Source organism: Artibeus jamaicensis, unplaced genomic scaffold (genome assembly GCF_021234435.1).
Source record: "Artibeus jamaicensis isolate MK-2021 breed Jamaican fruit bat unplaced genomic scaffold, CSHL_Jam_final contig_3230, whole genome shotgun sequence".
In the NCBI taxonomy this organism is placed as follows: Eukaryota; Metazoa; Chordata; class Mammalia; order Chiroptera; family Phyllostomidae; genus Artibeus; species Artibeus jamaicensis.
The window spans coordinates 3,008,724-3,267,891 of NW_026521764.1; the positions used below are offsets into that span (position 1 = coordinate 3,008,724).

A 259,168-nucleotide genomic window follows, 5' to 3' on the forward strand; every position below is an offset into this window, starting at 1 on the left:
GGAGGTCCAAGTTACAAATGAGTAAACTGAGACACAAAATGGAAAGCCCACCCAGCCAGGAAGAAACAAACCAAGATTTAAACACAGATCATTGGACACCATCTGAGCTTTTGAACCATGATAGGAAGCACCATGAAAGTCACATCAGTCAGTTGTGTTTGAACACACCTGCGTGTACCGGGAGGGAGGGATGAATCGTGGATAAAGAGCCCTCCCATCTCCTCCGCCCACCCCGGCTCCCCTCGCTCTTCCTGTTCACCAGGGCTACTCTCCCTGTCCCATCGTGTATGGGTCAGGAGGATTCTGACAAAGCCCTAATTGAGAGTCTCCACTTTTCTGTTTATGTTTGAATAGTTGTATTTATTATTATGAAATAAAAGCATTTGAAGACTTAGATAGACAAAGACAAGATGGGAACTTTCAGCCCAAGGAGAAAAAAGAAAGTGAACAAAAAGAAAACATCAAACCCCAGTAATCTCACTCCATTGTAGATAAATCCCTTTAGAAAATGGGGCTGCATGAAAACAGAATTTCACAGGAGATAAACTGGGGTGGTCACGGGGATGACAAATCTTCGCTTGGAAAAGGAGTCACTAAATGAACTATGTTTCAAGTTACAGAACTTCTGAAACACATCCATGGGAAATCGTGTAGTCCCTACTCTACCCCCAGGTCCTTACCGAGTAACCAATCCACAAAGGCCAGCAAAAATTGGTACAGTCATTAATGGGATATATTTCCCAAATGAACATTTTAATGGACCAGCTCTGTATGGTAGCCATAACCACTTCCTAGTTCTCTGGGAGCCACTTTTGAAGAGATATGAACTCTTTTTTTTTTTAATTTTTATTTTTCAATTACAGTTGACATTCAATACTATGTTAGTTTCAGGTGAGCAGCGTAGTGGTTAGACGAGTATATAATTTATGAGGTATATATCATTTATAATTTCTCCCCCATAAGTCTACCCATCTGAAAGAAGAATTCCAATTACAAAATGGGCAGAGGACCTCAATAAACACTTCTCCAAAGAGCACATACAGATGGCCAATAGACATATAAAAAGATGCTCAGTGTCACTAATCATCAGAGAAATGCAAATTAAAACCACAATGAGAGATCACCCACACTCTCTTAGATGAACCGCCGCTACAGAGGAGAAAGCACACACGGGCTTTGCCTGATCAGATTTGGGTCAGATCTGCTCTCTCATGGGAGATTTTCATGGGCCTGACACTCAGGGCACCTTCCTTTGCCCAGAAATCAGTCACGTGGTCCCCCTAACCACAAGGGAAGTTAGAAAAGGTAGACTTTGAGCCTAGGGGGAAAAAATGAGGAAATGGGTTCTGAGAGCAGTAGCAGACTCAACTCCAAAATGCTCTCAGAGATAGAAAGGTGTTGGCCACGCCGAGGGCTTTTATAAGAATCCCAATCAGGGAAACTCACGCGGCAGCTACCCTGTTTTTCATCTCAGTAATTTATTTTTGGATTAGAGAGTACATACTGTAAAAAAAAACAAAACCACTTAATTCTACACCTGGTTTAAAGGATTACTGGGAAAACATGGAGAGACAGGTGGTGAGTGAGGGTGGTACTTTCATCAACAACAATGATTACAGGTAACACCTTAGCTGAGTTTTAATTGGCTGCAGAGAGTGGGAATTGTATACACATTTGTTGTTTGGTAAGGTCCTTAGAAAGGCTAATTTCAAAGAAAAAAAGCAATTTGGCAAGGACAAATGATCGCTGCATCTGACTCAGTTTTGACTGATCACTAAATGCTCAGCACAATGATTTTACTCGTCTGGACCAAGGAAGAGCAACCAGCTCCAGAAGGTGAGCTCCCACCACCCCTGGGCACCTTCGACACCCTGACAGGGTTTACTTTGTTTCAGACTGTTGGCAGAGGTGGGATTTTTTTCCTCATTGTATACTTTGAAATCTTCAAGCTTCATTTCTCCCACGAGAAGACCTGGGCCTGCCAGGGCGAAGGCTGGGTTTCTCTGGGGCATCTGGACGGCCGGTGTGACAGGGATGCACTGGGATCCCCAGCTCACATAGGCTTGTCTCTGAAAGTAATGCTGTCTTCCCAGGCCAGTGTTCTCATATCAAAAACATCAACACTGCGACGGTTGAGTTTATGTACCAACTTCAGTAGACTGATGGAGGACCAGATAGCTGGCTAGACATCGTTTCCGCGAGGGTGCATCAGCAAGGGTGTTTCTGGAAATGGGCTAGCGTTCGAATCTGTAGGCTGAGTGAAGAAGACATCCTTCCGAGGCGGTGGGCAGCATCCAGTCCTTCAGGCCTGAACAGAACAAGAAGGTGGCAGGGAGAGAGTGTGCTCTCTGCCGGAGTCGGGACATCCACCCTCCTGTCCTCAGACCTGGGAGCTCCTGTTCTCCGGCCTTTAGAGGGGAACCAAATTATGCCACTGGCTCTCCTGGGCTTCCGGCTCGGGGATGGTGGCCGTGGGACTCTTGATCTCCGTCATCTTGAGAACCAATTCCCATGATAAAGCTCCTCTGATATAGATACATGTAGATATTTATATACAGAATGAAACAAAACTGATAGGATGTATCTCTATAGATATATTCAACAACCTGTATCCTATATATATATATATCTACATTCATAGATCGATAGATAGATAGATAACTGTGTAGAGGTACAGAGAAAATTTTTCCCAGACAATTTTCTATATGGGTAAATACAGATACAGGGTATAGGTACGTCCTATTGGTTGTGTTTCTCTGGAGCACTCTGACTAATACAAACACTAAAAAACAAATGCCAGTGTCAGCACAGCCACTGACTCAGACTTGGCTGTGCCACGGTTCTGGAGTTGGCACAAGGATGAAGGTCCCATCTTCACTTCCACTTGCTGTTGCCACTCCTCCGAGCCTCGGTTTCCTCATTGGTAAGTGGAGATGACACCTAACACATGTGGTCATCGTGACTGGTCTGGCAACCAGCAGACACCAGGAAATGGTAGCAGCCATTACGGGTTTCCAGTTCCTTGGAATTCTCTCTCATTTTACAAATATCACTGAGCGCCCACCATCAACTTACAAAAAGCCATTCTCTGCCCTTAACGAGCTCACAGGGACTAGCACAGCGACCTGCTGGAAAAGCTGGAAAAGAATGGCGGGGCTTTGGGACGGGCCAGCCCCAGAGGTGCCTCAGGGCTATGTGGGCCACTGGGACCCCGTGCTCAAGAGATAATTCTGCCACCCCTCAACCACCCAGGGGAAATTGAATGGGGGGGCCTTGCCCAGAATAAGCTGTTACCAGAGACCATTTCTTTGGATCTATCCACAGGGCAGGACAAACTTCTATTCAATACTTTTCCTTACCATCCCGTAATGACTCTCTGAAGCCCCCAAGGTGCAGCACCTCATCCCCAGCTCAGGATGTCTTCTGTATCGGTCTTTCTACCGCTGAACCCCTCATGCACGTGGGGCGCCATAGACAGTGTCACATTTGGTTATTTTCTCTGGCTAATCTGTCTGTGTCTGTTGGATTATTATCCCAGCCAGAAGAACCTTGAGGGTAAATGAAAGTTTGATCCTTGCTCATGGAACCCAGTGATTCCTACCCTGGGAAGGGAAGTTGTCAGAAAATGTACCTGGGAAAAACTAGTCTGATCAGGACCAGGCAAAGAAGGATCCAGGTGAGTCCAACTAGCCTGCTTGAAAGATCCCAGGGGGTCTCTCATTTCTCCTTCCTCCCCCGAAACTTGCTCCAACTGAGGGAAAGGCCAGACCTTCCCTCCAGCCCTGATTAGCCTCCTCTTCCAGAACTGGAAGTGGGCTCAAGATGTAAACATTCACCCTGGCTGGTGTAGCTCAGTGGATTGAGTGCGGGTCTGCAAACCAGATGATCGCAGTTCGATTCCCAGTCAGGGCACATTCGTGGGTTGCAGGCCAGTTCCCAGCAGGGGGTGCACCAGAAGCAACCACACATTGATATTTCTCTCCCTTCTTCCCTTCCCCTCTAAAGATAAATAAATAAATAAATCTTTTAAAAAAAAAGATGTAAACATTCCTCAGGGAAGTCGCACTGCAACAAACAATAACATTAAGGCATAAATGCCGACACAGGTCCCTTCTGGAGAGCAGGGCTTGATGGGGAAGTTGAAAGGCCTATGGAAGGATTACAAAAAAGAAACCACCGGAGACTCTGAAACTGCCCCTTTCAGTTTAGTCAGAACAGTGGGAACTGCGTTCATCACAAAGCTGCAGTTTTGGATGTTTGTGTCCAACGTGGTCCTTTATGCACATTATTCTGTTGAATCTTTGTACAAATCCAAACAGTATGATTATCCCTATTTTACAGAAGAACACTAAATCTTAGGGACTTCCTACAGATCTGACACTGCTGATACCAGGATTTAAACTAAACTCTGAGTCTAAGCCTTAACTTTTTTTTAAATAAAAATTTTAAAGATTTTATTTATTTATTTTTAGAGAGGGGGGAAGAGAGGGAGAAAAACATAGACGGGTGCCTCTCACAGGCCCCTGACTGCACACCCTCAACCAGGAACCTGGACTGAAACCCAGGCACGCCCCCTGACTGGGAATCGAACCTGCAACCCTCGGCTCTACAGGATGACACCCAACCCACTGAGCAACCCCAGTAAGTGCTAAGTCTTCACTTTTGACTATTGCCCAACAGGTAAATTTTGAGAGGAAGTCATACTTTTAAATGCAGTGCAGAAAGTCCAACTTTTCACTTTCAGGTAAATTAATATTGCCTCACTCAGTGCAGGTTGTTAATTCTCCTGTTCTTATAAGTCCTCTGGAATAGCCATGGCTGGTGTAGCTCAGTGGATTGAGTATGGGCCTGCAAACTGAAAGACTGTGGTTCGATCCCCAGCCAGGGCACATACCTGGCCAGTTCCCAGCAGGGGACGCATGAAAGGCAACCATACATTGATATTTCTCTATCTCTCTCCTTCCCTCCCCCCTCTAAAGATAAATAAATAAAATTTTTATTTAAAAAAGTTCTCTGGAATAGTGACCTGGGAAAATGGAATGGAGACACTGAGACAAGAAAATTCAAGAAGGCCAAATAGTTTGAGCAACTTACAGTGAGCTGGTGAATTGCAAGACTTAGCTCCCCTAATCAAGGACACTTGTGCGTGAATGGTTTAAACCTCTCCTCCCTAACAAAGAATACCTAGCTTAAATCTCCGTGGTCTGAGAGAAAGAGAACAGAGACCCAATCAACATCATTTGTGCCAGCTAAACCCAAGCACAGGTGAAGTCAGGGGAACCAATAATAAAAATCCCATTAAAAGCCAGACAGACTCAAGATCAAAGTAAAGCAGTACAGCAGTCCAAAGAATATTCCCAAACCCTCTATGCACTTTTTATGACACATCAGCAAATTAAAAACACACCTGAAAAGCTGGTGAATATTCTGCTGAAACCCTCCCCTAAGATACTCACCCTCAGGACATAGACGCAGCTCAGTCTTGTGCACACCAAGCCCCTTCCCGGGCACGAACTTTCTACTTCCTCCTACGCCCAAAGGGTCCCAAGGAGGCCTGCAGCCAGAGGAGCAGTGGGTAGCGGCTGCTCGACCCAGGCTTACTCCCTGATCCTGTCTGCAGGGCTCCCTTTTCCTCTGACTTCCAGGTAAGCAAACAGTGGCCTCGCTCCTCTCCTACATGTTTTCCAGGGAGCCTAGGCTCTCTCCTGTCGATACTTCTCCCACCCCAAGTCCTTCCTTTAGTTCATTACGCCCAGCCTAAATAAACGTGCTCCCGAAATCACCTGGACTCGTGTTGGGAAACCGTTCCTACAGGAAGTCAGAACCCACACGCTGCAGACCAGCCTCACTAGAGCTGCTCTGGGTGGAGCCTGTCAGGTAACACACCTACCCCCGAGGTCCCGTCTAATGATCGCTGTTGTCTGATGTTAACACATTATTTTTTATGCCATCCAGACACCTCTTTTTCTAAGAAAGTGGGAAAATGGGGTAGTCTAGTCTGGGGCCTGGGTTTTCAAGCAAGGAAGAAGCTGTAGGAGCCTGCTTCTGTTTCTAGTAAAGCTTTGTCATTACCGTGAAATTACCTTTAAGATCTTCCCTTATCCAAAACATCCACAAGCACCAAGAAACATTCTCTCAAATTGTAATTTAGAGGCCAGTTTCCTCTTTTCTGTCTTGTCTGATAAATTTTCCATTATAAGGAGGTACAGAAAAAAATGCTTTTGATGGCTCTCAGGCAAGTCTGTATAATACGTTATTAATGCCATCTGCTGTTGCTTTATTAATGTTTTATTAAGGACCATCTGGCTGTTGCTGCAGATCATATAGAGTCTCCAATGTGTCGCTTCTCACCCATCAATAAATTATCAAGTGTCATCATTAGCAAAAGATGGAGAGAGCAGAGACAGGACCTCCCTGCTCCAAGGTTCCTCCCAGCTGGCCTCATGGCCAGCACGGGCCCTCGGCTTCTCTGGTCCCACGTGTTTCATCTGAAAACTGAAGGTTAAAGTCTGTGGGTGAGAAGGGACCACAGACTATGCCTGACATGCTCAGGGGAGGCCTGTGTGGTGGCTTTACAAACTCAGAGACCAAAAGTAACCACATAGGACAGTCTGAGATGAAAACTTCCTAACTAACAGTGGGTCAAGGAGGAGAGTCACGTCCTACGCCAGCAGCTGCCTTGACAAAGGTCAGTCTTTACCTTAAGCGAGCCTGTCTGCTGTCTTTCTGTATCTAAGAGAACATACGCATCAGAGCAATCTTTTTTACACCCTCTGGGCCTAACTGCAACCAGAGCACAAGACCACAAAACCCCTCACTGGTGTCTTGTTCCCGATGCACCGTCTCCATGTGCTGTAAATGTTTATTAGTAACTGTCCTGTACCCTCCAGTGTCAAAGAAGTACATATCTCTCTATTGTGTCTTTTTATCCAGTTCCAGAGATTTCCCCGCTTTTCTTGCTCCCACCTTTTTATCCACCACCAATGGGTTTTATGTGACCCCTCCCCCCACATCTCTTCCTTTTTGTCTAACTGTATAAAATAAGCTGCAAAACTGCCATATTCCAGGGCATTTTCCCAGCCCATTGAGATGTTGCTTCAGGGCAGTGGTTGTCACTGTGGCCCAACTATTCTCATAAAAATTCTCTACCAATAACAAACCCCCCGGGGTTTTATTACTTTATTTTCTCAGGGTTTGGATGTTTCTTACTTGGACAACTTGATCTCTGAAATTACTGGAAAGTTTTAAATTGTTGGTCGGAAGCTGTGACGTGGTGCTATGGCCCCAAACCTAGGCCCGCGCAGGAGGGGGTTCCGCATGGGAAGACCCGCACACAGCTTCCTGGCGATGGCCTGGGGCCGCACAGACGAAGCACTGGGGAGGGTGGGCCTGGGTGAGTAGTATTCCCTGAGGAGGGGGAGCATCACACAAAGTCTGGGGCAGGAGAGGGGAGCTGGGACTGCAGGCTGCGAGCAGGCGTGACAATGCAGAGTCACCAGTGGGTCTTTTCTCTGCACCAGCTGTCGGTTAGGCAGTTGGCACCATGCCTCGTATACATTTGGTGCCAAATAAATAATAGCTGTTGATTTTATGGACGTCTTTCCCATCAGATGCTAGTTGTTTCCATGACTAACTCAGTTTTGTCATTTTGCAAAGAGCGTTGGGACTTTAGAAATAGATTTCCATATGGTTCAGTAATTTTTCAGAAATGCAGGTCACTAGAACTTAAAAGGGTAGTTTATTTCATTTTTTTTTCTGGCTTCTTGCCTCTCCTTCTATATGCTAATGCCTCTTTTATTTATTAAAAAAAAAAGCTAAGAGATGAGACTTGATTTAAGAGATAAAGAACCTAATTGCCAGGGACTTGGGTCATTTCTTTTTTTTTTTAATTTCATTTAATTTTTTTAATGGGACTTGAGTTATCTCAAACAATGAAACACCCAACAACATTCAAGGGGCTACAGGGATGGGGTGGGTCGTGGGCACTGGTGGAGTTTTGGGATGGCCTTGCCATGGGACACTATGCCCTTGAACCCTGGGCTGCCCTCCTGGTCTGGTAGGCAGCAGCAATGGGTGGTGTGCAAGCCAGTGTTTGGCCACAGACTAAACTTTCCTTTTTCCCACCCCCATCCCTGAAGAATCTGTCTGTAGTCTCCTGGAAACGCGTCAATGTCAATAAAAATTTTTTCACTGTATTTCCTTCATGAACTCCATTCTGTTCAGGCAATTATAAGCTCTTGGGAATCAACAAACTCAGTGTTTAGTTTTACATCACTGTTTAAATCATTGGGCCTATAACTCTGCTTTATGATTTAGACATCTCAAGTTATATAGCCAGTACCTGAAGTGCACTGAAAACAAAATTAAGTTTGCTAGCTTAAGATAAAGTGCTATTATTATTCTTTCATATTTTGGCGTGAGTCATAAATCCACATCCCCGTGGCCTTCATTTGAATATAGTTTAGGACGAATTCATTTTAATTGTGTTCATATTTGATGGCAGTTCATGTTGCTCCTCCATTTGCTGATTCATAATCAGTTTTTATTTTCATGTTTTATGGCGACTCTCAGCTTCAGATATATTATGCACATCTCAGGGATTCTTCAGGCCGATTATCTGTTATGGCCGTGCCGTACCCTGTCGGTACGGCTCCGTCTCTGGCCCACCTTTACAGGAGCCGTCGGCGTCTTCTGAAACATCGACAGCACAGGCCGCTGGGTCTGGCAGAGCCAGGGCACCTACCTGCACAGAGGTGAAAACATGCCCTGGAGGGGGCCTCCCCACACCCTGCTGCTCTCCTCCTGGGTCGGCCTGACGCCCTTGGTCAGCCACGGACACTCTGTGAGTCCATTTGCCTGGGCTCACCAGAGGCTCCAGGGCTCCCCATCCTCCCTTGTTCCCAGAACCATCTCCTTGCTTTTTCTCTGTGGTTCTGGTCCCTTTTTATCTGGGATATCCCGGGGTTTATATAAATGGGTCACTTAGATGCACAAGTCTCTTTGGAAGGCATGTGGGGTCTAAGTAATAAACAAATGGTCCTGCTTTTCTTAGGAGGGGACAGTCTCTCTTTCAGAGACACCCTTATTTTTTTTTTTAAAGATTTGTCTGTACAGAGAGGGGGAAAGGAGGAGAAAGAGAGGGAGAGGAATACTGATGTGCTAGAGGAACGTCTTTTCAGTTGCCTCTCCCGTACACCCCCAACCAGGAACCTGGCCCACAACCCAGGCTCATGCCCTGATGGGAAGTCAAACTGACAACCTGTCAGGTCGCAGGCCCGTGCTGAGTCCTCAAGGTTGTCTCTCCCCCCAGCCCCACCCACCTGCCTGTTCTGCTGCTTGGTCTTACCAAAGACAAGTGGTGAGGAGGAGCTCATGGGTGCTGGCCATGGCCGTAAATCTTATGTGACTAATATCCCAGTCATGGCGTTGGCACTTCCGAGAAAAGAGAAATGGTCAGAAATAGGAAAAGGGCAGGACCTGAGTCAGATTTTCATCTATCACTGTGCACCAGTTCCTGGGCTTAATTGTTGTCTGTTTTAACTTCATTATGAAAAAATGTTAATCCCGTACCAAAGGAGAGGGAACAAATAGTATAATTAGCCCCCCCCTGTATCTCTCATCCAGCTTCAAAAATTATCACCTGCAGGCCATCCTGTTTCATCTCCCAGAACCCCAGCTTCGTTTTGAAGCAGTTAGAGGCTGCGTGTCATGACTAGGCCTTCCTCACCGCACTGGGTGTCCTTTTGTGTCATGTACCGGAGTCAGGGCGCAGACAAGAAGCAGACAATAAATGCATAAATAAGCAGAACAACGAGATGCCTTTCTCGCTCCCCCTCTGTCTAAAATCAATAAATTACATTTTTTTCTATTAAAATTAAAGCACTAATGGGCTGCCTTAACTGAAACCTCCTGGAGCACAAAAGTAAGGCTCTCATACCATCGACCCCCACGTTCAAATCTCACCTTGTCTCTTAAAGGTGATTTACTTCCCAAACCGATCTGATGCAAATTGTATCCTTACATTTTTTTCTTCCTCTTATATTTCTTAAAGGACCAGAAATTCATTTACATGTGTGATATAGAAATGTATATAATAGAAATAGTGCTAAAAAGTGAAACATTCTATGCCAAAATATTAACAGTATTTTCTTAGGGGTGGTAGGAAATTCCCAGTTTATTCTTTTTTTTTTATGGTATAACTATTTAAATTTTTCCTTTTTCTGAAAGTAGTGAATTACTTTCACGATTCAAAAATTAACAAACATGTCCACCATGAGGAATATAAACGCCAAAGAAGTTTTATGGACAGTAGCATATTGGGTGTCCTACACAAGGTGAACTCTTCAGGAAAAAGTGGAAAACAGAAAAAAATATTTTAATCAACCCACAGAATCTGAACTCCCCGACAGCGCCCCTCTGGGCCGTTCTCCAGAGAGCCTGTGGAGATCCGGCCCTGCAGCTGATAGGAACCGAAACCGAACCGCGGCCTGACCTCAGCTTCTAGAGCTGCCTCAGGGAGCAGGAAGCAATGAAGAGAATGCACTTGAGGAACTAACCATCAAAATTCTGGGATTTAAGAAGGCTTTTAGGGATGGAAGGTAAGATATGTGCTACTAGGTCATCCCTGGAAAAGCCAGGGGATGCGGAGGGTCACTGTCTCCTGTTGGGGCCGTCCCTGTGGGTAACTTCACGGAGAAGCAAGCTCATGCCTTGTCTGTGAGCCTGAACTCCTCTGCTTCCAAGAAGCACAATCCCCCCCAAGCTCCACCCCACCCCCTTGCCAGAGAATCAGATCAGCGCGAGTGTCCTTTGCTATGAGAGTGGTGTTTCAGGTGCTGCCTGAGGGTCTTCAATCCTAATGAGTTGTATTGTTCCCATTTATCTTGCTTTAAAAAAGTTTATGAGCTCTGGCTGGTGTGGCTCAGTGGATTGAGAGGTGGCCTCTGAGCCAAAGGGTTGCCTGTTGGATTCCCAGTGAGGGCACATGCCTGCATTGCAGGCCAGGTCCCCAGTAGGGGTCACGCAAGGGGCAACCACACATTGATGTTTCTCTCCCTCTCTTTCTCTCTCTCTCTTGTTCCTCTATAAAAACATAAATAAAATACTTTTTAAAAAGTTTATGAAACCAAAACATATTTTCTCATTTTTCTGCCAAGAATATGTATAGTATAATAAGAGAAAAGAAAAGAAAAACAAGCCCTGGCTGGGTCGCTCAGTTGGTTGAAGCTCTGTCCCATACACTGAAAGTTGTGGGTTCGATCCCCACTCAGGACACATATATAGGTTGTGAGTTCGGTTCCTGGTCAGGTTGCCTGTGGGAGGCAACCAATTAGTGTTTTTCTCTCACATCGATGTTTCTTTCTCTCCCCTCTCTCTAAAATTAATAAACATATCCTCTGGTGAGGATTTTAAAAAAATTAATAAAGGCACAGCACAACCCAGAAGCTGAATATACCACTTCTGCTCACTTTAGAGTCAGAATATAGTCACATAACCACATCCAACAGGAGCCTAAGAAATGTCCTTTACTGGGTGTCTGTGTTCCCAGCCAAATCTTCTATGATTTTGAAGTAACAGGAGAATAAATATAGGATGACCGTGTGGCGAGCTGCCGTGATACTGAACAGGTGAAGCGTACTGTACTTCACAACCCCTGCCATACGGCACCGTCTGCTTCTGAGTGGCTCTTTCTGCACGAATTGTCAAACTGGTACCGTGGAACCTTTCACCTAGGTCTCAGCTGGGTGGACCAGACCTGGACCTATGACCAGGTGCAGTCCATTTATAGTGCGTCAGCATCTGATAAGATGACTTGGCGTGGAAGCCTTACCCACAGGGATGTGACCCTTTTCCAGAAGAACTGAGATGGAGATGCATTAGTCAATTGTAGGAGCTGAAAGACATCCAGAGAGAAGTCAGGCAGAAGAAGCTATGAGCAAGTGGATGCTATCAGGGATAAAAGATGCTCAGGCAAGAAGTTGGTAGGTGCAGAATGGTATGTGTGGAATCAGAGAGGTGCTAAGGAAGGAGATTACACTGTTCTCAAGGGGGAAAAGAAGTGTTATTTGTTTACAGGAGTAAGTAGAAGTCAGAATAATTTTCTACTTCCATAAATATATTCTAGTTTCCGAAGGCCCAGGAGTAAGGCTGCTCCTGCATTTCCCATGACACCTTAATTGCAGTTCCCAGGTTGAGGAAGTGACATGTGGTGTGTGGTGTGTGTGTGTCTGTGTGGGTGGGGTGTCATTGGTACGCATTCAGTTGGAAAGGAAATGAAAAGAGAAACCCAACTAAAAATGGCCTCCAACGGCCTAGCAAATAAGGACGGTTGTCATGTCATTTCTCAAGACACGCAGAGGTACAGCAGTTACAGGCTGGCTGACTCAGAGACTCAGCAGCATCACCCCAAACCTGGGCTCTGTCTGCCATTTCTCACTGTCATCTTCAGCCCCTGGTGTCATCCTCAGCCTGGCCTCTTCCCTGTTTGAGGGTGACTGCAGAAACAATCTGCACAAACAACAGTTTCACAAGGCTGGAAAAGAGATGGCCCTCTCTTTATTTCCAAAGCTGCCAGAAGATTTCTTCCCCCCCGCCCACCTCATTGGCTAAAACTGCATCCCGAGTTAGTCACAGACAAGAGGAGGAATAGCCCTATCAGAAGGCTGGAGGCTGGGGAGGGGGCTTGGCCTCCTTCAAATATAAAGCTGCCCATATCCAAACAGAATCAGAGTTCTGTAAGTAAGGAGGATAAAGGCATTACTTTGAGAAACAACCTACGGTGTCTGCTCCAGGAGGTCTGAGAGCTCAGCTGGTTCTCTGGCAGACCTCCTGGGGCAGGTAGTTCATGCCTTGTGAAACCACACTGAGGGCTGTCATGTTACAGGTTAGAAACTTAATTTTGACACCCAACATGTTCTGGAGGATTGATACACCCTAACCAATGTTAACTGATAAACTGGGATATTAGTTTACCAGTTAGTAATGTGGGGTCTACAAATGTCTCTCCAATGGCTGGAAAACTCACGTTTACCATCTAGTACACAGCAGCTCAATAACCAAACTAATATACACAAAGTTTCTTGGTTGAACATAACATCAAAGCAAAGGACGCTACATGGTTTTGTGCTCTTCTATGTGCCACCCATTGCACAGGCTCCTCTCCTTGCCCCAAATGACCTCGTTGTCCTTCTCTACCTAAAAATGCCCATGCAAACCAACTCAACTGTCACACTGCCTGTGAAATTCTTCCAGACCCCCTAACCAATAGAAACAACTTCTCCCTTATTAATTCCCATTTGTGGTCGATATTCATTGTAGGCTATTTTCTCTCTCATTGTCATATACTTTTTCCAGGGGACATGAGCTCCACAAAGAGCGGATCAGTGTCTTAGTTATCCCTGCCTCCCATCGGATGGCACGGTCTCTCTTCTGGAACCTAGTAGAACCTAGAAGAGTGGTTCTCAGACTTTGCTGTGGATAAGAATCACCAAATCAGCACAGGGCTGTGTTTAAAAAAATCATATTCTTAGGCCCAATTCTCAGGGAGTCTGACTCAGTAGGTCATGAATGGAGGCAAAAAGGTGCCTGTTAACCGGCACCAGCCCTGGGTGCAGAGAGTCTAGGCTTCGTTTGGGGAAGCCCTGGCCTGGCGCATGATCCTTCTTGCACGTATTGTTCTGGTGATGGGAAATTCCTCTGTGCCAGGAAGAAGGTCTCTTCCTCAAGTGCACCGAATGGGCAATAACAGAATCTTCCTCTCTAGTCCCTTTCCAAAGGAAATCAACAAAATCCCCCTGACTTTCTGCCCAAGTCAATGGAGTTGAACTGGAACATCACTGGACATGGGTTAGAGTCATAGTGCAGAACTCAGAAAAGTCTCCTAAAAGATGTGGATGCTCCAGCTCAGGCTTAAGGGGGGTGGGGGTGGGGCAGGCATGAGCCACGTAGGTGTGGTGGGGGAGTCGGGAAGGGAGTGAGTGAAAACAGGGGCATCCAAGCCTGCGGGCAGTTCAGCTAACAGGAGAGAACAGTACCTGCGGAAAAGTGATGAAAAGTGGAGCTGGGAGTTGTTCCGGGCCAGTGTATTTATTATTCATTTATAGTGCCTTATAAAGTAGTAAAAACTACCATTTGTCGAGCCTTCACTCTCCATTAGGCACTGTGATAAGCAATTTACATATATTATGTACAGCTTAGTGCTGCGATTCTCACACTGTTTTTTTAAGATCGAATATGCTCTTAAAAACACCTTGTGCTCTTAAAAATTATAGGCAACCCCAGAGAGCTTTTTATGTAAGTTATAGCTGTTGATATTTACTGTATTAGAAACTCAAATTGAGAAACATTACTTCATTTAAAATATGGATCATAAACCCATTATATATTAACATAAAAACATGGTTTAATAAAGCATTGCTATGGTCTCCAACACAGGAACGTTAGAGGGAAGAATGGGGTGGCTCTCGGTTTTTGCCAGGTCCTCAGTGTCTGGCTCAACAGAAGACAGCTGGATTCTCACACCTGCTTCGGCACCAACCTGCGGCGCTCTCACGAGTCACATCACTTCTGGAGAACTCCACTGAACACTCGTGAGAGAATGAAAAAGCCAAATGGTGTCTTAATATTATTATGAAAATATTTTAGACCTTGCACTCCCCTTCAGTGGGTCCTGGGGTCCCCAGGGCTGTCCTGATCCCTTCCTGAGAGCTTCTGACTTAAAGGCTGGGAGCATCTGATCCTGGCTTTTTTTTTTTACCATTTTTTTATTGTTGTTCAAGTACAGTTGTCTCCATTCCCCCCACCACCACTGCCCCCCACCCACCCCAGCCATCCCCACCTCTCACCCTCCATCCTACCCGCCCTTGGTATGGACTGACTGTGAGCAAGTTCCCCACTCGAGGTCTCCAGTTCCTCCTCAGTAGGTGGGCGTGTTAAGGGAGCCTCGTACTGGTGATTGGCACAGAGTGGGTGCTCTGCGCATGGCAGCAGCGGGTGATCCTCACAACATCCCCTGGGGCTGGGGGAGCGGTGTTAGTCCAGTTTAGGACTGGGGAAGCTGACTACAGAAGGGCCAGGGCTCCCGGCCAAGTCTCTCTGGCTCCCGAGGTGGGGCGGTGCGGCCGTGCTGCACACACACTGAGCCGAGGTGTTTGAGCTGAGAAGGATTATAAAGAGATTAATGATGCGGTCAGAGCTTAGAAAAACTTCTGGTTGCAGCCTAGAGAATGGATGGGAAGGATTTAGGGCTGCAGAAAGGGGCTCCTGTTCAGCCGGGTGAGGACTGAGGAGGGGCTGGGGGCCAAGAAAGGGGAACTTCACAGCCAGGCCGAGCAGGGCTCAGTCCCCATGACCGTGGGGACAGAGGGATGAGGGAGACGGTGGGGGATTTCTCACATGGGAAGTCCCTGCAACTACATGTGATGACACGTTGGTTGTCGTCAACCAGGGAAGCCTTGGTGCCCAGGGTCGGTCACACAGGCATGGAGTGCCCGCATGGCTGACGCTGGTCGCTTAGTCTCCAGTCCCCCCAGAGATCACACTGACTCAGGGTGGCCCATAGCCCCCACTGTAAATCACATTTTCAGCATAAACTATCTGGCTGGGCCCAAGGTCCCAGATGCACAAAACCACTTTCATGAGGAGCAGTATTCCAGAGGCTTGGAGGGTGTCTGCCAGGGAAGGGCCAAGAGCCGTCTTTTTCCTCTTTTCACTCACCAATGTGCAGGGTTGGAGTAACCCATGCCTGCCTCCTTCCCCTTTACTGCACTCGTATGCCCAGCTGCCGACTTAACAGTACCTCTTGGGAAAAAATCACCACTTAGGTTTTTTACCAGAGCACCAAAATTTGCTCTGTTCCTGGTCTTTTTCATCTCAGTCCTCAGAAATACCATCCTCCTAGTAGCTCAGGCCACAGACCTGGGGGGCATCCTTGACCTCTCTCCTCCCCCCACATCCCAAACCCAACCCACCAACCAAACTCACTGATTCTGCCTTCAGAGTAGTTCTAGCTTCTTCCTGCTTCCCCTCACCTCCACTACTTCTACCCTGGTGCATACGACCACCATCTCTCTGGATGAGTCCGATCGCCTTCAAACTGGGCTGCCTGGCTCTGCCTGGGCCAGTCTGCACCAGGTGGCCAGACGACCCTTTAAAATCACCAGTCAAATCAGGTTGCTCCTCTGCTCTAAACCCTTTATTGACTTAATCTCGCTCAGGGTAAAAACCAAGTCCTCTGACCCTAAGTCACTCCCTGACCTAATTTTGATCCTTCCCCGTTCCTGCCCCACCACGCTGCTGCACCGGCACCAGCCTCCTTGTAAGCTGCACCAGACTCACCCTTGCTTCAGGCTTGTGTTTGCTCTGCCTGTTCTTCCTTCTCATTCCCTTCAAGTCCCTACAAATCCTGGATCAGAGTAACCCTCCCTTACCATGCTATGTCACGTAAAACAGCAACATCATCCAGTCTCCCTGACATCCTTGAGTGTTTATCTCCACAGCATTTCCACATCTGGGACACCAAACATTCGTCTGTGTGTGTGTTCATTGTCTTCTCCCTCAGCCCACCGCCCCACTGGCCTCTACTCCAGGAGAACAGGGACTCGAGGCGAGCGCTCTCTCTCTCTCTCTCTCTCTCTCTCTCTCTCATTCCTGTGCTCCCTGCATTGCTGGCTGGATGAACGTGCACAGGCAAAGGGCTATATTAACAGGCTTGCAGCAACTGCTCCCTCATGGGTCATTTTGATTCCATAAAAGCACAATGATTCACAAGCTGACAGCATTTTCTCAACATGCAAGGTAGTTCTTCCATGCAGCCGAATCACTTCCACTTTCAGAAGAGACAAGAAAAGAACTCAGGACAGATTCTGTAATCTATAGGTGAGCTCCCTGGGGGCAGGGACAGCACCCGGCTCCTGTCTGGTGTTCAGGAATATGTGTTGATTGATGGAAGAACATTTCCTCCTAACCCTGAGATCACAGGGTGGCAACATAGAGAGACCATTAGTGGTAATCCCTTCATTTGCTGTTGGGGCTAAACGAGATTTGCAGAGGATAAGTGACCTACTGGAGGTCTCGCCACTAACTGGAATTAGGTTTCCCAAGTCCCACCCCAAGGTTCTTTCCCATCCACCAAACTGCCTATGTCAGGTTCAAAGGCCTGAGGAAAACTTCGGGACATGAATTAGACAACAAGCCCGGGGCCGGCATGCTCAGTCGGTTGGAGTGTCATCCCATAAACCAAAAGGTCATGGGTTTGATCCCCGGTCAGGGTGTAGAGCTGGGTTGTGGGTTCAACTCCTGGTCCGGGTGCATGTGGGAGGCAGCCCGTCAATGTTTCTCTCTCACATCAGTGTTTCTGCCTTCCTCCTTCTCTTCCTTTCTTTCTAAAAAAGCAATGAAAAAATTGTCCTTGGATGAGGAGAAAAGAAGAATCAGAGAACAAATTCTTAAACTTGGAAGAGACGAGGGTGTTGGAATCACATTGTTTGCGTCTCATTCTATAGCAGAAGAAGCTGGATTTGCAAACGAGTCAGACACACGCTCATATTTCAGTGACGTGATTAACTAGTTATGAGAGTTTGGCCCAGTCGCTGACCCCCTGGTTCTCAGCAAACCAGTCTGTTAAATGGGACGGACTAAACCGGGTTGTTGTGGGGCTGCAGAACTAACACACTGTGACTCACACGTGAGAAAAAGACACAAGTGAGAACAGGCTTTCGTCTTGCCCATAGCTGATCAGGTCTTCCTCATACGCCCTTCACTGGTTGGTCGGCATGAAAAAATCGGCTCAAGGTCCAATTTTGTTTGAAGGTTCACTTAAATGGGCACAGAGTTTCAGTATGGGACAATGAGAGTTCTAGAGATCAGTAGTGGTAAGGGTCGCACAGTGGGAACGCACGCGATGCCACTGAGCCGTACACTTGATGGTTAAAGAGGCCAACTTTTATGTATATTTTACACAATAAAAAGGTAAACGCATTTAGTCCAGTCAGGTAACTTAGACAGTCTGCTCTGCTGAGGCCCCCTCGCTCCCGGGGAGACAGCGAGCCTGTCGGGTGTCTCGGGTCCTCCTCGCTCCCCGCCCTGAGCCCGTGTTTGGACGGATGGATGGAAGGCGGGGGGCCTGTGTGACCTCGGCACCAGAGGCGGGAGTGGGGGCCCGGGCACGATCTCCTTGGCCTCCTCTGGTCCCCTGGGCACCTGAGCACTGCCGAACTCCACTCCCTGGCTCAGGGCCACGGCCCAGGGAACCACAGATATGACATGTCAGAAATTTCACTGTGACCATGGTAGCAGTGCTGTTGTGGCTTTTGTGTCCCAACATCAGAAATTTCACTGTGAGGACGGTAGCAGTGCTGTGGCTTAACTGGCAAGGAGAGGAGCCGTGAGTCATGTGCGGTGTCCCCACCCCTGCCCGCAGCCTTCCCTGGCTGTCACGTCCTCTCACGCTCTGCCCTGCCTCTGAGGTCGGCCCTGCTCTCCATGGGTGTCCGGCAGTAACATGGTTGAGCCCCGTCACCCCCCCCATAACTTGACCACCTCCGTCACAGAGCCTTCCTACCACAATGCGGTTGTTGACTGTCCCACTTCCCGGCGTCAGGGCCATTCCTGGCTCAGTAAGTGTCTTTCAAAGAACCCGTCACAGCTGCTGCTGTCTGCTCCCTGTCTTGAAGCCCCTTTTACAGTACAAGGTGCCACGGGGAAGGAGATGACAAGGCCCTTATCTTTACATCTCAGAGTGCAAAAGCAACGTACAGCCTTTTATTAAAATAAAACAACAACAACACACACGTGAAAACAATCCTGCCTGGTGTAGCTCAGTGGATTGAGCTCGGGCCTGCTCATGGTTCAATTACCAGTCAGGGCACGTGCCTGGGTTGCAGGCCAGTTCCCAGCAGGGGACACACCAGAGGCAACCATACATTGATATTTCTCTCCCTCTCTCCTTCCCTTTGCCCTGGAGATAAATAAATAAAATCTTAAAAACAAAATGGAACAAAAACGAAAAAACAAAGCTGCCTAGTTGCTATCAACATGGCACTTTTAAAGTAGAGCAATCAGGAAATTAGAAGGCAGCGTTCTGACTTCGTGGTGAGCAGATGCTGGTCAAGAGACTACTCGGGGCTGTCAGGGCCTGGACTGTCTGGGGGACCTGTGTGTGTGTGTGCACATGCGCAAAATTATCTCCAGGACCTTAGCCAAATGGGCAGTCGATATATCTTTCCCAGTCACGTATCTGTTTAAATCATGACATTTAATAAAGAAGAGAGGCTACTCTGAGCTCATTAAAAATGTTTCAACAATAATATGGAGAACCAAAGAGTTTCTAAAAAGCACAGTTAATCATAATTCATCCTTGGTAAAATAACTGGAAGCCAAAATTATTTAACAAATTCTATCCTTTAAAAAAAAAAAAAGGTAAGAAAAGAAAAGCATAAGAGGCTCTTATGTCTATTTACTTACCGAAAATTCTTCTGAAAGCTCAGACATGAACTAATCTAGTTCTAGTGACTATAAGGTCCAGGGGCTTGTTTTTCTGTTTTCCTGGACCCTCCCCCTGCCTGAGGTCTGGGCTCTAAGAACCGCACCAGGGTGGGGCAGGGGGGTGCTGCTCCCAGACTCACTTGGGTTCAGGGAGAACAGAGGCCGGAAGAGACAGCTGTTGGGGTCGTTCTTACTCTGGTCTGGATGCGGGGCAGAGGGCGCACCTCCCTCAGCTCCTGGTGTGGCCATTTCCTCTTGGAGCTCCAGCTACTCTGGGCTGTAAGCACTTCCAGCTGCTGCTGATGCACCTTACACCTGCTAGCATCTCAGCTACCTAGTAGCCCCTCCATTGAAGTCTCTTGAACTGCAGTGGGTGTTGTAATCTCCTGCAGGGAGTCCCAACTAATCCATCCATAATAAGACACCCTTGACCAGTGTCACCTAGGACAGTGTCGTCCTGATTTGCTGGTCACCAATGGACATCAACTACGCTGATGCTCGTATTCTGTCGGTATGACCAGCAGATAATATGAGTAGGTTTGTAAACCAATGGCCTGGAACTCGTCCATCCAGACTTTATTGCTGCCTCACAGTCAGCACTTTAGGACGCTTTAACACCTGTTCCTATGATGACGGCCAACATGGTAAAGCATGCTGAGGTTGCCTTTTAAGGTTTCCTTTAGTGTTCATAACACATTATCTTGAATCATGCTGAGGAATGGTTTCCCTTTGACAGCAGATTTAGCTCCTAACAGGCAACACACATCACATTATGAAAATCAGCAATAACTTCGTTGTGTTTATATGTGACTTTCACCAATGTCCTGAAAATGTCTTTTTTAGCTCGTTTTTTCCTTTCTTTTAAGCCAGTCGAGTTTCACCAGCTGCTTCGGGTTGTCTCCTTCGTGTTTTCAGGGATGCAGAGATGTGACTCCAGGTGTGCGATGCTGCTCTCCTGTGCGTTGTGCAACACATGACACCGCACATATATCCAGTGACTCCGGGGGAGCCTCGGGGAAGCTGAGAGTCCCTGACATTGCACAGAATGTGCTCGGGTGCGGAGGGTGGGGGGAGATGAGTCGGCCACTTGGAAGGGCTGTGAAATGGGTATGAAGAGTCATCGTTTTCCTTTCGGATGTTTAGGACACACAGGAAATGAGGCTATTTCCCTAGTGCCCTGCGGTAAAGAGATGGGGCACCAGGGCCCCAGGGCTAAGGGTTGGGGGACTGCATTTGTAGTACGGCTTGGAAATGTTGGAACCAAAAGCAGGGCAAGTGTGTGTCCCGCGTTTCTTTAAGCCCCAGGAACTTCTTATTTTGAACCCCTGTCACTGCAGATAACTCGGCGTGCGTCCTCCTCAGAAGAGCCTAGGCTGGAGCCTCGCTCTGCCCCCTTTCAGCAGCCACACAGGTGCCCCCACCTGGGAAACCAGATAGAAACAGCGTTTTCCATGTTATTTATTCAGTCAACCAGCTACATGACGGGGATAAACAAAGCAGTCGGAGTCTTGGGGGGAGGCACAAGGGGGTGAGTGGAAGGGTAGGATTTAAACAGAACACAATCTGATAAACGGCTAGATGGAAGGGTTACAAATCTCCATTAAAAAAATAGTATCCTCTGAGGGTCACAGAGGAAGATCACGAATCATCAAGAATACCCTAAATCAGCAACTTCTATCCATCCCATTCTCCGAAACCAAAGTCTCCAACAGTACTTTGCATTCCAGACCATCATGATTTGCCAAGAGCTGTGGGATACATCGTGCCAAGGCAGAGAAACAATGGCTAACATTGAGTAACAGATTAACACAGTGCAGAGGAAAACTGAGTATGTGAAAATAGCTATCATCTGGTAGCAAAAATAGATATATGCCGATGTTAATATCAAAATTAAAGACATTCAAATAAACTATGCCAATACATTGGAATTATTACCCCTAAGGTCATAAGAACAATTTCTTATTGCTCCTACGCATAACTCAAGGGTCTGAGGAAATTCTGGGAGAGCTGGAAGGCATATGTAATTAACAGAATGTGCAGCTGACCTACAACAAGATTCAGTAGCCAAATACAAACTTCATAGTTTGTCATTTTTCTTTTACAGTCGACACTGCTCATAGCAGAACAAGACCTCTCGTCATAAATCTGGAAGACAGGTGAAGGGCAGTGCTCAAAGCCTATGCAATGATTCATGAGAACCAATTAGAAGTAGAGTACGAGAAAAGCAGCAGCCTGGATAAAGAAAACATTTTAAACGTTGGTTTGTATATATTTCTCTCCTTCCGAGTCCCCCAGGAGGGCACCCCGGGGACGCGGGAGGTGGCCAGTCTGCTGTGCGGAAGAGGACTGCTCCGTGCACACCAGGACCGGCCTGGGGCCCGGGGACTGAGGTGCACGGAGCAGCTGCCGTTAGACTTTGTGGGTACATCTGACTCAGGGGAAGCTGACTTGGGCTTCGGGGCCTGGGGACCACAGCGATGGGCTGCCCGGCTGCACCACAGACTGTGGGCTCTTTCCTGAAGGGACCTCCTGCAGCTGAGCGGGGGGCGCTGAGGGGAGCCAACAGCAGCCACAGGAACAGCCCGATGCCATGTACTGGGCTGCACCAAGTCCCATTTCCAAGGCTGTCTGTGCAATTCACCATACATCTGGGACAGAATAATTGGAACTAAAAGGTAGGTTATGGCAAGTGTCTCAAATGGTGCAGGGATTGGCATTATTTAATCAGGAGATTTGGAGTCCAGAACACCGGATTCCAGCTTTTTACCTCAATTCTACCCTCAAAATACCATGTTTGTTTTCTTCATCTCAATTTTTTTTTAAAGCCACCAAGCTACAAATTAGGTGGCAAAGTGCTTTTGAGAAATAGGGACCAAAGGGAAGTAAGGAAGCCATGTCCTACTCAAGGTGGCTTTAAGATGATGCATCCCCAAAGCGCAAAAGGGTCAATAAACCCTTTAGAGATACCGGCAGAGACTAGTAGATTTCAAAATTTGTATGCAAATTTTAAAATCTGTATCACAGATTTGGGGGGTCTGTATCACATTCTAATCCCCACCCCCATCTCAACTAAGATGACTACAAAGATGGTATTCGGTCCCTTCATCCTGTGATTCCAAAATGCAACATAGTATCAGTTGAAATAAGAGCATCGAGACAAAGAATTTACAAATACTCCCAGACAAAGCTACACCCGTCGGGGTTTTTGTTTTTTTTTTTTGGAACCAATTTCTAGAACAGACCTACTTAATAGTCAATATTCCTAAAATCCTACATTTATCTTCACTCTGTGAGAACCAGACTTGGTTTCCCCTGGAGCACCCTGCAATCGACAGCCTGCTTCTGCCCGTCTGGGGGCAGAGCCTGGATCCGCGCTTGGAAAGAGAAGAATGAGGTGCCCACCGAAGACGCCGACTGGGTCATTTAACAGCCTGGAAATGGAAGTGCTGTTCGCGTTGTGTTCCTCATGACATCTGGATGACATGGAACGGATGAGTATCTGATGAGTTGTTGGAAAACGCTAGTCACTTGCAGACCCTGCTCCACTTTGCCAGCCTGACACCGCCCAGCTGGTTCCTTGGTGCAACACTGAAAAAGCACGCGTCCCTTTTTCTGGTATTTATTCTACTTTGTTCTTCAGAGCATTCCACAGGCTCTGAAGTTATCTAAATATCTAAAAACTATTTCCAGGAGCAATCTTTTTATACCACACAACTTTATTTCACACTCCATAGAATTATTATGGACATCAGAGTAAAAGGCTTAAAAATTAGGCTTTGGTTTTAATGTAATCTGGGCAGAAGTTGGAATTGCTTTGGTAGTGCAACTGAACTGCTGCACAGATTCCATTCCTGTAACTTGAAATGACACATTTACAAAGACAGAGTTTCCCCTTTCGGCAGTTATCATCCGCAAAACTCAGGGCTGCTGCAGAACTCACAGGAGAGGGACGTGAGTAAGAAGAAAGTGCGGGAAAGGGGTCAGACACCGAAAGCTGTATCAGAGGTCAGCACAAAGCAAGAGCATCAGTTCTCTACACGCGTCTATAAGGCAGATGGTCTGACTTTTTATACAAGGTCTAAAATACAGTGCTTATTCAGAGGTAGAAGATACCACAACAGTATTTTAAAACAATCAGTTATTTTGCTAGATGGTTACAGAGCCACGGCTGGAGCGTGGGGTGTGCTGGATGTTTTACACTAAACTGGGACATTCCACGCTCAGCAGAGATGTGGTCCGACAGGGAGGGAAGCTGGGGTGGTGGGAGCAGAGAAGAGTTTGTCAAGGATTCAGCTCTAAGGAGAAATTTCCCACTGCCGCTCCAGGATTCCATTTGGACATGTAATGAAGGGGGATTTTCTCAGATTAATGACAATTTCTCTGAGCCATGACCTGCATAATTCTGACATAAGGCAATAAAAACTATAGGGAGGGATGAGCTCAAAGGCTTCCTCTTCAAGAAGGTACCTTATGCACCTCGTATGAAAACACACATTCCACTAAACTTACACCACCCTCTCTACCGCCCATATGCAAATGCCAATGTTCTTCAGAATCCAGCACCAGCAGGATCACTCTGTACCACCAAGTCAGTAGCTGTCTGAGGCAAAAAGAGATCGAGCTACCGAATTAAACCTGGGTAGCATCCTCATGGGTGAGCATCCTGGGCATTCTTGCTCCTTAATGCACCCAGGAGAAATGGGTTGTTTTTTCTGCAACATAATTTCATAAGGCATAAATTCAATTTGAATTTTCCTAACCTTTGGAAAATTAGTGTTAAAGCTTCTTTTGCAACCCACACATTAACAATGACTCTTCCATTTTTATTAAATACTTCATATATAAAAAAGAAACATCAAGGTGTTCTACATTTATATAAACAATCATGATAACATTTGAAATTGTAGAGAACCCTACTGAAGAAAACAGAACACTTGAACACTTACAATGTCAAGCTAAGCACAAGTGACCCTTCTAGATAACATTTTCTAAATATACAGACACACGTTTGTCGCTTCAGGAAGCCAATGCAGAATCACGAGAATGTATCGGTTGGTTTTCATTTTTCACCACAAGACAGGATGGTCCAGTTGGGAAAAACCAAGATCCTTCCTGAGTTCCAAGTAGGTACCATTGCTCACCCAAGAATCATCATCGGATTTCCTGTGGAAGATGAAAGAATATCCTGAAGGTTCTAGAAAGTACTGCCCTCTAGTCTCTCTCCCGTCCCATCTTTCCTCTCCTGCCTCTCAGGAGCTGGCATTCTCCCGTGCCCGCAGAATCCCTGAGGGTCCAGGACTGGAGCTGTGAGCAAACTGGAAACCACCTTCTCATTCTCTGCGGGGTGGGAAGAGGGCCACCTCCGGGCTGGGACTGTGCAAAAGCTAAAACCAGGCTGTTCCTATCAAGTGGTATGTTAGCATTAAGAATGAAAGGAATTAGGAAGCAGCAACAGTCTGGAAAAAGTCACCTTGTTTCGCTATTCTTTGATGATAATGCATAAGTCTAAATTCAAGAGGCAGAAAAGGCAGAAAAAAGCTACAAGCTTTTTTCCTACTCCTGTCTCCCAGGTCTTCTCAGAGGCCACCATCTTACCAGCTTTACCCTTTCAGAGAAATCTCATGCACGCAGGAACAGGCACGCTGGCAGGCACACACCCACAGACTCTGCCTGCTCCCATTTTTTACACAATGGTCGTACTCTGTGGTGTCCTACCTCCTGAGTTTTTGACAAAACAGTATGTTTGGGAGGTCATTTTCCACAATAAAGTCAGCAAACTACAGCCCTAGGCCCAATTCCAGCCTTCTGCCTTTGCACAGTTCCAGCCTTCTGCCTTTGCAATACTGTTTTATTGGAACACGCCCACACCCACCCCCCTAAGTGCTGTCTTGTGGCTGCTGCTGCACTGCCTAGCGGGGCAGAGCAATCACTACTGAGACCTCGTGGTCTGCAAAGCTAGTGGTACTAACCATTTGCCCTTTACAGAAAAGGTTTGCTGACTCTGGCCACAAGAAATTCCTCATTTTTTTTTAAAAACAGTTACATAATATTCCATGGTAGGGATGAACCTCAGTTCAACAGACACCCTACGGGAGGGCATGGAGAAGGTTGTTTTCAATCTCTAGCTATTATAAATATGTTTATAATAATGTCATAAACACATACGCTATTTGATGCGGACATGAATAGTTACATTAAAAATTCTGTCAACGAATTTGTCAAAGAGAATATGGTTCATGATTTTGATGGACACTGTCATGTGTTTTAGAACACATGACACGTGTTCAGGCACGAGGTGCCTGTTCCTCCACTCTCGGGAACGCAGGTCTTTTTTCCCCACAGTTGTTTTCCTGTTCTGATAGAGGGATGTGTTGAAAATGAGCCCATCTGCACACCGGAGACCTCGCTGGGAGACAAAGAGGCCCAATCCTGCCCAAGCGCTCGTTCCCACTTGAAGTTCCTGATGCTGTTTTCATCGTTCTTCAGTGAGTGTGAGGCAAACAGTCGAAGCCCCACATGCCTCTCGGCCGTGTCCTGGCCGGGACCGCGACTGCTGAAGAACTCGTGCCTCCGCTCCAGCTTTTATTTGCACATGCAACACTCTGGCAATTTTATAGAGAAATCAAAGGGAAAAAGCCACGGTCCTTTGGCTGCAGCTGTGTTCTGTCCTCTCCATTCCAGACACAATTCCTAGATGCAACAATGGCCTATGAGACATTTTGTATTTTGCATTTAAATGCTCATTTGCCTCCCACAGGCCTCTGCGGAGCATGGGAGGTCATTTCTGATGCTTCACATTACACCAGGTTGATGAATCTCCTTACCCAGTCCTTGAGACAGTTTGGTTAGCCCTAATTTTTAATGATTCTGAAAAATACTGTAATGAACATCTTTATAATTATAGATTCTCCTTGATACTAGATGATTTATGAGAAAAAAAAGAATTGACCTACTTAAGGGTTTATGTGTGTATCTGTCAACTCACCAGTCTATTTGTTAACCTATCCATATACCTATCCCTGGACAGTTTTCAAAAAAATAATAATAATTTAAGGTCTTATTTTTAAAACATTTACACAAAGTTATGAAAATCTGGGGATGAAACTGGCCGGTTAGTCTACAACTGCTCACACCCTGAGACTGTAAAAATGACCAGAAGGGATCCGGCAAAGCCCACATTAATTTAAAAGAAAAAGCATTGTGTTTGGGGATAAAACATTACTTATTGCCAGTTTGCTGTTTTTGAATACATACTTTATATTTTGCTAGTTTGCTGCTGTGATATGTTAGTAACTGGTTCCTTCTAAAAGGGTTTCCGTTGCCCATTAGAACACAATGCCAACAACACCACAACGAAAACCCACACAAACGACCACAAACCCTGGTTTCCCTGCAGCCAGACTCAGCGGGAGGGCTGGGCCGGAGCCTACAGCTTTTTTTCAGCATCTGTGTTTTAATGTTGATTTTTAAAAAATGAATAAATAACAACCCCCCTAAAGCCGTATAGAGCCCTGGCCTGGTGGTCCAAGAGCCAGGCCCCGGCCCAGGACCCCCACAGGCCCCTTCTGCAGCTGCCTCTGGTCCCTGGCTCCTCGTTCCTTCTCAGGGAAAGTAAAAGGGGGGTGAAGGGCCCATGAGCTCCGACGCCCCTTCCGTCCGTTTTGAACAAGACCCTCTTGGCAAGTTACTTTAAAACGAAGAGTAAGTGTTCCAAATCCAAGCCCAGGTGTATGGGGACTTCTGCAACTGAGCCTACTATGTGGACTTGGCATTTCGGTAACAGGTGGGGTGACCGCTACTTGTGTCTGTCGCTGTGTATAATATACCAAAGTGGGCGACCAAGCTGAGGCCCGGAGCCAGGTGACGGCCTCTCCTCACTTCTCCAATAGCACTGACTGACCACTTCCTGCGCGAACTCGCTGGGCTAGAGGCCCGGAGGCCGCTGGGACAGAGCAAAGGGTGCAGAAAAGAGGTCACTGCTGCTGGGAAGGACGGAGGAAGGGACAGCCTAGAGCCCAGTGTCACAGACGGGTGGACTCTCACGCAGAGGGACGTGTCACCACACTGAAGCCAGAAGATGCCAAGAACGCTCTTCTGTGGGGAGGGGGCACCCTGTCCACTCTCTTCACACCAGAAGCACCAGCATCTCTGGTACCTGCTGACGGATAACCCACCGGGCCCGGCACACACCTGAAAAACCGCGGCTGGTGTTCCATGTTATTTTCTTGTAAGACCCGCCGCCTTTCTCTCTGTAGCTGTTCAATCCTCTGCTTTTGTATTTCAGCTTCTTCTAACTTCCCTTCTTCGAGAAACCTGAGGCATTGAGGAAAAGAATAAAGGAATCCAAATTCCGAGGAACTCTAACAATCACTACTGCTGGGACCACATGTGTCCAAACTACAGACTCTAGACGCTTCCCTACACACGAGAGCCCTCTTCACCCCTTCAAACGGTGTTTGAGGGAGTAAGGGAAGATATTATTCTTTGAATTGGCGGTTTATATACATGGCTCCAAAATCAGATCTATAAAGAGTAACTTAGAGTCAAGTCTCCCACCCATCCTTGTCTCTAACTCTTCCTATCAACTTCCCCCCGCCTCACCCCCTCACCCCACCACTGTCACTAGTTTCTAGTGCATTCTCCCAGAGATGCTCTCTACGCACAAAGCAAACACAAATGCATATTCTTACCTCTTCCCTCCCTTTTGAAAATATAAGTGGTAGCAGGCTGTGTATGCTGTCTATGCCTTGGTTCCTTTTGTTTTACTTTTTACTTAACAACACAGGTTGGGGCAGACGTAGTTTTACGGTTGTGAGTACATGGAACGGAGTTAACTCTTGTTTTATTGAGTAATTGCTGCCACACGAACAACTGCAGACCTTCATTTGCCCCACCCAGTGTAACTTGGAGCCCTTCCTTGGTAGCACACGGACACCTTCAGTTTTCAAAGCTGTACAATATTCAGTTGTGTGGATATGTCTGAATTTATTTTGACAATTTCCTACTGATAGACATTCGGGATATTACTATTTTTTTTGTTTTTTGATGTTACAGTTAATGCTGCAACGAAGGACCATGAATATCTCGCACTTTGCCCATGGGTTAGTGTACCAGTAGGGAGACATTTCTGGAAGTGAAATTGCTGGGCTGAAGGGTGAGTTTGTAATGTGCACAATCAAACAGCCCTTTGTGGGGGTTACAGCGATTCACGGCACCACCAGCAATGTCACCAGAGCACCTTTCCCCACAGCCTCAGGGCACGTCACGCCTTCGAATCGTTGCCATCCGTTAGGAAACGGCACGTCGGTGGGGCTTTAAAAATGTGCATTTGTTTGAGTCAGATGAAGCATCTTTTCATGTTTAAGGAACATCTGCATTTCTTATTTTGTGAACTGTCCATTTCCTTATGTCCATTTTTTTAAAAACAGGTTGATCTTGATTTCTAGAAACAATTCATGAAACGAGATGCAGATGCAGGACTCAGTCTGCCATTTATCTTTTGACTCTGCGTCTATATTTTATTTACTTTGCCATGAAGAAGGGTGCTGTGTATATATGAGTGTTTGTAAATAAAGTCCAGTTTTACCCCTTTTTTCCCTTCTGGGTTTTGAGTCTTAATTAGAAAGGACTTAGGGTAGAGATAATTCTTCCCATTTTCCAGAGTCAGAAACAGGCTGAGGAAGATTAAAAGACATGTCCTATGTCACACAGCTTGTCAGCAGCAAACAAAGACTCAACAATTAGATCTCAGTGCATCAGAATGATTTCAACTCTAGGGGTGGAGGACGGGATGCTTTGTACTCTTTCAAGTGCACAATACTTTTTTTTTCATCGAATGCAGTAAAACTCTTAAAACTAAACATTCCTTGATATTTCCACAGAAAAGGGGCTGTCCTGATGAACAGAGGTTGTGCCACACGCAGACGTAAGTTGGGCTCGGGGTGTCCACAGGATGGTTTTCTATTCCTGATGGGCATCGTCTATCTTTCGGAGGCTCCTCTGGGGGCCTGGGAGTTGTTAGTAACACTTTATATAAAGTTTTACGGCTCTGGAGACAAAGATTGACAAAAGGGATCCTTACCTCTGGTCTGGCCTAAATCGAGTGTCAGTAGGTGGCAAGAAAGTCTTCAACGACAGATCAAGTTCATTTAATTCTAGTGCAAACTGCGTGAAGCCGTAATACTGCTCGTAGCCTTTTGGCATGGGATCTGCGAGGAAAAGAGACCGTGTACTCCCAACTTGTACCACACTGACGTTCCATCTTAATGCCCTCACCCTTTTCATCTCAGACCAGTTACAAGGTTTCTCTGTCAGCTTTACACTCTTCCATCCGCACTGAAATATTATGGCTAATGAAGAGGGCTGAATATTCCCTCTAAATTTTCTTCTCTGTAAGGTTTCTTCCACCTACAAGGAAAAGGCCTCCTCTGTGTGGTTTCCCAGCAAATTCACAAAACATCCTTAAGTTTCTATACTGTTTAAGCCGGAAGAAGAATTTGTCACTAAAATAAACATGTTAAAAAGAACTCTAGATCCATTTTTTTCTGACTAACAAGATTATCACTCTAGAGAATCCATTTTTCATTTGAGAGATGTCAAATTCTCCTAAAGCTCTGTCTTCTGCCTACAGTAATGTTGAACCCCCGGACGGTGCTCGATAAATGTTATTCTTTCTTCCACACCCTCCCTTCTTCTCACTAATTCCTACCCTTCCAAACCTTACACATTTCCATTAAAACCCCCTCAGCCGAGCCAGGACTAAAGATGGATCACACTGGCAGAAGAACTGGCAGCTGGACCCGAAGGGGACAGAGAACACGAGACTGAAAGGACAACGACCTTTGGGCTGCTGGCATTTCAGAGGATGGGACCGCCGAGCAAGCTACTGGCGGCAGACCTGTTACCTTCTGGAGCAGTGAACAGCCCAGGGGGATTTGGAGGTCACCAAGCTGCCACTCCCAGGACAAGCCCAGACCGCAAAGGCCCCGGGAGCAAGGCAGCCTCCACCTGGCAAAGGGCGAGGCCACCCTGCGTCATCAGTCACCCACACGCCAGGCTGCCACCACCCAGGGCCTTGGGATTTTGGGGGCCGGGCCATTGTCCCGGTGGGCCTGAACGGTAGGCATCGAACCACAGAGGATTATTCTGGACCCCGCAGCATTTTCTCCTTGGTAGTTTTTAGCCTTGCTTGGGGTCTGTTCCCCTCTCCTTCTTCCCTATGTCTCCCTCCTGGAATGCCTGTCTTATGCCTGTCCAACCGCTGTATTTTGGAAGCACATTTGGTTTCACAGGCTCACAGATGGGGAAGGTGAGTCATACCTCACATCTCACCCCTACTGGATACAGATGATATTTAAAGAGACCTTGGAATTTAGAGTTGAAGCTGAAATGAGGCAAGACTTTGGGAGGCCGTTGAAATGGGATAACTCTGTATCGCTATTGCACGTAAGAAGGACAGGCATTGTGGGGGCCCTGGGCAGAAGGTTATGGACAGAATGTCCGTATCCTCCCCAAATCCACAGCTTGAAGCCCCACCCGCAGTGTGGCTGCTTTGGAGATGAGGCCTGTAAGGAGGCCAGGAGGTTAAATGAGGTCAGAGGGGTGGGGCGGGCCCTGGACTGGTGGCTGTCTACGAAGATCCTTCACTGGAACCCAAATTCTCCAGCTCCTTGATCTTTGATTTCCCAGCCTCCAGAACTGTGGGGAAATCAATTTCTGTTGTTTAACCCGCCCGGTCTGTGGTATTTGGTTATGGCAGCCAAGCGGGTTAATGTAGGTGTATTGCCATAACTTGAATTCCAGCTAAAAATCAAGCTAAAACCCCTAAATTTACATTGGGTAAATCAAACCTAGACTAATAAAATCACTCATAGCCTAAGCTCTAGTTGTTCACATATACAAATACAAATGTGTAGAATTTTTCTACGGACCATTTCCGAAAGTTTCCAAAGTCTTCTGTTAAATTCTAGGTCTAATTCTCTGTGTATCCTAAGTATGAAATCATATCAAAGCTTCCTAAAGTGCCCTCAGAAATCTATCCCCACCTCCACCCACCAGATTGAAGACCGGGTTCTGCTTGGAGATGGGCCAGGATGCTGGTGGCCAAGGAAGAGAGAGAGAAACCCAGGAGTAAACCACCGACAGCCAGAGTAACAGCACACACAGCGCTCTCCCGTCCAGGTTCTGCCTTAACCAGGAGGATGGGAGCCCTGCTCTGCGACCCAGACTCCAAGCAAAGGAAAGCGAGTGCTTCCTCGCAGGATCCCACCTGCGCCTCTCGGCCTCTGCAGCCAGGGAGGCCGCCTCCGGGGCCACCTCCCACTGACTTCGGGCAACCTGGGCGATGGAGGAAGAGGTGGCTGCTACCCACCGCTGCCCCTTCCACAGTCATCTCTCTTTCTTCATGGCTAAGGGGACACTGCTCCGGTCCGGTGGCACTGGTCCTCCCTAGGGGATGAATCTAAAGCCATCTGACTCTCTGGGCTACCCAGGTGCCCAGCACTGCTGCGGGAGGGGTCTGGCCCCACTTCGGGCTGACAGAATTCACATTCTGAATGTAAAGACACATTCGCTGGGGGATCCGAGGACACTGCATTCCCGGGAAAAACAGGGCATAAGCGAAGAAAGCTCTTCTGTCCTCCTTTCTCCCTGCTTGGTGAGCTGTCACATGGGGATGTGACAGTGACGTGTGACAACAATCACACCCAGGAGGGAAACGGCCACCACGTCGGAGTGGCAGAATGCGGCCTCCCTGACCAGTGCTCCCGACACAGGCAAGCCACCTCTCACCAACCCTGGGGCCACCCACCGCCTTATTAGTATTAGCACCTATCCTAATGATTTAAGCCACTATTAGAAAGGTTTTCTTGTTTTGATCCGTCTAAAGCATCCTAATGGGGGTCTTTCAGAACAATGGTTTTTTAATATGACCACGACTGGGAAACATACTTACAGATTAGAAGATGAACTAAAGTCTTAAAATGTCCTGGGGCCTGTTAGGAAGGTCTGGCTGCCCCCGGCCCTTCCTCCCATGGCCACCTGCCGGACTCAGTATCCTTGCAGAATCAGAGTGGCTTGTGGGGCTGGACGCACCTGGGGGATCCCTAACTCTTATATGCCCCCAGGTCACTCTGCTTTTCTGGAACATTTCTCTCTTTGTCCTACTGTAGCATGACTTCCTGTTCTTCACTGTACCCCTTCTTAGTGCCCAGTGTAGGCATAGGGGGGAGGTGTGTTGACAGGAAGACAGAATGACCGTGGAGTAGCAATAGCTTCGTTCTGGAAGTAAGAACCCAGGACCTCCCAGGCCACCGGTGGAGTTGCTGATAAGTCCAGGGATGAGTCTCAGAGAGGACTAGGTGGGTGAAGATGGACGGCAGCTCACACGCAGCTCAGAGCAGGCTGGGGATGCTGGTGGACGCGGATGCCCACCCACCTGCAGTCCCGGCCACGCCCCCGCTGCCTGGAGCTCATCCCCATACTAACTTGCTCTCCAGACACAGGCCGTGGAGGACGCGCCGCCGCAGTAGATGCTCTCGTGCCACTTCCCGAAGAGCCGGCGCACTGCTTTCCCGCTCCTGTCGAACACGGTGCCTTCGATCTCACAGGCGTTCGTGCTCCAGTACTTCGCCTAGGATTCAAGTGGGAGTTGTCTGTTAGTACTGTGGGGTCAACTTGTTACCGACACTGAGAAGGGGAAAAGAGGCAAAAGAAGGAACCATAAGGATAACTCTACACTGCACATGGTTTTCCAGTTCTGGATTCTATCATTTTTTTATTACACTTTTAATTATGCAATAAAAATTAATAGCTAGCCCTTTATTTCCAGTTTGCAACTCAACGAACCAACATTTGATATGTTTTTTCCTGGGTGTGTGTAATAAGGGAAAGTTCAATTCCTCCATATCAGCCGCAGAGTGTGGTCGACCCCTGAGCCCCTCCTCTGGCCCGGTGGCTCCCTGGCTCTGGCTGTTGGTCTGACCATTGCAACCGGAAAGAAATACACTCCTGTAATTTTTTTTTCTCTAAAGGAATAGTCTTTTGTAAACCAATAAAGGTGGTTGCTTTGTAAACCAACAAATGTTCCATATCTTCTACCATGTTTTCCCCAAATCTAGATCTTTTCATCCAATTCACAGGAACCTGAGGCAATCCACATGACACAGGGGTTGGACCAGGGCTGAGACCGGCTCAGCTCAGCTGGGCCAGTGGTTTTGTGTAGTACTACACCACGCCCAGCAGAGGGAGCTCCAACTTCCTAGAATTGATTTAAAAAAAAAAGAAAAAAGAAAATCTCCCAATTACCTGCCTGCCCTGAAACAGTCTCCACTAGAAAAAGGGAAGGCATTGCCCCACAAATCAAAAATCCTATTACTATTTTCAGCCAAAACGGAATCCATATTTGGAAGCCAATAAAGTTGAGTGGCATTTTCAGGCCATATTCTGATGGGTTGGCCTTCCCATTCCAAGTCTGTAGTAAACATCTTGACCTGAATCAGAAATTTGAAAGTGAGTTCTCACATATGTAAAACTGAGGGAAAAAAGATAAAAATACTGTCTGGGTGCTTCACTTTGTTCTGAAGCAGATGCCAGGTTTTTTTCTTACACACATTTGCCGACAAATCCCATGCTGGCAATGGGATGGGGCCTCAGCGGGAGGCAGTCCTGCTCCATGGGCGACAGGCACCTGCTTCCAGGCTCCTTCAGCACGAGGCAACCGGCCAGCATCCGGACTCTCTTCATCTCTGTGGCTACAAAAATCTACGCTCTGGTCCGCAATGGACAAGGACCAGGCGCTGGCAGACACGGGAGCCCAGCACATCTCCTCGGGTGAAAAGCTGGGAGCTGGGTGGCTCTGTCCTGCAGGAAGAGTGTGTAGACTCCGCTCCAGGCTGCCTTTGCTTCTTTTTTGCAGACAGCTTAGATGAAGCTTTCGAAGAGGCAGGGCCATTTGTATTTAACGCCAGATCACTACTAGCTTTGTGTCTGACTACAGCCCAGTTTGACTTGCAGGGAGTAAGAACTCCAGTCCGCCTGTCCATCATGCCCTCATGAGCTACAGGTGGATCAGAGGTCACCCCATGAAATCCCTTGATGAGAACCAAACACCTCAGCTTAGAATTCATCTGAACTCAATGCAAATATTTTTGAGGGGGCCCTTTGAAGTACTTGAGATTTTTAACAGCAAGAGGGCATCGAGGGAGGAAGAGAGGTGCAGGAGGGCTGCCACCGAGGCAGGCGGGAGGGTGCGCAGAGCATTCCACGTGTTTGCCTCAGGCCAGTCTGTTCACTCATCTTGTAGATGGGCCTCTGCTGGGCTCCAGGCACCACTCCAGGCCACAGGCTGCAGCCCTGAGCAAGACACACCAGCCTTCTGCTTTCCTAGGGCCAGGGATGGCAAGGAGGGCGTGGGGAATGGATGATAGACAAGTAAACCCACAAGGAGCAAGCTAACTCCGGGCAGTGATGACAGCTTTGGAGGAAATGGGATATGAGAGTGACTAACAAGTGGGGCAGGAGGTGGGGGGATCTGGGGAGGGGGGTCCAGGCAGGGAAGACGAAGAGAAAGAAGGAAGGCTGGTGTAGTCTGGGGACCACAGTGAGGCAGGTCCAGGACATGGAGGTTGGAGACGGGGGAGGGAGGTGTGTGCGTGTGCCTGTGTGTGCACACACGTGCAGGTGCGTGTGTGTGTGTGTGAGCTTGAAGGGTGAGTGGGGAGTGCAGACTGGGCGGGGCTTGTGGGCCCCTGTAGGGAGGAAGATTGTTCTGTGAGAAAGATGGAAGTTGTCAGAGATTTAGTTGAATACGACACAACCTCCTTTTAAAAAAATTGTAGTAAAACACACATAGCAGAACTGACCATTTCAACCATTTGTACGTGTACAATTCAGTGGCATTAAGTACATCAATGATGCTGCGCAACTGTTGCCTTATCTCTCTCCAGAAGTTGTCATCCCCTCCACACTGAACCTCTGTGCTCATCAAACACTTCCCCCCAGTCTCTGGCCACCAGCCCCTGGCCACCAGCATTCCACTTTCTGTCACCATGGCCCTTGCTGATGTGGGTCCCTCATAAGAATGGAGTCGCATAGTACTTGCCCTCAGTCCCCTCAGCATACTGTCTTCAAGGTTCATCCACACTGAATATAATGACCTATTTTAAAAGGCTCCCTGTGGCAGCTGCATTGAGGACGGACCAGAGGGAAGGAAGGGTGAAGGAAGGAGGCCAGGAGGAGCCATGGCCCTGGTCCAGGTGACAGAGGTGGACTGGGACCGGGGAACCCCTGGCACTGCTGGCCGGCTGGCACAAAAGCGAAGGTAAAAAGTGTCCCAAGATACCCTGTGCCCTGAGGCCCTGGCTGTGCCAGGGCCTTCCCGGACCAGAGGTCCCAGGGCCTCGAGCTCACCTTGGTAAAATTCACTTTGCAGTGGCAGGAATCGTCATTCCGGTTCTTGATGACGATCTCTCCGTAATGTTCAATCCACCTCTGCCCGCTTAAGATGTTATGGATGCAGGAGGTGACTTTGTTCCACTCAAAGTGATCTCCGAAACTAGAGGGGGAGAGGCGAGAGGACCGGCTCTCAGCAGAGCCCGCAGTGCACGCAGGCAAGCACGCCACTGTCACAAACAAGTCACGTCAGGAGTCACTCATTCCTGCACCCAGGGAACCAGCATGGACGGAGCCACTCGGCCACACTGGGCAGCCTGAGCTTTTACTCTCCAGGCAGGCTCGTGCAGCACAGAGCCGGGAGCAGTCAGGCTCGGGTGGGTGGTCTGGGAGCTGCCGCTGGAGGCCTCTCTGCAGTGGGTCATCTCTGCAGACAACCGCTCTCTCCAACCCAGGAGGGAACTGAGAGCCAGAGGTGACCTGCGTGAAGTCCCCAAACTAGGAAAGGGAAGTGGCAGTGGGGGGAGGCATTCGCAATCTGCTCCCCCACATACATGTGCGTGCACACATATAGGTACACGTATATGTATGCATGTAACTATATGCACATATAGGTATATGCACATGTTTCTTATATGTAAATCTTAACATACATATATCTTAAGTATTTTACAGTGAGAAAGTGTTCAGACACTACTTGCAGAGATAAATAATAATTAAGAGGATAATGGTAGGCAGACCAAGCACTTACAGGGCCCATACCACGGGCTGAGTACTATTTTACCTGCTCTGCATACACTATCTGTTTAATCTTCACAGAAGCCCTATGAAGCGGAGGGTTGACTGTGCCCAGTTCAGAGATGACAGCACTGGAGGTCAGAAAGGTTAAGGTACCTCCCAAGGATATGCAATTGGTAAGTTGCAGAATGAGGGGAGGCATGTGGATCCCGGGAGCCCGGTTCCAGAGGCCATGTTTTGTTTTATGAATAAGCATCAACAGTCCCTGAAAGATCAAGGTCGGATCTTCCTTAAAAGAAATCTTGACAGTGAGGCAGGACTACAATGTTAAAGAAAAACCACCATTCTTAACTTTTTAGAAAGGAGAAATGAGTTTTCAGAAAGCATCTTTTCAAGGGATTTTGGTCTCTGGGAAGCACTTTCATTCGAGGGAAATAAAATGTGAGGTTGTCAAAATAGGAACGTTTGAACTTGCTGTCAGACAGATTAAGAAAAAAACCACTCGATGCCTCGGGGGACAGTGGGCAGCCCGTCCTAAAGCGGTTATCCTGGCCCTGAATTCTATAGAGTTCCCACCCACAGAAGCACTTACACCGGCAGAGTCACGTGGGTTGTGCCAATGGGAACAATTTCCAGGGATTTGCCCCAGAATTTGTTTTTCCATCTCACATCTGAAATAAAATAATACCAAATGTTACACATTTAGAAGGAGAGCTAGGTAGACAAAAGAGTTCTTGGGCCACAGAAAAGGTCAATCACGATACAGGACAATTTCCATAATAAAACCTGTTACCATATAGGATGCCTGTGTGATTCTGTATGTGATTCAGCACCTCCTCGGGGGAACGCCCTCGGGACAGCCATACCACGGAGTATGTTGTGAGATGAAATGGTACCAGAGGAGAAGGAACGGCCACCCTGCAGGGGGCCACCAGGCAGAGCAAAGCCACTGAAGGCAGAGGACACAGCTTGTTCAAGGGGAGGCGCAGGGTGTGGTTCGGTCCTGTCGGTCTCAGACCGTCCAGAGGGAGGAGAGCACGGACAGACTGGGCACCAAAAGTGGGCTCTCCGTGGGCCTGGGAAGTCTGGTTTGTGTGCCCTGGGGGAAAAGAAGGTGTTCATCTGGGCAGGGGACGGACTTTGCAAAGACAACGGGCAGCATATGAAGAATGAGTAGGAGCAGGAGAAAACGAGGAGCCGGCGAGCAGTTACTCAAGGGATAAATGAGGAGGAAGTGACCCCAGACGGTAGTGGTGGGGATGGAGCGGAAGGGAATGATCCCGGAACCAGGGAAGACACAGAAATAGAACTGGGTGACAGAGGAGGTGCAGAGTGGGAGTGGCAGGGAGGGCTCGTGGGCGATGTCAGACTTCTTCAATCTGCGTGAGTGGCGGTGCCAACGGGGAGGCGGGAACAGAAAAAGAAAGGCAGAGACCACTGACCCCTCCGGGGGCTGCGTGATGCTCCAGGCTGCAGGGGGCAGAGGTGACAGCGGGGAGGCCAGCGGGGCCATGGCCGTGGGCCAGGACAGAGGCGGAGCGGGCCCAGGATGACCCTGGATGTGCGTTACATGATTTCATTTACATGAACTATCCAGAAAAGGCAAATCTATGGAGAGTAGGTCAGTGGTTGTCTAGGGGTGAAAGAGGCCCACAGATATTGGAAGTTGGGGTGGGAGGGGATTTGATAAATAGATTTCTTTTGGAGTAATGAAAACATTATAAAAATTGATTGTGGTAATGATTGTGCAGCTCTGTAAATATTCTAAAAACCATTGGCTATTGCGATAAAGGTGCCTCTAGAAAAAGATAATTGGCCATTTAAAGCAAAAACAGTAGCGATATACTGCAGGGTTTATAATATACATGAATAAAATGTATGTCCACAATAGCATGAAGGTTGGGGAAGCAGAAATGGAAGCATACTTTGTAAGTTTTTTATAATACAAGTGGAGTGGCATATTACTTGGAGGTAGACTGTGATACCTGAAAGTACATAATATGAATCCTAAAGTAACAACTGAGAAATGAAACGAGGAGGTGTAGCTAATAGGCTAGCAAAGGACTCAGTCCAAAAGGCAAGAAAAGATTAATCCATTTAGAACATTTTTGTAGCCTTATTTATTTATTAGAACAACACACACCTTCCCAAATCGAAAAGGCACAGTTCTCAAATTAAAGAAAAGGCAGCAATGTAAATGGGATTTGAGAAATAAAATTTAAAAATTTGAAAAGCAAAAGGCCCTCTGCTATCTAGACTCTGATAAACAACGGAGTAGTATTCTGTGTCTCTTGAAATGTGAGGCCTTTCAACTGTGTGTGGAACAAGATAGCGAAAACATTACAGGAAAATGGTGGTGACCACATGATTGAGAATTTTTTAAAAGAGGGAACAACTAAATTATCCTCCTGACTCCTCAGCTGGGAAGTAGACAAACATCAGTTATTGTTCAGGGATGACAGGCGAGAACATGAGTGGCTACTGCCAGCGAGCCCAAGTGCAGGGCCCACTTTTAATCTTAACAAGCATTCGCCAGCAGTTCCTTAATAACACAAATCTATAACATCCCCAAAATAATGGGGGTCGGATATGTTAGTCAGCACATTACCTTGCCAGAAAACAAAATTTCCCGACTCCGCGTGACATGCAGATATAGGTGGATGGTGGCTGACCTGGTGGAAACAAGAGCCAAAACCAAAAAATGTTATTAAGTTTGTGTCTTGGGAAGTGCATTCTTTCCCCCTTGCATGGAGATGTCACAATGCTCGGTGCCTCTTCAGCTTCCTTTCAACCAGCCTGTCCTCCACAGGGTGCCCCTATAGTGTGGCCAGCTTCGATTTGCTCATGTTCGTTAGCCATGAGAAGAAACTGGGTGAATGGAAGACTCTGGACACCTTGGAGAAAAGCGGCCAGGTGGTGAGTGATGAGGACAGAGACACATTTGGAAAGACGAGAAAATGAAATCAGGGACACGCAAGCGCTGCCCGCTCATGAGCCCTGTAATCTAACACTGTCTACCAAGGTCAAAATCCCTATTACCTGTTCTGAAAGTACTTGCATTCAATTAAACTGTCGAATCATAAATATTTTTAAGTGCTATTTCTAATCAACATAAAAACTCACTTTGCTGGGTGGTGGGGAGTAGAGGGATTGAGCAAAAAGAAAAAGAAAGGGAAAAGAACCCATGGACACAGACAACAGCGTGGTAACAGCCAGGGAGAAGGGGGTGGGGGACGTTAGAGGAGGGTCGGGGGTAAGTGGCGATGGAAGGAAACTTGACTGGGCGAGGCGAGCACACAATATAGTGCACACATGACATGTGGTAGACCTGTGTACCCAAGACCTGTATAATATTGTTAACTAGTGTCGCCCCAATAAATTCAATAAAAATAAAACTCTTTGCCTTAATAGACTTTACTCTTTTGAAAGTCACAAATCCAACCTCTTTGCAAATTACCTATAGGAACTGATTCAAAATAATTTTTTTTAGAGAATCCCGTTTCTACAAAGAGCTAAACTGCTAAAAAAATTTATTCACTTTCGGTCAAGATAGAAATACGCGACATGAGTGAATACACAGTTGCTTTCTGGGAAGGCGAGTCCCTCTGCGGCAGAGCCTGTAGCGCGCCCCCTAGCGAGCCCCCTGCCTTTCGTCACTGCAGCCTCTACTTCGGTTCGGTTTGCTAATGAAGGCGCTCAGGGGAAGACGGAGCCTTGGTAACTAGAGGTTCATGGCTGGTGCAGGTGCAGTTGCAGTTATTGTAATTCAGTGTCAGGGAGACCAGTCATGGTGCCAGCCGTGTTTCCGGAAATTCCCATCAGCTGGTTCTTAGTAAAGTATGTTACATTTAGGACATTCAGCCCGAAGGCTTCCGTTATGAACGAGGAGACAGAAACCCGAAGGGTTACGGAAGGGTTCCCCAGCACACCGACAGGGAAGAAGTAATGGTGAAACCAGCAGGTCTGGTTCACAGCATGGTTTCGGGGGAGAGATAAGAGATCCTCAAACTAGCTCTGGAGCCTCAACTGCAACAAGGAACACGGTCTGAACAGCACTTCTGGGTGACGCCCCGCTAGGCAGAAAACAGCAGGGACTGGATAACTTGGAGCCACCTCAGTGTTGAGTTTCGGTTCGCGTTCACCCAGTGGTAACCCACAGAGGCGCCCGATTCTTAGCCGGAGTCCGCACTGACGCACCCAGCCCTGGAGCGGATGCTCTCTGTTGGCCTGCGGACTGAACCCGGTTTAGGCTGGTTTCCTAGCACCCCTCTCCCCTCTGACCGGGAAGGGTCCCCAAACAGTCAGGAAATTAGTGTATATGGTTTTTACGAGCACATGTCTTTCTACAAGCCTGATGTCAACGAGGTCCCCTGTTGGTGAAGAGTTCTTGTAACTGATTCATATATTTGAAGGCTTTCTTCACCCTGACCTAATCATTTTTTATTTATGCTGTGAATGCATCAAAAGGTAAGAAGCAGATGGAAAGACAGTATATTTCAACATTTGTGTATTTTGTAAGTTTTTATTTTTTGGATTTATAAAAATACCCCTTAAGTACATCTATTCCCCAGCTGTCCTGAGACATAACTATATAGTCCTAGTTCCTGACTCACCTCTGTCCTCAAAAAACAGCTGTGGAAAAGAAAGCAAGTGCCAGGTGAAAAAAAAAAACATCCAGGAAGGGGACACAGTGACCAGTCTCTGAACGGCATTCATCGGACTTGACCAATCACCATGAGGCGCCAGGCCTGCCCCAGTCACTGCGAACACGGTGAGAAAACCTTCACCTTCATGGAGGTGACGTTTTAGTGCAGAAGTGGGTGAGGCAGACAATAAACAAGTAAGTACATGACTTGTCAGTGGTGCCAATTTTTGAGGATAAAGCCAGTCATAAGGATGGGGGAGGGCTAAGTGGTAGTGCTGTCCCAGACAGGGTTGGGGCAGGACTCCGATAAAGGAAAATTCTGGGGTGAGAGAGAGAAGGTCGTGCACCACACAGAGAGCTGGGAGAAGGGCGCCCCAGGCGGAAGACACAGCCACCACCTGGGGCTGGCAAATGCTTGCTGTGTTTCAGGGGAAGCGAAAAGGCAGCGTGGCTGAGGCTGAATGCACGAAAGCGGGAGCGGGCGTGTTTCTGGGGGTGGCATCTCAGCGGGCTTTGTGGGCCAAGACCGGGACTTCTGCTTTCATTCCAGGTGACAGGGGAAGTCACTGGACAGTTTAGAGAACTTGTGCCCCCGACTTGAAGCAATCACTCTGGCTGCGGGTGAGGAGCCTGCTGTGGAAATGAGAGACCAGACAGTAAGTCTGCTGTGCTAATCCCAGTCATAGACTATGGTGGCGTGGGCACAGTGGCCCACGGGACACAGTGGCCCACAGGACACGGTGAGGAGGCAGTGAAAACAGTTGGCTTTGGAAGGAAGGCTTCTACACAAATGCCCTAGGACTTGCTGATGGATAGGATGGGGATTATAAGAGAATGAACTATTAAGAATGGTGCCAAAGATACTGGCCCAATCAGGGGGATGCAGTTGGCAGCTATCCTCTCTTCCCCCGTGTTCAGAGTTAACCTCTTCTTTGATATACACATGGGTTCTTACAAACAACAACAACAGAAAACAAAAACACATTAAGGGATGACTTGACCTAGAAAAGGGGAGGCACTGGTTTAGTTACCTTACATTTAATTTACTGCTAGTTTTACTGGGACAGCTTGAATTTCCCCCAGACAAGGTCTTTAAATAAGATGTCACCGTGATCAGCAGTAAACACCTCTGGCTTCTACTAGATAAAAGAACTCTGCAGAGAGCCGACGCCAGGGTTCGAGGAGAGAAGCGAGAGGCACGGGTGTTTATAGTTTGTCCAGGAGTTTTTGTTCAAGTTCTCCTGATGCGTCACAGAAAAGGAGGAGGGGCTGGGCCCGTGGAGCAAAGGAAAAAACCACTTCATTTGAATTTGTCCCATTTGAGTAACTTTCAGTAACTTCATTCAGTGTTCCTGTCACAAACACTTGAGAGCATGTGGCAGGACAGATAAAGGGTTAAGATGACAGGAACACAGGGACCTGACAACTGAAGTTTCAGGTAATTAGGAAAAGCCACTTTTAGGTAATAGCTTAATTGCACATCCTAAATTTAGACAGCCAACTTTCCCCAAAGGTACGCAGAGCATCAAAGCTGACTGAAATGAGTTTTCGGAGCCCTCCAGCCATGGACGAAACTCAAAACGTGCGTTCGCTCTGTGCCAGGCAGCAGGAGCCTCCGTCCCTGAGGAGAGAGAGAAGGTCCTTTTCCCCTGAATCTCCCCCTTTTTGGCCTTATTTAGAAAGCCAAGTCTGAATCAGACTTCTTGGCGCAAAGGAAGCTCCTTCCTTGACAGGGTGGAACAGATGACAGGAATGTTTGTAACGGACTCCTGGAAGCACCCCGTCCACAAAGGCCGCCCGCCAGCCCACAGTGGGAGCAGAGAGCAAAGTCCTCCCGTGAGTCTGGAGGATGAAAGGTTTAAGTGGCAAAGACAAAATCCCGTCATCTGAACAGTACAAAAAAGGCTATTTTCACATGGGCAGCTGATAAATCCAGCGGCTCTGAGCAGAGCAACTAAACCTACACAAGAGACCCCCCAGAAAGGTGACGGGGAGGGGACAGGGGAGTGGAAACAAGGGCATTAGCTGAGGGGCCTGGACAGTGCTACCGCCTTCAGCCTCGGCGTCCCCGCCGTAACTGACCCTCCCCTCACCTGCCACGCTGTGGGCGTTTTGAAGATCAGATAAGACCCTGTACAAGTTTGAAAAGCATAAGGCGCTCTGCGTGCCTAGTTACAAAGAAAATTGGAACAACAAATGTTTTCTCCGGTTTTTGACTTCATGAGTCACTTGGACATCGCATGTTTGGGTCTGTTAGGGAAGAAATAGCGCAGGTCGATGTAGCTGAGCTCTGGGAAGCCTTCAACCTCCCTGACCACTGACCACTGACCACTTCGAACGTCCATGTGCCCACTGAAACCACGAGGCAACAAAACCCACGGCTTGGAGGAAAGGCACCGACATGGCTTTTTGACGTCCAGAAAAGACAGTGGAAAAGCCGAGTTACTCTTCTTACTTCCCAGTTCCTTTCACTTGGAGATACGAGTTCCATCAACGTCCTTCCTTGTTAGAATAAATTCCACCCCCGAAATGTTAATGTGGGGGCCCTCCCCAGCTTATTATATTAGTCACTCAGCGACCTCTACTCATGGTAGAGGTGCAAGAAGACAAAGCAGCCCCTGAGCTCTGAAAGCCAAAGTCAATCACCTGCACACACAGGGCGAGGGCAGGGTCGTGCCATCTCCGGGAAGGTTCAGTGTCTCCTGGGCTGGAGGAGGCAAGTGGGCGGTCTGGCCCCTTGACTTAAACAGCCACCTCTCTCTCACCACAGGCACCTCATGATTGCAGTTTCAGCTTCCCGAGGGATCTGTCTCTGGGAAAGTGTGCCTGGCTGTGCTGACGAAGCCGCTGGGCCCCGCGGCAGGTCTGCTTTTCATAGTGAGTGCGCAGAGCAACACAGTAGTTCACGCATCAGTCTCTCGTAACCTCGGTGTGGCTCCGTCTCTGAGAGACGCATTCGTTCTGGGGCATTTTAGAAGAACTAACCATCTAAGGCTATGAGGCTAAATTCCAGACACAGGAGGTGGCTCCACCATGATCGGGGTGGGTGGCATCACCCCGGCGAAGCCGGCTGTGAGGACCCTTGGCTGCCCTGTGCTGGCTGTCTGTCAGAGACACACCAGTGAGTGACATTAGCTAGGTAGGCCCCGTTCAAAGCACTTGAGTGAGTAGCACGGATACAGTATATCTTATTTCAACACTCCTCTTACTCTTCTTAACACTGTATATTTAAAAAGATTTTAAAAGTGGCCTCTAAATATAAGAGCAGTAACTATGTGCTGAACATGTATTATCCTTAGTGCAACAATACTCCATATAGCAGTGTATTACAAGTTCACTTAAGCCTTACTGCTACCTATGAGCTAGCATTAGCACTTCTAGTTTATAAAGAAACAACTGAGCCCTGGCTGGTATGGCTCAGTGGATTGAGTGTTGGCCTGTGAACCAAAGAGCCTGAGGACTAAAAGGCCACTAGTTCGATTCCCAGTCAGGGCACATGCCTGCCTGGGTTATGGGCCAGATCAACAGTGGGGATCAAAAGTGGGGGAGCACACGAGAGGCAATAACAGACTAATGTTTCTCTCCCCCTCTTTCTCCCTTTCTTCCCCTCTCTCTAAAAATAAGCAAATAAAATCCTTAAGAAAAAAGAAAACTGAGGCTCTGGAAATTTAAGCCACTAATACAAGGCCTTTCCGCGCAGAGCAAAGGGTGGACTTGGCATTTGAAAGCAGGTCTACATTATACCCGGCACACCCTACGCCACTAACAATGCCCAGACCTCTGTCCTGCTGATTTCCTTGGGATCCATTTCGTGGAATTGAAGACTAAGTTACGTAATGCTCTTTCCATCTCTGTGCGCATGTGCCCGGGAGCTCCGCTTTCTCTCTCTGGGCCACCGCAAGAGACACGCGGGCAGACCCTGAACTTGGCTCTGCCCTGTCAGGGCTCACAGGGTTGAAGCTTAGCTTAGACAAGCTCACATTACTACTGTTTCTCATATCCACTCATCTTCCGCTGATTGTCGCCTGTAGTTTGGGGCTATTTTTGGCCTTTGTTTTTTCACATGAGTGCACATAATGCCATGGTAACCAAATTATATTTTCATCCCATTTTAGGTTAAGTATTTAAATAACCCAGATGAATTTGAATCAGATGACCATATTTCTTTAACTACTGATTTAACCCCCTACCTCTCCAATATCAGTGTTTAATTTCTCATTTTAGCTTCGGGCTGGAAAGCCACAGACACGGTGGTTGGGGACTGCTGGGGGTCCACTCTCCGTCAAGTGTCAGAGGGCGCTGCCTGTAACTCGGTCACAAGGAGCACCGTCTTCACGGCCTCCAGCCACACCCCTTTCCCTCCTTCCCCCATAATGCACATCCATTGATAAAGAGGGTAGCACATGACAGGAAGGAAAATAGTATTTTAGAAAACCCAAGCCCCTTTACCCTCAGTTTTCTAAGAATCAGCAGGAGAGAAATGTATCAAACCAACTGCATTTAACGTCCCTAGGGGCCATTTAAGGATATATGACAGTTGGACATGTTCAGTCACTGCCTTAACCAGGGAGGAGAATTGGTTTTTATTTTTATTTTCAGTATCTTTGTACCCATTTTTTTTTTTTTTGCCAAACAATTCCTGATTGACAGGCATTTTGGATGTTGCCAATGTTATAGTATTGCAAGCCATGCCGTCAAGCATCAGAAACAAGAGCACACACGCATGTAATACTTTTTACTTCATGTGTCAGACCCTGGGCTGAGGGCTCTGGAGAGCGTATCTCATTTAACCCTCACAAGGCCACCTGAGGTCTGCACCATGTCACCACCTGCACCGCCAAGAGGGAACTGAAGCCCAGGGAGGTGGAGCAGCTTGCCCGGGTTACAAACCTCGGGAACAGGTAGAGCTGGGATTTGAACCTATGCTGTCTGGATCCAGAGATACTGTTCTTGAACATTATTCTTTACTAATTCTGAGATGGGAGGAGCCTTGTGGAAGCTTAAGGAACGCAGGCCGTGTAAGCATGAAGTACGCCCATCCATTAGACGAGGACAAGCATCCACTGCCCCCACCCCACTGCATTCTCCCTGTCCCTGGAGCAATGCCAGGCACACGGTGCTCGAGAAGTATTTACCGACTGAATACATACATACATGAATGTATTCTTAAAATCAAGAGCAATGCATTGATTTGGCGCTACCCAACCTGATGGGGGCGCTCGTGCTCTAGACCGATGGTGGCAGCGAGTTGAGGGCACACATTTTAAACCTCTACACGGCAGTTTGGGCAACTGCTTTTTACTCTGAAATTTTCTCTCACTGTGACTTGGAACAAACAGAAAGGCCTTGTCAATGGCTGTGGCCAAGCGAGGGAGCTCACATTGCCAGTACCCTTTGTGCCCAGGAGTGATGGCGAGGTTTCCACGGAAGGGAACGCGATCCCTCTCTTTGTGTGTAAAAGCACTGTAATCATCTCAGTTGCTTTGAAGCTAGTGAAAGGGGGAAAATAAATATTTCAAAAGCACATGTAACGGGAGGCATGAGCAACTCCTTCAGCGTAAGCGGACAAAAGGCTGTGTACACAAACAACAAGGGCGTATACCCACCTGCTCTGAGAAGAACTGGAAGCCCTTGTCCTCCCGAACGCACTCGTACGTTTCTCCGAGAACCGGGTTAAAGGGCTTGCTCCCAGCTCGGAAGTAGCTGGACGCGTAGGCCGACACGGCGAAGGCTGCCACGTACACCTAAGGGGAGGGAGGCAAGGACGTAGTTATTTCTCTGTAACGGGTTTGTTTCAGAAAGCCAAAGATTCCTCCCGGGTGTGAAGACAACCAAACAAACCAACTTCACTTTAAAGCTGTGGGCTTAAGTAATGTTTGCTGTGTGGCCCCAGAAACAAATGAACCAAACATTTTCGAACTGCCCGTTTGTCCTGATGCCTAAAAGTTAGCAGAGGCTTTTGAAAAGATGATGATATTTACCATGAACTGCACTATTTTGGGCGCTGCACCTCTAAACCTGGCGATATCTGAGAATCCTGATACCGTGCTGAGGTTTTGGGGTGGGGGGAGGAGGAAGGAGAGCATTTAAAAAAGCCAAACTTCCCTCAAAATTCAGGAATAAGCATCCTAAGTTTCACCATTCCCAATGTGATACTGTAGAAATCTCAACATTCATTTTGACAGAAGAAAATCTGTGAGCATCATTTCCTAAGCCTGGGCAACAAGCCACAGGACAGAGCACAGTGCCTTTTAAAAAGTTCTGCTTTGGGGAGAGGAGACAGGAGAAGCTCAAAAGGAAAAGAAAGGAAAACTATGGGGTGGACATGAAATAAGCAAGATTCATAAACAGCCCTCCCTGTGAGGTCTCAGCATTTTTATTTGGGGTAACAAAACATGCATTATTATTTTTGTCTTTTGGGGTCGATGGGGGCAGCTACAAAAATTAAACCTAAATACAACAGCAGCATTCCCTTTATAATATTGAGTAACAACTGTCACGTTTCCTCTTCTGAACACATTTCATGAGGTTTCTTATCTTTGGAAAAAGGCCAAATGCCTTTCATAAATGTTCACCAGTTGCATAACTTTCCTACCAGCTCACACTATAGAACACTCCAGAGCAGCTGGATTATTTACAAAAACCAATTCATGATGCCCAAGTCAGTCTTTGTCCTGGAAACCTGGGTATGTACTCTCTCTGCTCCCTCAGACGTGTGTTACCTGTTAAACAGCAAGGCCACCCTGTCGGTGCTAAATGCCGAAGCAACCCTGAATCGCCTTCACAGTTTAAAATATAACAAGATGTATGAATGAACCTGGTGTCGTTCATAACGCCGGGGGAGATGGGAGAGAGGGAGCAGGCACGATGCAGGCTCCTCCTTTTGGGCTGGAGCAGGAGAGAGTCCACACAGAGGAGTGAACTGGACCCCAGGATGAGCTTCCCGCTCATACTGTCCCCAGGATGCCCTGAGCTGGAATGCACCGCCTTTCCTCAAGCTTCTTCTCAAGGTCAACTACACATATCAATCAGCTGAACAACCTGAGGGTTTCTAACTTGCCACAAGCATGAAACACCTTTAAGAATACTTTCATCTTCAAAGTCAATAATTTTCTTTAAAGATGCTGACTTTTAACACTTGCCCTGGAAGCTGTTTGCTTCCCTTTGTTTGCCAGAGAGTCTCTGGGGAAGAGCAACAAAGAAGGTTGAAAAGACACAGCCCTTGTTTCTCTCCCCTGCTCTGATTAGCCTGTGATAGGAGAAGTCCCCTAAGACTATGGAATGACTGAGGCATATCTCTCTTCACCCAATAGAGTTCACCTCAATCTTTAAATCACTTAAGTAATGAAGCTTTAATTAAGGTTGAAATTGCAGAGTGCTTAGAATTTAGAAAAGAATGGTGTCCTCTATCAGGTGGAGGGCGGTGGCTTCAGGACCTGAGACCAAGGGGGTGTGCCAACTCCAATTTAGCCAATCAGCGAACACCTGGGACAGGGACTCTTGGGGGGAAAACAGGGTAGCCCCAGCCTCTCATACAATGAATGAATGACCTCACTGTTGAGCAGGTAATGTGAGGAAGCAAAAAGAGGAAGAGAAATTCCTGAAGAACAAAGTCAGCCACAGCTGCAGAAAGCGCTGAGTTTTCCACAGTCTTACCACCACCGAATCCCCCACAAGATGGGGAAGGATGAAAAAGTCTTGGAAGCCCCTTCACTGGAAATGGTAACTGAGTAGAGAACAGAAGGTGAATTTTCCAAGGATGAGCTTAAAAATAAAAAAAAAAGCTCTATAGAATCAAACAACAACAACAAAACTCCAGCTCTATAGAATCGGAAGGGGTGGGGGAAGAAGGTTTCTTATGTGAAAATCTCTTCTGTGTTATTTTCTGAAAATCTAGGAGCCTGGGCAATTCCAAAAATAAACAAAAACATCCTCAAGGGAAATTTACCCTGGATGAAAAAAACAGCTTGAGAAATTAAATCTGTCCAGCCGGACAGTAAAAATAAATGCCCAGGCAGCCTTTGAGATGGACGTGTTTTCTAGCCAGGCTGATCAGACCAATCCCGTTGAAGGCTCCAGGGAAGACAACGCACAGACCCACAGAGCGGAACTACCCCCAGGCACCAGCTGTCACAGAGAAGCCCTCCCTCCTTCCCCTCCACACGGCGGCGAGTCCTGACAGGGTGACTGAAAGCAGCCAGGCAGAGGGGAACCAGATGCCACTGAGAAGTGAACTATCAGAAGAACAATCCCAAGGAACACCAGAGGGGACTGGGGCCCTGGCTCTGGCTCTGCCCGTGCTGGCTTGGTGAGTGTGGCGCAGTGGGCAGGCGGAGTCCTCACCATCCTCTCCAGGGGGTCGGGGAGCTGAGCGGCCTTGTCCAGGAGCTCGCTGTACTCCAGCTCCTCGCAGAGCCTCTGCAGCGTGTTCAGTGGCTCGTTCAGCTCCACCGGCATGGCCACTTTGGACAGGTCCTTCCCGATGTTATTTCTCAGGATGTTCCACACGCTGATGTTGCTGGTGTTGGGGCAGGGCGCCGGCAAGCAAGTTCTTCTTTTGGACTTGGCTTCCCCACCACTTCTGAGAACCGGCTCTGAGAGGGAAATAAGCCATGGTTGTCTTATGAGTCTTTTCACTTTATTTCATTATTTTAAAAAAATCTATAAAGAAAACCTTACCTGAAAAAATACTCAGTTTTACTATTAATCAGTTATTCAGAATATGATGGAAAGTCATAAGATAAAAAGAATTCTGCATAACTAAATTAAGTAACAAAAATTAAATACACTAAAACTCATGGACTACATTCAGAGAGATGTCTTCAAGCTCCTATTCAAAAGCTAGTTCCTCGTAGCTACACACGCATTTATAATAAAACTGGGAACTGAATTTGTACACCCAGAGCAGGTTACTGTTTTTACTGTTAAACTCTTTTTAAAGAGCACTTCAAATTCTGATTTAAAAAAACAACTTTTAAAATCTTTTTTTTAAAATCACTTTAAATTCTGATAAAATCAATTGTGTTTATTGAAGGAGAATTATGAAGAAAATAAAAGTCTTCCATTATTCCACTACCCAGAAATAATAGTGATTTATATTTTGGAGTATTTTCGCCATGGATATAATTCATATTGTCTGTCTAGATTTCTGTCCTGCTTATTTAGTTAACATAAGTATGTGTCCCTGCTCATCAAAATTCTTCTAAAACATCCTTTTTAATGACTGTAAATAAAATGCTATGCTATTGCACCGCAGTTGAATGAACTAGCCCTCTACTGTTGGCCTTGGATTTATAGCAATGTTTCGCTATGATGCAACAAAGGAGTGAGTGTTCATATTCCTAGATATTTGATTATCTGACTATTTTCATAGGAAATATAGAACTGGGATTACTGTGCCAAAAACCATGAACATTTTTAGACTCTTGAGTCATGTGACCAGAGGGCTCCTCAAAAAGGCTGTATCAATCCCCCATGTACCCGCAGCCTGTGTGACTGTCCCCCACCCCGGGGGCTTCTCAGGCTTGTCATCGTATGCTTTAATTTTTGGCAAATTGTAAGGTGGACGGTGATGTCTTCTTGCTTTTACATTCTGCTTAGAAATTTCCTACTGTGGTTTGGAAGTTTCCTACGGTGGTCTTCTTTTCTGAATCATCTGCTTTTCTATTTATACATTAAGACATAATTCTTTGTTTTTATATTTGTTTGACAGTTTAATCCCCATTTGACATTTGCTTTCAGCTTGGTCCAGTGGTTTCTTGATGAATGAAGCATTTGCATGTTGTGTTTCATGCCTCTATCAATCTTTTCCCTCATGACAGCTTCCATTGCTTCGTGCTCAGGAATTCTTTTCCCAACCCAACAGACCCTATTTTCAAATGAAATCTTTTACATTGCACCACCTTATGAGAAAGTGGTGAGTTGATCATATTTGAATATATTTATTTGTTAAACATAAGTATCTAACAGTTATTCTTTATAAAGCCAATCACTCTGAATAAAGCAGCTGCTTTGATGAACAGAAAGGTACGAAACTGGGGTCCGATTTTGCAGTATTATGTTTATCTAAGCATCCAGTGAATGGCGGGATTTGTTTTCATGGTTCAACGTGGGCAAAAATCTGACTTACACAAGTAAATAGCTGCAAACAATCACAGTTTTTTAAAACAGTTTTTTAAACTATATTTTATTGATTATGCCATTACAGTTGTTCTATTTCCCCCTTCATTCCCCTTCCCCCTGCACACCCCTCCCCCCACCATTCCCCCCTTTAGATTATGACCATGTGTCTCAAGTTCTTTAGATTCTATATTTCCCATACTATTCTTGCCCTCCCCCCTATTTTCTACCTACCATCTATGCTACTTATTTTCTGTACCTTCTCCCCCCTTCTCTTCCTCCCACTCCCCTGTTGCTAACCCTCCATGTGATCTTCATTTCTATGGTTCTGTTCCTGATCTAGCTGTTTCATGCAATTTCAAATTATTTTCTTAAACTAATCTAAATTTGAAAGAACACTCTACAACTATTACTAATGGCTAATACATATCTAGCTTTTACCCTCGCCAACAAGTCTCCTAAGTATTGTATACATTATCTCACTTATTCTTTTTTTTAAAGAATTTAAATAAGGAGACTTATTTAATAAATAAGTTTATTTATTTATTTATTTATTTATTTATTTATTTATTTTTCCTTATTTATTTTTAGAGAGAGGGGAAGGGAAGGAGGAAAAGAAGAAGAGAAACATTAATGTGTGGTTGCCTCTCATATTCCCCCTACTGGGGACCTGGCCTACAACCCAGGAATGTGCCCTGACTGGGAATCAAACCAGTGACCCTTTGGTTCACAGGCCAGCACTCGATTCACTGAGCCACACCAGTCACGGCTATCTCACCTATTCTTCTTGATAACAACCTCTTGATGTAAACACTACTGTTATTCCCACTTTATGAATGAAGAAACTGATGTACAGAACGGTTAAGTCCTTGCCCTAGAACATATAACCAGTGAGAGGCAGAGCTGGAGTTAACCAAGGAAATCTTGCCCCTGAATCTGATTCCTAATGACTAACCTCCCCACAGCACCCACGTGGTGCAGCTCCTGTGTGATTTTGGGGGGTTAATAGAAAGCACTCCAAATGCCTAGCATTTAAAATGAGCTCAGAGAAATTCTAGAATAATTATTTATCAAGGCCTTGATCCCGTCCTATTTCCTTTTGTAGGCAAACCTGTGTCATAGGTGCAAAAGTTATTTCTTTTTCTATCATTCTTCAATGACAGTTGTCCCCATTCTGTCCCCCCCATTATTCTCCCCTGCAAGTTATTTCTGTATCCAGTCATTTCAGTAGAACACTGATGTTTAGAAATTTAATCTTCCTCAGCAACTGGAGGGCATTTATTTTTGTTTCCAAATACTGCCAAAGCGGAAAGCTGGGTTAAGCCCATTGTTTGTTGGAGGCAATACTGGTCCGCATTCTAGTCAAATGGCTGTGGATAAGGTAGAGAAAACCAACCTTAACCCCTTAGATGCTGTTCCTGGCTGGTGTCAACTCAGCACAGCTGTGGTTTTAGGTTCAAGGGCAAGTCCCCTGTTCTGGACTCTGACCTCTGAACCCCTGGACCCCTTCCTAAGGCCTCAAAGAGGACTTCTTCAGTTGTTGGTCTTCGCCATCCACAGTGTGAATTCCATTTTAGTGCATGTGCTATATGGCAAGGGACTAAGTGATGTTTTTTAAATTCACCTTGTTTTTCTTGAAAGCAAGTAGCTCCTAATGGTATCAGTCTTCTGCTTTGAACCACTGATTGATTCTTAGACTTTTTCCACCAAAAGATTCATCTTTCCAGAAACATTTCAAGCAAGATAGAGCCTAATGAGCATCTGACTGACTTCCAGCAGCTGGGATGTCAAAAGGGCGTTCTGTTCCAGAGGGTGGTAAAATGACCTGCCTTTCTTGTGGTCCCCAAAGAGTAGGCTCATTGGCATTTAGCTAACAACTCAAAATCCTCATATTTCACACATGCTTACTGAGCTGGGAAGCACTGAAATATCAAGAAGGACCTGACCCAGCCCCTGTCCTCCATGTAGATGAGAAAAAGGTGGTGCTCTGGGTATCCAATGCATAGCATAGACAAACCTAGATATCCAAGGCACACAATGTACCAAGACTGGTAGTATATGATGCTACAGTACTCTTGCATAGAATTGTCCACTGGGCAGATCCCTCCTAAGGGCACCTTGCTAAACAGACTTAGTCTGCTCACGGAACTGCTGAATCAGAGCTGTTTGGGAATAGCCAGATACTCTAGGTACCCCATGGTTCGAACAACATTTCCTGGGCATCATTTCTACCCCTGGGATCAACCAGTAATAAATGAACATCTTAGGATAACTTGAGGGCCCCCACTTCTTGGAGATATAAGTTTATTACTTTCATATGTGTTATCTTAAAGAATCTGAAGCTAAATTACTACTCACAAGAAAGCTTTTACTATATACGCCCTATAAAATTCCTAAATTCTAAAAACCACTAGAAACTAAAGACAAAAAGTTATATTCTGTTTGCAGAAAGAATGACCATATAAGAGATTAATCTGTTGCATTAATCTTTGAGATTTATATAATTGGCATATGTTTATTAGTATCCCCAAAATATCCAAACTTTTAGAGATCAATTAATTTAAATCTTACCCACAGTTTGTCTCTCATTATCTAAATCATTACTGAGATTGTCCAAGGAAAGGTTATCACTTATGTCACTGACATAGGAATCATCCTCAGAAACCTATGAGAAAGAAGAAATAATAAACCTTAAGTGAGAGTAAATGAGCCAGATATTCATAAAACATTTACTCCAAATCATCAAACAGTTCGAATCCACATTGCAAACCTAGAGACCTAATTTTGGATGCTCTTTTTATTCAGGCCCATACACCTGTCTGCACAGGAGGTGTTCACAGCAAACACCTGCTATTAAAATCCTCAAACTTTCTTGACTCGTTCTCACAAGGAAAACACAGGTAAACTCAACATATTAGGTGTTATTAAAATTCTTATTAATTTAGGCTGCATTTTCAGAATTTTTTAGTGTTTGGGTAGAATGAGTTACAATTTATCTTTGAACTATTTGTGAAAAAAGAATCTTCTATGGAAATTAATAAACAAAATTAGTGCATCTGTACTGAAGGGGTAAAACTACCAATACACTCATACACAGCAATGCCAACTATGATACCACCTATTCAAGAAAGTATGTTTTTATGCATCAACTTAAAACAATATTGTTATACATTATAAGTTATTATAATAACCACATTACAACAGTATAATAATATAATAATTGTGTGTTATAAATGAATATAGATCAAATTCAATGATAAAAAATACATAATTTCTGGCCCTGTAATAGAAGTAGTACGTCGAATAGCTAAGAGTCAAAATGATTAACCTATAATTGAAAAGAGGGATAACAAATCAAGCAACAGAAATAAGGAAGTGCCCAACACCTACTTTTATAAACTTTTTTCCCTAAGACCTTGTATCCTTTTGTGTTTTGGAGGGTATGAGTTATAAGCAGATCCTCAGAGTATAATAGTAGAAAGCAGCAATTGAGTTTAGTGTTTCTAAATACGGGCATCAAGAGAATGGGTAAAGCGACCAGAGAGATTCTGAGGCACCTAACTGAAAACAGTGCTCATACCTCATTTTCTGAAGAGCTTGGAGATAACAGAACTTCCTGGGCATCAAAAAACTCTGAAAGGGAGTCAGTGATGGAGAGTCGACTCTCGTTGGAAAGCTGATGGACCAGAGGTCGGTTGTCATCTGTGGAGTTTTCCTTTTGAACACAAAAACAAAAATACGTATATTTAGAAACAGTCTCAAGAGCAGTAAAATAAACAACTGATTTTGTTGCACGATATGCAAGGTCGCAGGCCCATGCGAACAAGCAGCTCAAAGCAGAGGTGAGCTCCAGAGTGGAGGAGAAACAAGCCTCACACAAAATAAAATGAAAAATGAAGGTCTCCTCCAAAGGGGCACCTCACATACAGGCACATAGCTGCTCAGGCACATGAGCAAACTCAAAGCAGAAAAAGACTGTCCAAGTCAGTCTGTGCTCCACGTTAGAGAAAAAAATCCCAACGCTCTCTGAATCACATCCTCTTATTTTCTGCCACTGCAGGATGTTTAAAATTTCTTCTGAATTGTACTGAATGCATGTATTTGCGGGGCTGGTTCAGAGTGATGGAGCTTTGCTCTGCCGCACATGTTCACTGAGCCAACCTGCTGCTTTTGAGCCGTCCGTTGGCAAATGAACAGTGTGTTTTGGTCCAGACGTGCCCCTGGCGGCAGATCATTCATTATTCATGGATGAATGAGATAAACTCTTTTCTGTCCCTCTCTGACCACAACGACTCTTCGAGGCAAAGAAACTCCCGGTTCCCTTCAGAAGCCACTACACACAAATAACACAACAGAATATCTCGATTTTCTCATCTGGCCTGGCTCTCCATCCCCTTCTTCACTGGGCTTAGGCTCTAGACTTTCCCACCAGGGCAAAAACTCATTTTCACCAGGGGCCACACCAGCCTCTCAGTTGCCTTCAAGGGGCTGGATGTAACTTTAGGGCTGTATAAATGTAACTACTCCTTAACTGTTAAGCAAACGCCTGGTGCTGCCGCCGGGTAGAAACAAGGTGCTGGGCCGGATAAAATAAGGTGGAGGGCTGGGTTTGGCCCGCAGGCCTTGTGTTTGCCACCTGTGCACTAGGGAATGTGCTTTTTATTCAAGCTGTAAGTGAAAACTCAATTTGCCTCAACAAATTGAGCAACTGCTTTGTGCTGGCCATGGAGGGACATGATGATGGGTAAGACCAGGTTTCTGGCCTGAATGAGCTTGGCAGAGACCGCATCCAGTACACAAAACCAAGACCGTGGAATATGAAGATTCTGGAGGTGAAGAGGAAGGTGAGATTGAGTCTGTCGGGGGACTCCTGGTGTGGAGAGGGCTTCCCTGAAGAGGTGACACCTGGCTTGACCTTTAGGAATGAGCACAGACTCAGGACACGAGGATTCGATTCCTCCCGAATGGAGAAGATTGTTGCCCTGAACTTCCCAATAGTTCCCATTTCTCACTGGGCTGACAAAGGAGCGGCTTCTGCAGTAGATTTTGTCTTTCCCAGAAGTTTTACAAGTTCAGAACATGCTTCTCAGCCTCATAAACAAATTATACCCATAATGAGGATGATAAAACAGGAGGGCCACAGCAGGTTTTCCTAATTAATAAAGGGCAAGTGGTCTCTTAATGAAATGAAGAACACATTTCATTTTTACTCCAGGAACACATTTTCATTTACTCCAGGAACACATTTAAACGTGTCTCCTTTCCTCTTGGTTTCTTCCTAAGACAGTAGACCCAAGGTATTCATTGAAAGATCCCACCCATGTTAATATCCATACCACAGCTTTTTAAAAAAAATTTTATTTAATTTTAGACAGAGGGGACAGGAGAGAGAAAGAGAGGGAGAGAAAAGTCAATGTATAGTGGCCCCTCATGTGTCCCCTACTGGGGACCTGGCCCACAACCCAGGCATGTGCCCTGACTGGGAATCGAACCAGCGACTCTTTGGTTTCCAGGCCCGTGCTCAATCCACTGAGCCACACCAGCCAGGGCTTTCCATACAGGTTTCTGAAAAGCATGCTTCTTCTCTACCCTGATAGAGAGATCATAGTAGGACCTGTAAATAAGCACCTCTGCTGTCACTTGCGAACCAAAGGCCTCCCTCCTCACAAGAGGAGACACGGTGGTGAGTAACGGAGCTCCCCGAACGCTTGCCGAAGCAGCAGAGTTGTCCTGCCTTTGGTGTGCCATTGCCACATAAGACCCTAATGATTTATTTACCTGTTCTACTCATTAATTTATTACCAGTCACTCACGCTCGCTCTACCTTTCGCCTAGACTGATGCGTCAGAAGGATTTCTTGGCTGCTTCCTATAAATACCTACTGAACTCACAGGGTCTTGTACAACACAGGGCCTCATGTGTTAAAATATTAATCTGGATACAACTGTACTTGAACAATAATAAAAAAATATTAATCTAGTCAGTTCAATTAAATAGCATCCCCCGAAGTCTGTAGGGCAGGAGTTGTTTATCTATTTTTTTACATTACGAAAGGATAGGTAAACAGAGAGAAGGGAAGAAAGGAAACACAGAGTCCCAGCCCATTAAAACAACCACGGTAACTGTTTTGATACATTTCTCTATAATCCTTTTTATACATATAGTTTTGCTTTGAAATAACAGTAATATCTACCTAATTTTATAAACTTCCCCCAAACAATACTGCATCATAATAATTATTTTCAAAATTAACTTTTCTTTTGAAGATAAAAGCAATGTGTTCAAAATAGACAATACAAAAAGTAAATAAATATCGCATCAAGTTTCAGCACCCACATGTGGCTCCTACTAATCTGTTGGTATGTTTTTTGTATTAAAATATTTGTATATGGATTTTTTGAAGTTTGAAAAGTTGGGATCGCACTGCACAAAGTGCTGGGTGGTCTGTCACATTCCCTCAACATTATTATACTGTGAGCTTTTCCCCAGGCTGTTAGAGTTCTTGGAGACAACAAACTTCAGCTGATAGACATCATTTTACTTGAATTGTGTGCCACAGAGAACCATTTCCTTCATTGGAAATTAAGGGTGTTGTCCAGTTTGTAAAGATGGTGAACATGGTTGCAAATGGGTCTTTGATAACATTTCATTACTCCTTAAAATCAGTTCTCAGAAGAATTCTTTAAAACGTTTAAGGCAAAATATACATTACCTAATTACATCAACAAGTAAGAAAACCTCTATTTTCTCTATATCCATAAGGCCACCAAATACTTTAGACATATTTTGTGCTAATCAAATTATTTTAATTGCCATTCATCTGTTAAGAATTAGGTTGAACTTTTTTCCTTTCAAAATATACGTGTAGAGATGTTAGTTTTGTAGGAGGCTGGGTCAGGGTACATGAGCCCTCCCTCTGCATTTCTTTACAAATTCCTGTGAATTTATAACTATTACCAAATTAAAAGTTTTCAAAAAATTATCTGTATTTAGGGTTTTTGATGAATTATACCTTTTTTCACATTTACTTGTTGGAGTCTTAAGTTGCTTGCTATTATTTATTAATGATTTAGGCATTAAATACATTACCATCTACTTAGCATTAGCTAAGTTTGTCATTATTCACTGAAAATATTTTTCCTACTCTATCATATGCATTATTTTTTTCACACACACCATTTTTCCCCCCTAGGAAAAACAATAGCCAAATCCAGTCAACTTTTCTTTTGTAATTGTTCCTATTGCTTCCACAGTTAGAAAGTCTTCCCTACTCTAAGCCCTTTGATAAATACTTAAATCAATACTTTTCAGTTTGAATTTTTATATTTAACTCTAATTCACCGGTGATTCATTTTAGCGTGCAATGGGAGATGTCAACTGCTTTCCAAATTGCTTTTGTGCTGTGCCATCCAACTGACTGAATAATCCATTTCCCGCGCCTTGAGTTTTGAGCCTCTTCTAACCTGCTTATTTCTTGGCGCGGGCCTCCAGCGAAGGCCGCCCCAGGTAACGTGGAGGTGCTCAAGCCTGCAGGAGACTGGATCTCAGTCTGGGCCAGAATGATGGAAAAGCTCTCTTGTGGGGAGCGAATGTGCAGAGGGATTTCACAGACAACCAAGTCTTGGTCTCAGAAGTAACGAGAGGCCTGTGAGCTCTGTGGAGAGAAGGCACCTCCCTCATCAGAAGAGAGGGTCCCACCAGTCAGCACATCACGGCCTGTGCTTCCAACGGCCCCGAAGGCCCCTGGGCCCCTGGGCGCGGCGGGCTGTGCACTGGCCCATTTCAGCCTGTCCTCATCGTCACACCACAGCTTCCCCGGGGGCCAAGGGATGTGTGAGGTTTTGTTTTCTTTGAGGACAGGAAAAGGAGAAAGACAGATTAAGTATGAGAAACTCCTTTTAAAATGTACACACATGCACCTTGTATGTTACCTTCCTCATTTTTTTATTTGAAATGCACTCAGTCTAATAAATTTGTGAATAAAATATTTAGCATGCCTGAGGCAGGCCTAGAAATGCAAGAGATAGCTGAAAGCAGTTTTAACCCTAATTACCTTTTTCCATTTCTCAAGCAACTCATTTGTATTTTTCTGAAATTTCTTGTTGCAAACACATTCAAAGAGTATTTTAGATTAACACCTCAAGTCCTGAGAAAAGACATTTTTAAGGGACTATTAATTGGCCAAAACCCTTCAACTGTAGTAATAGCATCGTTCCCTTCAGAGGGTAAGGCTGTGCTTTTAAAAGGAAAGAAGAGGGAAAACCACAGGAAAGGAAGAAGGGAACAGCCGAGAAGAGAGAGAGCGGGCCTCACAGAGGAGGCACAGATGCCGGCAGGGACCCGGGAAACGCAGGTCAGGGACACTGGGGTTCCCCCAGAAGTGAGAGGGGCAAACGTTCCCCTCTCCACAGTTCCCGCGGCAGTCACCTCTCTGGAATGGGGGGGATACTCAGGAGAAAAATGGGGAACGAAACACGAAGGGAAGAAGAGTTCTGGGGGGAAAGCAGGCTTCCACGTGCAGGTAGCAGCAGAGTCAGGAAGGCCTGGGCCCCCGGGCCGCCGTGGGCACAGTGGTGGGCGCGAGCCGCCCTCCGGGGGGAGGCGGGGGCCCCACAGAGACGTCAGCGGAGGAGAAGCCTTACCCACCTCTGCCAGGCTGTCCGCCGGCCTGGCAGCCACCGGGGGGTCGAGCAGCAGAGACTCGGCATGGATTCTGCATAAGCGTTCTTTAAGGTCTGTGTTTTGTGCTAGGGCCTGGAACATGTTAAAAATAGTGTTTCAGAAAAGCACCGCAGTGGGCCCAGGGCGAGAGCCCTGGGGGGGCCTTCCTGGGCTTCTCTCCTGGAGTGCCACCCAACAGAACCCGGTCCTGAGCCGCCCGGGGATGGAAGATAGTGAACTCTGGCCGCAGCGGCCCTTCTCTAGTCCCACTTCCAGGGACGGGAGGAGGGGCTGTTAGGAAGGCTTTCTTTCTGACGGGGAAGGAAATCACAAACACCTCCAGCTCTTATTCTGACCAGTGGTTTCCCAGCTGTGTCCACAGTGTCCCTCGGTGCCCCCAGGGGGCTGGCTCTGGGGCTCCACCGATACCCAAATCCACGGATGCTCAAGTCCCTTTCATAAAATCTTCTCGTATATTTTCAAGTGTCTCCAGATTACTTATAATGCTAAATACAATATAAGGCTATGTAAACAGTATACGGTCATACTGTATTGTTCAGGGAATAATGACAAGAAAAACATCTGTGTATGTTCAGTACAGACCCAACCATCACAACCACCGCGACCATCATAGGCCCAACTACACAGCAGAGCTCAGTGACAACATAGCATGTTTTTTAAAGGATATCTTCTATCCTGGGTTGGTTAAATCCATGGATGTGGAACCTGTGGATACAGAGGGCTGCTGTGGCCTCTTTGTGTAAGTCAGTCCCAAATCATCCCAAGCTTCTTTCATCTTTCAGAAAAGATGCTTCTCTCACCCCTTATGATTGGCCATATTTTAATGTTATTTAATTATCACACCAGTTGAATTGAATCTTAGAAAGTAGAATTTTGTGAAGGATTAATTTTATTGTTCCCCATTATAGGCATTGATTGTTGTATTCATTCTTTATGATTAAAATATTTGATTAAAAAAACAACTCACTTACCTGGATAAGGGCTAAGAGCCAGGGCCCTGGCAACGGGGGGCAGGGTGAGATGGGAGCACATGTCTGCCCACCCCTGGCCTCCTTTATCTCCCCCTGGGCTGCTCTGACTTCCGACTCCAACCCCCCACGCAGGAAGGAACTGGCCAGACTGTAAAGGAAGCTGTTTCCTTCATGCTTCTTGACCAACCCTTCTCCAAGGGCTCTGTCTCTGGGAGGGAACAAGTCCCTGGCCATTCTGCAGACACTCCCAAGATCAGCGCCTCGCTGCCTGCACACAGACCCTCCCCGCCCGTCTTCCCCATGCTCTCCCAGGCTCCTCGGGGCCTCCCCCGCACCAGGGCCCACACGCAGGTCTACCTGCTGAGAAAAAGAGAAGCCTGTGGCCCTGCCTAATCCATGGCCAGGGGCTCGAGCAGGGATTTTGGTTTTATTTGTTAGTGCCCGTGGACGGAATGGGTTATTGGGAAATTCTCAAAAATCATTTAGGAAACCCCGAGTAAAAGTTTCTTAAATACGCAGAACAGAAATCGTTACGTGTAGCCACGATCTCTACACTTTATTTTGGCCAGTGTGTCACTGGTATCTTAGTATAAGTGGCTAGAATCTTACTACGGCTTCAAAAATGTGTTATTTCACTAGCTTCCTTTTCCTTTGCAAGCTACAGGCAGAACAAGAAAAAATGTCAAGACTGCACATACAGCACAACACATACAGTCTGAGAGCCCCGAGACCACTCTGTCGGGGACCCAAGACAAAAAGGACAGAATTGTTCTGACGCAGCTCAAGTTTCCATGATCCTGAATAGGCGTGAGAGGGAATCCTTTAGTGAAGGTAATGATGCCTTTGGCCTGGATACCATGGCCAAAGGCATCTCAATGGCTCTGCTGGCCAAGCAGATCACCGAGAGGGGCCAGACCTCCAAGCAGAGAGGGCAGGGCAGAGGAAGACCACAATGAAAGGGACTTAGCCCATAAGAGTGAGGTACCTTCTAAAAGCACTGAAAGCAAACCTACTGGGAACAATAATAAATGCCTTTTTACCAGTAAATAAACTTAAAAAAAAAAAAAAAGAACCACCTTGCTTCTCTCCAACCAAGTTAGTGACCAGTGTGAGGCTGGTCACTACAGTCCAAAGGTGGTGTTTCTATCTTTGACCTTGAAGACCCCAGAGCTCCTCAAGGCAGACATCATTACAACTCTATACATGAAGTCAGTCCACATTATTTCCTACTTCTTTCAAAGGGAACATACTTGGAATGTTCAACTGAGTGAATATTCCCGAAGTATTTTATTAGGTACTCCTGGTGACGCATTTACCATTAACGTTACACCAGGAACATCACACTCCACTTTCTCAGTAACATGGTGGCAGGGAACATGAATGGATATATGTTCCAGTTCTCTCAGTTGGCTTCTGAAAGCAAGGTCCTAGAATTCATGTCCCCTCCCTCAGCCTACATAGCAAGTTCAGTATTTCTTCAGATGATAGTTTCACAGGTGCACATACATTCTCCTTTTACCATAGGACATCCAAAGCAGGAACAAAAGCAGGAGCAAAAAAGTATGCTGTTTTCAAAGTTCTCTAGCTTTTTATAGGTACAAAGGGAGCAGCCAGAGAACATCAGCCATTCAAAGCAAGAGTTCTAGGAGCCTTTCATGGGCGCCTAACTCTTCTGAAGGATGAAGTGGAGTAGATAACAAAAAGGAGAGAGAGAGAGGAAGACAGAGCGGCTTACTGAGAAACATCTGGCACTTGACAGGGGTTCTTCTGCTGTCACACAGGCAGACGATTACCTTCAATGCAAATGTTCATCTTTTTCTACCCATGGGCAGGGTGGGGGGGAAGCTAAGAGTTCTGTACTATCAAATCAAATCAGATGCAACCATACCCCAGTACTCGTCAGCTTCAGACCTTGTCAAACCTGGTACTCGCCACATTTTGACGAGAAAAAAAAAGTTTCAGCACTTGGCGCTTGCTCAGGGCTCGTCGCACTTGCTAGAACTTGCATGAATCATGACGACACCCCATGAAAGAAAATTTTGTATGGGAAAAGTTTGTTTGGTACTCATCAGTTTTAGCACTGGTCACAAGTTCCAGAACAAATTAATGACAAGTGTTGAGGTACCACTGTGACTTTCAGGTTTTTGAAAGAATGGTAATCAGAATCGGTGCTGTGCAGCCGAGAAGATAAGAGGGAATTTAAAATTTTGCTCCACTGCCTGTTGTTTGGAAAGTCATCCAAAGCCTGTGAAGTCTTAGGTGCAGACACCTCCCAACTGTCAGATTTCTGTAAGCGTTAGAAACCAATGTCTCTCAGACACACACAGACACACAACAAAAGCTTTCCAGAAACAGAAGAATCAAGACAAAGAGAGGAAACCAAACCTGAAGTATCTTATATGTTCAATGAAATACTCGCTACTAAGATTTGGGGTAGGCTTAGTCTGGGTCTTTAAGAAAATCTGATGAAAGGGTAGACAGAGTATCATTCAGATAATTTGTTTGGTTTTCTCACGAATTTTAAACGCAAGCATGGAGATGGAAAGTACAGAAAATTCACGAGCCAGGACCTGTGGTCAGGTGTCTCGGTTCAGAGACGTGGCACTTACGGACGACAGGGCGTGCTTCAGGCCGACGACCTGGGCTGACGGGGACGAGACGTCCTGCTCCATCAGCTGCTTCAGTTTCTCTCTCTCCGCTGATATGGTGTTAAAAGCTGACCTTAAAGTGAAGTAAACTATAAAGATATAATCATTATAAAAAGGAATAAGGGAAGAGGCATGATTAAAAACAAGACACAGAGAGATGTAGTTCTTAGAAAAGAACTTAGAAAACTAACAGCCCTGGATATTCTGAGTGCAGGGAAGGCACACTCTAAATTGACTTTTTAAACACACACCTGGAATGTACAACACCGAGAGGGCGCCCTAAGGTAACCTGTGGACTCTGGGTGACAATGACGTTTCAGTGTAGGTGTACTGATGGGACAAATGGAGCGCTCTGGTGGGACGCTGAGAGTGGGAGACGCTGTGGGGGGAGGGGTTGTATATGCTAATCCTGTGCTTTATAAGCTCAGTTCTGCTGTGAACCTAACATTGCTCTAAAAAAATAAACTCTATTAAATTTTTTAAAATCACATTTGTCAATTCCTAAGCATCTACCCACTACAAAATTGCATAACTTTATGACTTAGCACCAAGACATTTTGACTATACTTCTAGATTCTTACTGAGTTTTGCTTTTAAAACTGGAAATGTTTGAAAACAAAGCTAATTGGTTCTCAGGGTAAAAACAGTAACTATGCAGTAGGGGAACTAAACAGCACCTTAACTAATTTTGGTTGGTGACCAAAATTAATCACCAATGACAGCCAGATGGGCTTTGTGTTACGTGGGATCTAAAACATCCTGAAAAAGACACGCTGTGACTTTTGTTGTATGCCAACCAGGGATGGACAATCTGAGTATGATCGTGAAGAAACATCAGACAACCCCAAATAAGGAACATCCTATTTTCAAAAGTTGGCCTATGTGTCAATTTCATTCGAGAGAAAGAAAGGCTGAGGGACCGTTACCATTGAAAGGGGACTAAATGAGCTTGACAATTACATGTACTAGATGATGGACTAGGATTCAGGGGTGCCAAACTCATTTTTGCCGGGGACCACACCAGCCTCATGGTTGCCATCAAAGCGCCGAATGTCATTTTAGGACTGTATAAATGTAACTACTCCTTAACTAGGAGCAAGGAGCTCAGCGCTGCCCCTGGTAGAAACAAGGTGGAGGGCCAGAGTTGGCCCTTGGGCCTCGTGTCTGCCACCTGTGAACTAGATCCTGTACTGAAGGAGGAAAGTGCTATTAAAGGACATTACTGGGATAACTGACATTTGAGTAAGGAGGTAGAAGAGGTAACAGCACTGTTTCAATGCTAAATTCTCTGGATCTCATAACTAAACTGCGGTCAAGAACATCCCTATTCTTAGGAAACGTACACTATGATACAAATGCATAACAAAGGCATGACACAGGAGTCCTACTCTCACAGTTCAGAAAAATAAACACACGTGCGTGTGGATATGTGTAGACAAAGGTAAAATAAATGTGGCAAAATATTGAAAATGGCGAATGTGGGTGAAGTACATATAGGAGTTATTTGTATTATTCTTGCAACTTGTTGGTAAGTTTGAAATTATTTCAAAATACATAAGGTGTTACCTACCCTCTTCCTTGTTAGTCTTTCCAGCTGCTTCACCCAGAATACCCCACCTCTAACCTGGCAGTCTGCTCACTTCAGAGAGTATTCAGGTACAATGGGAGCTTAGCACCTCTAAGCACTCAGATGCTGGCACTGACGTTTAAGCAGCCCAAGTGCCCATCAACAGATGAGTGGATAAAAAGCTGTGGTACATTTACGCAATGGAATACCACTCAGCAGTAAAAGAGAAATTTTACTTTTTGTGACAGCATGGCTGGATCTGGAGAATATTAGGCTGAGTAAAATAAGCTGGTCAGAGCAAGACAAATACCACAGGACTGATTTCACTTATATGTGGATTCTAATGAACAAAATAATGTAACAACAAAATAGAAATAGATTCATAAATAAATAGAAGAGGAGCCCGTCAGAGGGGAGAGCACTTGGGGGGCTGAGTGAAAAAAGTGAAGGGGTTAAAAAACCACAAAGACACAGACAACAGTGTATGGTGATTACTGGAGGGAAGGGGGTGGAAGAGACCAAAATGGGGCTAAATGGTGGCAGAGGAGACTTGACCTTGGGTGCTGAGCACACAATGCAGTATGCAGATACTGTGGTATTGAGCTGTACACTTGAAACCTGTATGGTTTTATTGACCAATGCTACCCCAATAAATTCTATTTAAAACACCCACTAATACATACAGCAAAACAATTTATCAGGTGCCGATCACAGGATATACAAATTACCTCCTACAAATGAGAAAAGTGCCATCTAAACTATTGGTGATGGACATCACACCTGAATATCATCTCTCCCATCTCCTTTATTATACTTTGTTTTAGAAGGGCAGGAAGAAGGATGAGTCATACTTCACCTCGAATGGCCTGGTATATTATCAAATTCCATGGCTTTCGATTTTTTAGAGATAGTTATTCAAGAGTGGCCCACTTAGTATCCCAGGAACTACATATGCATTACTGGCTGGCTTCTTTCTGTTCACAACCATGAGGACGACCGAACCTTCCTGTAGGTTGCTGCTGAAATGGTCTGAGGTTGTGGTGTTTAGCAATAGACTTCGAGCATCTTCACAGTCATAGTACAAATAAACACTTTGTTCAAAAACACACAAATTGTGGTGCTTCTGTCTACACAAGACATAGGTCACAGGTCAATAGGTACTAAATTTTCTAATAACGTCTATGGAACATACTCAACTCTTTGATTTAAAGGATTCAATCGCACTGAAACAGTGAGCAGCCCTACAGAGTGACCGACAGGGTGGGCTCCAGCACCAGCCCCGGACTCCCCCCAGCTCCATCCCTTACTCAATGTGTGACTATGGACAAGTGTGTGACGACGCAGCTTCCTTATTTGTAGATGGGGATAATAATAGCATTTACTTCCTAAGACCATTAGGGGATTAATAGGATAAAGCAGGTAAAGCATTAACCCAATGCAGAGCACATAATAAATAACGAATGTTACTGCGACAGTAAGAGGGATGGTGAGGAAAGAAGCACAGGACAAGGCAAATGACGGTGACTGCGGTCTCCCAAAATACAGGCAGCAGCTTTAACGAGATGCTTTAGTCTGTTGCCAGGACAACGCCTATAAATAACTGCACACAGGGCAGAAGTTCTATGAGTGAGGGATTGACCGGACTCTGTGGAGCAGTGGAAGAGCAGACTCAGCAGGAAAGCACCGAGCCCCCAGTGGAGTCACGGCCTCTCATGTCCTCATAGGCGTTCCCGGCCTGTGCGACCGTGCAGAACGCAGCACCCAGCTGAGTGGGTCCTGGGGAGGTACTACTTCACTGCCATTATTTTGAAGTTTCTCTAGTTTATTATTAGAATTCTTTCCTGTTTAAAATTGAGGTAAAATTAATAATATAATTCATTTCAGGTGTAGAACAAAATGATTCAATATTTGTACACATTGCAAAATGATCACTGTAGTAAGTCTAGTTAACATTTATCACCTTACCTAATTGCAAAAAAAATGTTTTTCACTGTCTTATTTATTGCTCTAAATTAAATAAATATGGCACTCGGCTGGTCACCACTTTACTAAATCAATTCCTCTGGCTTTCAGGTGGCCTGCACTAACCGCTAGGCAGTCAACCACACTGGGAGACCCCTATTAAAATTTTTTAATTGGTAGAACTCACACCGTTTGGTTCAAAATGTATAGCTGATAAGACTGTGGTGGGCATAAAGTTAGCAGAAAGAACCTCATATAGTCTCTTTTTTTCTTTCTTCCTTCCTTCCTTCCTTCCTTCCTTCCTTCCTTCCTTCCTTCCTTCCTTCCTTCCTTCCTTCCTTCCCTTCCCTCTTCTTTCCTTCCTTCCTTCCTTCCTTCCTTCCTTCCTTCCTTCCTTCCTTCCTTCCTTCCTTCCTTCCTTCTTTCTTTCTCTCTCTCTCTCTCTCTCTCTTTCTTTCTTTTTTTCTTTCTTTCTTCCTTCCTTTCAGAGGGTGGGAGGCAGGGAAGGGAGGGAGCGAGTGAGAAACATCGACTGGTTGCCTCCCGCCTGCTCTCCTACCTGGGACTCAACCTTCAACCTTAGGTACATGTCCTGACCAGGAATCAAAACCATGACCTTCCGTTTTACGAGACGCTGCTCCAACCGACTAAGCCACAGTGGCCAGGGCATAGTCACTGTATTTAATTTAAGGTATAAAGCACTCTCTAAGCCACATGGCAAAGGAGCTCAGAAGCCCAGATCCCCAAGCACTAAATTTCTTCAATGACCACTAAAGCTCACTCAGGGGACATTAAAATAGTCCTTCACAGCAGCCTCATGACCCAGCACACACACAGTGATAATTAAAGGCTGCTCATGGGAGGTGATATTTACATTAATCACTAAAGACACAGAATCAGAGGTCAGGAATATTCTCTGTGAGGGGAGAGCTTCCTTACCAATTTCTAACATGATGCCAGAGAAAAGGAAAGATACATGAGTGTATCACATCAATGGGTATCTGATAATAAACAAGACCACATAAAAGTCTCAGACGCCCCCAAATGCCCAGAACCTCAATGATCGTGAAGGCCACCACCACACAGAATGACCAGCAGCTCTCCACCTCCAAACGTCCTTGTCGAACAGCCTTTGAGTCCACGCTTCTCAGAGCATTTGCTGTCTCTTGAAGTGGTCCACTCTTCTGGGGTAAGGAAGTCCTTTGTGTTCCTAACTTGACATTGACCCCAGTGGCTCCTCATTGGCAAACAACTACTTCCCCTCTCCTGGGGTTTTCAAGTATTGGAAGGCAATTCTGGCATCTTGGTTTACTCATCTCTTTTCCAGACTATCTTCAGCCATTTCTCAGACCCCCTCACTGTACTGAGAGAGAGGGACTTGGGTTGAGCCTCTGACCGAACAGAACGCTACAGGCATCATCCAGCTGACTCTTCCTGGTCACTACTTTTCCTGTCTCTATCAGCTCAGTAAAAGAACAGCGTGGAAGCCACGTGATGAGAGTACAGGCAGCTTGGGTGGAGGGCCATGGCTGGTGTTGGGGCACGTGTATTCTTAATTTACCTGAGCTCTACTTTTTAATATGCTCCTCTGGAAGTTTCTGAGCATCAGAAAGGAGTAAGGTCTTGAGGAAGACAGGAAAATCATGGATGTCCCCTTTTCCGGTGGCAGTGTGGTACAAGGTTAAGAAATTTTGTAATAAGGCAAACCTGACCCACAATCCTACCTCTACTAGTTCATTACCATTGAGATATCAGACAAACCATCAGTTTCGACCTCTATATGTGTGGATGGCACCCATAGCTCAAGAATGCTTTAAGGAAACAGTGGAAAAAACATGCTATTACATAGCATCCAACCCACAGTAGGACTCGTTATTTACCTTTCCCTGTGTTGAATGAAAACCACATTTTGGTGAACTTTCTCTTACAATGTTAACATCCGTAAACTATCTGGGGTGATTTGATCTTTGGTAATCTGGGTCCCTTAATTTTCAAACCTCACAGAATGTCAAAGGTTTTAAAATGCTTTCTAACCTATATTTTATCTAAATGCTTCTTTAAATTTAAATGTACAGAGTGATTTCATTAAATGGTCCTACTTACTGCTTATCTATATAAATATAATTGCTTAGCAGACCTTTATGCTAAATTATGGTTGATAAATTATATGGCTTTTCTTTAAGCCATATATGAGTACATCTTTTAGTTTTTTAGGTTGTTTTTTTTAGATTTTATTTATTTATCTTTTACAGGGGAAGGAGAAAGAGAGAGAAACATCAATGTATGGTTGCCTTTCGTGCGTCCCCTGCTGGGAACTGGCCTGCAGGGAACCAGTCTGCAGCCCAGACATGTGCCCTGACTGGAAATCGAATACATCTTTTAGTTTTTAATTGATGAAAATGATGTCACTGTGACATACTTGGTTTTTTATTTAATGCTTCCATAAACTCAAAAGCATTACAAAAGTGACCACTCAACTTGACTTTGGGTGGTGAACACACAATGCAATATAAAGATGATGTATCACGGAATTGTACACTCAAGACCTGTAATAATCTTATTAACAATATCACCCCAACAAATTTAATTTAAAAATAAAAAATAAATAAGTAACTAAATAAACAAAATGATCAGTTAAAACTCAACACAGGAAGAGAATCCAAAAACAAAAGAATATCAAATTTAATAAAATTTGATTTTGTTCTATTGTTAGCCTTTACATTTGTAAATGAAGATTTCTCTCACTGAAAATATCTTCCACAGACTGCAGAAGTATCTGTAAAACCTCATTTCTTCCCTTCCAAGGGAGAATATGAACTTCCGCTTCGATATGGAGCACCCTGACCCCAGTCCTATGGTACTCCTTGCTTCCCATCCTAAATCTGCTCACCAAGTTCAGTCACTTCAGTTCCTATCACTACTAGAACAGGCTCACAAAACATCCTTGCAGCAATACGCAACAGCATGAACTATCTCTATTCAGTGCAAATTAATCATGGAAGACCATCACAGAATTAGAGAGTTAAGAGAGCTGGGACAACCACTTAGGACTTTTAGCAGATGAAGCAACTGAAGCCCAGAGAAGGGCCAGCACGGACGAGGTCCCACAGCCAGTCCATCACAGAGGTGGCACAGAATGAATGCCTGTCTTCTGACTCAGCTGGCATAAAGGGCTCGCTCCAAAAAGGCTTGTTATTGACAGTGTTCCTGAAGTGTGTTTCTAAGAAATCTTAGTTCCATAGTGATAATAGCTGATAGCTGTTTGGAGAGGAGGGGGAGAATTCCCCAAATAACATTGAAAATTATTGAGTTAAACAAGCTAATAGAACTCCTGCTGCATGACTGACTTATCAGGACCTTTAATATTTATCATTTCTTGCATAACTCCAAAGGAAGCTACAGTCAACAACGTTCTCCAGACATTTTAAATCTTTTGTTTTCAAAGCACTTTATGGGTAAAGTGCTCCATAAAGTACAATTTGGGGAATGTGATGGCTAATATACGCCATGTAAATTACTTGTGGCTTTTAGATCTTAGGACTTTTTGTTCTTTATGTGTCAGCATAAACACAAAGCCAGACACATGAACCAATGAGAATTAGTTCAAAGATATACCATAAAATCAAATTTATAGTCTATAAAACATAACAAGCACTTTTTACGATGGTTATATATTGGTTGCCGACCATTTGCTCTAACTTCTACACAACAGGAAGAATTCCAATGCAATTTAACAAGCTCAAAAAACAGTGGGTATATAGTAGGTTATAAAATCAGTAGAATTCTTGGCTTGAGTTCAACTGTGCTGGAAAATAGGCAATAAATTAGCAATATAGTCAAGAAAGTACAATCGAAAGTATCAGCAACGAAATCAGGCCTATGCTGGAAGAAATGTATGGAAGTGAGAAAGCATGAAGGTCACGGACTTCGGGCAAACCTGAGAGCGGTCTTTAGCCCTTGAGGCCTCTGAGTTACAGCCCCTGGAAGAGACTCCGGAGACCTGCAGTCTTTGTGTGGGTGTTAATGTGGCAGGAAGGGACGGCAGCTCACCAGGCTCCCTGTGGAAGTCACTGTCTGTAAGCCCACCGGGTGCTGGCTGTTGTGGAATAAGTGCACCTGGGCCTTCCTTGGAGCACAGACATTAACCTCATCTAGGTACGTGGTAGCTCTGCAGCCAGCAGGCTTTCACAAAGCCTGAAAGACAGAACAGCTGGCTGAGGCCATTAGAGACTATCTATGAGTCTGAGCCTCTGCAGGAGGATGGGATCAATGCATCCACTCAATAACGCTCTCCTGCTGAGGAAGCAGCTTCTTCAGTGTAGGGTAAGACCTGGCTATTTCCTTTCTGCCAGGAGAACAATTTTCCCACTTTCAAAAAGACAGTTCATATTATTAAAAAGTAATGGTGTTTTACAGGCATTTCTTCCCTCCAAACCTAACATGCAATGCCCTAGTTATAACTGATCCTTTAATAGTAGAGAACACACAAGGGGATGTGAGAAAAGTTTTATTCAAAGGGCCGGGGTAGTACTTCCACCCATTCCACAGAGGGATCTCGTAACAGCACTGCAAATCACTAACAACGTCCTAATGAGAACCAGGACCAGAGTATGAGGTGGGCATTGCAAAGGGCATAAAACGGCTTCCTTGCAGCCAATGTGTTTTGGGTTTGCAGGGTAAGGGAGAAGAGAGCTGAAGGAACCAGTAATGGGAAGGAAGAGAAACACAGGCCTAGGAGAGCAAGGCAAGAGAGGGAATGTCTTCTTTCCTACAGTAAACACAGCCCTCTCATTCAAAAATATTTAACCCATTTTCTCCTTTAAAAATGACATATAAAGGACACACGGACAAAGCCAAAGGGGGAGTAGGATGGAGGGTAGGAGGTGGCGGTAGGTGGAATGGGGGAGAGGGGAATGGAGAAAACTGTACTTGAACAACAATTTTTAAAAAGTGAAAGAAAAGATTAATATATGAAATTTAAAAGATAAGCACAAAGAAGATAGTAAGTATTTATTACTCCAGCCTCCGTCACAAAAAATGCTGGTGTATCTCTTTCTAGACTTTTGAGTGTATCTGTGTACACCAGGCTTATATAATTTATTTCTTCTGAAAAATTGGGACTGTACCTGTAGAGTGTTTGTGACCTTATATTTTTACTCAAGGACATGCTATGAGCATCTTTCTATCTCCATAAAAATAACCCTGGCTGCCCCATCTATAAGGGCAATGAGACACCAGGGGAGGAGCACCGACTCCAGGGTCAGGCCAGTTAGGATTCAAGTCTCAGGCTGGCTGTTTACTACCGTGTGACCCTCAGGGAGTCCTTTGGCTCCTCTAAGCCTCGGGTTTCTTATCTGTGTAACGGAGAAGACAGCAACACCTACTCTGTAGCTGTTGCTAGAATTAATGAGACAGTGCATGTGAAGCGCTTAACAAATACCTGACAGATCGGACTTGGGAATAAGGTAGCTATTAGTATTATGTGGCTATTGCCTATTTTGTCATATGATTCTATTACATTAAAAAAATCCAGTCCCTCGACTGAGGGGCATTTCAGTTATTTCTAATTTTTTAAAGCTTTCTATTTTGAAGTCATTATCAACTCCTAGGAAGTTACAAAAACCATACAAAGAAGTCCTGGGCACCCTACACCCAGGTGCCCACAGTGGTAATATCTCATTTAACTACAGCACAGCATCAAAACCAGGAAACAGACATTGGGAGAGCTGACAGCTCTTATCCAGATTCCACCAGTTCCACATGCTCTTATTTGTGCACATGTATGTAAATATAGGTCAATGTAACTGTATCACATGTGTAGATTCATGAACCACCATCAGAATCAGGAGACAGAACTTTCCATCACCACCAAGTCCCTCTTTCTAACCTTTAAAATCACACCCATACTTTCCCCCTCTCTTTCCTTCTTGTCTGTAACCTCTGACAGCCAAGATTACTCTTCTCCATCTCTCTAATTTTATCTCTTCAAAACTTAGTAAGTGGAGTCATATACTATGTGACCTTTTGAGACTGACTTTTTAGTCAGCACAATGCCCTTGAGATCCTTTCAACTTTTTGTGCATAACCACAGTTTGCTCCTTTTCATTGCTGAGTAGTATTCCATTGTAAGGATGTGCCACAGTTTGTTTAACCATTCACCTGTTGAAGAACATTTGCATTGTTCCAGTTTTTGGCTAATACACCTAAACTTGCTCTGAATATTTGTGTACAGTTTGTTTTTTGTGGACATCAGTTAATATTTTCTCTTGAATAAAGGCCCAGGAATGTGAATAGATATTGAGTTCATGGCGTGTTTATTTTTATATAAAACTTCCAAACTGCTATACACAGTGGCTGTACCATCTTGCATCGCCTCCAGCAATGTATGAGAGAGCCAGTTTCTCTGCATTCTCACCGGCAGTTGGTGCTGTCGGTACTTTTTTTAATGTCAGTGATTCTTACAGGTACGTGGTAATAGCACGGTTTTAATTTGCATTTCCTAATGGCTAATGATGTTGAACATCTATTTCTAATTTTTGATGTGATAAGCAATGTGACAACGCATATCTTTACTTGAATAAATTTTAATTCCTATAAATGACTTCTTTAAAGTGGAGTTACTGAATAGGCAGACTTTTTTATAAGTTGAAACATAATATCACAGTGTACTCCAGAATAGTACTAATTTGCACCCCCATCAGCAGCATATAAATTGCTCAGCTCTTAAATTATACCTAATGCTCTCACTATTTCCCCTAACGGTAATGCTAAAAAAAACAAAAACAAAAACAAAACTTTTTGCCAATACACTCCCTACTCCCGGGGACATAAAATAAAATAAAAATTGGGTTTCCTGAAATCTCATAGATCAGCAAATTAACCTATTAAGGTTCCCTCTCCAAGGACAGCCTACATTCAGACGTGCATTTAACATTCCCATCGGACACACACCTAAGGAAGAAAGCAAGCTCGCTCACCTTTATGGGCAATATGACACAGATCTTCCTGCATTTTAGAAAACTCAGATGAGGTTTCAGAGCCATCGGAATAGTTTTTCTCTTCTCCAAAGTCTAGTGTTGACAAATTAGGATTGGAAGAGTGAAGTCTTTGTGGGCCAGAAAAAGGTTTAGGGACCTGAAGTGATACCAAAAGGAGATATTACTTTTCAGATGCAAATCACTTAGAATATTTATACATTTCTAAGATTGGAAAGCAGTAGGAAAAGAACTACACATAGAAATGTCTTTCTGTTGAATGATTACTTATACGAAAAATAAATGAAAACTCAGGAAAGCACTTTCTACACAAGTTGTACTGGCTTCTTGCAAAAATAAAAATGGGTGAGACATTGCCTACAAGCAACAATCACTGTCTGCGGGGATATGTTAAAAGATCCCCCCCAAAATGCCTGAAACCTTGGACAGCACTGAATCACATGGGCATGCAGTTTAAAGCTTATGAACTGTTTATTTCTGGCACTTTCTATTTAATACTTTTAGACTAAAGTTGACCATAGGAAACAAAACATGGGGAGTAAAACGCAGTTGAGGGGAGACCGCTGCATTCTTGATCAAGAATAGAAGCATGAAAGCTATAGGCTTTCTCAGTGCCACTCAGTTCCTTCCTCCCCACAAAGGTCTACCGGGGTCTAGGTTGTTAGAGTGCATAGGTTTTAAAACGCGTGTGTGTGTTTTTAGTTTGCTCCTGGTGCTTCTACAAAATTATCTCATTTCTCCCATATTTGTACAGAAATCACTCTTTTATTTAGTTCAACCCATAAACTGCTTCAAACCAAAGAGTCTACAAGAATATGACAGATGACTTATCTATAACTTTCTGGTTTATTCCTAATGATGTTGCAATTTAACAGGCAATGGCCAAGCTGCAGATCTCAGCCTCTGGCTGGGCTGCTATTGGGAAAGCCAGCAGTTAGTGTGACACAGTACACATCGGTGGGAAATTAGAGACGAGAGGCAACAGAGCATCTGCACAATGCCATGTACCCAGAAACTCCAGCTCAGAGGGATGAGGAACCCACTGAGCAGAAGCAGAAGGGGCGGATCGGAGCACCTACTCAAGCTGGGGCATGGCAGGCAGGCTCAGCACGAAAGAAGGAGACACCCAAGTCCTAGAAATGGCTATACCCCTCCAACCTCACACTATTTCCCTTACCCAGTGGTCCAGTGCATACCTACTCTAGAGTCCAGAAAAACCCAAGTGATTGAAGTCATCTCTCTGTACAGGGTATTTGAGAGAATAAGTCGAATGCCCCCTTGTCTATTCTCCTACTTGAGTTCAAGTAGCCCCTAGCACTTGGGGTGTAGAGAAGAATCCAGCCCATTGGGGAGGCAATTGTTACCTGTAGTGTTCCTTTGGCATCTTTGCCAATAGCTCTGGACCGCCACCTCCTGTGTGATCTTTTCTCCTTTTTGGGACTTTCAAAAGCTCCACCCTTTGTTTCAAAATGGGAAAGAGAGCACAGACAGTAAAGTCCACCACAGCAATAGGGGAAAACACACAGCAAAGTGATGCCTTACATCCCCTTGAACTTGCCAAAGCACCTGACCAGACAACATCCCGCTGTTAGCGAAAGGCAGGGAGGAGAAACGAAAGCAGAAGAGACTTGGAATGCAAACGGAAGAGGGATTTGGCTAACCTGGATGGCGTTGATAGCTGGCGCCGAATACGTCCGATGCAGGACATCCATACTTTGGAGGAGCTGGCTCATTTCCAGCAGGTAGGAATGACAGTGTGCCAGGTCTGTGGGGAGAGGCAAAGGGCAATTCAGGAGCGCTTATCTTGACATTCGGGCTCCACTGTGTAGCACCAACTACTTTTCTCATTTATCTATATTTGATGTACACCTGTAAGGACGGGACACTTGAATTCCTTTTTTTACAGGAGAGGCAATAGACTTGTAGATAAAGGCATGGATCTGGAGAACCAGGATACTTCCTTTTGAATCCCTTTAATGAACTGTGAATCTTGGGCAAATTATAAAACTGCTTTGTGCTTAAGTTTCCCTATCTGGAAAATGGGGATAATTATACACCTCGCTCTAGATAATTATCCTAACTAACGGGATGGTTGTGAGTTAAATGAGCTAATATTTGCAGTGTGCTTTTAAAGTGTTGGCACATTGTGAGCACAAATTGTCACCATCATTCTAATGTCACAATAACAGGGTGTCACTGTCCACTTATCAGGACCCACCCAGTACAAGTTAAATTAATGAAGGTTGTACCGGTCTTAAAAATAACTTGGTTGATCATGGACCTGCATGACAACCCGATAATTCTCTGCAGATTGACTTAACAAGACCTAACAGTATTCTCAAACCAGTTCCTGGGTCACTAACTCAAGAATAGTCCTCAGTTTGCTGTTCACTGGATGATAGTAGCTGTTTCTGCTGAGCAGTCAAAGTCCAAATGCATTAAGATCTCGCCTCTCAAACGCTGGTGTCATCAGAATCACCTGGAGAACCTGTTAAGCCCATTAACAGGGCTTAAGGTCATTGGGATTCCTGGTCTGTATGCAGCCCCAGGTGAAGACATGAAACTCTGCAAGGAAAGTGTCACCAAGCGCAGACTGAATAAGCAGTCCAGTGCTGGGGAAGGAGAGGTAAGTTCACCTGAGGTATAAACACCTAAACGGGGTAACCTTGGAGCTGTGACAGCCAGCTGCAGAGGTTTTGGGTCACCCTACCTTTTGAGCATTGCTCCATGTCCTCTGAAGACTGCAACCACAGAGGAACTCGTGCCTCGCCGCCACAAGCATATGACAAATTGCTTCCTGTCTGAAGTGAATTCTGCTTTGATATACTGCTTCGCTGTTCCACAGAACACAAAAACACATTGTAAGGGAAAAGACCCAGTGCGGACCCATTGGGGTAAAAGGGTAACACCATAGGCTAGGGGAACATCGCTCATGGAATCCCTCTTCCTGTAACTGGAAAGAAGCTTCTAGCAAAGCGCTCCTCTGAAGAACTTAGCTCGGCCTGTCACCTCACACCATAGCCACACCATGCTAGGTGGCCTTGGACTAAAGCCCTTCATTTCTTCTTCTGTCAAATGATAATCATATCAAAATAATGATACACATGCTGGGAGATTTTGCAATCCTGTATAGCCACAAGTGTCCCTGCTGCATTTCACAACCAGATAAAAAAATTAAAGTCAAACTGATCAAGAGAAAGCTGGAGTGTTCAGCTTTCACGCCCTGCTTCAGTCACTGTTCCAGAGATGACAGATGCTCTCAGTCCTGGTTCTGACCAGCTGGGCAAACAGACTCATCAAACCGGCTCAAGCTTACCTGCCCCCAAGCCTTTCCTTCTTCAGACTCAGAACCCTCACCCCCACCAAGGTGGGACTTCCCCACCCAAAGCCACCCCCTGTTTTAGATTCATTATTGGCAAATTACTACCTTTTTACTTGACATGGAGTCAAAGACCCCATCCACAGGGTCTGTGATGGTGGATCCCGGGAAAAAGTGATTGACTTCTTGGGGAAACATGGCGATTTCATTCTGCCGGTACATTCTGTGGTGGCGTAGTCTGCATACCCACTCCTCGAAGATGTCCAGTGACTTCACCTGAATCGTGTTCAGTTCAAAGGAGGAACAAGAGCATCAGTCACTGGAAGGAGCAATTCTTCACCAAATCAAGGTCACTCTCAACACCCTCTTTTCACACTGGCACGTGCAGAAATGTAAACATATCAGCTTATTGACTTAGTTTACACTTATGTGATCTATGGGAACAAATTTGGGGAGGAAACGGAGAGTAAAAATGGTCTTCATAAACTATATATTTAGGCTGCCTACGAAAGGGTCTTATAGTTATGCTATTATTAAGAAAGCAAACCAGTGTGAGTTGTTAAACAACTAAAACTGAAGTTTACATTCATGTCTCCGAGTCCTCTTGTCCAAGCTTTCCTCTCCCTGCTGAAAATACTGGTGCCCTATTTCTTATTAAACTCTTTTATAATTCGGACATTTCAGATTAATCTTTTCTGAACTGGAATTAGTAAATTCTCCCTAAAATATTTAACCTTGTTCATCTTTTCTGTCAAAGAATACACTGCTGAGGAATACATGTTAGTAAATGTGAAGGTTATTTAAAAGAACATTTTTCCCACTCTCAGAAACAGAAAGAGTCTGATAAATCACTACTGGTGATTTCCAGGGTTTCAAACACACCCACATGGACATGTAGCCATTCTCTGTCCATGGGTGAGTATCTACCAATGTCCAATTTCCATGAAGAATAATGTTTGTAAATAGTAACTTTGAGGACAAAATATGTTAAATGTTCATAAAAGTATGACAAAGAATATAACTGACACCTATGCACCATATACATTTCTTAATAGTCAATATTTTTGTGTGCATATAAGGGCATATTTTCAAAGTAAACAATGATATATACCTATATATTGGAACACCAAGACTCATGCAATGGCAATTTATAACACCCCAAAAGGATGCTTGGTAGGTTAACTTCTAAAAAGAAAAACTTGGGTCAATCCCGTTATAACCTTTATAAACGCCGCTGCTGAGGGCAAGGACGTGGCAATAGCTGTCAGCAGCATCGTTCACTGAGGAGATGTTAGGATGGCTCCTCATGTGTTGTGTGGATTAGAAGTAGGTCCAAGGCTTAACGCCCCTCCAGGGGCTACTGAGCGTGTACAGGAAGAAGCAACACCAGTGCTCACCTCTCTGTCTCCCCTGAATCGTGTTTGTGAAGCATATTCACTTCCCAGATGTGGTTAACAGGAATGTTACAGGCATCTATACCACCCTGAGCACTGATCTCCCCTCAGAGGCCCCTAACAATCAGTGTGTCCAGGGTGTTCACTGCAACTCACTGGGTACTGGTTGAACGGGGTAGAAGGATAAAAGCACTTTATTAAAGAACAGACCTGGGATCTGTTCCAGCCCCTCAAGTGGCTCTAGGACTGTGGGTGGACAGCCAATTAACTCTGCTGCCAGATCCCTCATCTACCAAATAAGAGAAGGGGACTAGATGACCCCCATTTAAAAACTGCCTGCCTCTGAGGCCATCAAGTAGGAGCTTCAGATAACTACATAGACCTATACTGACAGTCACAGCTGAGGTTCAAAAGAATGAATAAGAAACACAAATAGAACTTCAAGTGAATCACTGCGGAGAATATTAAGCTGTGTTAATCATGATATTAGCACTTAATGTATCTTAAGGCATTCTAGTTCTTTAAACATTAGGAATTAATAGTCACTTTTATTCGGTTAACTAGAATAGTGTGTGAATAAGAACCTATAATTTTCTGACTGTGTCAAAACACAGAACTAAGAGCCATTGTAACTATGTGGAGAAACGACCTGAATTATTCTAAAGAAGATTGCCCATTGAAGTGGGGTGCAGAAAACATTCTTTCTTAAACCTTTTTTTTTTTTTAATGAAGATTATAGGTCTCTCCCTTCTGTACTTCACACTAGTTGTTCTCAACCAGGGGTGATTTAGCCCCTCCCTGCAGGGGACAGGTGGCAATGTCTGGAGACATTTTTTGGTTGTCATAAGTGGAGGGGGTTGTTGGTGACATCTAGTGGGTAGAGGCCAGGATGCCACATAACATCCTACAATGTGCGGGATCAGCCCCCATAGCAGAGAATCCTCCAGGCCACCAGGTCACTAGCATTGAGGGTAAGAAACCCTGCTTTACACAATTAACTACACCCACAGGCACGGGCCGAGGCTAGGAAACAGAACAGCCCGTCTTGTGCGGCCAATCACTCGCATGCACACGCTGTGTGCATTTGCCCGAGCACCACATGTATGCGGTGGGAGGGACATCTTAAGACACGGAGCTCATAATCTCGTGCTTTTAGTCTCCCAGCGCTCAGCCCCCATTGCCAATAGTCCAAATAATGTGGCCAAGTGAGAAGAGAGTTCTAACATTTTCTCCATTTCTAACATTTGGGTGCCACCAAAGAATTATATACAATAACTGAACTTATGGAGATTACTGTAGGCCAGGCATGATACCAAGTTTCCTACTCTACTAATTCCTATTTTGGGTGGTAAAAAAGCTGAGACTTTCAGAAATTAAATAATTTGCCAGAGGCCAACAGCTAGTAAGTAACCAGGTCAAGAACTGAACCAGATCTGAATCCACAAAGCTCGCATTTCACTCTTCCAACCGTCTCTCTGACCTGCAGGACAGCGGGGAACAGAGGGCAGTCAAGCAGCTCTGAGAGCTACCATTTAGAGGCCCACCCTTTAGGGGAAAAATTCTTAACATCCAACTTAATATGAGCATTTTAATGGATCCATCTAAAATTAGCCCAAGCTATAAGACTAAATATTAAATAGTACATTCCAAGGAACATAGCTTAACCTACAGTAAGTGGTTGTTGACTAAAGATGGCACCCTCTGGGGCAGGGAGCACTGTATTTGAAAACATGACGTTCTGGTTATTGATCACTGCCACAATCACGGGGAATGAGGGGACAAGGATGCTAAACCTTCAGCAGTGTGACAGTCTCTCACAATAGGGCCCATTACAAATACTTTCACACTGACGATCTTCTGCGTGTTGGCCGGGTGTTTGGAAATATTGAAAAGGCATGGCCAGCAGCCCTGTATGGTGACAGGAAGGACTCTGCAACGGGAGCTGGCTCCTGGGAGGCGGCCTCACCTTCAGATGATAGATGTGCTCCTCGGTGTCCAGATCTATGCACTTTGATGACTTCTTCACAGACATCACTGAAAGCCCAACGTCAATGCAACCATGCAGCTTCTCTCTCTCTATCTGCAGAGGCATGAAGGAGTCACTTGGAAGCCAGGAGGTAAAGCGATTGTAACATCCTTGACACTCCTTCCCTCTAGCCTTACCTGCACATCCTCTCATAGTAACCCTAAGAACTGCGGTGTATCAAGCACTTAGTGTAGACCAGTACCGAGCTCTAAGTGCTGTACATGTGCTACCTTATTTACCCTGTGAGGGGTTATGTAACAAGTGGTTTGCACAACCATTGAGGAAGAAAGAAGTTGAGCCCCATGGACTGACTGCACAGCAGCGAATTTACCTTTAACTGCACTGCCTCCCACAGAATTAGCTTCCCATGTCTGAATTCATGGGGAAGTGATTTAAAAAGAGGAATAGGGACAGGTGGCCAAGACAGGCGACAGTAGGTCTGACATTAGGCCAAGCATTCTGCACACAACCATACAAGATGCGCACTGTGAGTGGGGTGAGGAGAGGAAGGAGGGAGGAGAGGAGAGCCCCCACGAGGGGGCAGGACCAATGATCATTACCAGCCCTCTTGGGCCATCTGCTCAGTGTCAGCACCAAAGGGGAACTCCACATCACCTTCACCAAGCGTTCTCCACCAAACCCCTCAGTCACTCTGACAGTGCGAGTGGCACTCGCCCTATGTTTTGCTCCTGTTATCTCATTGTGAAGATGTCTTCTCCCACCCAGAGAACTCCTCAGTGTAACCCTAAGGCCAGAATAGTCCCCTGGATACATAGTAGGGTGTTGAGAAGAGCTCCCTACCCCCACTCAGCAGGTGAACCGAGCCCACCTTGAACCCAGAGACGGGACAGTGGGGCATAGCCACCTCTGCTCCATGTGAAGGAATTATCACCCCTCAGTGGCCCCCAGCTCAGAGAAATGGAATCTGCCCCTGACATGTGCACAATCCCGCCCATAAGCTGACAACTAGCTCTTTCAAATTCTCCAATAGTATATTGGGTTAATACAGAGACTTACATCAGCTTGGCTCTTGGCATATTTCAAGATCCCTTTGTCCAGATAGAAGAATCTCTGTGGGAAAGAAAGTACAATTCAGAAAAACATTCCATTTAAATAGCCATCCTTCCCTTGGTCCCAATTTTCAACTTTAAATTAAGTGCCAAAGAACCGAGTGTTGAGTGCAGTAGTCTGGAAGCAAATAAAGGTAAAGCCAAGGCCAAGGCTCATGTCTTACCTTGTGCCAGCCTTTCAGGGGCCATTTCCGCTTTTTCAGCAAAAATCCTTTCTGAACTGGTGGCTCCTGGGTATAATACATCTCTCCCCTCAGTCCTTCTACCACTTCCCAGCTGTCCTGTTCCAACGAGAGAGTTCATATTAAATGGCTGCCTTTAAAAGTAATACTGCACACAGCAAAGGAAACTATCAACAAAATAAAAAGACAACCCACACAATGGGAGAACATATTCAACCGTACATCTGATAAGGGGTTAATATCCAAAATTTATGAAGTCCCTACAAAACTCAACAACCCAATTAAAAATTAGGCAAAGGACCTGAATAGACACTGCTTCAAAAATGACATACACATGGCCAATAGACATATGAAATGATGCTCAACACCACTAGTCATCAAAGAAATGCACATTAAAGCCACCATGAGATACCATCTCACACCTGTCAGAATGGCCATCATCAGTAAATCAACAAACAGCAAGTGCTGGTGAGGATGGGGAGAAAAAGAAGCCCTAGTGCACTGTTGGTGGGAATGCAGACTGGTGCAGCCACTGTGCAAAACAGTATGGAGACACCTCCAAAAATTGAAAATGAATCTGACCTTTGACCCAGCAAGCTCACTTCTGGGAATATATCTGAAAGACCCCAAAACACTAATTCGAAAGAACATAAACACCACTGCGTTCATTGCAGTGTTATTTACGATCGCCAAGATATGGAAGCAGCCCAAGTGCCCATCAATAGATGAGTGGATAAAACAACTATCAGACATTTACACAATGGAATTTCTCTTGGCCATATAAAAAGAGAAAATTTTACCCTTTGCAACAGTATGGATGGGCCTAAAGAGCATTATGCTAAGTGGAACAAACCAGTCAGAGAAAGACAAATACCATATGCTTTCTCTCATATGTGGAGTCTAACAAACAAACTGAACTAACAAGCAAAATACAGACAGACTCATAGATGGAGAACAGATGACAGCCAGTGGGGGCAGGGTGGGGGAAGTGGGGAGGTGGAGGGACTGAATGATAAGGAAAAAGGAATCATGGACATGGACAACAGTGTGGTGATTGCTGGTGGGAGAGGGGTTTAAGCGGACTAAATGGTAATGGAAAAAATATAACTAAGATTATATATTTTTAAAAAATGAAAAAATAGTAATGACACTAAGAAGTCCTTCATGCTGTCAGTAAATCCATTCAAGATGGAGAGTCTAGCTGGGTTTGTTGGGGAGAAGAGATTCAAATTTATTTTTTATACCATTCCTGGATTTTATAGACTTAATGCTATAATTTAATGCTATGACATCATGTTTGATTTTTTTTTTTTTTTCCCAAAAAGCTCTTAGAAGGAAATGTTTCTCTCTCTTTTGGTGCTCAAACCTTGGCAACCATGGCGAAGAGAAAAGATTTCACTGTTAAGTTCTATTTTTGTTTCCTTTGATATTATCGCACAGTTACTGTTTACTCACCACTAGACCTCACTCAGTCTGAGTTTTAACCAATAGCTACAGGCATGAGGATTGAAGAAGGGGTAGGGTGAGATGGGAATATGGTAAGGCTGCCTTAAGAATTGGATGAAAAGGCCCAGCCAGTATAGCTCAGTGGATTGAGAACAGGCCTGTGAACTAAAGGATCGCTGGTTTGATTCCCAGTCAGGACACATGCCTGGGTTTTGGTCCAGGCCCCAGGTAGAGGGCACATGGGAGGCAGCCACACATTGATGTTTCTCTCCCTTTCTTCCTACCTCCCTTCCCATCTGTCTAAAAATAAATAACTAAAATCTTTAAAATTATTAAAACAATGACAATTTAGTTACAGGTTATTATCTTCAAATTCTAGGTATTTAAGTATTAAAAATCCTGAAGCATCAAAAAATGACTTTTGTGGTAAGTATTTTCATCTTCTTCTAGCAGTTTTGTTCCCTTCCCCCTTTCTTTTGTTTCAGAAACTTTATACTGGCCAGTTATTGCTCTACTGAGCTGCATGCAATTTTGAAGATGCACAAACAGTTGTTACAATTAATCTCTCATTGTTGGCTGTTAGGTTCTTTCAACTAATTGACTGAAAAAGAATTTTGGAAAAGGATACAAAAGAAAAACACTAAAAATTCTGAAGATTTATTTTTAAATGCTTGACAATTCACAAATCATCACAAAATTATCCCAAGATAGACCAAAACTGGCATTACTTCAGTGGCTAAGATAATGGACTTTTTTATTATTATTTATTTTTACATTTTTATTAGGATATAATATACATATGAAAGGCACAGATTCTAAGAGTACAGTTCAATGAATTTATACACCTATATCCTCAGTAACTACCACCCAGATCAGAGAGAAAGCATTTTGAACACAGGGTAATTAAGTTTTGGCAAACTGTTGCTGAGATATTATTGACATATAACACATATGTAAGTTCAAGGCATACAATGTGATGATTTCATACACCTCCGCTTCCTCACAAAATCACCACTTTTTCTGTTGGTGGTGATAACATTTAAGACCTACTTTTCTAACAGCTTTCGCGTATATAATGCAGTACAGTTAATTACAGTCACCAGGCCATACATGAGATCCCACGATACTACGTATACTTTTCCAGCTCCAGGAAAGCAGGCTTCTTTTCTGTTTTGTTTACTCCTTAACAGAGCATAGTATATATAAATATGTTAAACAAATTAATGAAGCAATTACAATAGCTAACATTTATTAAGCATCAGGCAATGTGCTAATGACCATACTTACAATATTGTGCTTCACCTTTGCACAATCCCGTGACACTGAATTTATTTATCTCTTTATTTTTTGAATAAGGAAACTGAGGAAAAGAGAATTAGATCACTTCCCCAGTGCTATAAATTCACTCATCCTCAGCACCTACAGAAACCTCATGCGCATTGTCTTGTCTCCCTCAGTAAAATGCAAGTTCCATGGGGACAGGAGCTGGATATTGCTTATTATAACCTCACTACTTGGGACACAGGGGTCTTATATAAATATTTCCCCAATGAATGAGCCTGAGGAGCAAGGGAGGGCATAGAAAGGACCCCGCGAGGCCTTTAATACAGTGTGCTGGATTGGGATGAATTGGTACTCAGGACAGAGAAAAGCTGAGTAGCCCGTTTCTCTTAGACAAAAGAACTGGGTAGCAGGCAGTGAGTGGTTCCACCTGTTTGTCACATCCCCGGTGGCCAGGGAGTAGGACATGCACCTTGAGCTGAGATACACACACAGTACAGGGTGGACTTGGGCCCTGGGGAAATCAAGGCCCTGCTGACTTAGCCCAGCGTGGCTGGGCCAATTTCCCATCCTGAGGGTGTCAGGATTAAAGCTCACTGTGGACAGAGAAATATGGCAGGGTGTGGGGGGAGGGGCTTCTTAAGATTTTCACTTGAGTTTAACTGAAGACAGTCTAATACTGTCATCTGGCATTCAGTCTGTTTTACCGAATATCTAAAAAGTGCCAAATATAGAAAGAGACTTTGTGATTGGAAAGGCAGCTAAGCATTTACTCATGCTCATGAGCTGCTCAAGTTCATCTCCATACTGCTGACTGCACTCACGGAAAGCACTTCCTTCCCGCACAGCTGTTTCCCACAGCGCGCCTCTCCTGTGCACCTCGCAGGCGGGATTCTCAGTCACTGTCCTGGCAGCGATGTCAGAAATAGAAAAGAATTTCAACTGTCATTCTCCCTGCAGCTCGAGAGTGTGATGGAAGGAAGTTTTGTGGTTGCCTCTATCTGCTGGGACTCAGAGAGTGAGTTGTTCTGATCAGTTGTTGAGTCTGTTTTTCAGGGTTTTAAAAATCACAAGGCAGGACCCAGCATGAGATCACATGGAGCACAATTTCATGTGTTTTTAGTGATCAAAGGCATTTTTGACCTTCTAAAGCCTTAGGATCAGCAGTATCACCTTTTACGATTGTACTATGGACACATGGAAATACTTGTAGAATTCCAGTTAATGTAATAACAGCTTTAACTTATGCCAGGCCAATTCTGTACTTATATTTAAGTTACTGAAATTTTCAATTGTTGCTTCTTGCCACTTGTTTCCTCAACTAACATTTTGAGAACACCAGTAGGCTCAGGGGATAGCAAGTAAGGGAACAAAGTAGTAGAATGTACAGTGGTCATTCATGTGATCAAACGCAGCGCTTCTCATACCGAAATGTACACACCAGTCACGGAAGATCTTGTCAAAATGCAGATTTCAGTGCAGCAGGTCTGGGGCGAGGCCTTAGCTCCTGCACCTACACGGGTGGGCCCGCTGCTGCTGCTGCTGCTGGGCCACAGGCACCCTTTGAGCAGCCACCCTCTCAGAGACTGGGCTAGCTTAACAATTAGGATTTGAGCCCTGGCTGGTGTGGCTCAGTGACTTGAGTGCTGACCTGCAAACCAAAGGGTCACTGGTTCAATTCCCAGTCAGGGCCCATGTCTGGGTTGTGGGCTGGGTCCCCAGTGGTGGTGGTGTGGGGGGTACATGAGAAATGGCCACACATTGATGTTTCTTTCCCTCTCTTTCTCCCTCCCTTCCCTTCTCTCTAAACATAAAATAAGTAAAATCTTTTTTTTTAAAATCAGGATTTGACTCAATAGACTCTAAGGGCAAAACCAGAGCAAAACCAGAACTAATGGGTGGGAGTTACAAGGCCCTGCATTTCAGGTCTGCATAAATGGAGGGATTGTCTGATTATCTAATAATTAGTGCTATGAAAAATGACAAAAATGAAACAACAAATGTTGGAGAGGTTGTGGGGAAAAGGGGACCCTAGTTCACTGTTGGTGGGATTGCAGGCTGGTGCAACCATAATGGAAAAGAGTATGGAATTTTCTCAGAAAAATAAAAATCGACCTGCCTTTTGACCCAGCAATTCCACTGCTAGGATTATATCCTAAGAATCCTAAAACATCAATATCAAAGAACCTATGCACCACAATGTTCACAGCAGCACAATTTACTATAGCAAAGAGTTGGAAGCAACCTAGGTGCCTGTCAGTAAATGAATGGATCCAAAAATTGTGGTACATATACACAATGGAATTCTATGCAGCAGAGAGAAAGAAGGAGCTACTACCCTTTGCAACAACATGGACGGAACTGGAAAGCATTATGCTGAGTGAAATAGGCCAGGTGCTGAAAGACAAATACCATATGATCTCACCTTTAACAGGAAGCTAAACAACAAAACAAACAAGCAAGCAGAATAAAACAAAAGACACTGAAATAGAGAATAGGGGGGCAGTGACCAGAGGGGCGGGGGGAGGGAATTTAAGGGGAAAAAAGGGGAGGGATTTGGAGGAACAAGTATGAAGGACACAAGGACAAGAACTAAGGGGGGTGGAATTGGGAGGGACGTGGGGAGCACGGGGCGGGTTGGCTGGGATGGGAGAAATAGACAGAAAACTGTACTTGAAAAATAAGTAAATAAAATTTTAAAAAAGAATAAAAAAAGAAAAAATTAAAAAAAAAGAAAAATGATGTGGCTAGTCTATGAAAGAGCAAGTCCTCTAGTCCCTGGAGAGCTCTGTCAGAGGCACCTGCAAAGGGGATTCCTAGGCTAGGAAGGAGGTCAGAATAAATGATCTGTGAGATCCCTTCCAACTCTTGTATCATAATCTCACATCACATTAAGTGAACATAAAGTCTCAGTTATGCAAGATAAGCCCTCGAGATCTGCTGTACAACATGGGCCACTAGTGAGCAGTATTATATCATGTACTTATAATTTATTCAGATAGTAGATCTCATATTAAGTGTTCTTACCATACTTAATAAAATAAAAACAGTGGCTGGTAAAGTCTCAAAAAAAAACAAACCCAAAATATAGTAGCATGAGCTTCAGTCTAGTATCCTCAGTACATTCTCTGACGTTAGGCTCTAAGTGAGATAATTAAAGGAAAAAGGGGGGCTGAGCAGGGGAGAACCCAGTCTGGTTCTCAAGGCTATGTGGGGAGCAGCACTCATCACGGCCAATACCACTTCCTTCCTCCCCCTTCATACACAGATGTAGCTCACAGACCCACACCAGGGTGAGGAGAGCAAACAGACACACGATACGGGCTCCCAAATGTTTTAAGTCTTAATGACTTGGGTAGTCATGGACCAAAAACATTGGTGCCTTAATTACTTAGGTAATGGGAGAATATGTACTCAGTCTTTGGTGTGAATCCTTGAGAAAGGACAGGAGGTGCAAGAAAGGAGGTCACCTGCTGCAGCTGATGCTGACAGACAATGAGGAGAAAAGAACCAGGTGCGCAGTCAGCTGTGTCTGTAACTGAGGTCATTCCTACCTTGAGTTTCCACAGAGAAAATGTTTTCCATTTTAATTATAAATTTTAATTTCCATTATAAATCCAATACAAATGGATTTATAATTCAAATACTATTAGTAAATAGTATTTAGCGCATATATAATGATTGTTTCTACCCTATGATCACTTGCTTAGCATTTATGACTCTAATTCTATTGGAACTCTTTTAGGATTTTCAAATAGATTTGTGGGTCATTAATATTTGTTAAATATCTGCCTAGTTCGTAGGCAAGCCCTTCAAAAGTATGAAGAGCATCTCTTACGCACTTTTCTCTCTGTAATGCTGCGCTCTGTAAATAAGGGCCTCTTGAGAGCTGTAGCTACTGTTATGGATGGAGACACCAACCCATAATGCCATTCTGCTCTGTCCCTGCAGCCCACCAGGGTGGTGGTAGAGTTTTTATGGCTGCTATTGTGGTAGTGATTATAGTAATACAAGTAACAACTACTATTTCTTGAATATCTTCTGTGTGCCTTGCAACAATTCTATAACAAAGGTACTTTTGTCCTCATTGTACAGTTGAAACAAAGCTCCAAAATAGTTTGCCCAAGGTCACAAACTGTTAAGTGGTGGACTCTTTTCTGGAGGGAAGAACACCCCCAGAATCTGTCTGCTCGACGTCCACGCTGGACAAGATCACCGGTAGGTATATTAGAGCGCATCCAAGGCTACCCACTCTCCTGCCAGCCCGGCGCTCGCCCCCAATGTTACTTTCTCCCCAAGCAGAGTAAGCCCACCCCTGACATCCCTGCACTTCCTGTGCATGTTGGTTAGCCTACAGTGATGACAGGACAATTTTTTTCCACCCAAGGGATGCAAAGGTCTTTTTTTTCCTGGGTATACTTTAATGATTTGTTTTCCCTCATACAGTCATGGAATATTTTTAAATTTATTATTAAATATACTGGGGTGACATTGGTTAATAAAATTATATAGTTTTCAAGTATACAATTCTATTATACATCATCTGTATGTTGCATTGGGTGTTTACCATTCAAAGTCAAGTCTCTTTCTGTCACCAGGTATGTGACTCCTTTTACCCTTCACAACCCCCTTTCCCTCTGGTAACCACCACACTGCTGTCTGCATTTATTTGTCTTGTTTGATCATTTGTTGCTTTCAGTTTTATATTCAAAATATGAGTGAAATTCTATGGTTCTTAACTTCTTCTGACTTATTTTATTTAGTATGATATTCTCAAGATCCATCCATGTTGTTGAAAATGGCAGTATCTCCTTTCTTTTTTTCTCTTTTAAATGCCAGAGTTTGAAGGAGAATGTGGAAGTCATCCACCCTACTCTTTCATTTTAGACTGCAGACTCTAAGCTAACTGATTTGCTCTGGGCCACAAAAATGAGGGAAGAACCTTTAAGGACCATAGCCCTGTCTTCTGAATCCAGCGCAGTGTCCTTTCCTCTCCCCTTTCTGAGAATTTCCACTCTCCACAGGGACAGATGGGCTGTGGAGGAGATCCTGGGTTAACTCATTGCACTTGGGCATGGACTGTGCAGTGACAAAGAAAATCTACGATACAGACTCCTCTGTGAATGGGCCTGGGTCAGAGGTGTGACAGGGAGACTTCTGCTCTTTGTTTCATACTTTCCAGCCCTCTCTCCATATTTTCTATTACCTTCTAATTAAAATTTTTTTCCTGGGCATATCATAGAGCTCTGCCCTTTGGTGCCATAGCACTAGAGAGAATCACAGGCTCTGTATTCAGATAGAGCGCTTTTGCACTTTAATTATAGGGACTTCACAACTGAGGAAGAACCCCTCCATGGCTGGATGGCATTACCAATAGTGGTGTTCTCTTAGAGACCACACAAGCTATTTTTTCAGAGCTAACTGAAATTTGCAATCAAAAGAGACACGTTCTGATTAGTTAATGCATGCTTGATTTAACAGCCACAGCAATAGGGGGCAGGAGTTCAGCACAATAAAATTCCTTATCCTTCATCCAAGTTACTAGTGACTTTTTTTCACAATATTACACAAGAAACACTGGTTCTCATAATGAGGACCTAGCAACAGGTTCTGATCCTGGAGTGACTTTTGTACTAAGTGGGCTATATTCTAGTTCATACTGAGCTTCTATTTAATCAGGTAATGCCTACTCAAAGGTCTGTGGCTTAGCACCAGGTACTGGAGATGCAAAGATGTAAAACCAAATTCTGGCCTCCAACATACATTAACATACATTAAAAATAAAGAGACGCCACAAGGATGAAAACTTGTGAATACAGAATGGGGCATTCAAACAAACGCATTGCAGGTGGGCTCAGGCTAGACCCACCTCAGGGTACAGGCTTGAGCTGGGACATGAAGAAAAATTGACACACGAGGAGAAGCAGGGTTTCTGAGGCCACCCTGACAAATTACCCAAAATTTGGTGGCTTAAAACAACAGACATTTATTCTTTAATAGTTCTGGAGGCCAGAGCCTGTAGTTAAGGTGTTACTGGGTGATGCTTGCTCTGGAATCTCCAGGGAGAATGTGTTTGTCTTAACTTGGCTGCTGTAACAAAAAACGACAGACTGAGTAAAGGCTGGGACGTCCAAGATCAAGGTGCTGGTATTGAGCGAGTGGTAGGAACCCAGGTCCTGTTCTGTGGACAGCTGCCTTCTCCCTGGGTGTTCTCATGGTCTCTCCTCCAAGCATGAGAGAGGTGTCTTTCCTCTTACAAGGGCACTAAGCCCACCTTGAGGGCACCACCCTCATGACCTCACCTGAACTTAAACTCCTGAAGGCCCTGTCTCTAATTACCACCCTCTTGAGGGTTAAGGCTTCAACACAGGAATTCAGGGGCCAGGGGTGGGGGGCACAAACATTAAGTTCATGATAGCATTCCTTGCCTCTTCGGGTTTCTAGTGGCTGTTGACATTCCTTGGCTTGTAGCCACATCATTCCAATCTCTGTCTCCATGTTCTCACCTTCTCTCCCATGTCTATCTTCTCTGTGTGTTTCTTATCAGAACATTGGTCATTAATTTTTTAAGGCTGACCTGGACAATCTGACCTCCTTATCTCAAGAATCTTAAATTAATTACATCTGCAAAGACATTTTTTTACCAAGTTAACATTCACAGGTTCCAAAGATAAGGATGTGGACATATCTTTGGGGTGGGAGGGGGAGAGCATTCGCCAGTGAATGCCAGGAACGTGACTCATCTGGAGCAGGGACAGAGGGCCTCATTTCAGTTGATGCCCGTTTGTGCACAGGTGCAGAGGGAGACCAGCTGGACTCGATGCTGGGGCCAGAGTGCAGAGGACCTTAGAAAGATGTCAGGTTGTTCCAGGGAAGCCTTCTGGTTTTGCCTCTTTCCTGCTGCTCACACTGTCATTTCTGGGCCTTTACTATTTTAATATCATCATATCACTGAAGTAAATTTGGACTTTCCCCTCCCTAGGACAGAACTGTTGAGTCAGTTCAGTTCACATTTTTATTATAGCTTCTAGAGAAAATTCCAGCAACTACGCAGCTAGTGAGCTGTGCTCTCAATGAAAGCATTTGGGCCAGGTTTCTGTCTTCCTGTACCCTGGACGATGGCCCATGCCAACCCTGAATAAATATATTTAGTTTTTAAAGCATCCCATACAGTTTCTATCTGGGTAGTGTTTCTGAACTCCCAACGTATGTGTGCTGTGCTTATCATTCTGGAACTGCAGAACAGTATCGAGAGCTCAGCAACTCGCTGAAGGGTCCTCAAAGTTCAGCTGCTCCAGCTCTTTGGTGTGAAATGCAGCTGACAGTCTATCATTTCTGGACATGGAGAGTAGCAGAGATACCCTGACAGCCCCAAAAAGTCATCTTAGTTAAAGTTTAACCTCTTCCTATATCAAATGTTTGTTTTTTCTTTACTCAGGATTTACTCAGAATAGAAATACATTGAGAACTGAGTCTTGTATCTTTGCCCTTCCTACTTCCAAAGTATAGCATCACAACAATAGATGTGACCAAAAGGTAGACAGTAAAGGTCCAGAAAGGCAGAATCTGGAAAACTAAGACAGAAATATATAGTTAATTCTCTTTCTCATTGTTCCCAGCAGAAAAAACAGCTCCAGGCAATCAGACCTCAGGGATGCTTAAGGCTGCTTCTCTCACCCATGTTATTCCTGTCCCTGCATTCACAGAGGCGCTGGCTTCTGTGAGTTTGTTTCAACAGTAATCATTTGTACATAAGGCACATGGAACTTGAATTAACTTCTAAAGAAGCTTTGTAGCATCTAAACAATCCAGTGTTCTCCAAATAGATGGTTGCCTGATTTCCTATCACTTGTTAGCTGGGTAACTCTGAACAAGGTGGTATATCTCTGGACCATAATTTCTTTGCAGAAAACAGTGCAGACCTCCCTGGATCATTCTGAGACTCCAAAGTATCATAGGAAAGAATATTATGAGTTATAAAGATGCCACCAGATACATGTTCATGTCTAGGGTCCCTTGCTGACTCTTCCTCCCAGAGCCACCCAGACAGAAGCCAAGTCACTGGCTCTGCACCGTGCCATGTCCCCGTGCAGCTGAAAGGACAAGGCAGGGGACAATCACCCCATGGAACTGCTTGATGGCTCCTGGAACTCTGCTTAGGGAAGGTGAATGGTTCATGCATCCATCACTTATATAGCACTCTCCACATGCAGGCTGTCTTCTAGCTAAGCAATTTGCACAACCTTATAAGAAACCAAGGCACAGAGGGGGTTAAGTAACTTGCTCAAGGTCAAACAGCTTATAAACAACCCAAGATTTAAACTCAGGCCACCTGGCTCCCCAGCAAGTGCATACTCATTGCCTTTCATCTTCAATGCCCATCAAAGAACAACGTGATAAACTATGACATTCCCAAGTCCTTCCTCCTTGAATGGTCTTTCTCGTGGTGTTAATTCAGCCCATACTTACAAAAGGCGGCTGGTAAATCTGTATGTCTCTGAAAACCAGATAAATTAAAAGAAATAAACAGGACTAAGCATTTTCAATACCCAGACAGCCGAACTTATAAACACCTGAACATCATAGCTTTAATTCACGTTTTGCTTTTTGGCAAGTTCTCTCTCATTCAGCTCCTGTGTGTTATGGGTTCTGGCCCCGAGCCCAGCCAGCCTGGGCTGCCTGCAGTGCTGCAGAACCTAGTAGCCAGCAGAAATAAACTCTCATTGATGGCTCTGGGAGGCTCAAAGGCTACCTTGGATTAGCCCAGGGACAAAAGGGTGACAATAACAAGCTGCATGACTGTAGGAGACTTATCTGGCAATATATCTTTCCTTTTCAAATCCCCTGTGATCATGAACCAAGCCATTACCAATTATTTTAGTAGGACTCTCTTTCTGATTTCTGACTTATATAGCAAATGCTAGCAACACAGAAAAAAGGAAAAAAACAGATGGAGGTCATGCCCTCTTTCCAATCCACAGTCTTCCCAATTGGAGTTGACCACGTGTCTGTAGCGGTCTGCTCGGCTGTCCTGACCTATGTAGCTTCAAGTCTCCCTGGCCAGTCTTTAATAATAGCTTCTCAATAGACAGTGGTTGAAGAAATAGAAGTGAAGGGCACATAATACTCTTTCAATAAAGATACAACCTACTCATTCGTCTTCAGCTCAATCTGGCTTCTGAAATGTTACTTTGAAAGTTCTAGGAGAGAAATGGAACAGGGCAGTGGGGAAAACACAAGAGGAAACTGCAATTATTCATATTTTACAAGTTCTGAAAGAGCAATTGCCTCTCCTACTTAGATACCTCTCAACATACATCGTATGTCTACAGAGCTTTGTGAGCAGTAATTTTCTACCTGGCAACTGAAGCCTTCTTTGTTCATTAATTTAATCCACACTTACCAAACATCTACCATCTGCTAGCCTAGGTGCTTTATATTTATTATTTCATTTAGTTCTCAAAAGGAAGTGCAATTATCTAAATTTCACAGCTGAAAAACTGACACCCAGAGGTTTTATATAACCTGGCAAAGTCACCCAGCCAGCAACAAGCCAGTGTGAATACAGGTCAGTACCAACAGAGACAGTCTGTACTCCTGTTCCACAGTTTCCAGTGGAGTGGCTCACTCAGAGGCCACAGAAATACAAAGCATTTGGGATTGCATCATCACATGCCAGAAGAAACTCAATAGTGAGGCCTTTGGTCATTATTTAAGGTCCTCACAATACATCACAAGTAAGGGAGCTGAGGAATGTCTGAGTTTCTTGTTCCCATGCCACATGTAGACCCGGCCATCCATTCTAACTTGCCCTGATAGGAGGATGCTTGCTGCTGGCATTCAGGACACTTGGTCTACTAATTTGCACCTGCAATGTGCTGTGAACATCAAAAAGATGTGTAAATAAGACCTGGGACTCAAAGAGCCATATACTCTTTCAATCAATTAATAAATCAAGGAGAATTTTTCACACAGAGAGAGGAAGGCAGTGTTAAGCATGGCATTAGCCAAGCTCAAGGTTCCCAAACAGAACATCCAGGAAGACTGGGGTCTTCATAGACCCTGTCTGGGGGTCTGGTATGACTTGAGGAACCTCTCCCTCTGTTCCTAGTCCCTCATGAATAGCCCCTAACCAGCCCTTCATGCCCCCCACTCAAAGGAAACCACTCAACAATGTCATGGATGACCTCCACAACCAACAGTCACTCTCGGGATTCCTTTAACTTGACCTGTCAGCAGCCATTTAAAAGTAATTAACTAAGGTATTGCAGTTCACACAGATGACATGTACCTGGGAAATGGCCTACAGTGAGCACTTACTATTTTTTATAAAAAGTCATCTTTAAAGTGTTAAAGCAATAAATGAAGACTCTGCTAAAAAAAAAATCACAAAACCTAAGAGGGCAGAACAACTTCATGTGGATCAGTCTAGCTAAAGGGACAGTTGGGCCAAAGTCTGGGATGGGGAAGCACACTGAAGCAAAGATCAACCTAGAACCCTACAAATAACAGGGTACAATGAAGCCGGCCAGCAGGGACAAACAACCTATTCTCTGTGTAAGTTGTCTGCCTCTCGTTGGGGATTTCCTGCAGGGAGCACAGACTCCTACCGGTAAAGGCCCCAGATCTAAAGGGTGGTCTACTTCATAGCGAACCATTTCTTCTGCAGGGGGTGAGGGTCTGGAAACAAGGCCATGAATGGACAGAAAACTGAGGCTAATGTCACTTGCCTGAAACGTCTCCGATGACATAATACATGGCAAAGATCGCCTGATATCAATCCACTATTGTCACGAAGGGGTGACGAATGTGGTACCTGTGCTGCCACTCACCCTGCCTATGCCCGTGAGCCACAGCTAAAAACATGGCACTTTCCCACTGTGCCCAGACTCAACTGCAGAATCCTTCTCAACACAGTGCTCCTAGCAACTACTACCAATAGACAGCTGCTGGCCTGGCGGGTGGGGTGGGAGAAAGAGCGGAAAACATTTACACCCATGCCACAGAGGAAAAATAAGTCTTTATGTCTACAAAAAAAAAAAAACCATCGCAAGCACATTAAAGTGGGAGATTGTAAATAGAAAAGAAGGCCATCTGATGAATGAACAGGTGATGACCAACCTTTCTAAATCAGGAAAAGTCAAAGGCATCAAACACATTTCTCATTCTTTATGATATAACCTCAGAGAAAGCTCTATGGAAACCAAACCAATTTCAAATAACACACCACCCCCGCAAACAAAGTTTCTGTAGTGTTCAGTCCTGAGATTTCACTGGACTGCTCCAATTCCCATGGTGTTATAAGCTCTGGCTTAAGTAAATCATGTTCTCCCCCTTTATCCAAGGAGGATAAACAATAGATGCTACTAGGTACAAAGTTTAGGGGGGAAATCTTCATGTGGCTCTAAACCCAACCAGAAATTTGGCTTGGGGAGAGAAATACCCCCCGGAAAGCTGACAAAGGGAGTAGGCATAGCTACCCTCATGAAAATGGAAGTCCCAGGGAGCCATGATGTATCAGCCAAGGACTATTTTTAGTCATGGTTTAAATCCCAGCAGAAAGTAATGACTGTACTGAAAAAAATTCTTCTTAACCCCTCAGGAGAGATCTTGGAGGACTCCTCAAATGTCAGGCCTATAGCAAAATCTAATTTGGCTAGAGTCATAGATTCTAATAACATGAGGCAGTATTGTGCGGTGGCAAGCTCCCTGTCCCCAGCAGCATTGGAATGGAGAGACCCAGGACCATGTGTTATAGATGTGTGGACATGCCTGCAGTAGGAGGTTGCCAAATTGCTGCTTCCAAAACTGGAGCCAAAACCTCTGGGCCAGTTCTTAGGCCGGTGTTTCCCATGGGGCATCAGCAAAACCAACAGAGCCAGTGGATACCAAAGAGACTCAGAGGCTGCCTTGGTGGTAAAACAAGAGCTTTGGGGCTGCCACTTTCTCTCTCTCTCCACTTAACTGAAGGTGGAAGAGCTGTAATGATTAATGAGCATTTTCTGCCACTGATCTCAAACCAGCAAATTCTGCCCAGGGGGATTTATTAGAAAGAAAACCAAAACCAAATCAAAACAAACAAACAAAAAAACCCCTCAGATAATTAGCTAACTGTTATTTAGGAGTTAATTATTTAGTCCTTTGACTCACTTTTTTACTCTTCCTACTTTTGGCCACTTCTTCATTTGTTGAGGAACAGAGCAGGTGGGACTTAAAGTCGCTGTTAAGGCAGCCTGTGGTTGGAAGGTGTCATAAATAAGGTTTGGTAAAGGGAAGGAAGGGGAAAATGGGGGGTATCATAATTACTGGAAAAGCAATTGTTTTTCTGTTTGGTTTGTAGGGTAAAAATGACCGTGTGGGCTCTGGAGCAAAACAGACTGAGTTTGGGTTGCTTGCTCTGCCACTTACTAGCTATTTGTCCTTAAGAAAGTAACTCGGGATGGGGGGGGGTCTGACTCAGCTTCCCCATGGAGGAAATAGGGATATGAATCTCTGTGTTGGAGGACAGTTGCAAGGACTGAGTAAAATAATGCAAAGAGCAAGGTACAGTTCTTTCCACCTGGTAGGCACTGAAGCTGCATTATTAAAATCATCTAAAATGTACTTGTCTTGTGTAATTAAGATATGACTGGAAGCAAATGATCTTAAACTGAGAAGTAGGTGTTCCCAAGTAAATATACGTACTTAAATTTGCAACCTTCCTGACTTAAATTTGCATTTTAAAAGTTGCATTAGTTAAAACTTCACCTGCCGACTTCCCTGCTTGGAGGAGCAGCTACTTGGGCTCCTTGACGGGGAGACCAATTTTGGGGACACTCCGAGGTTCTTCTCATCACTCATCATGAGCAGTGGGTCACGTGGCCTCGATGCAGTCAAAATGCCATCAGAAGACAGTGGAGCAGAGACTATGGAAATTCCAAACAGGCAGGGGGCTCAGCTCTTATCCAGTAAGTGTTGAAAACATTTTGGATGATCCAGAGGAAATCCCTAAAATCAAAGAAAAAAATTGGAGAGGTCAGAGGCATGTGGCATCATTTATGATTAGCCACTGACTGTCTGTAAGTAGGTTACCTACAGGACAGATACAGAGCCATGAGGCTTAGCTACACCAAGGACTGTAAAGGAAAAGATGCTTTCACACCTTCCTCTTCTTAGAAATTATGTGTACGTGACTTTTTATGTAGCTTTGCAATAGGAACAGTGAGTAGTAAAAAAGTTTGAGTCCAGAAACATACAAAATCAGTCGTATTAGAAACCACCCAAACCACAATGAGATACCACTTCATACCCACTGTGCTAGTTATAATAAAAAAATTTTTAAAAAGCAACAGAAAATAACAAGTCTTAAAAGAAATTGGAGCCTGCAGGCATTGCTGCGAAGGATGTAAAATGAGCAACCATAGTTGAAAACAGTTTGGCAGTTTTTTAAAAAAATTAAATATAGACTTATCATATGATCCAACGATTTCACTCCTAAGAAGAGACCCAAAAGAATAAAAAACAAACAAAAATTTGTACGGGAATATTCATAGCGATACTATTCACAATAGCTAAAGGGAGAAACAACCCAAACGTACAACTGATGAATGGCTAGACTACATATGGTATATGCTATGGTATAAATGTGCGTGCCCCCCCCCCAAATTTATATGCCCTGAGTGATGGTGTTAGGAGGTGGAGCCTTTGGGAGGTGCTTAGATACTGAGGGCAATGCCTTCGTGAATGGGATTAATGCCCTTAATGGGATAAAAGAAACCATGCAGAGCCCCCTAACCCTTCCACCAGGAGAGGATATAGCAGCACGCCTGCTACTCTAGTACGCTGGCCCTCTGACCATGCTGGCACCCTCATCTTGAACTTCCAGCCTCCAGAACTGTGAGAAATAGATTTCTGTTGCTTATATGCCACCCAGCCTGTGGGATTTTGTTACAACCAGTGGTCTGAAGGAACTAAGAGAGTGTACAGAGAGCATTCCATACAATGCAATATTATTCAGGAATTAGAAAGAATGAAGTACTGATATATGCTATAATATGAACGAACCTTGAAAATGTTACACTAAGTGAAAGAAGCCAGTCACAAAAGACCACCTACTGTCTGCTTCTGTTTACATAAACTACCCAGAGTGGTCAAATCCATAGAGGCAGGAGGCCAACTAGTGGTTGTCAAGGGCTGGTGAAGCTGGGGAGTGGGGTATGACTAATTGATGGCTGCAGGTTTTCCTTTTAGGGTGATTAAAATGTTCTGGGTCTAGATAAGAGTGACAGTTGCAAAACATTATGGATGTACTAAATGTCACTGAATTACAATAATTAAAATGATTTAAAGGTGAATTTTATGTCATGTGTACTTTACTGCAACTTTTAAAAATCTTTTTTGGGAGGAGGGGATAGGAGATTTGTTTTACTAAAGGTTTTTGGAGATGTCTCTTAAAGAACAAAAATTATTACATGGCATGACAAAAACCAAGGGGGAAAGCAGAATTTTTCCATATCATCTATTAGCATATTAGCCATGAAAACAAACAATGATCATTTGTTGGTTTCCCATACATATTGTGTCATTTAATCAACATTCTGATGGGAGAGCATTTTCTTTATTTTCCAGAGGAAGAAACTAAAACACGGAGTCTCTGAGAAGTTAGGTAACTTGCCTAATAACACAGCTGGCAAGAGATTGAACCTGGTTATAGCCCGGGCCTTTAACTTTGGTGCTGGAAGTTAGCAAGTCCATGGCCAGGCAGGGGATACCAGCTAGTACTCCCTCTCTGGGACCTGAGAGAACTGAGGAGCTGGACTGGGGAGACTGGGAGCGAGCACATCATCATAACCCAGATCCGAAGAGGCAGCAGCACCTCATTCCTTCCCATGCACAGCACTGCCCTCAAAGATGGCAAAGGGTCTGTGGTGGGGAAGGGGAGCCACCAGGATGCAAACAGGGACACCCTAAAAGTGTTAGCTGGGCTGCCATCTGCCACCCCTGCATCATTTTAGGGCTGGGCTACTGCCTTCACCCACTGAGTTAAGGGTGATTAACGTGCTTCATTTGAGCTTCAGAAGGCCAGATCTTCATTTGAAACACTAGTAGTTTCAAATAAATTCTACAACTTTCCCAAACATGTTAACAAAAGAAAAAAATATATCTAACCCATTTGATTCTTCCTGTTCACACAGTGTACTTTAAAAGGAAAGTGTTACATAATTGTCCAGGAATCAGCTAGTTAGATATTGTATTGTTTGAAATTGCTCTGCCTAATTTCAGAAGCTGTAACCCACCTCCCATGGCTAAGGCTGAGTAAAGAGATCTTGGGACCATAAGCCACTAAGGAGACAAAGCTTATCTTTCTGGTAAGGAAACCACCTCTGCCCCCTTTTACTTCACCCTGCTTGGCCCCAAGAGAATGACTGGTTAGACAATGACGGATAAGATTCCTCAAGGGAGGGATGACCTAAGACAGGCACAGTCACAAAGGGGCCCTCAGAGAAGGACTTGGGGGGGCTACAGCAAAAGGAGGTGATGGGCCCTCACCCCTTGGCTTTGACATAGCCTGAGTCCTCATTCTCTCTATGAGAAGTTTCCTAATTTCTTGGCTGCCTTACTTCCCCTGCCTGACTTAAGCCTGAAACAGTGCCTCCTGTGGGCACAGCCCTGTGCTGGAATGGGTGATTCCCCTGGACGATCAAGCCTAAGAAAGAATGCATAAAATCCTGTGAAACCTGCTTTGCTAAGGATGCCCTCAATTTTCTGACAAGTGTCCAAGTATAAAATAAGTTTGTTTCCCAAAGTTTTATGGCCCTTTAGCTAGCTGACCCTGACTCAGAATAAGCCCTCATAGTTCTTTGAATGTTATCTAGTATTTGATCATTACTGCTTGACAATGGTGAATGAAGATCTTCCTTGAGGTAATGCTCCCAGAAAAGCAATAAAAGCCTGTCCAGGCACCAGTTGGGGAGCTCTCTCACCCAGAGACTGGCCGTGCCGTCCCTTTTTCTCCACAGGACTTCTGTAGTCCATGTGAATTTGTTTGTCGCATCCACAACACTGCTGGTTGGAGTCTACATCGTTGTATCAAACTTTTGGTTAATTATTAAGTAATTAAATCTCCTCTGCCTTTCACTAAAACTTAGTTCTAAATAAATAAATATGCTAAAGCTATAAATTGAAACCAAGACCATGAAAGAAAATAAAATCTCAGACAACAAAATTAAAGTGCCTGTAGTTATAGAGCTCAATTCCCATGTTGCTTCCTTAGAACCCCCCAAATCTCTGTATGCATTATGCATGGGATCCAACACTGGACCAGCCTCTTCACAAATGTAGCCTTACTTTGGGGCATGACTAATTGTACCTGAAGTTAGAAGCAAATGCAATCTAGTTAACAACTGCCAAGAGAGGCTGTGATGATATATTAATGGTTTATTTAACAACAGCCTTGGCTGTTGCTGTTTAAGATCTTAAAAATGGTGAAATGTGAGGGGAGCAGCCGTCGCTATGATGACTGATTCCATAGTGGCTTGGGAATGCCACCAAATGCTTCTGCTATTGTTTCTCAAGGCTGAGATTCTAACAGTCAGTATGGGATGAGGTGGCACATGACCTGTGAAGAAGAAAAAGAAAAGCGCCCTTGGGCAATAAAATATGAGTCACGGGAACTCTGAAACTGAAAAATCAGAAGCACCATTACCCTGCGGTAGAGACAACCGAGGAACGGGGTCATCTCCTTGTCTTTTAACTCCCGCCAAACTTCCCTTCTCAGGTGCCAGCTGCCAAGGCCAGGGCTGTGAGCAGGTCACATGCCCAACCCCTTTCAACTGGTACTTAATGTTAAGACTTCTGCAAAAACCACCGTTGGTGGCCACACCCACTTCTCTTTCTCTCCTTTGGGGAAAAGAAAGGGTGAGAATGCACAGCCCTGCCCCCACACCCATTGGGGTGTGTCTGGAATTCTTGCCTAGGAAAATAGATCTGTTTCATCCACCTCCAAGAACCTGCCTGTCTAGCCTCGAAGGTACAGAAAATAAGTAGCATAGACAGTAGATAGAAAATAGATGGGGGGGGTCAAGAATAGCATGGGGAATATAGAATCTAAAGGACTTGAGACACATGGTCATAAACTAAAGGGGGGGTAATGGTGGGGACGGGGGGTAGGGTAGAGGGGAATGAAGGGGGGGAATAGAACAACTGTAACAGCATAATCAATAAAAAAATTTAAAAAAAAGAAATTCTGTTAAAATTACCAAGAGCAGCTTAAATGACAAAAGAAGTCAAATTCAGGGGAAAGAATTTGCTTAAAGCAGGGCAGCTGAGGGAATGAAGGCCATGGTGACCCTGGGGGTAAGGTGGTTACTGGGGTGAGGTGGCCACTGCTTCCAACCTAGAGAACTCTGAGGGCTGGCCTGGGGGGTGACCAGAGGGAAGACCTTGAAGGGAGTCCCGAAGCAGAGGGCCTTGACCAGGAAGTCAGACAGAAGCCTTGTGCCTTCTACTCCGTGAAGCTGACATCACCGCGCTGACCCAGCAAAATGGTGAAGGAAAGCACTGTGGGGAGACGGATCACGTCCAGGGGCCAGGCCACCAATTCGGGGTGTTTGAGAGGATGCAGGGGACACAAATGAAGACCTTCGTGTGATTTTACCCTCCCTTCAGCCCTTCCGTGGAAAACCTCTAACTCCAGGGGTTTGAACAAAACACAGTAGTTCCCCTGCTTATCGACTATGAACGACCTATGGACAATCATTCATTTTCCCCTTTATTTTTTTACTGAGACATAAGTTGCACATAGTAAAGTGAACAAATCCTAAGGGCACAGACAGCTCTGTGGAATTTTACCTTTGCAAATGCTGCCACCCCCACCCAGATGAAGAAATGGAGCACGTGCAGCCTCCCCAGAAGGTTCTCCATCCCTGGCCCCTGATCCAACTGGTGGGGGCCAATCTCTCTGCTGAACGATGCGGTACCTGTCCAGGGTAACCTTCTCCTGCAAATACTTGTCCCAATGCCCCAGGACAGAGCTGGGATGTGCCCAAGCTTACAGGAATAGGCTGTGTGGCTGCTCTGGTGCCTCCTGCCTAACCCAAGTGTCTGGTGTGTGAGAGAGTCCAGTCCGGAACCTGCTTTCATTTCAACAGACCACCTGGTAGTCAAACCCGACAGGTGTGTAAAGCCTGATGTATTTACATCAAATCAAAACGGCCCTGCTTGGGCCTCTGGGGCGAGCTGGGTCCGCTCTCACCATCGCCACCCAGCCTGGGAAGCTGATGGGTGAGGCCCAGGTGAAAACAGAGTTCCGGCTAAAAGTCCAACGGGCATAAGACGTGCAAACACACAGGGCCTCCATTAGGGAGAAAAGAACTCTGATTTCTCTCAAGAATGGCGAAGAACAGATGACCAAGGCACTGCCAAGCATTTTTGGCAATGAAGACTGACTTTAAGACTTATCTTGGACACTTTCACTTAGGAAAGAATACAGAGTTTGGAAAATGATAGAAAGGAGATGTATGCATCACGTATGTGCCTCTCAAGGAGCCGGACCTAAGTTTGAATTGGTGCTCCCTCATTATAAACCCTGTGCATCTTGACAAATGTATTAACCTCTCTGACCTTCATTTTTTTTATCCAGGAAATGAGGAACTGTGAGGATGAAATGAGGAAATGAGGATCAGCTGCCTGGCCTGAACAGAACAGACCCCGAACAGATGTTAGTTCCATTTATTCCTCTCCTGGCTTCCTGAGAGGGGCAGCCGCAGCAAAGACGAGATCCTGCCCGCCCTTGCAATCAAAACTATATAAGGACTCTGTAGAATTTTAAAACATTTTTGTCTTTCAACATAGTAACATTTCTCAAAATCCGTAACCCAAGTGCGAACAGATTTTTAAATCACCCAAATAGATGCTTGCTTGGGAGGCAGACAGAAATGCTGAAATGTAAAGGCCGCATGATTCATCACCCCTGGCTGGCCAAAAAAGCAGCCTCACATTAACTGGCAGATCTGAAACACTGGCATATAACACAGCTACTTGTTCTCCCCTTAGGCCGAAGGGCCGACACTCACACACATGGTCATGTTTCGTTTGAGAAGCAATTCTGATTCCATCCTTGCAAACAATTCACATGAAGCCCAGATGGCATATAGACAAACTATGTCCTGAACTAACAGCAACAAATGTATAATGGAATATCCACTTATGATCTTCAGGTCTTCTTTAGTAAAAAAAAATCACTCTAGTCCTAGATATGCAGCTTTTTAAAAATAAGTGACACTTTCTGTCTTGACTTCCAAAATGTTCCATGACCACAAGCAGGGCTTTGGTTATTTGGTGGTGAGTTCTGCAGATGAGCAGGGGCTCCAGATAGAGGGTTCCAATCAGAGTGGCCTTCACGGCTGATCCTGGGCCACTGTGTGAGATGTGGCCGACTTGCTGCAATGACCTGGACCACTGGCCAGGGCAGGGATGCTCCCTGGCCATTCCTGTGGGATGAGGAATGAGACTCAGAGTCCAAGACACCTCCACCCCCCACTTCTCTACGGGCAAAGGATCCCTCCAGAAACCCTTTGTGTCTTCTGGGAAGGCTGGGGTCAAGAAGCCTAAAGATTCAAATGCTTACTCTCTCCTGTTGAAACAGAACGGTCATTCCCCGCCTCACCATCCGTGAAGAAGGTGTTTTATGCCCTTTGCAATCCACTTCTGAGAGGAGAATCTGTTACTGCTCAGAGTCCGATATGGCAACGGAAATGCACATGGACACGGGCTGGCAGTATGTCAGTTTCCATGAGACAAAAAGTCTGACAGTGGCTCAAACCGTTTATTTGCCACTATTTAGTAAATAGAAGGAAAAGCATGAAAATACTTGTCAATCATCGCCCAAAATCTTGGAACCTAAGTGTGAATTCTAGCCAGCTTCTTTCCCAAAGCAAGAATTCTTTCTGTATCACTGCCAGATCATCAATGCTTGACTGTTTCCCAGAACAGAAATTTAATGTTGTTAAAAAAATTCCAGATGGTTTTTCATTTAGAGTTGAAATGTGTCTCACTATAATGTCCATACATCGGTCCTAGATCTAACCTCCATCACAACAGAGAACAAGACTCACCCTTTTCCCCACCACAGCCGGCCTTGGAACTCCCACCATCCCCACCTCCCACCCAGCAACCGTTTCTTCTCCTGACCTAAGAGCCGCATTTCCCTTAGCCGTTTCTCATGTGACACGGATCCAGAGCCCTCATGGTCACAGATGTCCAGCTCTGATTACACTTCCATCCATCTGTGCCTCCCTGAAAATGGTGCCCAGACCAAAAGACAAGCTCCTGGTGCAGTCAGGCAGTGCTGGAAGGAAGAGGGCAATCGCCTCTCTTGTCCTGTACACACTGCAACCACTAACAGTGCTCTCTGTTCTCTGGGACTCAAATGTCGGAGCAATTGTGGAGAAGCTAGGCTTTCTCTTTTCTGAACAGGCCTCCCTGACTTCCTTTTACTGAAATTCAGGATGTAACTTTATTACTATTAATTTTGGCCTGCTAGTCCAGTCTGTCAAGATATTTTCAGGGACCAACTGTCATTCGGTGTACTTGGCCCACTTATTCTTCATCACAGCATCCATGGATGGCATGGGTATGTGAATTCTGTCCTCACCCAGGGAAATCACACTGGGAGACTCACCAAGGAGAAGCACACCCAGGGCACTGAGATCCTCTCTATAGCTCATATGTGTTTGTTCATCAACTGGCATTTCTGGTCCAGATGTGCCACCCACTGTAAATATCTGTAGAGGCATTTTAGACTGCACATAACTGTGCAGTCATGTCTGACTTCTCAAAGTATCTAGGTTTACCTTCTTCAAAGTTTCCTGAATCCTTGATTAAAATGCAGATCTTGGAAACTCCATTTAAGATAAACAGAATCAGAATATCTAGGGATGGGCCTGATAATGTGCATATTTAACACGTCCCCCAAGTAATTTTTGTGCACGTTAGAGTTTGAGGCCCTCTGACATAGCCAGTAGTTTTCAACTGTTCTTATCTACCCTGAACTAATTCTTCCACTTGTGTATTTGTGATGTGGCAGATAGAGTAGGAAGCCAAAACCCTAGTTTATTATCCTAGGCCTGTGGTTTTTAAAAAGCAGTCTTCAGACCAGCAGCAGTAGCACCCACTGGAAGCTTGTGAGAAATGTCAATTCTCAGGCTACAAATCTGTGAAGTCAGGAACTGAGGGTAGGGCCTGACCACCTGCTTTTTTTGTTTTGTTTTAATTGATCAATTTTATTCACTGGAGATGCACCACTAATTCATCTTTCAATTTTTTCCTATCCATGGCACTACAAAAATATTGCCATAAGAGATGATTAAAGAGTATATAAACAAAAATTATAAATTACAGAAATGTATTCACTTGTTAAGTTTAAAAATAATTTTTACTTTTCAGTTGCAGTTGACATGCAATATTTTATTAGATTCAGGTGTGCAGCATAATGATTAAACATTTATATAACTTATGAAGTGATTATCCCGTTAAATATTCTACCCATCTGATACCAGACAGTTATTACAATATTACTGACTATATTCACTATGGTGAACTTTTACATCCTTATGACTATCCTTTAATACTGATAATTTGTACATCTTAATCCCTTCCCCTTTTCACCCATCCCCCTAAACCCCCAACCAATCTGGTAGCCATCAAAATCTTGTGTGTTATCTATGAGTTTGTTTCTGTTTTGTCTGTTTATTTTGTTTTGTTTTTAGATTCCACATATAAGTGAAATCATAAGGTATTTCTATTTCTCCGACTTACTTTGCTTAGCATAATATCCTCTAGGTCCATCCTTGCTGCAGATGGCAAAATTTAATTCTTTTTATGGGTAACAGTCTATTGTATATATGTACCATCTCTTCTTCATTCACTTGCTTATCAATGAAAATACCTGGGCTCATAAAGAATGCTGCATATACACAAGAATGCATATGTCTTCTAGAATTTGTGTTTTGGATTTTTTTATATAAATATCCAGACGTGGAATTGCTGGGTCTGTCTTTGTCTCATTGTAACCATTGTTTTAAAGACTATTTTGTCTGATATAAATATTGCTACACTGGCTTTTTTTCTTTTCATTTCCATTTTCATGAAATACCTTTTTCCATTACTTTACTTTCGATCCGTATGTTTTTTGATCTGACATGGGTTTTTCATAAACAGTATATATATGGGCCTTGCTTTCTTACCCACTCAGAAACTGTCTTTTAACAGGAGCATCTAATCAATTTACATTTAAAGTAATTATTGAGAGGTATGTAGTTGTAGTCATTTTGTTATTCATATTTATCTTTTTTTTCTACTTCTTCCTAAATAACTTTCTTTAACATTTCTTTTAATACCAATTTGGTAGTGATGAACTCCTTTAGTTTTTTTCTTGGCTGGGAAGGTCTTTATCTGTACTTTAGTTCTAAATGATAGCCTGGCTGGGTAGAGTATCTTGGTTGTAGGTCTTTGCTTTTCATCACTTTCAGTATTTCTTGTCAATCCCTTCTAGCCTGATGTATTTCTGTTGAGAAATCAGCTGACAGTCTTATGAAAGTTCCCTTGTAGGTAACTAACTGCTTTTCTCTTGCTGCTTTTAAGATTTTCTCTTTGTCTTTAATGTTTGGCATTTTGATTATGATATATCTTGTTGTGGGCCTCTTTCAATTCATCTTGTTTTAGGCTCTGCACTTCCCGAACTTGTATGTCTATTTTCTTCACCAGGTTAGGGAAGGTTTCAGTTATTATTTCTTCAACTAGGTTTTCATTTCCTTGCTCTTTCTCTTCTACTTCTAGTACTCTTACGATGTGGGTGTTTTTATGCTTGATATTGTCCCAGAGACCCCTTACACTATCCTTATTTTTTGGATTCTTTTGTATTTTTACTGTTCTGAGTGTTTTCTCCTATCTTACCTTCCCAATCTCTGATTTGATCCTCTGCTCCAATGACTCCACTGTTGATTCCCTCTAATGTATTCTTCAGGTTACTTGTTGTATTCTTCATGTCTCACTGGTTCTTTTCTATGTTTTTTGTTTTATCTCCTTCTCTGTTTCCTGTCTCTTTGTTAAAGTTTTCATTGAGTTCACTGAGCATCCTTGTAACCAGTGTTTCAAACTCTGAATCTGGTAAACTGCTTGTCCCCATTTTGTTTAGTTTTTTTTCTGGAGTTTTGTCCTCTTCTTTCACTTGGAGCATGTTTTTCCATCTCCTCATTGCCTCTTTTTGTTTGCTTTTTGTGTATTAAGAAGAGGTGCTATGTCTCCATCTTGGCAGTGGCCTTGTGTCATAAGTGTCCTGTGGGGCTCACTGATGTAGTCTTCCTGGTCACCTGAGCCAGGTGCTCCAGAAGTATTCCGTGTGTGTGTGAGCAAGCACCTTCCTGTTGTAACTGATCCTTGACTGCTGTTAGAACATCAATGGGAGCAACTGACTACTCCTTAGGCTTCTTGGTTGTGGGGACTGGCTGTGACTATAGTGAAGGACTTGTTATACAGGGGCTGACTTCATAGAGCAGGATTCACTTTAGCAGGGTTCTGATGCCTACTGAACCTGCTCTGTGGGTATATTATTTGTGGAGGTGATTGGGTGGTGCTCTAGTGTGGTCTGAAGCTGGTCCCTGGGTGTGTTGATTCTGGGGCCTCTTGGTAGGAGTCGGAGGCAGGCTAAGTCAGCTGCTGCCTTTGCTCTACTCAGGGCCACCTGGTATGAGTTACAAAGTGAACTGCTGATGGCTGCTACTTGTTCTGGGCTTGGAGGTACCTGAGAGAGACTAAGCTGCAAATCAAGACTGGCAGTCACTAGTGTCAAGTTTAGGGCCACTCAGCAAGAGGTATGGAGCACACCAAAGTCAGATGCTGCTTGTTTGGGGTTTGGGAACTTTTGAGAGATTTTAGGAAAGTCTGAAGCATAAGCAAAGACAGGCTATTTTTTAATGGAAAAGCCACTGAAAATGGCTTGGGTGGACCCACAAGTTGGGTGGGACAGGGTCTCAGGTAATTACCAGGATGGGGCAAACAGTGTGAGCCAGGTTGACGGAGATTCAGATATGGCACTTGCCTGTACCTGCTGAGGGGAGGGCTCAGCAAAGAAATAATGGCCTCTGCCAGCACTTACCTCTAGGAGAAAGCAGCCCTTGCCTGAAGCCTAATAATTCAATTCTTCCCCATCTGTCTCTGGGGGTTTTCAAGCCGCTGCTCCAGTGTCACAGCTCAGAGCAAGTGAGTCCCTCAGCAAGTAAGTCCGTGCATGGGCCCTTGAAGAGGAATACCTGGGACTACAGAAGCCCTTCTTCTCACTCAACCATAATTCCCACTGGTTTTCATAGCCAGAGTCATGGGCACTCTTCTTCCTGGCACTGGAGCTTTGGGCTGTGAAACCTGGTATGGGCCTAGGACACCTCAGTCCTCAGGGGGAACCTCTGCAGGCAAGATATCCCTCCAAATTTTTAACCCCCACACATGGGCATGGGGCCAGCCCATTCAGCATCTCTGTCCCTCCTACCAGTCTTGATGGACTTTCTTTATATCCTTGGTTTTAGTTCTGCTCAGCCACACTGCAGGCAGTTCTCAGTGATGGCTGTTCTGTACTTTAGTTGTAATTTCGATGTGGTTATGGGAGAAGGCAAGCACAGCACATTTTCAACTCTGCCATCATGACCAGAAGTTCAGTGACTTGTTTTTAACACATTCTCCACATGACTCTGATGGCCAAGTTTAAGAACCACTGCCAAGGTTAATATTTTATCCTGGGCACAGAATCCTGAGGCATCTTCTATACGTTTGACAACAGGTTGGAGAGGACCCCCAAGCTCTTTTTCAAAGACAATACTGTGCTGCTGCTTAGCTACTACTTCAAACCCGGGATGGTAAATGCCAGATACGCGTGTTTCCAGTCCCCACTCCCACATATAATCATTACACCAAATTTTCTCACACAGCTCTTCAGACATGAACATAGAGTTGGCCAGTTAGACCCTATCCTGCTGAGGTCCACATGGCATGGTGGGGTGAGCAGAAGCCCATGCCATCCCTCATCCTGATGAGGAGCCCTATTTTCATTAAGACATTAACTGCAGTGCAGTTCTAAGAGTCAATGCCCATGAATCTACCCTTGATCCTGAACACAAAATATCTACCCTCCAGGCTCTTGCCATATACTTTCCCTGCCCTGGCCTCTGGGTTAGGCCTCTGACCTGCAGTGACGGGCATTACATCCAACCCACTGGGAAATCTTGTATAATCGTGTAGTAAGACTACAAACTCTGGATTCAAACTGACTGGGTCCAAAGCCAACCTAAGTGGCTTTAGGTATATTTTTAGCCTCTCTGATTCTCAGCTTTTCGTTTGACAAATGGAAATAATTAAAAGCTCTCCCTAAAGGGGTTGTTGAAGTGATGAGCTAACCACATAAATGTGTATAAAACACAGCAGGGCAGTCACCTCTCGATGAGTTAGCCTGTGGGGAACACGGGGTGGGGGGGGTCACTGTTGTGCACAATGTCTCGGAGGCTGCTTTTCTCTCTTATCAGAAAAATAAAAATACTCCATGTTCTTATCACCCAAAATTAACTGTTCTCTACCCTTATTTATACAAACACACATAGCCACCATTTTTCTGGCTTTTTCTTTTTTGTGTGTGCAATAAATAGCACCATACCAGACATTTCTGCGGCTGGCTTATTTCCACTCAGAATGATTATGCACAACGCACACATTCTCATTCATTCCTGCACCTCTGCCCCATGGGATGACTAGGCCGTGTTCAACTTACTCCTTTAGGTTGTTTCCTGGTGTTTGCTATTAAAAAATGGTGCTGCAGGATCTGCTCCCGGTGAGGCTGTGGCGTAATTTTCTAAAATAAGTGGGACTGCTGAATCTCAAGGCAGAACTAGTTTCAGTTTTACTGGATATTCCAAATGGCTCTGGAACATGGCCGTACCGATTTACACAAGACAAAGGCTATAAAGGATCTTTATGAGAAACAGTCCAGGTCTTGCATCAAAGTGCCACTCCTAAATGCCTCACTTGTTCTTGGCCTTTAGACGCGCAGAATGTATGTCTGAGAACATACCCCTCTTTGTTTGAAGTTCGAGGATGGACACAGTCAGGTTAATGGCATGCTGCAGGCAGTCTTTAATAGATGAGTGTTTCTGTGTGCTTGGCTTACCTTTATTGTCTCTGTGCTCCAATTCTCTCAGCTACCCACTATGCCTTTGTGTAGTACATGTATTACTTGGAAACAACTTCAGATATGTTGCAAAGTAAGACAATGTTTAAATAAGTCATCATCCTTTTTTTTTTTTAAGCTAGAAAGTTGTACAAGCTGCTTCTGGGCCATTGACAAGGTGTTTTGATAGTAGGTAGTTTTCTACTGTGCCTCCAATTCTAGCAAGCCTTCCATGTTACCTTCTTGGGTGGACCCTAGCCTTGGATTGGCAGTTCTAAGTCCCCAAACAGGCTAAGAACAAGTGAGAAGGGAGGGAGGAACCACATACTAACCCTTTACTCCCAGAATCAGAAAGTGGCCTATCAAAGACTGCTCATGAAGAAGGGCAAAGGAAGATTAGGAGAGACCTGAGTGGCCAACATTGCTAACTACCAGCCATTCGGAAGTTTACAGGTGGACAGTCTAAAGCTGGTAAATCTCTAGGGGAGAACACTTACCGGCAGATGTAGAGAAAGAGGCAAAGGTAATTTCTAAACGGTGATTATGAAAATTGCATGTCACATACCTAGACGATCCTATCCTTCACTAGTAGAGAAGCTATCAACTTAGACCTTAATTTTCCACTCTCATAAGGATATCACAAGACAGAAACTTCAACACCAAATAGACTTTTCGGAAGTCTGATGTCCTCCTTTAAAAAGTGGGAAAGGGGCTTGCTGCTCATAAAGACCTTTCTCTGGCAACACTGGCTGCCTGCCTGCTGAACCCCTACTCTCATCACTCCTGGCACTTCCCCCACGCCCCCGAGCACAGGCTTCCTTCCAGAGAGGGGCATTTGCTGCTGGCTCTGCTTCATCAGGCTGTGCTGTCCTCGCCAGCTACCATATTCTCAAGACAGTCTTCAACCCGGGTGGTTCCCAGTGTGTAAGACCTCACCTCTTATGTCATCCAAGCCCTACGGGAGACAGGTTCCTGAGCTAGGGATGACCCTCCCTGAATCCTCAGGTGTCAACTAGTAGAAATAAGATCGACTGTGTCTGTGGTATTTTTATGATCTGATAACCTCACCACGAAGGGAAACTAGGGTTCTTCAGCATGTCCTGTCTTAAGTGAACTCAAATAGGCTCCTTTTGTAAACGTGAACCGTCTATCTACGTAGTAATAGATAATTCATTCAAGAACTTTGCTGTGACAGACAGAACTCATGGGTATGGAATTGGGCTTCTTACTCCTGGATGCCTGTTAGAATGCCCCAAGGGGGGATATAATGTCCTTATACCACTTTCATCACAAACTTTAAGGGTGAGACCTGAGCCACAGTATTTTGTAAAAGCTCCCTACCAAGATCCCATGCACAGCCAGGCCCAAGAATCACTGGTCTAGAGTTTTCAGACATTTCCTTTCTCTCTCTAATAATCCTGAGAGCATCTACCCATTTTTGGACTTCTGACACCATCTCAGCCTCTTGCCTGTGGCTTCACCCCAGAGGTCCCGCGAAGGTGGGAGCGGTTCAGTCTCTGGTGTGTCTGGGGCTGAGGTGGAGCCCAGAACCTCTCGCCTATCCCTTCCCGTCTTGGGTTTCACTTTCCTCTTCTCCACGCTTATTCTTTTTAACTAGCAGTTTTTAGAAAAGAGATGAAAAACAAGTAGAATTAGAATAAGTCTTTTAACTTCTAACGTTTTTTGAACAGATAGTTTCCACACCTAGAAGCTTATCTTTCATTTTTTTCATCTAGACCTAGATATACGTTTGCAAACTGTCTTGTAGCTTTTAACCACTTTTGCAAGCATTAGCTCATTCCTGGCTTTAGTTGTGCCAAGATCATTCTATCATATCTGTGTAACACTCTTACCTAATTCCTCTTATCTTTAAACTGTTACCAAAATTTTGTCCTTCACCTTTCTATCGACTTTAGCTCTTGGTCGTCTTACCCACACCCACGACTTCAACGTGGCAGCTGTGCACTCCCGCTGTTCTCCTGGCTCTCCCTCCTGTCCCCAGCCTGGTGGACGGCCCCTGGGTTTATCACTGGAACATGAAGCCTCCTGGTCACTTCAAGAGCAAAAACTCATCGCTCCCTCGTGCTGATACCTGTGCTGGCTCCCCTGACTCTGATTAAGACCCCCACCCTCTCCTAAGCCACCCACACTCCTCCCCCCAAACCCCTCAACACCGTGATTCGGAGCTAGAAGAGCTCTCTGCCCCGAAGCACATCTGATCGCCATCTCATGGCCCCCAACTTGTCTTCCATTTTTCCATGCCCATAGCCACCAAGGCACTGGAGACCCCTCTTACAGGGTCTCTACTTCACCTCTCCTTTCACTTCAATCTACCTGACATTGCCTTCCCCGGTCCATCCTCCCAGAAAAAGGTTCCAGGGTCTCTTTTCTGCTCTAAATTCCCAGGAGTCATGGAATTAAGTAGTTAAATTGAACTGGCTTTGAACTCTGGCTCTATCCACTACAGACTGGGTATCACTAAATTTCTGAGATGTTTCCTCATCTGAGAAGGGGGACAAGGAGAAGTACTAAGTTTCTGTGAAGTTTGGCTGGAATCATGCATGTGACACTTGAAACAGACCGCCAGATACAGAGAACACACTGATGGTTGCCAGAGGGGAGTGGAGGTTGAGGGGCTGCCTGGTTAAGGCAGGGGTTAAGGACGAAACAGTCACAGGGATGTAAAGTATAGTACAGGGAATATAGTCAATAATATTACAGAAACTGTGTATGGGGCCAGATGGGTACAAGGGCACACTTTATAAAATATACGATTGTCTACTTCTATGCTGTACACATGAAGCTAATGCAAAATAATATTGAATGTCAACTGTAATTGAAAAACAAACTTTAAATAATGCCTATAAAACCCAATAAAGTACCTCACTCAGTTACATTTTAGCTGTTATTATTCAAACCTAATCTCTAAAAACTCACACACACCTGCTACATTCTAGCTCTTCTGCAATGATGCTGCTCGGCCTGTCCCCAGCTAGTCCTTCCGTGCAGAGCACCCTTTGAACCTGGCTTCTCTCCTCCACCTGCGGAAATTCCCTCCACCCTCCCCAGGGCACTTCATGTGTCACCTTTGCCTCGAAACGTTTTCTGAAACCATCCCACCCCCAGTTGTATTTATCTTGTGAGCCCCTGCTTTGGTTCTGTGCTCTCTGAAAGGATGCCATACGTTTCTTGCACTTTGACTGACTCTTGCTACCCTGACCAGTAAGTCTTCTTGCTCAGGGACAGCATTTTGCTCATTTTCCATTCTGTGGGAAAGTAACTTCCAACGACTGGTAGTGTGCTCTGGCTTCTCTTCAGATCATATAACTCTTTCACCTTTTACCAAAGACTGGCAGCAATAATTGCTGAGCCACACTGTATATCCTTCATTAATCTGAGTTCACAGGAAAAAATTCTCAGTGTGAGCACGCTGATGTATTTCCATGGGAGCCTTCCCCTGTCCTCTTTATGGGAATCGCTTGGGGTTACATGGGCGTGTCAGAACCCGGTTGTTATCCTTTCCTTTTGAAGTCTTCTTACCATTTTGTCTTTGGCCAATAGTTCATTTCTTTCTTTTGTCTGAACCATTGAAATATTTCTAGAGCGCATGACTTCCTTAGGGATGTCACCTCCCGGCTGCTGCCATTTTATGTAACTGTCCGAAGTTTCCGTTTCTTTTCAGAGGTATCTCCTTGCAGCGTTCTCTCAGACTTCTTAAAAATCAAACGACCAGCAAAACAAGTCAAGAGTTTGGCAGAAGGGAACAGAACAAAGCCTCCAGTGGGTTTTTGCAGCACATGTGGCCTCTTTTCTCGAGTTACAGTCTCTGGGGCGAAAGCATCTTCTACGACCTGTGTCGGCGGGCACTGTGACCTCTGTCGGGCAATTCCATAATATTGATCCTACCCTAACAACCTTTCCTGGCAACCTTATACCTGACAATGCACTGGTAGGGGCTGGATTTCCACCCCTAGGGCCTGCTTCTTTAAAGCAAAATACTCCCTTCTGGAATCATATTTCAGTCATGAGAACCACCCTAACCTAGGTGGACGGCTCAGATGACCCGATCTATGTCCAAGTTTTAATGTTTCAGGTTTACTTTGCTTAGTCCTTAGAGGCTGCACGGTGGCAGCAGCTACAGGTGTTATGACCCATCAGGCTTCCCAGGTGGGGGGTTTGGGAGTGCGTGTGAATTACTGACATTCTCCTTCTCTGATACCAGTCTTATTTTTGCTATGCTTAGTGTTCTCCATCCAATCAAATTTTATTAATGTTTTTCCTTCCCATAAAATTTCACTTGAATGTTCTTAAGTTGGCAAATCTCTTGCCCAAAACACTTGTCCTCAAAGATATGAAGAACCTCCCCTACAAACCACACCCCGTTTGTAAACACTGGATGGGCTACAGTTATTTGAACACTTTCCTTACCCTTTTCCAGGCCCTGGAAAGGTCAAAACACCACACATCCCCCTCCAGTCCTTCAGCTTTTCACCAGGACTTCATAGGACTAGGGATACATTTGCAGCTCCTTGTGGCAGTTTAGTATATTTTTATCCAAACCAATGAACAAAAGTGAAAAGTGGTAGATCTGATATTTTGGCAAGTTATCACGCATGACTTGGCTTGTTGTTTACCAACATCCATTCTCCCTCTTCTTTCTGTTTTTAGGTCCTAGGAGTATATTATCTTCTCCCGAAATAACCCCACATCCTTTAATAGGCCTCACTGCAGAGGTGCATTCCTCAGATCAGTTCCACCTCCTCCAGCAGGACAGCCTGCTCCATCTTGCATTTGTCACCCCCGTGGTCCTGAGAGCCTAGAACAGGATAACTGAATGTTGAGGCCACAGGTCAATGACAATCCCTCCACTCTTAAGTGATCAAATCAGGAATGGGCTGAGCTTCCTTCTCCTTCCACAGCTTAGCCACTCTTGCTTGTCCTTCCATGTCTCAGGAGGAAGAAGCACTTGTGGATAAACGTGGGCTAATAAAGAAGGCTACGGTGCAAAGACAAGGGGATAAAGGAGAACAGCCACGCCGATGCAAAATCAACTCAATGCCGATCTATAAAGTACCTACTGTGTGTCCATGGCTGTGCCAAACCCTGAGAGATGGAACTAAATGATGAAAGCTAATCCAAGCGGGAAACCAATCTGATCAGGGAGAGAAAACGTATGTGATGAAACAAAACACAGTTGAGAGTAGGAAACCTAGTAGGGGTTGTGGGAAGTCACAGAGAAGAGCTCATTTGTTGGAGTTGTAAGCGAACATTTGAAAGAGGTGGCCTTGTTTTGGTCACCACAAAACAGCTCTACAATAAGGGTGCATATATCTTTGCAAATAAACACTTTGAAATTTTTGTGGTGGATACCCAGAAGGACTGCTGGGTCATATGGTAACTCTTCTTAATTTTTTGAGGACCCTCCATACTGTTTTCCATGTAGAAACAACCAGAGTGTCCTTCAATAGCTAGTTGGATAAAGATATAGTACATACATACTGTGGAATACTACTCAGCCATAAGAAAAGATGAGATACTGCCATTTGCAACAACATGGATGGACCTTGAGAATATTCAGCTAAGTGGAATAAGTCAGTCAGAAAAAGCTAAGAACCATATGACTCCACTCATGTGTGGGATATAAAACTGAAACTCATAGACACAGACAAGAGTATGGCAGTTACCAGAGGAAAGTGGGGTGGGGAGTAGCAAAGGGTAAAGGGGGCCAAATACTTGGTGACAGAAGGTGATTCAACTTTGGGTGGTGGGCACACAATGTAGTCATCAGACCATGTATCATAGTCATGTTCACTTGAAACCTATGTAATCCCCAGTAAATCCCCAGAGTCACTCCAATAAATTTAAATTAAAAATTTTAAAAAGAAAAAGGTGGCCTGCGGGGAGCCTTGAAGATGTGGGTAGGACTTGACTATATAGAGAGGAATGTGGACGGTGGGGAAGACACCGCATGCAATATTGCTCAGGCCTGGCTGCAGGTCAGGATCACCCCGGGGAGCTTCCACAAACACCAAAGTCTGGGCCAGCTCCATACCACTCACTCATCCACTCTGGGGTGAGGCCTGGGGGAGGGCATTCTGACAAGCTCCCCAGTGATTGGGATACCCGGAGAGGGTTGAGAACCGCTGCCCGAAATCTTGTCTCCACCCAGAAATGATACGGAGATTTACTCCACAGAACTGCCTTCTTTCATTTTAGTGTTGAATTTCATGTTAGTATCTACTGCCAGAGATTCTTCTACTGCATGTAAATTTACATCAAATTAAAATGCAAAGCAGGATGTGACTGAGCAGTTTGAAGGGGAGGAAGAGACAGCGTCCCCCAAGAGCTATAAATAACTTCTTGTGGTTTGACTTTATCAGTGGGTGTTGTTACCCTCCCTCACCTGACAACTGCTGGCGGATGTTGGGGAGAATTTTAACAATTGGCAACCACAGACTGCATTTCATTACTTATCTAAAAAGACTACCAGTTGAGTCGCTATGAAATAGGAAGGGTAAATTTTTAAAACTTACCTGTCTTCCATCAAAACTTACTAACCGGTCTTTTCAGAAATGTAAACACTGAGCTCAGAGTGAATTAAGCTCCATAAGCACTAACTGAACACTCTCAAATAACAAGAAACTAAAAACCTGATGGGTAATGTTTCAGATGTGCACAATTCCAGTTTGTCTACCTCTCTAAAAATAACCCGAGGACTGAGAATCCAAGTTTAAACAAATTCTATAAAACGAATTTCCCGAGATATATTTTGGGGGCATACTTCTGAAATGATGCCTGTAAAAAGCAAGGACTCACTAATTGAGTGAATGCAGGTGGAAAGGAGAAGGGGTACGGTTAGCTCTATTCACTTCTAGGGGCAGGATGCTGCAAGCAAATGGACATATAACACTTTTAAACTGTACAAGCTGAACAAAAATTACAAGGAGAAATAGAAGAGAGAAAACAGGTGATAAAAACAGGGCAGTTATTCGCACACTAGAGCTTAAGGCAAGAAAAATATAAACACCTCTTTGTTATTAATGTCCACAATACAATGGTTATTTTTTCCCCTTCCAGGAGAGCATGTAGATCAGAAGCAATTTGAAGACTTATTGTTCTGTCTTGTTTTGTTTTTCAATTTCCTACAGCTGTCCCAGAGCGTGACATGTGGCAGGTTATTTATCAAATTGATGACCTGTGTTGACTCCCCCTTGTACTAGCTATAAGATTTTTACTAGAACTTATTTGATCTCAAATAGGAAAAGAAATATTCTAAAGTATCTATTTATCAAACTTAAACCTTTTGTAGAAAGATGGATCTTAATTGTTTAGGAGCATCAAATGAGAACATCACAAGAAAATCATAAGTAACAGAAATTACAAATAAGGAAACCTAAGTCAAAATGGGGGGTGTAAATAAAGTTCTCAAGTCTAGCTGGATTCCATCAAATTAATTTTAAAGGTAATTTTCAGCAACCAGGCCCCCGATTTTCACTCTAAATGCCTGTACATGGTGCATTCATTGCCAATGTAGTTGAATTGGTGAGCTTAGCACATTGAAGGTGCTTCAACATACCATTCAGTGTTTCGATAGCATCTTTCATCAAAGGAGTCCCAGTGCCACGCAGGTGGCAACTCCCCCCTACTCGAAGGCAGAGCAGCCCCAAGCAGAGCAGCCCCCGAACAGAGCGGTGATGATCCTGCCTCCTGAAAATGAAAGGGCCCCAGGTTCCAGACGCAGGCAGACCTCAAGGCTTATTGATGAGTTAGAGAGCTGATGCCAATTCTAATTCATCACGACAAGGTATGGAAGATCCATTTTTTAAAAATGATGAGGCTAATAAACATCTCATCGCAAAGCTCTTCTTATAAAGTAACAATGATATTTCTCCATCGACTGGTGGAGGTCACTGTTGCCTTTGCTCAAGCCTGAGTGGGCCTGGGATTACAGGCAAAGTGATACTGTGTGATTCCCAAAGCTATGTTAGAAATGGTAATATAATTTTCACTTGAATTTCTCTCTCTCTCTTTCTCTCTCTCGATGGCCATCAGGATGTGGCCATCAGGATGTAAAGAAGCCCAAACTAGGCAATGTAGAGAGAATACATGGAGGGGCCCATTTAGAAAAGAACCAAGACCCACCCAGCTCCCAGCCATGTGAGTAGTGAGCCTTCAAATGTCACCCACTCTAGCCTTCTGAGAGGGAAAGTCCCACTCTCCCCACCTAGTCCTGCCCACATGATAGATTTGATGGCTAAAGGTCATTGTCTTAGTCCACCAAGTTTGGGGCTGCTTGTTACACAGCATTAGAAAACTGCAACACCAGGCAGGAAGCCTTGACAGACCCCCAGGGTGGTCGGGGGGAAGAACATGGGGTCAAGGAGACTCAGAGTTCAATCAGCAGCAATCCCTTTCTCTTGACCCTCAGGCCAGCAGGCTCCTCGTAACACAGCATCCTACTTTTATCAGTTAGGTTCGACTTAGAAGAGGGCTCCTTGGTCAACAAATCTTAGCTCCCTGTGACTTACATGAAGCACACTGTGGAGTGAATGGGCCAAGGAGCCGATCAAGCTGAGTGTGTGTCTGACAGTGACAGACCACAAATGGGACACTGGAAATCTAAAACTAGGCACAACAGTAACAAGACAGACAAGCCCCTTAAGAACCCTTTAACACAAACTAACATTTCCCCCTTATCATTTGGCATTTATCTGCACTAGCTTTAGCATTGAGAGTGGCTTCTTAATAGGCAACTGAGCCACAGAGAAATTGTCTTACTAAGGTCATAGGGTCTGTCCGTGGGGGTACAGCTGGGACAGATCCCAGGACTGTGCTCTCCATCAAGAAGACACATCCAGAAGGGAAAGAAGGAACTAAAATAAAAGTCCTAAGTGGATACATTTAAAGATTGTGAAATAGCAGTTTTATTATTAAATTCAAGAGTCAAAATCATAAGAATCACTCAGTCCTTGGGTAGGAACACTGACTAAGTCCTGGGCCTTGGCCAGAGCGCTGTCTAGTTGATGCTGTGGTGCAAAGGTCTAGTCTAGACCACACACAGGATTCCCCAAGGGCTATCCATGCCCAGAAACCAGAGGACGCCAGCAAGTGAATGTGTAGACCAGTGCTTCATCACTGGAGCCGCAGCAGGAAAATGACAGAAGACAGGAGGAGGAAGGGAGAAAAGACAGGAGATCAGCTCCTTAGGGCTGTGATGAACCCTGTATGATCACGAAACAGAAGATCAGCACATAAACCCGAGCTATGCAGCAGAACTTCAGGTGCCATCTGATATGGGAGTGTCCAGCCACACGTGGCTCTGGAGCCCCTGCGATGTGGCCAGTGCAACTAAGAAACTGAATTTTAAATTGGATTTAATTGTAAATAATTTAAACTTAGATAGCCCCATGTGGCTGCCACCTACCATGTTGGACAGCACGGCCTTAGAGCACACCACTCTGGGCCACGAATTCCCCCCTCCTTCCCTTCAGCACCCAGCGAGAACACCTCGGGGCATCTCTGCCTCCCGGAGTCTCCTAGGTGTGCTCTCACGCTGCCGGCTCTGAAAAAGCCTGGGGCTGGACTTCAATGGCCTAAACGTCAATATATCCAGTCATTGGGGAAATTTTCTTTCCCATTCCCTCCACTGTTAGGAGAGCATGAACTGAAGGGTGGCACAAGCTGTTTGTTTCCTACATGAGGTCAGCAGGGATTTTTAATAACAAGCCCAGCTTCAACTTACAGGCACTTCAAACTGTGTCGGCACAGAGATGAGCTGCGCTAAAAGGATCAGACCTCCCGACTCCCGCAACCTCAACTGCAAAGCACTGGGAATGTTACAAAAAGACATGTGAAGCCCATGAGTCATTCAGGAATGGCTTAGTACAGATACTCAGTTTTTAAAAAATAGTGTGTGACGTGAAACAAAGGATCATATTTTGGAGCAAAGATTGTTGTCAGTTAAAACAATTATCAGATGCTAATTTTTTGGGGCAGATGTAAATATTTACCACTTTCTACTATCTTCAGATGGCAACAAGAATCCACTCACAGCCAGCCAGATGCCTTTCCAGATAGTGGGGATGGATGGGGAGAGGCTTAAGAGAATTCCCACACAATTTACAAAGTCCTAGAAACAGTTCCAAAAAGCACCCAGCAGCTATCATTTGGCCTGTAGGCAAGCTGTGAATTTTGCAAGGAAATGAGACATTCACCAGGAAAATAGCCAAGATCCCAACATTCAAGTGTTCCCGTAATCTGATATCCAATGTACCAACTCAAACTTATTTTAGTCACTGCCCAATATGATTCCACCATTTCAGGCAAACAGATATTCTTAAATAAAAGTTCCCCCCTCAAGACGGGCATTCTCACAGATTGCCAATGTTAGCATAGGTAGCTAGTTAGATATTAGCCAATATTAACAAAAGATAAGGGAGAAAACTGGCTAAGCCTGAATAAGTCAGGAAACTACAGCTTCACAGAAACCAGAGAATAGCTGGAGTTACTCCCCCAAACCAAATGAATGAATGGCCCTGCCTCTTCAAGTGGGCAGGAAAGCCTGGCTCTCCAATCACTCCGGGAACAGCCGGCCAGTTCCCCTAGATTAAAGATGGGATGAAAGTCCTTCTACTAAGCACATGTGCAGAAGCCAAAACAGCAACCATAAAGGGGAGGAGACAAACCTGACCAAAAAATCTGAAGAAAAGTTCAGATAGGATAAGGACACAAGCTCAGAAAAAGTCAGGAAAGACATTGGATAGTTTGAAGGAAAGCTTGCTCTCTCTCAAGCCCAAGAAAATATAATAAAAACTTAACAGACTCCCAAGGCTCGCTCTCTCTTTAGCAGCCCAATGAGCAGCACAGAGATGATGGGGGGTGGGGTGGGGTGGGGCAGGGCTGGGCAGGAACAGAGGCTGTGCTGGACGACTGGAGCCTCAGGCGCCCGGGGGCTCGGCAGCTCTGGATCCTGGCCCTCCTCCTGGACTTGGTGGAAACAAGCGCAGGCCTGCAGCTCCGGAGGCTGGACTTCTTCCACAGGCAAGAAGGAGGTGAACCACTCGGTAATGGATGAGACATTGCCTAAGCCCTTCCCTTTGTTTTGCTCTAATACCTTGCCATTCTATCTCAAATCTTCCTGTATCCCTCAAACGCGCTTCCTGTGATACTGTGGAAGAATCCTATTTCCTCCAGCAAGACTAGTAGAACATAAATTGGAATTCTTGAGCAAAATATTCAGCAATAGGAAGTTGTCTTTCAAAAATGAAGACAGTAGGCAACAATTCCCAAAGATAAAACAATTCAGGAAATATGCTTTTTCTTTAAAACACTTAATGACTCCTGACAATGAAGCCTACCAAGTAGTAAATTATTAGGAATGGTAAAGCCATAGGGGAAAAAATCAAGAGTTAAAAGGGCATTGATTAGAATTAAATATGGGGAGAAATAACCAGAGGAATCAAAGCTGCTGCTGAGTGTTAAAAGCATAAATCCTAACAATCAAAATAAAACATGCACAAACCTCTGAAGTCAGAGGAGGGATGCGGAATGAAGTGTTAGATTATTTATTGTGTTGTTACAGCAGGCTGAGCACATTCTCACTTTCGAACATCTCTCTTCTGAACTGAGAAAATGAACCCACTTAGCATAAGGAGTAGCCTTTCAGTAGACTGGCCATTTCTTTTCCTTTTGTTAAATTCAAGTAAGATCAAATAGAATATTTTACTTTTATTTTTCTTCACTGTTGACTAGTGTTAATGAATGTGACAGATTCCTGTATATTCAGTTTGTATTTCGTTTCTTAATGCACTGTTATTAATTCTATTAATTTTGTTGAATTCTTTAAGAAATTCTGTATCGAGTATCATGTCTTCTACAAGAATATTTTACTTTTAAAACTATGTTTAGTTTCAGCTCAGTCTTATACAATTACTTCTGCCCATCATTTTTCTAACCATTCCCTCTATTCTTCTCTCTCACCATATACATAGAGGCAAGCCTGAAATGAATGTTCACACTGGTTATTTTCTGGTTGGGATTTCTGAGTAATATTTTAACTTCCCCTTTGAACTGTTGACAAAAAAGAAGCCACATACTAACCTTGACAAGCTCAATGGAGGCCTGCCTGGTGGCCTCACAAACTCAGAGACTGAAAGAAACCACATAGGTTGGTTTGAAACAAGAACTTCCTAACTAAAAGTGGGTCATGGCAGGTAGTCACGTCCTAGGCCTGCAGCTCCCTTGACAAAGGTCAGTCTTTATCATAAGTGAGCCTGCCTATTGTCTTTCTGCATCTAAGATAACATGCCTTTGGAACAGAATTTCCCCCTTTTCCCAGAATCCTCAGGGCACAATCTCCCACCAGAGCAGGAGACCATGGAACCCTTTATTGCTATCCTGTTGCCCCAAACCATCTCTCTATGTTGTAAATGCTATTGTATACCTACCAATCTAAAAGTATGCGTTTATCTATTTTACTTTTTATCCAACCTCAGAGATTCCCCCACGCTGCTTTCTCCCGCCTCCTTCATCTATCACCAATGGATTTCAGGTAATGCCCTCCACCTCCCTTTTGATGCTGCTGTATAAAATATGTGGTAAAACTGCCATTTTCTGAAGCATTTCTCAATCCATTGAGATTTTGCTTCGTGGCAATTGCCATCAGTTTGGCTCAAATAAACTCATAAAAATTCTCTACAGGTTTGGATGTTTTTTACATCAACAGAACTATATATATATTTTTTTTTTTTTTGCCTGATTTTTAAAAATAAGAAACACAAATCACTGAAATAAAAAGAAAACACTTACCACTTTTCTGATTTCTATGGTTCATTTTTTAAAACGCTCGGTCACCTGATCCACGTTTCTCTCGTTTCCCCAGTGCTCACCAATCTCAGATTCTGACTCAAATACCTCCAGCAGTCCTCATTCTCTGACCCTCTTTTCTGGGTTGTGTCTCGGTTTTAGGAGAAACGTGATGCTCCAGGATGGGAGAATCTGCCTAGGTCACCCTTCCCCACAGTCATCAAGCAGGGGAGTGCAGGAACCTCCCAAGAATGTCGGTAAGGCAATCAGTGGTGCTAAGGTCTTTTATGTAGAGGTGTGAATGGAAACCACTGATGCTGGGAACTCCCAGATGTGCGGTTGTTACGTGACAATGGTGACACTCCAACACATGCAAACTAGTTTACTGGAAACAAGGCAGCTACGCCACTAAGACCTCTTCCAATGCCTCTTTCTTTCTCTCTCTCTTTCTCTGCATGCCCTTCTCCCTCCTTCCCTTCCTTTTCTCTCCCACTCTTTTAAAGAAGGTTAAATAAACAAACCCTACCAGATGACCTGGAAGAAAGAAAGCAGGGTGGGTGTCTGTATGGAGGGAGGGAGGGAGGGAGGGACGAGTGGAATAGCCTGCATCCACATTGCTAGCTGTCTTCGCTCCCACAGAACCTCAAGACTGTATTCCAGTCATAGCAAGCTTGTCTGACTGCTCAGAACAACTGCCCCTGTTTTGTTTCTTTCACAGCAGAAGTCAATGGTTTCACTTTGGATGTGTCCCCACCCTGTCCTCCAACTTAAGGAGTGTGTATAAGAGCAAAACCTGCAGCCATCAAATTTCACCAGTTCATTAGATAGGGGATTACAGGGCACCATATAGACCAACCAATACAACTAACACGTTCCAAAAACTAGATCCTGGGAGGTAGGATACTTTATGCACACATACACAGTGTTTTGGGAGTTTGATTTTAATCCCTAACTGAAGCACTTGATGTTTGGAAAGTTCTCTTAGTAAAACAATGGACACAGTCCACTTCTATGCAATGTACCAGCAGACATGACTCTTCCTACAAACAGCAACTCGAACTCTGCTAAACACCAGTCTCACAGGGCTCTCTATGGGGGAGGAAATAAGTCCCCCCATAGACCATTACCTTGGGGAGTACTGCTTCTGCCTTCCCCCTTGAAGACACGCAGTAATACATACTAACATGTAAACACACTGAGAGGTTCTGAGTTAAAACAATAAAACAACAAACCAAAATCTGTTAACTTTGTTGAATTGATTGTAAACCTATTTGATCATAGAATCCATTGTTGGAGGTAACCTTCACCAACATTCCTTTAGCCTTATGGTCCTGTCTAATTTTAAAACTCCATTATCCTATGAGTCCATGAAATTAAAACCCTTTTAAAGCTTGGCTTCCTCATCCTGTAGATGGTAGCTTAACATGTACAGGCACTGTTTCTTGGCTGTGAATCAGGCTCACAAAAGCCAGTAATAACACTCAGATACCCTTTGCACATAGTTTCATGTCCAGGCTTGAGAGACGTAGAGTCATGAGAAACCATGACTGTCCCATAAAAACCATAAGCACTGTTCTAGATACGGGAGATGCAGTTCTCTATTTGACCCCATTTCCCCTAAAAGCCCCTCCCTGGTCTCTCATCATCATGTATCTCCCCCTACACCTAACTTCCCCACTTCCCCTTGCTTTCTAAAGGTTACTGCTCAGAATCAGTCTTTTCTATTTCAGTCTGAATTACCCTGTAAAGGAAACATCTGAATGGCAAGTGCAACATCATGTAGAGGAAAGAAAAACCACCCCAAGTGTGGCACTCAGTCAATGGCACAAATGCTCAAAAAAATCTTGTGGACAGTATCTCAGAAATTAAATACTCATGCAACTGTTTACTTCAAAACCTACCTCTGAGCAATCTGCACTACAGTTACCAAGGAAACAAGAACAAGGGATCAACAACATATTCACTTAACAAATGTTTATTGGTCACTTACTATTGGTTGGGTACCACTAGATATCAGCAATAAAGCAGTGAACCAAGTCTGAAACACTGTACTACAAACCATACCACAAAACAGACTAAACAATTCAATAATACCAACCCACATGATGACTCTGGAAAGCACAGTTTCTAAATGGAAGGAGGCTGAGAACTCTTTAAGGAAGAGTTCAGAACCATCTCACAGGTACAAGGGAAGTTTTCACGTCCATGAGAAGGGCATGGGAAAGGCGACAGGTAATTTATTTAGTATCTATTGTTTCCTGGGGCCATGCTAGATGCTTTTCTATGTATATCACCTTTATAGTACGATAACATTAGAAGAATTATTTTATTTTTTAAATCATTTATTGTATATTTTTAATTCTCAGAATTACCATTTGACTTACATTTTAACTTCACTTTATAGTTAAGAAACTGAGACAGAGCTCTTGCCCAAACTTTTGTAATATGCCTCATTCCAAATCCATACCTTTTACATAAGAATAGTGAGGCTGTACCTGAAACTGAACTCATGGCCACTTCAAAGTAGCAGGTCTAATATGACTTTATGATGGCAGAGAAACTTTCACATGTATGGCCGGTTCACTTTGGACAAAGGTGCTAACACAGTTCAATGACTAAAATAGTCTTTCCCAGAAATGGTACTGGGAAAAGTGTATTATTTACACGGACTAGGGTATTATTATTCACATTCATGCAAAAGGAAGAAGGTGAACTCTACATCATACCATGTACGATAGATATAAACGTAAGACCTAAAACTACAATATAATGATCTTGAAAGAAAACACAGAGGTGAATTTTCCTGACCATGGATTGGGTCATCATCTCTTAACTATGACACCTAAAACAAAAGCAATAAAAAAAATAGTATGCTGTACCTTATCAAAATTTAAAAATTTTATGCTTCAAAGGATAACATCAAAAAGATGAAAAGACAACCCAAGAAGGGGAGAAAATACTTGCAAATCTTCTGTCTAATATGGGTCTAGTATCCAGATATATATATAGAACCCTTACAACTCAACGATGAAAAAAAAACCCAATATTTTAAATGGGCAAATGACTTAAATAGACATTTCACCAAAGAAGACACAAAAATGATTAGCAAGCACATGAAAAAAATGTTCAACATCATTAACCATGAAAGAATACAAATTAAATAACCCTTAAGCATAGACAACAGTGTGGTGATGGCTAGAGGGAAGGGGGTATAAGGTGAAGGTGGGCAAAGGGGGTCAAAAATGGGAACATCAATAATAGCATCAACAATAAAAAAGATAATATTTTAAAAGGTTAAAAAAACTACAGAAAGATACAGACAAGCAAACAACAGGCAGGTAATGACGAGTGTTAGCACAGATGTAGAGAAACTGGAACTCTCATACATTTTGGTGGGACTGTCTACTCTGGAAAGCAATCTGGCAGTTCCTCGAAATGTTAAACATAGTTACCAGATGAGGCCGCAATTCCGCTCCGAGGTATGTACCCAAGAGACCTTAAAACACATGTGCAGACAAAAGCTTGTACAAGAATATTCACAGCATCATAATTCATAATAGTCAAAAAGTGAAAAAAAACCCAAATGTCTAGCAACTGAAGAATCGATAAACAAAAAGTGGAATATCTGCATGTTATAAATTAAATGTCTGTGTCATCCCAAAATGCATGTGTTGAAGTCTAATCTCCAGTATGATGGTATTTGGAGGTGGAGCCACTGGGAAGCAATTAGATCAAAGGGTAGAGCCCTCATGAATGGGATTAGTGCCCCAATAAAAAGAAAGCTTGCCTCCTCTCTCTTCTCTCAGCCATGCAGGGTTACAAAAGGATGGCCATCGATAAACCAGGAAGTGGCCTCTCACCAGACAGTGGCTTTGCTACCCCTTGACCTTGGACTTCTTAGCCTCCAAAACTGTAAGAAATAAATGTTTATGGTTCAAGGCAACCCAGTCAGAGGCAATTTGTTATAACAACCCAAACTGACTAAAATACCATACAAAGGAACATTATTCAGCTATAAAAATGAATAAAACATTGAGTCACACTAAGCATGGATAAACACTAAAAACATTATGCTAAATGAAAGAAGAGGGATGAAAAAAGCCACATATTGTATGATTCCACTTATATGAAATGTCTATTATAACCAAATCTATACAGACAAGAAGGTAGTGTTTGCCTTGGCCTGAAGGTAAGGGGGAAAGGGGAAGTATGGGAGTAATGAAAATGACTGGAATTTGATAGGGATGATGGTTGCACAATTTTGTGAATGTATTAAAAAAAATCACTGACACTCTAAAAGGGTAAAGCTCGTGGTACGTAAATTATACATCAGTAAAAAAAATTCTCCTCTTCTAAAAATAATCTTTGATTCAAATAGAATCAGACACGCAGTTACCTATCTTCTCCCACAAAAACCACTGGCATTGAGGTGAATCCATTTTTGCAGGGTCAGATTTCTGACACTGAAATCTAGTCTTAAGATTCAAAGAACTATTCTGAGCTCTGAAAGAGAGGGAAAAAGCTCCAATAAGAAAGTTCTGAGAACTTCACCATGACTGCTTTAAAAATACCATGCTAAGTTGAAAACAAATGAGTTAAATAATATCAACATGGGAGTGTATAATTTCATATCATTTCACATAAAGCCTGAATATATATGCTCTAGAGGACTCATGAAAAGGAAAGAAAGGGCAAAGGTCAAAGTCAACTTCAACACGTGGAAACACCAATACAAATTAGAACAAGACTGGTCAACCCCAGCTGCCTCATTAGTCATCACAGAACTCTAACAGATCATGTAGATTCCTGTTCATTTGAGAGGTTGCTGACGGTCATACCCAGAAATAAACCATGGGGTCCTCCAGGATCTTGAAGGCCATCTTCTATCCTGGTAGGCCATGCCAGCTTAGATCACTGGGGGCCTATTTCCAAGCAATCAGAGGTCCAATTAAATCCCTTGCTAATTAAAAGCCAAATCTAGATGTGACGTTCAAATGACCTTTAAGCTCCAAAACAGTTGTGTGATCTTTGATCTGTATGCCTGCTGTACATTTAGCAAAGGCCCACATTTAAAAAAAGAAAGAAAAAAAGGTACTACAACTCTAATTCTCAGAAATACCACCATGTAGGTTAAAATGGATACATGTGTACATGCAGTATTCACTAGTCAAAAGAACAGTCCAAACTGGAGTCAAATGAGCAAAGAGCAATAGAGCAAGGACAAGTCATCTCAACTTTTGAAAGGTTACGTTCCAAAACTAACAGCTATTTGAAACTCAAAACTCATTTTTTCAAATAAATCTGTTAGGTTGTGGACATGTACTGAGGGCATCCAGAAAGCTCTATGCAATGCACTTGAAGCAGAAAGCTGATGGCACTTCCACTAAGGGGAAATTGCCCTCCAAGTTCAACTCCAGAACATAGCTCAGAGTGGCAGTCTACAGCATCGGGAAATGGGGTGCACACTCTCTGGCCCAGTCATTCCCCTGGTATCCCAAATGACAGGATAAACACAGGCCACACCCCACAGTGGAACTCCCACCCCACTGCCCTCAGACACTCAAACCCATCCACAACAGATCCATGATGCTGAAGTGTTCATGGCATTTTGCTCCTCTCCCAAAATTCTAATTTCAGTAAATGCTTATCTAGAAATGACAGCAAACAAAGGAGATTACATTACAGGATTTAAAAAAAAAAACTTTTGGTTGAAGTACAACATTCATACAGAAAGTCCAATTACTGGATTTATAAAAATATCTTTTTCAGGGAAAATACATGAAAAGTTACAACTTTTGGCAACTTCTAAATGTCTCTTAACGTCAGTACAGTCTTTTATTACCCGTATGTCCTCCTCCCAGTACCTAGCAGGCACCTGAAAGACATTTGTGGAATCTCTGTACATTTAACCATTAGTATTGTGGGCGTACTTCATTCTAAAAATACCCTAGAATAGCTTACCTATGCTGTGATAGGGACTAAGGGATTGGCCTGGCCTCAGAAAAGGTATTGTTTAATGAAAACTATAAAACAGGTGATTAAAATATTAATAAAAACTATCCACAAACCCTTAGTGTCTGGACTGTGTTATGAAGGGTCCCAGCAGAGCAAGCGAGGTGAGCAGGGCCCAGTGCCAACCCGATGTTAGGAAGGCAGGCTTGCCCTTGCCCCGCGGTGATCTGAGCAATTTGCCTCTGTTTCGTGATTTCCTCAACCAGGAAACTATTCTTGAAACTATTCTCACCCGGGGAAAATTGTGTGGCTGAGTAACCAGGGTAGGAGGGAAATTAAGTTTTCAGTGAATACCTTGGTGCCTTTAGAATGTGGTTTCACAAATATGTATTGCTTATTATACAATTAAAAAAACAGACTGCATTTTGTGATTCATCATTATAATAAATTCCACATGAGAGCTGGGAAGTTTGTAACAACTCAGGCCACCCTCCCTGGCCCTATCCCACCCCACCCTCCCCTCATCCCCTCCCGGGGCTCTTCTCTGACTTGCACAGAGCCCCTGGCTCAGCCCCAGGCCTGAGTCTGACCTCATTCTAGCCTGACCTCCTGGTTCTGGCGTACAGCTTTGCAGTCAGCCCTGCTTCAGGTTTTCAGGTCAAGAATCTCTGTCCCCCTCCCCCATCCCCACCCCCTACAACCTCCCACACCTCACTGACCCACAGCTTCTGGAGAAAGGTGATGGACTTCATTCAGAGTACAAAGTAAGCTAATTACCTTAGGGTCCATACAGAAAGAAAACAAACAAACCAAAAAAAGAACCAGGCGGGATTGAATAAACTTTAAGAGAAAAGCAAAAGAAAAAGAGAGAGCAAACGTGTAAGTGTGACCCTCCGAGACTGTCTGTAGGAGAGCTCACGGCCCCCATAGAACCCCCACCCTCCCCCCACCACACACAGGCAGTATCAGTGATGGGAGCAATGAAGCAAAGTCATCTTCACCTTAGGGACGGCAAATCTAATCCTAGAAGCTGCTTTCCATCAATTACGGTAGATCCTCTATCAAGAGAAGGTCTTTGCTAATCTCAGCTTTCTTTAATAGGCCCATAAAACAACGCCAGCCCCTCTTGCGGACTCATCTCCGCAGGAGTGAAACTCGGCAGGACTGGACTCAGGACTGTCCCCCAGGCACCTGGAAGGGGCACCTCTCCAAAGCGCCTTTCTCTCTGAGCACCAGCCCCTCTCAGTGCTACGCCCCTCCCCGCCCCGGTTACCGGGGTGACCCAAAGCAAAGGCAGACACTGCGCTGATGGAGCTGAGCCAAGCAGATTGACTTCGCCCAGAATTTGTAAGAGACACGGGGACAAAGACTCATGACCACGGAACTTAAGGGGACAAGTGGGGCTACAGTGAGGAGCTATTTTTAGGCACGTACAGGGAAAGCAGAGATAAGAGAATGGGAAAGCGGGGCGGGCAGGCGGAGAGAGGGAGTGAGAGGCAGGCAAGGAGAAAGACGGTGGACCCAGAAACGCAGAGTGAGACACAGACAGACAGACAGACAGACGATACACACACGCAGTGACACAGAGCTGGAGGCAAAGTATCAGACACACAAAGACAGACAAAGCAGATGGAGAGGCCGAGAGGGGAGGCAGACCTGGTGGGGGGAAGGGAGGGCTTGACAGATTTCCGCCCAGTGTGAGGCCCTGCCAAGTTCCAGCTGCACTTCCTGCTGCCTTCCCTGCGGCCGTGGCAGCTACCCCTGCATCGGTCCCTCAGCTTCCTCCCTTACCTGATCCCGTGTTGGATATTAGTTTCCACATGTAAAATTAGAACGGTAATTTTAAATATCAATACCCTGCCCGCGCCAGGTGGCTCAGCTGGTTGGAGCATCATCCCATACCCCAAAAGGTTGCCGGTTCAATCCTCACTTATGGCACATAAGGGAGGCAACCAATCGATGTTTCTGATGCTTCTCTCGCCTATTGGTATTTCTGTCTCTCTGCCTTCCTCTCTCTCTAGAATCAATAAACATATCCTCAGGTGAGGATTAAGATTAATTAATTAGTTAATTAAAATAAATATTTATCCAAATGTTATAAAATATTCTTATCCTCTCTTCCTTAATGCCTAGCATTAGAGGTAAAGTTAAGCAAATTTGCCTAGAATATATTATTTTATATCATGAATAATATTGCCTGTAAAAATATTTATGAAGAATGTAGCATGTACATTGTCTATGTTAAAAGAAAAATGCTAGCCCTGACCGATGTGACTCGTTTGGCTGGGCCTTGAGTGGCCTACAAAGCCAAAGGTGGCTGTTCAGTTCCTGGTCGGGACACACGCCTGGGTGGCTGGTCGGTCCCGAGTCGGGGCGCCTCCGAGAGGCAACAGAACACTCTTCCTTTCTTGCATTGGTGTTTCTCTGGCTTTTTTTCCCCCTCCCTTACCCTTTATTTAAAAATGACTTTAAAAACTTAAAAAAAAAGAAAAATGCTGAATAGAAAAGTATGTAGAATTATGTAAAAAGTACATTGAGAATAAAGATCACATAAAACACCCGAAGAAATGGTTACATTTGGGTGGCAAAATAATAGGATTTTCCACCTTTTTTCTTGTTAATTTTCTGTATTTTCAACATTTCTAAAAACCAAAATATATTCAAGACATATTTAATCACTTTAAATAAACTGAGAGGGGAAAAAAGTAGTGGGAGTCTCTACCTTGCATGTTTGTACCTGTTCTTCTCATACTGTGCCTTTCCTGTTACTATAGTACCAAGTGTGGATTCCTGCACAGAATTAGTAAATATAGAATTATTAAACATGACTAAACAGTTATTACTAAAATCACTAAATTTATTACTAGAATTACTAAATATGTGTAATTACAGTACATATATTTATGTATATGATGTGGTGCCACGTCTCTCCTTCCGGGCTTCTCGTTAATAATTATTTTCTTTCTTCCTTGCAAGTGGCCAGTCACTTGCCTGCTTCGAGTGAGAAGTACTGCGATGTCTCAAATGAGTTCTACAAGGATGTCTTTCCTCCCAAGTTACATACCTGGGGAAGAAATCCCTTTTTTGCAAGAGCATTCTCTAGCTTCTCAGGGCTGAAAATGCATTCAGTGGTTCCTACTCACGTGGGAACATTTCGCTGCTCTTCCGATCACTGTCTGTCACGGGCAGCATCCCTGAGTTACAGAGAGGAGCAAAGCAGGGACAGAGCGCCCTTCAATTCTAGCCTGAGATGTCGTTGAAAGAAATGTCTGAGAGAAGCTGGCAGGGGAGTTGGCAAGACAAAGATACATACACAGTTGAAATCAGGCTATCTCCCCACACTTGTATCTGGTTGGACTTGAGAGAGCTGGCTGGTTTGACAGGCCCAACTCCACGGCCATTATTTTGCCCATATCTGGGACATGGGAAGGGCTGAGTAGAGTAGCTGTTTTGGTTTCTGTGGATCAGTTTTAGCACAGGATGGCATCGCTGCAGTTAGAAAGATAAGCTTATGCTGTCACAATAAAATGGACCTTAAATAGGTACCCAGCCTTCGGTTTTGTGCTGCTGTGATCACAGGCAAACACAGCTACTAGGCGGGCTCCAGGAACTGGGCTTGGTGTGCGGTGGTGGTGGAATTGATTCTGCCTTTATGCCTAGAACAGTTAGTTACCTCGTAGGTGTTACAAATTGAGGAGAATGATAGTGGCCTCTTTGCAGCTGCGGAAGCGGTGCTTTCAAGATGTGAACACTGGATTATAAAAAGCTCTCTCTGGTTTTCGGTTTGAGCCTGAGAGGGGATGCCATGTCTCTGCCAAATTTCCTCAGTGGAGACTCATTTCCTACAAATAATAGATAATCTGGCTACACAGAGAATCACCCTTGGACATGTTAAAGGGTGATACATGCTGATGGCCTCTTCCTGAAGATTCTAATTCAACAGTGCTGGGATCTACATGTGAACATTTTTCAAAAGATGATTAAAATGCACAGGATTGAGGATTACCTCCTTTCACAAGGAGGTCTTGAGTCTTCAGTCGTACACACAAGCTTCAGTTCCCCTCACTACCACCCCACGTTTCACCTTCCGGCCCACCAACCAATCAACTGCAGGCCCCCACAAACTGTCTCTGAGCCTTTGCAGCAGCCATTCCGCCCCCACTGTGAGCACAGCTGAGCAGCCCCACCAGGCTGTAGCTCAGACGGGGCTTTCTCTCCACTCCTGCCAAACATACCCAGACACCCAGAAGACAAAGGTAAAGGAATCTAAGCACATTACCACAGAAAAATCATCCAATCACAAAGGAAGGCAGCAAGAGAAGAAAGGAACAAAGGAATTACAAATCAGCCAGAAAAACATGAACGAAATAGCAATAAGCATATACCTGTCAATAATCACTTTAAATGCAAAAGGGTTGATTTCTCCAATCAAAAGACATAGAGTGGCTGATTGAATAAGAAACCCATGTATATGCTGCCTCCTCACTTTGGATATAAGGACACACACGGACTGAAAGTCAAGGCATAAAAAGAGATTTTCCATGTAAATGGAAACCAAAAGAAAGTTGGGTTAGCAATACTTTTATCGAACAAAGGAGACTTTAAGAAAGAGACTGTAGTAGTGACACAGAAGGTCACTGTATAATAATGAAGGGGTCAATCCAAAAAGAGGTAGAATATTTATAAAAACTATGTACCCAACATAGGAGCACCTAAATATAGAGAGCAAGTATTAACAGACCTAAAAGGAGAAACAAACAGCAGTACAGTAACAGTGGGGAACTTTAATAATCCACTTTTTTCAATGGAGAGATTGCCCAGACAGAAAAATCAATAAGGAAACACTGACCTTAAATTCCATGGTAGACCAGATGGACTTTACATTCCTAGGCTGGCCTACACCAGGCTGCCTTTCCACATAACTTATTCTGGCAACAGTATTATAAAAATATTTGTTTGCAGGTCTTGTCTTTTTTTATGAATTGTAAGCTCCTGGAGGGCAGACACTTTTTTTTTTCATCTTTATATCCTGCTGTTTAGCCAGATACCTGTCAAATGTCCAGTGAGTAAACAAATACATGGACCCATGTGAAAATAACATAGCCAAAACTATAACAAAGAAAACTGGTGGCCTTTTTTTGTTTTAGCTGGGCAGAAGAAACCTTGAATGAATGTAATTGCTAATGTTATTTAAATCAGATGCTCCGTAATGTGCCCTGGGTTCTAAAAGTTACTTAATAATCCTCCAGCCCACTAAGGAGAAAGCTCTTGGCAATCTTTAACTCAGTTAGAAGCAATGCTGATTTCATTTTATGTCTAGACCTCATTTCAAGGGGACTCATGTGACTTCAATTCTAGCCTGAGATGTCGTTGAAAGAAATCTCTTCTCTTCTGAGAGAAGCTGGCAGGGGAGTTGGCAAGACAAAGATACATACACAGTTTAAGAGTTTTCTGAATAGCATTTGCCTGAGCTACAGGCTTGAAGAATTTAAAATATGACTCAGAATCCCAACTGTGATGCCAACGTTTTCATTTTTGGATTTTTTTAGCTGAGAATATAGCTATAAAGTCAACCTATTCAGTCTATGAATCCTCTAAACTTCCTCCTAGAGAACAGAAAAGTACTTGGCATTTTTCCACATATCATTTTATTGACATATACAGTTATGCTGGTAACATTGTGGTAACTAAAGGAGAATTAATAACTGAAGCTCTAAATGATTTCCATGATTACGGTTTAAGTTGCCAAAATATCCTCCAGCACAGAAGAAACTTGCTGGTGGGAATGTGCATGAGTGGATTGTTCAGTTTTTTTCACAGTGGTACGCTGGCTTATTGTTATGCCTGTGCTCTCGGGCAAGTAGCAAGGGACAATAACAGAAGGACCACAGTTCTGAGAGGGAAAATGAGAGTAGAGAAAATTCAATAGCATGGTAAAAATATTTTATGCTTTATATTAGCTGTGCTTTGCTGTTCAGGACCTCAGCTCCTCATTATCCCAGCTCTTTATCTTTTTAAGATCAACCTTACTGAGGTACAATTTATATAAAATAGTATGCACCCCTTCTAAGTGCACAGTTTGATAAATTCAGATAAGTGTGTATACCTACATAACCACCCCTGCAAACAATAGATACATCTTTTCCTTCACCTCCTGCCCTTCTGTAATCAAGTTCCACAGTCACCAATTTGAATTCTACTACTATCAATTAGTTTCGATTGTTTTAGAACTTCAAGTAAATAGAATCATACAGAATATAGTTTCTTTGTGTCTGCTTCTTTCTCTCAGCATCATATTCTGGAGTTCCAGCCACGCTGTTGCATAGTTTCAGCAGTCTCTTCCTTTTCGCTGCGGAGTAGTATTCCATTGCATAAATATACCACAATCTATCTGTTCACCAGTAGATGAACATATGAGCTACTTCTGGCTTTCAGTTGTTATGATAAAGCTGTAATAAACATTTATACATAGGCCTTTCTCTTAGGTAAATATGTAAGAGCAGAACTACTAGGCCATTGGATAAAACTGTTTGTTTAACATTAGAAACTGCCAAACCACTTTCCAACATGGCTGTGCCTTTTCATACTCCAACCAGCCACGCCTGATAGCTCAGTTGCTCCATATCCCAGGCAACACTTGGCATTGATAGTCCTTTAAATTTTAGCCATGCTGGTGGGTGTAGGCATACCCTATGCAAGGTATAAAATGTGTTTCCTTAATCATCTCACCTTTTCCTCTTTCTGTAAAACACAGAAATATGATTCTGTGCAATATGATTAAATGAAACATCACTGGGTTGGAGTATGGAGTCTTACATTTTATCACCAAATCTGTCAGTAAAATTTGATAAATGCTGTAAAAAACCATCTATCCTAACTTCATTTTTTCCCTTTCTCTAAAATGGTTAAGTTGGGCTAAATGAGACTTAAATTCTTAAAAAAAAAAAAGAACATAAATAAGATTTATCAAAAGCAACATATTCCGCCCTGGCTGGAGTAGCTCAGTGGATTGAGCGCAGGCTGCAAACCCTGACTGGTTCGACTCCCAGTCAGGGCACATGTCTGGGTTGCAAGCTGAGTCCCAACTTGGGGGCACACGAGAGGCAACCACACAATGATGTTTCTCTCCTTCCCTTCCTCTCTCTCTAAATATAAATAAAAATAAAATCTTTTTTAAAAAAGCAACATATTCCTTTCAAATAGTTCAGCAATATTTTTGCATAATGTCCCACAGTTTTCAAAGAAAATTTGTATAGATCCTATTTAATGTCAAGGTAATAATTCTCTCTAAAACACTACATATTAGGGGGAAAAAAGAAACAAGAACCTGTCAAGAAAGGAGATTTCATACAATGAAAGGCTCCCTCTTCTGCCTGGTGCTTTGAAGTTGCTTTGCCAAGTCAGTGAACCTTGACATTCCCTTCTGTAGTCATCTGAGCTTAATTCCAAATAGTACCTGTTTTTAAAAACCTTTATGTTTCAAAAAGCATAAATAACCACCTTTGGTCATTTATGTTTTGCTCACTAAGCTTTAAATTGTATGGAGCAACTAACCACACCATTGGATTCCATTTGCCATTTTGCCTTATGCACATGCAGTATTTCCTTATTATTGTAAAGCCTCACTTATCTAGCAATGTATGGAAACTAAGCAAATTCCAAAAGTCAGTCTTTATCCTTTGGGTTCCGTAAGGCAAGATAACAGTAAAAGTAAAGGGAAAATGAATGATAAAGGCAGGAAAATATCATGCATTCTTCATGAGGAAACTTGAGTCAGAAGAAAGGCTACGTAGTAATCAAAGGTCAGGGAGAAATGCATGGCAAAACATGAAAGGAGATTAGTTTTCAGTTCCAAAGGGAAAACGATTGCAAATAAAACAACTGGTATTCAGGGGATATGAGAAAAATATCACAAAACGTTCTGTTTTCAATTCCTGCTTAAACAAACAAATGATTATATGTTGCCTATCCTAGACTCAGATTACACTTAACAAAGGTTTCCCATATCTTGTTCTAAAGATATCTCAGAATATGCCAGCAGAAAAAGAATAAACATTTTACTGCAGACAGCAAAAAAGACATGGGCTCTGGTGGGAGGTCTATTGTGACAGAATGGAAGAAGTTGAGTCCCAGCTTTAAAAAGATCTCATCATGTATTAAAATACATGTGGTGTACTTCCAAGGGCCTTTACCTATTGAAGAAATGGAAAATAACATACGTGCTGTCTATTATGTTGGTCATTAACCTTTCCTGGGTCACTAAGCTCTTTAAAACTCTAATGGAAGTTATGGTTAGTCTTTCCAGAAAATGATTAGATGGTCTTGCACAGTCCCAAGATGTCCAGATCCCTGAAGACCTTCCACTGAGCCTTTAGGGGTTTAGGGACCCTAGGTTTAGATGAAGGACCCCTGATTATATAAATTCATCGGTGAGATTTCTGCTGACAACCATTCAAATATAAGGTGCAACCAAAAAGAGAAAGGCAAACCTTTCTTAATCCAAATCCCACATACACATGGCAGAATTTAAAGAAGATTTTTTAAATTCTCCAAATTAGGTATTTTTCTCACAGGAAGCACATGTTTAGAATGAGAAAATGAACATGGGAATGCTCTCAGGCATCTGTTCCCCAGCCACTGACTCTCAACAACAGGGGAAGCTGGGAAGCATGAACAGCCATTTGAGTAGGTGGTGTCAGTGCCTTGAATTTCTAGAACAGGTCTATTCTTAAAAAAAAAAATAAATTCATTATGAGGCACACAGAGAGTAAATAGATACCAAAAATGTATGTGAGAAGACTGACAAATTCAGAGCTATAGGTGAAAAAAAAGGATAATTTGGGAATTCTGGGTTGTAAGGCAGTTGTCCGTCAGTGGTAGGTAGAATAATGGCCCCCAATATATCTACATCCAATCCTTTGATCCAATGAAATTTATTATTTGCTGGTATGATTAAATTAAAGCCCTGGAGGTGGGGGGATTATTCAGAATGACCCATGTGGAGGCCAATGTAATCACAGAGTCCTTAAAAGACAGGCAGGAAATCAGAGTTAGTAGAATGAAACATGATCAGATGTGATGATGGAAAAGGAGACATGTTGTGGGATCATGAGCCAAGGAATGCAGTGGCCTCTAAAAGGGAGAAAAAGCAAAAAATTAGACGGCTCAGAAGAGCCTCCGGAAGGATGTTAGCCCTATGACCTCCAACACTGTACAGGAACAAATGTGTATTGTTTTAAGCCCCTAATTTTGTGGCTTAAAACAACTTAGTTTGTTATGGCAGCAGGGGACAAGGAAATAAAAGTGAAATACAAAACTGCATGTGGAAAAAATAGTTTCTGATGAACAACAAATATTTCCATCAACAAGGCTCAGAGTTGTTTATATGCAACCCTGCCCAGTAATATATGGGGCAGTTCTGTGCTTTGGTGGGAAAGCACTGGACTCTGAGTTAGAAAATCCAGGTTCTCACCCTTGCTCTTCATGTACAGCCATGTGTCATTGGGCAAGCACAGCCTCTTTGGGTCCCAGTGATTGACCTTTGAAATGAAACATTAAACTATATGAATCATAATGTCCTCCCTAATAAAGCCTAGAGAACTTCCCCTTTTTTCTTTTTTTATGTTTTATTGATTATGCTATTACAGTTGTCCCAATTTTCCTCCTTTGGCTCCCTGCACCCAGCACCCCCCACCCCGTCAAGCAATCCCCACACCATTGTTCATGTCCATGGGTCATGTGCATAAATTCTTTGGTTATTCCATTTCCTACTCTGTCCTTCATCTCCCCATGGCTATTCTGTAATTACCTATTTGTATTTCTTAATCCGCCCCACTTCTTCACCCACTCCCCCACAATCCCCTCCCACCTGGCAACCATCAAAACACTCTCTGTATCCATGATTCTGTCTCTGTTCTTCTTCTTTGCTTAGTTTGTTTTTTAGAGTCAATTGATGATAGATATGTATTTATTGCCACTTTATTGTTCATAGTGTTAATCTTATTTGTCTTAAATAAGTCCTTTAACATTTAAAATAATAATGGTTTTGTGATGATTAATTCCTTTAGTTTTTTCTTGTCTGGGAAGCTCTTTACCTGCCCTTCAATTCTAAATGATAGATTTGCTGCAGAGCAAAATCTTGGCTGTAGGTCCCTGCTTTTCATCACTTTGAATATTTCTTGCCAATCCCTTCTAACCTGCAAAGTTTCTTTTGAGAAATCAGCTGACAGCCTTACGGAAACTCCCCTATAGGAAACTAAGTGCTCTTCTCTTGCTGCTTTTGAGATTCTCTCTTTGTATTTAACCTTTGATATTTTAATTATGATGTGTCTTAAAGTGGACCTCTTTGCATCCCTCTTGTTTGGGACTCTCCTCACTTCTTGGACTTGCATTTCTATTTCCATCACCAAATTAGGGAAGGTTTCTTTCATTATTTTTTTCAAATAGATTTCCAATTTCTTGCTCTTTCTCTTCTTCTGGCATCCCTATGATGCAAATATTGGAAGGCTTGAAGTCATCCCAAAGGCTGCTTACTCTATTCTCATTTTTTTGGATTCTTGTTTCTTATTGTCGTTCTGGTTCATTGATTTTTTGCTTCTTTATGTTCCAAATAATTGATTTGATTCTTGGCTTCATCCACTCCACTGTTGTTTCCCTGTAAATTGTTATTTTGATTATTGTATCCTTCATTTCTGACTGGATATTTTTTATGCTGTTGAGGTCCTTACTAATTTCCTTGAGCATCCTCATAAACAGTGTTTTGAACTCTACATCTGACAGATTGCTTATCTCCATTTTGTTATTTTTTTTCTGGAGTTTCAATATGTTTTTTCATTTGGGTCATGTTGCTTTGTCTCCTTGTTTTGACAGCCTCCCTGTGTTTGTTTCTGTGTATAAGGTAGAGCTGCTATGATTCCCTGTCTTGGTAGCATAGCTTAATGTGGTAGGTATCCTGTAGGGTGCAGTGGCACAGCCTCTCTGTCACCCAAGCTGAGTACTCAAGGTGTAACCTTCATGTGGGCTGAGTTCACCCTCCTCCTACAGTTGAACCTTGGTTGCTGTTGGCAGGTCAATAGGATGGATTTACCCAGGCCAATCAACTACAAGGACTGGCTATGTCCACTGACCACCAACCTCCAAACTCCATGGAGGATCAGTTGTGTAGGGGCAGCGTGATGGTGCTCCGATGTGTCTGTAGCTGTCTGCATGGTGTGCAGGCTCTGGGGTTTCCTGGATGGTACAGGCCAAGGTCAGCCCCCACCTGTGCTCTGCCCATGGGCACCCTGCCTGAGCTATAAAGCAATCTGAAATGGGGCTACTTGTACTGGGCTTGGAGGTTCTCAGGCAAAGCCGAGCTGTGAATCTAGGTTGGCTACTGCTGGTGTTGGGCCTGAGGCTACTTAGCAAGAGGTATGGGGTTTGGGGGCTCACTGAGACCAGCTGTTGCTTGTCCGATAGGATTTAGGGAGAGGATTTATAATGCCCGAGCCAAGACCAGTCATTCATATGGAAAAATCACAGTTAACAGTTTGGGTGGGCCTGTAAGTTGGGTAGGACAGAGCCTCAGGGGATATCCAGAGCAGGGCAAACAGTATCAGTCAGGATGATGAAGTCTCAAATATGGCACCTGCCTGCCTGCTGGCTCTGTAGCTCTGTACTGGGACGTTTCAGAAAAGGGACAATGGCCTCTGCCAGTCTTTCTGTCTGGGAGAAAGCTGTCCCCCAGCTCTTGCCTTCATGCCAGACACTTTATTTCCTCCCTGCATGCCACTGGTACATCTCAAGCCACTACCCCGATGCTGGAGCTCAGAGAGAGTGGATCTGAATAAATCTGTGTGTGGGTTCTTTAAGAGGAACTGCTTGGGGCTCCAAAAGTTTCTTCCATGGACTCAATCTCCACTGGTTTTTGCAACCAGAAGTTATGGGGACTTCAATTCCTGACACTGGAAGCCTGAGCTGGGGGATCTGATGTGGGGCTGGTCTCCTCACTCCTGAGATATCCCTCCCGAATTTTTATCCACCGCATGTGGATGTGGGACCAGCCTGTTCCATGTCAGCAAGAGGACTTTTTCTTCCAATTAGTTCTAACCAACAGTCAACTTTCCCATTAACTAATTCTGACACATCTTACTTACTCAGTCCTTACATCGCCCTGTGCAGTTGGACACACTTTCCTTCTTTTAAACTTAAAGAAGTTGAAGTTTAACTTGGCTATCATTATAGGGATTCCAATGTAGGCCTCACTCGAGGCCACCTTCCTATTCACTGTGCTGCTTTTCTTTAGTCAAGCCTTAGTCAAGGCTTACACTGTGCACCAGTAGATCTTAGCTTTTCGAAAGGTTAGAACACAAGAGCAAGCGAACACCACCAACACGAACCAGAATTATGGATATGCTAGACTCTATCAGCTAGAGAAAATGAAAGAAAGAGAAGGGGCCGTGGTGAGATAGAGGAGGGACCAAACTGCCTGATATTTAGGCATTTTAAATATTATACATTCAAAAATGAACTTTCTGGGGTCACTTTTTAGAACAAAAAAATTTCAAGACACAGTGTGGCCTCAGTGGGCACATACCTTATCGTCCTATAGGTGGAATGCCCTGTTACGAACCAGTGAAACTTCTTTCCTTCGTATTCAAATTCTGCTCTGGGCCTGTGCTGCTGTAGCAACTCCAGCCCTCAAAGTTCACATAAGGAGGATAGAAAGGCTGCTGCCCAAAATAGTTTAATAAGGCCAGCAGTGATTCATGGAGTAATAACAGGCCAAGCAAGCAGACGCCTGCAGAACTGGGGCCCAGCTGCGAGGGGGTTCCATGGCTCAAGGTTAAAATGGAGAATTAAAAGGACATTCGTTACACGTGCTCAAGCAGGGAGATAGCATTAGTACCACCTGCAAACTCTCCAAAAGAGAGTCAAATGTGAGGCAATTCAGCTGTACAATTTATTAACGCTGCCCTAGAGTTCAAAAGCAAATGACCCGTGAAGGTAAAAAGTAACTAAGCAAACACAAGCCCTTTAGCATGCTTCCTCTCTCAGTGGACTCTGGTTTATACCTAAGACTTACTAAATGATTTCCTGTGCATAACAGCATCTTAAGTTTATGAACAGATTAAAAGAAGCAAAACATGTAAAAGAGAACAGAATCACCCAGAACACTGTAAAGAAGACACTGACAATCACAGGCCAGTCTAAAAACCCAACCGAGACTAATCCCAAATACACCATGCTTGGGTCATTAATGATATTTCTAATTATACTGCTGTTCCCAAGGGAAAGTGATAGTTGAACAAATTTTAAGTATGCTACGCAAAAGAAAGAAAATCTGCTTTTCCATAATTCATTTATCTTACATTGCAGTTGAGGCCAGCATTTGCATATACTCCCAGTTCTTACCCATAGTTGATGTTTGCATAATTAGTTATTAACAGAGGAAAGTCAACAGATGAATAATGCACAAAATTACCTATCAAAATTTGGAATTTCAGCCAGAGAGTGTCAAACATACCCATACAAAGACACATGTGAGTTACACATGGCGTAAATCATAAGGGTAGGACAAAAACACACTAAGATTTCTTGGAATTACATTGCTTTAGTCTATAAATAGTTCCATGGATAAAATGCAAAAAAAAAAAAAAAAGCCAAGTTTAAAAGAAGAGATGGAATGTGATGCAGCTGATAAGAGAAGGCAGACCATATGGGTAATTGCTCTAAAATGGAAATCCAGGAGAAAGTCAGTGTTCTCAGCTGGAGTCAAAGGGAAGAATTTGGAAGTCACAGAACATAAGGTCACCTGAGAGCATTTTTTTAACATGTGAAAAAGTTACCTCCCCCACTTCAATGCAAGCCTCATTTGAACGACCAGTATCAATGGCCTCAACAACTTTTTATTCAAATATTACAAGGTTAAGTATAATGTGTTCAAGGCTAATCTCGTTGATCAAGTGTAAGTCCCCTTTGCTGGACCTCTGAGAAACAATATTTTCATTGTATTCTCCTCATGTAGCTGAGTTAGAAGCTTTCATGACAAATAACATTGTTTCTTAGAGTAAGACAAGGTTGTCAGTAATAGAATATAAGTGAAATGAAAACTATTGTTTCAAAGCAGCAACAACAAAAAAATGCTTTTGCCAAGTATTAGAGTATAAGGTACCCACTGGGCCAAAGTGGAAGAGAACCCTCATTTGACAGGTGTTCAGGTCAGATTCATCCCATCACTTACGTGTGATGTCAGTTTGTGTTTCCACAGGTTAGGGGTCAGCAACACAAGGCACACCTGTATTTGGCATCGTTTGGAAGAAACATAACCCAATATTTAAAAAAATAAATAAAAATTAAAAAAGAAAAATGCAGACTCAATTCTTCTCTGAGCAAGATGTCACAAATCCCCTCCCAGGTTCCCTCTCTACTTCTCTAAAGTCTTCAAAGTTTGACAATCGAGAAAGAGGAATCCTTTTTGTCTTATCGATAAACAGAAGATGTCTGTTATACGCCCACTCCCTAGCAAGAGTCATAGGAATTTCTTACACTGCTGGGATTGGATTGGGGTACACTGATCACATGGTCTGCTCCTTTTGGAAGACTATCTGCAATGACACCTAAAAGTTCTATTGTTTTCCCCAGTCCTCCCCGACCTTCAAAATCACCCCAGAATCAAAGCACCAAAATCATAACCAGAAATTTACCATCTCGAGTCTTATCTCCATAATCTCTTTATTTGCCTTTGTGGAATATTTTAATAATGTAATCAGAGCACACTTTTCAAAGAACTCTATTAAACTACATAAGAACAGGGTTAACACTATAACTCTATATCTATGCATATCTCCATGGAGACTTTTCTAATATTAGAGCCATGCCAAGAAACAGAGTCAATTCTGAAAGCACCCAGGCAAGGAGAATTTAATAAAATGGAAATGCGGCTCTAAAATGAGCTCTTGTGTCTCCTGATGGTGACCCTGTCTCCCCCAGGACACGACTAAACAGGGACAGACAGCGGGGACAGACGTTTGAAAAGATCACTGCCCAGAGTAAAAGTTATAAACAGGTGTCACTTTGGAATCTTTCTGAACACTTCTCACTGTGCTCCGGGGAAGTCCTCAGTCAGTTTGTCTGGTGTTTCAGGTTCAACACCAACTGGAAGAGACAATGATAGCTAAGAATCCTTTATCCCACCAGTCTTCCCAGCAGGGACCAAAAACTATAAAGAGCCAATCATTTCCTATAATATGCAAAGAAAACCAAAGAAGAAATTTAACATTTGTCAATCAGAAATCAAGAATACTTCAAGAAAATAATTTTACTGGGGAGAAACCAAAGATGAAAAAGTGATCTTGATTTTGAGGGATGGCTGAAGTCTTCGTATTCTATGCTGGTTACAGACAAGGCCATAACTCATTGGGAAACTTTAAGCAAGAGATTCTGTTTCCTTATTTGCATCAACCTTGTTGACTGGATTACTGAGATGGCAGTGGCAATGCTAACAAGAAGAAACCCCAGGCGTTAAAAATGCCACGGTGCCATTCAAAAATCAAAAATCTCAATAAACCTGACCCCCCCCCTTCCTCAAAGGCGCAGCAGTGCCAAGAGCTCTTCTATATGCTCTATCTCATCCGAAAGTTCACACCACAAAGTAGTATTTGTGATCTCATTCGGCAAGGCACACAACTCCTCTAAGGCCCTTCTCACTCTCTTTAATATTGACACTTTAAATTAACCACAACCTATATCTACATTGTTGTCAAAAATATTTCACGCCTTGGCCGGGTGGCTCGGTTAGAGTATCCTCCCATACACTGAAAGGCTGCAGATTCCATCCCCCCGCCCCGTCAGGGCACATACCTAGGTTGTGAGTTCAATCCACGGGCACGGCATCTGTAGAGGAGGCAACTGATCGAAGTTTCTCTCTCACGTTAGTGTTACTTTCTCTAAAATCAGTGAACATATTCTTGGGTGAGGAGTAAAAATATGTGTGTGTGTGTGTGTGTGTGTGTGTGTGTGTGTGTGTATAATAAAGCATGAAGCAATAATTCTGGCACAATGAGTCAATGCTTGTTTTTTACCCTGACAAATTCCATGGTTAGCTTTTTTCTTGTATTTGAACAAGCAACATTCTGAGGCCAAAACAGCCACACCAAGTATCTGATAAACTCCACCTAAGGCATTATTTGCTAATAGAAAGAAGAGAAAATCCTCTTTCCTTCAAACCTAGTACCTTTTGTCTCCCACATAACAATCCTCCCCTCCTTCAAGCAACTCTTCTCTTTTCCAGGCTGAATATCAACATTTCCTTCCCCCACGGGATGGTCTCCAGCCCCTTCTCCATCCTAGCCGCTCCCCTAGAACAGAACCCATTGTGAACACCTGCTCTGATCACCTGACATAGTGTCCTGTATCTATTCATTCAGCAAAGGCTTAGTGAGCACTGGGTATTTTCCTAGGAACTAGGGACATATCAGTTTCAACAGTCCACTGCTCTCTTAAAGTTTAGCATCTCCTCTAGCACCTAGAACAATGCCCCACACAAAGGAAGTGCTCACTAAATATTTTTTAAAACTGCTCTCATAAAATGTAGCACCTGAATTTGAATACAATGATTCCAAATGTGGTTTAACCTTGAACATGGCACCCTCAGACATGGTGAGAAGATTACTGGCATCAAAGGAGAAGAAAAAAAACTAGAAGCACACAACTCACTGGCATATCTTAAGCACCTAATAACTACATGAATCACAATGTGAGATATAAGCTGTCCTTGTTCATAAGAGGTTCAAATTATATCTACACTTTGTTCAAAAGTGTAGTTAATACATCTTAGAGAGATGCAAAAGAGTTGACTTAAAATATGTTATTTCTTGGTACTTGTTCCTACTGCTATGTAACATGTAACATTAGTAACTTTAAACAACTATTTTATTTGACTCGTAATTACAGGAAGGGGTCAAGAAGTTAGGAAAGGCTTGGCTGGGCAGTTCTGGCTCAGGGTCTCGTGATCAGGTGTCAGCTGGCACTGGAATCAGCTGAAGAGACGGCTCCCTCACGAGGCTGGTAGTTGAGGCTGGTAGTTAATGCTGGCGGGTGGCTGGGTGCTTAGTTAGGGCTGTTTTCTAAGCTTCTGCAGCACGGAAACCTCGGAGCAGTCATACTTATATACGGCAGTTGGCTTCCCCAGAACTAGTATTCCAAGAGAAGCAGACAGAAGTTGCATGAGCTTTTACGACCTAGTGTTAGAAGGCACACAGGGTCCTTTCTGCCATATTCTATTGGTTGAAGCAGTCACAAGATGACTCATAATCAAAAGAAGGGTATGTAGATACCACTTATCAATGTATGGGAATTTCTGGCCATTTTTTAAAAACTGCCACAGTTCTTACAGGGGTACATTTCAATTACTTAAACAAATGGGGTTAAGTGGAATACCGCCTGCTAGATACGAGTCATTACAAGGAAATATTATTGTTATTTTGTTTACTCCAAGTATCTTCTTTTGTTAAATAAGCTTAGCTAATTGATTGGCTTAACAAGAAGGTCATGGTACAGCTTTTGGACTTCTGAACTCTGAAGTAACAAGAGGCCACACGAGCACGGCAGTCCTGCCCATCTCCTAAGGCCACGCTCCAGGTCCGCCCTGCCTTCTCCAGGTGGCACTGCCCTCTCCCTCCCAGCTCTGCTCACTTCCCTCGTCATCACACGCTTTGGATGGCTGCACGGTAGCAGCAGGCGGGGTGGGGAGGGAAAGCAACAGGAGAGACACCGACTCCATCTATATCCTCGTCAGCTTTGTGAGAACAGTAACTCCCTTAATTCTTTCTCTTTCCCACAGCACCAAGCAGTAACCCCCAAAAGACTGGCTGTTTGGCTGGTGCTTCGGGTAGAACGGATGAGCCTTCCCGTTCATTATTCCCGCCCCATTCACACCTTTAAATCACTAAACAAAGAAGACAATCTGTATTAGAGGAGGCTGGACTGCTGAGTTCTAGGGAGGTTTGGAGCTGTTTAAAAAATGACAGAGAATGACAACATAGGATCTCACTTGTATGTGGAATAAAAAAGAAAAAACAAACCAAGAAAAAAAATCTCATGGATACAGAGAACTTAGGGGTAGTTGGGAGGTGGTGGGGGGTGGTGATGGGTGAAGGAGATTAGGAAGTACAGAATGCCCTGCTGTGAAATGAGTAAATGAATGGGGGCAGGGGCAGGGAGGGGCTGGTGTGCAACTTGGTGACTACAATTCGTGGAACTGCAGCACATGCATGAAGTTGGCTCAAAGAGTGGATCTAGAACATGCTTATGACAAGGGAAAAAAATTATAGCTCTTAATGGTGACAGAAGATGACTAGTCTTACTGTGATCATTTCAGAGTGCACGCAAGTGCCAAATCATGTTACACATCTGAAATTGATACAATGTATGTCAATTATACCTCAATAAAAATATGCATTAAATAGATAAATAAATTAATTAATTAAAAGATGGGAGTTCCTCTCCCTGATGAGATGTTTAGAAAGGTTTAAACGTCAGATGAAGGGCAGACTCAAAGATGTTAAGGTTCCTTCTAAGAGTTCACAATTCTATATATAGGATTTATAAAATAAAAGCAAAGCTGAAGTCCTATGAACATGTGAAATGTTACCATTTACTATTTGCCTTCCCCAAAATGTATTGAAATAGAGAAAAAGGCCTCCAGGAAATTCCGAATGAAGCTCTCCCGGGCACGACTCAATGTCTGCAGAGCAGCCCTCAGGAGGTAGGCAGCCTGGCTTGGGCGGAAGCCTGCAGAACAGCATTCCAACGGCGCCTGCACTCCCCGGGGGCTGCCCCTCCAAGTCACATGTTGTCATCTCACCAACAGCCACCAACAAGGAATGAATCTCAGAGTCCCATTTGCAGTGTAATTGTCTTTCAATCTTTATCTGAGGATATGTTTATCGACTTTAAAGACAGATAAAGAGGGAATGGGGGGGTAGGGGGACTGAGGTGGGAGAGAGAGAGGAAAATGGAGAGATGGGGAGATAGAAAGGGAGGTAGGGAGGAGGAGAGAGAAAGAGAGAAAAAACTCTCAGTTAGCTGGGATTATATTATCCTGGGCTTGGGAAGGACCATGTGCTCCTTCAAAGTAACCAGTTAACCTCCGGGTTATATCTCTCTGCCAATCCAACCCTTTTCCCAGGCTAGACTGACAGGCTTCTGTAGTTGCCAACTTTGCTTCTACTGTGCTTACCTCCCCTCATAGTCTGGGCCAGAGGACAGGGGAGACTGAAAAGCTGGTCCTTCCCCCCTGCACAGGGGAGGAAGGGATGTTAATCCCCCCAGTAGGGCAATGCTGCTGTCCCCTGGAGTGTGTGAAGTTGTAGCCTCCTGGTTAAGCAGGCTTATGCTCCCTAGTGGATGCTGCTGAGTAATGTCTGATTTCCTTTGCTTCCTTCGATTACTCAGATCTAGCTACCTACGCTAACAACAGTATTATTAGATACTGTGTTTCATCAGTTCTAGAACGCATTTTTCTCCTATTTTAACATCTCCGATATTAGGTGTGTCTCACATTTAATGGCCATCATAGTCTACTGGACAGCATATTTTTCTTCCTTAGTGGTACATTTTCTTCTTTAGAGGTACATAAATTAATTTGATTCAATGATATAGTTGGCTGCACTTTATATAATCAGTCCATTCTTGGTGTTGGTGTTGGTGGCAGATACTTCTGATGCTCCTTGTTATATACACCCTCCCTCAGCCCAGCTCTGATTCCAACCACAGACATTGTGGGGGCTCCGAAAAAGGGTAGACTCAAACCTCCAGTTCCCACCACAGGCAACACAGGTGTCTCCCTTGTCCTGAGCTGAGCATGACTCAACCTGAAGGCAGGGCAGCCCCCAATGAGGAAGCATTAACAGCCCAGGTCACAGCCTCCCCAGGAGGCTACAGGGACGGCTGTGTAAAGTGCTCTAGTCTCTTATCTTTCTAAAGGAGGAATCAGAGAGCAGAGTCAAGCCCCAGTTACCTATAGTATCAGCCTTCATAACACACTTTCACATTGGCTTTGCCTCCTCCCAGAACCTCTCCCTGCTCTCTCACTCCTGCTTCCTAAATTTGCCTCCCAGATGAACTACCTGCACTCACTCCTTGCTTGAGGCTATGGTTTCAGGGAAACCCGAATTAAGGCAGTGGCCATTCAGGTTATTTCTAGGTCTCTGTTTGTACCTTCCAGCTCTCAGACTCCAAGGGATCACCTTCTTTAGTACATCCCAGTGAGGGTGGGCCTCGTCCAACTAGAGGAGCAAACTGCCTCCCTCTCCTGAAGCCCAGAGAACTGAATGGTGAACACAGGACCAGGCCATCCAAGACAGACAAAGAGAACAATTGAGAGAAGTCATGGCTGGTGAGTGTTGGGTTTCAAATGATGATAATCACCTTAATAAAGTCACTCGGTAAGTCCTTCACACAGACACAACCCAACTGGAGGGACTGGCCTTACTGGACTATATAAACAGCTTCCAATGTTTCAGTGTTTTATAATGTCTATAAAATTCATCTACTTGGGAATCCACAATTTGTTTTCCCCCATGGAAATGCTGGTATAAATGATTAGGTTCCCAGGCCAGGCCATTAAAAGTATTTATTCTGTAAAGCCACAAAGCACCAGCACAAAAGTGCCCAAGGAAACATAACTTTACCACACTGAATTTTTCTTTAACCAGAGAAGGTATTTAGTAATATGGTCAAGGCTGCAGGAACAAATAGTCCCCTCCCAGATGTGCACAAGCAGACGCGGACTGATACACACATTGGTGAAAGGGACTTTCTCAAGCATCGAAATGCCTGCACTGATGTTCATTTAAGTCCTTGTCACCAGTTTTGAAACCAAGAGAGACCCCCAAAATAAATAAATAAACTCATCAAAGCTCTCAAAGGCCAAAGTAGAAACTATCTGATTCAACACACAAAACTTGTAAAACTTCTTGGCTAAAGATAAAAGGAAAGAAACAAGGCCATTCAGAACAAGTTCAGAATTATCGCTGCTGTGCGACCTGGAACTCCGACTGCCACCACAGCCAGGGCAGGGCCAGTGCCCAGCGGATGAAGGGCAAGTTACAAAACCAGAGAACAATCCTGAGGTGAAAAAAAGCTTAGTCTGATATTTATGTAAAGCTAAGTCTTAAATCTTAGTTAAGATAAAAGTTGCATTTATATGAAATTGTATCAAACCCTCACAATTAATATTTATTTAATATTTATATAACAGCCACCACCACCTCCTACCACCCTATAAATAAAATAACTCTAATATTTTAAAATGATATATCTCATAAGGGATGAATGTCCAAGAACTCATATGAATGTCCAAGAACTCATACATAAAGAACTCATATGACTCAACAGCAAAACAAAATCCAATTAAAAATGGGCAGAAGATATGAATAAACATTTTTCTGAAGAAGATATGCAAATAGCCAACAAGTACGTGAAAAGATGACCAACATCAGTCATCATCAGGGATATGCAAATTAAAACAACAGTTAGACTCCACCTCATTTCTATTAGCATAACTGTTATCAAAAAGACAAGAAACGACAGGTGTTGGTGAGGATGTGAAGAAAAGAGAACCCTTGTGTACTTTTGGTTAGAACGTAAATTGGTGCAGGCACTACGAAAAACAGTTATGAACATTCATCAAAAAATTAAAAATAGAACTATAACGTGATGCAGCAATTTCCCTTATGGGTATTCAGCCAAATAAAATGAAAACACTAACTTGAAAAGTTATACGCACCCTCATGTTCACTGCAGCATTATTTACAACAGCCAAGGCAAGGAAACAGCCTGAGTGTCCACCGATGAATGAAGGATGGAAGAGAATATATACACACATACACATGCACATATATATAAACATTTTCTTTACCCACATATACATAGACACACATATATGCACACACAATAAAATAATATTCAGTCATTTCAAAGAAGAAAATCTTGCCATTTGTGACAACATGAATGAACGCGGAGAGCTTTATGCTAAGTGAAATAAGTCAAACAGAGAAAGACAAATACCATATGACTTCACTTATAATTGGGATCTAAAAGAAAGACAAAACAAAAAAGAAAAACCTAGTCCACAGGTGCAGAAAACAGATTGGTGGTTGCCAGAAGTGGGGGAAGGGGAGAAGAATGGGTGAAAGAATCAAAAGGTACAGACGTACAGTTTTAAAATACAGGTCACAGGAATATAAAATATAGCATAGTGGCTGTAGTTAAAAATACTGTATTGCTCATTTGAGAGTTGCTAAGAGAGCAAATCTTAAAAGTTGGGAGGGGAGGGAAAGAGAAGAGCGGAAGGGAGCAGAGAAGAGGAGAGGGGAGAGCAAGAAAGGAGTCTCTCCTAACGCTGATGACTGTGGTCTCGGGGCACAGAAAGTGGGAAGAGAAAATAAAGAAATTTGGGATTGTGGAAATAGACTGCCAAATAAATCAATCAAAATCTTATGTACAAATCTTTTTATAATGGCCTAACATAAGTGGGTCCTTAGGTGGTCTCTGTTTATGTTTCTTAAAAATAAACGTGCGTTGGCCCTGGCTGGTCAGCTCTGTTGGTTAGAGCATCATCCAATATGCCAAGGCTGCAGGTTGGATCTCCAGTCAGGGCACACGCAAGAATCAACCAATGAATGAATCAATAAGTAAACAACAAATTGATGCTTCCTTCTCTCTCTCTCTTTCTGTATCTCTCTCTCTCTCTCTCTCAAATCAATAAGTAAAAAATATTTTAAATAATAAAATAAAAATAACAAATAAGTAAAACGCCTTTTATAAAGCAGTACCTTGTTCAAGTAAAAAGTAAATCATAATTACTTGTTCCATTGTGCATAGAGGATTTATATTTAATTTCAGATCCCTTCTGGTTTAAAAAAAAAGAAAAATTAAAAGTAAATACAAACCAAAAAGGTCACTCAGTAATAATTAAATACATACACAGAGACCATGAATGTGAATGCAGATACAAAAATTTAAAAAAGAACACTTTTAGAGCTGAGAAGGAAATTTAGTTTACAAAAGCCAGAAGAGTGTTTATAACCTAAACGCACAAAGATATCTCAATCTTTGCCCCCAAGTTCTCTAGTTTACTGGAAAAGATGTAAGAATTAAGCTTAAAGGAAAGTATTCTCACTGTTTTCTTCCATTTAAAAGCCTACCAAAAAAGCACCACAGGGAAGAAACCTGTACTGATTATCCTTAGTGTTAGCAAGAAAATCTCTGTATTAATTTCACTCTAAACAAATACCAAAAAAAAAGACAAAACACTCTAGACATAAACCTTCTGCAAAAGCTCTCAGAAATCAGACATAACACCCACAGTACATCTTGCAGCTTGAATGAATAAATAAACACTTTCAGAGAGACCCAAATGTTTTCATTTTTTTAAACATAAAAGGGAATCACTTTATTCAAGTATGAGTGAGACTATAAAGAGATTTTGTATCATTGATAACACTTCCTGGGGATACTCTTAACTGGATTATCTCACTAAATAACTAAAAGGAAGAATAGAAGTGAAGGTGGAGGGACCTCCTCCAGCCATTCTTTCATGCTCTGAAATAAGAGCTCAGACACAAATAAAGTCTTAGAATGCAACAGTGAAGACGCACTTGAACTACCCAGGCACCACAGGGACACACAAAATTCTATTCAACAAGACTAATATTATTTGAGTTAAGATTAGTAGTCTAAACAGAAATGAGGAGAAAAATTTTAAGAACTAAGCCAAGCATAAATAGTTCAACCTTTCATTTAGGGATGGGAAGACTGAGGCCCATGGGCCCAGGATTTGCACAGTGTCACATTACCCTGCTGCCGTGACCTGGGCACCCAGCTCTCCTTGTGTCTGCCCTGACTCTCACTCATCGTGCACTGGGCTGACGCCTCAGGGATCTCAGAAGGTGTGGTCTACTCTTCCACATCTGAAAAAACGTTTAACATCCTGAAACAATAAATGAAATTTTCGGTGTTGTTCTACTGATTAAGAAAGGCCCGGAAGGAAGGAAGGAAGGAAGGAAGGAAGGAAGGAAGGAAGGAAGGAAGGAAGGAAGGAAGGAAGGAAGGAAGGAAGGAAGGAAGGAAGGGAGGAAGGAAGGAAGGAAGGGAGGCCTCACATGAGCCTCCTCAAGAGACTTGGTACTAAAACTTTCCATCTAGTTCAATGTAATTCATGCCAGACACATGTATAGTTATAGACAAAATCCTACAACATTCTTAACTCTATTACACCAAACCTCAGGAGATCAAGGTAATTTCCAGGATTCCCCAGCCCTAGCAATCGCAAACCACTGAATAAGAGTACCATTGAGGTTCCCAAATTTAAAACATCTCCCCACCCAATTCCCTTTCCCTTCCTCCACCTCACCTGAAACAACTCTGGGCTTTCTGAATGCAATACTACTTTAAAAGATGAAAAGATTATACCTGCACTGGAGTAGTTTTGGTTCATCCCTCTAACGGTTCTGGCAAGTCATCCAACAGCTTGATTCCGATAGCCGACCATTTGTCAGCTCTGCCGCGGAGTTAGCCCTCGCCTCCCCAAATCAAGCACCTTTTCCCTGGGATTTCCTTCAGGGAAAATTATAGCCGCAAGTTCTAATTTCCTGTCCCCACAGAAAAGATTGCTCAGAATGTGGGTTTAAATGTCTCTTATGAAAGTAATGCATGACAGCTGAATTATGACCGAATTTTCAATCTTCATCTTAAATAGGAATTTATTAATTGAGTACTTGTTATTATTCTCAGTATGGAAACCAAATAGATGAACAGAAAAAGAACTAAGCTTGTTAAAAAGCAGTCAGATTATATCACTGATTAAGAATTCCATAGCCAAGGAAGGAAGCTCATTTTAATCAGGAGCTATAGATTTATATCTACTCCCTATTTTAGGACCTGGCACAGTAGATGCTTAATAAATGCTGACTGAAGAAATACAAATGAAATTTCAAGCCACTTTCCATCGATGCACAACCGAGGCTCCATTTAATAAGCAGTGTATGCCATCTGGCACTGTTAAATGTGCAATGGAATGAACTAAAAGGCTGCAGCATGCACCCCAGGATAACCCTTGCTACAAACTGTGAAACAAAACAGTTCATGAAGTAAATAACCTTCCTGATAATCAACTCTATAACAGTGACAGGCAATCTGAAACACTTCCTCAGTCATTGGGACAGACCTTCAAACATACTTGGAGAAAGGGCTTGAGTAACACCAGAGATGACAGCCCCAGAGAGATCACACGAAGCTTTTTCCATCCGAGACCTTTCTTCGTCTTTCACGGTGATGCACTCTTCTCCCTCCCCCAAGAACTGCAGTTTTCACGGAGACAAACAAAGCAGCTATGATGTCAAAATATACTGTCACTCAAGTCAAAACACCACCCTGAACCCTAGAAATCATCATCTAGCTGCTTTATTATTAAAAGTCTTTCTAGTCAAACACTTTGGATTAATCTTTTTGCAAATTAAGGTATCTTTAGACATGAGGTTATTATTTATTCTCTGTACCAAGAGAGACTGTTACTTTTTAAACCTTTCTCCATAAGGATGTCAAAATCTTTCAGTCACAAGGTAGGGCATCAAACCAAAATAGCTTGCAAAGTTCTGTATAATTACGAATGTCATTATAGCTACTCTTATGCCAAGAATCATTTACGCTACTTGAATTCACACAAACACATTCATTAGGGGCCCATTTTACCTGGACATTTCTGCTCCCAGCGAAGTGTTTAGACAAACAGCACTCTCACCATTCCACCCCTAGCATTCCCGGCTGCCTGGCCAACTCTCTCACCCAAATCAGAAAAATGTGGGGAGGGCGCAAAACAGCAAGTCCTGCCATGCTTCTTACTCCTCCTCTGCAAAGAAACTGAGGTTCTGTCCAAATAGTGAAGGAAAAAGAAGTTCGAACTGGGATGCTAGACGAACAAAAAGTTATTCTGCACTGACACGCTCTTTAATTTCAAATCTGGTGGTTTTTAATAGGAATATGGGGACCAACCTATGGTACCTAGAAAATATAAAACTGGAAGACACTTCGAAAGGATTTTTTTTAAGAACATAAGAAATATACTAGGTCTGATCTGTGGTCCCACAACCAAGGATTCTTGCCAATGGTACTAAAGGGATGAGATAGGAATTCCTCCCAATGGGATGGGTCAGAATAAAGGGTAAATCAGTTGGGCAGATGAGGACGAAAACATGATCCCAGCCTCCATAACCATGACTTCAAAGACCCATGATGTCCCTTGGTCACCAGAGGGTTCACAATACCCAGGGTTTTATTTTGCTCCCTGCTATACATATGCCTGCGTTTGAACAGTTTCTGGCAAGTAAGAAGCTCCCAATTAATTATTTTTGAATCAACACAACATTACAGCATGATCATCCATGAATTTGCTTAAAGCCAGTAGCACACTAATTTACCAGTTAGGACTACTAATAAAACACACTTAAACCTTTCCCATCATGGGCCTGGGTGCCACTATGTCATTCAGGGATTCATTTATTCCTGCAACAAAAAAGCACTGACCACCTGCAATGTGCTAGGAATTTTTCTGGCACTAGAGGGGTAAAGTGGTAGATAAGACACAGAGTCCCTGCCCCTATGGTGCATCCAATCTAGTGACTCTCCCTGGCTGCTGTGGGGTGGACAGGCTATAGGGAGGAGTGGAGGGTCAAAGAGGCCAGTGAGGACACCAGTCTGGACCAAAGGTGAGATGATGAGGGCTTGGTCCTGAAAGGTTTGGTGACAAGGGAAGGATTCAGGATATATTCTGCACATTCAGAGGTTGATGGGAAAAAATCCAGGAGATGGAGGAACTGCTAAGGCAAGAGAGAGGGGATGAACCCATAGGCAAAGCCCTTGAATGAGCAGCAAAGGTTGGAACCCCAGGCACCAGTGGACTGTCTCGGACGCGGACAAGCAAAAGGGATTCGTGTAACAGATGGAAAGGTGGACAGTGTAGGTACCATCATCTTTCATAGCACCAATGTCTTCAGAAAAGGAAATTCTTATCTAAACAAAACTTTTTAGGTTGCAGGTTAAGCCCATTCTCTTCCCAGATTAAGAAATATATGTTCATTGCATTTAGAAATTTCAGAAAATGTGTAATTTCACCATCTAATGATAACTATTATAAACTTTGTTGCTTTTCATCCCTAAATGTTCTCTGGTCACCTATCTAATTTATTCTGTCATTGGGTTCATACTGTGTATATAACTCGACATTCTGCTTTTCTCAGAAGCATTCGTCCTATGTTGCACTCACACGTTTCTCAGTTTAATGGAAAGACTGACTTGGAGTCAGCATTGTGTTTGAGTCCCAGCTCCGCCACAGACAAGCCTTCAGCTTCCTATGCCCCTTCACTGCTCTGGCCTTCAGGACAGCTCTGGTGACCTCTGGGTCCTTGCTCCCGGCATATTCCGACCTCCCTGGAAGGGAGGGTCAGTCTCCATCACCAGCCTCTCTTCCACACACACCTGGACAGTTCTGCCTCAGTCATGTTCCCATGCTGCATACTCTCCCTGGATCAATCCACATACCCCTTGGTTTAAAGCTGCTTTGAGACTAGTACTTTCTCTGCACGAGCCAGTGCACACCTCTTCTCTCTACCTGTATGCACTTCTTCCCACAAAGCTGCTCCTGTTTATGTGATTACTCAAGTACCATGCACCTCAGTACTCTGCCACTGTCTTCTAACATCTGACCACTCGTGTGCATTCTACCTCCTATGTCTACCTCCTCTGACCCTCTCAACCCTCCTCATATACAAACATTTTACCTTCTTTTCTGCTTCACTCTACATTATCTAACCCCACCCCATACCTCTTTTATCTGCCCTGCTACTTCTCTCCACTTCTTTCCACAAACTCATACTGGGCTTCCTGTGCCCCAGGGCCTTTGCACTCTGTTTCCTCTCCCTGAACCACTCTTTCCCCAGACTTTTGTGTCACTTGTGTTTGTCTCTCCTCAGATCTCTGCTCAAATGTCATCTTACCAAAGAGGCCTTTCTTCATTCAATGTAAAAGCAAATTACAACACCCAGCCCCTGGTACTCTTATTTGTTTAAGCCACAAACTCTCCCAGGGCAAAATTTTGTTCACTGTTGTATTCCCAGGACCCATAAGGGGCCTGGTATATTTATTGGCATTCAATAAATATCTACAGAATAAATATTTTTGAAAACATACAATCTTAGAGATTGTTTCATATCAATATTACCAATAGACAGGGACTGCCCCCCGTCTTTTCACTGGCTGCATGGGAAGCCAGTGAACGGAGGAACTGTTTTCCACATTTAGGTTATTTCCTATCGTTTATCATTAGAGTGGCTTGCTCATGCACAAGCTATTTATAAGGTACACTTCTAAAAGAGAATTGCAGGATCAAAAGTATACATTTTCAATTTAAGAAAGAATGCCAGATTGTCTTCCATAGAGATTTATGCAATGTATTCCCCTTTCAGCCATAAATAGAGACTATTTCTCCACACATTTGTCAATATAACCTCTTGTCAAACATTGTTGTAAAATCTCGGCAAAGAGGATAGTAAAAAATAGCATCTCCATGTGTTTCCATTTGCTTTTTCTAATGAGTTTTGTTTTTTGGTTCTGTTTTGATTGATAGTCTCTCTTTGAGTATTATGAAAATTTACTTCATTCCCTTTGATTTTCCTCTTCTATGTCCTTCTGTACATCCTGTAATCCAGCCATTCTCAACTACCTGCTATGGCCCGCATGGGCCACATTTTGGAAAATGCCCATTCCTTCCACCCCTAGTCAAGTTCAAAGGCATTTCACTGCTTATGGAATGCTCCTGAATTCCTTTCATAGGACTTAATCCCTCCTTTCTCAGGGTGACCAGGGCACATTTTTAGAGTTTTGTAATAGCATCATTTCACTGTGCTGTGTACATATGTAAGCTTCTCATAGTTCAAGACTAAAGTCTTCATCTTAGCATCCCTCATGATGTCCAACAGATCCACTCCATTAATGTGGAGTGAAAGACTGAATTAGAAATAAAGACTGTGAATTTTAATTATAAATGTTCTTTAAACTCCCAAACCAGTGTTGTAAATCCAGTGATGAAGGTAATGAAATGAAGTGAAGGCCTGGAGACTTGTTCTTGGGCCTAAAAGTTCATATCACAACTTAATAAATGTTAATAAAATCTTTTTTTGAGTTTTTTTACTTAGTGTTGTTTAACACTGAAATTGTGGCTGTGACTTAAATGACTAAAGAACATAACAAAGATCAAAGTACTTTCTTAATGCAAGGTAATGCTTTCTTAAAGCAAGCTAATGACCCATTAACTTAGGAAAAGGTGATCAACTTCTTAGCTAATCAAGGAAATGCAATTTTAAAATCACAAGACACCACTAAGCCTCCAACAGAATGGCTAAAAAGAAAAAGCCAGACAATGCCAAGTGTGAATGTAGATGAACTAGAACTCGTATACCGCTGGAGGAAATTGGCACAACCACTTTGGAAAAGGGGGTAAATCAACAACAGCTACCCACATGCCAATGCTGTGCCCCAGAAATTGTACTCCTGGGTACACAGTCTGTAAAGACACAGGTGTTCACCGGAAGCTATGTACAAGAATGTCCACAGCAGCATTAACTGTAACAGCCTAAAATCAGAAACACACAAATGTTTGTCAATAGTAGAATAGAAAAATAAATGTTGGTATTCATACAATGGAATTCCAACAGCAAAGAGAACAAACAAGCTACAACATCACACCAAAATATGCGTGAATCTCACTGATCCAAAGAGCAACTTAAATACAAAAACAGGCAAAGCTAATCTGATGGTGTTACAAGTCAGGGGACCCCCTTTGCAGTAGGTATAGGGACTGGGGCCAATATAAGGAGGCTTCTAAAGAAGGGGAACTCTTCTGTTTCTTGATCTGGATGCTGATTACACACACGTTCATATTATAAAAATTCATTCAACTACATTTGTGCTTTGTATCTTTTCCTGCATGTGCATTACACTTCAATGAAAAGTTTACCTAAAAGAAAAGAAAAGCAATAGGCCTAATCTCCAAAGGAAAACACATTTTTAAAAATACCTTTCATGAATAAATGTTTTTAAATGTCATAATGAGTATTAGCCACTTGCAAACCCAACTGCTTTGCACTGTTTGACCCAAGAGCCTACTACAAAAAAAAAGACCCCAGAGAAAGGAATTTTCTATTCCTGAAGTAATGCAGAGGCCACAGATGGTGTTCACAATTGTTTAAGAAAAACAACAGCCACAAAAAGGAGGTGACCAGAGGCCATCAGCTATAGGGAACAAGCCACAACTGCAGAAAAAGATGAAAAGAAACAAAACCTTCTTAAAATTATAATACCAAAATAGCAATTATGCTTAAATAAGCCTTCTGTTGAGCTACTAAAAAAAACCTATTTATTCTAATGCAGATATGTGCCTCAGTGCCCAGGTTCCCTCCCAATACTATTTTAAAACACTGCACAACAGACAAAGAAAGAGAGAGTGTCATGCGAGTAGTAATTAATGGCAAGTGCAGGTGTCTGAACAGAGGGAAACCGAGGGAATGAAACACAAACCCTTCCACCTCATTAGTCTTCTAAAAATATTCTCGCAATACAAAGGCATGCCCTGCTGACGTGGCATTTAAATGAATGAGAAACCTAATCAAAATGGGTTTTGTGACTCTTAACCATAGCCCAGATACAAATACTTTGGAGATTTTAAAAAAGGGGGAAAAATTGATGGTACAACTAGTCAAGCAATGCTTCAAATAAGCATAGAAATGGACAAAATAAAATCAATATACATTAAACTCAGTTATCTGTGCCAATGGAGGCAGATTTTTAAAAAATCTTTTCTATTGCGCAATGAAATATAGAAATAACAGACACTTGGGAGACTGATGAACAGACCCAAATACTTACCTTCTTATGAACTTGGCATTAATTCATTTTTAACTTGATCTCAATAGGACTCAAGAAGCAGATGAATGGAAAAGATGTAAAGTCTTGGCAACCATCAGAAGGAGGTGACTTTGCAGCCAATTTTCAACGTCCTGTTGTAAAAGGAGATACCAAAAGGATGAGTAACTGAAACTCACAGCTAATCCATCACAGTTCATGTCGGTCATGTACAAAACTGGTTTTGCAGAACTATCACCAAGTAAGGAGCCCTTATAGAAAGAAATAAGAAAAATTATGCTTTTGAGGTTTTACTGTTCCCGTGGCCTTATCTCGCCCACCTTCAGGCAAAGGTGCTAATAAACAGTGAAATTTTCAGAAGGCAGGTAGCAACAATGAAAACAAGCAAGAGATCTGAATAATCAAACTTTCAATTAATTTTTTTAAAAATCTGGAACTAGTAATTCTTGGCTCACGTAATGATTTTTTGAAAAATTGTTCTCCCTTACAGAAGTAACTATTTGAATTAACCACTAATGACCTGAGCTAGGAATGGCATTAAGGGGAAAAGGAAGATGGGAATTACCTCCTTTATCAAAACAGGTTTATTAAAGGGATCTAATGCTGACAGTTCAGCCAAAACCAAACATAAATTGTCTAACACTAACCTGGTTAAACAGGTTTAAAGAGAAGATCACCATCATCTAGCCAAGAATAATTGAAATTAGCAATAAAAACAGCAACAAGAAGACTTGCTGAGGGCCTAACAAGGGCTGACAGTCGGGTTAGTACATTAATCAGAGAATAACTAAGAGGCCTCGCTAGAAGAACTCGCAGAATGAAGACGAAATAAATGCATGGAGAGCATCCGAGCGGAGCATGTACGCACTCATCACGTGTCTACCGCGAGTGCTCACAACACTGTAAAAAACGGGTATCCACCATTTTTGTCCAGCCAACTTATCCTTCTGCATCCAGACCCTCAATCTTTCTGTGAGATGCCCTGGCCCCTGCTGGGCCAGTGACAGCCCTAATGGTTTTCAAAGTGAGGGGCATGACCAAAGGCAGGGACAATCAGAAGCAGCCTTCATCTGCAGAACAGCAGCAGTATGTAGGAAAAGGCCTGGAGCTGGTGAGAGGCACTCACATAGAGAAAGCCTGGCTGACAGTGAAGCCAGAAGACAGGCTGGAGATGGCAAGAAACAAGGCCCCGAAGACATGATTTCAGTCCCTAGATCCAGCCATGCCAGAAACTAGACCTACTCTTAGACTTTCCAGCAACATAAGCCAATAAGTTTTCTTTTAAATTGTCTTTGAGCTGGATGGGTTTCTGTTACTTGCAAACAAAACATGCTAATACACCACTGTTGCTGTATTCCTTCAAAACTGTTTATAGGAATAATTCTTCAGCCAGAGCACTCACCCTCAATTATTAAAAAATCAAAAAATATCTTTTGAAATGGAACATCTGAGAAGTAGACATGAAATAAGTCTGTTCTTTCTTATTCCCTGCATCTACAGACCTTTTGAAGACTGAATTATTTCCTCCCACAAAAGAGAATAAGCTTCTTGGTGTAACTGATTAGTCACACCACATCCTAATACTAGGTTCTTTGGGCCTTTAGAACACCAAAACCCGATGTGTTCAGCTCAGTCTTCATGGCAAATCCCAAGAATTCATAGGATGTAGTAGAATTTGAATTTTTCAGCTTATATTCACTTCACTCCACCTCCTCCATTAAAAGGAGGGAAACCCAAATAAAGAGTGCGTGGATTCTACGAGCCTCTCTCTGACCCCACAAAACAGAGGCCAGTCATGTGATCAAACCACAGTTACAAAGTGCTGATGTCGGCCATCAAACCTGTGTGTTTTTAGTGTGCTCACCATTCCAAAGCCATATTCTGATAGGAAAACACAGACTGGCCACAAGAACCCACCAGGATCTAGCCCATACTCTCTGTCCCTTTTTGCTGGGATCTGTCCTGGGTAGACAGTAGCAAATCCAGTCGAGCTTGCACCTGATTACCTGGGCACATTTGGGTGAGGGGAGGATGCTGAGCCAGGTTCTAAACGGCAGAATGTTCCAGCATAAACTGGCAGAAAAGACACAGGACTGGAAAGAAGCCCAGGGGACAGAGACCTGGACCTGCTCAGGCCCTGGCTTTGCAAACAACTGCGTGTGACCTCACATAAGCCATTTCACCTTTCCAGGTGCCAATTTCCTTAGTTTTAACATGTGACAGATTAATGTTTTCCACTGTGGGTAGTGACTCAGGGAGTGGACGGTGAAATCAAATCAGTGAATTGAGACCAACCTTAAAAATATGATTCTAGGACTGAGATGGAAATTATACCAGGTGAGTCTACAGCATCTTGTAGTGCCAGAAAGTGAGGATGTACTTCCAATACAGACAATGATGGGCTTATGTTAAAGGGACGCAGGAGTCAACTGAAAAAGCTCCTTCCAGTCAAAGCTGGAAGAACTGGAACACTGACATAAATAAAGGGCTATTGGATTATAAGCCAAATAAACATCCAGGAATCCATAGTAATATAAATACTGATCGACTGAATAAATAAATCAATGAATGGGGGAGGATAGACAAACCTACAGGCAGAACAAAATAACCTATGTAGATACTCTGCCCTTGAGCTGGGTCATAACTCCTCGTTCCTTCAGTATGGGCTGCACGCAGTGGGCTGGGGAAAGAGTAACTTCACAGCACAGTAACCTGATGAACACTAGCTCGGCCAGCGGACCAAGGTCAACATCAGCATGGATACGTCAAGTTGGCAGGATGTACACTCAACATGATATGATGAAAATGGCATTACCTCTGTGGTCTTCCCCTCCAAAACCCACAACCCTAGTCTAATCATGACAGAAACATCAGACAAATAAGGGACATTCTGCAAAATACCTGACCAAACTTCCTCACAATTGTCAAGGTCATCAAAAACAAGGAAAGCCTGAGAAATTGTGACAAAGAGACGTGATGACTAAACATAACGTTGAACCCTGGATGGGATCCTGGAACAGGAAAGGGACATTTAGGTAAAAACTAAGGAAATCTGGATAAGGTGTAGACTTGCACTAATAGTACTATATCAGTATTGGTCCCTTTAATTCTGTCAGATGTACCTTATTACTGAAAAGTAGTAGTTATAGGGGGAATGATGGGTGGGGGCGTATGGGGACTCTCGTTATTATCTTCACAACCTTTTCGTAGATCTAAAATTGTTCTAGCCCTGGCTGGGTGGCTCAGATGGTTAGAGCATCAACCCATATGCTCAACCCAAAGACTGAGGGTTCAATCCCCAGTCAGGGCACATACCTGTTACAGGTTCCATTCCTAGTCAAGGTGCGTATGGGAGGCAACCAATCGATGCATCTCACATCAGTGTTTCTCCGTCTCCCCACTCCCACTTCCTCTCCCTAAAAGTCAATAAACATATCCTCAGGTGAGGATTACAAAAAATTATTAAAACTGTTCCAAAATGATAAGCTGTTTGAGTATAAGCTGAAAGGTGGTTAAAACAAACTGTTATCAGAGCGCATGACCTCTAAGCTTTCCACTACCTTTAAAGATGAGGAACACAAAGGCTACCCTCAGGCCACAGTAAGAAAATCCAGATGCAAGTCTCAGCTCTGCCATTTGAAATCCCTTCCCCGCTCAAGGTCCTCAGCTGGATTTTCCCCTCTGATATAACAAGGCTAGTCCCTGTCCTGCCCACCTCTCAAGCTTTTGCTTTGTTGTGAGAGGTAAAGTATATTGAAGTGATTTACAATTGTGGAAATGCTATGTCAAATATGGAGGTTATGATAACCAGAATTCCCTAGTTCTTCCCTGAATCAGAGTGGACTCGGGCTGGTGGAGGGAAACTGAGTCTCTTGCCTACTGAGCTGGTGCTTGCATTCTCGAAGGGGTCCCTGAACCAGCAGCGTCTGCATCACCTGTGGACTTGTCAGAAACACAGAATCTTGGGCTTTACTGCAGACCCGCCAAATCAGAAGCTCTGGGGTGGGGGCCAGCAATCTGTGTTTTTATAAGCCTTGCAGACAATGCTACTGAAGTTTAGACCCCCGCCCCCCAGAGAAAGCCATCGGGGACTGCCATTCTGTGAATCCCATTTGAAAGGGCCACGCTCCTCCGGCTGGCTCCCTGCCCAGCTAGCAATCACATGGCTCTCGTGTCCTCTAGAACCCCCTTCACATCTATTAATACTTGGCTCATTCTCACACAACTCCTCTGAGAGAGAGGAAGAGGATATGGGAAAGTTCCTGATATGCCAAACCTCTGCATGAGTTAACCAGCCAGAGCGAGCCCCAAGAAGGTGGTTATTTTGCCCAACGAATCTGCACAGTTCTTAGCCATGAAGCAAAATCGGGTTATCTGTCAGAACAACACATCACACATTTTACAAAGGCCCACATTCCAGCATCCTGTTCTTCTGGTCACCCAGCATTTGTCAGATAAAGGCATCTCAATCTATGGATCAGAAAAAGGCATCTTATATAATCAGCCACCTACACCCACCTACCACATCAAAGTACAACCTGCAGATGCCGGAGAACAAAAGAGGCTTTCAGGTCCTTAATCAAGAAACAAATGATGCAGAACTGAGAGTAACAAACAAACTGGAATGCTATTTTGGCCAGAGATCAAAGACTAGAAAAACAGGAATTACAAGTCAGGAGTATAAGCTGGTCGGCATAAAGAAGTCCAGACAGACCTTTTTCTGAACCATGTTTGGGCCACAGTTATTGTTATTTTCCTCATGTGCTGTTTCCTCACATCTGACGCCTCACTATTGGTATTATTCCTAATGGCTCGCATATGACAAACTTAAGACAACAATAGTCTAGGGACAGAATGCATTGAAAAGCTAATCGGGGTGAAATTTTATACTATTGGTACACATGTGTAGTTCCATGGTTAGAGGACTGTGGATACATGCTCAGTGTCTCATGTGTGTGTTGTAAAGAACATTACTTCTATAACTCATATATAAATCATACACACAAAAATATTCACCTCCACTTTCCTGATTCCCTATTCGCTGTCTTCTGGAAAACAGAATCTCCAGCCTGTAATTTATTGACAGATAAAGTGAAAAAAGATGAACAATACATGACCACAATAGGCAAATTTAGCTTCAGTCCAAAAACCAACTAAGATCCAGCCGTGGATGGAGAGGAGCGAGGCGCCCGCTGCACCTGCGAGCCCCTCTGTGGACCTCCTGGCAGGTGGGCCTCGGCAGGGCAGATGAAGGGGTCCACCTGCACCCCAGGCTTTTGCTACACCCTCAGGCACCTCCTGGCCATGTCCCCCAGCCTGGGAACCCCAGCGAGGGCAGATACTACTAGAGGATCCAATTACCGCCTTCCTTTCTCCCTCAGTGTGTGATATGACATGGAAACTCAGGCTCGAAGTCGGAGAAAATTGTGATATTGCTGATATTATGACTGAAAACAATGAAGCATGATGGGAAATTATCACAGACCATGTAATTGGTACAAGATTAGAAATATTTGCTGTCTCGGAGTATCCACAGTCTCCTACTACTTCTTTTAGCTTAATGAAGCTGACGTCATGTCTAGAACTGGCTTTGGGTGATTAATTCAATAATGACGACCGTTCAACACTGCTGTCCTTGACTAGATGAACGTACTGAACGTTTTCATCGGTTCTCTGTGCAGACTCAGCCTGGGTTCGCGTCCCCTCATGAAGTATTTCCAAAGGAAACCTGAGAGTGTGGACATTGAAGCCGGAATTATAACTCTGGAATTATAACTCTTCTGGGCACAAAGCCTAGACTCTGTAAACTCTGTAATAAGTACACGAAGAAGTGTGGAAACCAACGGTTACTTGCTGGAGAAAATATTCAATTGTTCTTGCTCCACGCAATTACCAGCCATCAGTAGAAATTGTCCATGAGAGTAGTGATTTTTGAAGCTACGGGACCATAAATGTTATAAATTTCTGAGCTAGCTTTTTTTTTGCAATGGGTCTGTTGCCAGAACACAGGTGTAGTAAAACCACTCCTAAATCAAAGCCAAAATGGGAATGAAAAAGACTCATATCAACATCGTCGTCATTGCACATGTAGACGCTGGCAATTTACCACTGCTGGCCATCCGATCTACGAACATGGTGGGATTTAAAAAACGCACACACACAGAGAGAAACTGATAAGGATACTGCTCAAACAGAGAGGGGCTCCTTCAAGTACGCCTGGGTCTTGGGTAATCTGGAGGCTGAATGTGACTATGGCATCACTGCTGATAGCTCTCTGTTGAAATTCGAGAGCAGCAAGTACTATGTGAGCATCACTGATGCCCCAGGACACAGGGAATTTATCAAAAACATTACTACAGGCACATCCCCGGCTGACTGGGCTGTCCTGATGGTTGCCACTGGTGCTGGTGAACTTGAAGCAGGTATCTCCCACATTGGCAGACCTGGGAGTGTGCCCTTCTGGCTCACTCACAGAGTGTGAAACAGCTGATGGTTGCTGTGAACAAAATAGATTCCCTTGACCTGCTCTGCAACCAGAGAGAGGACAGTTTTAAAAGTCTGCACCTACATTAAGAAAATTGGCTACCACCCTGACACAGTAGCATCTGTGCCAATTTCTGGTCTGGATGGCAACAATGCACTGTAGCCAGTGCTAACATGCCTTGGTTCAAGGGGTGGAAAGTCACCAGTAAAGATGGCAGTGCCAGTGGAACCACGCTGCTTGAAGCCCAGGATTGCATCCTGCCACAGACTCATCCACTGACAATCCCCAGTGCTGCCCCTCCAGGATGTCTGCAAATGGTGGCGTTGGTAGTGTCCCTGAATGCAGACTGACATTCTCAAACCCAGCAGACATGGTGGTCACCCTTACTCCAGTCAACGTTACAACTGAAGTAAAAAATCTATTGAAATGCACTATGAAGCTTTGAGTGACCCTCTTCCTGGGGAAAATGTGGGCATCAAATGTCAAGACATGTCTGTCAAAAATGTTCACCGAGGCAACGTGGCTGGTGGCAGCAAAATGATACACCATTGGAAGCAGCTAGCTCCTCGGCTCGGGTGATTATCCTGAGCCACCCAGGCCAAGTCAGGCTGGCTATGCACCTGTGCTGAGCTGTCACGCAGCTCACATTGCTGACAGGTTTGCCGAGATGCAGGAGGTGACTGATGGTTGTTCTGGGGAAAAGCTGCAAGAAAGCCTGGAGTTTTTTAAATCTGGTGATGCTGCCATAGTTCCCAACATGTTGAGAGCTGCTCTGACTATCTGCCTTGGGTCCGTGTGCTGTTTGTGACATGGGACAGAGAGTTGCCGTGGGCATCCTCAGAGCAGTGATGCTGCTGGAGCTGGCACAGTGGCCACGTCTGCCCAGAAAGCTGGAAGGCTAAATGAAGATCATTTCCAATACTCTCCACCCTGGCCTTAGTCAGTGGCAGAAGAACTGTCTCAGAGCTCTCTATCTTAGTTGGCTGTTTGATAGGAAAAGACTGGTTAATGATTACAGTGCACTGGAAAACCATCAGAAGGAACATGTTTTGTAAACCATTTGTTTTGAGGGGTTTTTTTTTCACGTGTGGCAGGTTTTGTTTTTAGTTTCTAAAATCAGTACTTTGTAATGGGAACAACTTAACCAAAAATCTGGCAGAGAAAATGAGACTCATTAAAACAAAGTTCCATGAGAAAGGAAAAAACAAGAAGTAAGAGAGAACTGGCACTGGCCGTCACAGTTCCTGTTTGCAGACAGAGTACCCACACTCACGGGCCACCGACATGCCGTATCTCAAAGTGCCATGGTGATGTTTCCCATCTCCTAACAGACCTCGCCTCCAACAATGAATACCAAGTAAATGCTCAAGAATACAAACTGATTAAAGCATATTTCCTGGCTCAAAAGCATTTTGTGGCTCTCCAGTTGCCAGAGAATTGGGCAGCCAAGCACCATGGGCAAACTCCCACGCACCTCTGCCCTTCAGCTGACAGCTCCCTTTCAGCCTTTGCCCAGCATTCTCCTCTTCCCTGAAACATCTTAACCTTTGAAATCTTACATTTCAAGGTCGTGCTCTACGCACATCCCTCCAGGAGCTCTTTTCTAGTTTGTTTGGGTTTTTTGGGAATTGCCCTTCTTTATTCACCAGCAATCATGGAAATAATACCCGCCCCAGAGAGCAGTTCTGAGAATTAAGTCAGGTGATGTTCTTTGAAAAAGTACTGAGAATAGTGCCTAGCTTTTTGTAGGCCATCCATAAAAGGAAGCTACTATTAATATTGGATCATTATACCGTCCTCCTACCTGTGTGACTAATTACCCTTCCCCTATCTACCTCTTGGCTGGCATTCCCCAAGATACCACATTCATCCCCCTCTCTCTCCTGGGATCAGCCTATAAGGGACATAGGCTGGGCCCCCCTTGGAAATCTGCACTGCCATAATTTCAGCTAAACTGCCGACTCTCAGAAGTGATCACCAGCTTAGCTCTCTTCTGAGTTACCTACCGGTCCGTTCCACTAATCTCACCCACACCTTTGAAGCTCAGCATGCTCAAAACCAAAACCATTCTTTTTCCCTAAGATCTACTCATTTTCAGTGGCACCTTAAATAACACAGTCACAAAGTCCTAAACCTCTAGAGCCACGGTTTTTGTTTTCTAATATATCTGATGCCGAATAGGTAACATATTTACTCGGGACACAATTCGGAATGTGCAATTTAAATCTCACATGTGTACCTTTGCCACCGTTCTCCCTTCCTTGGGGAATCTGATGCTACCAATCTCTTGTGTATCCTTCAGAGATAGTTTATATTTAGGACACGCAGTGGGAACTAGTAAATGTTTATCTACCAGCTCTCTGGAAAAACAAAGAGTCCTGGTTTGTTGCTTCTGCTGGTTTCCATAATACAAATACTCCCACCACAGCCAGTTTCAAACTATGACCCAAAGTTCATTGACCCACTTTGTTTTTGACCTGATTGTACCAACACCATTTATTATCTCCCATAGAACCACCTTTGCCTTGTCCCTCAACCCCATGCCCCACCCCCTAGTTCCCAGGGGCTCTCATTCTAACTTTCCAATATTTCTGTGTTGTCTTTTCTTTCTTCTCCCATTGTGAGCACCCTAGTTCCAGTATCGCGGTGCTTGAACTCCCGGTCTGACCTTCTTTACCTTCACTAGAGTATCTTCTCTGAGAGAGCTCCCATCCAACACCTCCGTGTTCACTGCCTACAGAATAAAGTCCAAACCCTGACTATGGGATTCAAGATCTGCTGCAGCTGGGCCCAACCTACCTCTCCATTCTCAGCTCCTGTCATTCTTCTCATTTGAAAGAGTCCTTCTCAATAAAGGGAAGAGTTCGTCATTCCTTAAAATGCTATGCATGGCTCATCCTGCACTCTCTGCCTGCCAAGTCCTTTCCACCTAGCTCTCCACTCCCTTCCTTCACCTCAATCTTACGGGTCCTTCCCGGGTTGGTGCGAATGAATACCTGCTTCTCAGCAAAAGCATGTCTGATGGCTCTTCCTCTGCTTTTACAGAGCCACGGAGGTAAGGGCACTGATGGGATTGGATGCACGTTCTGATTCCTGGGCTCCAAGTCCTGTGCTTTCTACCACACTGGTGGCCTGGCAATAGAAGCAGAATGACCTGCCTCCACCCCATTCTGCCCCTTGTTCCCTTCGTGACGGTGGGTAAACTACTTTTAAGCCTCTCTGGGCCTTTTACAGTCAGGGGGCCTTTGAGTAGAAGCAACAGAAACCAATCTGGCAAATGAAACCACAGAAAATGTATTGGGAAAATATCAGTTTAAAGAACTGGGAGGAATCTGGAGAAGCAAGCAGTTGCACTGGGTCAGGGGACCAGAAGCCAGACTGACAATGTGATCAGAACAGAAATGGTCTGGCCAGGACGCACCTTAGGCAGCAAAATCTCCATGACCCTTGGCCTTGGACCCAGACTCCAGCAAGAAGCTCACAGGGCCACCCTTGGCTGAGGAGAATGGGGCCCTCATTCTGGCCCCAGAAGACCATACCCAAAGGCAGGGAGTGATTTCTCAAATGGAAATCTGGAAAGGTAAAAGCATGTGAGACAACCAACGAGCAAATAACTGTCATTGTTCCCCAGCCATCTTTAAAGACAGGATGGGTCCCTGTTCCCTAATGCCTCCAACAAGCTCCAAGGGACACATCGGTTCATTCCATATGCACTAAAAACTTGCTGGAAGCGGCTCTGAACCTGTGAGAAAAACCCAGATGAGTCTTCCCAATATTCTCTGAGGCCTTCCAGTACCCCCAGTTCACTTCGTCCCAGCTACTGGACAGCTGAGCTACAGCAGAATTGCAGCCAGCAAGTGATTTTAAGTTCCTTCCGTGACTATGCTGGAGAACAGGTTGTTAGATCTCATGCAGTTTTAGTTACAAAGGTACTAAAAATGCAACTTCGGACTTAATTTCCCACAGCAAATAAACAAAGCTATGTGTAGCATCATAGCAACTGAAAACCTGGAAGAGGAGTCAAACCCTCCTCTGGCTTACTCACTTCCACCCGACCTCCTCTGATCAGCAGAGGGAAACAAAGAGTATAGGACTTCCCACGTCCTCGGAGGATTCCCCAGACACATGCCCTTCCCTCCTCCTGCTTCAGACCATCAGTGGCCTGAATCATGACCTACAGAAGAATGAACCTTTACTCTCCAGGGTCCCAATTCAAATGCAGACTCATTCCCTTTGAGCCATGAATCCCCATTATAATGAACGAATTATCTGTTACTGTTTAACATCTATATCTTCTTCTATACTGTAAGCTCCTTGAAGGGAGGTTCCACATCTATTCAATTCAGCTCTGTGTGCCCTGTACCCATGAGAGTGCCTGCACATACAATAAATACTTATTTAATGTACGAACCAAAATCCTACTGTGTGCTTTCAGTCTAGGAAGGCATTTCCTTCAAGTTTAATAATGTTTGTGAGATTAGAAAGATATTACTTAGCTTGTGCTTCTAACCATTTCAGATTACTACCTACCACAAGTAATTTGGGGAAGAATATTTGTTTCATAAGATTCAGACTGTAACTTTAAATTCCTTGTATATTTGATATCAAGACTGAAAACAAGCACACGAATCTTTAATAATAGTTCATTTTAATACATACATGGAGGAATGTTATATTGGGATAAGTGACCCACGGAATATGGAAAAAACAAACAGGCATTAATATTTTCTCCATAGAGAGTAATGAAATAACAAACTTTATTCTGTTTTATCATGAAAGTCACAGATCCTCTGATGACCTCTTGGTTGGGCTGCTAGCTGCAATTTAATGCTTTTCTACTTTACACTCAGGCAATTTTTCAGTTCAGGTCCACTCTCCCACGTCCAAAAACACAGGTGAGAAAGAATACCCTCTGGGCTCATTTGTCGCAGAGAACTGGTTCTATTGCCTTGGCTATTGTTCTGTGAGTTGACACGGACATCTAAACAGTGACAGACAGGACACGCATCTCAGGAAATGTTACAGGAAGGCAATTTGCTTCTCAGCTCAGAATCCACACATTATTGTTAGTATTAGTTAAGAAATATGTATATTCCACTTATATCCCAGTGGTCATGGGGAGTCTAGAAACAATCACTGTCTGGCTCCCAAACAAATGAACAAAAGAATCAGATGAATAACTAAAGGAGAAATCCTACTTCCTCATGCTGCCTTTTCCTTTATTATAGAAGAATTTTTCATTTTTCACATAGATGAAGTCCAGGAATGACACCGGAAGACGACAGTGCCTGCTAAAAGCTTTTACAATGAAGGTAATCAATACTTCCCAGTCTCTCCATACAAGAGGAATCATTTGCAGAAAATATTTTACTCAAGATTTTTTGAAAATTCAGATGTCTTAGATACTTTTAACTCATTACAAAAAAAAATCCAGGCATATACAAAAGTATGGAGCAGCAGTGTCCAGCAGAAATGTAACAGGGGCTACATATATAATTGAAATTTCTTTAAAGTAGCCAGTTAAAAAGGGTAAAAGGAAACAGGTGAAATGAATTTTAGTTATGTATTATGATATATCCAAAATATTATCATTTCAACATATAAACAAAAAAATATTGAGATAATTTTACATTCTTTTTTGTACAGAACTCAGTGTGGATTTTACCCTCACAGTAACTCTCAATAAGGATTAGCCACAGATGAGTGCTCAGTAGCCACATGTGGCCAATGGCACCCCAGTGCGCAGCAGACGCCATGGAAAATGGCATTAAAAATCCCATGAACTTGTCACCTCGCTTTAGTAATCATTAATTAACCAACAGCCTGCTACTTTTATACTCCTTCCAATCCCCAGGTTATTTTGAAGCAAATACTAGAAATCATAGCATTTCATCCATGTTCAAATATCCTTACCTCATAATTTTCTTAAACAGTTGTTTTGTTCAAATCGGGATCTAAACAATCAACTAGAAGGATCTCTTTCTAATGACTTTTTTTTATGACACCAACCTAATGGGAGTTACACTTTCAGTAAAGTGCTTTATTTGTTCAGATGCTCATTAAATATCTATCTTGTGCCAGACACTTTTCTAGCACCAAGACACAACAAAGAACAAGACTCAAAAAAAATTCCCATTTAGCTGCTGAGTGCACATTAGGATTGTCTGGGGAGGCTTTGGAAAACACCAGTTCTACCCTTGGCCAGGTAGCTCACTTGGTTAGAGCATCGTCCCCATACACCAAGGTTGGGGTCTGGTCCTGGGTCAGGGCACAGAGACAAGAATCGACCCATGAGTGCATCAATAAGCGCAACGTTTCTCTCAACAAACTGACGTTTCTCTCTCTCTCTCTCTCTCTCTCTCTCTCTCTCTCCCTCCCTCCCTCCCTCCCTCCCTCCCTATCTCCCTTCTTTCCTCCCTCTTCCTCTTCCTCTCTTTCTCCCTCTCTCACTTAAAAAAAAACTACTAGTTCCATCAACTGGCAAATAAATAAAACATGGTATATACATACAATGGGGTTTATTATTAGGCAACAAAAAGGAATGAAGTACTGATTCATGCCACATTCATCTAGATTAAGGAAGACTCTTAAACACAACATGCTAGATGAAAGACCATGTACTACATTATTCCACTTACATGAAATGTACAGAATTGGCAAATCCATTCATATATGACATAGATTAATAGTTGAGAAGTGAAGGAGGAGACTGATAATTAGTGCAGATTTCTTTCAGAAGTGATGAAACTCACTTCTACAATTAATTTCTAAATGTTCTAAAATTAATTATGGTGATGGTTGCACAACTGTGAATATACTAAAAGTATACTTTAAATGGGTGAATTGTATGAAATGTGAAGTATACCTCAACAAAACTGTTATTAAAAAAGAAATAAGTGCATAAAACACAGTCCATTCACACAGTGGAGTACCCTCCAGCTACAATATAGACTGAGAAAACGCCTTTGAAAAAGAAAACAATTTCAGTGACCAACCCTCCTTACCACAAGCCGCTTACTTGATCCAGAAACTGTGGGAGCAGGGCCTTGGCAGGGAATATTTTTTAAAAGATCCGTAAGTGAGCCCTGGCTAGGTGGCTCAGTTGGTTTGATGATCGTCCCATACACCAAAGGGTTGTGGGTTTGATCCCCAGTCAGGGCACGTCTAGGTTACGGCTTCAGTCCCCTGGTCTGGGCACAAACAGGAGGCAAATGATTCAATATGTCTCCCTCGCATCAATATTTTTCTCCCTCTCTCTTTCCCTTCCTCTTTGAAATCAATAAACATGCCCTCAACTAAGGATTTTTAAGAAAAGACCCCTGAGTGATTCTAATGTAAGCCAGGTGAAAGTCAGTGGTTTCAGGAAAGATTCAGTCAAGTGACCTACAACTGCAAATGAGTATGACAGCCACTCCCTATAACATGGATGAACACTCTAGGCAACAGGAGCGCATGAGCAAAAGGCAAAATGCTCTGTTGCTGCACCAAGTTCAGGCTGCCGGTGCACAGGGTGGGGTGAAGATGGGGTGAAGGCGACTCGGAGTCCAGGCTGCCAGATCAGGCCTTTTGGCTAAGCAGTCTACACTTAAGTGAAGAGAGAGAAAGCACCTGTGGTTTGAGTCTCTGTTGCACCTTGGATTTGTGTGAAGCTGTTGCAAACTTAACTTTTCCTAGTTTAAGTTTGGAAACTGAGGTACAAATGACAGTGCCAGCTCGGGTGTTGTTGCTCTTGATGAGTAAATGCAATAATTCACGGACAGTACTTAGAACAGTCCCTGGAATAAAAAGTTCAGCAGCAGTGATACGAAGAGACTGAGGGAGGAAAATCCACCTGTGAGCAACGTTAGGCCAGAATACAGAAGTCTCCAAGACCCTGAGCTGAGATGGTATGGGGGCAATGGGAGGACATGGGTGTGAGAGACAATGAGGAAGACAGAGACAAGAGTTTGGGTGAGCATAAACCTGGTATGAACAGCAGGGATTTGGAAGTCGAGCAGGTTTCCAGAGGAGAGGGCTAAAAAGCTGGTGAGAAAGACATACACAGGATAGGAATTCACAGGGAACTATAAGCAGCTCTCAGTTATACATGGAAGGCATGTTCAACCTAACAGCTTCCATCTCCCTTAGTGTCTCATACTCCCATCACTTCTGTGGGCATTCTAGGCGGAGCATTCTCCTGCCCTCCCGGGACTACTAAAATGGAATTAACAATTCAGAAAATATAGTTCTAGCCCTGGCTGGTGTAGCTCAGTGGATTGAGTGCAGGCCTGTGAACCAAAGCATCGCCAGTTCGATTCCCAGTCAGGGCACATGCCTACAGGCCAGGCCTCCAGTATGGGGTGTGCTAGAGGCAATCGTACATTGATGTTTCACTCCCTCTCTATCTCTCTCCCTCTTCCTCTCTCTAAAAAATAAATAAATAAATAAATGACTGCTGAGAGGCATGTTACAAATAAAACTGGATTATCCAGACCCTCACACAGGGAAAAGCATTATACTACCCCCTAAAACTAGAATAGAAGTAGAAGCATAAAGGAGTCTCTAATTCCTTCCCAAGCCCTATTTTGCTACTAGCCCTTCAGGAAGTAACCACTACACTCTTATCTAACTTCTTGCCTTCAGTTTCACTACAAGAGTACAAAGAGTTGAACCTTAGTTACTTTACTAAAAGATTGCTGCAGGAGCTTTTGGGATTCATAGTGGTCTCTAACTCTCGATTCCACATATGGGACCAGAGGCACCAGCTGGATGTTCCCAGCACTTTCCTTAAGAGGCACAAAGCATTACTGTGTTCAGAGTTCATTTATCATAGCAGGCAAAACCCATAGGGTTTCTGTTAAGATTTAGGTGAAAGTAAATTTAAATTTAGGTGAAAGGAGAATTTCCTTTCCTCCTATATTAAAGTCCCTCAACTAACAGGCCCACAAATCATAAACTCAACCACAAAAATCAATGGCAGTAAGAGTCTCAATAATTTAGAAAGTAATACAACAGAAACTCGATATTGGCAGCAGAAAGTTTATAGCTCAAATTCCGTTGGTTTAATATGTTGTATCAATCGGACTCTACAATAATGAAGTAACCTTTAATTAAGTAGTGGGAGCAGGACACATTGCTATGCAATGGAAGGAGCTAAATATTTGGAGTCAGAAGGGCTATTAACAAAATCTATCTCAGCAATAGACTGTCCACCCTGCAAGTCCCTGAGGCTAGGCTGCAGTTTCTTCATCTGCAAAATGGAGATGACCTCACAACACTGGTGAAGATTAAATAAGATAATATGGGCTTATGGCAGCCTCAAACTACCTGGCCATAGTCCATGGCCGTAAGAACTATTATTGAAAGACACTACAATATTTTGTAGTATCTTTCAATAATAGTTGACTATTAACTATGATTGAAACTATATCTGAATGAGAAAACCACAGATCTTCTTTTGGCTAAGCAGTAGCTTTTGTTACAAATAAAGCTCAATATCTGTGGGCTGTAATGGTGGAAAACACATTGCAGTTTCTTGGAAGAGACCCAGAACAATAAAAGAAAAAAAATGGGCTGGAATTCTAGTTCTGCCAGGATCATCCTAGGAAATTAACCTGGTGGAGCCTCAATTTCCCACCTGGTTAGAAATATCTAGCTAATAAGACCACTGTAATGTTTAATGAAGCAATCTATACAAAGTTCCCAATACATATCTGGTTTTTAGTAGGTACTCAACCAAGAGGAGTTATTGGTACTTAATTTTCTCCGATAAAAAAAAAAAGATGCACATGAAAATCACCAGTCCTCATATTTTAAAGAGGTTTTCATCATTCAGTAAATATTTCTTGCACACCTACTGTGTGTGTCCAGCACTGTTGCTGACATCGAAGACAGTGATGAATAAGACTGATAAGAGCACTGCTTTCCAGACTTCTTGCCAAGATGGAGGCGTAGGTGGAAGCACTGCGCCTTCTCGCACAACCGAGCTTAAAAACAACAAAGTTTTAGCAACAAAAATGCAGCCAAACCACAGAAAATTGAACTACACGGAAGTCTGACAACAATGAACCCTTCAGGCAAACCAGTAAGAGAGGCAGAGCCAGCAGCAGAGCAGGGTGGGGCAGGCAGGAAAGATCCACCCGACCAACCAGGGACACACAACCCAGGCATCCAGCAGCTGTGGGCGGATCCCAGGTGTGGAGTAGCAGTGGGCAGACCCACTGAGGGCTGACCACAGTCACACATTCTCACGCAGATAAACCGGTGAAGGAGCGAGCGGTGAGACAGACTGCGCAAGCCCCAGTGGTGGGAAGCAGCAGAGGGGACCGCTATTGTCCCTCTCTGACCCTGCCCCCACAGGGGGTCACAATACAGCATCACAAACCAGTGACCTGGGTGGCCCCACCTTGGTGAACAACTAAGGCTCCGCTCCTCATATGTAACAGGCACAAACAGATCAAAACATGGCTCAAAAACAACTCAGAGCCGATAAATCTAAGTGATGAAAAAATAGCCAAACTTTCAGATGCACAGTTCGAAACATTGGTGATCAGGATGCTCACAGAACTGGTTGATTTTAGTCACAAATTAGAGGAACATATGAAGGCTAAACTAATTGAAATGAATGGTAATGCACAGGAAACCAATAGTAATAGAAAGGAAACTGGGACTCAAATCAAAGGAGTGGACCAGAAAGAGGAAAAAAATGATCAAACAGAAAAGGATGAAGAAACAAGAATTCAAAAAAATGAGGAGAGGCTTAGGAACCTCCAGGACATCTTTAAATGCTCCAACATCCGAATTATAGGGGTACCAGAAGGGGGAAAGGAACAGCCACCAGTGGAAAACTTATTTGAACAAATAATAAAGGAGAACTTCCCCAATATGGCAAAGGAAATAGACTTCCAGGAAATCCAGGAAGCTCAGAGAGTCCCAAAGAAGTTGGACCCAAGAAGGAACACACCAAGGCACATCATAATTACATTAGCCAAGATTCAAATGAAGGAGAGAATTCTAGAAGCAGCAAGAGCTAAGGGGACAGTCACCTACAAAGGAGTTCCCATCAGACTGTCAGCGGATTTCTCAAAAGAGACCTTACAGGCAAGAAGGGGCTGGAAAGAGGTATTCCAAGTCATGAAATCCAAAGACCTACATCCAAGATTGATTTATCCAGCAAAACTTTCATTTAGAATGGAAAGACAGATAAAGTGCTTCTCAGATAAGACCAAATTCAAGGAGTTCATCATTACCAAGCCCTTATTATATGAAATGTTAAAGGGACTTACCTAAGAAAAAGAAGATAAAAAAGATGAACAGTGAAAGGACAGCAAACTCAGTTATTAAGAACCGTACCTAAAACAAAAGCAAACTAAGAGGACAGCTAGATCAGGAGCAAAACCATAGAAATGAAGATCACATGGAGGGTTAGCAACAGGGGAGTGTGAGGAGAAGGGGGGAGAAGATACAGAAAATAAGTAGCATAGACGGTAGGTAGAAAATAGATGGGGGGGAGGGCAAGAATAGTATGGGAAATATAGAATCCAAAGAACTTGAGACACATGGTCATTAACTAAGGGGGGGGGGAATGATAGGGGAGGGGTGTGCAGGGTGGAGGGGAATGAAGGGGGATATAGAACAAATGTAATGGAATAATCAATAAAATATATTTTTAAAAAAAAGATCCCTGCTTTCCTGGAACCTCCATTCTACTGGCGGAAAGCAGATGGCAGAGACCCCAAGGAGATAATTTCAGAGAGAGCTGAGCGCTGTGAGGAATGTGGAACAAGGTGGTGTGCTGGCAACTTGGAGGAGGGGCTTGAGCTTGAGTGCATTTCAGCCCAGGCCTGCTTGACTGGTCTCCTTTGGCCAGAAGGGAGACCTCACCTTGTATGGTGATGCTTGGGGGTAGAGGGTCGATGATCGGAAGTCAGATCTACACTTTCACCTGTCTGTGGAAGGACCTCCTTTGCATCTGCAGCTTAAAATACTTCTAAATGCCCCATTCCGTAGTCAAACCCTGAGGGTCAGTGCAACACCTGGGGGACCTTATGTACCGACAACTTCACAGTCCCCTCAGCTCAGTGTCCAGACTCAGGAGATTGGTAATTTGTGAGATAGAGGAGGGAGCGTACAAGTGTGCAGAAGGCGGTTGGCAAGTTTCATTACCGAAGCGGGGCGGCGCGTCCAGGGTTAAGAAGTATCTCTACGATATAAGACAATATCCAGAACACTAGGAAGCCCAGAGAGGCGAGTGCCCTCAGACCCCAGCCTGGGCACCGTTAGGTGGAGCAGGCCCGGCGAAGAGGAGAACAAGCCGGGTGCCTGCAAAGCCAGCCTCACCCAGGTCTCCCAGCCGCGCCCCATCCCACGGATGTGGTAAAGCTTCGCGCTCAGTCCAATTAAACGGGTTTCCTGTGACCTCCCTCCCTGGCGCCACAACCCTTTGCTAACCATCCTCTGGCGCCGAGACCCAGGCCCCCCGAGCTCCGCGCCTTCACGCCCTCGATCCCAGCGGAACCATCCCTCTAAGCACAGAGCTCTGGGTGGGCAGCACTCAAACCCTACGTCTAAAGAGACTGGCACCAGCACCGAGGACGATCTCCCTGGCTCGGGGCTGCCCCTCCGGCAGATTGGTTCTTCTCCGAAGGCAGGAGGCTGACTCCGGTCCTGCGAAGACTGATCTTCCCCCTCCGAAATCGCAGCCCTGGCAAGCCAGAGCTGCCACCACCGCCGGGCCCCCACCACACCGCACCACCAATCTGGCAGGCGTCCTGGCGCTTACCTGCGCGCTCTGCAACCGGGAAGGCCACCTACTTCCCCGGAGCAGGGCTCCGAGGTTCGTCCACAGACTCAGGAGTAGGCAAACCCGGTTTCTTCCGTCCCCCGGAAACGTGTGTTTGACAGTTCCCTCACCAGCTGCAGGAGACCGGGCGGGGACGGCCACTCGAGGGCCGACAGAGGGGTTGGAGACCGCGCTGTGAACTGATTGCCTTGCGCTGCGGTCCCTTGGCCCGGCAGGGCTCGCGGGCTCGCGGGCTCGCAGGCGCTGCGATAGCGCATCCGCTTCCCAGGACTTTGCCCAGAACTTCTCCGCACTCGCCACCCAGCGATTAGCAAAGGGGAATAAACTAGGAGGAGGAGCCCGAGCCCGCCCTGGGGGTGGGGCCACGTGCGGAGGGCGGGGAAGACGGGAGGGGGCCGCAGAGTGACCCACACATTGACCAATCAGGAGTCGGCTCCAGGGAAGTGGGTGGGGTGATACGCTTGGAAAAAGCGTGTGGATTCCATGACGCAGTCAAGGGAGTTGGGGCGCTGGGTTCCCGACAGGTGGGGAGGACGGAGGGAGGTGAAAGCTGCGGCGGAGCCTGAGAAGGGGCTTCCAGCGGCCTAGCGAGTTATCTGTGCGCTGTAAATGCTCCATAAATATTTGTCGAGTGGCCTTTCCGGGCTAGGGAAGGAGGGGAACTGTGAGGGCGGCGCTGGAAGGCTGGTTAAGGAGGAGCTTGCAGGGGACTTCGTGGTTGAACTGGCAAAGAGGACTGGACCTTTTGAGGAAGTAAAATCGAGGCAAAAGGATCGGGAATGGAGGAGAGTAGGTGGTGACGGGAAGACTGCAGGCATGGGATGGCGAAGGACAGATTCGGCGTGGGGCCTTGGCCCTAGACTGTGACCGTGTCACGCAGAGGCAGTGATGCAGATTTCGTGCAGGCGGCCTGGGAGACAACCTGCCGGGAGTGTGGTTGTTTTGTTCCACGCGGGGGGCGGGGGGGGGGGGCCGGAGAGAAAGCTTCAGTTAAAATGCAGGAGCCCTTTAAAAGACGGTAAAGGTGAAGTCCACCTAACTCGACTGCCCACTCTTAGGCCTCCTTGGATCCTAGTGTGAATGCAGGACAACTGATCACCTGGAGTCAGTTTGGAGACAGCGAACCTGTCGGGTGCCGCACGTGGCGGGCGGGGCGGTTGTGGGCGTGCGGCAAACCTGTCGGGTGGTGGCGCAGGTGTGCGTCCCGAGGGGTTGTAGGCGCGCAGCTGGGATGATGGCACACCTAGTTCCTGCTCTAAGAGAGCTTATATTTTAGTGGAAAAACAGACCATAAACAAAGAACACATATAGATATAAACAAACGAGAAAATGCCGATGAACTGTGAGCACTGGGGTAATGGCTAAGCGGAGCTTTCAAAAGTGATGATTTGTGTGATAGGGAGTCGCGAGGCACCCCAAGGGCCTCTCGGCGGAGGTGGCTTCTACGCAGATTCCTGAAAGGAACTGGTCTCGGGAAAAGCATTCCAGGCCGAGGAAAAGGCAGATGCAAGGTAAACTGCCTCGCCAAGCTGAACAATAAGTGTGGCTGGCTTGCCAGTCTCACTGGCTTAGAGTAGGGGCTCCCGACTGTTAAATTCCCGTGCCACCTGCGGCGGCCGACACATTTCCAGTTTCCCACCTGACCCCAAATTAAGCTGAGTCTCTCGCCAGAGCCATACTATTCGCATTTCATTCACCGTGCTAGATTCTCGGCTTCCGGAACCATCCCCGTCGTGGGGTGTCTGGGACTATTTTAGATCTGGCAAGCAGCGAGGGAGGGAGGGAGGAAGGATCCCAACCAGATGCACAGCGAACCTGCCCACTGTCACGCTGCCCACGTCTGTATACAGGGAACCTTACCGGAAAAGATTTAAAATCTAATGACTTGGAAGTTCCCCTCCAAGTCAGCCTCCTCCCCCCATCGTCACCTGACCAACGCCGGTGGACCGGCAGGTCCGGCAGGCGCCTGACCATTCCAAATTCCGGGAAGCACCGTGCCCACACCCAGCCTGGATTGCCCGAGCAGCTCAGACATTATTTCCCGGCCTCTCTCGCATCTTTTCAGTTAATTGCCCTCTGAGAGAGAAGCTCGTTTTTCCTCCCCCTCTTCCCTCAAACTCTTGGATGTCTTTTTCTTTTCTCTAACTCCCACCCCCACCCTGCTATGTCAGCACTGTTTTCTTTGCAGGAGACAAGCCTCACATCCTAAGGGAAGTTATTTGTGTAGGGCTTTATTGTTGAAACTAGCATTCAATTCTTGGCTTCTTCAATTTCTTTCAGCTAACCAAGTTTTTGTACGTATATATTTTTTTTCTATTTGTACTTGAGGCAGTCAGCTGGACAGGATGAGAAAGTCATTCATACTCAGATTGTACCTTACCTCCTAGAAAAAGAGGAATCATACTGTGTTTTAATAGTTTCATTTCCTCTTCTCCACCTATATAAAATTCCAGGCTTACTAGCTCCTAAAACAAAAGAAAAAAAATTAAAGTTGAATCCCATGCAGAGCTAATTATTCTGGGGGAAAAAAAGCCTGTTAATGTCCCAAAATTAGTTTTCTCCTCAGATTTTTATGTTAAAGCAAGGATCTGTATGTCTACTCCAGCAAGATCAATGGCTCTATACGAAGAGTTTCTAGCCCTCTTCTTTGAACTATTGAACAAATACAAATAAATAATTTTTTAATCTAGGAAGAAACACCCATCATGATGGAAATTTTCAGAGTTGGCTGTATGTCCTTAGCTTCTGAAATCTGTAATATATAAGCATGTTTTTAAAGAGTTTACGTGTTTTGACAGTAAAGGAAGCTGGTGAGAATGGAGTTTTGTGGAAGGGGAACTCCAGAGGCCTCCAGAACCAGGCTACCTGAGTTCCTATCCTGTGAGCTTCCTGATTCTGAGAGCACTTGTCCTCGTCTGTGAAATGGAGACAGTGGTTGTACTTACTGGGCCACAGGAAGAGTTTCATCATCGGTCTGAAAATGACTTTCATGTTGCCTAACTCCAAATTCTCAGTCTCAACACTATTGATATTTCAGGCCCGATACACCTTGTTTCTGGGTGCTGTTCTGCGCAGTTAGCAGCATCTCTGGCCTCTAGCCAATAGATTTGAGGAACACCCTCTCCTTCCCACAACCAAAAAGTTGCTGGACACTGCCAGAAGTTTCCAGGAGGGCAAAATTGCACCTGGCTGTACCATTAGCATGGTGCCCCCAGATTAGGAGGCAGTATAGGGAAGTGCTTAAAGATAAGGATTTCCAGAGTGTAACCTCTGGGTGAAAATTTGCTTCCCTAAACCTCATCTGCAAAATGGGAATCAAATAATGCTAACTCCTTTAAGACTGATTAAGGATTAAATAAATATGTCCATGGGAAAGCAACTTGAACAGTACCTGGCACAAAGCAAGCTTAAGACATGAGCTTCTGTTTTCATTTTCTTCCTGTGAAATGAAGGTAATGGACTTGATCAGGGATGACATATCTTGGCTTATTTGCTGCTGCTCCCCTCCCTGCCTCATACTGGGTCATACTATTAAGTTAACACCTTCTTTCCACTGAGCCTAAAGAGGCAATCAGAGTCCTTCTAAACACAGACCTTTAGGAAGTAGCTACCAATGGGTCAGCATGTGAGATGATGCTGAATTACCATGTTGAGGATATATAAACTTTAAGACATGTTCAAATTAAGATCTTAAATCATCCTAAGATCAGAGCTGAAATCTTCTGGAAAGGTGACTAAAAGACAATGTGATGAGAGGAACTATGGTTCTTCACTTCCTCAATCCCTTTTCTGAGGAAGGGGAGAGAGTTACAGGATTGGATTAGAATCACAGAGCCTGTGAGTGATTAGAGGCTGAGTCTCCTACCGTCTTTGTGCCACTCCCACCACCAGTGGGACCTGGAGAAAACACTTGTCTGAAGCAGTGATGCAACCTTCTCCATCGTGTGCACTCCCACTCACTTTCTTTCCCCTTCTCTTCTCTCTGGAAAATGAATCAAAGTATATTTAGTTGCATAGGAACACCTTGTTAGCATACTTTCAAAAGTGTTAGTCCTCATGACTCAGGACTGCACAGGATTCCACCAACTCCCTCATTAAGTACAGACCGACTGCCTCCTTTGTGCAAGGGATGGTTCTCAGCAGGCACTTTAAGAGACCCAAAGATGAATCAGTGGGCGTCCCTGCCCCCAATGTTTTTACAGTTGCATACATTGGGCAGATCAGACATGGACATAAATAACTACAATACAAGCTTTAAAAAATGGGAAAATGTCCTAAGAAAGGCACCAAAAATGTGTTCAGGGAACAGAGAAATTATTTGGGGAATTAGGAGTAGAGTGTCACTTCCTGCCAGTCTTTGTTGACATTTTTAACTTTTTGATAAAAAATTCTTATTTGTCACAATAAAGTGGTCCTTGTAGAGGAAGTTGCAACATTGTCAAGCTTCCTGGTTTAGACACAGCTCCTGCTTAAAAGTGCATATTTTCAGTGCAACTAGTAGTGACAGTTTATTCTAACCGATAATCATTTTTTCATTAGACGTTTAAATTTCTGGGAGGCTCTAGAGGAAGATTGTTCACCTTCAGTGACAATAGGCTACCTTTCTCCCAGGTGTTTGAAAGACCCACAATTTTTGCATGTTATACTGGGAGAATATAGGCCAATTATAAACAAGGAACATACACAGTACAGGGACACCAATGTCATACACTTTAAACCATGGATCTTTATTTCCTTCAGGATGGAACCACCTCAGAAGTCAGGCTGAGCACTCCGTTATCTTTCAGGTACTGTCTCCACAGCACATGGACATCCTCCAGTATTGCTCGAGCTAAATCCTAAGGACTGTAATAAGAATCCACAGGTATTCAGCATTTATGTGCCAGGCACTGCCAAGCTGGACTGCCAAGATTACTGCCACTCCTGCCACTACCAGGAGGCTGCCTGTCAGACCAGAAAGACTTGACCAGACCACCTGACCACACCCTCCTGGTACAAGCCTCACCAATAAAGTGTGCGCCTTGAACCCTGCTTCTCCTTTATTACCTCATTTGCAAATTCGTGCCTTTCATGCATGCATCTGATGGACACATTCCAAATCCCATCTGCAAATCTAGCTGCAAGGAAGGCTGGGAAAGGAGATTTTCAGCTTTGCAGCGAGGCACATTAGAAGGGGGCTGGGTTAGGAGTTCAGTGAGCCAAGCAACAGCATGCACTATCTATCTTTATCTCCAAATCTCCAACAAGTGTGTTGGCAGAAAAAGGTTTTATATGTTATATATCCTCTTTGATGTGTTTGGTCTCTCATAGAGCAACCAGAAGGCTTGGTCTTTCACCAGTCCCCCTCCATTCCCACCTCAGGTTCCCCCAGCAACACCACTGCACAGTTCCAGCCACCTCATTTCTTGCCTGAAAAGCGGCAGCAGACTTCTGACCAGTTCCCTGAAACCCACTCTTGCTCCCTGGAAGGGCGTTCTCCACTCTGCTGCCAGAGTGATTTTTTAAAACCCAAATCTAAAACTAAAACCTGTCCACAGCTTCCCATTGCTCTCAGGAGAAAGATAAAACTACTTACATGATTTTCAAGGTCCCAAGTGATCCGGTGTCCGCCAGCTCCATCTCCTGCTGCAGCGCCCCTCCCTCGCACCCCTTTCTTTCACACCCACCTGCTTCCAGGACTTTGCTGCTTCTGCCTGACATGGAGCACTCTCTGGAATAGGCTTCTGCTTAAAATATGCTGTTCTTTTCTCTTCCTTTAATTAATGCTGACTCATCCTTTACGTGTCATTCTGTCGTCTCCCTTGACTTTCACGAGTAGGTCAAGTCCGTCTATCTTATGCTCTTGCTAGAGATTGTGTGTGGGTTGGGTGTGTATGTTGGTAGCACCACCCATCACAGTTGCAATTACATGTATTTTTGTGATTTTCCTGATTAACTTCTGACTAACGGGGTTATAGGTTCACAAATCGAGGGCCTATAATTCAGTTTGTACTCTCCCAACGACTGTCTCAATGTCCAGCAGCTTCTGGGTCTTCAAATGTTTGTTGAGTAAATAAAGGGAATCCCAAAGAAATGACCTTTCCTGCCGGTAGTGGGGGTGGGAGCGGAGATCGTGCAGATGATCTTGTAGCAAATTGACAGAAAGATGCCATGTCCTTAAGTTATCACTTTGCCAGGGTCATAAGTTAACTGATTTTCATTTTACCCCTTTTCCCCTTTAACAAGTTTCCCTATTCCTTAGAATGCCCGCATCAACTCTACCGAATCCCAACAAAAGGAACTTCAGAGGAGGCTTCGCTTCGCTGCCTCTTTCTTGCCATAGACCCTTTCCCATAGATCTTTGCCTATTTCTAGAAATGAAAAGTAGGAATCCTTAATGGCTGTATATTTTCACCTTTTCTGGAAGTGGGTCTTTCACCTTTGTGTTAACCTCTTCCTGTCTGCCGCGGTGTGGGGCCTTGAGTCACGCGTGGCCTTCATCAGTGCAGGGCGCAGCTCACTGGCCCTTCACTCCATTCCCACAACCACCGGCAGCAGCTCAGACTGTCACGCTCCGGTGAAACCAGCGCTTCGGGGAAGGAACCGTAACAGTCTTGCTCTGGCTTTTAGAGACTCTTAATGTAATGGACTGGATGCCTGGAACCAAAAATAAATTCTTCTGTGAAGAATGTGTACTTGGAATGAGGCGTAGTTGTCCCTCGAGTTCCCACTGTTCCTCAGAGTGGGGAGACTTGCTGGGACTGCGAAGCGGAGGAACGAGAGAAAGCCCATTTGCTTTTTACATCGTTATTTCTCGCAAAAACTACTTTATAACAAAAGTAATATAAGTAAATGTCTGGCCACCGTGCTGTACACCTGAAATTAATATGATATTGAATATCAACGGTCATTGACAAAAGCGTTTAAAGGGAATAAAATTGCCTATAATTCTACCTTCAAACAACAACCCTAGCTTACATTATTATTATTCATTGTGTCCTTCTATTGTTTTTTCATGCAATTGTAATTTTTAAGTAAATACAAACTTAAATTGTGTTACATGTTTTCCTAATTGCTACTTTATACTCATCAACAGAATATCGTGAATCCTTTAAAATAATTATCGTGAAGACTAAAAAACCCTAACTATGTATGATGTCAACTCAGCTTATACCATAACAGATATGGCTGAGTTTTGGAAGGCTCCAAACTAGGTTTAAATACCCCCTTTCCATTTAGTAGTTGTTTCATCTTCGTCTTGGGCAGTGTTCCCATCATAGGCTGCTCCCCTTGTCTGGGTCCCGGCATGAGAATGATGAAGATGAAGGAGCCTCAACCCAGCCCAGCTGAAGGGCATTCTCAGCACAAGTGAGAAATAAACTTTTGTTGTTATATCACTGGGATTTTGGAATAGTTACTGTAGGTGTATCTTAACCCATTCTTACTAATGACAGCAAGGAAAATGCAGAAAGTGGATATTGAGAATTCGACCAAGAGTTTATCTGCTTTCATTCCTAAATGGAAAGTAAACCCCGTGTGGACCTAGAAGTGAGTGACAAGACACACCTGACAACAAAATACGTCAAAGGCGTCCCCACGGTCTAACTCAGAGCAGCTCCCTTTCCAACTCTCCAAACGCCGTCCACAGCATGGTGACCCTTCACTTCGCCAGAGCTCACAGCATTTGTTCTGAATCTTCCCTCCTCTGGTCCATCTCTCCCCATTTACTATTAATTTTTCATACAGGTGACTCCCTGGTACATTGCTGTGACGGATCCTGGCCCGCCAGATACATGTATGTTGTGGCTGCTACAGAACAAATACACACGGAGTACAGAAGTCCTGTGGGAAAAAAGGGGTGGCATGGCCACTCTCAGAGAGAGAGAGAGAGAGGGCCAGAGGTCTTGGCCCTGCCTGGACAGGTTTTTATTGCTTCTGGGTACATTACATGGAGGATAGTCCTCTCTTACTATGCACAGGTTCACTGCAGGGGATTACCTTTTACAGATAGCAAAGGAAAGAATGTTGCTAATTACTTCAAAGAGAAGGATGTTGCAGACCAAGGGAAAAAGTGGTTGAACCGGTCACACTCCATACTTCGGAGGTTTAGCTCAGACTTTAGAAAATTGCAGTAAGCCCTTGCTGACTCAGTTCAGGGTGAGGGAGTTTTAGCAAAAAGCAAGTCTCAAAGCAGCCTAGGTACAATGCAGGCCTGATTCCCCACGGGAACATCTCTCCATGGGCATTGTTCTGCATGTCACTCACTCCCCACTGGTTTTCCACATGAGTGCTGAGCTACATTTCCACACCATGCAAAATGGTTCCCTATACATTGATTCTTCTTCATAAGCCCAGTCACCTCTCAAGGATAATACCTCAACCCCTGTACAAGTTCCTGTCTGATCTTCCAGCATCCACTCAAATCTACTGCACTCAGAAGTGTCAGCGTGCTCTTCTCCATTTACCATGTTCATCACACCATCCTGCTTGAGAAACAGCACTCCAAGGCCCCTATTATCTGACTTGTCCTCTGCAAACTCATAGTTCACTACTTTTAAGAAGATACTGTGTTGCAGGTCGCTGTAAGGGCATGCTTATTTTCCATACCTAATGCTAAGTGCTGATGGAAGTTCGTCAGTGTGGTACCATACTCATCCTTGCCTTCTTACCCAGAAAATACTAACCATAGTTTCACTGTTAACCTTTCACTTATGATTCAGGGTCTCTATTTCTTACATTAATTATTGAACTGATACAATGATGACCTCAAGAATTATTAAGAAGTGTAAAGTCATCTGCCTTGATAGAAATGAACTCCTGATGCTTTTTTAGTATATATATATATATATATATATATATATATATAAAAAATTTTTTTTTTTTTTAAAGCCCTGCTGGTATGGCTCAGTGGATTGAGTGCCAGCCTGCAAACTGAAGGATCACCAGTTCAATTCCCAGTCAGGGCACATGCCTAGGTTTCAGGCCAGGTCCCCAGCTGGGGGTGTGTGAGAGCCAACCAGTTACTGAATCTCTCACATATTGATGTTTCTTTCTCTCTCTTTCTCCCTCCCTTCCCCTCTCTCTAAAAAACCCAAAATATTTAAAAAATAAAGTAATAAAACAATAATAACAAGAATTTATTGAACTTGAACAGTGTCCCAGGTACTATTCTAAATGTCCACTCCTCGTTCAACCCTAACAGCCCTGAGAGGTAGGTATCAACATTGCAGGGATGAGAAACTGAGTTGGCAAAAGTCGGGGAACACACAAAGTTTCTCTTTCTAGCAGCATCACTCATAACGACAGCTCTGAAGGGGGAACAACCCAAATGTCTGTCAGCTGATGAGCAGGTAAACAAACCGTGGAATACCTATACAACGGAATACTATTTAACCATAAAATGGTTTAAAGTGCTGATAATATGCTACAATGTAGATGAAACTTGAAGAAACCTTATGATAAGTGAAAGTAGCCATTCAAAAAGACCTCATATTGTATGATTCCATTTGTCTGAAAAGTCCAGAATAGGTAAGTCCATACAGACAGAGTGCAGGTCTGTGGTTGTCGGGCTGGGGCAGGGGAGGATGAAGAGAAACTGCCGAACGAGTACAGGGTTACTTTGGAGTAATGGGAATGTCTCGGAACTAGATAGAGGGGTATTCACAACACCGAATATTCCAAATGCCACTGAACTGCTCACTTTAAAATGGTCAATTTTATGATGTGAATTTCACCGCAATGAATTATTTGATTTTCTAAAAGTCAGGGGAGAGAGAAAGAGAAATCAAGATTTAAAAAATGCTGCCCAGACAATCAATTCATTAAAGAAGGAACATTATTTTCCCAAGGAAGGTGTTGTGACCACTGAGAGTAGCGTTCATGGAGGCCGAAGACCGATTTTTTTCTTTTTGTATATAGTAAGTTTAAGTGCACTCTAGGCAAGGACCAAAGTAGCGGAGCCATGTGGACTTCGTGACATCCTTTTTGACTGTAAAGAGACATTATGAATGGTTCCTCTCTCTCCTGAGGTCCCTGCTTCCTCAGACCATGTTGTGCCTGCCCAGGGCTATGAGCATGGGTTCCCATTTATTGTAGCTGGGTCTGCTTCCTGACCAATGCAGCTGCAGTCGGCTCTCTGCCCATTCTTTGGCAAAAGCAAAAGAGTCTCACAACAGCCAGCAGCATTCTGGAGTTGTCATTTCCAAGCTTGGATGGCAGAGAATTGCCCGAGATGCCCAGCTCTGGGTAGTATGGGCTCTGCCACAGACAGGCGGAAATGGGAGAAGCGTGAGCCTCTCATTAGCATACTGGACACCAGACCACTGGGCTCCTGGGTGTTCTGGGAATGATCCAGTTGGTAAAGTGCACTGAGAAATTCCAGGGCTTGGTGCAGAGTTCCAAATTCTCAAACACCAAGATGGGAGACTCATTTCTAGGAAGTCTGAGAACCACAGACCTTTTAGAAATCAAGAGTCAGCAAGTGACTCCCTGAGTTTCTGCAGCACCACTGGCTTCCTGCACACTCATTACTCATTATTCATTTTTGTTTCCCTTTTCCTAATGTGCTGTTTTGTTATTCTCTAAAATGACATCTTTCTAAAGTTTTCTCCAGGGACTGCCTTCAAGCTTCAGATAACAGCATTTGTACGTATGTATTTTTCTGCACTACCTATCACCGCAGTAAGAAAGGCCTGGCCTAAAGTCTTCAAAAGCACTTTGAATTTCCCAAGAAGTTATGAACTTAAATCGAGTGTCAATGTTTTAGCAGAAAAAACACTTTTTCTCATTAATGTCAGCTGGTTGGTCCCTGCTTCTAGCTCTCTCATGGTGCACTTAGGAAAGTCTTCTACAATAAAAGTAAAAAGGGCCTCCCACTTGTTCGATGGCCTTCTAATCCAGAAAATTTTTTTATATAGTAAATTACTTTCTATCTATAGTAATCCCAAATGGAGTGCAATCACTTGAATAACTTAGCAGTTGCAATGATGTCAGCATCATGTTTTTGTAGGCATTTAGCTTAAAGAGGTTTTTCTTTCTGCTACCAGCTGCTCTTCTGTCCAAGGCGCCCCAAGACCACCTCCACATCGCAGGATCCGCTAGGAGGATGCGCAGACTCGGCACACCGGCAGACTCGGCACACCGGCAGACTCCTGGCTGTGAGTCATTCCAGCCAAGGGATGCAAAGCAGAACCAGAAGAGGCACATGGGCGGCATCAGGAGGGAGGAAGCCAGCCACTCATTTCCAAGTCCTTCCTTGTAGAGGCCCACAGGGCAGGACACACTTAATTTCTCTAGCAACGAGTGTTATGACAACATGTGAGAAACAAAGGGAAGTGCTGCCCCCCCGGGGAGCCTAAGTGTACCCGGTTTTCACTGGGGGCTGGTCCCGTGGGCACTCTCTTTCCAGCACATACTAGAACTCCAGGCTCCCAGAAAGAAGGCAGGTGTTCAACATAAACCACCTGGTTCACACAAACCCTTTAGGCACAGCAAGCCACTTAGCAGCTGAGGAACTGTGGGGAACCTCCCTGCATCTGAGTGCCCAGATGTCAGGACACATCAGTGAGGCTTTGGGCAAATCAAATAATGACTCCACGTATTTGCTTTTTTTTAAAAGAGCCTTACTCTTCACGGCGTGTATTATCTTTACATCCATCTCGTCAGTTCTCTTTCCCCACCAGTGTCAGCAGTCGTCATGAACTTATAAAACCAAGAGGTCATGTGCATTCTAAGCACTTGCCCTTATTTAAAGAAAACAAGTCCATTATTGCTTTTGCTAATGGAGGGAGAAATCACATTTTCTAACGTTGTTGGTATTAGACAAATGAAGACTCCATATTGTCAGAAAACATGGAGAGACACCTCCCAGAGTCAGGGTAGGGGCTTCAGGCAAGTCAGCATAGAAGGTGTTACCTATCGTTTGGGGACAGGGTGAGCAGTGGCGATCACAGGGAGCCCTCTCCTTCAGGGTGGTGGTGGGCTTGTGACTCGTGTTCACAAATAAGCGATGATGAATTTGCCTTGTTCAAGCTGCACTTTGGAAGTGGCACGAATAGAATATACTTCACTGCAGTGAAGAATCAATAATATCTTGGTTTTGCATTCAATTTCCAGTGGAGGGGACCATTGCTATGGTGGAAGCATGTCCCTGAAACTTCGTATGTTTAAATCCTAAACCCAAGTACCCTAGAATGTGCCATTACCTGAGAAGATGGGGTCTCTAACAAGCTAAAATGAGGTCATTTGAGAGGGCATGTGGCCAACACAATCGGTGTCCTTTCACAAAGGGGAAATTGAGACACAGATATACACCCAAGGAGAAGGCAGAGGTTGGGGTGATGCTTCGAAAAGCCCAGCAAATTGCCAGAAGCGGGGAGAAGGACATGGAACAGATCCTCCCTCGCAGCCCCCCCCCCAACCAGGAACCAGCCCTGCTGACACGTGGATCGGGACCTTTGGTCCTGCAGAACTGTGACACAAGACATTTCTGTTGTTCAAGCTAATCTGTTCATGGTACTTTGTCACGGTCACTCTAGTAAAGTAATAGAACAAGTCATTCAATTCCACAAAGGTGTACAGACCACTTTAAGGGCAGAGAAGAGGACTGGGTGGCAACGGGGTGACAAATACTGTGGGGGAGCTTCCACTGCAGTGGGGGAGGGGGCTGCACACACACAGCACCCAAGGGGGCTGGCAGCCACCCCCGAGAACTCCTTACATCTGTTTTTGGGAAAAACCCTTCCCTCCCCACAAAAGTAATCAATAAATATCTTCTACTATTAGGTTTATCTTTTTAAAAAATATTTAGTAAGAATAATCATCAAAATTGCTTCAGGTTTTAAACCCAGTAGTCACAATGACAGCCATGAACACTTCCCAAAGCTTTATACCTGTATGATGTCTTTAGTCTCACAGAAACTCTGCAAAGGTGGGTTCTGTTGCATCCTTGTTGGGAGCTGCCCTGCCTAGTTTTAGAAGCTGTGACCCGCCCCATGGCTAAGGCTGAGCAAAGAGAGCTTGGAACCATAAGCCACTAAGGAGACAAAGTTTATCTCCCTGGCAGGGGCACCGCCTCTGCCCCCTTTACTTCTCCCTGCTTGGCTCCAGGTAGATGACTGGTTATCAATAATGGATAAGATTCCTCAAGGGAGGGATGACCTAAGACAGGCATGGTCATAAAGGAGCCTTCAGGGAATGACTTGGGGGGGGGGGGCTATAGAAAAAGGGAGTGATGGACCCTCACCCCTAGGCTTTGAGTCCTCATTCTGTCTGCATGAATTCTCCTAACCTCTTGTCTGCCTTACTTCTCCCACCTGACTTAAGCCTGAAACAATGCCTCCTGGGGATGCAGCCCTGGGCAGGAATAGGCAGTTCTCCAGGGTGATCATGCCTAAGAAAGAATGCACAAAATCCTGTGAAAACTGCTTTGCTAAGGATGCCCTCAATTTTCTGATAACTGTCCAAGCATGAAATGAGTATGTTTCCCAAAGTTTTATGGCCTTCCAGCTAACTGACCCTGACTCAGAATAAGCCCTCATAGTTCTTCGTATGTTACCTATTGTTTAACCATTACTGCCTGGCAATGATTGATGATCTTTACCTGTATTTCTGTGTAAATTGAACCCAATAAAAGCCCACTGAGGAACAGGCTCAAGGCCCTTCTCCTCTGAGAGACTGGCCACCTCACCTCCCCAAGCAGATCATGTCTTCGTAGACTTATTCTCATACACGATGGCTGGGGGTGCTCTGTTGGACAAAGCTCCCCCACATACCCTCACTTTTCCAATTAGGAAACTGGGGGTCAGAAGTCTTATCTCTTAATCCAGGTTACACGGCCTGCATGTGGCAGAACCCAGTATGACTCAAACTTAACTCCTGAAAGTGTTTCTCCAAGTGGTCTGGGGACACTATGGCAGAATCACCTCTGTCACTCGTTAAAATGAAGAGTTGGGGGCTCAATTAATTAACCTCTCTGCTCAGAAGAAACCTTTAAACAACTTCTGGTGATTCTGATTGGCAAGAACTACTAATGCAGTAAATGAACTCTGCATTTCTGAAGAGTTTCTCAACACGTTAGCCTGTTAGAATCAACAAAGTAGTTTGGAAAACTCCCAACCTCCTCTCCCATTGGAATCCAAATGCCACCAGCAGGTCTAGTGGATCTACTTGTTATGAGGAATCACTCATAACAACTCCCCAGATTATCTGAACTAAGAGTGTTGCAAGAGCATTTGCAACACTCTGTTTTCAAATGCTGAACTCTGTTTTCAAAACAGAACACACAAAAAAACATAAACAAAAATAAATAAATAAAAACAAAAGGCAAATCTAAACAACCACAACCAAATTTCTTTTAAAATTGTTTCAATAACAGTTGATACTCAATATTATTTTACATTAGTTCCAGGTGTCCAGCATAGTGGTCAATTATATAGTTTACAAAGTTATATTCCCAATAATGCTAGCACCCACCTGGCACCAGACATAGGTGTTACGATATTATTGACTATATTACCTGAACTGTGCCTTATATGCCTGTGACTATTTTGTAACCACCAATTTGTACTTCTTAATACCTTTACCTTTATTGTCCAGCCTCCCAAACCTCCCACCCACGTATGGCAACCCACAGTTTGTTCTCTGTGTCTATTTTTTTTTCTGTTTTGTTTGTTTTGTTCTTTAGATTCCACCTATAAGTGAAGTCATATGGCATTTGTCTTCCTCTGTCTGACATTTCACTTAGCATAACAACCTATGGCTCCATCCATGTGTTGTCACAAATGATAAGATTTAATTCTTTTTTTATGGAATTATTATTCCATTGTATATATGCATCAATTCTTCCTTATTTATTCATCCATTGATGGTCACTTGGGTTGCTTCTGTAAATAATACTGCAATGAACATAGGGATATACATATTCTTTCCAATTAGTGTTTTGGATTTCTTTGAGTATATTCCCAGAAGTGGAATTGCTTGGGTCAGAGTTAGTTCTATTTTTAATTTTTTGAGGAAACTCTACACTGTTTTCCACAGCGGCTGCACCAGTTTGCAGTCCCACCAACAGTGCACGCGGGTTCCCTTTTCTCCACAGCCTCACCAACTCTTACTGTTTGTTGTTTTATTAATGCCATGCTTTTGACAGGCGTGAGGTGATACCTCATTGTGGTTCTAATTTGTATATCTCTGATGAGTAACGACACTGAGCATGTTTTCATATGTCTGTTGGCCATCTGTATGTCCTCATTGGAGAAATGTTTATCCAGGTCCTCTGACTGTGTTTTAATTGAGTTGCCAAACAAACTTTCAGTAGCTAAAACTTTAAGGCATCTAAAGGTAGAAAAGAGGATTATGATGGAGGGATGGGGACCATGAAATCAGTGGGCACCTGATGGGGAGTGAGCAGAAGTCAACCTCGAAACGATTAATAGATTAAAAGGGCAAAAGACGGGAACGTACAACAGGAAGTACTGACCTCACAACTGGGCTTAAATCAACTTTTGAAGCTTGTTTAAATTTCTATTTTAAATAAGGGATCAAGTGGTATGTCTAACTGATATCATGTCATGGAATGATTATTGGAGCTAGAAAGACCTGGGTTTCAATCATTGCTTCCCCACCTAAGGTAGGGCACCACTTTTGTCCCCTGATGACACGGGACAATATGTGGAGACATTTTTAGCTGCCATAACTGGGATAAGGAGAGTGCTACAAGCATCTACTGATCAGGGTGCTGCTAAACATTCTACAATATACAAGACAGCTAAAAATTATCTGATATTATCAGTAGTGCTGAGGTTGAGAAACTCTGGTTTAAACACTAGTTGCATCCTTAACTAAATATATGGTCTTGATCTTAACTCCTCTGAACTTAATTTGCTATTCCCACATGAAAAAAATGGGTAGGATAAAACCTATGCCATAGCAGTCATACCAAAAACACTTGAGAAGCACTCACTATGTGCCAGGCACAGAAAATCAAGGAAAAGAAGTTGGAAGTTCAGAGAGGTGGGTGACCAGTTCAAGTTGCACAGCTAGTGAGTGGCAGAGCAGGGTTACGACCCAGTCCAAACACTATCTCTTACATCAAGGTGTCTCCAGGCCTCCAGCTTGAAGAGTGTAGAGCTCCCTCAACCATTCAGCGGGACAGATCACTTGTACTGCCACAGTCTCCTTCCTAAGAACTGATCAGAATAATGTATGTACATTTGCAACAATTTGCTCATCTGGATAAAGCTGAGGTGTCAGAAAAAGAGTGTTAGTCAGGAGCCACAAATTTAATAAAATAGATGCCCAAATATCTCCAGAGGGTTGTGATGCATTGCAATCAGTGGATAATAGTCTTGTTGGATGCAAGTGGACAAACAATCTAACGTCACTTTTACAGTAATAAAAACCCTGACTCTAGCTTTCCAGAATCACAGGGTATTTAAGAGCCTCAGCACCACACCCATTACCGCTGCCAAAACAGACAGCTAAAGTGCTCTAGCTGGAAGCTTCGTACTCACATGGGTTTTTTTAATGGAAAATGATGACTGCATAAACACAAACGCCAAGGATCCTGTCTTTTCTTTTGTGGATATATGTTTCCATTGCTTTTCTGCCTTCAAACCTACATTTCTTATCTTGAAAAAGATTTCATAAACATGAGGTAGAAAATTCTAGCTTAGAGTCCTGGTGAGGTGGCTCAGTTGGTTACAGCATTGTCCCAACACACCAAGGTTGTGAGTTTGATCCCTGGTCAGGGCACATGCAAGAATCAACCAATAAATGCATAAAAAGTGAAACAGCAAACTGATGCTGCTCTTGAAAGAAAGAGGAAGAGAGGAAGGGAAGAAAGGAGGGAGGGAGGAAAGGAGGGCAGGAGGGAGAGGAAAAGAAAGAAGAAGAATTCTAACTAGACATCAGATATGGCTCTAACTCTGAACAGACCACCCGATTTTCCTAGGTTTAAAACTTTGGATTTGAAGGAAATAACATCCTCAGTTTTCAGTCATAATAATAACAGCTGATTATTGCTTTGCATTATGTCCCGTATGCTTGACATGTACTAATATTCCTACTTTACACTTAAGGGGATTGAGGCCAGAGAGACCTGATGGCTTGTCCAATGTCACGGAGATAGAAAGTGACAAAGTGAGCATTTGAACCTGGAGCTCTCTAAGTCTGAAGCCTGACATCATACTGCCATGTCCCAGCAATGACAACTGTGATGCAAATATGGCGACCTTCCCTGACAGTTTCAAAGGAGAACAGATTCTAGAAAGCCAGATCAGCAATATTATCTTTAGGATGAGAATTTGGCTACTTTGGAGGAGGAAAAGGGTGACCGGTTGGAAGAGCAGGGGTCAAATTAGACTTGAACCCCATGATCAGGATACATAGTCTCGTAGCACTGTATTGTTTTCTTTTGTAACTTTGGTAAAATTATAATTTTATATTTATTTTATGATTAGTTGATCTATCTCCCCTACATACTCCGAGAAACTTGAGAGCCAGGGTGTTTGCTAACCTTTTTATCTCTAGGATCAAATATAGAGATTGGCAAATAGTAAGTGCTCAATAAACATCTGTTAAACAAATAGTAGATGGGAAGAGCAAAAGAAGAAAGAGAGGGAGGGAGGGAGGCCAGGAGGGAGGGAGGGAGCAAGCAGAGGAAAAAGGGAGGGAGGGAGAGAGGAAGGGAGGAGAGAAAGTCTCTGATTTTTAGCAAGTCCTTTAACCCCTTCCCCCTCAGTAAACTTTATAATGGAAATGTTTGTAAATGCCCAAATAACCTCATTGGATTGATGTTATACAACATGATCTGGTTGTTGTTATTAGCACTGCCCAGGTACTATTTATTTCTCTGTGCTGTGCAGTTTTCTGTTTTGACAGTGGGTACATAGTGTCAGTTTACCCGACACTGTCACTCACTGTTTGGTGGGTGTGATTTCTCTCCTCAACTAGATTTTAAGAACTAATAGGTAAGGACGTGTCTCTAGGATGTTTGAATCCCTTGCCTTCTGGCACAGTGCTAGACAGAAGGAAGCACTGATAGACATGCAGCAAACTGTTACTCCACCAGAGCCAACTAAATGCCCCAGCAGGTGTGCACGGCTTTCACAGGCAAAGGGAGACTGAGACGTTTGGAGATGTGAGAGTGGGAGCATAGAGCGAGAATTACTTTCCTTTGGATGTATGTGTGTATGTGTGTGTATGTGTGTGTGTATCTGTATGTAATTTGAAGATCTGGTTGGCTGTTCAGCAATTCGTGAATTGAGCAGCTTTCCGTCTACAGAGTTGCTCTGTTTTTGCCATGTACACTCTCACCAGCAGTACCTGAGTAGTCCCATCTCTCTGTACCCTAGAGCTGACCCGACTTGCTGACTTTTCTGCAGGTTGTTTAGCGGATGAATTGGATTGTCAGTGATTTTATGAAAGGGCCATCTTTCTTTTCCCAGGTTTCACAATCCCAGGGTTGCAAGGAGGTAAAGGGGTTAGCCAAGAACACACATGCATAGCCCACAAACACAGACAACAGTGTGGTGATGGCCGGAGGGCAGGGGAGGTGGGGGCTGGACAGAGGTGACCAAAGGGGAGAGGAAAATGGGGACATCTCTAACAGTGTCAACAATAAAAATAGAGTAAAAAAAAAACTGGGTCACAAGCCAGTCAGGAAACAATTTCTCTGACTCTTGCGACCCACAGTTCCTGGGTCTTCAGCCCCACCTCCAAGTTCTTCCCAACAAACTCTGGGGTGTTTCACCTGCATTCACAGCAAAGCCCTCTCAGTCACACAGCTGCCATTGTTTCCTTCTCTCTGGTGCTGCCTTATGTCTCCAGTGAGGCCACCAGTGCCCCACTGCCACCCACACCATAGCTGTTGATGAGAACTATGTCACATCTCTCTTGCACTGACATCTCACAGATGTTTCAGTGACCCAACTCCTCCTTCGGATTTTTTGTAATCAATATAGGCTTGCTATTAAAATTTCAAACATAGAGTCATATATACATGTACATGTATATATGACTCTAATGAATTCTACATTCCACATAGTCCAGTCTCCAAATAAAGTGAGAGTCAAGGAAATATAGGCCATAAAAATGCTAATTAAGAAGCATTTCTAATTCTCGTACCCATCTCTAGAAAACCCTTAAAGGTGCCCCACTCCTACCACACACTACACTTTCCTAGGCACTCGGGGGACTCTGACATGCTAAGTCACAAAACTTTCTCCAGTCCTGGTTTGTGCCTATTTTTCTCCTCTCTCTTCTCTTTAACCTTTAGCTCTTTATTGCATTGACGACCTTGGTCTCTCACTAAATCCTCCTTACTTTCAGGCAGATCTCTTTATATGCTTCTGGTTCAGGATCTAAAAAGAGGGGTTAGAGGAGGCGAAACTCTCTTTAGTGTGTGGAGAGAGAAGAGAGCAAACGCAAAGACTGGAAAAATCATATATATCAACAAATCCTATTCCATCTACCTCTTACACATTTTAGTTTTGGTATTTTTATATCTATGGGATCACACCACCTATACTAAACAGCAACTTTTTTTTATATTTAATGTTGCTATATGGCTACTGTGTCCATTATCTATTGCATAAAAAAATTGTCCCAAAACTTAGGCACTTAAAGCAACAGACATTTATTATCTCACAGTTTCTGTGCATGAGTTTCAGGTGCAACTTACCCAGGTGACTGGCTCACAGGCTATCTATCATGAGGTTGCGTCCAGCTGTTGGCTGGGCCTGTGGTGTCATCTGAATGCTTGACTGGGAGTGTGGTGGGAATTTCACGTGGCTGTTGCCCTTGCCAGGTCACTTGAGGACATGGCAGCTGGCTTTCCCTGGGGTGAGGGACCTAAGAGGGAGTGAGAGAGTTTGCCCCAGATGGAAATCACATCCTTTTTGTAACCTAATCTTGGAAGTAACATCTCCTCACTTTTGCCGTATTCTGTTCACTAGCAAAGAGTCACAAGTCCAGCTCCGGTCAAGGAGCAGGGACTACACAAGAGCATCAATGCCAGTAAGCAGGGACCACCGGGGACATGGGTGAATGCCCACCCTATTCTTTTCAATTACAGTGCACTATTCTAAAGTTTGAAGAGACTATACATATTTTTTTAACTCTCAGCCATGATTTCTCATTTATTTTAATTTTTTTTCACTTCCTGCCTTTTGTTTGATTGGTTCTACTTTTTTCTCCAGTGTTTTAAAATGTATCCATTGTATTTACATGGATGAATTAACATTTTACCAGGATCTGTAAGCTGCTGCCTACTCAACCCTGAGAACAAGACCAGATTCTCAGGATGCCTTTACTCCTGACTGACATCTTCATTTTCCGAAACTCATTTGAACTCTTAGGTCTAGATCTGGGCTGTCCGATGCAGTTGCACTAGGTACGTGGAGCTGTTGGGCTCTGAAAACGTGGCTGGTCTGAACTGAGATGGGCTTTATGTGCACAATGCGCCCTGGACTTCAAAGACAGTCTGACAAAAAGGCAATATATCGTTTGTACTTTTTGTGCTCATTCTCTTTTGATCATATCACTGATTCTGATGTGCAGTCAAGGCTGAGAACCACTGTTGGCTTTAAAATATGTGGCAGTAGAAAAGGAAGAGGAAATGGGCACCTCTTATCAATAGCAAACATACCTATATTATCTAAAAATCAAGACAAACTAGTGAATACACACTTACCCTTGTAAGATAAATCTTAAAAAAAAAAACCCAAATTACAGTAGATCCTTAGATATGTTGGTTAGTTGGTTAAAGTCTGCCTGAGCTAAGGAACAGAGGGTACGCAGAGTCTGAGAATGGCTTTTGCAAATGATTTCACATTAAATTCTAAACCAGAGCAAAGATTGGGTAACAAAACCTGGCTCCTGCTGCTTTTATGGCTCTAGTCACCAGATTTTAAATCTTGAAGATTTATTAAAGATTTTATTTATTTATTTATTGAGAGAGGGAAAGGGAAGGAGAAAGAGAGAGAAAGAATCATCAATGTGAGAGAGAAACATAGACCAGTTGCCTCTTGTACTCTCCCTGACCAGGGGAATGAACCTGCAACCCAGGCATGTGCCTTCACTGGGAATTGAACCAGTGACTTTTCAGTTCATGAGATGATGCCTAGCCCAACTGAGCTACACAGATCAAGGCAGAAGTTTGCTTGTTTGTTTTTCTTTCTTCTTTATTTATGATGGTGTCTTCGCCTCTCTGTCCAATGAACGGATGCTAACCGAAGACTGAGGACACTGGGGTGAAAAGTTCTGTAACCTGAAAGCCAAGTATCCAGAAAGCCGAACTCAAACCCAGTTTTCAGAACGTGTTTAGAGAAACATAAGAAAAATTAGACTCTAATTTCAAGTGCCTGCCACTTTTTTGGAGGGTGGGGGTGGTGGAGAGAGGTTCTATAGCAACTGTAATTATCAAAGGGGATTTAATAAACAGTCACCTATTCATGTGCTAAGACCTTGTGTAAATTAAGTAACATCCCATAGAGATGACAAGGGTCTTAGATATTTTTTCTCCTTTTCATTGCAGTTTTCCCATCACCCCCATACCCTCTTCCACCTCCACCCACCCTCTCCCCTGCAGTCACCACACTGCTGTCGATGCCCATGAAGGGTCTTAGATATTTTGCTAGAAACCAACACTCAGTTCTACAATATAGGAGACCATTCTACGTGGTGTGGGCCCAGCCCCCAGTGGCAAACATTTACTGCAAAGTAACTTCCTAAAATCCATGCTAAACCTTCCAAGGATGAGTGTAACTGGTTCAACTACTTTCGCCTTTTCATTTGCAAATACTCCTCTTCTGTGATGGGATTGGTGGCATTGGCGCCTTTGTTTTCTGTAAAAGGTAACCACCTAAAGCAACCTGTGCATAGAAGATGAGGACCATCATGTAACGTGCCCAGAGGTAGAAATAAAGGCCTGTCATCGTGGAGGCCAAGGCTTTTGCTCCCCTTGAGAGAAAAGCCACGCTCGCCCTTTTCCACCGCAGGACTCGGTAGTCCGTGTGAATGTCTCATTTCATCCATAATGGCTTGGACACTGCGGGCCGGAGTCCACATCACTACAATGATCTAGAAACTCAACCACCTACAGGACTGAGACAAGTGATCAAACACAGATGACGTACCAGTAATGGAATGCCGCAGCCATTAATTAAACCTTGTGGTATTGATCACTGTGCTTTTAATTACTAAAGGTCTTTCGGCTTGACCACAGTTTTTCTTGAATTCCAACAGCCCATTTACAACAAATTCCAACTTTCAAATTTACAAAAAGCACATGAATGAGACCTGGTTTTATAGGTTAGCATCAAAAGCAAAAACGGGCATTGTGTGAAAGCCTAGAGGGAGTGTACATGAACTAATTTCTAGTTTTTGTACTCAGACAAGGGGATATTTAAGCATTTAGCCACCAAAGGACCTATGCGTCATACCTTTCATGTACTGTCTGTCATCCTTTAGGAAACATATCTTCAAACACCTTCGTTCAAACTGCCTCTGTCCCTGGATCCTGCGGAGCAGGCAGGAAGTATTCCTGACCCCAAATCATAAGGGCTGCTAGTCAGGAGGCTTTGGGCTGTAAGTAATAGACAAGTCATTTCACACAATAAGAAACTATTATCTTCCATAATTGCAAATAAAGACAAAACTAGTTTTTCTACAGAGGGGAGGAAGTCAGTTGGAAATCACTACCTGACAAGATGGCATTTACACATCTATCAGTTACCACGACTTAATAAGAGCCTCAAAACAGCTCCAGTAGATGAACAGGGCTAGACCTGATCATGTAAAAGGGTATGCGGAGTGTAGGCAATGCATCTTTTCCACAGAAATGCCAAATAACTGTTTATCTCCCCAAAGGAGTCATATAATAGGTATTTGTATATCCATGTGGTGATAAAAGAGAAAACATTCATATTGAAAACAACTTTTAAGGGAAAATTCTAAAGTTTTGCAACTACTGGATCATAAATTATCTTTTTTATTTAAAAAAAAAGCACTTGAGAACCAAAAAGAGAGTCACCCTGAGGCGCAAATACTAAAGATAGTGTCTGCACAGTAGGCTCAAAGCTATACACTTGCAAAGAAGGTGTCCCAGAGTTAGAATCTGAGCAAGCCTGAGGATGGCCCCAGAATGCTCTGAGCTTGGGGGAAGCTGCTGAACCCAGATGGTGACCCAAGGTCAGAGTCAGGGTCCTAGTGAGCCCTCTCATGCAGGTGTTGGAGATCTGAGCAAAGCCAATCAGGTCAAAAAAAGTCCAAGAGCACTCTGAGGTCTGAAATTAAGCAAAAGGGACATTTGTGGATCACCTACAGCATGACAAGCACTTTAAACTCACATCCTATTCGATCTAACAACACGAAAGAGCGTGCTGGATATCTTCCACTTGCCTCTCCAGGGCCACTCCCTCCATTCTCCGCCTTCCTGTGTGCCCAGGACTGTATCAGTGGTTCTCCAAGGGTGGGAACATGCTGCGATGCAAAATGCAGCCCTCCTCCGCCAGCATTGATTCGGAAGTCTGCCTTCCAACAGGACCCGCAGGTGATTCTGATGCAGGCCCAAGTCCCACACCCAGTGAACTTCATCAGCAGGCTCTCTTGCCTTCTGGATTCAGGTTGGGTTCATCAGCACAAAAGCGCCTGCAGAAGGTGAGAGGGAGGAGGTGCATGAGCTCAGGTTACTTGTTCTCTGAGCTTTCCACCTGCACAGTCACATCAGGCTTCACAAAAGGTGTCCCCTCCTGTTGAGTTGGCATCTCAACATGACAAGCTCCTTCTGAGTTCTGGTAACTGGCCCTGTGCCTCCTGTCTTCAGATCTAGGGGTGGAAGTGAACCCATTTCTACCCTTGAGGTATTGTGCTATCCTTGCAACTTCCTTACACATTGCCCATGACTTTGTAAACAGCCCTTTTATTAAATTTTGCTAAGCTCTTCTCAGATTATTTATTTTAAGCGAGTCACTGGTTTCCAGCCAGAACCCTGTCTTTTTGCTGTTACTTCCATTTTAATAAGGAAATAATTTCGGTGAACAAGCCTGAGCTTGCCCAGTAAAAAGCAAAGATGGGTTTTGTTCACCTCAACAAATAGCCAGATATTTCTCCAGCAAAATGGGCTTATTTGGGAACAAAGAATTGCATTTTGGGGCATGCAGTGAATTCCTGCAAGTACAGGGAAACAGAGGATTAGGATGCTCTTTAATGGACTTGGGAGGAGCTGTTGGAAAGGAAGAGTGAGTCCATTGGAGGAAACTGAAAGTTCGAAGTATAGTGACTTTCCATTACTGGACCAGGAGGAATCTTTCCATCTTCCTGTTGACTAGTAAAGTGGCTATCACTTCCTGTCAGACGGGTAAGGTAGTGTCTTCCTTTTGGGATCAGTAGTGTGTGAGATCTCTCTTCTAGCCTCCTGATTTCTCCTTAAATGAGGTTTCTGTTTATTAATTTTTATGGGTTGAAATCAGGGGCGTCAGGACACAAAGCCCCAACCCTTTAATCATATGGTTGGTCTTTCTGATGTGGCCAGCTCCGCATCCTGCGTCATCCTGATAACATAAACTATCAGTTTGCCAGCATTTGACAAAGGAGTAGGTCAGAAGCCAACCACCAATCAAATACTATCCAAATATTTATTATTGTGGAGTCTATTTTATCTACCTGTCTCTCTTCAGGGAGAGTAAGCTTTGAATAAATAATGAAGAGATATGAAATACATTCTTGTATTAAAGACTAAATATTGAAAGAAAAAAGAAACAGTGCTTCACAAGTTAGTTTATAGAGTTGAAATATTTTAATCTAGAATTTCAAAGAACGTTGTGGGAACTTAAAAGAAAAAGATTTTAAAGTTTATCCAGAAGTGTAAACTGACTAGTATAGCCAAATAATGTTTGAAAAAGATAAAAAATGATGGGAAATCATTCCTAGCCAAGCGCATACACAAACACATTGAAAAAAACAATTAAAATTTGTATCATAAAACTAGAATTAACATACAAATCAATGAATATAGAATACCAAAAAGCAAATTAAATTACATAAACTAACCCAACTTATTATAAAGAAAGCATTATAAATCAATTAGAATGAGAAGAATCAGTTAATAAAAGGGACTCTGACTTAGGCAGTAGGAGAAGTGAAAGAACATTAAAGAAAATAAATAAGAAATCATGACTGTTAGTTAAAACAGTAAATGTAAAGAAGAGAAACAAAACAAAATAACAGAACACCATAAAGTAAGATATATTTTTCCTAACAGATAAGAAAAAGCTTTTTAAAACTAAAGTAAGTGAAAAATATCACAAAAGAAAATATGAATCAACCATCTTAAAATCTAGTAAAAATAACTGTAAGCCTACCAAACTTATGAAAAATATCTAAGACTAAAAGCGCAGTTCTTTCTTAATGGATAAATATTTTATAGAACTCAATAAGAAAAACACCAGTGTTTTTATATCTGTAAAAGATAATGGCTGACAATGAAATTACAAAAGACCAAAAGAAATACTTTAAAAAAGAAAAATATTCAGTCAAAACATCAAAAAATTGCAAATTTAACAAAAGAAGAATATGTTCAGGACCTTGAAGTAGACAAATTTTCTTTAAAATGACACAAAAGCATTAACCATAAAGGGGAAAAATGGATATGCTGGAGTCTATTAAAATGAATTTCTTTTATTCATCAGAAACAGGAAGAAGGCAACCCAAAAAGTAGAGGATATTTAATATATTACAAAGGGCTCAAGTCTGGATTATAAAATTGGCTTATTCGATTCACTGAGGCAACTTATTTTTAAAAATGAACAAGATACTGAAACAGACTTGTTTCAAAAGAGGATTATCTCTCAATAGCCAGTAAATAGGAAACATTGTTCAACCTCATTAATCAAAAGAAATGCGAATTAAAGCCTCAATGATATATCACTACACAACCCAGCCAAGCAGCTAATATAAAAAAGACTGACATTATCAAGTGTTAACCAAAATTTGGAGAAACTAGAATCCTTCTATATGCCTGGTGGGAGTCTAAAGTGATACACTCGTTTCGGAAACCACTGTCTGGCAGTCGGTATGGAAGCTGAGTACAGGCACAGCCAGCAACTCCCCTCCTGGGGGCGTGCCTACCAACACCATCCACACAGTTACACAGGAAATGGGCAGAAGTGCTCATTAATCCAAAACGGAAAACTGTCCAAACGTCTGCTAACAGCAGAAAGGGCAAGTACACTGTGATATACCGCATTTATCAAAGAGAATAAATACTACACCAAAATGAGAAGAACAAACAGACGAATCTGTTGCCGTTAGGTAAGAATGGCCATTCTTCTTGTGGTAGTAAAGACTAGGAGAGGAGTGAGGATGCCTTCTCCAGGTGGTGGATTTGTTCTCTTTCTTATTAGTAATGCTAGTTACTCAGGTGAGTTAGTTCTGTGATAACCAGACACTTTGTATGTATCTTTATGCTCCAAAAATAAAGGTTACAAATAATGATCAGAAGCATGTTATGGCTTCTAAGTTGATGATTCTCAGTGTCGACAAGGGTACAATAAAATGGATGCTTTCATACATTGTTTGCAGAACTGTAAGTCGATTCAACCCTTCCAGAAAGCCAACTGGTGATAAATGCATAAAAATATTTAAAAGTCTGTGCTCTTTGACTCATTCATCTTACCTACATGAATCTATCTTAAGGTAATAATCCACTCAAAAAAAAGGAAAAAAAATATGACAGGATACCAAACAATGTATACAATACGATCCCAGCGATTTTAAATACAGTTTAAAAAAACTGAAAAGAAATATACCAAAGTATGCTTATCATGAGCTGAATGTTTATATCTTCCCCCCTCACTGCCCCCACCCCCAATTCATTCAAAGCCTTAATCCCCAGTGTAAGGGTATTTGGAGATGGGACCTTCAGTGCAGATGTGGCCTTGAAGGTGGAGCTTTCCTGATGACGTTTTGCTCCCTCAAAAGAAGAGGAAGCCATAGGAGAGTTCTCCACTATGTGAGGACACAGTAAGAAGGTGCCTGTTGTTAAAATTTAAACAAGAAGCCAAGAAAAGAGACCTCACCAGACCTGAATCATGCTGGCACCCTGATCTTGGACTTCTTGGCCTCCAGGATTGAGAAATAAGTGTTTGTTGTTTAAACCTCCCAGTCTATGGTGCTGTAAACAGCAGTCTGAGCAGATGAAAACAAAGATCAGTAGGCATATTGTAGTTTATGACATTATAGGTGATTTTCATCCATAATTTTCATTCTTTTCCAAGTTTCCACAGCTTTATGAATGACTTTTTAATTTGCATAAAGCAGAATTAGACATGAATACATCACCACATTCCCATTGTAAAAGCCAAACAATAGAGAGATAAACAGTAAAACTTAAAATTCTGCTTTACCACATTCTCCCACCAGTTGCCCTTCCCCAAGTTTGGTTGCTCAAAGCTAAGCACCAATAGATGTTTATATATGTATCTTTCCAGGTATTTTACTCTGCATTTGCAAAAATGCATACATATATAAGAAAATATGCATATACAGAATTTGGTGTTGCTTTTTAAAAAATTACTGCTTATACACAGCCTTAGAGAAACTGGATATTCCCAGCAGGGTGTTTTGTTTGCCCCATACAATGATTTGAAGGGTTGCATAGCTACACAGTAGTACTGTTTACAACATAAAAACAGCTCGGTACCAACCGTCATATACCTGGACCTTCCCCTTTTCGATTCCAGCTTAGCCTCCCTAGATTTATGTCTTTGTCACCTTGAATTTCTTGAACCTATTGCTCTGTAAAATGCTTTAAAATTAAAAAAAACAGCAAATAATAAATATGTTTATATGTCAATATGTGGAGACCTACCTCATTCTTTTCTACATAGTATTCCATAGTACACATTACTTTTATAATGAAAATTTTGAAAAGTGAAAAACACTTGAAAAGTGTAATTATTTTATTTTAAAGGAGTTTAAATGCAAAATTTTCAATCTGACTCAAGTGTCCTAATGCATTCTTGTCTGCTCATTAGCGATGGAGCAGGAAGTCTTCCTAGCCTCTGTTTAATTTTTCATCAAAGCTGGTTTGTGAAAGGGTGCCTCGGTGATCTAGAAGACAGTCTCATACTAAATGCTACATCAGTAAAAACTTCTGTTTTGCACAGTGGAAAAGCAAATTATTTAGACGCTCCCTTGAGGAAACTTGCTTTTCACACAAAATGGATTATCTGTCTCAATGTCAAAGGACTCGCCAAAATTTTTTGTAAACATCTTTCATGCTCAGAAAACAGCAGTAAGTTGAGAGATTTTGTGACTCTTGATCGCCCCTCACCCCGGCTAGAGCTCTTTGATTATACTTAGTCCCACACATTGCTGTAGACTGTCTCATGTCCCAATCATTTCAGGACTCCCTAACTTAAGTTTTAAGCTTCTTGTCCCCCACATTCAGAAATTCTTTGGAAAAAGGGTTTCTTTTGTCTCTGTGTAGACACAACAGAGCCCCGGCACCCACCTGGCTCTGTGTCATCGGGGAGCTGCAGACTGATCCCAGCAGCCAAGAGTAAGTAGAAGGAATCTGAATTCTTTTCTACATAGTATTTTGTAGTACACATGTCTTTTATAATTAAAATTTTGAAAAGGGTAATTATTTTACTTTAAAGGAATTTAAATGCAAATTGTCCATTTGACTCAAGTTTCCTAATGTGTTCTTGTCTGCTCATTAGCGATGAAGCAGGAAGTCTTTCTAGCCTCTCACCAGAATCTCTCTATATCCTTAGCAGGGATCCAATGCACAGTTCTCCAAATGCTCCTTCCTTAGTCCTCCGCATCCCCTAATCTTCTCCAAAATTAGAGAAAAGCTTCTCTCTAATTGCCCCAAAGCTTCTCTGCCTACAGCTCACCCTGGTCTTTCTTTTCAAGGCCAGTTCCCATCCTCGCTTCTCCATTCTACCTGGCAGATGACCTCTAATCCATAGTTCAGGACCCTGGAATGGGGAAGAGGTAGAAGGAGACTGTCCCATCGCTTAACACCAGGATCAAATTAGCAGGAAGGGAGAAGGTATGAGAGGTGAGGTAAGATGTAAATGCATTTGCTGAATACTTTTTTGTACCTGTTAAACATACCTACAATAAGTACATTTGTCAGATCAACAGTTCATGTGCATTGCTGTGTATTGAAGCAGGATTATTTTTGCTAACTCAAGGAAGAGGTTTTTTTCAGGTTTGTTTGTTGGTTTGCTTCTCAGGAAGAGGATGAAAGTGACACTTACTGAGTACACAATGCCTTAGAATGCCCCTTCCACAAGTTATTTTGTCTGGCTAGCACAACAACCCTGAGAGAAATGTATCATCATCTCCATATTGTCTGTGAGGAATATAAGGGGCAGGGAGCAGGAGAGGCACCTTTGGTCTCTCTGGCCATCTCCTAAGGGGCACTGCCTGCTGTAGGAATTGTCCTGTCCAATCCCCCATCCACAAAGGTAACTTCTCTGGCCACCGCTAATTGGGCCAGAGGTGTGAGCATACGCCATGAGGTGCACCGATCAGATTTTCTCTCACAGAAACATGGAATGGGGGTTCAGAGTCAGGTGGCTGGGCTGGTACCTCATAGGACAATGAGCCCCCTCCCAGAGTGCGTCCCGGTGTCTGGAGCATCTTTGCTCGCTTACTGCTGTGGTGGGATCAGTGGTGCTGAAGGTTCACACTCAGGTACACAAGCTGGAGAAAGTTAATGTCTCTCCTTATAAAAGGGCTGAGAGATGGAGAAGGCTGATGGGGGGTCATGGGGTCAGGAAGGGGAGACACACAGCTAACTGGCTGCCATGTTTGGGGTACAAAGGAGAAGAATCCTTGATGAGCAGCTGCTGGAACATACACTCGCACACATACCAGACCATAAGCGCCTCCAGAGCTGGGATCAGCTCTCTTGTTCACGGCTGTGTTTTCAGTGCTCTGACTAGGACTGCATTTGACATAGAAAACACACCCAGCAAGCAGTTTACTTAATCCATGCATTACACCTGATCTGTTCCTGACTTCCATGCTGTTTTCATGGTCTCGTGGTGCCTGGTACAATTCTAGAAAAACTCAGGAAACTCCTGCTGGACCAAGGGTGGAAATCACGTCTAAAGGGCACCTGTGAAACTCGGCTCATCATCCCGCGAGGACCAGGATGTCCGCTGGCTATTCCCGTGGGCTGAAGGGATGCGACGTTCAGGCAGCACGCTCTGGCCCCGCGTGTGTAAGAACAGAGCCAAAAGCCTGCTAAGTCCAGTTCTATTCTGTCCTAATTAGTTCTTCTGACCTGGGGAAAAAAAGCTTCCCTGACCGTAAAAAATGCTTCTGTTCCCGTGATACCACACGTTAAATCACAAATGGCATCTACTTGCTCACGGGTTAATGTTATTTTCTGGGTCTTATTTCCATAAGGTGGTTCACCTTAATCCTGCTCACAGTCCCAGTCGGCCTGAGACAGGTTCTGGCTCGCTGAGGGCGCCCTGCCCCTGCAGCTGTAGGGGACTGACCTGGAAGTCCCAAATACTGTCAGAAAGGATGAGCTGAGGGAGGAGGCAGGGGACATGAGACGAGCTCTCACTCCAGCCTTCCCAGGCTCTTCCAGTGAATCATTTTGGAACCACACTCTCAGACAGAGGGTCACTGTGGTTACGGCTTTCGGATCCCGCTCCCCACCCCCAACATTGTACCAGTTGATGGTGGCTCCTAACTAGCTATCCTAACACATGCACTGTTTGATCTATTGCTTTTAATAATAGGCTAATAAAGGGACCCAAGTGGCATGAGAGTCAGTAGCCATCCATAACCGATACTGGAAAAACAAAATTGAAAAACCGAATAATAACATTAGCTTTCACCTGTACATTTCTCCTTCACCTTAACTTCTTTACATCTGCAGCACTTTTAATAGTTGGGAACCTCACCATGGAAAAAATCGCTGACTTTGGTTACTCAGGTAGTTAGTGGCAAAGCCAGAATTCAACCTCAGATCTCTTGACTTCAAAATCAGGGCTTTCCACACTGCAGCTGCTTCCCTGTCTTTCCTCTCTAAGAATGGCATGCTATATAAATTCTTGTTCTTGACTATGTTATATTGCTAAATAAGCAGAGTCTTTAAGGGCCACAAATTCACAGAAAGCCAAAGATAAATCAGCAGCCCGCAAAAGACAGTCAATAGCTTTGATTTGGTAAATCACCACATGATGTCAGACATTTACCCCAGTATGAGTGATAGCCTCATTTCTAAGGAGAGCCGAGTCTGGTGCATTGAACAGATGCAGCTCAGATTTACAGCACGCCAGCCCTGGCTGGAGGGGCTCAGCTGGTTGGGGTGCTGTCCCATAACGAAAATGTCATGGGTTCCATCCTCAGGCCAAGTACATAACACCCCTGATTCGTGCACAAATGGGAGGCAACCAATCGATGCTTCTCACTCACATAGATGTTTCTCTCTCTCCCTGTCTCCTTCTCTAAAAAAGCAATAACAAAAATGTCTTCAGGTGTGGATTAAAAAAACAATCACAGCAAGCCATATACTCTGCCTGGGGAGCCAGGGCCTGGAGCCTTTTTAACCAGCAGCGTGGGGTCCCAGTCACCAAGTGGTTCAGTTTCACAAACAGCAAAGGCCACTCTTCTCCTTGACTGATTGCTGCCAATTTTTTAAGTGTCTTCTGTTTTTCTTTTTCTTTTTAATTTATTGATTTTAGAGAGAGAACAAGGGAAGAAGGAGGGGAGAGAAAGATAAGAAACATTGATTTGTGTTTCCATTTATGTAGTCTTTGGTTGATTCTTGCATGTGCCACGACCAAGGACTGAACCCGCAACCTTGGCATATCAGGACAATCCTCCAACCAAGTAAGCTACATGCCCAGGGCCCTGCCAGAATTTAAACCTGGGAGCTGAAGTGGCCAAGCAGATGTCATTCTTTCACCTGACTCCTGATAGAAAATGAAGTGGTGAGTTCAGTGACCCTCTACCTAATTCCAGCAATTTCCAAGATCTTAACAATTAATCTCAACTCTCCCTCCCTCAATCTGCTCACTCCTGATGGACAGAAGGGAGGCGATGTTTGCTTGAACCACCCAAATGATTGCTTATTCTTTCCACTTGCCTGGGCATGTTCTGAAAGCCTAGATATCAATTACCAACAGGAAGTGGGGCCTTCCCTCTTCCCTCTTGGTTTCATTGTTAAAAATGTATTGAGACTGGAGGGACAGTCCAATGTCTAGAGGCTGAGACGCACATGCAGCTGGAGCGAATGCGGGAGAAGGGCCCGGAGCTGTGCGGACAACTGCAGGTGAGAGAAGGGCTCGAAGGACAGGAGCACAGCAGGAACAAATGTTTTTCAACTTTACTTTAAAAGCTCTAATATTTTTGACCCAGCAGTTTTACTTCTGAGAACTTATCTTTATATGAGTTGGGGCCACCCTGGGAAAGAGAAGCTCCTGGGAGTATTTAGTGCAGGGGCACTCCAGAGCGGACCACCGTCAAGAAGTCTCTCCAGCCCTGGCTGGTGTGGTTCAAGGGACTGAGGGCCGGCCTGTGAACTGAAAGGTCTCAGGTTCGATTCCCAGTCAGGGCACATGCCTGGGTTGGGGGTGTGTAAGAGCCAACTGATCAATGTTTTTCTTGCATTTTGATGTTTCTCTCCCTCCCTCCCCCTCTTTAAAAATAAGTAAATGAAATATTTAAAAAAAATAAAAATGAACAAACCCAGCTAGAAATGCTAACATGGGGCCCAGGAGCTCAGGCTGCAGGTGCCCTCCTGCCGTGACAAGCAGCGGAACCCAAGAGGACAAGCAGCAGGTCTGAGGATTCACAGGCCCAGGAAAGCAGCCTGGAGTGAAATAATATGCATTTCAGTGAATAAATGCTCACAAATGGATAGACAAAGTCACAGAGGCTTACACCTAATTACAGAGAGGAAGTTTGGACTTGAGAGAAGTGAGATCATTAGGAGTGTTCCAGGAAAAAAAGTCTCAGAAAATGTAACCAAAATACAGTATAGGTGTAATAACATCTTGAGTTAGGGGACTTCCGCCAAGATGGAGGCGTAGGTGGAAGCACTGCGCCTCCTCCCACAACCAAGTTTAAAAACAACAAAGTTTTAGCAACAAAAACACAGTGAAAACCACAGAAAATTGAACTTCACGGAAGTCTGACAACAACGAACCCTTCAGCCAAACCGATATGAGGGGCATAGCCAGCAACAGAGCGGGGTGGGGCAGGAAAGATCCACCGGACCTACACGGGTGCACAACCCAGGCAGCCGTAGGCGGATCACAGGTGTGGAGAAGCGGGCAGACTCACTGAGGGCTGACCGTAGGCATTCACGCGCAGATAAACCAGTGATGGAGCCAGCGGTGAGACAGATCGCACAGGCCCCAGTGGCAGGAAGCAGCAGAGAGGACCGCCATCGTCCCTCTCTGACCCCGCCCCCACCTATGGTGTCATAAACCCGCGACCTGGGTGGCTTCTCTCTGACCCGCCCCCACATATAGCATCACAAACCAGCCACCTGGGTGGCCCCACCCTGATAAACAACTAAGGCTCCCCTCCTCATACCTAACAGGCACAAACAGATCAAAACATGGCTCAAGAAGAACTTAGAGCCCCAGAGCCGATAAATCTAAGCAATGAAGAAATAGCCCAACTTTCAGATGCACAGTTCAAAACACTGGTCATCAGGATGCTCACAGAACTGGTTGATTTTAGTCACAAATTAGAGGAACATATGAAGGCTAAACTAATTGAAATGAATGGAAATGCACAGGAAACCAATAGTAATGAAAAGGAAACTGGGACTCAAATCAATGGAGTGGACCAGAAGGAAGAAAAAAATGACCAAACAGAAAAGAATGTAGAAACAAGAATTCAAAAAAAATGAGGAGAGGCTTAGGAACCTCCAGGACATCTTTAAACATTCCAACATCAGAATTATAGGGGTGCCAGAAGGGGAAGAGGAACAGCCACGAGTGGAAACCTTATTTGAACAAATAATAAATGAGAATTTCCCTATTCTGGCAAAGGCAATAGACTTCCAGGAAATCCAGGAAGCTCAGAGAGTCCTAAAGAAGGTGGACCCAAGAAGGAACACACCAAGGCACATCATAATTATATTAGCCAAGATCAAAATGAAGGAGAGAATCCTAGAAGCAGCAAGAGCTAAGGGGACAGTCACCTACAAAGGAGTTCCCATCAGACTGTCAGCGGATTTCTCAAAAGAGACCTTACAGGCAAGAAGGGGCTGGAAAGAAGTATTCCAAGTCATGAAAGGCAAAGACCTACATCCAAGATTGCTCTACCCAGCAAAGCTTTCATTTAGAATGGAAGGGCAGATAAAGTGCTTCTCAGATAAGATCAAATTCAAGGACTACATCATCACCAAGCCCCTATTATATGAAATGTTAAAGGGACTTAACCTAAGAAAAAGAAGATAAAAAAGATGAACAGTGAAAGGACAGCAAACTCACAGTTATTAAGAACCACACCTAACACAAAACCAAACTAAGAGAACAGCTAGATCAGGAGCAGAACCATAGAAATGAAGATCATATGGAGGATTAGTAACAGGGGAGTGGGAGAAGGAGAAGGGGGGAGAAGGTACAGAAAATAAGTAGCATAGACGGTAGGTAGAAAATAGATAGGGGGAGGGCAAGAATAGTAGGGGAAATATAGAATCTAAAGAACTTGAGACACATGGTCATAAACTAAAGGGGGGAATGGCGGGGGAGGGGGTGTGCAGGGTGGAGGGGAATGAAGGGGGGAATAGAACAACTGTAATGGCATAATCAATAAAGTATATTAAAAAATAAATAAATAAAATGTATAAATCTTTTTTAAAAATCTCGAGTTAGGAAAGATAAAAATAGACTGCATATTTGTAAATGCTGAGGGAAATAATCCTCGTGGAAGTGAGAAAACACGTCATGACAAACTACACATTACAGCTTACCTTCTCACAAAGTGCGCTGGGCCTTACTTATAAGACTAGAAAGTCAGAATAATCTCCTTCAATGTGACGAGGGAGGGAGGAAGTGACAAAGAATGACAGAAATTGTATCCCTTATCTTACCACATGTCCAGGCACTTGTTCAGTATCTGCAGGCCTATAGATGACAGAAAATGAAGACTGAGATAGACAAAGGGACAGTACCACAAGAAGTCATAGAACAGCTGTGGTCTAGACCTTCGGGGACACAATCAGGATAAAATGAAAAATGAACAGGCAACTCCAAGAGAGGACTAACAAAGGACAACCCCACTGTTATTGCGCCAAGAAAAGCCTAAACAAACAAAAGCTGTGAAATACAAATTCAAGTATCAATCACTAAAGAGATAGGAGGACAAAGAAAATCTTAGCGTAAGGCCAGGTCTTTGAATGGGATATATTTAGATAAAATACAGCTAATTACATTGTTCCATTTTTCTCTTTTTGCTGCAAAGTGGTACATGGTAACCACTGAATTTTTATGACCCCTGGACTTCTTCCTATTCCCAGAATTCTATGATCCTGTGCTACTTTGTTAAAGCAGTTATTATTCTGTGGGAGGCAGGAGCTGAAGGGATTGTTAGGGTTAAGAGCAGATTTAAATTTGATATCTAGTCGGCAATTGTCTTGTCATCAATCGCCTCTAAAGAACCCTAATGGTAGGGGAAATTGCTTCCTCTGAAATAGGAGAGAGGAAACATACTGGCCACACCCCATCGCCCTGGGGCCCCTCACACTGTGTTTGCACCAGATGAACTTAACTTCCATTGGCTGCAGTGCTTTGGACCACACTTAGCACCTGACCCCAGTACAATCAATCTCTAAATTGCTCAGAAGTTTAGGGGGTGGCTTGGCCCAAGAAATATTGTCCCAATGAGGATGATGATGAGTCAACAAGCTCTTGCTCTTTTTGAGGCTTTGATTATAGATGTATGCGAGAGAATTTAGTCCTTATTGTTCTAATGATGACACTGTTGTGGAGCTGGAGACTTCCTGATACCAAAATAGGCAGGAGCTCTCTGAGTGGCCCAGTTCCGCAGTGTGGTTTCGCAAGGGGTACCTGAAAGCCTCATCCTGAGTCTTTCTTTGCCCCTCCCAATCCCCCGATAGCCATTTAATATCTGTAATAAGTCCTTTCCTGCTTAAACTGGTTAGAGTGGATTCTGTTCTCTGAAACTGGCCCCTGACTGACACAAATGTAATTCCTGCATTAAAGGCATTACGGCCTTTTGAGGAGACAGGCTTTGTTTCAGTCCCTGAGGAGAATGCCATCATTCAGGTATGTATACAGGACACCAGATGCCTGGAGGTGTGAGCTCCTAACCTCGAGGGTGCCAAGGAATGATTCACAGGGAAGGCAGCACTGAAGCTTGAACACTGTGTATAGGAGGCCAACACGAAGACAAGGAGGGGAGGGCATCCAGTCCGAGGAACCGGCAAAGATCCACAAGGTGAGCGAGGGGGGTTGGAGAGCTGAGCTGAGGGGCAAGAACAACGAGAGAAGAGGCTGGTCAGGCTGCAGGCTCAAATCAAAGGCCCGTGTGTATATTACACGGAGCTGTAAAGAATTTCAGGAATAATCTGGAGTCCATTTATTCACACATCCAAAAACTGGAGCCAGAGAGATGAAATTGCCAACTCAATACCAACAACTAGCTTCTGTGTCTATGCCAAAGCACAGGTCTCCTGACTCCCCGGCCATGTCCTTCCAGGTAATGGATTTCTAATGTATCCTGTGAAGGTCAATGTTACAAACCACAGAATGGGTTCAATGCTCGACTCATTACCTTTGAGGCATCAAAGACTGTGAGTCCAGATAAATAGGGGAGTGGCCATAGATAGGTAAATAAGGGAAGAATTATTTTTATTGATTCCTTTATTTGTTGCCTTTATTTGTTTATTTGGAAGGAGCAAAATATTTCCTTACTGCTCTTAGCCATCTGCCTTTTGTTTAAGGACAACATGGTCAAACTTGGGTAGGTGCCTGGAGCCAGGGGTAAAAGACCCAGCCTATGTCCAGGATGAGGGAAGGAGCCAGAAAAGAGGAGGAGGTTGGAAATGGAAGTGCAAAGGGAATCACTTGGGGATGAGTGAGATAGACTCAGGGCAGAAATCTTCATTAGAACCTCTGGTCCTTAGAAGCTCCTAGGGACGGAATTGACAGGAAAGTGTTCACAGGAAAATGAATTGTGCCAATTATTCAATTATGTGCAATTATAAAAACTTGAGTGAAGATTGTACCTCACAGAGGAGGCTCCAGGGAGGCTGTAATTCAGAGATGGGACAGATTAGTTGAGCTCTTTGATGAGAATCCGATTGACCTCTTCCTTCATGAAATGGAGCCAGGGCCATCCCATGCAGGAGGACTGATTTAAAGTGCAATCAATGGGCTCTCAACAGTGAAGGCGCAGTCTGCAAGCACAGAGCTGGGAGATGGGCAGTCCTCTTCCCTCCCCTGCACTTGCCTGCTGACCCCAAGGACAGCTTGTGCAAATGTTCCCTCCAAAGTGGGAGGAGCCCCCCATGCCCAACCCTTCTGTTCCCATTGGAGAAGAGCTCTGCCAACTGCAGCATATTACGTTGTGGATGGTTGTCTGTGGATGATTGTTCTCTACATGTAACTATGCAGATATGCTAGTATGTTAGACTGAATCCTTTGTGAAACTGAGAGTAGTTTCTCTGTATCTCAGAGCCCTTTGCCTATCTACGTGTTATGCAGCTTATCATATTACACTGATTTCCCCTCTTTTCATGATTATTATCCTTGCTATTCTGTACATTTTTCAAGAGTACAGACCAAAAGCTATGCATCTTCATGTTCTCAGTGCCCAGCGCTGGGCCACTCATAGTAACAAAATACCACTATTAAGTGAAATTATTCAAGGAATGAGTGACATTTATTCAAAAAGGAGGAAAAAATACCAGTAATATAAAAACTGATTAGAACTATATATTGAGAAATATGTGCATGTTGGCAAAATATCAGAAGAGAGTTAGGAATTAATTCATAAAAAATGAAATGTATCACGGGACTTTTTTCACCCATAAAATTATGTTCACTAGGAATTTTAAAACCTTTTTATTGTGAAATAATTCTAGACACACAGAGAAGCTACAAAAACAGTACATAGATTTCACACAAGGCATTTAACTTGTTTCCCCAAATGTTAACAACTTACATAACTACAGGGCCATTATAAAAGCCAGGAAATTAGCAGGATATTATTAACTAAATTATACACAGTATGTAAATTCCACTCGTTTCCTCCCCAGTGTCCTTCTTCTTTCTGTCCCAGACCCTGTTCAGGGTTCCACATTGCACTTAGTTGCCATGTCCCCTTCCTGTCCTCCAATGTCCTTGAAGCTCACCTGTGCTGTGGTATGTGGCAGGGTTTTTCCTTTTCAAGGAATAATGTTCCATTTCAAGAAACGAAACCCCGTTGCATGAATACAGCACGTTTTGCTTATCCATCATCAGTCAGTGGACACTTGGGTTGCTTCCACTGGTGGCTGCTGTGGGTAACGCTGCTGTGAACACGGGTGTGCAAACAATTCTTCAGGACCTTGTTTCTAATTCTTTTGGATAAATACCCAGAAGTGGAATTGCTGGATCATGGGGTAGTTCTATTTTTTAATTTTATGAAGAACCTCTCTATGGTTTTCTAAGACAAAATTCTCAGGCCCTCTCGTCCTGTTATCTCCCTATCCCGTTAGTGTTGCGAACCCTTCCTAACTTGTGCTTTTATTCGAGAATGACACACTGTCTCACACACGTTCACTGGAATTAGGCTGCAGTTAGGGTTGGGGCTGGGGTGAGAAAACTAAAGCTCTTATCTCAAATGCCAAAATTTTAATAGATTTGCCCATAAATGCCCATAAAATTCAGTCACTAAGATAATGTTTTAACACAATTCTTTTACAAAAATATCAAAGTGAGCACAAAAACCATTAGGAACATATGCCAAATTTTTAAATTAAAAAAGTGTCTTCCAGAACCATATTGGAGCCCGAGGCAAAAGGAAAGCTCAGTAACACTCACATTATCTTTGTTTAAAATGCCGTATTAAGATATTATTTGTCTTGATGACCAAGTTTTGGGCGCCCCCTTAAATTTTACACCCAAGACAAGAACCTCCTTTGCCTCGCCCCACTCCTGGCCCTCACTGTGAACTTCCCAGATCGTGTAGGACAATGATTTCAGATTTGCTTTATGTTTAAAAAATGCTGAGGACAGCGAGCTGCCTTTTGCCTGTTACGCCATCCCTGCCCTTTCTCACTCTCCTCTCCCACTGAATGCATCGGTCACACGCTGCTGTTGGGAATGCCCTTCCCCCACTCGACACCCCCAGTCGTCCTCTGACCCAGTTTATCCGTCACCTCCTCCTGGAGCCTTCTTCCACATCTCCGGGTTCGTGGTTACTATTTACTTCCTCCTCCTACATTAAATCACCGAATGCATTCCATCGTTACTGCTTATTTATTGGTGTATTAAAAAAAGAAAAATACTTGTTTTAAATTGGTTGCAGAATACCATTAAGGAGAAAACTGTCTTTACATTCTCTCTGAAGGCACAAGCCATTTTTACCTTGAGATTAAAGGCAGGGTGACTCCATGAGGTTGGAGCCTTTGGGACAGACACATTTGTGTGTCCCCATGTCGTGAGGTCCCCGAGAGCAGGGCTGCCTTCTCCATCCTCTAGCAGCATGTGGTGGGCTTCCAGCAACTTTTGTACAGAACTTGGGCCCAGTGAGCCAACACTGTTTACAGTCAGTGGAACAAAAGAAACAAAATGTTACTACCAAGAGCTTTTTGAAAGATTCTTTTAAAAAAACAAAGAAGTGTGAGGAAAAATAACCACATGTCAACTTTGTGGTATAAATATAGTTAGTGGTGAGGTAGGTGAAGCCTGTAGTGAAGAAAGAGGTCTGGAAGCCAAAGCGACAGGAGGCGGGTTAAGGAAGAGCTGCCAGTCATGCTGCCTCTCCTGGAACAGGGGCTGAGTTAGTCTGAGGGGAAAGGTTTGTGGGCACAGGGAAATCACCACTGCACCGCTTCTGGTGGAATTCTTAGAATCAGGAAGCTATTCCTTGCAAAGAAAAGGGGTTAGCAGCTGGCTATTCTCTCCCTTTGCCTGAGATGCCTCTCGGAAGGAAGGAAGGAGGGAAGGAAGGAAGGAAGGAAGGAAGGAAGGAAGGAAGGAAGGAAGGAAGGGAGGGAGGAAGGAGGGAGGGAGGGAGGGAGGGAGGAAGGGAGGGAGGGAGGAAGGAAGGAAAAGGAAGGAAGGAAGGAAGGAAGGAAGGAAGGAAGGAAGGAAGGAAGGAGAACTAGCTGACTTGATCAAATCTCCTGTAAACAAACTAATGATAGTCCATCTGGAAAGGAAACTAATGGGTATTTACTGGTAATAGTCCTTATCTATGAAGAACTTTTTAGCAGGGGGTACCTGGTTAATCTAGGATGGCTTATGACAAACACACCTGGAATCTATGAATGCATGGGGCAGAGCGTCCTGAAAATGACATGTAAGTACAAAATTGAGTACGATGTGAGTACAAAATTGAGATGTTTCATGAATAAGTTGTTATTTTTGCTTTACTGATGACAACATACATTGCTTAGAGACCTCATATGTTAAATCTGGGCCACAGTACCTGCACATCCTAATGTGGCAAAACAGGACCCAGAGAGCAGCTTCCATGGACCAGAGTCTACAGGACTCATCTGTGCTTCACGATTACCCGCACTCTCGGAATTACTAGTAACTCTTGTTACTGGGCCAGATCTCTAGCTGCCCTGAGTCTGATTTGACAATCTGCCCCTTTTGTGATAGCTCATCTTGACTATCTGACTCTTATACACAGTTAATATTTTGTCTATTCTTCTTTGTTTTTAGAAATACTGCTTTAAGTGAGAAAATATTTGTGAAGTCCTTACTGTCTGAGACACACTAGAGCACTCAATAGTGATTAGATTATCTTCCTTCCTGTTCTTCAGAAGTGTAAGCATGTCTCAGTCATGCTTTTGGGAAAAGAAGGGCACCATGTGGTGAGGGAATTGAAACTTCCCCAAACTACAGAAGCTCAGGATGAAAGACCCGTTGAATACTTACACAGCCTTCCTTTCCTTTTAGGAGATTTTTCCATCAGGAATTCTTTTTGTCTTATTCTTAGAACAGTTCCAAAAGGAAGCCCAGAGGAGCCCATGAAGGTCATGAGTGGAAGAGCATGAGTGGAAGGTCATAACTGGAAGGTCAAGGTGCACGCAGGCAGGCTGCCCTTCACAGCTCATGCCGCTCAGTGTTCAGCAAAGCTCTCAAGTCTGCAGGCTCAGACACCTGATTTGTTAGTGCCCCAGTGGAGAATTCATCTTTCAGGGACAGATTCATAGTAACCAAACTCACAGAGACTGACATATACAAACTCAAACATCCATGTATTAATACGTATTTATATGAAAAATAGAACTGTTAGGGAACAGGAGATACCCCTGTCCTCTGGATGGCAGACAGTCCACAAGCAATCTCTTTGGAAAGCTAAATTAGAGTCAGAAATTCACTTGAGAAGTGGGCATTCATGCAAGACATTTTACTTACTGCTTACCAGGTACCAGAAACATTTGGAAACACAGGTTACAACAGTCAACAATATTTATAACTCCCTTCCCATAAAAGGGGCACATTCCTGAGGACAAGGAACCAAGAAACAAAGAAAGTAAACAACAATTAAAACAACCTCCAAACAGCGATAAATTCTATAAAGAAAACAGATGAGGAAATAGGTTTACTAGGTGACAAAGGGTGACCGTGTTAATTAGGAAAGGTTTTCTGAATGACAAGAAAAAGCCTGCCAGATGAGTTCGGGCTTGGGAAATAGCAGGTACAAAGGTCCTGAGGTAGAGAGTTTGGCAAGCTTAAGGAACAGAGGGGAGTGTAGGCCAGTGTGGCTACAGGAAAGTAAGTGAGGGACAGAGTGGTGGGTGACACAATAGAGAAGAAAAATGGAGGTCACTTCTCACAGGGCTTCCAGAGCTTGCATCAGGAGTTAGGGCACTGTTCTGTATGCAGCTGGAAGCAACTGGCTGATTTCAGACAGGGGAGTGACTTCACAAATGATTGTGGCATCTGGGTGGATGGGAACAGAAGCAGCGAAATCACTAGGAAGCCAGGGCAGTGGTCCAGATGGGTAATGATGGGGCATGGAGTAAGAACCATGGTGAAGACAGAAAGACCCAAAAACATTTTGGGGATGTTGCTGATGGGGACCCTGGACTGGATATCGAGAAAAAGAGAATCAAGGAGGCCTACTGGGTTTAGATAATCATGTATTAATGATGTATGATCCGTATAGTTTAGATACCTGGCTGCATTAGCTCGGGAAATTCTCTATTCCTCCCTCCAAGACCAGAGAGATGGGCGAGGACTCTCCTCCTGGCACAATGTGGGTGGAGGGGCACTTCTGATGCTGCCTTTGTACCCCCTTTTACAATGCATTCATTCCAGTCTTTCACCCAGTGTTCATTTATTCAGCACTTCCTGCATGGCTAACATTGTTTGAGGTCCTGGGACCATAGCAGCAGGGAAACGATACCATCAAATATCAGCAGTTTGTTGGGAGAGTTTGTGCTGTGAAAAGAGTCATCCCCCATCCCTCCCTTCTCTCCCCTCTCCCTCCAACCTCACGCCTTTACTATAAAGCTTTTTCTGGGTCCCCCCTCTCACTCAATCTCTCCACCTCCAGCCTCGCTCCACACTGGGCAGAGCCTCAGCAGTCAAACGCAATCTGTTTTCCAAGCACCCTCTGTGGTTCTTCCCCCACCTCCAGCTATGGACACTTGGCTCTCTTGAGTCTTCCCAGTCTAGCCTGGTGAACCAAAGGTCAATCATCTTGCAGATGAGTGAGGCTGGACTTTCTTCATACACCATCTAGGGGATGAGCTGAGAGCCTGCAGATATCACCCTAAGTTCAGTGCAAGCACAGAACCCTTCTAAAATACCTTTACCTCTGCATCCTTAAAAAGCCAGCCTCCCTCTCTCTATTACCTGCATGGCATCCAAGCAGTGATTGCTACTGACCAGATCTCAGCCCTTGTTTGTGAACTGGTCCCCTCTCTGACACTTGCTTCCTCCCCTCTCCTCATTCTCAATAAGAACAAACCACTTCATATTTGTACAACAGTTTGCAAGTCAAAACACGCTTTCCCTATTTGGCAATATCTTATTTCACCTTTAAACAATCCTGGGGAAGCAAACAGATATGCAAACGTCCTTGGAACATGTTCCTGGCTGAGGCCACAGAGGCTCTCAGTCCAGTGGTATTTTTACTGTCACGTTGCCCTTTTGCTCAAAGGTTTTTAAAGAGCATGTTCCTCGTAATCCCCATATCTCTATGACTACCTACATACATGCTGCATGTAGATATGGAAAGTGCTCACAATCTGAATGTACATCACTCACACTTGCTTTTATCATAGTTACGTTCCTGGAAAATATCTGATCAAGCAGATCCAAGTTTCCCATGAAGTGTTGGTGGCAGAACAGCACCAGGTGTCAGACCTCGATTGAGCCATCTCGGTGCTTCAGTTCTGACCCAGAAAGAATTCAAAGGCAAGACTCAAACTATAAGAAGTTTATTTAGGGAGTCAGAGGTAGAAGTGAGCTGTTGAAGGAAGGGGCTCCGGAAATGAGTTAAAGAAGCAAACAAGGGCCCTTGGGGCCTGAGAGAGAGAGATACCTTGAGAGACCAAAGAGGGAAGAAAGGCACGGCTGTTTTCTGGAAAAAGAGAGAGAGCGCACACACTTGCGGGGTCCCTATTTTAAAGGCTTTTATCTGGATGCTCAAGGCAGGATCTCAGTAGAATATGCATCAGCTTTCCAGGTGTGGCCCCTCAGGATCGTAGTCTCCACTGATTGGTCAGTGCCAGAGCAGGGGTCATTAGTCACCGCAGCTGGTCCTGATGTCAGCCACGGTGTCACTCTGTCTGATTTTGCTCCTCTTCTGGGCCTGGAACTGAGGCTCAGGTGTCAGCTCCAGGGCATAATGCTTCAGGGAGTGGTTGTGCAGGGCTCGTAGTTTTGCCTGTTGCTAGCCACCCAGGACTCTGCCCTGGTGGCCCTCTGCACATGGCCTGTCATTCCCACTCAGATCAGGCCTATCAAACTACTTACTACAATAAGAAAATGTGATCTCTGAGAATGACTCTGCTAACCGATGCCCAGTGTCAACTGAATCACCGATTAGAATCAGTATATTGTACAAGCAGTGCTCTTATTAGCTAGAAACTTCTCAAGTAATGGGATTTACCACTTAAAATGGTAAGTAGTGGTGTTTTAGAGCTACATAGAAACAGCGAGATCATCTAATGTAACTTGTTTATTTTGCAGATAGGGACCTGAGACCCAGGGAGGCGACATGAATCCCACGTGACTATATATATATATATATATATATATATATATATATATGAAGGGAAGACACTGAGACCAGAAGGAAGCTTCCGGTTCCTGCTCGCTGCTCTTCCACCAGGCCGCTCACCTCCCTTGTAAAAGTCTATGCATGCTGATTATTTGAAGAAGCCCGGTGTATGTTTGTGTGTGTGTTTCTTATTTCAACCCCTGGGTTTTTCCCCCAAAACTTGGTAGATGAATTACACACAGAGGTTTTAAGTGAACAACTGAATGAGTTTTGACAACTGTATACGCAGTAGAAGAAATATCTAGTAGTGGAATTAATGGAGTATTGGTTATATATATATATATATATTTAATTTTATAAGAAACTACCAAACAGGTTTTCAAAGTGGCTGTACTATTTTGCATCCTATCAGCAGATTATGAGAGTTCGTTTCTCCACACCCTCACCAATGCTTGAATGCTCGCTCAGTCTCCTAATTTGTGACTGTTCTGGTGGACGTCTAGTGCTATCTCATTACGGTTTAAACTTGTATTTCCCTGATTAATGATGCTGTGCATGTTTTTATTACCAATCTACCATTAAGTATACAGAGGGTAATTTATAAATATAAACAAGTGCATAAACAATCTGAAGAATTGCTGATTGTATCAGTCCCCATAGAATTAAGTCCTTCTGCAGGGACATCTGGATATTCTGATTTTCTTTCCATGAACTCTGATGCTTCCTGTTCTCTCGGCAAATCACTTGTGGCAGCAAATGTATTCAGAGGTAAGCCATTAGTGATTCCTTCTAAAGTAGTTGTCCCAGCAATTAAATATTTGATGGTTGCAGTGAGGACATTAGTTAGAAAAATTTAAGAGGGGCAGCCATGGCGTATAGGGCAAAGTGTAACCTTTGAAGGCATAGAGAATTAGATTCCAATCCTGGCTCAAGTTCTTCCAAGTTTCAATGTCCTCCCCTATGAAATGGGGACAAAAATACCCCTGTACTGATTTGCTGATGCACTAGCAACTTACCACAACTGTGCTGCCTTAAAACAAACAAATTTACTTTACCTTTCTGGAGGCCGAAAGTCCAAAATTGGTCTCACTGGGCCAAAATGAAGATGGCACCGGACTGCATTTCCACTGTGTTTTCTTGGCTTTTCCAGCTTTGGGAGGTGCCCACATTCCTTGGCCAGGGGCCCCTCCCATCTTCAAAGCAGCAAAGCCCGATCGTCTTTCTAACATCACATCACTGAGGCTGCTTCCTAGTGTCACATCTTCTCTGAACCTAACTCGTCTGCCTTTTTCCATTACTAAGGGTCCTGCTTTAACATTGAGCCCACCTGGATGACCCAGGAAATTCCCCACCTCCGGGTCCGTAACTCAATCTCCTGTGCAAAGTTCTGTTCACCATGTAAGAGAGCACAGTCATAGGTTCTGGGGATGAGGGTGGAGACAATGTTGGGGGTCCTTATTATTATTCTGTGAACCACCTCTACCTCTCAAGGCTGTTGCCAGGACTAAAAGTAAAGGTATATTAAACATCAGCCCATGAAGACTGCTCAGTGATAAAAGGTGTGCAAAGCTCAGCACACAAGGCCTAGAACAGGCTAAGACGCCACAATTTCTGTCCCCTTTCCTCTTTCCCTGGAAGGATCTGGAGAACAGTAGTCTCCCGAATCCTATTCTCTTGCCAATCTCTTCTCTATGCTGTTTATAGCAGCTAGGTAGCCTTAGCCAGAGGAGGGAGGTCCAGGGCGAGGTTAGCAGTGGTTGAGAAGGGCGGGGGAGAAAGAGTCAAGGTCTTCTACCTCCGGGATGACAGGACCATTTAAGGGTATGATGGGCACTGGTGTTTTTCCAGGTTAAGGTCCTGGCGGCACAATCAACCTCGATGACAGCAACCACATAACAGTTCTCCAGCATAAGCCCCAGCCTGCAGAACTGCAGGACCTCTACCCCTCACCTGTACCCCCGAGAGGACCCCACATGTGCTCTCCAGCATGTGGCACCTTCTTCCTCCCTGCTGATGTGCTGAAAGCATCAGAGAAGCCTGTGACATGGGGGTCAAGTCCTGAGCAAGACCCCTGTTGGACGCACATGCCTAACCTTCTCCGGATTTCCACCTCTGTGATCTGCTCCAGGCCCTGGAACTGGGGTTACACTTTTACTGCCACTATCCACATGCCATTTCTGCAGGATTGTGTGGCTCCTTAAGGCCTGATCTCCATAGAAGTAACTGAAGCCTTGCCTCACTATTGTCTCCTCCTCTACCTTCTCTGAATACCCTGCACAAATCTTAGGAGCATCATACTTACCGTGATCGCTCACTGTGTACATTCATGTCTATTACAACAACAGTCCAACAGATGGCAGTCTAGAACCTCAAGGAAGGGGCGGTTTTTCTAATTGACAAAAAGGGGCTCACCACAAGGATGAGCAGCAGTGTCCTTGCTGTGGAGGGGCCTTGAGAGCTTTATTATTCCTCCCATGGTAATTGGGGGGCAAATTCCACCCTTCAGACCCTAGCCTCTCAACCCTGGCATCATCCCCCACACAAAGGACCCAGAGGCAAGTGCACAAAGACACCCAGCAGGTACTTCCACCCAGCCAAAAGGAGAGAAGTGCCCTGTTGGGCAGTAGGTGCCTCCAAGTACTGTCTTCCTTATCATCCCTGATGCCTTCCCTGGAGAGGAAGTTCTCTTTTGTTCACTGCATCATTATTCGTAACAGCCAAGGTATGAAAGCAACCTAGGTGTGTCCATTGATAGGTGAATGAATAAAGAAGATACACACACACACACACACACACACACACACACACACACATGCATAGTAGAATATTGCTTGGACATAAAAAGAAATGAAATCCTGCCATTTGGGACAACATAGATGAACTTAGGTGTTATTTGAAGTAAAGTAAGTCAGAGGAAGACAAATACTGTGTGATGTCACACATGCAAAATTTTTAAAAATCAAAACAAGTAAAGAAACAAAACAAAAAACAAACTCAAAAAAATAAAGAACAAACTGATAGTAGCCAGAGTGGAGGGAAGTGGAGGGGTGGGTGGGAAAGGTGAAGGGGAATATAGTCGATAGTAGTGTGATAATTTTATACAGTGATAGATGGTATTAGATATAGTGTGGTGAGCACATCATAAGCTATATAAATGTCAAGTCACTGCATTGTACACCTGGAAAACTAATATTGTATAACAACCATACTTTAATTTAATTTTTTTTAGTTTTTAAAAAATGAAGTCTCCTCACTAGAATGTGAAAGGGATGAAGCCTCCCACTCTCCCTTGCTACCCCACCCAGAAGCTACCCCACAGATGTCTGGGGGGTCCGGGTGGGTTTAATTTTCCCAGGTAGCAGAAGTTTCTCCTTTTCTGCCTACATGACTCCACAAGGCATTGTGAACAAGGGACAAGGGGCCTGGACAGGCCTCCAGGAGTCACCCTCAGGGCACCCATTGGGTACCTTGAGTGTGCTCAGAGCGAAATGGGAGCCATGAGCAAGCTCAGGCTGCCTGTTCTTACAGAATGAGTCACGCTGAGCGGAGGATGTAAAATATTAAACATCCCAGCTCAGAGCACTCTGGTAGCTTAAATGCCAGCCAGCGCCCCAGGAAGCAGGGACTATGCTGTATGGTGTGGCAGGAAGTCACATCCCCTAAGGCTTGGGCGACCTGGGAAATGGTGAGAGCGTCACCGCAAAGAGAACAGGTTATAAATCGCCAATTACATTAATTACTGGCTGCACAAATCAGTGGAAAAGGTGACGCCAGAGAAATAATTGATTTAGCTGGTTCATGACTGGCAAGGAAATTAACAAAGTTAATGACAAAATGAATGATCAATTGGTTACGAGGGCAACGCAGCAAACATCAGCAGAGATTCTTGCAATGAGAAAACCTTCCAGACCCCCTTCCTCCTTTCTTCCCAGGACTGTGAGTGGATGGAGGTGCACATGTGAACATGTGTGCAAACACACAAGGATGCAAGTTCAATGGAAGGGAGGATTCTGTGAGATTTTCTGTCTCTTTGTGCCTTGTATATCTTTGCTGGAGAGCCATGGAAAGATGCTATGCTCTGAATTTCTTAGCTTTGTCTCCAAAATCAAGCCAGTGTCAGGAATTCTATTGCTTTTCAACCATTGCTTTCTGGAAAGATTAATAGCTGTAACAATGATAGAAGAAGAGGAGTATAATCATAGTCATAAGGCTATAATAACATCCTCTGACTTCGTGTTCTTTCAAATCTCTCCTATACATTATCCCATCTGCAGCTATCAACACCAGGTGCTGTGGAGAAAGCAAGTGATGACAAATCACTCAGTAAATAATTAAATACCAGCCATCCGACCTAGTACAGTTCTAAAGGAAAATAGCCTTCAGTGAATTTAAGGGCTTCCCCCATAAATAAACCACCATAAAATCTGTTAACATCAGTCCTCCCTTGAAATGGTTGTTCTGTCTTTCAAAAATGCTGCCTTGCAGAACTGAAAGCAAAGGTTTCCAAACAAGTAGACAAAGGGCCCTACCGGGCTCCTTAGGCGAGAACAAAGAGAGCAGCACTAACATTTCATTGCACCAGCTCCTTCGCTAAATCATTTTATGACGTTGGTTTTTCTCCTTGACCTTCTAGCCAGTACACAGTCACGCTACCCCTGGGGAGACCCCCGCAGCCCACTTGACCTGTACCATCTCACTTCTTCAGGAAACATTACCCAAGAGATTTTTCCCCCGATCCTTTAAAAAACTGCGATAATTACCATACAATCTAAAAGGTTAAAAACCATCTACATGTGGATGGACTTGTTTTCAAAAAGAATAAGCCAGGTACGGTAGTTCATTTTTGTGGCTTGCCTTCTGGCTCTGAGTTAGTAACACCGTAGTTTATAGTTACTGATTTGCAGGTTAGTGCCTGGTGACTTCCTCTTTTTAAACAAGCAGCAGTCTGCCTTTTCATCACTTTGCTTTTATGCTTGTTTGATATTGTGAATTAACGACAGGCAGTTATGCAATAAGGGACAAATTCCCTTCTCCCAAGGAATGACACATCTTTAGTTAGGAAATGGGCTGAGCCTTGAGTCTCGGAAGCAAGAAGGGGATTTTCCTGATTGTTGATTCCGCTAAGCACAGGTCTGGTTAGAGGGGCAATTCCTCAGAATGTCCTGGGGCTGCCGCCAGTGATCTTTGGGTGCAGCCATCATGGCCCTGAGCGGGTATCTTGGAGCACCCAAAGTGAGCCAAGGGACAGAGATTTCCTTTTCTGAATGACTCAGGATGCAGAGGCATGATGGCAGAACAGCGGTCGTGAGTTAACCAGTGGTTGCGAATTATCAAAACCTTTTTACCTGGGTGGCCAGAGAGTGTACCAGAGCACGGGATTGTGGACAAAAAAAAAAAGGGCCACATAGTAAACCTGACAAGCTCAGGAGAGGCCTGCGTGGTGGCCTTACAAACTCAGAGACCAAAAGCAACCACACAGGATGGTCTGAAACGAGAACTTCCTAACTAGAAGTGAATTGTAGCAGGTAGTCCTGTCCTAGGCCAGTATCTTCCCTGACAGGGGTCAATCTTTACCTTCAGCGAGCCTGTCTGTTGTCTTTTTACATCCAGGACAAGCTGCCTTTGGAATGTCAGAGTCCTCCCCTTCATCCAGACCCCTCCTCGCCCAACCTCTCACCAAAGCACCAGACCACAGAGCCCTCATTGTTATCTTCTCCTCCACACATCGTTTCTATGTGCTTTGAAGGTCCACTGTTAATTATCCTGCACCAACCAGAGCAAAGGAGATACGTGCCTCCCGATTTTCCACTTTATCCAGTCCCAGAGCTTCCCCCACTTCGCTTTCTCCCACCTCCTTCATCTACCTTCATCTTCGTGTTACATGGACTTCATGTAACACGTCTCACGCCCCCTCCTTGGACTCTAATGTGTAAAGTAAACTGCAGAGCTGCCGTTCTCCAGGACTCTTCTTAATCCGTTCAGGTACTGCTTTCCAGCAATCAGTTTGGCTCAAATAAAGTCGTAAAAATTCCCCATAGATTCGGATGTTTTTAACATCGACAAGATCCGATCCCAGTGGGGACACCTGCCCCGGTCACCACAGATGATCTGACGTGGACAGAACGAGGGCATCAGGTGGTGGGATGGCCCATTTGCAGGGATCATTTTAGCCCATGGCAGGAAGCTGAGAAAGCATGTGGGGTATTATTAGTGGGTTTAGAAGTCTTACAAATATTGTGAATTATAAGGAAACAATTTTGAATGACTATTAACAAGAACTCAATACTTAAATGCAATAAATGTCACTAATTTTTCTGAAAATGGAATGTGTTTGCGAGCTGCTGTCTTGACCAGGGGTGCCGGTTGGCTGCTGGGAGTGTCAGTCTGGAAGAGGGCTTAATGTGGGAAGCGCTGGTGTGTGGGATATGAGAAATGATTGGCTGCCTTGAGAGGCCCAGGCACAACGTGGATGGAGTTATGACCAAGAAATGCTCTGATTAATGCCCCAGAGCATCAAAAGCAGGTCCATATATCCATTTAAGAGCCTTAAATCCCATTTTTCAGCAAACTGTGTCCAGTCACGGCCAACTGCCCTTCCACTGATTTGCACAGTAAATGCCTACTGACTGCCCTTTATACCTCAGCTATTGGTCTCAGTGCTGGAGAGAGAGCACGCACCAAGATTCATCTTCATGCAACATATTTGTAGCAGAAGAGAGCAAGCAATTAGCAGATGTCTTAAAATGCCTTAATATATAATCTAGTGTCAGATGGTGATGGGTGCTATGAAGAGAAATAAAGCTGGGAATGGGGTGGAGGTGGGGTCAGAGAATGTCTTCTTAGCATGGCCGGGGGAGGCACTGGGGGAGGCCATTGTGAGCCAGGCTCTGGAGGGGGGGAGAGAATTCTGAGCAGGAGCAGCCTGAAGGCCTCCATGGTGGTTCATGACACTGTTAGGAAACCACTGTGGCTGGAGTGGAGTGAGCGGACTGAAGGGTCACAGAAGGTAGAGTAGGAGAGACAACCAGAGGCTGGGTCAGGGAGGTCCTGGGCCAGCCATGGTAAGATATTCGGATGCCATTTCTAGAGACATGGAAGCCATTGCAATGTTTTGAGCAGGGAAGCAACTTCATCTGATCTGCTTTGTTTGGGACTCTCTCTGTGCTTTTGTGGACATGTGTCTTTATCCTTCACCAAGCTAGGGAAGTTTTTGGTCATTAGTTCTTCAAATAGGTTCTCAATTCCTTGCTCTCTCTCTTTTTTCTGGTACCCCCTGATGCAGATGCTGTTAAGCATGATGTTTTCCCAGAGGTCCCTCAAACTATCCTCGTTTTTTAAAGTTTTTTCTTTTTGCTGCTTTGATTGGGTAGTTTCTGTGACCTTGTCTTCTAAATCTTTGGTTTACTCCTGTGCTACATCTAATCTCTGTGGATTCCTTCTAGTGTATACTTCACATTGGTTATCGTCTTCTTTATTTTGGACTGGTTCTTTTTTTTTAAGCTTACTATCTCTGTGTTGACATTCTCACTGAGTTCATCCATTCCTCCCCTAAGTTCCTTATGCACCCTCGTAACCAGTGTTTTGAACTCTGTCTGGTAGACTGCTTCCTTCTACTTCATGTGGTTCTTTTTCTGGAGATTTCCCCTATTCTTTCATTTAGGACGTTTCTTTGTCTCCCCTGTTCGGCTGCCACCCTGTGTTTGTTTCTAGGTGTTAGCTAGATCTGCTCTGTCACCCAGTCTTGGCAGCGTGGCCTTATGTAGTAGGTGTCCTTTGGGGCCAGGTGCCCCGGTCTCCCTGACACACTGAGCAGGTGCTCTGGGAGTGTCCTTAGTGTGGGCTGCACGCACCCCCCGTTGGAGTTGAGCCTCAATTGCTGTTGGCTCATGGGTGGGTGGGATTGACTCTCAGGCTGGCTGCTATGAAGGGCTGGCCACACTGAGCAAGATTTGCCACAACAGAGTCTGGTTCCTGCCAAGACTTCCCTTTGGGGGTATCACTTGTGTTCTGAATCCTGCCCCTGGGTATGTTGGTTCTGGCGACTCTTGGAGTGGATTTTGGTACAGGTCAATGTCAGATACTTCCTGTGACGGCCCTGGTCTACCTGTTATGAGATACAGAGTGGCCCATGGTTTGTAGCTGCCTGGGCTAGGCCAGCATGCGTGTGGGAGGGGCCATGCTCTGAACCCAGGCCAGCTGGCTCCAGTACCCAGAAGCATCAGCCAAAGACCCAAGGCGCCCAAAGACACGCTGCCACCTGCTGGCTGCTCATAAGATCTGGACGCTGAACGGGCCTCAGGCAGTGAGTCGGGGGAGGCAGGGTATTAGGAAGTCACCAGGGCAGGGCAAGGGGTATTCACCAGGTTAATACAGATTCAGATGTGGTGCCAGCACTGGGTCTGAAGAAACTTAGCAAAAATCTCGGGATACACCGAGGCCAACTGCCACCTGCCTGGAGCCTGCAGAATTCTGCAGTGGGTCTGGGTCCGAGGGTGGAGCCGTCGGAACTCACAGGTAATGTAGATTCGGATTTGGTCATGTGGGCTGAAGGCTCAGTACAAGGCATTGGTGGCCGTCCCTCCAGCCCTCACCCTGAAGCCACACAACTCAGTTTCTCCTTATATCTCTGGCGCCCGCCCCCAGAACCCTCCCCCAAAACACTCCCCCACAAAACACTGTTCCTCCACCGAAGTTCAAGATTAGTGCCTGCGACCGAGAGTTTGTGTGCTGACCCTTTGAGAGGACTCCTGGGTGTCCAGCAGCCTTCTGTCTCACCATGTGAGATGAAATCCCTGCTGATTTTTACAGCCACGCGTTATATGCAGCTTCCTCTTGATGAGGATGGTGTTCCAGGCCAGGGAGCCTGGCGTGGGGCTGAGACGCCTCCTCCTCAGAGGGGACCTCAGCAGCTGAGCTATCCCTCCAGATTCTTAACCACCACACGCAGGTGCAGGGTCAGCCCATTTTGTCTTTGTCCTTCCTGCCCGTCTTGATGTGGCTTTTCTTCCCAGTCCTACTTATAGGACTTCTGTTCAGCTAGTTTTCAGATGGTTATCCAGGTTAATTGTTCCATAATTTAGTGGTAAGTACATTGTCTCCCTACTCCATCATCTTGACCAGCTTCCTTACAATAAAGTTTTATGTTTAATTTTTGTATACATTCTTCAATCTGTCCCTTAAAGAAAAATTGTAACAGCAGGAAAAGGACTAAACTGGCCACGGTGGGCGTAACTCAAGTTTCAATAGCGACACCTACTGGCAGTAAATAGCACCAGCCGAAAAGAACTGAATTCCTGATGAAGCCTGTTTCCCACTTTTCTCTCCCTCGGGTGCCAGTGTCCAGAATGAACTTCTGTATTCAATGTGCATCCCTAAAGGTCCTTGGAGTCCTCTTAGGATGGAGGGCCCCAGATAAGGCGAAATTTGTCTTCCTGGTGGGTAGGATGGGGACCCAGAGTCATAATTTAATTTTGGTAAGAAGGATACACTATTCATTCTCTGAAGTAAAATGCTCCTTGGATAATTTGGCAGGTTAGGTTCTCCCTCGACCAGAATTTCCTGAGCAGCGACTTGGGCTGTTAGAAACAATTCTTTTGCTGTGTAATCTGAGAGGAAGGTTGGAATGGACTCTGGCCAACAGCAGGTCTCACCTTATTATCACTTTGAACTATAGAACAAAGGCAGTAGCAGTTGGGTTCACTTCCAGTGAATTTTGGGTGGCTCTTCACGTAGAGCCAGTCCCAAGACCCCTAAAGAAGTGCCATGGTCAATGTTAAAGACAGATTACCATTTCATCTCTTCTGCCCGGAGCTTGATGCTGCAGGAGAGCCTCAGGAGACGTCAGTCCCCAGAGGCAGCTCACGCAATCCCAACACGGTCTTCATTTTAAATAAAGTTTATACTGCGCAAGTAAGTGCAACCATCCAAAATGATAAAGGGAGAAGTTCACGCCACTGAAACAATGTTTCTACCCGAACTGTTTATCACAACAATAGCACAAAAGGTCATCATCGTATGGGAACGTTACATGGATTAGAAGATAAACAAACTTTATGAGGTGGGTTTGCAAATCGCCTTCCCAGTTGGAGTCTGAGGCAAATGAGACACGAAGCACAGTGCTGAAAACCCTCTAAATGTGTGGTAGTTTGGTCTTCAAGTTCTTTGTAAAATTAGAATTCTTCTCCTATTCCAACCTGGTATGTATTTTTGTATTAGCTTCATTCTGGGCTCTGTTCAATTTGTGGGGAAGGATTTAGGCTTTGCTGGACACTGGGCATTGTCTGTGTTCTAGGGGACACCCCTCTGGGGTCATCTGGTTCCACTGTGTCTCAGTGAAGTGTAGATAATAATAATTATGGTGTGTAGACATGCAAATTCTGTCCTGTCGAGGAGAAGTTTAATTGACTTCCTTCTCCTGCAGTGAAAGGGACCAGTTTTGTCTCTATTTTTAAATTTATTTCAATATTCCTGAGCTATAAAGATGTCTATTTTTCAACTTCTACCTAAACTATTTATCAGTTCCGTCAGTAACAAAAATCTTTGACATATTTTCACTTTGCTATCTGCATTTATTGATGAGTGTACTGTATTTGGAAAACTATCATTTGAAAATTATCAAATTACCTTTAAAATAATATTTTTGAACATAATTTTATATATGTATAAATAATTCTATTTATATATATTTCTATAGGTCATATATTATATGTTATAGATATTATAGGTATAACTTATATTATATTGTATATTAATACACATTAATGTATAATATAAATTATATATTATATATTTTATATATAACTATTTCTCTCTATATATTTCTCTCTCTATATATATATTTCTATTACTTTACTATATTTTGCCTAACTTTTTAAGTTGCCTTAAATTCTTTCTGAAATAAGCTGGGGTATGAATGAGTAAACAGCATTTAATAATCAAAATGTTTAGGTGATAGCTAAAGTTCTTTCTTTGATATTCTATGCAGCTGGAAACAGGAAGGTCAGAAGTAAAGCTTCTCTCATATAACTTTTTTCATTGATGTAAAATATACACCAATGTATATTGATATAAGAGATCACCAGTTTAATCTCTTTTAAGACATATGCTTTCTTACGAGCATGATTTAAGAGTTCCCTGAGAAAATACAATGAACTCAGAAAACAGCGATGTCTTAGCCATGTCCCAGGTGCAGAATTTAACCCACCTCGGCCCTCATTGGCCACCAGGGACCTCCGCCTGCCGGCCTACTTACATGACCTGGAACGAAGTGCATTCATAACATGTTGCCCTGGGGTGGAGAGCATGGGCTATACCACTTCCAGCTGTCACTGATTTAAATAAATTTTTAAAAAGAAAATCCAGTAATGAAATTCCTTGTAATTATCATGCTACCTATGTCTAGAGTTAATCAGGGAAGAAAAACAATCAGAGGAATCAATACGGGGATTTGTGAGACCTGCTGACTCGGACAGCTTTTGCTTTAGGAAGCTGAACACGTGGGGAGAGGACTAATTTGAAAGCGCAAGGTTCCTAATCATCTGGATAACACAAGACACATAAGTGAGTGGTTTTATAAGAGAGCTTAGAGAGGTGGCTCTTTTTTTTTTTCATTCAAAAACAATGAAATGAAAGCGCTGTTTCATTCATTTAATATTTAAATGACCCACTGGAGGTAAACACAAGCTACTCTCCACTGGGGGCGACCAGCCAGGAGCTTGGCCATCTCGGGTCCTGAGCATCCTTGGAGGCAGAGGGCATCTGTCTGTCAGCACACCTGTGGCCTGAGTCAGGCAGCCCCACCTTGGCAATGCAGTCTGCAGCCCTTCCGGGGGGAGAACTGGTACTGCATGGCCTAAGCCCTCTGAAGGCAACCACGAGGGTGATATGGCCCCAGTGAAAATGAGGTTGACACCCACCCCTGGCCTAGAGATCAGGAAACAACGGCAAAGGCCAGACAACTGGGTGAGGTTAGACCTCACTACACACACCAAGTGCTCCTGAAGGGCTCCTCGGCGGGAAATTCTTCCACTGCTTCTGTTCAATCCTCCTAGTCCTTCAGCTGCTATCTGTCTGCTCATTGGACTTAGCAAGTGTTCAGATCATTGAGCGGCTGGTTTCCACGTAACGAGTGACCTGCGTTAGGAATGTTTTCTTGGAATTCCCTGCAGAAGTACCGCCTGAGACAAGGGCTTGCAGGGAGATGGTTTATTTTGGGAAATGGTCTCAGAGGGGAGGGGAGGGGCTAGGAAGAGCGAGGCAGGTAAGGAAGGAGAGCTGATACAAGTGTGTGCTATCAAGACGACCACCATTCTGGGAACCGAGGCTTGGGGGTCCTGTTAGGGACCCCACCACGCTCGGTGGAGTGTGTCTCTGGGTTGTCTGCCCTGGAAACGGAAGGAGACTGCCAAGCCAGTGCGCCGCCTCCTGCTCTCTTTGGGGAAGGGCTGCTCCCTGGAGCGTTACCTCCACCCTGCTCCCAGATCTGCCAGGTGTCGGGATGTCTGTGTGGTTTACAGGTGGTGCTGTTAGCACAGGCTGACACCACCCCAAGGGGACAGCTGCAGCCCCTCCTGGGACATGCCTGAAGGGCAGCGGCGACAGTAAATTCTCCCAGTGGGCAGAACTTCAGACAGTGCCCTTGGTTGTTCACTTCACCTGGAGGGAGATCTGTAATTATATACCAGTGGTGGCCAATGGCATCGCTGGGTGGTCAGGGACTGGGAAGGAATGTGATCGCTAGACTGGTAACAAAGGAATCTGAGGAAGAAGTACGTGGACAGGCCTCACAGAGTGGGCCAAGTACGAGAAGACATTTGTGCCCCATGCGAATGCCCACCACAGGGTGAGCTCCATAGACATGGACTGAGCTAATCAGTGCTCAGGATGGTCCACCCTGTGCACACCAGCCAGGCTCCTTCTCCAGCCACCCCTACTCTCACCCAGGGGACGCACAAACCATGTGGGTGGCTGTGGTGGCAGGGATGAGGTCACCCATGGGCTCAGCCACACAGACATCCACTCACCGGGGCAGAACTGGCTGTGGCCACCACTGAGGGCCTTATCTGCCCACAGCAGAGACCAGAGCTGAGCCCCCCCATTTCCCAGATGATCAGCCAACTGCGTGCCTGGCAGCAGGCCGATTGCACTGGACCGCTTCCATCGTGGAAGGGGCAAGGCTTTGTTTTTATTGGAATAAACACTTAGTCTGGAGACTGATTTACCTTCCCTGTGAACAGTGCTGCTGCCAGAACTACTCTCTGTGGGCGTACAGGATGCCTTATCCACTGTTGTGTATCCTGCATGGCATCCTCGGATTGGTGACGTCGACTCACAGCGAAAGCGGCGTGGCCACGGGCTCACATCCATGGATTTCACTGTGTTACCCTGTCTCCAGCCGCCCTGAAGCAGCCGGCCTGACAGGACCGTGAAAGGGCCTTCTGAAGACTCAGTCACAGCAGCCGGCACGGCGGCAATACTTTGCAGGAATGGGGCAGACGTCTTCAGGAGGATCAGTCTGCTCTGACTCAGCATCCAGCACGGGGTGCGTTCGCCATAGCTGGGGCTCACGGGGCCAGACACCCCTCACTGTGACCCCTAGGGACTCACTAGCAGAATCTTGCTTCCTGTTCCCACAACTCCATGCTCCCCAATCCTGGAGGTCTTAGTTCCAGGGGAGAAATGATGTCACTACCAGACACAGCGATGACGGCACTCGACTGAAAGCTGAGGTGGCCACCTAGTCACTTTGGCCTCCTCAGGCCTCTGAGTCACCAGGCGAGGATGAGAGTTATGGTGTTGGCTGTGGTGACTGGTCACGACTATCAAGGGGAGACTGGACTGCTCGCCCACAGTGGAAGTGCGGAGCATGTCTGGAATACGGGAGACCCCCTACGGCATCTCCCAGTGCATCTCCTAGTGCTACATCGCCCTATGATTAAGGTCGATGGAAAGTTATAGCCCCATCCAGGCAGGATTAGCAAGAGCCCAGGCCCTCCTCCAGGTGAAGAACCACAGCCAGCAGAGGCGCTTGCTGAAGGCGCAGATGGGCATTGCAGAGCCGGGAGCAGGAGAAGGTAGTTGTAATACCAGCTACGAGCTCACGAACAGTTACGGAAACAAGGACTTACGATGGCCGCAAATTTTGTTAGGAACTTGTTTGTGTGTATATACATATACCGAGCAAATATCTGTCTTCTTTCTCCTTGTTCCCTTATTACGTCATGTAGGATGTATGGACTTTATGGCAGTATAGTCATGCGCCATGTAACAGAAAGATATCTGGAACTCTGCATACGTATAAATTCGAGTTTACTAAATACTGACTGAGGGCTTCCCCACAGTTTCAGCAAAGCACGTTCCTCTGTACGAGAGGGTTGGTTTCCCGGAGAGACTTCTTTCTTCAAAGGTGGTTTGGAGGACAAACAAGATTCATAAATGATCTCTTTGGCACAAATGCCTCAGAAGAGCAAGGAGGAAAAATGGGAACAGCACGGGATTCAGGGCTCACTGCTGTGTGACATTAGGGAAAACACCCTGCCTCGCTCACTACATCTTGCTTCCCCAGAGCGAAGACTCCCCACCAAACCCTTCGGAGTCTGGCTCCCGGGCTTCCTGTGCCATCACCATCGCTGGCGAACTGTGATCTGGGACAAACGAACCTCCCTGTGCCTTGGTTTCATCGCCTGTTTGATAACAATAATAATGATTCAGGTTACCACGTGTCCCGGTTTGCCTGGGACAGTCCTGGCAGATGGTGGCTGTTCTGCTGTAATTATTAGTAGTGTCTTGGTTGTAGTGACACCTACAGGCTCACTCCAATAACAGGAACCGTACGTTACGGGGTTGCTGAGAGTATTGTTTGTTATTATATATAAGGTGTTTCAGCCTGTCAGCCACGCTCCTGTTCACCCTTTTGGTTTATTTCAGTGCCTGCTATGCCCTGGGCATTTTTCTAGGGGCCAGGCTCTAAGAGAAACTGGGCAGACACCCGGGGTCTGGGGCCTGGCACAGTGTTTAGTGCACAGGCTCGGATGCGAGACTGCAGGAGCATGAATCCTGGCCCTACTCTCTGTGTGACCTCAAGCAAGTAATTGGAGTTGACGCCCGCCCTCTGGCTCCTTATGAAGATGGAATGGGTTCGTATTTGTGAAGCACTAAGACCAATACCTGGTGCACAGTAAGTGCCACATAAATATTCATTACATAAAATAAATGGGATTTTCCTTCTAAGTGTTAAGAAGATTGGCTGCATTGGTATATACAATGGTTCTATGCATTTATACCAGAGATTAGCCTTTTTGAAACTAAAGTTGTTCATGCTGGTGGTCTTCCCAAAGCAAAGGGGGCCTCCTCCGGAGGGGAAGTGGGGGCTCCTCCGCCTCCAGAGCCAGGAGCCTCCCAGGAATTTTAGGGGCCATTTTTTCCTAATTAAAAACAAGGACAGTCCCCTCATATTCTCACAACCACCACAGAAAGTAGTTATTGTTACTATGGTTCTCGTAAGGAGACTGAGGCTCACAGACCCTCCAGGGCCACAAAGTGTTGGGCTGTCTGGTCAAGGCTTTAGCAAAACAAGTGTTAAGGTGCAGGTGGCATTGGAGCGTTCCCTAGGGGACAGCGAGCAAGCTTCGTTTGCCACATCAGACCAAAGCAAGTCTGAAAAAACACATTATCAAAATCAACGTGAAGAAGGGAGATGGTTCCATTCCTGGAGACAGAAGAGCTAAAATCAGCGGAACCTTGACTGGAATGCGGGCGGCCTAGCGCCACAGCCCACGGACAGAAAGCCCCGGTGAGGGGAAGAGCAGCAACTGCGGAGCCAGCCCGAGTCTCCCATGGGCTGGGACAACACTCCCACCCGCCGTGCCCCCCCCCCCCCCCCCGCAGCCTGACTATGTCTGACTCAGTGTTCAAGGACCCTCTGCACCCACCAGCTCCCAGGCTTCAACAGGCTTCGCCCATCACTGTTTCCAACACCCATAAGCACAGGAATGCTTTATTTTGTGTCAAGAGACTCCAGACATTTCAAATGCCTAATGCATGTGGGCCTAATTCCGGAGGCTTTGCGTCCGGAAAGCCAAGCACACTGACGACCCACGTTCGCTGTAATCTGCTCCCGCCCATGCACTTAGCGATGCTTCCGCCCTCACCCGCAGCCTCTCGGAAAGTGCAAAATGTGTCTGCTAACTATCCTAATCCTTTTTAGTCTGAGAGCCTTTTTCCCTGGAGTCTGGCAAGTGTCCTCTACTAATGGCCTATTTTTAAGGGTTTCTTTGAGACAGGAGATGGATGACATGCAGGCTTTGAATCTAATGGCATCAGAGCCTGTCCCCATTTTAAACATTTCTAATACGCTCAGAAAGAGGCCCAGAGCAACGGACTGGCCTCACCGCGGTGTCTCCTGTGCCCTGGGGAACTCCGATCGTGGAGATGCCCTTCTAGCTCGGGCGTGGGCTGCAGCTGCGGGTGGCATGTCTAACTGGGGGCTGATGCCCCCGAGACAGGTCACCGGCCTTTGACCCATCTCCCAGTCTCCTCTGCGTATCTGTTTCTCAGAGGTCCAAAAGGAGAACAAACAGCGAAGACAGAAAATCTCAGAATTGTAAAACAGAGGAAAAAACATCCTCTTTAAATATTAATCATTTTCAATGTATAATTTTAAGGACGCATTGATGCTGCTTGACGGCTCTCACGAGAAAAGTTCCTTTCCTGCCTCGATTCTGTTCCCCGACTTCTCTTAGCTAAGGTCAGAGGTGAGCGCGCCCTGTCTCCGGCCACACTGGCTGCCCAGCACAGGGGCGGCCCAGAGGCCCCACTGCCACCGCTGCTGATTCCGCCTGCAGCTGCCCTCACCGACCACCACGGGGCGGTCTGGGCCTGCAGAGCCGCCGCCTGCACCCGTGCCGCTGCCGCCTCGCAGCCCTGGTCATGACCTTTGTTGGCCTGGTTGGCCAGAGGTCCCGACCCGCAAGCCCCGGTGCCTGCGCCTCCAGCCAAGGTTCCTGAGCCTCCGGTGGTGGGGTCCCTGCCACCTCCGCCTCCGTCGCCTCTGCCGCCCCCACAAGTGCACCAGAACTACCGCCCAGAGTGTGAGCCCGCCCTCAACAAACACGTGGACCCGGAGCTCTCCGCCTTCTACGAGTACCTGTCCATGGCCTTCTGCTTCGACCGCCAGGAAATGCCCTTGAAGTACTTCGCTGCCTTATTCTTGTGGCAGTGGAGGGAGGAATGGGAGCAAACCCGCGTGCTGATGCGGCTGCAGAACCAGCGAGGGGAGCGCGTCCTCCTGGGTGCGGATCACCAGTGATCCCGAGGCCTGATCAATGCCCCTGGGAGAGCGGCCGGAGGGCCGTGAAACCCGCCTTGCACGTGGAGAGGATGGTGAACCAGGGCCTGCTCAATCTGTTCCCCCGGCTACCATCGAAACGACGCCCACCTGTATGACTTCCTGGAGCATCACCACCTGCGCCAGGATGCGAAGTGCATCAGAAACTTGGCAGCCAGTATCTTCAACCTGAGCGAGCTGGGGGCCGCAGAACCCAGCCTGGCGGAGTTACGGCTTTGACAAGGTCACCCGGGGCGACCGCGAGAGCTGAGTCTGCGCTGTCGTTAGGGTAGCCACCAGGCGACTCCGCCTGGTCACCCGGCGGAGCACGCCTACTGCCACACTGCAGCTTTTATGTTCAAATTCACCATTTCTTCCGATAAAGTTACTGGTTCCTAAATAAAAATAAAGTCAGAGGTGAAGTTCCACTGAGTAACTCTGTGCTCTGTTCCACATCCTGCGGTTCTCTCAGTGGGCAGTTCCGGAGTAATCCTTAACCTGGGGTGGGGTGTTACTCTTTTTGACACTGAGTTGTGAATTTATAACTCCTGAGATGCCAGGCAAAATCACAGCAGAAGCAAAGGACAGAAGGATGAAGAACCTGAGAAAATGTGCTTTTTCCCTGAAGTACTTTCTGTCTTTGTGCTACGGGGAAGAGCTGACCCACCAAAAACCCATTTATAATCAGTGTTAGTGCAATCGGGAGCTTTGGAGAATATTGGCCACGAACCGAGGCAAGAGTGACAAATCTTGACACATTTTGCAAAAGGGAAGGCACAGAATTTAAAAAGTTGAAATGCAAAATGTCATATATTAGTTTCTAAAGTCATAGGGTTCTACTTATGGCAATTTTTAAAACAAATGTTATAAAGATACAGTCCTATTAAAATGTATATACATTATACACACATTTGGAGAAGGCATTCACTCTTGCTGGAAATGGTCAAAGCCACACAGTCTCACTAGTCTGTGCCCTGCTGTTAATGCCTGATGGTGAGAGAAGTCCAGGTGAGAGGCAGGTATTTCAACGTCATCACCCAACCGGGGGTGTTAATTTCGAGCACTTTCTCCAGGGGATTACATTTTCTCTGTCACCTAATATAACCTCCAGAGCAAAATTCCTACCTTCTCCCATGCTTCACCAGGGGCGGGAGAGGCTGGCGCTGTGCATGGGAGGGGCTTGAGTGGAGCCAGCGTGGGAACTCACATGGCAACCTGCTGAGTTATGAGACTTGCCTTCCTCCTCCAGCTCCAGCACATCTGGGGCTGCAACTTGGTTTTCCTTTGGTAATGAGATGCATCCAATTCACCACAAGGCGCTCATTCTGCATTTACTGCTCACCTGCGGGCAAATCAGTCTGTTCACCTGCTCTAAAAATGTTGTGCCCTGAGGCTGTGCTTCCAGAACATGTAAGAAAGTCAGACACACAGGACATGTGGGAGCTTCCGGGGCTTCCTGACTTCCCGGAGCAGGGCAATAGGTCATGATATACTCAATAATCAGGTTTTTATTATATAGCTCAGCACCATTTGCAACATTACTTCTGTGCCTGTTTTGGCAATATGTTCAGTAGATGAAATTATTTTGAATGGCATCATAGTAATCGGGAGGCAGCTTCGTTTGGTGGGCAAGACATCATTTTGGGGTGAAACAGAACTGTGTTTTTAACTTGGGTGCCTCCCCCTAAGCAACACTGGGAACTTGGGAGCTGAACACTTTATTCCTCCCTGGTCCATCCCTCACTGACAAACGTGACACCCAGCCATGCAGAGTGAGAGAGACCCGACTCAAGTTCATCCAAGAGCACCTGGTCTGAGGAACACACTTTGAGAACCAGAGACCCAGCGACTATTATCATCTTACTGCATTTAGTCTTCTTACATGGGACACCTATTTCCCGTTCATACTGGGGTCTTGTTTTTCTTTTTCTGTCTGTGTCAGAATTTTAAAATTACTTCCTTGACAAAACGTCCTGTCTTGGGTTATCAATGCTTTTTATTTCTGTTATGAATCAAATTTTTAGTCATAAAGTTGCACTCAGTACAGCAATACATTTGATGTATGTGGATTTCTCTTATATTCTGCAACTCTAACTTTTTCATGTCCTTCATTTTGGTTGTTTGTTGACTTTCCTAAGTATCCAAATAATAGGGTTAACAGGGACATTAGCCAAAGCAAGTGCAACTTGGCTCTGTCCTCAATCACCTATTACACTGCGGTCTTCCTCCCTCCCCTGCCCTTGGACGAAATCTGTGGCAGGTCACATGATTTCTGTAGCTGATCTAAGGTGGGTGTGATACTAATAGTCCTTGACCATTGTTCCAGCTGGGCCCCTGGCCTATCAGAACCCAAGGGCTGGAGCAGGCAGCTGGAGGCCCCCTGCTGGGCCAGGCAGCACCTCTTTAATTTCTGTATCTTGAAGCCTATGGAGGATCCCAGGAGAAGGGTCCTGGGAGGGGTGTGTGTGTGTGTGTGTGTGTGTGTGTGTGTGTGTGTCAGGCTGGGGCATTTACCATCTGGTACAGAAGGACTGATGGATTAATATTTTGAGGATGGGTCCAGCCATGCTGTCCTGGACTGGCTTGGGATTGGTCTTATCCTTAGGTATTAAAGAAACCCTCTGGTCATGTCTAGTGCCAAGTCACTGGTCACAGTTTTATCCCATATGCTAGTCAAAAGGCTCACCCTCACTTATTATCAAAGCCTTCCCTCTACCCCAGCTTGAGGAAAGGAGAGAAGACAGGGTCTCTCTTTGGCGGTCTGCTCCTCTTTCCCGGGCACGGCGTGAGTGGCAGCTCCCCGGTAGACAGGGCTGGGCGTCCGGGAGGCAACTGATTGGAACCAGGAAAGAAGGAACTTCACAGGCACAGGTGCACTGGTATCTTTGACCATCGAAGTAAAGAATACCGTCTGTAAAACGCAGATGGCTGCTGCCTACATTCCTGAGACTGTAGTAAATAAATCCAAGTATGTTAACCAGGGCTGTGGTTGAGAGAACAGACCGGTAAGTAGCAGCAGATTCAAATGTTGATATCGCCACCAACTGGGCACAGGTTGTAGTGCAGCATCTTACTGCAAGTTGGACAATAATCAATTTGGAATTTTAAAAATACCATTATTTTTTTCTTTTTAAAATATATTTGATTGATTACGCTTTTTAAGTTGTTTCCTTTTTTTCTTCTCTGTATTCCCCCTCCACTTTGCACCCCTCCTCCCACCAGCATCCCCACCCTTAGTTCATGTCTATGGGTCATACATATAAGTTCTTTGTCTTCTCCATTTCCTGTGTTATTCTTAACTTCCCCCTGTCTATTTTGTACCTACTAATTATGCTTCTTATTCCCTGTGCCTTCCCCCAATTCTTGCCCCTCCCCCAACCCCGCTGATAACCCTCCATGTGATCTCCATTTCTGTGATTCTGTTCCTGTTCTGGTTGTTTGCTTAGTTTGTTTTGGGGTTTTTCATTTTTATTTTAGTTTCAATTGTTGATAGTTGTGAGTTTGTTCTCATTTTACTGTTTATATTTTTGATCATCTTCTTTTCCTTAGATGAGTCCCTTTAACATTTTATATAAGGGCTGGGTGATGATGAACTCCAACTTTACCTCATCTGGGAAGCACTTTATCTGCCCTTCCATTCTAAAGGATAGCTTTGCTGGATAGAGTCATCTTGGATGTAGGTCCTTGCTTTTCACGACACCTTTGAAAAATAGTTTGGTGAAAAAAGGAGTAGCTAAAATGTGTGTATGTGTACTCAAAATAATTTTCAATAATCAAACCACATTACCAAGAAATACATATCATTCAGAAAAAAGAAAGAGAAAGGAAACAATCCCTCAACCCTAATGCAAATATGGTTAAAATTTTGGTGTATTTTCTCCCAACATTTTCCTGTAATAACAATGATAATTACTAGGTATCGATTAGCAAGCTAAATGCTATATTCCAAACACCTTTATAAATGCTTTTAAAATATTCTCTCAACAGGTAGGTGAATCAATAAAATGTAGTATATACATAAAATGAAATATTATTCAATGAGAATAATAAAAGAATGAGAATTCTAGTATATGCTACAAAGTGGATAAACCATGAAAACATTAAGCTAAGTGAAATAATCCACATACAAAAAACAAATGTTGTATAATTCCACTTACATGAGGTACCTACAATAGGCAAACTCATAGAGACAGAAAGTAGAACAGAGGTTTATAGGCACTGGGGGAAGGGAGAATGGGGGTTAGTGTTAAACAAGCAAAGTTTTTTGGGGGGGATGATCAAAACTTTGGGAAATGGATAGTGGTGATAACTGTACAATGTTATGAATGTACTTAATGTCATTCAATTGTGCACTTAAAAATAGTTAAAAGTGGTAAATTCTGTTGAATGAGAAAAACATAGTCTCATTCAAACCTCCTAAAAATCCGATCAGATGAGTTACACAACTAATAAATGGATTTGAACAGACAGGCTGACTAGTGAGCTGGATTCTTTGCCCCTATTTTTAAAAAGAGAGAGAGGACATTACAGTGAACTCCACAGACCCGTCACCTGGCCTCATCAGTGATCTGTTTACGGCCAATCTTACCTGTTCCAACACCCACTCTCCACCCTACCCCTTGGGCATTTTGATGCAATTCCCAGACATCACTAATCTGTAAATATTTCAGTGTACATCTCTAAAAAATTAATTTTTAAATAAATAAAAGAATAATTTTTAAAAGCTTTGTAACACCTAAGAAGAAAATCTAACAAGTTCTTACTATGATTGATTATACAGTTACTGTTCGCATTCTCCAAATCGCCTAATAATGTTGTAAGTTTGAATTAAGACTCACATACAGCCCACACAGTGCACTGGTCCTTACGTTCCTGTCTTCCACCGTGAAGTCCCCCCTCCATCTTTCGTTCTTGCTCTACTGAGTTTTTTTGTTTCTCTGTTTTAATGATGTGCATTGTGTGTCCTGTAGAGTTTCTCCCAGTTCAGATTTTGCTCTTTTTACCCTACAGAGTCACTCGGTGTGTTCCTTTGTGCCCTGTGATTCCTGACACTGGTGGTGGTATCTGGAGGCCTCACCAGGGTCAGGATCTGCTGTTCGGGCAGGACGAAGTCACAGGTGGTGTGCTCTGTACTCCCACCAGGAGGCCAGAATATCCAGATGTCTGTTTTGTTGTTCATGGTGTTCGCTGTCATTGATAATTATTGCCCAGACCATGAATTCACCCAGGACTGAGAAAGGATGATGTTCCCTCTTTATGTATTAGCTGGAATCCTTTTATAAAGAACATTTTTTTTCTTTCTCAAATTGTTGGTTACCAGGCTACAATTTGTACAGGAAGAGCAGGATGAAGACTTGATCATTTCCTTTTATTTACCAGTTTTCAAAATGCTGCGTTTCCTAGCAGTGAGTCTTATTTGCCTTGGTAGCATTGTGGACTCACGCATTTGAAGCTATTTGATGTGCTTCAATCTGTTGTAGTTACTGTGGCAGGCAGAACAATGCTCCCTAAAGATGCCTATGCCCGAATCCCAGGAACCTGTGACTGTGCTATGTCACAGGGCAAAGAGGAATGAAGGGAGCAAATGGAAGCAAGGATGCTGACCAGCTGACCGTACAATAGGGAGATATCCTGGACAGTCTGGGGGGCCCGATGTACTACCTTTTAAGCAGAAGAGGGAGGCAGAAGAGGAGGTCAGGCTGAGGCAGTACGAGGGCTCTGCCATTTCTGGCTTTGAAGCTGGAGGAAATTGGTCACAATCCAAGGAAAACAGCCTCCAGAAACTGGAAAAGACAAGGAAACAGTTTCCTCTAAAGCTTCCCAAGGGGAATGCAGTCTCGCTGATGATGTCATCTTGATTTTTAGCTCAATGAACCCTGTGTTGGACTTGTAATCTTCAAAACTGCAACTTTGTGCTGTTTTAAGGCACTAAATTGTAGTACTTCGTTACAGCAACAATAGAAAACTAATACAGTCGCTGTCCTTCTTACAATGGATCAACCCATCTTTGGCCAGTGTTACCTTTTTCAAAGGGACTTCTGAGTCCTTGAGTTGTCTTGCTTTCTGGCATGACAAGATGTTCTTGGCCCACCTACTGCTAAACTCTTAGAATTTGACTTCTACCTCAATTTCTTTTGTTCTCTTGGTGGAAGCCAGGGACTTTAAGTAGAAAAATCCAGTCTTTACCATTTCTGTCTTCTCTGCAGCACTTGACACTACTCTCATTCTTTTCTGAAAAACACCGGTCCTCCCTTACGACCACAGAACCCCATCCCTGTGCTCTTCTTGGGTCTTCCTTCCAAACCCGCTATGACTGTCCTCAGGCCTCATTTCTTCTCGGTCCACTCTCTTCCTCAGTAATTCCACCCATGCAATATCCCCTCGCCCCTGTACCAGTGGCTGCCAAACCTGTATTTCTCCCCCTCATCTCCCCATCTCCTGGCACCAGGACCTCATTTCTGACCGCTTGCTGCTAGTCACCTCCTGTACACACTGCCTGGACCTCATGTTCATTGCAAAACCTTTACTCCCATTCTCCCCCAATTCTGACACTTAGATTTAAACTCTGGATGCTATTTTAAAACCTTGCTTATTCTGCAATCCTCCTAAAACAAGAACTAGAACTGCCACCAAATGCTTAACTTTAATATTTTTATTTTTTATCTGTTTTTGCCAAAAGAAACAAGACTTTAAAAGTTTGTTTTGCCCTTGAGCGTCCACCCATGGGCACAGACCCCCATGAGAAGCCACGTTATCATCAGAATAAAGCTTTGTGAGCAGGGGATTAGCTGGTGTGAAGATTTAACAATCTCCAGATAAACTGGTGTGGGTGTGTAGCCTTCTAAATGAGGTTGCAACACTTGACGTCTTTGCCAAGACCTCTTCACTGAGAAAGCTCAGGTGGTCCCTGCCAATGCTCTGGCAACTTTTCCCCCGACCAGCCTTATTTCATTTTCCTTAGAAATATTAATATCTTTAATCTGGTGACTGGCAAAATTACTGGCACATAAAATCACAAAATTAATGGAGATGGATATCTACTAAACTAGCAGTATATCTAGCTAGAAGACAAGCTATAAATGTCTATTTAACACTTGGTATAACCCTTAAGAAACACCACTCAAAAACAACTATTTGTCTATGTGCTGTGATGCTCCATGTGGGCCTTAAAGCCTGTGCATCACTGTGGAGCCTAGCGCCCTCTTGTGTTCACTGCAAAGCACAGCCGGCTTCCATGATTTCCCAATCATACTTTTAAACACATCTTTTATTTTGCAGGAACTGAGAAAAAAATGTGAAATTCTTTAGATGCCTTATTTTCCCTCTCATCTTACTTTCTTAAACGCTCTCATCTCCACACTTTTCCCCTCCAGATCTCCCAGATCATATTTGACCCTGTAACTTGTTAGTAAATCATCTAAATGTATATCCATGTAATTTTTGTGCTTCTAAGAAATACTGTCACATATTAGGCATCAAAACATGTTGTATAGATGGGCAGAGAGAATGCGGTCAGGTGCATCAGATAATACAGGCGGTGGGGGAGGCAGGGGTGATGAGGAAGAGGAGAGCTAGGAGGCACTTCTGCTCACGTGTGACCTTTTAAATAATGCCCTGCATTTTGAAAGAGTCTGAAAAATAACAATATGGGTGTGCTGACCAGACCCTGACACCGGTGGATTTTAAACCGCCATTCTTTTTTTCACCCATTCTGCAAACTTGGATAAGGTATTTAATCTTCCGAATCTCAAATTTTCTAATCTGTAAAAAACTACTATGTTCCTCCCGGGGCTTTTAGGAAAACTAAATGAGATAGTATATATAGTATATTTATAGTATACAAATTGTATATTTAAAAATACATGTTAAATTAAAATAACAGACATAAGACAAATATAATATGAAAAGGCCAAATCGGGACAATGTAAAATTTCTTCTTTTTGTAGAGGTGCATCCTGAATGATTCTGAAAGGGGAAAGGACACGTTTCTCTGGCAAATGGTAATTTAAAAATAAAGTGTCGTGGCTCTAATCCCATTGAGGAAAGTGTTTAACCTCAGGAGCAAGTCGGCCTCCTTTGTGTGTGTGTGTGAAAGGTGTGGAACTGACTGACACGAGAGGGACAGACTCACAAGCCCGTCCAGGCTCCCCAAACGGCAGCGACGTCTACAAACCGAAGAACAGGACATTTGTGCCCTCATTCATTGTTAAGACCCAAACGAATATGCAGGATACACTAAACAGAATTCATTGTTACATAGTCATAAAATTCTTAATCCTCCCTTCTGATAACCAGAATAAACATTCATTTGAACTCTGGCCAAGACCCCTAACAAACACGCCAATCACAGCAGCTGGCAGGCGCCCCAGCTACTTCCTCCTTGAGAGCCTGGCACTAAGGAAGCGGGTCCTCCTGAGGCTGTGTTTGGAGGAAGAGAAACCATGGATTAGGACGGAGATGGGGACCTGACGACCCACAAAGTGGCTTGCTTTAGAAAGCTCTAGCAATCAGGGATAATTAATAAGGTATTTGGATTCGCCCCTCCCGTTGTTGAAGGGGAAGCGTCACCGAGTTGATGGCAGGTGTAGACGCCAAAGAGAAGGGAGTGTGAAAGAGGAGTCAGGTTAACGACAACGGGTCAAGGGTCGGGCACCGCCCGCTGAAGGGGGGAGCCTGCTAACCCCGTCTCTAGAGCCGCCTTCGGCTGTGAACGTGGCTGTTCTTAGCAGTCTTTTAACAGCCCCTGTGACCTGAGCCAGCACAAGGTCTCTGGTGTGTGCAGTCAGGAAGGAGTAATTAACAGCAGTGTGGGGGAAATTAGAGGAGATAGTCTCTTCCATCATAGAACGTAAATTGTAGTTGGGAAGACCATGTATATTACGGTAATTCACAGAAGATTGATTGGTTTCCTACTGTCAAGTACAGTAGACCCCCTTATCTGCGGTTTCACTTTCCGTGGTCTCAGCCTGTGGTTGATCAAAGTCCAGAAATATTAAACAGAAGATTCCAGAAGTAAACAATTCATATCATGCTGTCCCACTCCATCCGCCTGGGATGTGAACCCTGCCTAAGACACTCTCGCCTTACGCACTTGGCAGCCGTCCTGGTTGAGTGGGAGAGACAGAGAGACCACATCACAGCTTTTATTACAGCGTCTTGTTATAATTGTTCTACTTTATTATTAGTTACTGTTGTTAATCCCCCACTGAGTCTAATTCATAAATTAAACTTTATCAGACAGAGAGACCACATCACATAGCGTTCATTACAGTGTATTGTTGTCATTGTTCTGTTTTATTATTAATTACTGCTGTTAATCCCCCACTGAGTCTAACTCATAAATGAAACTTTGTCATAGGTGTGTACACAGAGGAAAAACAGCATGTACAGGGGTCAGTGCCATTCACGGTGCAGTTTTAGGTGTCCGTCCACTGGGGGCCTTGGAATGTATAATGCACAAATAAGGGGGGGACTGCTATAAAATCATCTAAAGCAAAATGAACATGTGCAGAGACAAAGAGGCATAAAACAGCTCACTGTGCTCAGAGAACTGAAAAATTAGAAGGGCTTGAGCTCCGAGAATGCGGAAGGATAGGGCGCAGGGCTGGCAGGAGTTGAAACTGAAACAGTAGCCCTGGCTCAGGTTATAGAACAGTGTTCTCTACAGCTAAAGAGTTATGACCTTGTGCTGAAGGAAGTTTCAGGAGAAAAGGAGCAACATCAGTTAGCTGTACGTTAATGCCTCTGCAGAGGGTAGCCTGGAAGGAGGGAAAATCGAAGGCAGGGACGCCCATTGAAAGGATGATTGCAAGTTCTGTCGAGGCAGAATGTGGGTGTGAACTTAGAAAGTAAGTAGAGATGAGGAAGACCCTGAAATCAAGATAGTGTTGAAAGGTAGAATCCACAGCTTGATACGGAATTTGAGGTTCATGGTAAAGTGGGGTTATGTACTGAAGATAAATGGAAGGTTTTCAGCTTGGATGGTGATGCCCTCAGCTTCAGAAGGCAACAGCGGTAGAAGACAGATGTCAGTCAGGGACAACAATGATTTCAACATTGGCCTTGCTGAGTGAACTGTCTGGGGGCAGCACACTGAAGACTGGGGTCGCTGTGGAAATGCTGTCCTATGCCAACACTCAGAGAGTCCAGAGGTGCTGCTGTTCTGATCTGCACAGGCTCCCAGCCTACAGGGCCGAGTGGACGCCTGTCGAAAGATCACAAGGTAGGAGACACAGCGGCACAGAGCCACACTGCCCAGTGCAGTAGCCAATAGCCACAGGTGTCCATTTCAATTTAAAGTCATAAAATTAAAAAACAAATTGATTTCTGTGGTCTCACTAGCCCACACTTCATGTGCTCAGTGACCAAAGTAATTAGTAGCTATTGTATCAAAGGGTACAGATTATAGACTATTCCCATCATCACATGGCACAGGTAAAATAAGAGGAAAGATGTGGGGACAGACCCCCGGGAAGGAGGAAGGAAGATGGGTGGAGTGAGAAGGCGGAAGGAAAAATCCTACCTCTGGGACCAAGAAAAGAGTTCAAGGAGACAAAATAGTGAGAAATAAGAAAACCAGAGAAGAGGTCAAATAAGAAAAGAAGTAAACAAAAACAAAAACAAAACACCAAAAGGCAGTTATTTTACCCTGGCACTTGGCATAGTGTTGGAATCATTACCAATTTTTTCAGATGTAAACACTCATGGAGATGAATCCCACCACCCAGGTGACAGTTTAGGTTTCAGAAAGCACTGAGAACCCTCGGGAAGGGAAACGCTGGGAAAGTGCCCGTTCTGCTCGCACACTTCAGTGAAGGGGAGGCCTAGCCGCCATTCTTAGCTATCGCCCCTCTGGGAGTTTCTAAGTGTCTCTAATTCAGATTTATGACATTGCTGAATACGTTGCTTGAAGTCATATGTCTGATAACTACATTCAGACATAAAATAGCACACAAATTATTTTCCCATATAAAAAAATCAAGCTGATACCAGGGGGGGGGGCGAGGAGATGTGGGGAGTTATTTTTAGTAACTACAGAGTTTGGGTGAGAGAGGAGGAGAAAGTTTTGAAGATGGATAATGTTGCCATTTGAGCAATAATGGGAGTGGCACTGAACTGCATGCTTAGAAATGGTTAGAATGTTAGATTTCTCTGGTTATATTTTGCTTTTTCTTGCTAATTATGTCCCGAATATTTGATAAAGGGACATATGTTACCAATAAAAAAATGGTTAGAATGGTAAATTTTCTGTTATGTATATTTTACTACAATTTTTTTTTTAAAACAAAGCCGCACTGTAACTTGTAACTTGGGGAAAGACCTGGGAGAAACGTCTCATAACTTGAGATGCCAAACGTACACACTGGAAACTGCTCACAAACACCCATCCCCGGAAGTGATGTGGACACTTGTGTCGGATTTACCGTGTTAGGTGAGAAAAGACAGGTTTAAGTGATGAGGTGTTAGTCCATGATTACTGTTGTGTTTCCTATGACACTAACTGTCAGTGGTCTGGAAAATGAAACAAGTCAGAGTTCTAAATGACGCTAACAGAACAAAAATGCATTAGGTCAGTTTAATAAGCAAGATGACATTTGTACCTTTTTTTTTCCCTATGTATTTGCACCTCAAGTCAATAGCTGCCATTTGCTGGTAGAACAGCAAAGTTCAAATATCAGTGCAAACCCTGTGGCAACCACGTTTGCACCGAGAGTGCTCACTCCACCGAAGCAGGAGGGCAGCGCCCGTGAATCACTCCTCACACCGTCTCTGACGGTCGGGCCTGGAGCCAGGTGCAGAGTGCCAGCCCAGGAAGTTCTAAGAGATGCTATTGACTATACTTCCTTTGTGTTCCTGTATCCAGGAAGCAGAAATGAGGCCAAAATCAAAGGAGGTGAAAGTTCATGTGTGTAAAAAAATGCTAAGCCAATAAATGTTTGGCTCAGAGATTTTATTAGTTTTACAATACATAATCTCACATGGATTTTAACTACCAACTGTCTCCCATCAGCATCCAGGCTTTTTCTCTGTAAACGTACTCAGGCAAAAGCCTAAATACCCAGGGGCAGGGCTCGGCAGAGGGTCTCTCCTGAAAGGCAGGGAAACCTCTGGGGAGGGAGAAACAGAAAGTAGAGACTTGAAGGGTGAATGTCTCAGTAAGAATGAAACGGCAAAATCTGTGCCCAACCCTCTGCTCTTATGCCATTTGCCACATTTTCAAGCTGAGCAAGGCAGGAGGCTAAGGAGCCCAGGCGAACAGCTCCAGGGAACAAAACTGAGTTTGTGCCAGTCTTGTAGGGCTGAGAAGACAAGGGTATAGGGTTCAAGACTCACCTTGGGAAGAGCCCAGTCAGCTCTCCTGGCTTGGTTGGAACCCTGGAAAGGCCACACTTTAAGAGCCCAGTTGAACCAAAGCCCTTCCAAGCCCAGGCTGGAGTCAGCTCAGTCTTCAAATGAATTAGGGAAGTCAGGCTCCAGTCTATCCAGTGAGCAGAACAAAGAGGGGACTTTCTCTAGAGGAAGATATTATCCAGAATCACTATAATTTGCATACTTCATGTCAGTTTTCAATAAAAAAATTCCTTGGCATGTTGAGAAAAAGGACAAAATGACTAAAAACTTGATGCAGACTCTGGCCCACAGGGTCTTTGTGTTGTAGCTGAGACAAACAAATTCACACAGACTGCAGAGTCCTTTGGAGGAAAAAGGGATAGCATGGCCACTCTCTAAGTGAGAGAGAGGGTCCCAAACCCTGCCTGGACAGGCTTTTATTGCTTTTCTGAGTACATTACACAAGGATGGTCCTCATTTACTATGCACAGGTTCTCCACAGGTGGTTACCTTTTACAGATAACAAAGGAAAGAATGTTGCAAATTACTTCAAAGAGAAGAATGTTGCAGAGCAAGGGCAAAAGTGGTTGAGCTGGTTACACTCCATACTTGGGAGGTTTAGCTCAGATTTTAGGATGTTACTTTGGAGATATTAGGTAAACATTTGCTGCCTCAATCCAGGGTGAGGGAGTTTTAGCAAAAGGCAAGCCTCACAGCAGCCTGGGAACAATGCCGGCCTCATTCCCCACGGGAAAAGCAATCCTGTGGGTTTGGCTTCCTGTGTGCTGACTTGCGCCTGCTGTTTTTCCGATAGGGCTGGGCTACATTCGCCATACCATGCAGATAGATTCCCTATAAAAACTGAGAGGAATAAAAGATGTGTGAGTGATATAGGTGTTGGAACTATGGGTTAAGGACTCTGTGGACCTAAGAACGTCTAAAACCATAATGAATTTGTGTAAGATTTTTATTTCAGCCAAAACAACACCATTACCAGAAAGCAAAATCTCAGATGCTCTGGAGAAAAACAGTTCAGCAGTTTCCTTTACCTTTGGAACCAAGGAGGGAATGTAAGGAAGTTTACAGAAGGGTGGGAGAAAGCGAGGTGCAGGACCATCAGCAAGATTATGTGCCCGGCTGAGGGGGGGTTACCCTCCAGGGGGTCTAAACAAGGATTACTCTGACGTTGTGAAGGTGTGTTAACCTAGCCGTCCAAGAACAATGGGCAGAGCTTGCTGAAGGCAAAGATAAGCCTTTTACTAAAAAAGTTATATGCCTGGGGCATGATCAGAATTATGCACCTGAATCATGGATATAAATCTTTAATTTCAGGCACTCAGTCAACATCATCTCCCATTCATACAATCTGTCCAACTATTAATTTGACAAATGTCTTGTCCATCCAGTTCAAACTTAGCTAACCTTTGAGTGTTTATTGAGTGTCAGGCAATGTGCCTAGTACAATCTTTTATTTAATCCTCAAAGCAACCCCAAGGGTAAATATACTTAATGTCAATTTACAGAGGAGGAAACTTCAGGCACAGAAAGGTTAATGTGCCTACAATTCCGTTAAGCAGTATTGGCAGAGAATGGACTCAGCTGTCTTCCTCCAGCATTCACCAGGAGAGTATAAAGTTTTCATCTTACAACATGGTCTGCCCCAGCTGAGGGTAGGTGACTTAGAAAATTTCCTATAGATTTCCCCTCCCATCCCCAAACTGGAAAGATCCATCATCTCTTAGTCAGATGTATTACCCCTGCCTGATCCAGGTAGAAACAGCTATGATTTCATTGAACTTACACTGGATAAAAAGTGCATAATTTCTAGAACTCAGGCAGTGTATTTGTTCTGTTGGAGCAGTTCCAAGGCACAGCTCCTGCGCTGGGATGGAAGGCAGCCTCTGGCTTGTCCAGTTTCTAAGGGAGGGGAGGCAGAAGCACGGGGAATGGGCGCAGACTGACTACGCTGCCTCGCAGGTAACATCTGGAGCAACTGTCCGAGGTAACCGGACATTCTGAGCCACACCTGAATGAAGACCAACGTTGTTGAAGGTAAGGGATGGTGAGCTACAAAAACCTTCCTTGTGGTCAGGAAGTAGGGAATTTCTATCTGAAGTGGAAGGCAAGTCCATCTGCTGTGAGGACAGAAGTTAGGGGTGAGATAAACTTGAAGAGCGTGATGAACTTCTAAATTAACCATGAGGAAGCCTGGGAGACAGTGAATATATAAAAGGACAGTTGCACAGGGTGTCTGCTGCTTCAGCTGAATCAGCAATGGAAGTAACAATGAGAGACATGGAGTGATATGAGGTTGTGACCAGACTGGGGCAGTGGGATTTCTAACTTCAGAGGTGCAGGGGTTCTGAGGGCAAAGACAAGTCTAAGTTGCAATCATGGGAAAGAAGTGAAGCCCTGGCTGGTGTGGCTCAGTGGATTAAAGTGCCAGCCTGTGAATCTAAGGGTTGCTGGTTCAATTCCTAGCAAGGGCACCTGCCCGGGTTGTGGGCTGGGTCCTTAGTTGGGGATGTGCGAGAGGCAACCACTTGATGTATCCCTCACACATCAATGATTCTCTCCTCCTCTTTCTCTCTTCCCCTCTAAAAATAAATGAATAAAGTTTTTTTTAATTCACTTTATATTAAAAAAAAGTGCTGAGAAGAGTTAAAATCAAATAAAAAGTTTGAGGCTATAGTAGCATTGAGGATGGGTCATTCATTCACTTGTATGTAGCCGTTACCACTACAATTTCAGGGTAAAAAGTCAGAATGAAGTATGTAAGACAGGGGCTGAATTTCCGGGTGTATGGGGAAGGTCCAGAAGCACAGACAGCAGCAAAGGGTCTGGGCAGACATCAGGGATCTCACACAGGGAGGTCTGCCTGAGAGAGGAGTAGTAATGATCTGGAAGATGCCACGACCACAAGGCCTCTGCTGCAGACAGAGTGGAAGACCAAGCAGGCTCCCCCTGCGAGGGCTGCGGAGGTTCAGAGGCCGGGAAAGCCACCCGCAGGAGGAAGAGATTCTTGCAGAGGCAAGTGGGGGTGACCCAGGTGACATGGAGTTTTAGAAGGCACCGTGGAAAGGCAGGGGCAGTACATGCGATTCTCCCAAAGTCATGCTCCTGTGCTATCACTTAGGTGCAAAATAGGGACAGGACAACAGGTCCGTGAACGTGGTTCACAGACTTTCCCCAAGACTTTCCTGTTCCAACTAATGAGGTAGGGAGGATAAACTGAGGTGGCAATGCACCCTGTAACTGTGCAGCAAGTTGAGTTACGGAACTGGAATCTGGGAAATGCTGTGTTGAATGAAGTATATATTTGGGTTACCAACAGATGACTACAGCTAAGCACTCCTAAAACTTTACGATGCCAATGTATTTTATTCCATGGAGTGTGAAACTAATTAAACTGAAGAAGTTAAAAAAAAAAAAAGTCATGGGTGTCAGAGGTCGTAGTGTGTGCACCAGAGACACCTGAGAATAGGAAAGAATACCGGACCTGGCAGGTCACTGACAGCCTTGAGAGAAGTCATTTTATGAGTGATTTTCAAGGAATTTGAAAATCACTGGATATAAAATGAACAAGTATTTCAGTGCTGACCTGGGGAGAGTTTCCACAGGTGCCATGTAGCGAGTGCTTGGCAGTGATCTTGCGAGGAGCAGCTTATTTCTATTCTCCAGGTGGCAGAAATGAGACTGTGCAAAGCTCCACTGTAAACCAGGGGTCAAGAACCTTATTCTGTAAAGTGCCAGTTAGTACGTTAGATGTTGGGGGTGAGAGTCTGCAGCAACCACTCAGCTCTGATGATGTGGCACGAAGGCAGCTCTAGAGAAGACACGGATGAACACGGCTGTGTCTCAACAAAGTTTAATTTACGGACACAGGGGTCTGACCAGGCTGGGCCCAGGGGCTGTTGGCCAACCCCTACTCTGAACACAATGTTTCTAATTCTAAACCCAGCACTCTCTGCATTGCACCACAAACACAATTCAGTGCCATGGTCCTTTCTCAAAAGCACACTGTTCGACCTACAGACACACTATTTAATGGGACCAGGGTGGAACATAGCCGCATTTCTAATAGAGGAAGAAAAAGCAAAAAGGAAGCTCATTTGTATGTCTAGCAACAGCAGATTTAGAGTAAAACTAATTATTAGAGTCAGGTGCCTGAAAACCAAATCCGTGGGGTAAGAGCACATTTTGACTGTGGTCACTCTGGGCCAGCACCCTCCAAGGAACACGCTCCCAGGCAGAAGGGCTTTTTACAGCATGGGGTGAAGGGACAGGCCACTTAACTTCTGTTCACCACTTAAACCTCACCCTTCTCAAGAGGAAGGCTGCACACGTCAGGACAGGGATGTGGAGGGACTGGGCTAGCCCTATCCCTCTCCAAACCCAGATCTACCTTGTGCCTATTTCCCTCTTCCCAGTGATTAGGTAGGTTGGACCACCACACCCCATTAGTAGCCCAGCCCAACACAAAGCAAGCAGTTCCCTGAGCCTGGCTCAGGTTAGTTTCACTTCTCACCTGCGCCTCTGTAGTGGCACAGGATTGTAAAAACCTCTAAGAGCTCACCCTGGCTGGTGTGGCTCAGTGGATTGAGTGCTGGCCTGTGAACCAAAAGGTTGCTGGTTGGACACACGCAAGGCTGTAGCTCAGGTCCTTGGCTGGGGTGTGTGCAAGAGGCTGTCCACTGATGTTTCCCTCCCTTCTCCACTTTCTGAAAATAAAATCTCTAAGATCTCTTCCAGTTGCAGCATTCTGGCACCTGTCTTAAGTGATTAAAATATCCCCCTTTACCAAAGCTCTAGCAAGTCAGGCCTTTTATTTATTTATTTTAAGATTTTATTTATTTATCTTTAGAGGGGAAAGGAAGAAGAGAGGGAGAGAAACATCAATGTATGGTTGCCTTTCATGCGTCCCCTGCTGGGAGCTGGCCTGCAGGGAACCAGCCTGCAACCCCGGTATGTGCCCTGACTGGGAATCGAACTGCAATTGTCTGGTTTGCAGGCCTGCGCTCAATCCACTGAGCTATACCAGCCAG

The 259,168-nt window shown here is 44.2% G+C and overlaps 1 protein-coding gene across 6 annotated transcripts; it reads right to left on the minus strand.

The window, feature by feature from the left end:
- Positions 1-22,680: 22,680 nt before the first annotated feature.
- Positions 22,681-180,381, minus strand: OSBPL3 (oxysterol binding protein like 3). Of its 6 annotated transcripts, none has more exons than XM_053663605.1 (24): positions 180,059-180,381; positions 160,818-160,948; positions 97,664-97,903; positions 82,172-82,288; positions 81,955-82,008; positions 80,878-80,991; positions 77,626-77,793; positions 76,909-77,032; positions 75,860-75,963; positions 75,563-75,655; positions 74,181-74,337; positions 63,636-63,763; positions 60,020-60,127; positions 54,954-55,088; positions 53,945-54,038; positions 49,598-49,848; positions 46,861-46,998; positions 39,218-39,281; positions 37,202-37,280; positions 35,890-36,034; positions 32,968-33,112; positions 29,564-29,690; positions 27,673-27,795; positions 22,681-24,645 (listed from the first exon to the last, which is right to left on the minus strand). In XM_053663605.1, exons 3-24 carry the CDS (start codon positions 97,757-97,759, stop codon positions 24,549-24,551), a joined length of 2,661 nt encoding a protein of 886 aa, XP_053519580.1. In that variant the 5' UTR covers positions 97,760-97,903; positions 160,818-160,948; positions 180,059-180,381; the 3' UTR covers positions 22,681-24,548. The 6 variants fall into 6 exon arrangements, with proteins under 6 accessions (XP_053519580.1, XP_036982477.2, XP_053519581.1 ...); XM_037126582.2 differs by lacking the exon at positions 180,059-180,381 and adding an exon at positions 174,317-174,485; XM_053663606.1 differs by lacking the exon at positions 180,059-180,381 and adding an exon at positions 174,303-174,485.
- Positions 180,382-259,168: the final 78,787 nt, after the last annotated feature.

Bases quoted from the DNA above. Each gene is read 5' to 3' on its own strand.
- OSBPL3 (XM_053663605.1), bottom strand. From the start codon at position 97,759: ATGATGAGTGATGAGAAGAACCTCGGAGTGTCCCCAAAATTGGTCTCC. The intron at 82,289-97,663 runs GTGAAGTTTTAA...TCGTTGGAACAG, and splicing joins CCAAGCAGGGAAGTCGGCAG to GACAGCTGGGAAGTGGTAGA. The intron at 46,999-49,597 runs GTGAGGACTCCG...CCCTCCCCTTAG, and splicing joins CCGACCCCCTGGAGAGGATG to GTGTACGTGGCAGCCTTCGC.